At 42.9% G+C, this 288358-nt stretch overlaps 4 protein-coding genes across 9 annotated transcripts; 2 read left to right on the forward strand and 2 right to left on the reverse strand.

Annotated features, from left to right (window-relative positions):
• The first annotated feature begins 2380 nt into the window (after nt 1-2380).
• On the forward strand, nt 2381-18526 carry eys (eyes shut homolog). The gene is made up of 2 exons (XM_067984041.1): nt 2381-2452; nt 17175-18526. The coding sequence occupies exons 1-2, from the start codon at nt 2383-2385 to the stop codon at nt 18371-18373; spliced, it is 1269 nt and encodes a 422-aa protein (XP_067840142.1). The 5' UTR covers nt 2381-2382; the 3' UTR covers nt 18374-18526.
• An 11281-nt stretch (nt 18527-29807) lies between these two features.
• phf3 (PHD finger protein 3) lies at nt 29808-154854 on the reverse strand. Of its 6 annotated transcripts, XM_067984043.1 has the most exons (17): nt 154597-154854; nt 143373-143459; nt 137480-137743; nt 133692-133853; nt 129285-131577; nt 125933-126308; nt 103392-103587; nt 88502-88652; nt 87002-87158; nt 74253-74369; nt 72914-73042; nt 71297-71441; nt 65061-65256; nt 59783-59930; nt 58160-58249; nt 36455-36650; nt 29808-32954 (listed from the first exon to the last, which is right to left on the reverse strand). In XM_067984043.1, exons 3-17 carry the CDS (start codon nt 137721-137723, stop codon nt 30436-30438), a joined length of 7119 nt encoding a protein of 2372 aa, XP_067840144.1. In that variant the 5' UTR covers nt 137724-137743; nt 143373-143459; nt 154597-154854; the 3' UTR covers nt 29808-30435. The 6 variants fall into 6 exon arrangements, with proteins under 6 accessions (XP_067840144.1, XP_067840145.1, XP_067840148.1 ...); XM_067984044.1 differs by lacking the exon at nt 143373-143459; XM_067984047.1 differs by lacking the exon at nt 137480-137743 and having other exon boundaries at nt 154597-154853.
• Nucleotides 154855-189332: 34478 nt separating this feature from the next.
• ptp4a1 (protein tyrosine phosphatase 4A1) lies at nt 189333-197832 on the reverse strand. The gene is made up of 5 exons (XM_067984049.1): nt 197726-197832; nt 196255-196347; nt 194812-194942; nt 192628-192702; nt 189333-190986 (listed from the first exon to the last, which is right to left on the reverse strand). Exons 1-5 carry the CDS (start codon nt 197828-197830, stop codon nt 190869-190871), a joined length of 522 nt encoding a protein of 173 aa, XP_067840150.1. The 5' UTR covers nt 197831-197832; the 3' UTR covers nt 189333-190868.
• A 63439-nt stretch (nt 197833-261271) lies between these two features.
• On the forward strand, nt 261272-271567 carry lgsn (lengsin, lens protein with glutamine synthetase domain). Its single transcript, XM_067983709.1, has 3 exons — nt 261272-261947; nt 264495-264667; nt 270374-271567. The coding sequence occupies exons 1-3, from the start codon at nt 261287-261289 to the stop codon at nt 271565-271567; spliced, it is 2028 nt and encodes a 675-aa protein (XP_067839810.1). The 5' UTR covers nt 261272-261286.
• Nucleotides 271568-288358: the final 16791 nt, after the last annotated feature.

Below are 288358 nucleotides of genomic sequence, written 5' to 3' on the forward strand. Positions count from 1 at the left end.
TGGTCAAAAAGGTAGGTTTTTAGGAGCGAGTTAAAGGCGGAGAGAGAGACGGAGAGGGTTCGGGAGGGATTTCCAGAGCTTAGGGCGTAGGCAGCTGAAGGCATGTCCATCAATGGTAGAGCGATGAAAATTGGGGATGCGCAAGTGGCCAGAATTGGAGGAGTGCAGGGAGGGTGGTAGGGCTGGAGCAGGTTACAGAGATTGGAAGTGGTGAGGCCGCAGAGAGATCTGAAAACAAGGATGAGAATTTTAAAATCGAGGCATTCCCCAAGCCATTGTAAGTCAGCGAGCATGGGGTAATGGGTGAAGGGGACTTGATGTGAGTCAGGATACGGGCAGCAGAGTTTTGGATGAGCTTAAGTTTATGGAGGGTGGAAGATGGGAGGCCGGCCAGGAGAGCATTGGAATAGTCAAGTCTAGAGGTAACAAAGGCATGGGTGAGGGTCTCAGTACCAGATGAGCTGAGGCAGGGATGGAGACGGGTGATGTTAAGGAGGTGGAAGTCGACGGTCTTGGTGATGGAGCGGATATGTGGTCAGAAGCTCATCTCAGGGTCAAATAGGACACCAAGGTTGCAAACAGTCTGGTTCAGCCTCAGACAGTGGCCAGGGAGAGGGATGGAGTCGGTGGCTAGGGAACGGAGTTTGTGGTGGTGACCAAAGACAATGTGCAGTAAGAAAAGAAAGACTTACATTTATATCACGCCTTCACAACCTCAGGTCGTCCCAAAGCTCTTTACAGCCAATGAAGTACTGTTGTGATGTAGGGACTTCTAGAAAATTGTGCTGTGTATCTTTCTGAATTGTTTGTAAAATTTCTCCATGTTCAAAAAGTGATCATTAGTGGTCTTGGTGTAGGAAACTTTAAGTTCAGCTCTCTGGTACACCAATTTGTCACAATTGACATTTGCACACAGCTGGACTATCTACTTATTGCAATAAGAACATAAGAAATAGGAGCAGGAGTAGGCCATACAGCCCCTTGAGTCTGCTCCGCCATTCAATCAGATCATGGCTGATCTTCGACCTCAACTCCACTTTCCTGCCCGATTCCCGTATCCCTTGATTCCCCTAGAGTCCAAAAATCTATCCATCTCAGCCCTGAATATACTCAATGACTCAGCATCCACTGGGGTAGAGAATTCCAAAGATTCACCACCCTCTGAGTGAAGAAATTCCTCCTCATCTCAGTCTTGAATGGCTGACCCCATATCCTACGATTATGTCCCCTAGTTCTAGACTCTCTAGCCAGGCGAAACAATCTCTCAGCATCTACCCTGTCAAGCCCCCTCATAATCTTATATGTTTCAATGAGATCACCTCTCATTCTTCTAAACTCCACAGAGTATAGGCCCATTCTACTCAACCTCTCTTCATAGGACAACCCTCTCATTCCAGGAATTAATCTAGTGAACCTTCGTTGCACCGCCTCTAAGGCAAGTGTAACCTTCCTTAGACAAGGAGAACAAAACTGTACACAGTACTCCAGGTGTGGTCTCACCAAAGCCCTGTACAATTGTAGCAAGACTTCCTTACTCTCGTACTCCAACCCCCTTGCAATAAAGACCAACATTCCATTTGCTTTCCTAATTGCTTGCTGTATCTGCATGCTAACTTTTTGTGTTTCTTGTACAAGGACACCCAAATCTCTCTGAACACCAACATTTAATAGTTTCTCACCATTTAAAAAATACTCTGCTTTTCTATTCTTCCTACCACATTATACTCCATCTGTCACCTTCTTGCCCACTCACTTAACCTGTCCATATCCCTTTGTATCCTCCTCACAGCTTACTTTCCCTGTAGCTAATTCATTCACGATTTTTTTCTGAAGTTGTCAAAGATCATGGCCCCATTTCCCCCCCCCCCCTCCCCACCATCTTAGCCAGTGGCGAGTGAAACATTTGTTCTGTAATCAGAACCTTTGTCCATTTAGATATTGCAATGCTCAAAGTAGTCAGCAAGACAGGCTACAGCAGATTAAGTCACAAGATGCACCCTCACATAATGTCCCGTCAGTATTACTAATCGCATTGCCCCTTCTATCTTGGGAACTGCAAGTGAATACATTCAAATGTCATGCTAGCCCAGCACATTAATGGCCCCTTCTCTTGTGCTCCAGTCTTTTGTAAATCATGCCTACATTTTGTGGTTACTCCAAACAGTGTCTTTATCCCTGTAAGTATAGTGTTTTATTTCTTTCCGGGTGAATTGGATTTTATTTATCCAGCAGATTTTCCTTTCACGTCCCCGGAACGATATTCTGAATTGTTAATGCTCGTCTTTTCCAGCTCTTACTATCAGCGACCCCTCCTTCAGGAGTAATGAGTCTGCCTGGATGGCATTTGCTCCTTTTAACATCCGCCACAAGACCCACATTAGGATGCAGTTCCTTCCTCGGTCACCAGGTGGCATCTTGTTCTACACTGCACAGCGCCTCAGCTCTCCCTCAGGTGAGGCCACGTCTCTTAGTGTTAACCCTACCCTGTGTGTCATACACCAGTATGTGATAAGAAAGCTGTAAGCTAATGTGAAAAGGTGCTTTGAAAGACTGCAGTATCCTGCGGCCCTTTGTCTTGGAGTTGCTTTTAGGCAGACTATCTCTGAAGTTCTTAGTGCATGAAAATGCCTTTCCATTCATCGCTTCTTTCTGTTGTTTATCTTCATTGCTGTTACTCCTGCACATACTTGTGAATCACACATGTTTGTTTCCAATTGATTGTTTAGATTAGATCAGAATCCCTTCCAGTTTTGTACTCTCTCTTACATGCAGTTATTTCACCTTATTCATTCTGCAATTAAATCCAGATTAAAATTGTCCGAACAATTCAAATGTTGTTAACGGTGTCTCTTGCCTATTTTGTGTTATAGAATCATAGAATGATGCAGCACAGAAGGAAGCCATTCGGCCCATCGTGCCTGTGCCGACTCTTTGAAAGAGATATCCAATTAGTCCCACCCCACACCCTACACTTACCGAATAGCCCTGCAAATTGTTCCCCTTCAAGTATTTATCAATTCCCTTTTGAAAGATACTATTGAATCTCGCTGCATAGAAAAAAATTCTCCTGTCACCTCTGGTTCTTTTGCCAATTACCTTAAATCTGTGTCCTCTGGTTACTGACCCTCCTCCAGTGGAAACTGTTTCTCTTTATTTACTCTATGATTTTGAACACCTCCATCAAATCTCCTTCTCCTTATCCTTCTCTGTTCTAAAGAGAACAATCCCAGCTTCTCCAGTCTCTCCATGTAACTGAACGTAACGTGTTGCGGGTTCATTATATTTTCTGCAGTAGCTCAGGATTTACAGTGTGGACAGTGGGTGACTCGGGGGAGCAGGGCAATCAGCCAAAAAGAGTAAAGAGCAGCAACATGAAAAAACCTTTCCAAACTTTAGCAGCCAGGGTCATCGTCAAGTGCAGAACATAGCCAATCGTCTCCATTCTGTTCCAGCTGCTGATGGCCGGCTGTAGATCCTGAGCAAAGGCAGAAGATGCAATGAACCAACAACACAAAATAAGTAAAAGCTGCCATTAAATAAGACAGTCTGAGAGAGAGACAGACCATTGGAAAATGGAAAAACAATTAACCTGTTGTAGTTGGGGACGTTCTTCTACAGCTGAAGGCACGGCCGCCAATGGTGGAGTGATGAAAATCGGGGATGCGCAAGAGGCCAGAATTGGAGGAGCGCAGAGTTTTCAGGAGGGTTGTAGGGCTGGAGGAGGTTACAGAGATAGGGAGGGGTTTTAGGGCTGGGGGAGGTTACAGAGATAGGGAGGGGGGATTGTAGGGCTGGGGGACGTTACAGAGATTGGCGGGGGGATTGTAGGACTGGAGGAGGTTGCAAAGATTGGGGGGGGGGATTGTCGGGCTGGAGGACATTACAGAGATAGGGAGGGGTTGTAGGGCTGGAGGGGGATTGTAGGGCTGGAGGAGGTTACAGAGATTGGGGGGATTGTAGGGCTGGAGGAGGTTACAGAGATTGGGGGGATTGTAGGGCTGGAGGAGGTTACAGAGATTGGGGGGATTGTAGGGCTGGAGGAGGTTACAGAGATTGGGGGGATTGTAGGGCTGGAGGAGGTTAGAGATTAGCGGGGGGGGGGGATTGTAGGGCTGGAGGAGGTTACAGAGATTAGCGGGGGGGGGGGATTGTAGGGCTGGAGGAGGTTACAGAGATTGGGGGGATTGTAGGACTGGAGGAGGTTACAGGGATTGGGGGGGGGATTGTAGGGCTGGAGGAGGTTACAGAGATTGGGGGGATTGTAGGGCTGGAGGAGGTTACAGAGATTGGGGGGATTGTAGGGCTGGAGGAGGTTACAGGGATTGGGGGGGGGGATTGTAGGGCTGGAGGAGGTTACAGGGATTGGGGGGGGGGATTGTAGGGCTGGAGGAGGTTACAGAGATTGGGGGGATTGTAGGGCTGGAAGAGGTTACAGAGATTGGGGGGATTGTAGGGCTGGAGGAGGTTACAGAGATTGGGGGGATTGTAGGGCTGGAGGAGGTTACAGGGATTGGGGGGATTGTAGGGCTGGAGGAGGTTACAGAGATTAGGGGGATTTAGGGCTGGAGGAGGTTACAGAGATTGGGGGGATTGTAGGGCTGGAGGAGGTTACAGAGATTGGGGGGATTGTAGGGCTGGAGGAGGTTACAGAGATTGGGGAGGGGATTGTAGGGCTGAAGGAGGTTACAGAGATTGGGGGGATTGTAGGGCTGGAGGAGGTTACAGAGATTGGGGGGATTGTAGGGCTGGAGGATGTTACAGGGATTGGGGGGATTGTAGGGCTGGAGGAGGTTACAGAGATTGGGGGGATTGTAGGGCTGGAGGAGGTTACAGAGATTGGGGGGATTGTAGGGCTGGAGGAGGTTACAGAGATTAGGGGGATTGTAGGGCTGGAGGAGGTTACAGAGATTGGGGGGGGATTGTAGGGCTGGAGGAGGTTACAGAGATTGGGGGGATTGTAGGGCTGGAGGAGGTTACAGGGATTGGGGGGATTGTAGGGCTGGAGGAGGTTACAGGGATTGGGGGGATTGTAGGGCTGGAGGAGGTTACAGGGATTGGGGGGATTGTAGGGCTGGAGGAGGTTACAGGGATTGGAGGGGGGGGGATTGTAGGGCTGGAGGAGGTTACAGAGATTAGGGGGGATTGTAGGGCTGGAGGAGGTTACAGGGATTGGGGGGATTGTAGGGCTGGAGGAGGTTACAGGGATTGGGGGGATTGTAGGGCTGGAGGAGGTTACAGAGATTAGGGGGATTGTAGGGCTGGAGGAGGTTACAGGGATCGGGGGGATTGTAGGGCTGGAGGAGGTTACAGAGATTGGGGGGATTGTAGGGCTGGAGGAGGTTACAGAGATTGGGGGGATTGTAGGGCTGGAGGAGGTTACAGAGATTAGGGGGATTGTAGGGCTGGAGGAGGTTACAGGGATTGGGGGGATTGTAGGGCTGGAGGAGGTTACAGAGATTAGGGGGATTGTAGGGCTGGAGGAGGTTACAGGGATTGGGGGGATTGTAGGGCTGGAGGAGGTTACAGAGATTGGGGGGATTGTAGGGCTGGAGGAGGTTACAGAGATTGGGGGGGGGATTGTAGGGCTGGAGGAGGTTACAGAGATTAGGGGGGGGGATTGTAAGGCTGGAGGAGGTTACAGAGATTGGGGGGGGGATTGTAGGGCTGGAGGAGGTTACAGAGATTAGCGGGGGGGGGGGATTGTAGGCCTGGAGGAGGTTACAGAGATTGGGGGGGGGATTGTAGGGCTGGAGGAGGTTACAGAGATTGGGGGGATTGTAGGGCTGGAGGAGGTTACAGAGATTGGGGGGATTGTAGGGCTGGAGGAGGTTACAGAGATTGGGGGGATTGTCGTGCTGGAGGAGGTTACAGAGATTAGGGGGGGGGATTGTAAGGCTGGAGGAGGTTACAGAGATTGGGGGGGGGATTGTAGGGCTGGAGGAGGTTACAGAGATTAGCGGGGGGGGGGGATTGTAGGCCTGGAGGAGGTTACAGAGATTGGGGGGGGGATTGTAGGGCTGGAGGAGGTTACAGGGATTAGGGGGGGGGATTGTAGGGCTGGAGGAGGTTACAGAGATTAGCGGGGGGGGGGGGATTGTAGGGCTGGAGGAGGTTACAGGGATCGGGGGGATTGTAGGGCTGGAGGAGGTTACAGAGATTGGGGGGATTGTAGGGCTGGAGGAGGTTACAGAGATTGGGGGGATTGTAGGGCTGGAGGAGGTTACAGGGATTGGGGGGATTGTAGGGCTGGAGGAGGTTACAGAGATTGGGGGGGGGATTGTAGGGCTGGAGGAGGTTACAGAGATTGGGGGGGGGGATTGTAGGGCTGGAGGAGGTTACAGAGATTGGGGGGATTGTAGGGCTGGAGGAGGTTACAGAGATTGGGGGGATTGTAGGGCTGGAGGAGGTTACAGAGATTGGGGGGATTGTAGGGCTGGAGGAGGTTACAGAGATTGGGGGGATTGTAGGGCTGGAGGAGGTTACAGAGATTGGGGGGATTGTAGGGCTGGAGGAGGTTACAGAGATTGGGGGGATTGTAGGCCTGGAGGAGGTTACAGAGATAACCTCCAACACACAAACAAATTTTAAAAATCCAGCAGAGTTTTGAAAAGAGCCTAACTTCTAATTTGACGAACTGATCATCAAGATAAAATTAAAAGAAACACACATCAAAGGACTTGCCTTAGCTGAACCCTATCCAGGCCTCATGTAACTACACCTGGCTGTAGCACTAACACTTTCTTCGTTACATCTTTTCCAACACAGCGTAACATTACTCTTTAAAACTATTAAGTCCTCAAAAAACAAGAAGAGTATAGTACAATTCTTTAATAGTTATAGTCTGCAAAGAGCATGCTGTTTTGCGAAAGAGTAAAAACGATTGCACAGAAGAATTCCCAGAGTCCCGAAGTATGTAAAAACAAAAAGCCCCTAAGATTTACTGTGCTGACGACTAAATCTTCAGATTGCACTGGTCTCTGTGGAATATTCTGCATGTCAATATTATGGTTTAAAAATAATGTGGCCCTTTCAACATTGAGTTGTTTATAGGGCATGGAATGCATTTCTAATTATATCTGAGAGGTGGCAGTACCAGAAGCCTTAAATGTCAGGAGTTATGAATGTGGTTTCATTTTGAGCGTGCTGTTCCCTGGCTGTGTTCGCTGCGTTGGGAGAGTCGAGGCTTGTATGAGGCGCCGACAGAGTAAAGAATATTTCATTGGTCCTCATTTTTCAGTATTGCCCCATTCTCTTCCCATTAGTGAAACTGTCAGTATAGTAAAGAGTTAATCCTGAACAAGTTCTGCTTATCAAAACGGCTTGACATGCAGACAGGGACAGTTCTGTTAGAGCAGGGATGTTTCTAAAGGTGCATATGCCCCATGATTCTTGAATACACTAGAGGCTTACACAGAATGTACAGCACAGTCCCAACTGGTCCATGCCGGTGTTTATGCTCCACACGAGCCTCCTCCCTCCCTACTTCATCTAACCCTATCAATATATCCTTCTATTCCTTTCTTCCTCATGCGTTCCCCTGTGCTATTCGCCTCAACCACTCCATGTGGTAGTGAGTTCCACATTCTAACCACTCTCAGGGTAAAGAAGTTTCTCCTGAATTCCCTATAGGATTTATTGGTGACTATCTTATATTTAGGGCCCCTAGTTTCGGTCTCCCCCACAAGTGGAAACATCTTCTCCACGTCTACCCTATTGAACCCTTTCATAGGGCTCGATTTTCGAAGAGCGGTGGGATGGCAGCAGGGGGTCAACGGGCACGTGGGTAACCTGACTAATAAAATCTTACCGTTTCCCACACGATCGCAAGTTAATTGGTGGCCCTTAATGTGGCTTCCGGGTTTGCTGTCCGAAAGCTGCGCAGTGGGCGGACTGCGCACCCACATGACAGGCTGTCAGCTGGAGCTGCAGCTATTTAGAGGGCCATTGCTCCAATGGATTTTGCTGCAGCAAAGACCAAAAAGGCACAATGGAGCAGCACAGGGGCAAGGCTGCCCCAAGGTTTAATGATGCCTCACTGCAGCAGCTACTGGCCAGGGTGAGGAGGAGGAGGGATGTGTTTTACCCAGCGGACAAAAGGAAGTGCCCTGCCTCTACCACCAAGAAGGCCTGGCTCAAGGTGGCAGAGGAGGTCACCAGCAGCAGCAACATCTCCTAATAAGTGAGTACACTTATTGATTCTCCTATATTCCGTTTTCCACATCACCGCACCCCTTCCCCCAACTCATTCTGCACTGCCAAGACTACTCCATCACATCACTCCTCACACCCACTTAAGGCTCATCCTCAACTTACCTGCACTTCCTCACCTCCCCATTAGTCACCCCATCACTACCACTCACCCCAATCCTCATCCAATGTCATGGCTCTGTCTCGTAGTTACCCTCTGATGCATCTCTTTCACGGTCAGCCTCACCCAAAGCAATGCATTCATCGGCTGACCACTTCACCATCACTCACTCACACGTCTGTACTTTCTCCCCTTCTAGGAGAAGAGAGCAGAAAATGCACGTGAGAGGGCGAGGACTGGACGGGGGCCACAACAAATAGCGGTCCTTACAGACGCGGAGCAGGAGGTGCTGGAGCTCAGCCGCACCCTCGAGTGCCTGTCCCTCGGGGATGGCGAAACTGGCACCCGACAAACGTCTGGTGACACAACTTTAACATTCAGCACACACAATATGAATTGATATTAACATGCCTTGCCATGTTGAACACCTCAGTATGCTTATCGCAACATAACACATCTGTGATCATGCTTAATATTGTCTTCTGTTCTCTTACAGGCCCTTGTACGAGCGCAGTGATGCAAAAGGGTGATTCCTCAGAGTTGCTCCCGGCCTCTGAGGGCGCACAGTCACATCTTAGCAAGCCATCCACCAGCGCAGATACTCACACCTCGGTGGGTCCTAGTCCTCAGTTAGTTGGGTTGGCACCTGGTGAATCGCCACTCACAAGTGAGCACGAGCAGACACTGGTGGCAGGGGCAGCTGTGGAGAGTCCGCGTCGGTGGACGCAGATACTGAACCATAGGGGCCAGCCTTTTAAAGGGGAATAATCGAGGGACAGCAGCACAATTGTGAGGTACTGGAACAGGTGCCACGCACACTCTCCACAATAGTGCAGAGGATAGAGGAGTCCAACTCTTGCATGAGTGGAATGGCGGCACAGGTAAGTGCGGGAATGTCTGCGATGGAGAGAAAGCTAGCCTCCGTTGAGCTTCAAGCACGGCTCATAAATGAGTCCATTCAGGCCCTGACAACGGGTGTTCAGACTCAGGGTGAACAACATTCTGCCGCCTTAAACAGGTAGGCAGATACACTAGCACTGGCCTTACAAGGCTTCACACATGTCCTCCAAACTGTTGTACAGCAAAGTGGTAGGAGTGATGTGGGCCTGGCCCAGGGGAGGGATGATGGAGAAAGGGGACATGGAAGTGGGGACACCACTCAAAGCGCCCCCACGTCTCATCCATTGCCCCCCTCTCAACCAGTATCCACAATGCTGCCTCCTCTCCAGGTGGCCGAGCCTGCCCCTGCACAGGTTCAGGTGGAGCAGTCTTTGGAGGGGCCCTCACGGGCACCGAAACCCAGAGGGTGTAGGCCCAAAGCATCTAAGCAGTCAGAGCATGAACATGAGCAACCTGCCACTACCTCTGCTGCAGCCACAGGGGAAGCACCACGTTGAAGCGGTAGGAAGAGAAAGGCTAAGGATTTGTGAGCCTGAAGGGTATGAACAAGGATGTCTGACAGACGGTCATATTTTCCATTTATATTTGTTTTTTGATAAAGTCACATTAAATGTTATCATTCTCACCATTACTGCCACGTCTTGTCCATTCTTGACTACCTTTTGTGATAGGGCCCTTTCATGTGCTTCACCCAAACGGCAACACTTGATGCCACCCAGTGGGTCACTTAACAGTGGGTGTATGTGTAGTTGCAGGACTGTTTTTGTGCAGGGGGCGGGGGAGGGGGCTGGTTTTGGAGCTGCTCTTCCCAGGTGGTCTGAGGACTGGACTCATCACACATTCTGATGTTAGGAGAACCGTTCACATATCAGTGACTCCCTGGCCTCATGGTTCGTTGTCCTCCTCCTCCTCCTCCTCAATATGGGTGGCAGATGTGGATGGGGCCTCCTCCAGTGCCACCGCTCTCTGTTGCACCATGTGTGCAGGACACAACACACAACTAACCTGCGTCCCACTCTGTCTGGTGCGTATTGAAGAGCTCTCCCAGAACGATCAAGGCACCTAAATCGCATCTTGAGCAGCCCTATAGTATGCTCAATTGTAGACCTGGTGACGATGTGGCTGTCATTGTATCGACGCTGTTGCTCGGTGGTGGGGTTCCTCAGAGGTGACCTGAGCCATGTGTGCAGGGGATATCCCTTGTCCCCGAGGAGCCAGCCCTTACAGGTGTTCAGTGCGTGGAAGAGGGGCGGGATGTTGGATTCCCGGAGGATGAAGGAATCGTGGCAGCTGCCAGGGAATCTGGCGCACACGTGAAGGAATCTTTTGTGGTGGTCACAAACGAGCTGAGTATTAATGGAATGATAGCCCTTTCTATTGATGAACAGTCCTGGCTCGTGTGGAAGTGCTAGTATTGCTATATGGGTGCAATCGATTACACCCTGCACCTGTGTGAAGCCAGCCACAGAATGGAATCCCACTGCCCTCTCCGTCTGGCTGAGCTCATCCATGGGGAAGTTGACGTAGTGTGAGGTCCTGTGAAACAAGCCGTCGGCGACCTGCCTTATGCACTCGTGTGCAGACAACAGAGAGACCCCGGCGATGCCCCCAGTGGCACCCTGGAATGATCCGGAGGCTAAAAAGTTGAGGGCAGTGGTGACTTTGACAGCGACAGATAAGGAGATGCTGCTCAGCCCACCTGGGAGCAGCTCAGCATGAAGGAGGCTGCAGACATCTGCGACTACCTGGCGACTGACTCTGAGCCTCCGTGTGCACTGCTCTTCAGAGAGGTCCAGGAAACTGAGCCTCGGTCTTTAGACCCTGTGGCGAGGGTACTGCCTCCTGCGACGCCGCTCTCTCTGTTGTTGCCCTCTGTTGTCTTGTGCAGCTGCCTGTGGCGCAGCACTGTGCTGTGGAGCTCCACGTGGTGGAGGTAGACGGCGTGCCTAGCAAGGATGGTGATGTTGCTCGTCCTCGGATGTAGTGGTGAATGCAGCCATGGCGTCCCCCCCCATCCTGGTGGTGTGACTTTGAGGGGGTCCTCAAAGTAGTTAAATATGTTTGCACAGCAGAGTTTTGGGTGGAAAGTAAGAATTTTGAGTGAAAAAGGTCTTGCAGCCAAAACTTTGTCTGAAGTGACAGAGTGCCCTGCTGCAATAAATGAGGTTTTCTTCCCACCTGTCAAATAAGCATCTGCATCTCCCACTGGCTGCTGGCTGAAACACGTCTGTTGCAACAAGGGGGTGTTTCCCACAGCACGGAAAACACGCTGAGGATGCTTCAAAATCGCAGCCCTGCCAAAATGTCGAGTCAATCAAGTACTTCAAGTATTTCAACTAGCTGACTAACTATGCAAAGTATCATCCGGCCGGCTTTAATTGCCGGTGGGACTCTTGTATTCGGGAGGCGCGCACACCCGGACACATCACTGGGGAACCCGGAAGTCTGTGGGTTGGAGCCGGCTTCCTCACCCACTCAGAATTTCCCCGATTTTCGCAGCCCCCTTACCCCCAATGCACCCGGACTTCAGCTTGAAAATCGAACCCGTGATCTTTAAGACTTCTATCAGGTCACCCCTCAGCCTTCTTTTTTCTAGAGAAAAGAGCCCCAGCTACCTTAAGAGGCCAACAACTTTGTGAAGAGGTTTCCCCAACGTCAACTGATGTTGAACTTTTCTCAATGGAGGTGAGTGTCAGCAGTACTTAGTTTGCACTACTGAATTCTCACACGTGAATTGCTGAATCAGTGACGTGCATATATACATAAGGAGATTTACCAGACTGGTATCAGGGATGAGGGACTTCAGTTAGGTGGAGAGACTGGAGAAGCTGGGATTGTTCTCCTTAGCGCAGAGACGGTTAAGGGGAGATTTAATTGAGGTGTTCAAAATTATGAAGGGTTTTGATCGAGTAGGTAGGGAGAAACTGTTTCCAATGGCAGGTGGGTCAGTAACCAGAGGACACAGATTTAAGGTAATTGGCAAAAGAACCAGAGGGGAGATGAGGAGAATTTTGTTTTAAGCAATGAGTTGTTATGATCTGGAATGCACTGTCTGAAAGGGCGGTGGAAGCAGATTCAATAGTAACTTTCAATAGAGAATTAGATAAATACTTGAAGGGGAAAGAAATTGCAAGGCTATTGGGAAAGAGCACAGGCACGGTGGGCCGAATGGCCTCTTTCTGTGCTGTATGATTCTATAAACTAAACATTACTGAAATTTACCTCCCATTCCACAATGTTCAGTGGATGACTGATTGAATGGCACTACGAAGAAAGTTCATTTTAATGCTGCGTTTCCTTCAGCTCTTAGCTCTATGTGGAGAACATCAATAGTTCTGTGGAATGAGGACTCTATAAGAACTGTTGCACTCGCAGCCCTCTCAATCATGCTTCTTCCAGTGGTAATAACATTAGTAAAGATAATTCAGGGTGTTTACTTTTAAAACCACAGTATTTGAAGATGCCACTTAGACATGAGGTAAACGTGGAATCATTGCAGTGTACCCTGGAGTTTGACAGATTGGAAAGCTGCAGTCATCTTTGAGGTGTTGTCACAACAACAACTTGCATTTATATAGCGCCTCCAATGTAGTAAAACATCCCAAGGCGCTTCACAGGAGCGTTATGAAACAAAAATTGACACCAAGCCACATAAGGAAATATTAGGATAGGTGACCAAAAGCTTAGTCAAAGAGGTAGGTTTTAAGGAGCATCTTAAAGGAGGAGAGCGAGGTAGAGAGGTTTAGGGAGGGAATTCCAGAGCTTAGAGCCTAGGCAGCTGAAGGCACAGCGGCCAATGGTGGAGCGAAGGAAATCGGGGATGCGCAAGAGGCCAGAGTCACACCAAGTGCTGCTAATGGTTATAGATCCCAAGGCAGCACTGGGTCAAAATCATTGAAATCCTGGACATATTTACCAAGATATTCAAAGTGAGAGAATGAAACGTAAGGGTGAATGTGTGAGAGTTTGTCTAAATATATGAGAGATTTTCAGTCTCTGTGATCATGTGTGAGAGTTTGGATGTCAATGAGTAAGTGACCGAGTGTGTGTGTGAGAAGATGACAATGTAAGGAAAGGTCCAGGTTCCATTCGCAGCTATCTCCTAATAGTGAAGATGTTAAATTATTGCAGAGAATGATGGGCATATGCCTGCATACTGTCGCTCTGTGCTACAGTGTGTTAAAGCATCGCTGGCTTTTCCCTTACTGTGCCTCCTGCACATGTTTCCTTCCACTATTTCTGTAGCCCTCCTGTGAGTCAGAAGGCTGTGAGTTCAAGTCCCACTCTAGAGACTTGAGCACAAAATCCAGGCGGACACTCCCAGTGCGGCTCTGAGGGAATGCTGCACTGTCGGAGGTGCCGTCTTTGAGACATTAAACCGAGGTTCCGTCTGTCCTTTCCGATGGATGTAAAAGATCCCACGGCTCTATTTCGAAGAAGAACCAGGGGAGTTCTCCCCGGTGTCCTGGCCAATATTTATCCCTCAATCAACATCACTAAAACAGGTTATCTGGTCATTATCACATTGCTGTGCATAAAATTGGCTGCTGCATTTCCCACGTTACAACAATGACTACACTTTAAAAGTACTTCATTGGCTGTAAAGTGATTTGGGATGTCCTGAGGTTGTGAAAGGCGCTATATAAATGCAAGTTATTTGTTTTAAAAACTGGAAGAGTAGGAAAAGAGAGAGACAGGGAATGAAAGGTGAAGGAGATTGCATTACACATCAGCAGTGAACCAGAGCCGCAGCCCTTACCAGCCCTCGCGTATTTTGTGCATACATAGCATTTCCTCTGTTTTGTGTGAATGTACGTCTTATGAATCTCCACCTTGCAGAAGGAAGGTTGAAAACTTGTCGAAAAGCAAAATGACAGTCACAATCAACCTCCAGCTGAAATGGACCCAAGTGCCCCATTGAGAATTTCAGCCCTTTCCATTACTGTGACTCGAATACGTGTTTCTGTCCACACTGTCTGTAATCCTCCTTCCTCTTTCTTAACTGCTTCATCTCCTTATAATCAGAACCTTAACTCTGGCAGTTCATAGAATCTTACAGTGCAGAAGGAGGCCATTCGGCCCATCTTGCCTGTGCTGGCTTTTTGAAAGAGCTATCCAATTAGCTCCACTCCCCCCACCCTGCAATTTTTTCCTGCTTCCAAAAGCTCCTGCCTCCATCTCCACAACTTCCTGTGCCTCCCAACTTAGTGTCATCTGCCAACTTGGATATACAACTCTCTGTTCCTTCATCCAAGTCACTATTCGATATGGTGAAAAGCTGAGGGCCCGGTACAGATCCCTGGGGAACACCACTTGTCATATCCTGCCAATCAGAGAATGTTCCCTTTATCCATACCCTGCCTCCTATTTCCCAACCACTTACCGACCCATGTCACAAGGTTACCTCCAATTCCGTGTGCTTTTAATTTTGCCAATAATGCCTTGCATGGAATCTGATTAAATGCTCACTGGAAGTCCATATAGACAATATAGACATATAGATAATATCCAATAGCCGTGGACACCACATTAGTGACTTTGGTTTGAGGCACCTTCTAGCTGGGCACACACACTTGTATAATATTTTAAACCAGTGGCAATTCAAGAATTCCAACCTTGCAGTTTGGAGACACTGCAGCAAGAGGGGTGGGCCTCGACCTTACCTTGACCACACGCTAGACCTCCTGTCATTGCAAAACATGATCAGGAGGCATTTGAGGGCAGCCCGGGATGACTGTTCGTCCATTGCACCAGTAGGACAGCTTCTGTACCTCGTGATCAGATGTTTGTGCTGTTATAAATCCTGGAGGCTGGATCAGTGCTGCTGGTCACTGATCACAGTTGCCTAGGCCCTAAGGTCTGGAATTCCCTCCACCTCTCTCTCCTCCTTTAAGACGCTCCTTAAAACCGACCTCTTTGACCAAGCTTTTGGTCACCTGTCCCATTATCTCCTTATGTGGCTCAGAGTGACTTTGTATGTGATAACGCTGCTGTGAAGCGGCTTGGGACGTTAAAGGTGCTATGTAAATACAGGTTGTCATTGTTGTTGAGTAAATCCAGTTGCAATTAGTCCAATGAAGGAATTGAATGTATTCTTAGTAACAAACAGCTGTGAACAGGCTTTCTATTGGGGATTAGAGGTAAATGCATTCTCCAAGCCTTTAAGAGGGCCTCATTGAAAATTGGTTAACAGACAGGAAGCAGAGAGTAGGAATAAATGGGTCTTTTTCGGGGTGGCAGGCAGTGACTAGTGGGGTACAGCAGGGATCAGTGCTTGGGCCCCAGCTATTCACAATATATATCAATGATTTGAATGAGGGAACCAAAAATAATATTTCCAAGTTTGCTCACAACACAAAACTAGGTGGGATCATGAGTTGTGAGGAGGATGCAAAGAGGCTTCAAGGTGATTTAGACAAGTTGAGTGAGTGAGCAAATACATGGCAGATGCAGTATAATGTGGATAAATGTGAATTTATCCACTTCGGAAGGAAAAACAGGAAGGCAGAGTATTATTTAAATGGTGATAGATTGGGGAATGTTGATGTACAAAGGGACCTGGGTGTCCTTGTACACCAGTCACTGAAAGCAAACATGCAGGTGCAGCAAGCAGTTGGGAAGGCAAATGGTATGTTGGCCTTCATTGCAAGAGGATTTGAATACAGGAGCAAGGATGTCTTACTGCAGTTATACAGGGCCTTGGTGAGACCACACCTGGAGTATTGTGTGCAGTTTTGGTCTCCTTACCTAAGAAAGGATATGCTTGCCATAGAGGGAGTGCAGCGAAGGTTCACCAGACTGATTCCTGGGATGGCAGGATTGTCGTATGAGGAGACACTGGGTCGACTCGGCCTGTATTCACTTGAGTTTAGAAGAATGAGAGGAGATCTCATTGAAACGTATAAAATTCTGACAGGGCTGGACAGACTGGATGCAGGGAGGATGTTTCCCCTGGCTGGGGGGTCCAGAACAAGGGGTCACAGTCTCAGGATACGGGGTAGGACATTTAGGACTGAGATGAGGAGAAATTTCTTCACTCAGAGAGTGGTGAACCTGTGGAATTCTCAATCACAGAAGGCTGTGGAAGCCAAGTCACTGAATATATTTAAGAAGGAGCTAGATAGATTTCTAGACACAAAAGGCATCAAAGGGTATGGGGGGAGAGAGCAGGAATATGGTATTGAGATAGAGGATCAGCCATAATTATATTGAATGATGGAGCAGGCTAGAAGGGCCGAATGGCCTACTCCTGCTCCTATTTTCTATGTTTCTATGTTCCTCACATAATGCAATTTTCAAATTAATGTATTCCTTTCGACAGCCTGTAGACAAAAAGAGAAAGAAAATACTTTTGACATTGTTTTTATTCTAACATGAAACCATGGGCCGAGATTTTCCGATCTGGTGGGGGCAAGCTTTGTGCCCCTGTCCTCTGACCCTGATGGATTTTCTGGGGACAGGCTTATTTGAATCTTGCTGGCTGACTGCCAGCAGTATTAAGAAAGAAAAAATTTAATTTTTATAGCGCCTTTCACAACCTCAGGATGTCCCAAAGCGCTTTACAGCCAATTAAGTACTTTTGAAGTGTGGTCACTGTTGTAATGTAGCCAAATAATGCAGCCAATTTGCTCACAGCAAGGTCCCACAAACAGCAATGTGATAATGACCAGATAATCTGTTTTGAGTGATATTAGTTGAGGGATAAATATTGGCCAGGACACCAGGGAGAATTTCCCCGCTCTTCTTCAAAATAGTGCCGTGGGATCTTTTATGTTCGCCTGAGAGGGCAGATGGGGTCTCAGTTAACGGCTCATCCGAAAGATGGCACCTCCGACAATGCAGCACTCTCTCAGTATTAAACTGGGAGTGTCAGCCTTGATTTACAATGTGTATAATAGTGGTAACACAAAGTGTGCTCTGCAGTCACCCATTCATCTGTAAATGCAAACTCTTTGTGTACTTACAGGTGACTTCCTGAGCATTGCACTGGCACATGGCTTTGTGCAGCTCCGTTATAACTTAGGAGACGCGACAGTTGTCTTGCAGACAGCCAAGCCAGTGGACACAAGCGGAAGAGCCTGGCACTTTGTTGAGGCGGGAAGGTCTGGAAATCGAGGGTACATGGCATTTGACGGAGTCAATGTGACCAGACAGTCTCGTGTTGGCATGACCGCCTTGGACACTAAAATCCGTTTCTTTGTGGGTGGAGTGCCCAACCTGAATGAGGTCGATGCGATGGCGGTGGAGGATGAACCCATGGGCTTTGACGGCTGCATCAGGGAAGTTGTGGTAAATGACTTCGCACTCAAGCTGACCGAGAAAGGGGCCAAAGACGGACGCAACGTTGGCGATTGCGACGGGACGGTCTGTGGTTACAACACGTGTGAAAACGAGGGAAACTGCAGCTTGGTCTCGACAAATAATTTCGCTTGTACCTGCCCGCCGCTGTGGGTTGGACCCACTTGTGAGATTTCTGTGTTCTGCCTCAACCACCTGTGTGAACATGGGTCTCTTTGTATTCCTGATCAAGCCTCAGCATCATACAGCTGTGCTTGTGCCCTGGGATGGGCAGGGATCCGCTGTGAAAACCAAATCACGCTTTTCACCGCAAGGTTTACTGGTAATTCTTACGCCAAGTACACAGACCCGCTGTACCTGAGAAGAGATCTCCGCTTTACCTCCATCTCTTTTAACTTCACCACCAGCAAGAAGGAAGGTCTGATTTTGTGGATGGGAAGAGCTGAAAATGAAGACAACGATTATCTTGCTGTTGGCATCTCCGACGGGCATCTTAAGATCGCAGTTAACCTGGGGGAAAGAATCGCTCTACCTTTTGTCTTTAGAAACTCTTCACTGTGTTGCGACAGGTGGCATTTTGTGTCCATTCAGCAAAACCAGACCATTGTCACTGTGAAGCACAACGGCGAAAGGATACTCTTCGAAGACCTGGACCTGCAGAGGAGATACGTTGCCTTGAATTACGGGGGGATTTGCTACTTTGGCGGTTTCGAGCTCTCCAGGAAAGTGAAGAGCGTCACGACTGGACTTTTTACTCAGGGATTGGTGGGCCAAATTAAAGATGTTTTTATATTCAAGGACCCGAGAAAGGTCCAATTTTCTACTAACGCAAAAGGGTACAACATCCTAAGCGGAGACGAGAAATGAATTACAATGATGGCATTGTCAGATATCAAATCGAACACTGACACAAGCTTGTCATTTACAACAAATTTCATCAAAATCAACTTCTTTAAAATACGAAGCTCTGATGTTACATATATAAAGTCATATTTTAATTCAATATTGCTTAGTTTGAAATATCCCGTGATTCAAATTTTTTTTGAGCACAGAATGCCTCGTGATATTTTATTTAAGTTGCTTAATTCAAATTACTGGCTAATTCAACTTTTTTTTAGTGCCGTAAACAACATTGAATTCATCTTTTTTATTGGTCTTCTACAATATTCATTTTTTTAAAAATTAAGTTAATTTTGGCTAAATAGAAAGTCATGCATTAAGCTGTACAAAACATCTGGATTAAAATTAGCTTTGCTTTAAGTGTTTGAGTTCCGTCCCTAATGCAAGTGATATTGGGCCAGAAATTGCCCGTAAAGTAACAGTGAGCCTGACAGCGCTCACCATTATTAATGGGCAAATCGAAGAGCAAGTTCCGATGATCGCACATACGCAGTCAAACCCGGAAATGTGGAACTTGCTCTTCCTGATTCCCTGCTGATCTGACAGCTTTGTGTTAAAGAGATATCACAGCAGGAATCAACGGACCAGCGCCAACTTGCTCTCTGGCCCAGCTGGAAACTAACTGATCTCGCCAGAAAAAAGGTACACCGAGTTATATCAAGTCTAAACTAACTTTTATCAGCGTGATAAGGATTAATGACTACCAAACAACTTCTCTGGCACTGAAAATTAACTTCTAAAAATGTGGCGTCTCATTACTCCCGATTCTAATCATTTTTGGACCGTTTTTAAAAATCTAAATTAAAAAATTTAAAATGTTTATTTTTTTACTTTTTCTTTCTGTCTCTTTTATCTCGTTTTTTTAATCATACCCTCCCTTTATTTTACTCTCTCTGTTTGATTTTGTAGTGCATTTACTAATCTTATCTGGCACTTCCTGGTTCTTTGCAGGGTTTGTGAATGAGATTCACTTCCTGGTTCTCACAACCGTTCATGATTTTGAGCACCTCTATTAAATCTCCCCTTAACCTTCTCTGCTCTAAGGAGAACAATCCCAGCTTCTCCAGTCTTTCCACATAACTGAAGTCCCTCATCCCTGGTACCATTCTAGTAAATCTTTTCTGCACCCTCTCCAAGGCCTTCACGTCCTTCCTAAAGTGTGGTGCCCAGAATTGAACACAATATTCCAGCTGAGGCCTAACCAGTGTTTTATTAAGGTTTAGCATAACTTCCTTGCTTTTGTACTCTATGCCTCTATTAACAAAGCCCAGGATCCCATATGCTTTTTGACTGCCTTCTCAACTTGTCCTGCCACCATCAAAGATTTGTGTACATACATCCCCAGGTCTCTTTGTTCCTGCACCCCCTTCAAAATTGTATCATTTAGTTTAAATTGCCTCTCCTCATTCTTCCTACCAAAATGCATCACTTCACACTTCTCTGCGTTAAATTTCATCTGCCATGTGTCTGCCCACTTCACCAGTCTGTCTTTGTTCTCCTGAAGTCTGTTACTATCCTCCACATTGTTTACTACATTTCTGAGTTTCCTGTCATCTGCAAACTTTGAAATTATACCTTGTATACCCAAGTCCAGATCATTAATATATATCAAAAAGAACAATGGTCCTAATACTGACCCCCTGGGGAACACTACTGTATACTTCCCTCCAGTCTGAAAAATAACCGTTCACCACTACTCTCTGTTTTCTGTCCCTTAGCCAATTTTGTATCCTCACTGCCATTGTCCCTTTAACACCACGGTCTTTAATTTTGTTAACAAGTCTATTATGTGGCACTTTATCAAATGCCTTTTGAAAGTCCACATACACATCAACGGCACTACCCTCATAATCTTAAAGATCTCTATCAGGTCACCCTTCAGCCTTCTCTTTTCTAGAAAAAAGAGCCCCAGCCTGTTCAGCCTTTCCTGAAAGGTATAACCTCTCAGTTCTGGTATCATTCCTTACCACTTTGCTGAAACATCTCAAAGCTTTGTGGAGCACAGTCACTGTTCTTATGCAGATAAACACAGCAGTCAGTAATGACCCATGGCATAAGATGAGTGACCAGTTAATCCATCCTCAACCTGTTGCTCTTTTTCAAGTAGTGCGATAGAATCCTTAACATCCATGTGCACAGGCAGTTGGGACTTGGTTCAACTTCTCATTTAGCAAGCCTGCTCAGAAAACCGGTCTCTTTGTAGATCAGTGGTAGGCCGTCATATGTTTCACTGAATGCTCAGAAACATAAAACAATTCCATATTTGGCCATTAAAAATAATATTTTTGGAGCAAGGAAAGGCTATTGGGCCCAACATGCCTTTTGGTAAATCAATGCCACTTACCTGTATTCTCATCCTATCTCTCAATTTCTTCTCTTTCCAGAAATGCATCCAATTCCGTCAAACCCATTTGTACTGTCCAATTCAATGCTTTTGCCCTTTATATATCCTCACTTTCCTTATTCCTAAACTTAATTTTTACAAACATACAGACAATGACAGACAGGAAAAGACCCTCTGGTCCACCCAGCCTGTCCCACACAACTGTGATGCCTTGTGCATCACAATATATACACGCCTCACCTTCACCCGAAAGCCATGTGATCTCCTGGGAGAGCTGATAAACCAGATTAAAAACCCAGGCCAATTTGGAGGGAAAAAAAATCTGGAAAGTTCTTCGCTTTAGACGATCGAAACTAGTCCAGGAGACCATTCTAGCCCTGATTAACGTTACCAGGTACCTACCTTTTGTACGAGGTGATCTCCGCCCCAGCCAGAAACAGGTCCAGCTCCCTCTTGAAGGAATTCAACGAATCAGCGTCTACTGCACGAGCCGGCAGCCTGTTCCAGAGGCCCACTATTCACTGGGAATAGAACCACCTCCTGACATCTAACCTAGTTCTGGCCATGTATAACTTGAGAATGTGACCCCCGGCCCTCCCTAACTTATTTAGTTGAAACTGTCTCTTCTGGTATTTAAGGATCCAGATAGTGCAACTAAAATATTATATTTTTGATGGTGTTTTTACTGGTGTTTTGAAGTAAATGTTTACTTGGACACTCCCGATTGAGAGTCCTGATGTTAACTTGCTTCCCAGGCAGATGGAGCTGCATATAATGTATTTCACTAGTGTCGCTTACTGTGAGAAATGGAAATTGATAGCAATTGTTAGTAAAAGAAAGTCTCAAAATTAAAAAATTTGAAAAGAATTGTGACTTAGAAAAAAAGTGACAATTATACATAAGGGAAATCTGCTGTGTCTACACTTTCAATATCATTGAAGTGTCCGATAGCTGATTTTACGCGTTGAACTTCAGTCACAGTACTGATTAAATTCTCATTTAAATTTATTTTAATTGTTGGCTGCCTCTGCAAAGGAAATTACACAAACTCAAAACCTCTGATAATTTTAATTAGAAGCAGCTTAAATCCTAAATGATGCAAGGAATAGATTAAGGTGTAAGACCTATGTAGGTTAGCTGGGTGAAAGAATACCTTTGCAGTATTAGGACTAAACTCCCACTATGTCTTTTAGGATTAATTAAGTTATTAGTTCAAATAACTATCATGAGACAGTTGTGTATACAATTATTAAGCCTGGTAGCTATAATTGTTGTGATTTTTACATTAGCTGCACTTGAACTACTGCTGACAGCTATATATAAATGTTTGCTACGTGACTGAATATAAACAAAGCTTGCCGCTGTTGACCAGAGGTCACAACAACTTGCATTTATACAGTGGAGTAAAACATTCCAAGGCACTTCACAGGAGCATTATCAGACAAAATTTGACACCGAGTCACAGAGATATTGGGACAAATGACCAAAAGCTTGGTCAAGGAGGTGGGTTTTATGGAGCATCTTAGAGGAGAGGTAGAGAGGCGGAGAGGTTTAGGGAGGGAATTCCAGAGCTTAGGGCCTAGGCAGCTGAAGGCGCAGCCATCGATGGTGAAACGATTTCAGTCGGGGATGTACAAGAGGCAAGAATTGGAGGAGCGCCGAGATCTCAGAGGGTTGTAGGACTGGAGGAGGTTACAGAGATAGGGAGGGAGTGAGAGGAGTGTTGTGAGGAACTTTCCCTCATTCATGACGTTGAGGAACTCAATGTAAGATGCAAAGGATCAATATTGATCGTCTGTACAACCCATATTTTCGAAACGCGTGTTTTACGTTGAAGCATGATTGAATGGTGTCATTATTCAGATGCATCCAGCTTGCCTGATTTGTTCGTAAATGTGCTTCATCAGGTCAGGAAACCAAAAATTCAAACATCTGCTGCTGGGTGTAATTGAAAGTAACCACTAGAGATTTCTTCTTAAACTGAGAATTAGATTTAGACATTTTTTCAGTTTTTCAATGGAATAAATGCCATGATACATTTTAATATGTCTTGAGTTTTTTGTGCTGAATAGATTTATTTTGTAGTAACTACTGTACTGCATTTAAAGATGCTATTTTGTCAGTTATTTGGTTGAAATAAAGATAATTAGTAGAAATAAACTAAACGTCTATTGGTCTCATTTTCAGCAGCACTTGACACTAAAACGAAAGCAAAATACTGCGGATGCTGGAAATCTGAAATAAAAACAGAAAATGCTGGAAAACACTCAGCAGCATCTGTGGAGAGAGAGAGAAAAACAGAGATAATGTTTCAGGTCGATGACCTTTCGTCAGAACTTTCATCCAGTTCTGATGACAGGTCATCCACTGAAACTTGACACGACGGGGGTCATTTTGCAGTTTCACTCCCAGGTTACAGGCCCACCTCAGGACTAGTGAACCTCAGAAAACTGGGGCTACAGGGTTTGTCACCTTATCTCTGCTGCCATTCTCCCCACACTGGGAAAGGAACCTTGCAAAATCCCCAGTGTGTCAGGAAAGGAAATCATCAAATATCACTGCATAATAAGAAGCCCATCGTGCCTGTACTGCTGTGAGTGTATTGATTCTCCTGCCCTTTCCCCAAATACTTATCCAATGCTCTTTTAAAAGCTCTTTAAATTCCACTTCCACCATTGTTTCTGGTAGGGCATTCCATATCCTAACAACCCTCTGCAATGAACAGATGTCTCCTGATCACTCCCCCTTTGTTCTTTTGGTAATGATTTTAAATTATAGTTAGTGACCCACTGACCTATGGAAAATAGGTGACTTTGGCATCACTAGAAAAGCAGTTTCATTGTACTTTGCTGATGGCTACTTACAGTAACTCCATCACGGTGTAGTACTCAGCAGTATAGACCGAGAAAGGTCCTAGGTTTGATCTGTACTGAGTTAGTTCATCTAAGCCGGGGGAGTTCTCCCCGGTGGCCTGGCCAACGTTTATCGCTCAACCAACATCACTAAAACAGATGATCTGGTCATTTATTTCATTGCTGTTTGTGGGATCTTGCTGTGAGCAAACTGGCTGCCACATTTCCTACATAACAACAGCGGCTACACTTCAAAAGTACTTCATTGACTGTGAAGCACTTTGGGAGGCCCAGAGGTCATGAAAGGTGCTACATAGATGCAGGTTCTTTCTTTGAAATCAGGCTTGGAAAGTTTTGTTAGTTTATTGAATGGTAATGAATTAATACTGTATTATGTCGAGTGCCCACATGATGAGGTATTACCGAAACACCATACTGAGTCACCACCTTACGTAAACACCACACCAATTACTGGACCATATTGGATTAAGAATTTTTACCACAACCAGTAGAATTACATAGTTTTAAATGATTGTTTTTAAAAAAAAATTGTGGCAGTAATTCTACCGCCATTAGAAATGTCTGATCGTTTGCAATTGTCTAATGCTAATTGATGCATCAGAAGAACTATTGAAAGGAGTTGCTGCTGTGCCAGAAGAGGAAAACTTGTAGGTGGAAAACATTTTAAACAAGTGAAGCATTTGAATTTCACCGTTCAGCTTCGTGTGAGGAGAAGTCGCAGGAAGAACAGCAGGAGGTTTTTTTTGCCCACGTTTGACCCAATGCCATGAGATTTCATGGGGTCCGGAATCAATGTTGAGGACTCCCAGGGCCACACCCTCCTGACTGTATATCACTGCGCCACCACCTCTGGTGGGTCTGTATTGCCCATGGGACATACCCAGGGATGGTGATGGAAGCGTCTGGGACGTTGGCTGAAAGGTATGATTCTGAGAGTATGGCTATGTCAGGCTGTTGCTTGACTAGTCTGTGGGACAGCTCTCCCAATTTTGGCACAAGTCCCCAGATGTTAGTGAGGAGGAATTTGCAGGGTCGACTGGGCTTGGTTTGCCTTTGTCGTGTGCGGTGCCTAGTGGTCCGATGCCCAGTGGTCTGTCCGGTTTTATTCTTATGACTTTTTGTATCGAGATTGTACAACTGAGTGGCTTGCTAGGCCATTTCAGAGGGTGATTAAGAATCAACCACATTGCTGTGGGTCTGGAGTCACATATAGGCCAGACTAGGTAAGGACGGCAGGTTTCCTTGCGTAAATGACATTACTGAACCTGCCACATCCAGTTGTGAATGGTGGTGGACAACTAAACAACTAACGGGAGGAGGAGACTCTGTAAACATCCTCAATAATGGCGGAGTCCAGCACGTGTGCGCAAAAGACAAGACTGAAGCGTTTGCAACCATCTTCAGCCAAAAGTGCTGTGTGGATGATCCATCTCGGCCTCTTCCCGATATCCCCACTATCACAGAAGCCAGTCTTCAGCCAATTCGATTCACTCCACGTGATATCAAGAAATGGCTGCGTGCACTGGATACAGCAAAGGCTATGGGCCCAAACAACATCCCAGCTGTGGTGCTGAAGACTTGTGCCCCAGAACTAGCCGCGCCTCTAGCCAAGCTGTTCCAGTACAGCTACAACACTGGCATCTATCCGACAATGTGGAAAATTGCCCAGGTATGTCCTGTCCACAAAAAGCAGGACAAATCCAATCCGGCCAATTACCGCCCCATCAGTCTACTCTCAATCATCAGCAAAGTGATGGAAGGTGTCGTTGACAGTGCTATCAAGCAGCACTTACTCACCAATAACCTGCTCACCGATGCTCAGTTTGGGTTCCGCCAGGACCACTCGGCTCCAGACCTCATTACAGCCTTAGTCCAGACATGGACAAAAGAGCTGAATTCCAGGGGTGAGGTGAGAGACTGCCTTTGACATCAAGGCAGCATTTGACCAAGTGTGGCACCAAGGAGCCCTAGTAAAATTGAAGTCAATGAGAATCAGGGGGAAAACTTTCCAGTGGCTAGAGTCATACCTAGCACAAAAGATGGTAATGGTTGTTGGAGGCCAATCATCCCAGCCCCAGGACACTGCTGCAGGAGTTCCTCAGGGCAGTGTCCTAGGCACAACCATCTTCAGCTGCTTCATCAATGACCTTCCCTCTATCATAAGGTCAGAAACGGGGATGTTCACAGTGTTCAGTTCCATTTGCAACCCCTCAGATAATGAAGCAGTCCATGCCCGCATGCAGCAAGACCTGGACAAAATCCAGGCTTGTGACTGATAAGTGGCAAGTAACATTCGCGCCAGACAATGCCCATCTCCAACAAGAGAAAGTCTAACCACTTCCCCTTGGCATTCAACTGCATTACCATCGCCGAATCCCCCACCATCAACATCCTGGGGGTCACCATTGACCAGAAACTTAACTGGACCAGCCACATAAATAAGAGGTCAGAGGCTGGGTATTCTGCGGCAAGTGACTCACCGCCTGACTTCCCAAAGCCTTTCCACCATCTACAAGGCACAAGTCAGGAGTGTGATGGAATACCCTCCACTTGCCTGGATGAGTGCAGCTCCAACAACACTTAAGAAGCTCGACACCATCCAGGACAAAGCAGCCCGCTTGATTGGCACCCCATCCACCACCCCTCACATTCACTCCCTTCACCACCGGTGCACCGTAACTGCCGTGTGTACCATCTACAGGATGCACTGCAGAAACTCACCAAGGCTTCTTCGATAGCACCTCCCAAACCCACGACCTCTACCACCTAGAAGGACAAGGGTAGCAGGCACATGGGAACACCACCACCTGAACGTTCCCCTCCAAGTCACACACCATCCCAATTTGGAAATATATCGCCGTTCCTTCATCGTCGCTCCTTCGTCGTGGCTGGGTTAAATTCCTGGAACGCTCTACCTAACAGCAGTGTGGGAGAACCTTCACCACACGGACTGCAGGGGTTCAAGAAGACAGCTTACCACCACCTCCTCAAGGGCAATTAGGGATGGGCAGCAAATGTTTGCCTTGCCAGCGACTCCCACATCCCATGAACAAATAAAAAAAACTTAAAGGAGCATGGTTATCTTGGAATGATAATGGTGTCGTTTTACTAGTCAATTGTAAGTTCGGATGTGTAATGGCAAAATGATGTCTTCGCATCAACAATTAGGCATGTACTTAAAACAGTTTTGTCGGATTTTACAAAACACATATAACAATAGTTTCAACCTACAGATGAGTGTTTTCCAGTGAAACGCTTTTTCAGCTGGGAGCTGAAACTGCCTGAAAGGGCCATGGTGCCATATTCACCTATTTGCGTTTTCATTTTTATTGTAACATATTCTCAATGAAATTGTGAAATATAAAATTGTCCAAACTTGAATTTCAAAAATTCTAATTTAATTAGTTAACAAATCACAAGATGGATTCAGGTGAAGGAGCTCATTTCAGTCCATTTGATCTCATCCTTCCAGAATACCAACCCTACCTATCCATTATAAGCACCTGATTATTTTTTAATTGGTAATTTTTTCTTAAATGTCATGACAGGCTCAACCTGCTATATGATATTAAGAAATAACTACACTGCTTATCTAGAACATAAAATGTATTAAATGGCAACCATTTTAACAATGTACAATACAGTTCGATTAAAGTACCGCTTTTAGTAAGAATTGGTAATAGAAGTTATAACTTTCAATGTGAAATAACTGTCTGACATGGCAGTCTAACTACTTGAATCCAGTTTCATTTACATTGGCAACAGATTGTTTTTGAATCTAATAACTTTAAGAACGTGTCAAAGTTTGAAAGAAAATTTGGAATACTGCACGCTTTCCTCTGTTCACAGATCCAGACGCAGCGTTGATTGGTATATCAGAGACTATACCATCACTTGAATAAGTATTTGAAAAGGAAGAATATAAGGGAAATTGGATTATAGTGGATGGCTCCAGTTGTGGAGCTAGCACTGGTATAGGTGCGATGGGCTGAGTGGCCTCCTTTTTTGCTGTAAATTTTATGCTGCAATTAGGGCAAAACTCCAGACTTTTAAACAATTGTATTATCATTGGAGGGGAAGGGTAAGAAGGCATTTGGATCAGGATAAGTTTCGATGTAACTCCTTGTTCAAGAAGGGTGAGAAGGATAAGTCTAATGTCAGTTGTGGGCAAACTTTTCAGGCATCCATAATTCGAGATAGAACTAGTAACCATTTAGGCATACATGGGTTAATTAAGGACAGCTCATACAGATGTGAGCGCTTTTTTAGATACATGCACACATACATACATAATTTGGACTTGGGTCTTGAATCAAAACCTTGAAATTTGCTGCTGCCACAACAGCAGGTGATATGGCAAATAGTGAGGATAACTGTAAAGGACTTCAGGTAAATGTAGGTTAGTGAGATGGGTAGACAGGTGCTAGATGCATTTGACTGCGAGATCATATATTTTAGGTGAAAAAAGAATAAGGAATTGGTGCATACATGTAAAAGAAAGACAATGAAGAGTGTAGATGAACAAAGAGAATCAGAGGTCTCTCTAGAAGCCTAGATACAATTTTCAAAATGTGAATGCAGGTAGATAAAGCCATAAAAAGGCTACTAGAATAATTGCACTTCATAAATAGGTGCAAATAGTAGTGATAAACTTGTGCAAAACATTGGTTAGGCCACAGTGAAAGTAGTGTGTGGAATTTTGGGCACACCATTATAGAAAGGGCATTAAAGGCCTATGAAAAATGTACAGTGTAGATTGACTAGGATGATGCCAGAGACGGAAAAGAATACTTATGAGGAGAGACTCGAGATACTGGGACTATTTCCACTGAAGCAAAGAAGGCCAAGTGTGGAATTCATAGAGGTCTTTAAAACTGTGAAAAGTTTTGATAGTCCTTCCATATTCACTATCAATTAAAATCATCGCTGAGAGTGAGGAGGGAGGTTAGGAAAAATGTATTTACACAGAGGATTGTTGGAGCATGAAATGCATTGCAGGGAAGGGTTGAGACAGAGGCCAGTGCATCTTTTAAGGGAAAATTGAATATTTGAGGCAGAGGAAGATACAAGATATGGGAAGAAAGCAAGACACAGGTATATTGGGCCAGAATTTTCTGACAAAATAACTGAGTTGATGGCACACGGTCTTATTATTGTGTAAAAAAAATTCAGCAATTTGTGGCGAGGAAGAGATATGACGTGAGTTGCAAATCGCCACAAATTGCTGGACAATCTGCCGTTGGCCTCACAAAAACCAGACTTCGCCGTCAACCTCCCCACGAGTGTCAAGAAATTGCTTTTTTTCCTTGTAAAAACAAATTAAACTCGCCGCAGAAAGTTAGGACGTAAGGACCCTGTTAATGGGGTAATTTCCAAGGAGGAAAGCTCCGAAAGCTTGTGATTTCAAATAAAGCTGTTGGACTATAACCTGGTGTTGTAAGACTCCTTACATTTTGAAGCCAATTAGCAATTAAATGTTTTGAAGTTGGGAACAATTTTTTTTAAACAGATAAAGGAATTTTCATTGTCTGAAAACTGGCTTCAAAGACTGTGTTTCCATCTAATTGAATGGCAAGCATTCACAAGTTAACCAGGTCCATGTGAGGTGTATATCAAATCCCTACTGGTGGCCCTTGTAATCTTCCACTGTCAAGAAGACTGCAAGAGAAAGCAAGCCGGGAAGTCAAAGGATTAAAATTAATGCCAGCTCTACGTTAGCTTTCACAAACTTATTTTTTTCCCTTAACTTTACATGTACCATTGTGAGAAATGAAATACTTAATACTTTTCCACTGTCTGCACTAAGCACCCAGTCATTGCATTAATTAAGATATAGGATAAAGTTCCCAGATACTGCCCAACAATGTACTTCCACCAAAACCTGACAGAAGTGTGATATTCATTTCCCGTGCTAGCTATATCATATGGTTTATCCTAGAGAGAAAAAAAACATATCACACTTAAGGGATTATGCTATATTAAAACCAGAACACAACTATAATGTGAAGAAAATTCATTTTTATAATCATTTACAATGAAAACATCATTTAAAATATTTACACTGAGCTTCATCAGTAAAAAGATTGATGAATAAAACAGAAAAGGGTAGTATACAAGCAATAGTCTACAATGTTGAAGCAACAAAGATAATAGCCAAGTAACAATGTGACAATTTTACAAAATATAGTTGGATGTATAGTTTTATTCTCAATGCACTCTTTATCTAAAATTTTAATACAACACTTACATTGTAGTGATTGCCCGTTTAAGCATCAAAACAGTGCCATAGTTAACAGCCAACTCTTGCAAATGGAATTAATAGATTGAAATAGAAGTACAACATAAAACCTCAGAAATGTACAACCACAACTGGTTTGAATAAGAACATGATACCTTTGTATAATTATTCATAAGTGTGCGCCACTGCAAATTGCCTACAAAGCGTACATTATTTTAGGAAAGAACCTGGACAACAGTAACAGCAAGAGCTGTCGTTTTTAAACTTTTCAATTTTGACATGTATAGTAGCTCATGCTAGAACTATCTGTTTGGCTAATAATCAGAAGTAATAAAATTACTTTAAAAAGTTATACTACCAGCTTCTTGTATTGTTAATTAGTATTTAAGAGCAGCAAGACATGGTTGTAAATACTGTATGTTGTACAAGAAAACACACAAGTAAAATCATGTCATCATAACATTGCAACATGAACTGGCATCCTAGTTGACGAGTACAGATATACCAATTATTTCTGCTTCATATTATCAGGACAAAGTTCACAAATTAGCATTTTTGGTTCTGTACTGATAAGTCAGTCAGCAGTAGACTCTGGAGAACTCTTTCTCTTCTTGCTTTTGCTTCTGTCACTGTGGTCCCTTTTATCATGGTCTTTATCCCTGTGGTGTTTATCCCGTTCCACATCTTTTTCTCTTTCCTGGACCTTCTCTCTGTGCTTGTCCTTGCTCCTTCCCTTTCCTCTATCTTTGTCACTATCGTGATCATCATTTTCAGATTTACCTTTTTCTCTTTCTTTGCTTCGTTCTCTTCTTGAGTCTGCACCATCATGGCTTCTTTCACTTTCCCTATATCGGTCCCGATCTTTATCTCTATACCGGTCCTCATGACTTCTTCTCTTCTCTCTCCCCTTATCGCGGTCTCTTTCTTTATATTTGTCCCTGTCTCGTTCCGAATCTCGTTCCCAGTATTTCTCCCTCTCTCTTTCTTTGTGCCTATCTTTTCTTCGATGATAAGAATCACTATAAAACCTATGTCTATGATGACTGCCATGCTCCTTGCTAAAATTATGTTCTGAACGTTGGCTATATCTATCCCAAAGATCACAAGGATGCCTTTCCTGTCGGTGGTCATCCTTGATAGGTTGAAAATTTGGTGCTCCTGAATTTGGTACATATCTGTTGACATCAATTGGATGGTCAGAGGTGAAAGGTGGCATTGCTTGACCATGTGCAAGGTGCATAAGACCCAAGTGGTGTTGCGGTGGACAAGGAATTGGCGGTAGCCAAGGCATCATATGGTTTGGGCCTAAGGCATGTGTTGCACCAAGATCTGGGGAATGAAACCTCAAATGAGGATCACTTTGAAGGCTAAATGGTGGTGGAGGAAGTGGTGGGGGCTGGATTGGCATAAACGAAGGCATCATATTACCCGGTGGTTGGAAATTTGCAGTAGGCAGGCCTCCTTGAAATGGAAAACCAGAAGGGTGACCGTGAACTCGGGAGAAATTGTGCAACTGGGGTATTGGAGGAGGAAAGATGTTTCCACTTGGTACTGGGCTAGCTGAAGGGCCACTACTTGGTAATGATGTGCACACTGCTGACACATGAGTTTGACTGTGTGTAGGAACAGCATTTGAGGAGAATTCAAAATGCGAACCAGTGCGTGGCCCATGGAAAGAAGGTAATGGGGCAATTTCTCTTCGGATTGACTGCACAGTTTCAATAGTGTGTGTTTCTACCATTTCTGTATCAGAAAGAGTATCTCCTTTATGCAAAGAACCTGCTGGTTCTGTTTCTGGTACTGGATTTGAGATATTCTGAAAGACTGACTGAGAAACCTCTGTAATACAAGGTGTTGGTCCTTGCACTTGTTTACTGGATTGCTGGCTTGGAGTGTTAATTGTCTCTTTAGGAACTTGCTTGATGGTTGTTTCTCCTTGTTCAGTTTCTAAGGGTTTCTTAACAATCTCCTCTGCATCTTTTATGTTTACGTTCTCGTCTTCACTTTTATCTTTTCTGTTATCCAAGTACTGTTCATCTGCGCTGTCCTCCACAGGCTTGTTTATTGAAGAAATACCCTGCTGCTTTCGAACGGCAGCTTGTCTTGGGTCTCTGCTTATATTGACAACCTGCGAGACTCTTGCAATAGCTTCTTGTGTAGGATCCACCTCTTCAGCATTTGTAGTAGGCTCGGGTGAAGATAACTCAATCTTGGGGGTCACAGGTTGTGATGAAGAAGTACCTGAAGCTTCTTTTTGCTCTTTTGAGTTTTCCGTTTTCACCTTCTTTACCTTATAGTGATGCCGAAGTTTCTCATGTTCTTCTTTTTGATTTGGTTGTGACTTTAGAGATGCTAGACTTGAAAGAAAAGCTTCAGTTGAAACATCTGGTGGCTTGTCTTTTAGCGTGAGAGTTGTAAGGAACCCAGCTGCCTTTGAAGTTTCTGCAACTTTGACATCCTCCAACACATCATCAGTCTTCTCATTTTCCTCTGGAAGATCATGCAAGACATTTTTAGCATTCTCTTGCTCTTCACTGGTTTCTTCAGGATGTGACATTTTTGGTATTTTTGAATCTTTTTCACTAACTAGAGACTCTCCTAAGTCAGGTCCGGTGCTAGAGAGAGACTTCTGTTCAGCTTCTTTATCTGCATCTCCCAACAGACTCTGAAGAATATCATCCAGTGGCCTGTTGGATAATTCAAGAGAGGTGGATTGGTTTTCCCAACCAACCAAAACGCCAGGAAGAAATCTTAATGGCTTTGCAGATAGGATAGGAATAGGCTCTGCTGGTGTTGAAGGAGGTGTTTTCAAAATCTGAGGTTCAACTGGTGGTGACTGTTTGGGCTTGCTTCTAAATTTAGGCAACACAGAAGTGAAGGAATTAAAAAATTGGTTTTCTTCATCATCATCATCATCATCGTCACCTTCTTCTTCCACATACTCTGGTTTGCTTTTCTTCTCTTGAGGCAAACTACCAGGCAGCTTCTCTGATTCAGACACCACTTCAGAAGGCGAAGAAGCGCTAAACAATCTCTTCACCCTCTGTCGAATTATTAACCCAAGGAGAAGATTCTGGCGAACTACTTCCAGTCCTGTCAATAATAATTAATTTTGTCATAACATTCAAATGATGCTGCATTTACTCATAAACATCAAAGATTTAAACACTGGCCAGCCAATAAAACTAATTATATAATTCTGCATGATTGATGGAATTAATAATGCTTAAAGTGACAAGATTCATTAACTAGGTAGAACCTATGCTGACTGCTTCACTGAGTCATGTATTTTGCATTAAAATGTGCCGTAACATTATAAAAGCATTACTACAATGAAAGTCACACATAGCTGTGCTACTCCTGGGCAATAAAGATAGTGTCCTTTTTTTGGAAAAGATCCATTGTTGCTATACAGTTATACTTTCTTACTTTATGATCTATAAAACTTTGAATCCCTCTCTATATGTCCAAATCTATGGCACCAATCCAGTACAACTATTATATTTATATTTAAGTATATTTATTACTTCAACCACTCACTCACATGTAATTGAGCTTTAATTTTAATATGCAAGCAAGAAGCACCTTTACTAGAAAGACATTCCAGGACACTTCAGAGACGTAAGTAAAAAAAAAAAGCGAATGTTAACAAGCTTGCACTTCGCTTCTAACATATCCATCAGCAGTTAGGAAGGCGAATTATCGCCCCAACAGTCTACTCTCAATCATCAGAAAAGTGATGGAAGGTGTTGTTGGAGGCCAATCATCTCAGTCCCAGGACATTGCTGCAGGAGTTCCTCAGGGCAGTGTCCTAGGCCCAACCATCTTCAGCTGCTTCATCAATGACCTTCCCTCCATCATAAGGTCAGAAATGGGGATGTTCGCTGATGATTGCACAGTGTTCAGTTCCATTCGCAACCCCTCGGATAATGCAGTCTGTGCCCGCATGCAGCAAGACCTGGACAACATCCAGGCTTGGGCTGATAAGTGGCAAGTAACATTCCCACCAGACAAGTGCCAGGCAATGACCATCTCCAACAAGAGAGTCTAACCACCTCCCCATGACATTCAACGGCATTACCATCGCCAAATCCCCCATCAACAACTTCCTGGGGATCACCATTGACTAGAAACTTAACTGGACCAGCCACATAAATACTGTGGCTACAAGAGCAGGTCAGAGGCTGTGTATTCTGTCACCTCCTGACTCCCCAAAGCCTTTCCACCATCTACAAGGCACAAGTCAGGAGTGTGATGGAATACTCTCCACTTGCCAAGATGAGTGCAGCTCCAACAACACTCAAGAAGCTCGACACCATCCAGGACAAAGCAGCCCGCTTGATTGGCACCCCATCCACCACCCTACACATTCACTCCCTTCACCAACGGCGCACCGTGGCTCCAGTGTGTACCTTCCACAGGATGCACTGCAGCAACTTGCTAAGGCTTCTTCGACAGCACCTCCCAAACTCACGACCTGTACCAGCTAGAAGGACAAGGGCAGCAGGTACATGGGAACAACACCACCTGCATGTTCCCCTCCAAGTCACACACCATCCCAACTTGGAAATATATCGCCGTTCCTTCATCGTTGCTGGGTCAAAATCCTGGAACTCCCTACCTAACAGCACTGTGGGAGAACCTTCACCACACGGACTGCAGCGGTTCAAGGCAGCGGCTCACCACCACCTTCTCAAGGACAATTAGGGATGGGCAGTAAATGCTGGCCTTGCCAGCGACGCCCACATCCCATGAGCAAATAAAAAAAAACTTGTTTACAGACTATTTCTTACTTCCAATTCCAAATTATCTAGGTTTCAGCTGGCAGCATCAAGAGTCAATCGTTTTTCAAATGAAGGACATCACAATTGGTACAGGGATGATAGTTACTGGACTAGTAATCCAGAGGCCTAGACTAATAATCCAGCGAATGTGAATTTAAATCCCACCACAGCAGTTTCAGATTTTTAAAAATCTGGAAATGAAAAGCTGGTATCAGTAGAAGTGATCACAAAGCTATTGGATTGTTTAAAAACCCGACTGGTTCACTGATGTCCTTTAGGAAGCAACTCAGTTGTATCAACCTTCTCAGGGTAACTAGGGATGGGCAATAAATGCCGGCTTTGCCAGTGATGCCCATATCTTGAGAATTCATTTTTAGAAAATGACAAATCGGTATGTTAACTGTTCATACCTAAATCTGTGACTTCAGGAGTGAGATCAGTCACAAACTTTTTCAGAGTGAAATAGAACAGATTGGAAATATTTTCTGTCCAGCAAGTTGACTGTTCATAAATTATGGCTAGTTTACAAGTTGACAGGCACAATGCACCACACAACTCACAGAATCATAGAATCATAGAATCATAGAAGTTACAACATGGAAACAGGCCCTTCGGCCCAACATGTCCATGTCGCCCAGTTTATACCACTAAGCTAGTCCCAATTTCCTGCACTTGGCCCATATCCCTCTATACCCATCTTACCCATAGAATCATAGAACTCCTTTCAATTCTATACATTATTCTGTTTATACCTCTCCAAGAAACTTTTGGGAAATTGAATTAAATGGCCCTGAAATTACTAGATAGGATATGAGTGCATGGCCGCTTAATGCATTCATCTGAAATTCTTCTTCAAAATTCTTCATGAGACAAAAACAGCAGCTAAATGAGTCTCAGGTCCAATCAAATGCTGTAACTTTTACAACCCTAAATACTTTGTCATAAAAATAATCAGCCTGGACTACAATGCTACAGTCAATTCAATAAACAAAAGTGTGATACAATAGGTGCTGCCATTGACAATTACAGGGGAGAGATGTGGCTTTTAAAAAATACATCATTGAGATAACATGACCAACTTCTACAAATGGCAAATTTTTTACTATTTCAGGAATAAGTTAAACAAAGAAAAATTGACTTGGAACATGAATTTTCTGCAATAAACAATTTAAGAAAACTGAAAATTTAAAGCCACATAAACTTATTTTTATTAAATTAGATTAAAAAGGTGCCATCATCCCTCCTGTGGATGTATTACTTAAAAAAATATATATTTTTAATCAATGTTACATACTCAGTCAAGTCAGTGCAGCCTTCCTCCAGATTAGGTGGAGGAAAATAGGCAATAGTGAGCCTGTCAGGTGTGCCATTGTACTATGTGCTGCCTAGGAAAATAAGTCAGGATATATGTGAGCACAAAAAGCTCAACTCCTGTCTTCTTGGCCGTTCCAAATTCAAAATCCTGTCAGGCTAGCAAGATTTCCTACTTGAATATAAATTTTTTTTTTAAAGTTTTTAATTACAAGATTGATGGTGGAATCACATTATTATGGATTCTACTGGCAATAATACCAGTCGGTATATTATTCTTTTTAAAATAATAAATTTGTACAATAATATAGTGAGATCTGATTTAAATACAGAAAAACAAAGAAAAACAATTCATTACCTGAAATTTGTACTAGCTGCCTTATTGTAACTAATGCTACATTCTCAAGTCCTGAATTAGAAATGCACTTATCAAAACGTTACTTTGTTAATCTTCTACAATACAGCCAAAATAAAACATTAGCTGCTGTATAAACTCACCAGGTCCATCAAATGGTAACAGCCGGTAAGGAATTTTTTCCAAGGCACTCAATGGAATAAGATACATGTCCTTAACCTGCTTCACATTGTTGGCTACTACTCCATAACGCTGCCTGCTGTTGAAGTATGCATACAGTGAGGTGTACGTTATCTGATCTTCCTCAGTTACTGGACAGAAACGAATAACACAAATCTCCTGTTAAAAGCAAGAAGAAAATGAACATTAATTAAAACTTTAAAAGTCTGCAACTTGGCCCACTGCATAGGATAACACACTGCAATGTAGATTTTCATTCTAATGAAGTAACTGATGTTTTCACTGTCTGCTGGAATCACAATTAAAATGAGTAAAATATAAACTTATTGACCAGTTGTAAATGGCCACTTAATGAATGACAGCCAAGTACAGCATTCAGTATATAGTTAATGCAAATATTATAAGCAAAATACTATCCATTTAATTATCCTAAAAATGGTATAAGGAAATTCCTTTGTGCACATTTGCCACGATTTCAATTATTGCTGTCACTGGATTATATTGACAATGCTAAAGACTGAAATAACTCTCATATCGATTGTGTTGGCATGTACATAAATATTCATTTATGTATATATCCAAAGTTTGCCATTATCTACTTTATTCCAAGTTAGTCTTCACCAGCTCTTTAAATATATATTAACATCAAATTACTGACATAAAAACAATTTAATGCTTCTGTAAATTTACAATGGGTCTTTGCAAATGAACAAATGATAACAATCCTGTGGAAGAAAGCAGCATTTTCATGAAGCCTGTGGGATCTGCACATCATATATCTGGGGGTCAATTTTCAGATGGCCAAGCAAGTGCGCTCGTGTTGGGGGGGCTCCTAAAATTGGGGATTCCGGGGCGGGTCTGGAGCCCGGCTCCAACGCCACTTCCGAGTTCCCCAACGACGGCCTTGGATGTGCGCAGCCGCCGCAAGCGGAACTCCCACCGGCAATTAGAGCCGGCGGGATCCCACTTAAAGCAATTAATTACAAAGTTCAGGTCGTTTGCAGACCTGATTGGGAGGATGTTTTAGGAGGGGTGGGATTTTCAACTCAACAGAGCATGTTTCCCATGCTGAGGGAAACACTCCCAGTTGAAGTAGACATATTGCAGCCACCAGCCAGTGGGAGCTGCAAAGGTCCATTTGACAGGTTGGGGGGGGGAAAAAAAGACCCTCACTCATTGCAGGAGGCCACTCTGTCACTTTGGACAAAGTTTGGCCTCCACCACCCTCCTCCTGACACTAAAATTCACCAACTTGGAAGCTCAACCCCGGTGTGCAGACACATTTACCTACCTTGTGGATCCCCTCAAAAGTACATCTTCCGGATGTGGGCCGCCATAGCTGCAGTCATGACCTCATCGGAGGACGAACAGCATCACCAGCCTTACCGGCCACACCATCCACTTCAGACACGTGGAGCTTCACAACACAGTGCTGTGACACATCCATCTGCATAACAGGAGGGAGGGCAACCGCAGAGAGAGATGCGCCGCAGAAGGCACTACCCTCGCCACAGGGTCTACAGACCGAGGCTCAGCTTCCTGGACCTCTCTGAGGAGCAGTGCACATGGAGGCTCAGAGTCACTCGACATGCAGTCGTGGACATTGGAGCCTCTTTCATGCCGAGCTGCTCCCGGCTGGCCCGAGCACCATCTTCTTACCTGTCGCTGTCAAAGTCACCACTGCCCTCAACTTCTTCTCCTCCGGATCCTTCCAGGGTGCCACCGGGGACACCGGCATCTCTCAGTCGTCTGCACAAAACAGCCCTGCAAATACACCTACACCCACTCTGCAGTGACCCAATGGGTGGCATCAGTATGGGTCTTCATGGTGATCCTCAGGAAAGGGAATTATTGCACAAACCAGGCAAGATTTGCAAAGACATGGCAGTAGTGGTGATAACAAAATTTAATGTGGTTGGCAAAAGAAACAAATCTAAATGAAAAACATGACATTCCGTCATACACCCTTGTGCATCCCCTTTGTGCTCACAAAACATTTACGGGAACCCCTACGTGGTGCTACCCCTGTGGCTTCAGCAGAGGTAGTGGCAGTTTGCTCTTGTCCACGCCCTGACCGATGAGCTGCTTTGCGCGGACGCCCTCTGGGTTTCGGTGCCCGTGAGGGCCCCTCCAAAGACTGCTCCACCTGCACCTGTGCAAGGGCAGACTCGGCCACCTGGACAGGAGGCAGCATTGCGGGTACTGGTTGCAAGGGGGGCAACGGGTAAGACGTGGGAGTGCTTTGAGTGGCGTCCCCACTTCCATGTCCCTTTTCGCCATCATCCCTCTCCTGGGCCAGGCCCACATCACTCCTTCCACCCTGCTGGACGACAGTTTGGAGGACTTGTATGAAGCCTTGGAAGGCCAGTTGTAATGTATCTGTCAGCCTATTTAAGGCGGCAGAATGTTGCTCACCCTGAATCCAAACGGCCGTTGTCAGGGCCTGAATGGACTCATTGTTGAGGCGTGCTTGAAGCTCGATGGAGGCTAGCCTTCCCTCCATCGCAGACATTCCCACATCTACCTGCGACACTATCTCAGAGATGCCTTCACATCCCTGTGACACTATCTGGGAAATACCCTCCTGTACCTGTGCCACCATTCCACTCATGCAGGAGTTGGACTCCTTCATCCTCTGCGCGATTGTGGAGAGTGCGCGTGGCAACTGTTCCAGTATGTCGGCAATGTGCTGCTGCCCCTCGATGACTCTTCTTTTCATGACTGGCCCCCAGGGTTCAGCATCAGGGTCCAGCTGAGCAGAGCCTGGAGAAGAGTGCTCCCACCAACGCGGACTCTCCACGGCTGCCCCTGCCACCAGTGTCCACTTGTGCTCACATGTGCGTGGTGACTCACCATGTGCAACACCAACTAACTGAGGACGGGGACCCATCGAGGTGTGTGTATCTGCGCTGGTGGATGGCTGGCTCAGATGTGACGATGCCCCCTCAGAGGCCAGTAGGTCCTCTGAGGAATCGCCCTCCGCAGTCACGGCTGTCGCAGATGGCCCTGCAAGAGAACAGAAAGCAATATTAAGCATGTGGACAGATGTTGAGGTGCTGCAGATGCCAAGTGATGTTAACATCATTCACTATCATGAGTGCTGAGTGTTAGATTTCTGTCACCAGTCACTTGTGCGCTCCCAGTCTCGGCGTCTGCCACGGACAGGCACTCCAGCGTGCGGCTTATTTCTAGTGCCTGCTGCTCTGCGTCTGTTAGGACCACCTGGTGCGGCAGGCCCCCTCCGGTCCTTGCCCTCTCCCGGGCATTCTGGCATCTCTTTTCCTATCAAGGCAAAACACAGAGAGGCGTGATTGAGTGATGGTTGCATCGTGACCCGCTGTATGCATTGGTGTGGGTGTGGGTGACTGAGGGAAATGCATGGGCGGGTGCATGTGAGACATAGCCATGAGAGTGTATGAGGATTGGGTTGCATGGTAGTGTTCGAATGGGAACTGGGGCAGTGAGTACGTGCAGGCAAGGTGAGGATGATGGTTGAGTGGATGTGAGGGGTGATGCGAGAGCATTGTGGTGGCAGTGCAGAAGGAGTTGTGTGGTGATGGAGGTGATGTGGAAGACGGAGTGTGAGAGAATGTGTAAGTATACTCACTTTGGCTGACCTGGTTAGGTCATTAAAGCACTTCCTGCACTGGACCCAGGTTTGGGCGATATTGCTGCTGCTGGTGACCTCCTCTGCCACCTCGAGCCAGACCTTCTTGGTGGCAGAGGCAGGCCAGTTCCTCCCGTCCGCTGGGAAAAACGTTTCCCTCCTCCACCTGACCCCATCGAGCAGCACCTGGAGTGAGGAGTCAGAGAACCTTGGAGCAGTCTTGCCTCTGGGCCTGCTCCATGCTGACAATATGGTTCTTTGCTGCAGGAGGAGCATTGGAGGACTGCCCCTTTAAATAGCATTCCTCCTGCTGACAGCCTGTGATACGGGTGCACAGTGCGCCCGCTGCGCAGGTCTGCAACGGGAAACCCGGAAGCACGCATAAGTACCTTCAATTAGGCTTTGATCCCGTGTGGAGCACACAGTTTTCACTGGGCACGTTACCCACGCGCCCGATCGACCCCTCCCGCTGGCAACCCGCCTCCCTCCTAATATCGGGCCCCTGGACTCTGCATGTAGTCAACAGATTTGGCCGTGCAAACTATACATTCACCAATCTCTAACACTGATGTTTATTTAGTGTCCAGGAAGCATTTAGTCTTGCGCAAGCATATTTAAATTTATTCCATATACTTTATTAACAGTGTATCTGGTCTTACTAACAATGTATGTGGCTTTACCAACTTTTCAAAAATGCTAATTGCCCTAATTCTACATTATCCAATGTGTGTCAGTAGAATATGTGCATCACACAATCACAATTCTATGACGTGAGTTATCCGACCCAGATGACAGGAGATTTTTTGACATAATTCAATCATGGAGATACTGGATTGATAAGCGAAGGGTAAGAAATCTCAATGTCTCTGATACTGCCACAGCTGATGTCAATTCAACACTGAAAGCAAATGACATCTTTGTCAGGCAAAATAAACAACTGAACAAAGTAACACACCCAACAACCTGTCAACCAGTCTGTGTTGACATCTCATTATTTATGAAAACTTACATGTGCAACAAAGTCATTGGCAGTTGTGTTAGTGAACTAAAATTTAACCTAAGTAGCATCTGATAAGACAACCAAACAACCTCAAAAACACTATAAAGACCCTGGTGATTTCAGAAAGCATGTGAAAATTTGCCATGTGTAACAAGGAGAAAACATAGAAATACATAGAACCATAATTGTAATCCTTCAAAATCTGCAAAGGTTAATCAAAACCTGATTTTCTTATACTGACATCTTGACTTTTACCACTGACATTTTTATACCAGATTTATGCCATTCCATCTGGGTGTTGCACCAACTGATGCTTTACAGAGCTGAACAAACCAGAATTTTGTGTCAACTAGAGGATCTCCTGCACAAATCTCATGTAAAACTGGAGTAATGTGCTCTGGGTGCTTGGAAATTAGAAATTTGGCCTTTAAACGGCCAAAAAGATTACAGCAGTGGGTAAATAGAAAAGTTTCTGGATCACTGAATTCACTGTCAGGTAGCTGCACTGGGTGGCATGTGTGATATTGCCTCATTTTTTCAAGAACGTCTTCCACTGGATTTTCAGGCACAGACAGCCAAGAAAAGGACAAGGACATTGCGAGGAGGGAAAAAGTAACAGCTGACAAGTTCAGTGAGTATAACCACCAAAACCTCCTCGAGGAAACTGAACAGAGGATAAGACAGATTACTAGGTCTCTATGGAAGGGGGCTTAAAAAAAGGTCTCTTGTGCCGTGTGGAGGGAAGTGGCACTAGCACTGAGTAACAATTCTATCACCTTTAGAAAGGCAGACCAGTGACATAAGAAGTTTAATGACCTGATCAAGGCAGGCAAGGTAGCACAATGACCCCTGTTCCTTTTCATCCTTGGACACCCTGGGCACCAGCACACCCTACATCCTCTTAAAAATTAAGTACTACACAACTAACTCTCCCACTGCACTCTGGTTAAAACGGGGGTGGGGTATTACCTAGGCATCTTACAGTACGTGTAACCATATCCCCTAACAGCACTTATTTGCACGCACAACCGTAAAACATTTTCCTCTCCTTTAACAGGGTGATACCACTGTATCTCTTACATCAGTTGCCCAGTGCCACCTGGGAGAAAATCCTCAATTGCTAACCTTCACCTAATTCACTCTATCTCGCTGCAGTGGAAACTTGTGGTCTAGTGGCAATGAAATCCACTCCAGTAGGTCACTTGTTGGAAGTAAAAACTTGACAATGTTGAAAATGGTGACTCATTATTTTTTATGATGATATATTTTTCAATAAAAACTAGGGATGTATTTTTTTTTTAAAAAAGTATTCCCCTAACAGTTTCCTTTCTTTCCAACTCACCATGGCCACCACTGTTTTTAAACAGTTAGGACTTCTAGCTCACCTAATAATAGTATCTGAGAATATCCCTCAAGGTGAATACAAATCTGATAATTTTTTTTTAGGATACTATACTATGTAGGGGTACAGTGGTGTGCTTTATTTTATTGAATCAGAAAATTAGGCTGGTAATTTATATACCCCAATGCTTCGTAGAATTAGCTAAATAAGAACACAAGAAAGTACTGAATGAGAAAAGCCATTGACCAATCAAGCTCACCACTTCCAGAGAACATATACAACCTGCTCTCTCATGGACTTTCCCTAGCCATTTCATCGCCTGATCATAGAATCATACAGCACAGAAGGCCGCCATTTGGCCCATCGTGCCTGTTCCGGCTCTCTGAAAGAACTACCAAAAAGACGAAAGGTTCTGTAATGATTCTCCATACCCCATCAAGAATACCCCAGAATGAATCCAACCTTGCACTCTGCATTATAAACAGTGACACTTTCACGGTCCCTACAGTTCATGAATCATGGTGTTCCAAACAGCAAAAAGTCAATGCTATCTCAACTTGTACTCTTGTACTATATTCTTTGAATACACAATCCTCTTACTAACCAGATATCAGACACTTTTAGCTCAAGAATGAATTTCCTGCAGCCACTTATAATTTAATGGGGAAAAAAGTGATAATATTAAGGAAACTGAAGTATACAAAGAGCTCCTGGCTGTCGAGTTAAAACCAGAACCCCCAAAACATTTTTATCTTAAATTGGTGTATCTTTATCAACACTTTCAAAAATAATTAAAATGCTGGCTGCAATACTAGATTATTAATATATTGTCGGAACATTTTAATTTTGACATGAAGGATCAGCAGACTAAAGGCTGAATTAGTGAAATAGAGTCAAAATTAAGAGTTGCTAGTTTTCATCTAATTTTATAAACTTTTTTGGAGATAGAAAAGTGAAAGCACTGAACTTGGTGCAAATGGAGAATTACTAAAAAAAAATCAAACTGAAAACTTTTCTAAATGAATACTATTATTTCCCAATGATGAACTGTTGATCATCACTTAACGACTATGTTGCAATCATTACCCTTCATCACTGATACCATGACAATATCAAAGCCTATCTGCCATGACACCCTCCACTAGCTGAAAACTGAATAAAACCATCTTCACAACATTTCACATCAAGGAACAGATGTATAAAAGTGATTTCAAGGCTGTAACTTCATTTATGACTGATCTGATGGAATTATAGAATGATACAGCACAGGAGGCGGCTATTTGGCCCATCGTGCCTGTGTTGGCTCTTTGTAAGAGCTATCCAAGTAGATCCACTCCTCTGTCCTTTCCCCACAACCCTGCAAAACTGGCTTTTAACAGTTCAAGTTTCACTTTCACAATTGAAGTAATCTGAACTGTTCATAGATTACTGACTTGTTATCACTCCTACTATTATTCTCCATGTACTGCTTTAGTATTGTAAATTATACCACTTGCCTTTGGATTGCTCCCTGTACCTCAGCTAAATGAAATCCATTCAAAATTTATTTTCATGAAATCTCTAACACAAGGGTCATAAACAGAATATACCATTAAGCTGTGCACGGTAACTGTTTTTATACCACACGTAATGATCTCGCTGGTGTGAAACAATTTTTATGTTTTGTGAGAATTACATAACAATTGAGAAAAGCTGACTGTGGTGGAGAAAAATTTTAGCAGCCCCACCACAAGCATTAGGCAATTCAATATAATTCCTATTTAAAATTAAAATGTGCATGTATCTCTCATTTCAGCTACTTACCTAAAATATGTTGTAAATAAAATACAAGCTGTGGGATATAACTTGATATATCCCACCAGTGGTGAGGTCCCTAACTCATAAATGATGACAGTCATCTCATTTGTAGAAACAAAAAATCATAACATACAGTCTTTCATAGTGTGATATATATTCTATTTATATCACAGCTGATGATTTCATTTGCACCCAAATTACCATCCCACATAGCAGCATCCTTTCCTCTCTCATCACATCATAAGCACCTTAACTGGTTTCAGTGCTTCTACTGTTTCAGCATTTTGATAAATTTATAACTAGTGTCCAGGTCAATTTTTTTCCTATAGTGTTAGCAAAACCTGTATGAAGATTGGATGATTTGTTTTATTCCACTCATCAGGAAGCCCTTTGTTACTCATGAATTATGAGGTCTTTTGTACATGTAGAATAAAATGGGGATGCTGCAGCTTAGTTGCACATTCTTTACTCTGTTATGTTGTGTGACAGGAGAGGAAGAAGCTTAAGAATCTAATGATTTTGTGAAATATGGCATTAAACAAACCCACAAAGGCTGTGTCTGTCATCAGTTTGCTGAAATATAAATTAGACGGTGAATGGCAGAAGAAAAAGTGGGAAAAGAAACCTCAATGGGTTAAACGAATGAACAGTGTATAATAAAGAAATATTTTGCATAACTTGATGAAATGAGCTTCAATGCCTACAGCTGTTGAGTTATTCAAAACCAGTTTCTTTAGTTCAGGAGCGATATGCAAATCTATACAACCCACATACTTTATTGTACAAAGCATACTTTTTCATAGGACTAAAAACATTTAGGAACATAGAAATGGGAGTAGGCCATTCAGCCCCTCGAGTCTTTGCTGGCATTCAATGAGATCATGGCTGATCTGTACCTCAATTCCATTTGCCCGCCTTTGATCCAAATCTTTTGATACCCTTACCCAATAAAAAAAAAATCTATTGATTTCAGTCTTGAAAATGTCTTTGGGGGAGAGAGTGCCACATTTCCATTACCCTTTGTGTGAAAAAGTGCTTCCTGATTTCACTCCTAAATGAGGGGTTCTAATTTTATTATGCCCCCTTGTTCTGGATTCCCCACTAGAGGAAATAGTTTCTCTGTATCTACCCTATTGAATCCTTTTGTCATTTTAAACACCTCGATTAGATCACCCCCTCAACCGTCTAAATTCAAGGGAATACAAACCAAATTTATGCAACCTGTCCTCATAATTTAATGCTTTACACCCTGGTATCATTCTGATGAATCAGCACTCTACACCCTCCAAAGCCAATATATCTTTCCTGAGGTTCAGTGCCCAAAACTGAACGCAGTACACCAGATAGGGGCCTGATCGAGGCTCTTGCACAACTGAACCATAACTTCCTCACTTTTATATTCCACTTCCCTTGAGAGAAAGACCAACATTCCATTAGCTTTTTTGATTACTTTTTGTACCTGTGCACTAGCTTTTAGTGATTGGTGTACATGGATACTGAGATCCCTTTGCTCTTCCACAGTTCCTAGCCACTTGCTATTAAGAAACTATTCCAATTTGTCTTTCCCAGATCCAAACAAGATAACCCACACTTCTCCACACTGAACTCCATCCGCCATGGTTTTGCCCACTTAGTCTATTTCCCTTTGTAACTTCCTGCTCCCATCTACACAACTTACTATGCCTCCTAACTTGGTGTAATCTGCAAATTTGGATATACAACTCCCTCTTCCTTCATCCAAGCTAATATATATATATATATATATATATAGTGAAAAACTACGGCGTCAGCTTAGATCCCTACGGAACATAACTAGTTACATCCCGCCAATCAGAGTATGTTCCTTTTTCCCTACCTCCCAACCAGTTACTAAATTGTGTCACAAGGTTACCTCCAATTCTGCGTGCTTTCATTTAAGTCAATATAGCCACATAGACAGCATCCATAGACACCTCTGTTCACCATGTTAGTGACCTCCTCAAAAAATTCAGCTAGATTAGTCAGACGTGACCTACCCTTCACAAATCCATGCTGACTCTCATACTTGTCCAAGTGCTCAGTAACAGTCTCTGATAATTGACTATAGTAACTTCTGCAAAATTGATGTTAAACTGATGAGTCTCTAGTTACCTGGTTTCTCCCTTCCTAAATAATGGAGTGACATTTGCAATTTTCCCATCCAAATGCACAATTCCTGAATCTAGAGAGCCTTGGAAAATTATAACTAATGCATCTGCAATTTTCTCACTTCTTTGTAAAATACCCTGGAGATTTGTCTACCTTAAATCCCATTATTTTCTCCATTACATTTTTTTAAAAACTTGTATTAAATCCATTAAGTTCCTCCCATTAACTTATTTTTAGTTTCCCTTGCACCTTTTGTCCATTTCCGACACAGTGAAAACAGATAATCATTTAACACGTTTGTTATTTCCTTATTGTACATTGTAGACTCACCTGCATGTGTCTTTAATGGGCCCACATTCCCCCTTACCACTCTGTTTATCAATATTTTTATAAAAACTTTTGACGTTAGCTTTGATAGTTAGCTGGTCACTGGTACCTAAACAGATATACCTATTAGACAAATACAGCATCAGAGATGATCCCCTTTCTATCCTCACCTGTTGCTTCCTGCCCTGTCTGTCGATGGTCACTTAGTGGCAACCGGTGCCGTGACCACCCTCTGGAATGTCTGCTCCAGAAAATTTTCTCCCTCGCGAATGTTTCGGAGTGTGTCCAGTTAACTCTCAAGCTGTGCAATTTTTTGTTCAAGGAGTGCAACCTTCATACACTTCATACATATGTATTCATCCTGCAGAGTACGGGAGTCCAGGCAGATGCAGATCATGAATGCATCACACATCATTCTAGACTCTGATCCTGCGATATATATATATAACCCAATAGATATTCTTTTTAAGTTATGGTCTATTGATTTATTTCTGCTCATTGTAATTTATTATTTTTACTTAATATATTTTGAAAGCCTCTGTCATAACCCTGAAGCTGTTACATAGTGAAAACTGTAAATTATAGTTCAGATGAATACTTAGCTGCCACCACTCCTCACTGGTAGGAGGCGACTGACTTACCAGCTAGCACTTCTACACCATATGCAAATTCCCAGTGTATGATTCACCGAGTCTCGCTGTATCCTAATTAACAAATCCCAGCGTTAAAGGAAAAAATCCCAGAATTCATTCATTTGGAAATGCTATGAAAAAGGCAGTTGCTTTACCTGCTAGCACTTCAAAGTGGTGATGCACCATATGCAAATTCCTGGTTATATTTAGTTTATGGAGTCAGTTGCAAATTTAATACAGGTAATTTATTATTCTTCCTTCCTATTCATGAATGGTCTGAGAGAAAAAAAAATAATCGATGACCTAAGAGGCTTTGGGTTTCCGCAACTTTCTTCAGTTAAGTATTATGGTGCAGTCATTATAACATTTCTATTTTTGATTCATTAGAAAAATGATATATTTTTAAACTTGCAACAACCAATATAGGGTGAGAGCCATCCCACCCATCCAATATCAATACCTATCTCTAGACCTAGCTACAAATTCATAAAAACTTCTACATAAAGTCTTTGTTTATGATTTAAAAAGGATGGATGGTGTTTTCCATCGCAACAACTTCAGGCTGGCCTGATAACCACCTCGTAGGCATAGGCCCCAAGGAACAATTATACTAGCTGGGGTTACGATGTACACTAGCTGGTTGTATGGTTTTATGGGGTCCAATAGCATGAAATAGCTTTCAGGCAGGTTTGCGGTTACATCCCCTGCTATTTCCCATTGGACTGCGCGAAGCTCATGGGGATATTCTGTTGGTGTCATCAGGCAGCAGCCAAGCAGGGAGAAAAGCACAACCTTGCATGCTTCCAAGGAGGCTAAAAAAAATAGCCTTTGGAAAAAGCACATGTCCCCGAAATTAAATTGGCCAGATTTGAATGCAATGCACTTTCAATGTTTCCCCCCTTCTTGTCGCGCCTGTTACTTTCTCTAAATCTCCTACTTTAAAACTCTAACAAGCTGCTTTTGCCCTTTCTACCAATATTAGGGCATTAAGAAAAATGTCTGCCATCAAATTTGTGCTAAATATTCTCTTGGGTTCAACAACATCAATTACCCCTAAAAGCAGATTTCATGTCTCTTATGATTCAGAGAATTCCGTTCTCCAGATCAAGCTTTTGTTTGTTACTACCAACCTCAATTGGTATTTGCATCTTTAAATTGCGGTTGGGGTTTTTAAACCAGCAATTTCAAGCAAAGTAACAATATCTTAATTGTTCAACAATCTGATGACATTTTCATTAAAATGCACGCAGAGGTTATTTCAAACCTAATGCCAGCGAGTTAGTGTACCACAATGTGGCAGGACATGGGTCTTTGCTTGTGATTTCCCACATGGTATGCTACAAACCTCTGCCCAGCCCAAGATAATGACAAAATCAGAGGGCATATCACGTTATCCACTTAACATACATTCCCTGACAGTCAGAGTACACAATGGTCTTGGCTGAGACTTTCAAAATCTGCCCAACTCCTTAGCTAAATATTATGATGTAGGAGAATTTTGGAAGAGGCATGAAAACAGATAAAAATGGGGAATTAAAAAAAATTCAATGAAAATGGCTAAACTTTCTTTTAAGGGGGGCTCATAACATTGAGGGCAGTCAGTGTTGGGAAAAGAAATTCTTTCTACTTTTTGTATCTATTTGGTATCAGCTGTCCCAGATCAGGTAAAGCAACACAATGCATTAATCTCCAATTTCACTGTGCCTACAATAGCGTAGATTTTTTCCACTTCTCTGACCAAATATTCTAATATCTTCACTGATATTAGTGATACTCTATGCCCAATAGTTCGCAGTTTCATGTTGCAACCATTCAAAATTGGTTTCAGACTGACCAAACCAATTTCATTGTGGGGATATTTGAACCGGGAACAGTTAGCTATGTGGATTTGATCCGAAACCCCAGTGGTGAAATAAAGTGTTCTAACTAATGTACCACCCAGTACTGCTAGACTATTCTCAATAAAATTATAAGCCACAAAACCAAAGCTTCAGTAATTTATCAACAGAACCAAAGAACTAAATTACTATTTTTACAACACACTCCCAGACATCTATTCTTTCTAACTTACTTTTAAAAGTTTTTTTTTGAAAAACTTTAGACAGCAGATGTGGGAAGTATGGTTGAAATGAATAAGCGTAGGTGTATGAGTGATAAAGATTATTTGACCTTTATATAAAATTACTTGTTCTACAATTTTCAGAAACAGATTACAGGCAACTGCACAGAAACTGAACTTGGATTTTGAAGTTGTGTGCATTTAAATGATATCTGCAGTCAAGCTCCCATATTCTGTACTTTAAAACTGTCGGTCAGAGGTAATCTGTGAACAGATATTTGATTTCCCCCTGCAAGGAGGTCCATTCCCATGAAATAAATGATTGGATGGAACAATTCATTCAAAATGTCAATGGAGCAAATAAGTGAGAAATATTATTAAGTATTAAGAATTTCCTCCTGTTGACATTTAGGATTAAGTGGGAATTCAAATATAGTTTCTCCTTTACCCTGATTCTATAATATTTTTTCCTTTTTCTCTTCTCTCCAATGTATCATACAATTCCCCCTTAAGCATTAAAGCACTACTTATAGTACTATAAATTCAGTACAAGTTTATTTAGTAGTAAAAAAAATATGCAGACTTCCTGGTCTATTCTCAAATGTGACTTTGGAACCTCTAACCTGCATTGATAAACAAGCTGATCACATTTGGAATCAGAAGAACTTCCTCTATGCTGGCACCATTTTCTTCCCATCATTTGTATGTCCAGTATTTTCAGAAAACTCACCGTAGAATATCTGCAGCAGTTGTTCCTTATGGCCTTGACTCGTGGCTATCTACAGAAATGCCATTTTCAAAGGTCTCTATAGACATGCCCTCCAGTTATGTGGTGGCCATCAGGTATTCTTAGTAGCAAAAGTATTGTCCCATTGGGAACAATTACACCATAAGCAAATCTTCAGAACATTGCAAATATTTTGAAGAAAACCCTTAATTCATCCATACTGAAAACATCCTGTGCAGTATACTGCCACAGCCCAAGTGGATTCATTTTTAACCCAATTATCAGCAGACTGACCCACATCCTTGCCTGTTCTTTGAGTCATCCTGTAGGAATGTTGTACTGGCCTTTCCAACTGTTATGTAAAAGTCTCTAACTAGCTGCTTTGCCTTTTCCACCAATGTTAGGACATTAAGAAAAATGTCTCCCATCACATTTTTGGGCTTTGTGCTAAATATTCTCTTGGGTTCAACAATATCAGTTACTCCTATAAGCAGATCTAATATCCCCTATGATCCAGAGAATTCCTTTTACTGACCAACATCTAAAAAATTGTGCTACCCAGGAATCATAACAGAGAATCCTTGTTCCATATACCAGCTCTTGAAATATTGTACATGCAGCAATGTGTATTCTCCTGTCTTTTGATTTAAAAGCAGGCAATTGAAATGAGCCACAGCTTCAAACCAACAACTTTAAATATTTTACATTAAATACTGGAATGGACAGTATACCATTTTTAGAGTGAGAACAATCAATTTGCCTACACTTGTTGGTCATAAAAAACAAAAAATATGCAACTTACTAACTTCGAAAGTTGGCTCTCCGTCTCTAACTCAGCCATTGAAGCCAACTGGCCTAGACTTTTAAAACATAAAAGACAATTTCTTGCTGCTGCTGTGAGCCCACAATTGGCACAGAGAGAGAGAGAGAGAGATGGATGGACGCACATGCTCATGATACCTCTGTCACCTGCATTAAGTCTGAAATGTGTGGTCGTTAATCAAAGTCATCAGTGAAATGCCTAAACTATGATATATGAGCACAAGGCTCCCAATGTCTGCCTGAGGCAAGCCCCCAGTTGTGTGAATGGAATGGAACTACATCTGGTCCCTCAGGCATTCCAGAGTGACCCACTCACAATGGCCTGAAATGGTTGGGTTTGTACTCAACAATTCTACCGTTGTTTATTAATGAACACTTCAAATCCTAACTTTTCCTAACTTTTTCCCCAGAGCGGCAGTGGACCTGAGAGTAGAAGACTGAGATTGGGGAATAAAAGCAGCAGCAGGCCTGCAACAAGAGACAACTACTGTGCGACGTCACAGGTGAGGCAGGAGAGTCCGAGAGGTGAGCACAGTATAAAAGGAGAGACCTAGAGCGGGAGGAGAGTCTGAGAGTCTAAGGCAAGTCATGGCAGCACAGCTCGCACCCGTGATATGCTCCTCCTGCACTATGTGGGAAGTCATGGACACTATCAGTGTCCCTGGCGACCATGTGTGCAGGAAGTGTGTCCAGCTGCAGCTACTGGCTAACCGTCTATCGGAGCTGGAGTTGCGGGTGGATTCACTGTGGAGCATCCGCGATGCTGAGACTATCGTGGATAGCACGTTCAAGTGAGGTGGTCACGCCGCAGGTAAAGAGTACACAGGCAGAAAGGAAATGGGTGACCCCCAGGCAGAGTAAAAGGACCAGGCAGGTAGAGTAGGAGTCCCCTGGGGCCATCTCCCTCTCAAACAGATATTCTGCTTTAGATAATGTTGGGGGAGATGGCTCATCAGGGGAATGCAGCAAGAGCCAGGTTCGGGGCACCACGGGTGGCTCTGCTGTACAGGAGGGGAGGAAGAAGAGTGGTAGGGCTATAGTGATAGGGGATTCAATTGTAAGGGGAACAGATAGGCGTTTCTGCGGCCGCAAACGTGACTCCAGGATGGTATGTTGCCTCCCTGGTGCTAGGGTCAAGGATGTCACGGAGCGGCTGCAGGGCATTCTGGAGGGGGAGGGTGAACAGCCAGTAGTCGTGGTCCATATTGGTACCAACGACATAGGTAAAAAAAGGGATGAGGTCCTGCAAGGTGAATTTAAGGAGTTAGGAGATAAATTAGAAAGCAGGACTTCAAAGGTAGTGATCTCAGGATTACTACCGGTGCCACGTGCTAGTGAGTATAGGAACAGGAGAATAGACAGGATGAATGCGTGGCTGCAGGGATGGTGTAGGAGGGAGGGATTTAGATTCCTGGGACATTGGGACCGGTTCTGGGGAAGGTGGGACTTGTACAAGCGTGACGGGTTACACCCGAGCAGGACCGGGACCAATTTCCTCGCGGGGGTGTTTGCTAGTGCTGTTGGGAAAGGTTTAAACTAGAGTGGCAGGGGGATGGGAACCTGAGCGGGGAGACAGAAGGGAATAAAATTGAGAGCAGCAAGAAAGGGGAAGACCCAGGGGAAATCTACAATACAAATAGTACAAACAGTTGTTCAAGAACAAGTGAGAGGGAAAAGCGTAGAGCAGCGGAAAGAAAGTGTACTTTAGGCACGACAGATAAAATAAAAACTAGAAGGCGTAAGGCGATTAACCCAGCATCAAAGCTGTGGCAGGGGGTTGGGAACCTGAGCAGGGAGACAGAGGAAAGCGTGTCAGGAAGGGACAGAAGGTATGGAGTAAAAGGTAAAGTGTTAAAAAAGGAAAAAGCAGGAACTAAGTGTCACAAAACATATTTGAAAGTTCTTTATCTGAATGCACGTAGCATTCGTAACAAAATGGACGAGTTAACGGCACAAATAACTACGTATGGGTATGATCTTGTGGCCATTACAGAAACATGGCTGCAGAGTGACAACAACTGGGAATTAAATATGCCAGGGTATTTAACAATCAGGAAGGACAGGCAGGAAGGAAGGAAGGGGAGGTGGGGTGGCTATGTTAATAAAGGAAGGAATCACTGTAATACAGAGAAATGATATTGGGACAAAGGATCAGGATAATGAAACAGTTTGGGTAGAGATAAGGAACAATAGTGGGCGTAGTATATAGGCCTCCTAATAGTTGCAACTCTGCTGGAAGAAGTATTAATCAGGAAATAGTCGGGGCATGTAATAAAGGAACAGCTATAATTATGGGGGATTTTAACTATCATATTAACTGGACAAATCAAATTGGGCAGGGCAGCCTTGAGGAAGAGTTTATTGAGTGTATTAGGGATGGATTTCTTGAGCAGTATGTAACTGATCCTACAAGGGGGCAAGCAACCTTGGACCTGGTCCTGTGTAATGAGCCAGGATTAATTAATAATGTCCTAGTTAAGGATCCCCTTGGAATGAGTGACCATAACATGGTTGCATTCCATATCCAATTAGAGGGTGAGAAGGTTGGTTCTCAAACAAGCGTACTGAGCTTGAATAAAGGAGACTATGATGGTATGAGAGCGGAATTGATTAAAGTGGACTGGGAAAATAGATTAAAGGGTAAGACGGTACATGAGCAGTGGTGTTCATTCACGGAGTTATTTTACAACTTTCAAAAAATATATATTCCACTGAGGAAAAAAGGGTGTAAAAGAAAAGGATAGTGGGAGGATAGAAGATTGGGAAGTCTTCAAAAGACAGCAAAAAGTAACTAAAGGATTAATTAAGAAAGGGAAGATAGATTATGAAAATAAATTAGCAAAAAATATAAAAACAGATAGCAAGAGTTTCTACAGTTATATAAAAAGAAAAAGGGTGACTAAGGCAAACGTAGGTCTGTTAGAGGATGAGACCGGGAAATTAATGGTGGGAAACATGGAGATGGCAAAAATGCTGAACAAATATTTTGTTTCAGTCTTTACGGTAGAGGACACTAAGAATATCCCAACACTGGACAAACAGGGGGCTCTGGGGGGGAGGAGCTAAATACGATTAAAATCACTAAGGAGTTGGTACTCAGTAAATTAATGGGACTCAAGGCGGATAAATCCCCTGGACCTGATGGCTTACATCCTAGGGTCTTGAGGGAAGTGGCAGTAGGGATTGTGGATGCTTTGGTAATAATTTTCCAAAATTCTCTGGACTGGACAAAGGTCCCGGCAGATTGGAAAACTGCTAATGTAACACCCTTATTTAAAAAGGGTAGTAGGCAGAAGGCTGGAAGTTATAGACCAGTTAGCCTAACATCTGTGGTGGGTAAAATTTTGGAGTCTACTATTAAGGAGACAGTAGCGGAATATTTGGATAAACATAATTTAATAGGACAAAGTCAGCATGGCTTTACGAAGGGGAAGTCATGTCTGACAAATTTGCTTGAGTTCTTTGAGGACATAACTTACAGGGTGGATAAAGGGGAACCAGTGGACGTAGTGTATTTAGACTTCCAGAAGGCATTCGACAAGGTGCCACATAAAAGATTATTGCTCAAGATAAAGAATCACTGGATTGGGGGTAATATTCTGGCATGGGTGGAGGATTGGTTATCTAACAGGAAGCAGAGAGTTGGGATAAATGGTTCATTCTCGGACTGGCAACCAGTAGCCAGTGGTGTTCCGCAGGGGTCGGTGCTGGGTCCCCAACTCTTTATAATCTATATTAACGATTTGGAGGAGGGGACCGAGTGTAACATATCAAAGTTTGCAGACGATACAAAGATGGGAGGGAAAGTGGAGAGTGAGGAGGACATAAAAAACCTACAGGGGGATTTAGACAGGCTGGGTGAGTGGGCGGAGATTTGGCAGATGCAATACAATATTGGAAAATGTGAGGTTATGCACTTTGGCAGGAAAAAATCAGAGAGCAAGTTATTATCTTAATGGCAAGAAACTGGAAAGTACTGCAGTACAAAGGGATCTGGGGGTCCGAGTGCAAGAAAATCAAAAAGTTAGTATGCAGGTGATCAAGAAGGCCAACGGAATGTTGGCTTTTATTGCTAGGGGGATAGAATATAAAAACAGGGAGGTATTGCTGCAGTTATATAAGGTATTGGTGAGACCACACCTGGAATACTGCATACAGTTTTGGTGTCCATACTTAAGAAAAGACATACTTGCTCTCGAGGCAATACAAAGAAGGTTCACTCGGTTAATCTCGGGGATGAGGGGGTGGACATATGAGGAGAGGTTGAGTAGATTGGGACTCTACTCATTGGAGTTCAGAAGAATGAGAGGCGATCTTATTGAAACATATAAGATTGTGAAGGGGCTTGATCGGGTGGATGCGGTAAGGATGTTCCCAAGGATGGGTGAAACTAGAACTAGGGGGCATAATCTTAGAATAAGGGGCTGCTCTTTCAAAACTGAGATGAGGAGAAACTTCTTCACTCAGAGGGTAGTAGGTCTGTGGAATTTGCTGCCCCAGGAAGCTGTGGAAGCTACATCATTAAATAAATTTAAAACACAAATAGACAGTTTCCTAGAAATAAAGGGAATTAGGGGTTACGGGGAGCGGGCAGAAAATTGGACATGAATTTAGATTTGAGGTTAGGATCAGATCAGCCATGATCTTATTGAATGGCGGAGCAGGCTCGAGGGGCCGATTGGCCTACTCCTGCTCCTATTTCTTATGTTCTTATAATCACTTTGGTAACCAGCTTGGTTTCAAGCCCCTGACTTATTGTTGAGAAAAAAATGCTGAATTTACCGTACAATATTAAGGGTGAATTTCCATGCGAGTTCTCCAGTTAGTCACTGTAATTTCGGAAACCCGGGAAAAACAGCACAGCCCGTTGTAACAAAGTGAAAGCAGGTGAGGAGAGCCCCTGTGGAAATTCACCCCCATTATGTTTAAAAATCCAGTTTAGGCAACACATGGAAAATCTAAATTGTTAGTCCTTTTCAATGCAATGGACAAACCAGCAATAAAGTACATCCTCAATGGCCACTGTATGAGTGACATAATTTCAAGCTTCCATTAGCCTGCAGAGATTCAACTGGGAAATCCCAATTGCTCCTCATTAATTCCTCAGCCATTATCTTTACTTTTAAGAAAGCCTCTCTTTACAAAAGCTCATATGGCCCAGTCTTTGTAGTGGTGTGTGTAGCCACAGTGCTTACCAAAACTCTAATTGTGAGTAATTGCTCAACAAATGCTTCAGAAAGAACACCTGCAGGTTCTGCCTCCCTTACCCAAGTTTTGATTTCATTGATGTGTCTGTGATTCAGTGAAGTAACGAACAATCTGTTCAAAATATGGGGAATGGACTGGGAATTTGCGCTTTGAATACAGTAAGTGGCTCATTCAATAAATCAGTGATTTATAATAAGCCAGGTCACTGGTTTGCAGTTTTCACAGAGAGATGGAATGTGATCCCCAAACATTTCAAAAATCAGAGAATCCCATATCAGTTACTTCAAACAGATGACCCTGATTAGAGAGTAGCAACTCCTTTGTATATTAGAGGCATGGCGACTATATTCCCATTTTCACGAAAAGAAACAAAATTGCAGAATGTGATCCCAAAACACCGATAAAAATCCAAGAATCCCATCTATTGACAACCTTTGTTCAGCCACTGTAAACCAGTGGCCCTGACAAAAAGTGGTGTTCTCTGAACCACACTGAATTATGAGAGGCAGAATCTTTCAGACAGGGAGGGAGGAAGATGAGGTGTGAAAATGATGATAGTTTGTTCATGGGGAAAAAATATTTCAGTAGAGCGTATTGCTTTTACAACCATTATTTTCTAATTTAGTGACTTATAGGTAATGCAACAGCAAATGGAATTACTGTGCTTCCTTATCTAAGCACTTACATTGATCACTAATTTGACAAGCAATTAGCACTACAAATTTACTCACATCTAATGCGAACAAGAGATAATGTTCTTCCTGTTTCTGTATTCACAGCAGGAATTTCGCTTTCACAACCTCTAAGAAAACCACTGATCCCTTCTGCAACCTTTTTTCTCATGTATTTAATTCTGCAAAACTTGTTCTTACGTTTTTTGATTTTATTTGCATCTGGAATTTAGTTATGGTTGTTTAATTCACACTTCTGATGCATTTTATTATCATCTCTTGGGTGCTCCCCATGTCATGCAACATTTGTGAGGAAAAGGATGAACTACTAATTGACATGTCCGGTTCTCCACCTCTGATATTCTACAGTAGTCGTTAGGAGATGCATGACAGCAGGCTTGGGTGGCTCATGTTTCCATTTTTCTCACTCTGAAGAGGCATCTAGCTCCCATTCAGCATCTCTACGTGCCAGCACCGCAAGAGCAGGAACTTAGGAAATTCTAAGCAAAAGCTCGGATCCTACCTCTCTTCATGGAGCACCAATGCATTGTGCTACTGTATCACCACAAGTTCTACCCATTTTAATTTTATTCTAGATGCCACTTAATCTCCTGACCTACTTAATATATTAAAGTATATACAGAATAATTCATTTACTAGTCATTTGCTCATGGTGACAGCTTGCAGTCCCTCTCACATTATGCCACATGCCTTCAGGCCACTAGAGCCAAAAATAGCTGTAGAACTATAGGTTTAATAAATCCTGGAAATTATACAAAACAATAACCAGCACTCATTTTAAAATAGCAATTCAATCGCTGGGTTCTGTTAGCATTCTTAAACTGCTCTTGCTTCACTCCTATGATTAATGACATTAGCTTCACTGCTGCTTTGTAATTTAATGTCACCTCTCTATTATCCAATATCGACATTTGGCTTGCAAATTGGACACGAAAATGAGTGTTCTACTGCAATAAACTAGAGTAGATTTTTACAAATTAGTGCTCATGACACAGGGCTCTGTATGATGAAAGCAAATATTGGGAGTTCAGGTGTAGACGTCAATGCGTCCTATGCAATTTGGCATCTGTTTAAAATTAATGGATAGAGTCATGTAGGGCGTGCTGACCTCCTCGCCCACATTCCAGACATGAGCACCTGTCACACTAAGCACTGTACCCGGAACACTAGTTCATAAATCTACCCTTCTAATTCCTGATATTACTAACAAACTGTAATAGGAAACATCAACTAGTGCATTAATACAAGACTCTGAACCTGTATGTGTTTCTCTCTCACAATTTTAAATTTTTTAGACCACTGCATTCAAGTCCTTTTTCAGAGCATACCTTAGTTCCTGAAGCTTTTATCTTGTCCACATAGTCCCAAACCATCTGAGGAGGAATCCTACCTCCTACTTGTATTGTATCTGGCAAATCCTTTTGGGGGGAAAGATATAGTGCATTAATTAAACCATGTATAAAACATACAGCAACTTTCAAGTTTATTAATTCTCCTTGCCTTTGCAATTAATTTTCTCTCCTCCAGCAGTCCCCTCTTCCGTAGGTCATAATGTACCTCAGTCGATAAGACAAACTCCCAGGTTACTGATAATGGCATTCCTTACCAAGAGGGTTGCGATCGATCGTAAGTTGGTTATGATTTCCTCCTCCCATTGAGGATGCCCCTCACCAGCACCTTCCACCGACAAGGTGGGCTAGATTTTAAACTAGTAATGGGGAAAACCTGGGCAGAAACTTTCACATGTTTACTGCATTTCTCAATTTTTCTTTCTCCCATTGGACTTTCCAACACCAGGCATCTCCCATGGCTGAGAAACAGCACTGCCTTCTTCCCAGCCCTCTACTAATGCTGTTCTACAATCAGCTAAAAGAAAGTAAGATTTCTCTTCCTTCTTTATGGAGAAGTGCCTAAACTCTGCTTGAACCTTTCACTAGATCAATGTGATTGAGACTGGGAATTAAGGGGTTGCCGGGACAGGGGGGGATTTGGGAGGAGCAGGGGAGAGGGGAATTGCAAGAGGGACAATTCTTCTCTCTCTCTCATTTCTATCACTGTGAACTGTGCATATTAACACGATCAATGGTGCAAAAATCAATAAATTGTTAACAAAATCACACACACTGGAGGCACTGATGTCCCGCCACTCCATGTCACCATGTTGCTCCAGCTTCCCTCCCTTTGCCCCCATTATATGTCCTGAAATCAAAGTAATAACTGCAAAAGTCATGCTTTCAATCAGTTACATTTTTTTGATACACTGAACAATGCTTAAGATATTGAAAAAATTTACCAAACTGACTTCTATGTGATTGATTTTCATTTATGTGCTCATCACAACGCAGTCTTTTTCTCCCTCAATAATTTTCACCCCCGCCCTCCCTCAAAGACGATGACTCCTTACTGGGGTCCAGCTCCACAAGATACAGACCAAGAGGATCAGGCTCAGCTGTGACATCCCACTACCCCATGCTGCAGTTGAATAGCCTCACTACTGAAGCTCACATATGAATAACGGCCATCTGGCTACTTAAGAGCAACTGTCACCCCGTGAACTGCATTCCAGCAAGAAGTCAACACCTTCTGGAGAAGAGAGAAAATTGATGGAAAAAAACAACTGTAACTCTAATAATAATATAAATACAAGTTGCTTCTACCATTCATCATATTAATGAAAGAGCAATTTAGCAACTGTTTTCATGCTAAGATAGCAAAAATTACAGCCTTCTTGATTTAATTTTTGTTACACAATACTTCAGCATTTTTTAGTTTATCATCTGAAGTATTATACAAGATGATCAAGCTGAACAAAACAATGTACTGGTTACTGAGCTTTATTTTGTTGCAATAAAGGTACAGATAGAATAATGAAAATGCACAAACTTTGAATGCTATAAAAAAAACTTGACTGTATTTGTAAAGTTAAAAAGGACACAAAATAGGTACAGCACCTCTGTTAGATGATCCACTGAGCCAGAGACTGGATAGGCTTTGGTAACAAACTTTGCCACACTAGGCATATTGATAAATCCCTTCCATAAAGAATCCAGTCGAGCTAGAAACCTTGATTCATCTTCTGCAATATCATATGCATCTGACCTGAATTTTAAAAATAATGAATTAAACTCAAATTTATCTCACTGGAACCAGGAATACTCCTACGTTTTAAAACAAAGATCAAGTTACAGTTTCTCACGCTATGTCATGATATGCTTTTGGGAACAACTTGCATTTATATACTACCTTGAAAGTGGAACAACATTCCAAAGCACTTTACAGGGGACAAATAAACATGAAAAGACACCAAGCCAAGATAAAAGAGGTGAAAGCTTAATCAAAAAATGGATTTTGAGGTTTAAAACACAGAAGGTAATTCAGCCCATCACATCTGTGCCAGCTCTTTGCTAGCGCAATCCATAGCTAATTGCGCGGACCTGTTCTCTCCCTTAGGACTGCATCTTCCTCTGCTTCAAATGTTTATCTATTTATCCCTTTAAAGATGAAATGGTGTTTGCCTCAACTACTCTGAGGCAAGTCATCCCATGCTCCAACAACTCTCTATGCAGGGCAATTTCTCCTAACACCCCTCTTCACTCAAAATGATAATGGTAAATTGATGACCTGTGTTGCTGACTTCCCAGCCAAAGGAAATAGTTTTGGGTGGTCAGGAGTGGGGCAGAGAGGAAATCAAGGGAGCAGGAGGTGAGTCTCATAGAATTATTAGTTTAGAGAGGGTGAGGATGAGATGAGAGGGAAACTACAGAATATCATGGAATCATGTGAAGGGTAAGTCAGAGACTGGGGTGTGGTCAGGAATGGGGTGGAAAGAGAAGCAGAAGTGACAGCAGCTGCTTGACTCAACCTTAGAGACAATGGGCGAGATTTTGCTGAGCACCGAATGAATGTCGCCCGCCGTTCGTTCAGCCTTTTTAAAAAAATTCATTCATGGGATGTGGGCGCCGCTGGTAAGGCCAGCATTTATTGCCCATCCCTAATTGCCATCAAGATGGTGGTGAGACGCCCCCTTGAACCGCTGCAGTCTGTGTGGTGAAGGTTCTCCCACAGTGCTGTTAGGTAGGGAGTTCCAGGATTTTGACCCGGCGACGATGAAGGAACAGCGATATATTTCCAAGTCGGAATGGTGTGTGACTTGAAGGGGAACGTGCAGGTGGTATTGTTCCCATGTGCCTGCTGCTCTTGTCCTTCCAGGTGGTAGAGGTCGTGGGATTGATGGTGCTGTCGAAGAAGCCTTGGTGAGTTGCTGCAGTGCATCCTGTGGATGGTACACACTGCAGTCACGATGCGCCAGTGGTGGAGGGAGTGAATGTTTAGGGTGGTGGATGGGGTGCCAATCAAGCGGGCTGCTTTGTCCTGGATGGTGTAGAGCTTCTTGAGTTTTGTTGGAGCTGCACTCATCCAGGCAAGTGGAGAGTATTCCATCACGCTCCTGACTTGTGCCTTGTAGATGGTAGAAAGGCTTTGGGGAGTCAGGAGGTGAGTCATTCACCGCAGAATACCCAGCCTCTGACCTGCTCTTGTAGCCGCAGTATTTATGTGGCCGGTCCAGTTAAGTTTCTGGTCAATGGTGACCTCCTGGCACTTGTCTGGCACAAATGTCATTTGCCACTTATCAGCCCAAGCCTGGATGTTGTCCAGGTCTTGCTGCATGCGGGCACGGACTGCTTCACTATCTGAGAGGTTGTGAATGGAACTGAACACTGTGTATTCGTCAGCAAACATCCCCATTTCTGACCTTATGATGGAGGGAAGTCATTGATGAAGCAGCTGCAGTCCTGCACGTTCCCCTTCAAGTCACACACCATTCCGACTTGGAAATATATCGCTGTTCCTTCATCTTCGCTGGGTCAAATTCCTGGCACTCCCTACCTAACAACACTGTGGGAGAACCTTCACCACACGGACTGCAGTGGTTGGGCCTAGGACACTGCCCGAAGGAACCCCTGCAGCAATGTCCTGGGGCTGAGATGATTGGCCTCCAACAACCATTACCACCTTCCTTTGTGCTAGGTATGACTCCAGCCACTGGAGAGATTTCCCCTTGATTCCCATTGACTTCAATTTTACTAGGGCTCCTTGATGCCACACTCGATCAAATGCTGCCTTGATGTCAAGGGCAGTTACTCTCACCTCACCTCTGGAATTCAGCTCTTTTGTCCATGTTTGGAACAAGGCTGTAATGAAGCCTGGAGCTGAGTGACCCTGGAGGAACCCAAACTGAGCATCGGTGAGCAGGTCATTGGTGAGTAAGTGCTGCTTGATCACCTTCCATCACTTTGCTGATGATTGAGAGTAGATTGATGGGGAGGTAATTGGCCTGATTGGATTTGTCCTGCTTTTTGTGGACAGGACATAACTGGGCAATTTTTCACATCGTCAGGTAGATGCCAGTGTTGTAGCTGTACTGGAACAGTTTGGCTAGGGGCGCAGCCAGTTCTGCAGCACAAGTCTTCTGCACTACAGCCGGGATGTTGTTGGGGCCCATAGCCTTTGTTGTATCCAGTGCACTCAGCCGTTTCTTGATATCACGTGGAGTGAATCGAACTGACTGAAGACTGGCTTCTGTGATGGTGGGGATATTGGGAGTAGGCCGAGATGGATCATCCACTCGGCACTTCTGGCTGAAGATGGTTGCAAACGCTTCAGCCTTGTCTTTTGCACTCACATGCTGGACTCTGCCATCATTGAGGATGGGGATGTTTACAGGGCCTCCTCCTCCCATTAGTTGTTTAATTATCCACCACCATTCACTTGCACTTGCCCATAGACTTTCTATGAGCTGTTGCACGACAAGTTCCCGGAAATTAAGAGACCCAAACAGTGCGGCTCGGGATGATCTAATCGAGGTGTTTAAAATGATAAAGGGATTCGATAGTTTCTCTGTATCTACCCTATCTCCTCTGGTGGGGGAAACCAGAACAAGGGGGCATAATTTTAAAATTAGAGCTAGGCCATTTAGGAGTGAAATCAGGAAGCACTTTTTCACACAAAGGGTAGTGGAAATCTGGAACTCCACCAAAAGGCTGTGGATGCTGGGTCAATTGAAATTTTTAAGACTGAGATAAATAGATTTTTGTTAGGTAAGGGTATCAAGGGATATGGAGCAAAGTTGGGAAAATGGAGTTGAGGTACAGATCAGGGCATGATCTAATAGAATGGTAGAACATACTCAAGGGGCTGAATGGCCTACGCAAGTTTATTTATTTTTTATTCGTTCATGGGATGTGGGTGTCGCTGACGAGGCCGGCATTTATTGCCCATCCCTACTTGCCCTTGAGAAGGTGGTGGTGAGCCGCCTTCTTGAACCGCTGCAGTCCGTGTGATGAAGGTTCTCCCACAGTGCTGTTAGGTAGGGAGTTCCAGGATTTTGACCCAGCGACGATGAAGGAACGGCGATATATTTCCAAGTCGGGATGGTGTGTGACTTGGAGGGGAACGTGCAGGTGGTGTTGTTCCCATGTGCCTGCTGCCCTTGTCCTTCTAGCTGGTACAGGTCGCGGGTTTGGGAGGTGCTGTCGAAGAAGCCTTGGCGAGTTGCTGCAGTGCATCCTGTGGATGGTACACACTGCAGCCATTGTGCACCGGTGGTGAAAGGAGTGAATGTTTAGGGTGGTGGATGGGGTGCCAATCAAGCGGGCTGCTTTGTCCTGGATGGTGTCGAGCTTCTTGAGTGTTGTTGGAGCTGCACTCGTCCAAGCAAGTGGGGAGTATTCCATCACACTCCTGACTTGTGCCTTGTAGATGGTGGAAAGGCTTTGGGAAGTCAAGAAGTGAGTCACTCGCCGCAGAATACCCAGCCACTGACCTGCTCTTGTAGCCACAGTATTTATGTGGCTGGTCCAGTTAAGTTTCTGGTCAATGGTGACCCCCAGGATGCTGATGGTGGGGGATTTGGCGATGGTAATGCCATTGAATGTCAAGGGGAGGTGGTTAGACTCTCTCTTGTTGCAGATGGTCATTGCTTGATACTTGTCTGGTGGGAATGTTACTTGCCACTTATCAGCCCAAGCCTGGATGTTGTCCAGGTCTTGCTGCATGCGGGCTCGGACTGCTTCATTATTTGAGCAGTTGCGAATGGAACTGAACACTGTGCAATCATCAGCGAACATCCCCATTTCTGACCTTATGATGGAGGGAAGTTCATTGATGAAGCAGCTGAAGATGGTTGGGCCTAGAACACTGCCCTGAGGAACTCCTGCAGCAATCCTGGGGTTGAGATGATTGGCCTCCAACAACTATTACCATCTTCCTTTGTGCTAGGTATGACTCCAGCCACTGGAGAGTTTTCCCCCTGATTCCCACTGACTTCAATTTTACTAGGGCTCCTTGGTGCCACACTCGGTCAAATGCTGCCTTGATGTCAAGGGCAGTCACTCTCACCTCACCCTATCTCCCTATGTGCAAATAGGCAGCTAAGTTTGCCTATAAATCGACAATAACTACACTTCAAAGTAGTCCTGAGGTTGTTCGTTCTTTCTTTTCCTTCTCTGCTGCACCCAGCAATCCTGGATATCCATTTTATACTGGTGGCAATGTGCATGGCTGCAAATGATGGAAAATGGTACATATGAGACCACTGTTTCATCACTTCATTTCCATGCATCATCCAAAAAGGGGCTGATGCTTCTGCTGGCAATGACGATGGAAAATGCAGTGGGTTCTAAAGTGGAAAGAGATCTGGCGTTATAAATCTCTATCATATTTCCTGTTCTGCCACACCCCCCTTCCCTCAATTAGAGTCACCAAATTGGGTGGAGGCCAGTGGAAAATCTAGGATATTGCGTCACTTAAGTCTCCCAATTAAACACCAATACTCAGATAATGAGTTAATTCCTTAAAGAGTGTACACAAGCACAAACAGACAACACAGTGTTCCCCTCTTGCCATTGTTCAAAAGGGTCTGAAAGTCTGATAAGAGGATGTTATTTTACAACCTTTGATAAAATACTTCATGACTATTTCAAATTACTTAGATGGTGGACAACCTTACAACATTAAGACTAATTTCTCATGGTGCTGAAGGAAGAACTAAATAAAAAAAACAAGTTTCATTATTTTTTTGATTACAGCTTTGAATCAGCAATTGAGCTTTATGATGCAGTAATAGTAATGCTTGCATGAAAATATTAATGAGTACTGGATTACTGAAGCATTCTCGTCTATGCACAAATTGAGAGTACTACAGTGACATCTCGAATAAATGATCCTTACCTTGTCACAGAGGAGATTGATAGCTGTGGTGATTCTGGTCTCTCTTCCACTGTCGCATCAAGAGACAAAATGCTGGAAGCAGAGGAAAGGGCGTCTGCCAAAAAGGCCGTTTCTGCCTCAACATCTGACTGGCGTCTCATCACACTTGTGGCCACTTTCGGCAGAGGCAGTTCCTCAACGGGTGGAGCCATTCGACCTGAAAATGAAATCATATTACAAGGAATCCCATCGCAATTCATATTTTAAAAAAATCTAATCACTAAATCAAGGAATATGCTCAGTCATATACATATAAAGCATTAAGCCATTTAAAAATATTTCAGCACCTCACATCACTATTGATGGTTTTGTGGTCTCTGAATATCTTCTTGCCCTTGTATTTGACCAGGCTGAAATTAGTTGGAAGTCAGAAAACTAATAAAACATTCAACTTAGAAGCAACTTTCATTGGCTTCTTCTGTGGTGAGCTAATTGCAGTTTCAGCTCAAATTAACTGTTAGTATTATGTGGCAGACTTATTTCTAGGAAGGTTCGTAACTCCACACATCCTCTCACCTGGCAACCAAGCTCAGCTCCTGACACAAAATACAAATTTTGGGTCTCTTAAAAGAAAAACATTATTGCTTGACAAACTTTCCAATGTAAAAGCAGGGAAGTTATGCTAAACCTTTATAAATCACTGGTTATGTTCTAGCTGGAGTATTATGTCCAATTCAGGGCATCACACTTCAGGATGTCAAGCTCTTAGAGAGGGTGCAGAAGAGATTTACTAGAATGGTACCAGGGATGAGGGACTTCAGTTAAGTGAACAGACTGGAGAAGCTGGGGTTGTTCTCCTTAGAGAAGAGAAGGTGAAAGGGAGATTTAAAAGAGGTGTTCAAAATCATGAAGGGTTTTGATTGAGTAAATAAAGAGAAACTGTTTCCAGTGGCAGAAGGGTCAGTAACCAGAGGACACAGATTTTAAGGTTATTAGCAAAAGAACCAGGGGCAAGATGAGGACATTTTTTTTTAACACAGCAAGTTATGATGATCTGGAATGCACTGCCTGCAAGGGTGGTGGAAGCAGGTTAATAGTCATTTTCAAAAGGGAATTGGATAAATACTTGAAGGAGAAAAATTTGCAGGGCAATGGGACTAATTGGATCGCTCTTTCAAGAATGACAAGTAGGCAAAAAAACTGAATCGAATATTGCACAATATGTAGCCTCATTCACTTACAATGGACTTCGTTCATCCAAAACAGATAACCCACACAAACTGCATCTACCCAAACCAAAAAACATCAGCAAGGTTCATCTGTACAAACCAGCAAATGTTTCACGTTAACAAATTTGGTCGCTCATATGCAACTAAGTTCCTCCAGCAGGCAGCATACCTTGGATCACATCTACAATCTGTCAGACCCGATTTGTCCAGTTACACCAACCATCTGACATATCAGGCAGCGGGGCATTGGGACTAACTGGATTGCTCTTATAAAGAGCCAGCATGGGCTCAATGGCCTCCTTCTCTGCTGTAACCATTCTATGATCAGACAAATCAGGTCTGCACAGATAACAAAAGCAAAATACTGCAGATGCTGGAAATCTGAAATAAAAACAGAAAATGCTGCAAACACTCAGGTCAGGCAGTATCTGTGGAGAGAGAAACAGCGTTAACGTTTCAGGACGATGACCTTTCATCAGAACTGGAAGAAGTTAGCCTCTAACTTCTTTCGGTTCTGACGAAATGTCATCAACTTAAAATGTTAACACTGTTTTTCTCTCCACAGTTGCTGCCTGACCTGCAGATAAGTCCACTGTAAGCAGCTTAAACTGTACTGGAATTATACTTCTGCATTGATGCTGCCTACAATATAGGTGTCCAATAATTCTGATGCACCCCCAGCAGGAACTGAGTGGTTCAGTCAGTTAATGCTTATTTTAATGAGTGCTATTGCCTGGTAAAGGGCCTTTAGATGCAATACCAGATTGTGTAATGCCCCAACAATTGATGTTCCTTGTGTCACTAAACACATTGCCACATATGCATAATAGGACTAATGGCTCTCCTTATGTGCTGTAATTTCTATGATTCTGAACCTTTTTTGCCCCCGCCCCCAATTTTCTCACCTCTCCTGTGGCAAACAGTGCATACTACAACATAAAATGTTCAGACCAGTCAAAATAACAGCAGTTTACAAAGCATTCTTCTGCTCATTCGAGGAACTTAACTTATTTAAACACTCCCAGTAACCAAGACCAATCAACACAAAGCTAGCTTGATTGCCAGAGTGTATCAATATTGGCTCTAGCAGTCACCCAAGGTCTTGTTCCTGTGTGAAACCAGTAGGACCTCAATGTCATTGTTGGCAAGTACACCTGTTGAGTGTCATTATCTAAGGATGGGATTATCACAACTATGTTGAATAAGCCCAACTGATTTTTGGCTTGGGTTAAATGGAACTTGGACTATTTAAGCCTGAAATTTGAATCTCAAAAACAGAAGGCAATGTAAAAATTATTAGAATATATTTGGTATACAGACACATGCAGTTGCTACTGAAGTATAATTAAATAAGTTAAATAGTTTCAGATGATTCTCCATGATAACGTCCTTGAGTTGAGTTGCTCTCTAAAGGACAATAAAAGTCCAGATGGGAAAAACTATACATTTAAATAACATGCCTTCTCTTGCTAATTTCCCTATCCTCCCTAATCTGCCTCACTGAAAACATCACATATTCCATGTTTTCTATGAATATAAAATTGGTTTAAGAAAAGAAAACAGACAGTAGCCATCAACTGAAATTTCTCAGGCTGCAGTGGATTTACAAGTCATTTTTAATGTATAATGAAGGACATGAAATGAGATATAAGCAAACATCATCAAGTTTGCAAATTATACCTATACAAGAGGCTGGGCAAATAATGAGGAATGTGCAACCAGCTTCAAAAGGATTTGTAACTTTTAGGTAACTGGATCAGTAGGTGGCAAATGCAGTTCAATGCAGATCAGTGTAAAATATTTAGTGTTGGATCAAGTAACCAAAAGATGTCTATGTTATATGAAACAGTGGTGCCATGTGCTGACAAGGAATGAAATCTAGGGATTATAATGGATAAATCTAAGAAGCTGTCAACACTAATTTTGGTTGCAGTTAAAGAAAAAAAAAGGAAATATGGTACTGGGTTACATCAGCAGAATAACAGAGCACAAATTAGGAGAGTTTGGACTGTTGCTGCAGACGGAATTAGTCAGACCCTGTCTAGAGTAAGGGAAATGTAAGGAATCTTACAACACCAGGTTATAGTCCAACAATTTTATTTTAAAATCACAAGCTTTCGGAGATTATCTCCTTCGTCAGGTGAGTAGTGAATCACTACTCACCTGACGAAGGAGATAATCTCCGAAAGCTTGTGATTTTAAAATAAAACTGTTGGACTATAACCTGGTGTTGTAAGATTCCTTACATTTGTCCACCCCAGTCCATCACCGGCACCTCCACATCTAGAGTAAGGTGTACAGTTCTGATCACCTAATCATAGGGAGGACATTATTGCTGTAGAGAGAGTACGCAATAAGCACATGGTGATTCTGGGTATAAGGAACTTAAACCACGAGGAAAACTTACAGAAGTTGGGCTTGTTTTCTTTGGAAAAGAGGAGCTTGGAATTCATAATTTTGAAATTTTCAAGAGAATTTATAAAAATGATCCAGGCAAATTATTCACTATGGCAAAGGGTTCAAATAACATTGGAGTGGGGAGGTAGCTGATTTCAGTGGGATGAAAATTGGACGGGTTCTACCAGGGATGGGTGATACACTCTGCCAGATTGCTGCCACACCACAGCAGTGAAGGTAAAAATGAGCCCACAGGAAACATAACTTAAAAACTAGCAAGTTGGAGGTAAAAAGAAAAGTCAAGCAGAACCTTTTCACCCAAAGGATAACAGAATGGATGAGTTACCATGGAAACCAATTAAAATGGACATTTCATCTGGAGAGATGGATTAAGGGATGTGTAATTCAAATTATGTGCTCGCGTGGAGGGTAAACGCTGACATGGACTGGTTGGGCCAAATGGCTCATTTTTGTGTTGCAACTTCTTTATATTTCTGTGTGAGAATATGGGTAGATAGGATTCATCTATGAAAAAAGGATGAGTTTATTGGGCCTAGTGGCTTTTGCTGATTCCTAGAACTTCCTAGAGACTTGAACACTAAATCTAGGCAAACATTTCAGTGCAGTACTGAGGGAGGTGCCGTCTTTCATTGAGACTTTAAACTGAGGCCCCATCTGCCCTCTCAGTTGGATGTAAATGATCCCGCAGCACTATTCGAAGAAGAGCAAGGGAGATCTCCCCGGAGTCCTATCCCCATCGACCAACGTCACTAAAAAAAATTAGCTGGTCATTATCTCATTGCTGTTTGTTGGAACTTGCTGTGTGCAATTTTTTTTTATTCGTTCATTGGATGTGGGTGTCGCTGGCAAGGCCAGCATTTATTGCCCATCCCTAATTGCCCTCGAGAAGGTGGTGGTGAGCCGCCTTCTTGAACCGCTGCAGTCCGTGTGGTGAAGGTTCACCAACAGTGCTGTTAGGTAGGGAGTTCCAGGATTTTGACCCAGCGATGATGAAGGAACGGCGATATATTTCCAAGTCAGGATGGTGTGTGACTTGGAGGGGAACGTGCAGGTGGCGGTGTTCCCATGCATTTGCTTTTGCTGCCCTTGTCCTTCTAGGTGGTAGAGGTCACGGGTTTGGGAGTCGCTGTCGAAGAAGCCTTGGTGAGTTGCTGCAACGCATCTTGTAGATGGTACACATTGCAGCCATGGTGCGCGGTGGTGGAGGGCGTGAATGTTTAAGATGGTGGATGGGGTGCCAATCAAGCGGGCTACTTTGTCCTGGATGGTGTTGAGCTTCTTGAATGCTGTTGGAGCTGCATTCATCAAGGCAAATGGAGAGTATTCCGTCAGACTCCTGACTTGTGCCTTGTAGATGGTGGAAAGGCTCTGGAGAGTCAGGTGGTGAGTCATTCACCACAGAATACCCAGCCTCCGACCTGCTCTTGTAGCCAGAGTATTTACGTGGCTAGTCCAGTTAAGTTTCTGGTCAATGGTGACCCCCAAGATGTTGATGGTGGGGGATTCAACAATGGTAATGCCATTGAATGTCATGGGGAGGTGGTTAGACTCTTTCTTGTTGGAGATGGTCATTGCCTGGCACTTGTCTGGCACAAATGTTACTTGCCACTTATCAGCCCAAGCCTGGATGTTGTCCAGATCTTGCTTCATGCAGGCATGGACTGCTTCATTATCTGAGGGGTTGCAAATGGAATTGAACACTGTGCAATCATCAGCAAACATCCCCATTTCTGACTTTACGATGGAGGGAAGGTCATTGATGAAGCAGCTGAAGATGATTGGGCTCGGAGACTGCCCTGAGGAACTCCTGCAGCAATGTCCTGGGGCTGAGATGATTGGCCTCCAACAATCATAACCATCTTCCTATCTGCTAAGTGTGACTCCAGCCACTAGAGAGTTTTCCCCCTGATTCCCATTGACTTCAATTTTACTTGGGCTCCTTGGTGCCACACTCGGTCAAATGCTGCCTTGATGTCAAGGGCAGCCACTCTCACCTCACCTCTGGAATTCAGCTCTTTTGTCCATGTTTGGACCAAGGCTGTAATGAAGTCTGGAGCCGAGTGGTCCTGGCGGAACCCAAACTGAGCATCGGTAAGCAGATTATTGGTGAGTGAGTGCCACTTGATAGCGCTATCGACGACACCTTCCATCACTTTGCTGATGATTGAGAGTAGACTGATGTGGCGGTAATTGGCCGGATTGGATTTGTCCTGCTTTTTGCAGATAGGACATGCCTGGGCAATTTTCCACTTTGTCAGGTAGATGCCAGTGTTGTAGATGTACTGGAACAGCTTGGCTAGTGGTGGCCACATTTCCTACATTACAACAGTGACTACGCTTCAGAATAATTCACTGACTCTAAAGCACTTTGTCCTGAGATTGTGAAAGGCGCAATATAAATGCAAGTCTTTCTTTTTTTTCCATGAGCTTCACTAAATCAGGACATGCTGCTGGGTATTAGGCATGTCGAGCTTTCCCTGTAATACAAAGCTAATCTATTCAGGAATATATGCCAGTTTCAATATCTCAAATCCATTTAAAAATAAATTTGATACAATACTTTAATGTCTTTTGCAGACATACCCCTAAAAAAGTTAGCAACTCCATTACCTGTGCAAATTTTGCAATTCAAGTCAAAGAGGTGGTTTTTGTGCTGATGCGTAGTGTCATCTGTAGCATCTGTTGGGGTTTCTTCTTCAATCTCTTCCAATTTCTCTACAATAGGCTTTGGCTCCACAGTTTTTGGTTCAGCCTCCTAATAGAGTTCACAAGGTAAACATTTCACTTTAGCTGAGAAGATGGATCTTATTTTAGTACAGTAGAGCTTCAATAACAAAATGTTTAGTTTATTTGAATATACTTATGAATTATACACTGTGGTTAAATTCAGAATGAAAGTACACAATTTTCTTTAAATGGCTTTATATATGCAAAAGAGGCATTTGATTTGATAGTCAAATTGCCTTTCAAACACATTCAAAGTGCTAAGTCGTATGATATATAAGTGGACCTCATTTATTGTCTAATAGGTGGCAAAACAGATTCCAGTGAACAAAACAGCAGTCAAAAGGAAAAGAAGATTTTTTTTTGCTTTTATCAATGAAACAGAATCCAGTTAGGAAATGAACTTGTCACATTTTATCCTCCTCACAAAACACCTGACAAAATTCTCCACCACTTTGCAATACACAAAAATCAAACCACTTGCTTCATGCTTTCAACGGTAAATGTTGATACTGAACAATAGTATGCAGTTTTTAAGAAATAACATGCAACATGAGATACCAATCATTTCTAATTACTTTCATTTTTCTACCCTCATTTAAAACAAGCTACATTCTGAAGAGACTACTGTGACCGTGCAATTGAATGTGCAAAATGAATTCTGCTCTTCTTACTAGTATTGTAAATTAATCCTGTTTGTCCAATCCTGGTTTGATGCATCACCATCAAGCAATTTTGGAATAAAAATTGAAGTTCCAAGGAGTAAAAATCACCCTCATTTTACATTTTTTTATTTCACTGGTATTATTACAGAACAGGTGTATATTCTTCATTACTAACTCAATAATTAAATATATGAAAAATTGTGTAATGACAAATTTGCTGTCGACCGGTTTAACTAATTCAGGTATTTTAATAAGTAACTCATCTCGGTCAGTTGTTAAATGGTTCATAAAATTCTTGTTAGAATAGATGAACTACAATAAATTTGCTTACAAGGAACTGAAAAATCATGCAGACTTGTTAAATTAAGCAAGGTATTTTATGAAATAACGCCCCTGACATCAGCTTCGTGTGATGGGAGCACACATTGGTAACTCAGACGCAAAGGTCAACGTACCTCACACGGTTTTCTGTCCATTTATTTTAATGGACAGACAATAGGACATGGTGACCTCCACGCCCACATTCCCAATATGCGCTCTCTCCGTGCGAAGCTCCAGGCAGAGAGTGCCAATTCGTAAAATCAATATATTTGTTTCTGGCTGGCACGTTTTTTTTAGCTTCACGTATTACCGCAGACGCTGTAATCTCTGGAATTAGTCGATGTCATAAGGCCTTTTAACAACACGAAACTAGTCGGTAACACAAATGGCTACATGTAAATGAGTTCGAAAATAATTCATTATCACAAAATAAGATATTAACTAAATCTCGTTTCAGAGAATATAGAGAAATTTCTCAAAATATTCTACTCGAGACCTTATTGTGTTAATCATTTACCTCTGTAACTACCTCCTCAGGTTCTTTCATTGGTGTCTCACTCTCAATTTCTATTTCTCCTTTGTGTGTTATTTTTGTAATTGGTCGCCTTTCGACCTCCCTTTGTTCCTTTTCTATCATTTCAATCATCTGTGGATAAAATAAGCATATTTCACATACACTGTACTGACATTGCACAGGGAAGCTTATGAATACATAATGTAACAATCTGTACTCTGTCGAAATTATTTTCATTACAATAAATGAACATTTTATGAAAATTCCAATTCTACCAAATGTTGTAAGAACACACCAAGAGCATGCAACAGGAAATGGCATTATGCCTAACCAACATGCTCCTTTCATACACTGGCCTAGGTTTTCCAATTGCCGACAGTAACCCACTGAAATGAATGGGTTACCATTGGTGTTATGATCGGAAAACCTAGGCCACAATGTCAATCAAGCATATTATAGGTGCTTTTCCACTTATTTAAGCACTTAAAGAATGTTCTGCATAATCCCCCAAATGCAATCTAGCTAACCCCTGAAATATCTATCCATCTCAATTATTCAACCTAGCCAACTACTTTACACAGATGAGAATTTCTTGATCCATCTCGTCTCATGGAGTATTTAATCATCTCCCTCTAAGCTTATCCCTGTATCCCTCAATCCCATTCCTAACCAGATATTCAACCAGCTTTTTGATGGAGTTAATCAACAAGTATTAACTGGTTTTGCTGTGCGTCTTTTCCACATATCCTATTCTACAGGGAAAAACACTCATAAGCTCTAGTCTTAATTGAGGCTTGAAAGTGTTATACTTCTGTCATCCAGTTCTACGTTCCATCCAAATTAAACAGCCTGTCTATATTTACATTATTTATGTCTCTCGGTGTTCTAAAGAGCTGTCAGCTCTATGAATCTCTCTTCGTAAATTAGAACTACAAGTCCAGAATCATTTTTACTGCTTGTTTTCGAAGCCTGTCCAATGCGTCATTATTCATTTGAAGGCAGAATATCCAAAATGGGTGCATAATATTCAAATAAAACCTATAATCAAATGCATTTTAGAGATAGCGCAACAATAAATAACAGTTTCACACTGATTGGACACATTCAGCACAGTTATTAATCATCCAAATCTATTTTCCTTTCTGCTTTTTACTAAGATGCCCCTTCATTGTGTGAATGGACAATGTGAGATATCTAACTCAGCAAAGAACAGAACATAATTTCTAAAAAGGGAGTTAGCACCTCCATTAAAACAGCATTTCAAGTGGATCATAACATGCCAATAGAGGGAGATTAAATTTAGAGATGCAAAAAAATAAATAACAACCAAAACAGATCTTACATGTCTGTTCTCTCTTTGTCTCCATGCAGCTAATTCCTTGGATGCCAACTCCTCTGGACTCATACGAATCAAATGATCAGGTACGATGTCACCTTTTAACACTCGTTTGAACAACAGCTGAAATGATTCAAAGATTGTTCAAAATGAAAATTCTAATTTGTTTCACTAAAACTTACTTTTCATTTCTGTACAGTAAACAAAACTGTACTAAGCCACAGAAATAATTAAGCGATGAAATTGTATTACAGATTGTTCTTCGTAATATTTTAATTACCTTTCTCAATTTTAATTTAAAATTTTTATAATAATATGCAAACTCAAAATTATATCTAACTTCATCCTAGGGTCTTAAAAGAAGTGGCTGCAGAGATAGTAGATGCATTGGTATTAATTTTCCAAAATTCTCTAGATTCTGGAAAGGCCCCATCAGATTGGAAAATAGCAAATGTAACTCCTCTATTCAAGAAAGGAGGGAGACAGAAAGCAGGAAACTACAGGCCAGTTAGCTTAACATCTATCATAGGGAAAATGCTAGAATCTATTATCGAGGTTATAGCAGGGCACTTAGAAAATCTTAATGCAATCAGGCAGAGTCAACACTGTTTTGTGAAAGGGAAATTGTATTTGACTAATTTATTACAGTTCTTTAAGGAAGTAACAAGCAACGTGGATAAAGGATGTGGTATACTTGGATTTCCAGAAGACTTTTGACAAGGTGTCATATCAAAGGCTACTACACAAAATAAGAGCTCATGGTGTAGGGGGTAACATATTAGCATGGATAAAGGATTGGTTAGCTAACAGGAAACAGAGAGTAGGCATAAATGGGTCATTTTCAGGTTGGCAAGATGTACCGAGTGCAGTGCCACAGGCATCAGTGCTTGGACCTCAACTATTTACAATTTATATCAATTACTTGGATGAAGGGACCGTATGTATGGACTGAATGTATGGTTGCTAAATTTGCTGATGACACAAAGGTAGGTAAGAAAGTAAGTTGTGATGAGGACATAAGGAGTCTGCAAAGGGATATAGATAGGTTAAGTGAGTGGGCAAAAATTTGGCAGATGGAATATAATGTGGGAGAATGTGAACTTGTCCACTTTGGCAGGAGGAATAGAAAAGCAGTATATTATTTAAATAGAGAGAGATTGCAGAACTCGAAGGTACAGAGGGATCTGGGTGTCCCAGTACATGAATCACAAAAAGTTAATATGCAGGAACAGCAAGTGATTAGGAAGGCAAATGGAATGTTGTCATTTATTGCAAGGGGAATGGAATATAAAAGTAGAGATGTTTTGCTACAGTTGTACAAGGTGTTGGTGGGACCACATCTAGAATACTGTGTGCAGTTTTGGTCTCCTTATTTAAGAAAGGACATAATTGCTTTACAGGCATTTCAGAGAAGGTTCACTCGACTGATTCCTGGGATGAGGGTGTTATCTTGTGAGGAAAGGTTGGACAAGTTGGGCCTGTATACACTGGAGTTTAGAAGAATGAGAGGTGATCTTATTGAAACATAAGATCCTGAGGGGACTAGAACGTGTAGATGCTGAGAGGATGTTTCCCCTTGTGGGAGAGACTAGTACTAGGGGCCACAGGTTAAAAATAAGGGGTCTCCCATTTAAGACGGGGATGAGGAGAATTTTTTTCTCTGAGGGTCGTGAGTCTGTGGAACTCCCTTCCCCAGAGGCAGGGTCATTGAATATTTTTAAGGCTGAGTTAAATAGATTCCTGATTAACAAGGGAGTTAAAGGTTATAATAGGTAGATGGGAAAGTAGGGTTGAGTTCGCAATCATATTAGCCATGAGCTTACCAAATGGCTGAGCAGGCTCGAGGGGCCGAATGGCCTACTCCTGCTCTTAATTCATATGTTTGTATGTCAGTTAAATAAAAATATTCAAATGCCCCGTGCAGTTTTAGGCTGGTGCAGTGAATTTCAGCAACATTCTCTGCAGTGTTTGAAACATGCAATTTGTTTGACTTTCCTAAGTAAATGATATCCCACATGGACTGTTGAAAGCCCTACAATATGGTGTACCTATGCTTCCAAAAGGTACTTGACAAAAGTACTTAAAAGGCTACTGCTAAACTCAATGCAGTGGGGGATTCAAGGAAAGCATTGGGAATGGGAGGTACAAGCTAGAAGAGTACCACCAGAGGTTTTGGCGGGGGTGGGGGGGCGGTGGTGATACTTGAACGCCTCAGGTATTGAAACTGATGTCAGGAAATTCTTCTTCACATAAAGAGTGCTCTCCATATTGCAATGGGCTTCTGGGTAGAATAATGGTAGCATTATGATCTCCAGTCTCTGGAGTGGGACTTGAACCCACGACTTTCTAGGCGAGAGTGCTACTCACTGAGCCACAGCTGGGACCACAGATGTCTCACTCAAGACCGCCAATCTCCCTTCAAGGAGTAAAATTGTCAATGGAGACAGTTTCCAACATTATTGCTTACAGTTTTACACTATCATTTTATATTTGTTGTTGTGAATTACATGCATAATTGTACTCTTACAGCTATCTTCCATAGATTGACTAGCGTCATTTATAAAAATAAGGATGAATAGAGAAAATATTGAAAAGCTTGCACTGATACAGCTTATCATCAAAATGTCTCACACAATTAATTACTTTTGGAGTGTAGGCTCTACTCTTGTCACAAGGTAAACATGGATGAGTAATGTTATTTGGCCCACTGTAGTTCATCCATTCAGACTCTTATAGTCCCTCCTTTGCAGCAATGCTACTAAATAACTCGAGGGGTTTTGCTACCATTATTCTACCCAGAAGGCCATTCCAATATGGTGAGCACTCTGAGAAGAATTTCCTGATATCATTTTTAATACCTGGGGCATTCCAGTATCCATCCACCCCCACCCGCACCCACCCCCCAACCCACCCTCCGCTGGCATTACTCTTCCACCTTGTACCTGCCATTCTCTGCCCTTCGATCAATGCTTTCCTTGAATCCCCACCGCATTGAGCTTAGCAGTAGTCTTTTAAGTACCTTTGTCAAGTATAGGTACACCATGTTGTAGGGCTTTCAGCAGTCCACATGGGACATTGCTTACTCAGAAACTTCCCCCTTCTGAATCCATGTTGACTACTGTTTCCTGGGTTATTGTTGTACATATAATCCTCACATTTACTCCTGATACCCAACTTCACTATTTTAAACAGTACTGAAAACTACCAGGTCTGTAATCGCCTGTGTCTGTTTTGTTGCCTTTTTTTTTTTTTAAAAGGCCTGTTTTCAACTTACTGGTACTTCGCCGGTGTTCAACGACTCTCTCATAACGAAGGTCAATGCCTCAGAAATATCTTCTCTGTACTCTGGGATAAATACCACATACCTGGGGCTCATTTGTTTTGAGTTACATTTCGGTAGGAAAAACGAGGAGAGGCAATATAAACTAGAGGGCACAATTCTAAAAGGGGTACAGGAACAGAGATCTGGGGGTATATGTGCACAAATCGTTGAAAGTGGCAGGGCAGGTTGAGAAAGCGGTTAAAAAAGTATACTGGATTCTGGGCTTTATAAATAGAGGCATAGAGTACAAAAGCCAGGAAGTCATGATGAACCTTTATAAAACACTGGTTCGACCACAACTGGAGTATTGTGTCCAGTTCTGGGCACTGCACTTTAGGAAAGATGTGAAGGCCTTACTTAGAGAGGGTGCAGAAAAGATTTACTAGAATGATTCCAGGGATGAGGGACTTTAGTTACGTGGATAGAATGGAGAAGCTGGGGTTGTTCTCCTTGGAACAGAGACGGTTGCGAGGAGATTTGATAGAGGTATTTAAAATCATGAAGAGTCTAGACAGAATAGATAAAGAGAAACCATTCCCATTGGCAGAAGGGTCAAGAACCAGAGGACATACATTTAAGGTGATTGGCAAAAGAACCAAAGGTGACATGAGGAATAACTTTTTTACGCAGCGAGTGACTAGGATCTGGAATGCACTGCCTGAGGGGGTGGTGGAGGCAGATTCAATTGTGGCTTTCAAAAGGGAACTGGATAAGTACTTGAAAGGAAAAAATATGCAGGGCTTCGGGGATAGGACGGGGGAGTGAGACTAGCTGGATTGCTGTTGCATAGAGCCGGCATGGACTTGATGAGCCGAATAGCCTCCTTCTGTGCTGTAACGTTTCTATGATTCCATGAGCCCTTTTAGCTCTGTCTACAACTTCTATCTCCATTATATCAAAGATATTAATCCTTATTAAGTCATCACTACACAAGGAGGGAATGTTGATCATGTCCTCCTCTGTGAGCACTGTAGAGGAAGTAATCTTTCACCATATTAGCAGTCTTGCGCTCATCTTTTGCTTCAACCCGGATTTCATCTCTTTTCTGATTGCCCTCTTACTGTTTAAAATCATGGCTGAATTTCTTACTCTTATGTAGACAAACATTCAGATGGTGTATTTAATCAGATTTTTTTGATAAAGGTGTAATTTTAGTTCTTGGAGTGAGATCTAATTTCATAATTATTTTTGGTCACATTTGCAACCATTTTAGTTTATGACAAACTAACAACCAAAATCATTAATTGAAGCCATATTCTCAGTAACAGTTACAGGAATAGTGATTATTGCCATGGCTACACAAGTTTTTCCCCATTAACTCCCAGTTTGTTTGGCCATGCAGATGCTGCAAATGCTGGCACTGAGACTGCATATATGATTCAATTTTTTTTTTTAAATGGCAACTGGTAAAACTCAGTTTCACAACAAAATACTGTCACAGAAATTTCCCTCAAACTTCAGTAGAGTTGGGGGTTGGAGGCAATTGGGAGACAGAAAGACAAGAAACAGAGGATGTTAAAAAAAAAAGGCGTTAGGGAGAAAGAAGGAGCATATCAAAACTGAAATATACAATGTAGGAACAGGATAGGGAGAATTATAAAACCAAGCAGAAGACGACCAAGAAATTGATGAGAAATACAAAGAGGAAACAGGAGAGAAATGTAGCAGAAAATATATAGCACAATAGCTCCAAGCAAAAGACCAGCTCACATGACTTTCCTGGATCTGCACAAATAATTCACTGGCGTAGAATTATGCCCAAAAATCTAGTCGCAGCTTGGCTCAAAGTCACCCAATATCAGTGTAACTGAGATTTCTGAAGTTTGATAGTGATTTTCTTTGCAATTTTTTTTGCTGATTTTTCTTACTGAAACCTGCACTATACGAAACCAAAGTGCTGTCAGTCTCAATGCACCTGAAATTGTTTGGACTGCAAACTACCCACACCCGCCACCATGTGTTCAGAAGGACTAAGCAGCCGGAATGGCCTTCCCACTGGGCATACCCCAGTTCTGCATAATAGCAGCAGAGGAAGAGGAGCAGCAGAGGCAAGAGGCTCAGAGTAAGGCACCATGGCAGAAGATATCAGCGCATTCGCCATTACCCCTATTGGTGTTGCTGCATTTGCACTTGTTTTACACCAGTTTTTATGCTACGACATGAGCTCCGCAGGAAATTTCAGTGCAAATTCCCATCAGCAAGATCGCCGCAGAAACCAAAGTAAATTTCAGTGTAATTTCTGCCTAAGTGTGATCCAAGAAATTTAGGGCTGGTTTTACAAGAAAGATGTAGAATTACTGGAGGGAGTCCAGAGGAGGGCTACAAGGCTGATTCCTGAATTTTGAGGGCTCGTTTACGAGGAAAGATTGTCCACCCTGGAACATTACTCCCTGGAGGAGAATGGGTGGGGAAAACTTGGTAACTGTCCTTAAGATTTTTTTTATATAGGTATGGAGAATTTGGATCCAGGAAAGTTCTTCTGTCTGGCATGGGATTTGAAGGCTAGGGACACAGCTTAAAGTTAAGGACGTCGAGGGAAATGGGAAACTTTAGCAACATTCTTTAGTAAGAGGGTGATAGAATTGTGGACTGAATTAACAGCAGGGGTGGTGGAAAAGGATGTCATGGCAGTTTTAAAAAAGACCTGGATGTATTCCTATTAGGGAAGGGGATAGATCCTCATTTGTAGCAGAAGTACCGTAAGGAAACTAAGGTGGTTTGGAAGGGCAGGCTAAGCAGACCAATGGTCTTTTCATGTCTACAACATTACAATGTTACTATTTAAGAGGCCATCATAAAGCACAGAAGGGAGGTCATTCGGTCTATCGTGCCTGTGCCGGCTCTTTGAAAGATCAATTTTTTCCTTTTCCAGTATTTATCCAATTCCCGTTTGAAAGTTACTATTGAATCTGCTTCCACCGCCCTGTCAAGCAATGCATTCCAGATCATATCAACTCGCTGCATAAAAAAATTCCTCCTCATCCCGTCTCTGGTTCTTTTGCCAATTAGATTAAATCTGTGGCTTCTGATTAACAACCCTCCTACCAGTGGAAACAGTTTCTCTCTATCTACTCTTTCAAGAACCCTCATAATTCACTTACATATTGACGGTATTATTGGGGGTGGGTGGTAATTTTACATAGAATTACATAGAATACACAACACAGAAAAAGGTCATTCAGCCCAACAAGTCTATGCCAGTATTTATGCTCCCCACGAGCCTCCTCTCATATTCTTTATCTAACTCGATCAACATAGCCTTCTATTTCTTTCTCCCTCGAATCTTTATCTAACCTCCCCTTAAATGCATCTAGGCTAGTCACCTCAATTACTCCTTGTGGTAGCAAGCTCCACATTCTAACCACTCTCTGGGTGAAGAAGTTTCTCCTGAAATCCCTACTGGATTTATTAGTGACTCTTATGTTTATGGCCTCTAGCTCTGGTCTCCCCTGCAGGTGGAAACATCTTCTCTACGTCTACCCTATCAAACTCTTTCATAATCTTGAAGACCTTTATCAGGTCACCCCTCAGTCTTCTCTTTTCTAGAGAAAAGAGCCCCAAGTCTGTTCAAACTTTCCTGATAGGTACAACCTCTCAGTTCTGGTATTATCCTAGTAAATCTTTTTTTAACCTTCTCCAGTGCCTCTATATCCTTTTTGTAATATGGAAACCAGAACTGTTCACAGTACTCCAAGTACGGAGTAACCAAGGTTCTTTACAAGTTTAACATAACTTCCCTGCTTTTCAATTCTTTCCCTCTAGAAATGAACCCAGTTCTTTGTTTGCTTTTTTATGGCCATATTAACCTGCGTCGCTACTTCTAGTGATTTGTGTATCTGTACCCCCAGATCCCTCTGCTCCTCTACCCCACTTATCTATACTGAAATTCATTTGCCAATTACACACCCGTTCTGCAAGTTTATTAATGTCTTGCTGTATTTTGTTGCAGTCCTCCTCAGTATTAACTTTATCTCCCACCCACCACCACCCCCCGCCCCCCCCAAATTTGGTGGCGTCTACAAATTTTGAAATAGTTCTTCTGATTCCCAAGTCCAAATCATTTATGTAAACGGTGAACAACAGTGGTCCCAGCACCGATCCTTGTAGAACACCACTTCCCACCTCTCGCCAGTCTGAGTAACTACCTTCAACCCCCTACTCTCTTGTTTTCTGTTTTGTAGCCAACTTGCCATCCATTCTGCTACTTGTCCCCTGACTCCACATGCTCTGACCTTAGTCATCAGTCTACTATGTGGTACCTTATCGAGGGCTTTTTGAAAATCCAAATATATTACATCTACTGCATTACCCTCGTCTACCTATTTCTGTTACTTCTTTAAAGAATTCAATAAGGTTGGTCAAGCATGACCTTCCCTTTTGAAATCCGTGCTGACTAGATGTTTTTCAATTACATCTTTGAGTAAGGATTCCATTATCTATAGTTCCACGGACTTGTTCGATCTCCCTTTTTAAATAGCTGTCCGCCAGTCCTCTGGCACTATTCCCTTTTCTAATGAATTTTTCTAATGAATTTTTATATATATGTAATAGTGCCTCAGCTATCTTCCCTAACTTTTTTTTTAATATGCACGGATGCAATCCATCGGGACCAGGGGTTTTATCCTCTTTAAGTTTGATTAGTTTATCAACTATCTCCGCCCTTTCTATCTTAAATGTCTTTATATCTTTTTTTGATTTCTTCTTCTAATATCATGCCCACCATGTTTGCCTCGGTATTTACCATGGAGACTAAGTAATTACTTAATATTTCTACCATTTCGCTGTCTTTACCTGCAAGTTTATCGTGTGTATCCCTTAGTAGCCCTATCCCTATCCTGATTTTTCTCTGAAATTTCTACTTTGATAAAGAAAATCTACCAGGTAGGGTCATCTTCCTTCTTCCAATGACATGTATCCTCCACACAACAGAGGAACACAGCCTGGCTAAACAGACCCCAGGAAAACAGTGGATTGAGTGCATGCATTAAAAAAAAATCAATGTTGTGGGCAACCAGTGCCTGACATGGATTCCCCCTTCCACACTGAACAAAGCCCCAGGACCATTTCAGTCTCCATACATTTTACTGGGTAAACTTTAGGTCCACAGCACTAATTTAAACTGGAGATGCTGCTGTAAAAGCAGATTTCTTGGAGACAATGCAGCAACTGGTCCAATATGATGTACTTTAAATATAAGCATTACGTAATCAGGGATTATTTGCATACGTAACCAAGCGCCTTGTCCCTTGATAATGAGTGTTCATTATAGTTTTATAAGCACAACAGATTGCATGATCAAACTGGCTTTGCATCATTTCTTCCTACTGCATACAAGAGCTCAATTTGAAAGGCATTCAGTTAATTTACTGGCATATTATTACAGCCTCATAACCAAACACAGCTTGAAGCAGACTAATGACTTTACTTCTGGGTACTTGCATGCCATTTACTTACTGCCAATCAGGATTAGGGCATGTACATTTAATGATATTTGATTAATAACCATTAAACAATGGAAATATTTTAATCTCCATTAAAAGACTTCTCCTAATTAGACAACCACAGAGAGTATCAACAATACTAAATTCTGACTTAAAAAGCTTTAAGTATTGTTTAAATATAAGGGAAGAAAAAAATTAGAATTAAGAACTAAATCAATCTACAATATCTTTACAATTTGAATATACTTAAATATTTACTGGCAAAATTAAATTTCATAACTCTAGGAATGAATTCAAGGTTTATGAAAGTCAATGAGCAAGAACTTGAAAACTGGAACATATTTCATAATTGGGAAAAACTACAACTGTCTGTTCTTAGATTCTTCTGGAACCGATAGACAAAACATTTCATAGTGTAGAGTTAAACTAACACTTTCACATCAATGAAAACCAGGATCAGGCGTATATTCATGCAAAATGAATTGGCAGTATAAATCAGATATCAAGTCTCAATCTAAATCCCAAGCGCACTGAACTCAGGAAGTGTGACACTCCCCCATCCTAGATAGCTATCTCACATTACTGAGTTTATAGCCGCTGCACTTCTATCTAGTGCAAAGCCACATTTTGAAAATATCTAGGCGCCACTCTCTTCTAACATTAAATATCATGTATTGGCAAGTAAAATTAAGGAAAACCCAAAGATGTTTTATAAATACATAAAGAGCAAGAGGATAACTAAGGAAAGAGTAGGGCCTATTAGAGACCAAAAAGGTATCCTATGTGTGGAGGCAGAAGATGTTGGTATGGCTTTTAATGAATACTTTGCGACTGTCTTCACAAAAGAGAGGGATGATGCAGACATTGTAGTTAAGGAGGAGGAGTGTGAAATATCGGATGGGATAAACTTAGTGAGAGAGGAAGTATTGAGGGGATTAGCATCTTTGAAAGTAGATAAATCACCAGGGCCGGAAGAAATGTATCCCAGGCTGTTAAAAGAAACAAGGGAGGAAATAGCAGAGGCGTTGACCATCATTTTCCAATCCTCACTGGATTCAGGCATGGTGACGGAGGATTGGAGGACTGCTAACGTTGTACCATTGTTTAAAACAGGAGCAGGGGATAGACAGAGTAATTACAGGCCAGTCAGTCTAACCTCGATGGTGGGCAAATTATTGGAATCAATTCTGAGGGACAGGATAAACCGTCACTTAGAAAGGCACATAGTAATCAAGGACAGCCGGCATGGATTTGTTAAGGGAAGGTCTTGTCTGACTAACTTGAATGAATTTTTTGAGGAGGTAACAAGGAGGGTCGATGAGCGAAGTGCATTTGTTGTAGTCTACATGGATTTTAGCAAGGCTTTTGACAAGGTCCCACATGGCAGACTAGTCAAAAAAGTACAAGCCCATGGGATCCAAGGGAGAGTGGCAAGTTGGATCCAAAATTGGCTCAGTGGCAGAAAGCAAAGGGTGATGGTTGACAGCTGTTTTTGTGACTGGAAGGCTGTTTCCAGTGGGGTTCCACAGGGATCAGTAGTAGGTCCCTTGCTTTTTGCGATATATATTAATGATTTGGACTTAAATGTAGGGGGCATGATTAAGTTTGCAGATGATACAAAAGCTGGCTGTGTGGTTGATAGCGAGGAGGAAAGCTGTAGATTGCAGGAAGATATCAATGGACTGGTCAGGTGGGCAGAAAAGTGGCAAATGGAATTCAATCCAGAGAAGTGTGAGATAATGCATTTGGGGAGGGCAAACAAGACAAGGGAGTACATAATAAATGGGAGGATACTAAGAGGTGTAGAGGAAGTGAGGGATCTTGGAGTGCATGTCCACAGATCCCTGAAGATAGCAGGACAGGTAGATCAGGTGGTTAAGACGGCATATGAAATACTTTCCTTTATTAGCCGAGGCATAGAATATAAGAGCAGGAAGGTTATACTAGAACTGTATAAAATACTAGTTAGGCCACAGCTTGAGTACTGTGTGCAGTTCTGGTCACCACATTACAGGAAGGATGTAATTGCACTAGAGAGAGTACAGAGGAGATTTAAGAGGATGTTGCCAGGACTGGAGAATTTTAGCCATGAGGAAAGATTGGATAGACTGGGGTCGTTCTCTTTGGAACAGAGGAGGCTGAGGAGTGATTTAATGGAGGTGTACAAAATTATGAGGGGCCTGGATAGGAAGGACCTATTTCCCTTAGCAGTGAGGTCAATAACCAGGGGGCATAGATTTAAAGTAATTGGTAGAAGGATTAGAGGGGAGCTGAGGAATTTTTTTTTTCACCCAGGGGGTGGTAGAGGTCTGGAACTCACTGCCTGAAAGGGTGGTAGAGGCAGAAACCATCAACTCATTTAAAAAGTACCTGGATGTGCACCTGAAGTGCCATGACCTACAAGGCTATGGACCAAGTGCTGGAAAGTGGGATTAGGCTGGGTGGCTCATTTTCGGCCAGTGTGGACATGATGGGCCGAATGACCTCCTTCAGTGCCGGACATTTTTAATGATTCGATGATTAGCCACCCAGAGAACACAACCATTTGCGGCGCCCAAACATGCATTCTCAGAGCTTATTTATGGCCAACCTCTGTGTCCTGTAGTAAAGTCCAGTCACAGAGTAATTCTGGTCTGCCCACTGCCTAATGCAACCCCACAGGTACCAATATCAGACCAGTAGCTTTGGTATAACATCCCATAATATTTTGCGAAGAAATAAGAGCCTTGCAATGAGGAAAAACTCTAGCCAGTATGCAGTTAAACAAAAAATTTTCTCCTTCGACTTCGAGGAACATAGGAACAAAAATAAGATATTCGGCCCCTCGAGCCTGTGCCGCCATTCAATTAGATCAAGGCTGATCTCAATCTTTCCTCCATCTACCCACCTTGGTTCCATATCGCTTAATACCCTTGCCTAATAAAAATTTATCAATCTCAGTTTTGAAATTACCAATTGACCCAGGCTCAACAGCTTTTGTGGGGGGGTGGGGGGGGGTAAAGAGTTTCAGATTTCCACTACCCTTCTTATCTCTAAGAAACAATCAAATCAAAAAGGAAGTTCATACCACATACAACTATACTATGTAACTGAGCCACTCCATGTACATTAAACTCAGTGACTGAAAACTGAGTTGCACGCTTTAGGGAAAACAGCTCACTTAAATGGTTAATCAAAGAAATCTTCAAAAGGTATAAACTACACTTTTACTACTGAAGGAGGCACAAAGGGGATGGGGGTTAGAGGAAGCAGAGAAAGAAGCAATGGAATTCGATTCTGGTCACCGAACCACAAGGGAGACGTTCCAGTATTGGAGGCAACGCAACAAAGAAACACAAGGCTGATCCCTGGTATCAGATGTTATGAGGAAAATTGAATCTTGAAAGAAGAAATAATCTTCTTTGAACAGGTGATCTGATATAAGAATACAAGATAGTTAACAGCATGGAAAAGGCAAATAATGAAAAATTGCAGTAAACTGCATGAGTAGAAAATTGGGAGAGAGGTTCAAACTAGTAAAAGATAAATTTAGGAATGATAATCAGAAAGTTATTCCTCACAACAGCATGATCAACAAATGGAATGGATTTTCAGATACAGTAGTTAGGCAATCATTTAAGAGTCAAATAGATGCTGCAATGGGGTGCCTTTAGGGTATTTCTAGATGGATGATCCAATGGCCTCTCTTTGTCCATAATTATCTTGTGAAAATTATGAGATTAATTCTAGTATTAGTTGATAAACTTGTCAGATCTGAAAAGTAACTCACCCATGACAATTAAGCAAGTGAAATCTGCCAGCACTAACTGAACACAAAACTTATTCCCTCTGTTCAAGACATTTACAGTATAGCAAATAGAAAGATAATTCCCTTCAATCCAAACTCCCAATCAATCGATTCTACTATATTAATCTTACAAAACAAAACTTAAAAATCAGCATACCTCAAACTTTTATTTTAAGCTTTTTTCCAACAATTGCTATTTACATACTTGATTTTTGGGATCTTTGAGGTTAAACATCAAGCTCCTGTATTTGCTTTTGTATTTAGTATCCGTGTCCCCGTAAAAAGAAAACAGCTTTCTCTCAATCCTGGCTGCGACCTTTGTTGCTCGTTCCTCTGGAACTTTCAAATTTGATTCTGAGAGCCTGAACAAAAGTGAAATTTGTTCCATTGTTAGTGCATTAACAGTTAAAAGTTATTAATCAGCTGCATTGTATTCCTCATGAGACCAATACATATGTTTTCAAAGGACCAGCAGTCTTTGGGGCTGGGGGGGTGGCATAAGGTATCCCAAGGGATCAATGCGGAGATCAGCTTTCTGATTATCTGGAGCCGGATATACCTCACGCTATAATGAGCACAGTGTCTTGAGAACTCGATGTTCTCTATTTTTCTTTATTTTTCTGTAATGGTTGATTAACTGCACGGGGTTTTCTACTTCTGAGCTCACTAGCCCATGTATATGCACTGATGAAAAATACTTTCTGCAGTGACAGCACTGCTTTACTTTGGTAGCTGACATTGTCTTCAAAAGTTAAGCCAGGGATCCTCCCAATTTACGGTGACTAGCAAAATACAACACTTTATGGCTAGTGTTTAAACTATAAGAAGAACGACATGACTTATATCCAGGTGGTAAAAGAAAGGGGCAAAAGTTAACCGCTGAACTTCTCCACACCAGTGGGGCACTTTTGACAGGCAATTTAGCTTGGGAATAGCCTATTGCCATTTACAAATTTTGAAGAACAAGGGAGTTCTGCTTTAACAATGAATAACATGGTAAACCTTTATAAATCACTGGTTAGACTTCAGCTAGAGTATTGTGTCCAATCCTTTAGAAAGGATGTCAAGGCCTTGGAGAGGGTGCAGAGGGGATTTACCAGAATTTTAGCAGGGGTGAGGGAATTCAGTTACGTGGAGAGACTGGAGAAGCTAGGATGTTCTCCTTAGAGCAAAGAAGGTTAAGGGCCGATTTATTAGAGGTGTTCAAAATTATGAGGGGTTTTGATAAGAGGGAGAAACTGTTTCCACTGACAGGAGGGTCGGCAACCAGAGGATACAGATTTAAGATAATTGGCAAAAAAGCCAGGGGGGAGATGAGGAGAAATCTTTTTACTCATCAAATTGTTATGATTTGGAATGCACTGCCTGAAAGGGTGGTGGAAGCAGATTCAATAGTAACTTTCAAAAGGGAACTGGGTATATACTTAAAAAGAAAAAAATTGCAGGGCTATGGGGAAAGAACAGGGGAGTGGGACCAATTAGATAGCTCTTTCAGAGAGCCGGCACAGGCATGATAGGCTGAATGGCCTCCTTCTGTGCTGTATGATTCTATGATTCCATGACTACTGCACCAAGTCTGCTTTCCCACCTAGTCACCCTTCAGATTCTTTGTTGATTCCATGGAGAAAAATAATAGACAATCTGAACCTTACTATTGACGGCTTTTAAACAAAAATGCAGGCCAGAATATAACTCAATATTTTACCTTTTTGCTAAAATTTCCTTCAGAGAATGGCGGACATTCTGTCTAATCTGCTCAACAGTTGGTTGAGGGGCAGAAGGACTGGTTGGAGGCGGTGCACTGTTTGGTCCTCCTTTATCTGCTTTCTTCTTCACAGCTTGTTTGTCCTTTAAGTCTGAAATAAATATTTTTTAAATATATAATTCGCATTGTCTGAATTTGGCAGACTTTTCCTAAAAACAACTATATTTTTTGCACCACAGAAAAGGAGGCTATGGCTTCACATTTGTGTTTCCCTGCGCTGTGATTTCCCCAATCATGACTTTGAGGAATGGTTGGGCACTTCCCATGTGGGGGCAACTAAAACTAGAAGACAGTTAAGCCAGCAGAGCCCTCATAATAGACATACAGCACACACATCGCACCGGCACTTTGGTATTCAAACATTACTGCATTCGATTATACTGCCATCTTTACTATCTCTTATCACTTTAACTTTTCATTAAAATTTAGTGACAAATATCCTATTTAATCCAATGACTTTATTGTTCTTCCTTATTGTCATAGAATGAATATTTTGTATGAGGTGACTGAAATTCAGATCCTAGAAGTCCAAGTGTTATTTGCATAGTATTCACAAACTGGTGTCCACACTGATTTTTTCTTAAAAAGGAATAGGAGCAGGAGTAGGCCACACAGCCCCTCGAGCCTGCAACGCCATTCAATAAGATCATCACTGATCTTCGAACTCAACTCCACTTTCCCGTCCCAATCCCCACATTCCTTGATTCCCTAAGAGTCCAAAAATCTATCAATCTCAGTCTTGAATATACTCAATGACTGAACACCCACAGCCATCTGGGGTACAGAATTCCAAATATTCACGACCCTCTGAGTGAAGAAATTCCTCCTCATCTCAGTCCTAAATGTCCGACCTCTTATCCTGAGACTATGTCCCCTAGTTCTAGACTCTCCAGCCAGGGGAAACATCCTCTCAGCATCTACCCTGTCAAGCCCTCTTAGAATCTTAAATGTTTTCAATGAGATCACCTCTCATTCTTCTAAACTCAAGAGTATAGGTCCATTCTACCCAATCTCTCCTCATAGGTCAGCCCTCATCCCAGGAATCAATCTAATGATCTTTTTTAAAAAAAAAATTAATATATACTTTTATCTGTATAGCTTTCTTGAAAATTTAATTGCAATTATTTGTGACATCAGTAGATTGCTGGTAGACCTAGCACTCCCAAATCCTTTTTGTTTCACCTTTAGTATTTCTAGACCCTCTTATAGTATACTTATGATAGCTATTTTTCCTGCCAGTATGTAGTTCCTTTCCACTGCTTTGAATTTCATCTGCCACTAATGTGCACAATTAAAGATTTTCTATTTAATTTCATACATTTTTTTTTAAGTCCTGGCTGCTTTGCTCTTCTTGACCACCCCCCTTCCCTCTCCTCCCTTTAGTATCATCTGCAAACCTGGCCAATTTGCATTTGATTTCTGCTTCGAAGTCATTAATGTATTTTAAAACAGGAAGCGCCCCAGCACAAACTCCTGGGGCACTCGACTTTGTATTTCCCCTCACTCTGATGTTGCTTCCCCTAACAAGTATGGCCTAAAATTTCCTCTGTGGGCACAACCCGCAAGTTGGACCTGGAATTGTGCCATTTTGCAGATGTCAAATTGCGCCTAAGTATCCTCGTAATCTAATCAGAATACGCCAGAACATAAAAATAGCCGTGAATCCGCTCGATGTCCCAACGTGGTTGAAATGTAATTGGAACAGAGTCAATGGGGCCTCACGGTGCAAGGGTGGACTATAAAAGTCAAAGAAAAAAAATTGCTTTACAGTGAGATAAGAACATAAGAAATTGGAGTAGGAGTAGGCCATACAGCCCCTCGAGCCTGCTCCACCATTCAATAAGATCATGGCTGATCTTCTACCTCAAACCCACTTTCCCACCCGATCCCCATATCCCTTGATTCCCTTACAGTCCAAACATCTATCAATCTCAGCCTTCAATATACTCAACGACTGAGCATCCACAGCCCTCATGGGGTAGAGAAGTCCAAAGATTCACAACCCTCTGAGTGAAGAAATTTCTCATCTCAGTCCAATATGGCCCACCCCTTATCCCAAGACTATGCCACCTAGTTCTAGACTCTCCAGCCGGGGAAACAGCCTCTCAGCATCTACCCCTATCAAGCCCTCTCAGAATCTTATATGCTTCAATGAAATCACTTCTTATTCTTCTAAACTCCAGAGAGTATCGGCCCATATTTTTTGATCTCACCTCATAGGACAACCCTCTCATCAGAGGGTAAGCAGCACATAGCTCTCTGTGGTGCAGATTATTAAAATTAATTCATTTAAATTGTTCTTTAGAGTCTGAATTGTCTCAAATGTTTCGCTTCCCACAGATGGCTGATACTGAATCACAGAAGGCAGCTGCCGGGAAGAGGGCTTTCAATTTTGCTGACGGAAACCTTCAGGCTCTCTTGGATGAGATAGAAGGGAGAACTGAGCAGCTGATCACCTCCCAGGTAACCCAGCTCTCGCGTGCAGTCAGGAGGCGAATGTGGACCTAGGTTAGAGGCATTGGGTGCAACATCAATCGTGCCCAGGACAGCGAAATAGTGCCGAAAGAAGTTTAACGACCTGACTAGATCAGGGAATGCAAGAAATTCGTGGATCCATAACTTTCTCCCACGCCCAGTTCAGTCAGGACATTCAGGCGGATGCTGATTAGTGACCTGTCTGTGAGACCCACTGAAAAATGCAAACCAGTAGCTCCTTCAATTGCTCCACACATTTAAAACACTGCAAGCCTAATCTTTTCCATTTATGTCTTTTGTGGGGTAAGAAAGCACATAATATGCACAAGAGGATGAAGAGTGGGGGAGCTGGAGGAGGGAAACCAAACCTTCGCACTCTGACCCCTATGCAAGCAGAAAGCGATGGAGCTGCTGGGCTGTCGTATCACCGTGGCCACACTGGAGGGCGAGGTGGGGGAAAAAAAGGTCCACAACCAGGCGAGTACCTGCCCGCTTGCTATTTCTCAATGCTCAAGTACAAGACAGTGCCACAGGCTTCCCACCCACCCCCCAATGAAATCTCAGCACTGGCAAGGACAAACCATTTTAACCGTCATTTTTCTTCCTGCAGGTCACCAGAAATAGGAAGGTAGCTGCTGTGGAGGAGGGATGGAGTGGGGTGGACTCTGGGGAGGTGGAGGAGGGGACGAGGGTGGGTGAAAGGAAGGCTAAACTCCATCCAGAGGAGATAAGAGTCTGACTGTGTTATGCCGTCCATGCCCATTAATCTGCCAGAGGAGGGACCAATGGAAAGCCAGAGCACCACACCACCGCACCTTCTTGGGAGTGCAGCCGCCAACCCACCCCCGAGCAGTGACAGTCAACCAGGTACTAGCGTGAAGACGTTAAACCGATGCTTCCACTTCGATGGGCGGCAGCACCACCCTGGGTTCCAGCCTTACCGCAGCAAGAACGTCTCCAGCCACTCGAGGCAGCTCAGGATCTCAATCCTGGGACGCAGGCAGCAGCATCCCTGTTCCAGGAGCAGATGGCCATAAGGATCGATGAACTACAGGCCCGCAGCCGATTAGACAGACATCCCACCACGATGCCCCAACTTTCCGATCAATCCACAGTAACCAGTAGACAGCGCAGGGAGGCAGCTGTCAGAAGAGCTCGTCCAGGCACAGGGGGCCAAACAAGGTGTCTCAAGGGAGATGGGAGAATTTTAAGCCCATCTCTACTATCTCCTCGGGCAGGGCAGGGGTGGGGGAAGCTGCCTGGCTGTAAGATATTTACCATCTCACTGTTGTTTCCAGTATTTAAAAAGATGCATGTTTGAAAATGTTAAATTTTATTTGTGTTTTTGAAAAGTTATCAAAATTGTGCACCAAATCAATCAAAATGCTTACATAATTTGAACCCAGGTTTACAGCCGTTCAAATGCTTGATCTTGTTTATAGTTAGATTTTTGTAAATGTTTCTTTCAAATTTCTAAACAAGAATTTTACATTTAAATCAAACATTTGTTATATGGTATAAAACATATGTTTATGATATAAAATAAGATTGTTTTGAAAGTTATAACAGAGGTTTAACTTTTTTATAGAAACGTTCTAACAATTTGCACTTAAACATTTTTGTAATAAAATGTTTTGAATTTGAAGAGATCAGTGTCCAAGTGTTCTTCCTGTTGCGATCTCCGTGGGTGCTGGTGGCGGGGAGGCGGTGCTCACTGGATGAAAGCCTGCTCCACAAGCCACACTCCGACAGCCCTGCCCTCTCGAACTCATGCCTCCTGCAGACACCACGTCCCTTTGCTCCAGCTCCCGCAGTGCAGGATTCCTCTGCTTGTATTGGCTCCTCTGCTGGGATATTGAGGTCCAGAACTTGACGCTTGGCGAAGTTGTGCAGGGTGCAGCACACTACGACAATCTTTGCCACTCTCCCTGGGAAGTGTTGAAGTACGTCACCAGACCTGTCTAAGCACTTCAGCACCCCAATGGTTCTCTCGATGACCTGCCTGGTAGATACATGCACTCGGTTGTGCCTCTCCTCTGCTTCAGTCTGTGGGACGCAAATGGGCGTCATCAGCCAAGGCAACAGAGGGTAAGTCTAGTCACCGAATATCCATCCTTCACCCCGAGCTTGCGTGCTATAACTGAACTGCGTACAATGAAAGCACCGTGTCAGACACCCAGGTGCTGCACATTAACATGCAGCATGTGCAGCCGGGCGTCGCAGATTTTCTTCACATTGAGGGAATGGAACAGAAAGGGCTTCATGTAGCTTTGCGGGTTCTGAAGGGGAGCCGTCAGTGCCACGTGCGTTCAGTCAATCGTTCAGCGCAGATTGGGAAGCCAGCAATTTGATAGACGCTCAGTGCATTCTGCCTTCACTCCACCGCGGACATTTCATTGATGAACTCTCCAGCCCTATGGAACAGGGAGTCAGTCACCTGCTGTGCCTCACTGCTCCTTGACGGATCCTGCGCAGGTCCCCCGCGGATGCCTGGAAGGAGCCACCATGATCACCTTAATTTCCACTGTTAGGACTCTGCAGCACGTGGACCAAGGCTTCAGGTCATCTCAGAGGAAGTCACAAAATCGGGCGATGGCCTCCCTTGTGAATCGCAAACAACCCACAGTCAGCTCCTCAGACATCTCCTGGAATATCAGTCAAGACCTGTATACTCTCTGGACAGGGTACCTGCGAGAGGGGTGCAGTCTCCTCCTATGGTGCTTCACTCTTTTGGCCTCTCCCTCCAGTATAGGCTTGTATAATGGCTTCCTGCAGCAGCAAGAGATGATGGTGGCTTCAATTCTCTCCTGGTCATCTGATCTGCAGTTACTTCAGGTGGCTATGGGTGACTGGACGCGATGTTAAGAGACCACTGCCCGCCCCCCCCCCCCCCACCTCTGAACATGCGCAATTGGACGATACTTGCATTTGAGAGCTGGGGGTGTGACCAGAGATTCATTCAGATGCAGGGTTTGATGGACACACGTAAGTTAAAAGATTGAGGATACTTTGGGTGTAATGTATTTTTGAGCATAAGTCACTTAAGCATAACATTCGGCAATCTTTTAAGCCACGTAATTTGTTTGCGTCCAGATTGCACGACTCTCACAGGCGCAAATGCGGAGGAAGCTCCAGGCCATACCTGTGTTCCTTCCTTGAGCTAATTTTATTATCTATGGCCAAGTTCTACCTTGAATTCCCACTGCTTTCAGCTTGCCTAATATGAGGGACTTTATCAAAGTACACCACATCATGTGGTTTTCTACTGTGCACTTGAAATGCCACATCCTTAAAAGTCAATGAGTCTTATCATCATGGAGGATCTTCCCCTTCTAAAGCAATGCTAAATGAATACTTTGTATCCATTTTCACAGTAGAGGAAGACGACAAAATGCCAGTGGTACAAGAGAACCTGAAAATAAGTCAAGGGGAGGAACTTAGTGGATTTAATACAATTAAATAAATGGTAATTGAGGAAACGATGGGACTTAAGGTATACAAATCTTCAAGGATCTGATTGGTTTAAACCAAACAGGGGGGAAAATTGCTGATGAGTTAGTCATAATTTTCCAAAGCTCTCTAGATTCAGGAATTGGATTGGAAAATTGCAAGTAGCACTCCATTATTTAAAGAGGGAGGCAGAAACCAGGAAATTCCTGACTTGTCAGTTTGACATCAGTTGTGGAGAAGTTACTGGAATCTATCATCAGGGACAGAGTGACTGCGCATTTCAACAACTATGAGCTGATCAAAGAGCATGGACTTGTGAAGGGTAGGTCATGTCTTGACTAAACTCGCTGAATTTTTTTGAGGAGGTTACTAACATGGTGGGCGGGGAATATCTATGGATATTGTCTATATGGACTTCCAGAGGGCATTTGATAAGGTTCCGCACAAGAGATTAGCAGCTAAAATGAAAGCACACAGAATCGGAGGTAACCTTATGACATAGATTAGTAATAGGTTGGGAAATAGGAGACAGAAGGTAGGGGTAAAGGAACGTACTCTGATTGGCAGGATATGAAATTTGTGTCCCCCATGTATCTGTACTGAGGCCTCAGATTTTCACCATATATATTAATGACTTGGATGAAGGAATAGAGAGTTGTACATCCATTTGTACATGACACTAAGTTAGGAGGCACATTGTGTGTAAGTTGTGCAAATTGGAGCAGGAAGCTACAAAGAGTCATAGACAGATTAAATGAGTGGGCAAAACTGTGGCAGATGGAGTTCAATGTGGGGAAGTGAGAGGTCCAAGAAAGACAAATCAGAATATTTTCTTAACGGAGAGTAACTAAGAACTGCAGAGGAGCAAAGGGATTTGGCTGTCCAGGTGCACAAATCACTAAAAGCTAGTACAAAAGAACAAAAATGGAATGTTGGCCTTTATCTTAAGGGAGTTGGAATACAAAAGGGGAGGAAGTTATGCTTCAATTATACAAAGTCTTTATCAGACCTCATCTGGAGTACTGCCTTCAGTTTTGGGCACCGCATCTCAGGAAGGATACACTGGTCTTGGAGAGGGTACAGCGCAGATTCACCAGAATGATACCAGGTCTTAAAGGTAAACAATTTTACAACACCAAGTTATAGTCCAACTGAATGACAAAACAGGCTCGAGGAGCTGAATGGCCCACTCCTGTTCCTATGCTCCCAATGCTGGCTTGCATTTGTTAGATTATTCCCAGAAAAATACTCAAGTCTGTTCCTGATGAATCATTCCATTATTTTAACAAGTATTGATGTTAGACTGATACCTGGATCCCAGACTGATCCCAGTCCATCACCGGCATCTCCACATCATGACTACCATCGACACCACAAACTGCCGGCTCACAGTGGAAAGGATATCCAAGAAGACTGGACTATAACTTGGTGTTGTAAAATTGTTTACAATTGTCAACCCCAGTCCATCACCGGCATCTCCACATCAGGTCTTAAAGGGATAAGCTTGGCTTGTATTCTCTTGAGTTTAGAAGGTTGAGGGGTGATGTAATCGAGATGTTCAAAATGGTAAAAGAATTCTGTAGTGTAGATACAGAGAAGTTATTTCCTCTGGTGGGGGAAACCAGAACAAGTGGGCACAATCTTAAATTTAGAGCCAGGCCATTCAAGAGTGAAATCAGGAAGCACTTTTTCCACATGAAGGGTAGTGGAAATCTGGAATTCTCTCCCCCAAAACACTGGATACTGGGTCAATCGAAATTTTTAAGACTGAGATCGACAGATTTGTATTAGGTAATAGTTTCAAGGGATATGGGTCAATGGCGAGTAAATGGAATTGAGATAGAGATCAGCCATGATCCAACTGAATGACAAAACAGGCTCGAGGAGCTGAATGGCCCACTCCTGTTCCTATGCTCCCAATGCTGGCTTGCATTTGTTAGATTATTCCCAGAAAAATACTCAAGTCTGTTCCTGATGAATCATTCCATTATTTTAACAAGTATTGATGTTAGACTGATACCTGGATCAGATATGTCCCCTTTCCTGTAAACAGATACTGTTAACAAGTTTCCAATCTAATGGCATCTCAAAATTCATTGTCTCTCATGACACTTGTCAACACTTCACCCCTAAACTCTCTCAATACACTGGGATAGATACCAGCTATCCTCAAGGATTTGTTTCTTGAGGCATTTATGTCTGTTCGGAACTCCATCTCATTGTCAAAGACCTTAAGTCCACACGGATAACTTTTGTTCCAGTTGGACATGTTCCCATAATCTTCTCAGGTGAATACTTCAAGGAAATGTTCAGTTAGTATACTAACAACAACTTGCAATTATAAAGCACCTTTAACGTAGTGAAATGTCCCAAGGCGCTTCACAGGGGTGTTCAAACAATATTTGACAACGAGCCACAAAAGGAGATATTAGGACAGGTGACCAAAAGCTTGGCAAAGAGGCAGGTTTTAAGGAACGTCTTAAAGGAGGAGAGGCAGAGTGGAGGGGTTTAGGGAGGGAATTCCAGAGCTTAGGACCTAGGCAGCTGAAGGCATGGCCGCCAATGGTGGAGCAATAAAAATCGGGGTCTCGCAAGAGGCCAGAGCTGGCGGAGCGCAGAGATCTTGGAGGGTTGTAGGGCTGGAGGAGGTTACAGAGATAGGGAGGGGCGAGGCCATACAGGGATTTGAACACAAGGATGAGAATTTTAAAATCGAGGTGTTGGTGGACCGGGAGCCAAAGTAAGTCACGAGCACAGGGGTAATGGGTGAATGGGACTTGGTGCAAGCTAGGATACAAACAGCAGAGTTTTGGTTGTGCTCAAGTTTATGGAGGGTGGAAGATGGGAGGCCAGCCAGGAGAGCACTGGAATAGTCAAGTCTAGAGGTTACAAAGGCACGGATGAAGGTTTCGGTAGCAGATAAGCTAAGGTAGGGGCGGACTATTCTCCCTCAGTTTCATTTCCATTAGCACCCCACCTTGAAAAGAATTGAAGAGTAAATCAACAAGTACTGGCTAGGAGATGGCAAGTTTTGGGTATTAAAAGCCTGATTGGTTCTCTGTTTGGAGGAAAGTTGTGAAGAGCAATGGGCAAAAGCAAAAGTAAAGTTCAAAAGAATGATTCCATGAAAGTAAAAAAGGTAGTTTGTGAGAAAATTTAAAAGAACAAAAAAGTCCGACAATCTCTTTTGGATTTAGCAACACCTACAAGAGATTGTGACAATCTATAAATGGTGGTACTATACCAAGCGAACCAATAAACTTTAAGTTAGAACTTGTTTGTTTGAAGCTAGTCTTTTAATTTAAAAAAACAGCCCCACACATCTGGCAACAGTTCAAATCAGAAACAGTAGCGACTAGTTCTGTAGAAATTTAGATTAAGAACCAATCAACCTCCCCTGGCATTACACAGGAGTCAAGACCAAGAGCAGTCTTCAGGTGAAGCAGGGTTACAGGGCAGGGGGCAATTGGACCAGGGAATGCAAACAAAATTCAGTCTCCATTTTAAGGTTGTACATTCAGTCCTCCACTGGTGGGAGGGTATAATTACAGGGTAACGAGTTTACATAAGCAGTTTTCATTATAAACGTGGGCATGGGAATTTATAATGGAAAAGTTGCAAAGTGTGCATAGGCATAACCTTTTTAAAATATATTTTATATATAAATGGTGATCATCCTGTCTGTTTAGATTGAACCTGCTGCAATACAACTTTTTTGGGGAGGAAACCAGTATTGAGTGGTCATTAAAAACAGGAATGTTTGGACTGTGAGCAGTCTTTCTCGTCACTCACCACCTTGTTGTGCACACATTTCTCTGATTTCAAAGTCATGGGATATGGAATTGAATAGAACAGGTTTGATGTGGTAGATCAAATACCCCAAGTTGCAAATGAACCATCTGGGGCTACACTAAACGATGGTTTCCTTCCTTCCTCCAAATATTCAGAATGAGCTGCCACCAAAGCTGGACATTACAACTTCAATTTAACTGAACACCTAATTTGAACTTGAAATATTCAAAGATTTCCCTGATGAAATAGCAAAGTTCACTCTTCCCTATACATAATTAGGAAATACATGGCGCCCTTTCTAAATCAGCATTTCACAAACATATATGAACCTATAATGTCATTAGAACCCTATGCCTCATCTCATCATTTCTGAACACTTTGTTTAATAGATGTGTGCCTTCTGACAACTGTATTTTAAATTCTGAAATCCATTTTACAGCCAGTGAATTTTATAGTGAAACCTGAAGTTCTCATTTGAAACCTAGGTTTACAAGAAAATGATTTTATGAATCAATACCATAATTTACATACAACAATATATCCAGGAGAATTATAGGGATGTTATGCTAGAACTGTATAAAACATTGGTTAGGCCAGCTTGAGGACTGCATAGAGTTCTGGTCACCACATTACAGGAAAGATGTGATTGCACTAGAGAGGGTACAGAGGAGATTTACGAGGATGTTACCAGGGTTGGAGAATTTTAGCTATGAGAAAAGATTGGATAGGCTGGGGTTGTTTTCTTTGGAACAAAGGAGGCTGAGGGGAGATTTAATTGAGGTATATAAAATTATGACGGGACTAGATAGAGTGGATAGGGAGGACCTATTTCCCTTAGCAGAAGGGTCCGTGACCAAGGGGCATAGATTTAAAGTAATTGGCAGAAGGATCAGAGGGGAGCTGAGGAGAAATTTTTTCACCCAGAGGGTGGTGGAGGCAGAAACCATCAACTCATTTAAAAAGTACTTGGATAAGCACCTGAAGTGCTGAAACCTACAGGGCTATGGACCAAGTGCTGGAAAGCGGGATTAAGCTGGATAGCTCTTTTTCAGCCGGCACGGACACGATGGGCCAAAGGGCCTCCCTTCTGTGCTGTAACTTTCTATGATTTTATGATTCTAATTCATAAACCCCTTTTGAAGTAGAATTTATCTGGTTTGTTTAATCTGTGTTTCAAACTGAGTAATATCAAAGAATAGTTGCTGCGTTAAATTTTTAAAAATATTCCTCCTCAAATCATAACCACAAAAATAATAAATTATATGGCTAGAAATCTTGCGTTGAGTAATAAACTACAAATTATCAGTGAGCCTACAGCATTGACATCACAATCGCTTTGCCTCTTGTATGCACAAAAAACAGAAAGAACAAGCTCCACTTAAAATTGAAAGTGCACACTATAAATAACTACAAGACATCAGGAGCTGATTGTAAGACTGATGCACAATCTTGTCGTTCTGATGATTACAACTATCAAGCTTCAGTTTCCTGATGTATATCACTTGAATCACCTCAAATAGATTACTGCCATATAACCAATCCCAGGCATTTTTATTCAATAAGTGATTCATATTGATCACTTGAAATAATTTTTAAAATGGTACCCAATTTCTAAGTTCCAGCTAATGGCCTTTAGGAGTCAAGGGTGAGTACCGCTAAAAATTTTTGAATTGAGAATCTCTGATGTGGGCCTGGTTTTAAATTTTCGATTTGAATATTTTTGGAATACCTGTATCTAATTATTTAAATGTCGATGTTAAAAATGACCAATAAAGGATATTAAATCCACTAGGATCATTCCAACCAAAGTACTTTCAACACACCTCTATTCACGCCTAGTTGTAACACAACCTAATAGTGTTATTTCCCAATAATCAATTGTGGATTATCACACTGGACATTGCATTATTTATTCCAAAGCTCCATATCATCACACGGCAACTCCAAGTATTATGCTACCAGTTGATGGCCAAAAAATAAAACCAACACCACAAACCTGCATAAATTTTTCATGTGTGTATGTATATATGTGGATAATCCCACTGTACCAGCTGACCTCAGTTGGTGTTGTACAGGAGTTAAGACCAAGTGTAGTCTTCATGTGAAGAGGGATTAGAAGTTGGGGAATAATTGGACCACAGCACACAGATATAATTCAGCCCCCATTTTAAAGTAATGCATTATGTCCTTATATTTCCATCATGAATATCTATTTTGGAGGGAGGGGGAGAAGAAAAGGAGCTCAGCTGGACTTTTTCAAAAAATACCTCTGCTTGGCTCAGGAAGCAGTGCAAATGTACTTCAGTAAAGGTGGTTGGAACAGTACCTTGGCACAGGAGGGGGAAGTTTCTTATATTTCAAGTTTGAAGAGGTCCCTTTTTTTAAAAAAATGAAAAAATTAAGATACCTAACTGTTTTGGTAAGATTTGCTTATTTCTGAGCAGGCAAAGTTGTTCTGGAGATAAGGCAATATGGTATTACTAATGTTAGTACAGCTCAACACTGAAAACCCATTTCACAGCAGCACCTACAGGTGTATTGCAGATGAACTGTCCATAGGATCAGATTGACACAGGTTTTCTATCCATTTTCAAATGGAATATTGTGACCCACCTACCATTTGCAATATATAAAAATAGGTATATAGGTAAAGACAAAAATATTATTCATAAGGAGGGAGAGGGACATGGAGATGGGGGCATTTTCTGTTTTTATTTCAGATTTGCAGTATTTTGCTTTTGGTTCCATTTTGTAATGACTGATAACTTACAAAGTTGTGATCAGAAGGAAGACTATAGTATGCACAAACTCCCAACTTTATTTTAGCACTGATCTGATTTCCAGTCAGAGCCCTGACCTCACTGCCTCCTGGCTTCCAAGTAGCCCACAACTCTAAACAAAAGTAAATCAGACTTAGCACAGCTTCTTCGTACAAATGCGACAAGATGGCGCACATCTAGTCCTTCATTCCCAGAATGAAATCATACAATTTCTGCAGCTATCAGAGGTTTGAAGCTGAGTACCTATCCCAGATCACTATGACAGTAAAAGGAGAGTGCAAAACATAGTTAGAAATAAAGCTAGACAGACATACAGAAGCAGAGGAGAGGGAAAGCGTTATGGGAGGCAAACACAGCATAAGACACTGACACACACACACACACACACACACACACACAGTGTGAAAGCATGCAGAGTACCAGATATACAGAAAGAGGAAAAAGATGGGAGAGCAATACAGAAACTGTGCGATTACAATAGTGAAGAAACAGAAATTTATATAAAAGGAGAAAGAAACAGTGGATCAGAGACAGAATGAGATAGCAAAAGAGAAATCTAGCAAGAGACAGAATGTGAGAAAAAGAATGAGACTGGGAAACAAAGACAGTTACAGGAAGAAAGCTAATTTTTCCATAATTTTTGCCTTGAAAGCAATGCTATGAGATAACTTACATTTATATAGCGCTTTTAACGTAGAAAATGTCCCAAAGCATTGCACAGAAGCATATGGAAAAATGAATGCTAAGTCAAAAAAGAGATCTATTCTATCAAACGGAACACGTACTTCATGGTGTAATACTCCTATTGTCCTAAAATGATTCCTCAAACTTACCCTGGCAGATCCACGAGTTTACCCAAGTGATGAGAAGTTTTGTGCTTTGAGCCTGCCTTGCTAAATACTGCACTAAGATTGCCCAAACTCATTTCAAACTGGTGCTGGACTTGCTCAGCCTTGACCTCCATCCACCTCCAGCAGTCCAGGGACCCACTAAGGAGCTGGGCAACAGCAACAAGTCTGAGTAAACAGTGCCTGCAAATGGGTAAAAAGAGTCTGCATGTGAGGAACAAGAGGAAAAACCTACACCTCCCCCTCTGCCACTGGCCTTTGAGCATGGGAAGATGGAAGTGAGAACATCTTCCAAGCAGAGTGACCAGAAAGCAAAAGGGGAGACCAGGAGATTTGAGTAACAACAGAGACTGGCAGCAATGCCAACACTTAAGTCCAACCATTTTTGGAAGTTATTTTTAATGGGCTGTTTACTTAGAAAATGACCTGCATGAATTGCAAGCATTAAGAATACATTGGTAACTTTCAGGACTTAAGTGCTAGCAATGCTGGGCCAAAGAGTGAGGCTCATTATTAGAAGCCTCTAACTTACTGCCCCACTCACCACATCCTGGGTTGGGTTCGGTGGAGGTTTGAGCTGAACAGAATTAAGTCTGTTCCTGCTGCTGGAGGACTGACACGCTGCACCAAGCCAGCCGGTGGGTGGGAGGAAGGGAGAGTACTACACTGTAAAAACATAATTTTCAAGATCAGCTCCCAGGCCAGTCCAAAGCAGCAAATTAGAGCATGGACAGACATGATGTGCTTAAAACGTTAGTGTTTTGCTACATACATTTTCAATAGACATTTGAGGTTAACTGTGAAGCACAGACTCCTCCCCAGCAGTGGCCTAAAACCGTAGAAGTTTGCAGCATAGAAGGAAGCCATTCAGTCCACCCTGTCTGTGTTGACTCTTTGGTAGAGCAATCCAAAATTAATCCCGCTGACCTGCTCTTTCTCCATAGTCCAACATCTTTTGCTTCAAAATATTTAGTCAATTTTCCTTTAAAGAACAATGGTTGCTGCCTCAACCACTCCATCTGGTAACAACCTAACTAAAGAAATGTCTCCTAACCTCTTTCATGGAGACCTGACATGGTGGATTACAGTAAGAGTTAAGATTTTTATTTGAGAAACCAAGGTGAAGAGCCAAGGCCCATAGTACAAGACAGCACCAAATTTGAAACAAAAGAGAAGTTAAGGAAGCAGTAACAAGGCAACAGCAACTGTAGGATTTTAAAAGTCTGAAGATTGTAGAAGGAAGGAGAAAAAAAAGATTTGTTGAGGGCTGAAAAAGAATGAGTTAGAACAGGACACAATGAAGGTATTGGGGGCAGGAAGAGTGCATGGATGAATTTGACATTTTTATTAAAAAAATATTTTTCTACATGTATCATTTTTCAATAGACATGGAGGAATACTTCCTTCCATTTAAACAACAGTATTTACCATCTCTTTTCTCCATTTAGTATGTGCACTGATCTGCTCTAAATCATTTTCACGCACCTAGTTTTGGAAGCTTTTCTCCTTGACCAAGCCGGGTGGCTGCAAGGTCTTTGAGCAGTTTATCTTTCTTGTGTTCCAGTGCTTGTGATGCTCCTGTTATTTGTCCAGCAAGACGTTCATTTACTAAATGTGTTTTTTTTGCATCCTTGGTCTCCAAATCCTTAGACTCAGTAGAACCCGTTCTCATACCAGAGACCTAGAAACATGATCTCAGAATAAATCCAACAGACAACACTCGCATTAAACATTTAGTATCTCCACTTAAATAAAAGCACTAAGTTTGAAATTTGCATTTTTAGTTATTGTTATCCCATAATTTACATGATCTGCTACTTTCAATTTTCTTTCTCCCAAGCAGATGATCATGGGTCATGCAGAAAACATTTTACCATTAGATGGAGATACCAACAGTCAGACATCCAAGCAATTTAATTTCCAATATTTTCATCACTCTAATTTACTTTAACAGACTTCATTTGAAATAGACAACACATTTTGCAAAACTATACATTATAAACAAGACACACAGTAAACCTTGGCTGGGTGAATGGAGGTTACTGCAAAATATGCTACTAATGAATTAGCCCTCATAGTTCAATTTGTACTTCAGGTTTGAGAGTTATCTGTCCAAAGTTCACCCATGGTTTATCTTTTCAGTTGAACACAGTTTTGTTATCCCATTTGTAAGAAAAGGCACAAGTAGTACAACAGTAAAACTGAACTTGATTAAAATTGTCATGAGAATTAATCTCCCAATTAAGTAGTGATGAGAAACTATTGGGTTGGTAAATGATCCAGAATGAGAACATTTCATTAAAAATTAACATTTCCCACACAGCTATACTGTACTTCAGTAAAGATGCCGCTCATCACAGACGGAGTTCAAATTCAGTCAATTATCCTTCATATTTGCATATTCAAGTAAATTAATCAAAAGTATTCATTAAAAAATCAAACAGATGTATTGCAAATCATTAAAAATATGATCTGCACTAGCACAAGCAGATCAGCAAGAACTTATAAACTGGTTAACTTTCTACTAATCTGGTTATATTAACCATTAGCAACACTACACCTCTCTGCCAATTATGTGATTAATAGTTTTTTTTAATGAAAAAGCTTTTTTTAAAAAAAAGTCCTTTAGAAATTCTGCCTATCCTACACTAGTTATTATTTGAAATGGTAAAATGACTAAGTTTAAGACAAAAATATGGAAGGGGAAAGGAAACAAGGATCTGTGAGCTTTACTGTCATACCTTTAACTAAATACACCCATTGAAGAATCTCAAGCAGGAGACCAGTGTGCCCATGATCCTCCAGGCATCGATACTATGACATCTTACTCTAACTAAATATCTGAATGGATAACTTTAGAAATATGGTTTACACTAAACTTTCCAAGATTACTGGCTCCAGTGTGAATTAAGATGGCTATGCTGGTTCACTCTCAACACACCAAATTGTGTGCCATACTACAGCACTTTGTTTCATGTTTTATTCTGTATTCTGTATTTCATTTTGGACTATGTCGAAAATTTAATTACCCCTTATATACAATGCATTAACTCCAAACACTTATTTTCAGACAAGTAAGAATTTTAATTAAAAGAAACTTGAGCTCAAGGGAAGATCTGCTCTGACAATGGTCAGAACTACCACTTCTCTGAACAAAGGACACAGTTCACATTTATACAGTTCAATCAGCAATATCTGTCTATCATAGAATATGGGCGTACATGTACATTCCCCATTAGTTCAAGTGGTTAGTCAATCAAGTAGGGAGCCTGCCTCCTCTGGACATCCATAGCTCATTCCTGTTTTGGCACGTAGGCCTCGCAGGCCCGAGAACACCACCTCCCTAAATTCCAAAGCTGGTTAATCAGTAGGGCTGAAGTCAGAATCAAGGCCACATGGCCTCTCAAGAAACTGTATTCTCATTATATTATAAGCCAGCAATACCCTTATCTGCATGGGGGGGGGGGGGGGGGGACAGACAGTACCAAGCACCTGGACAGCCAACTTAATTATCAACGTACCAAGGACAATTGTGTCTTTGTGTGTGTGAAATTGTAACTACCCTATGTATGGGAGTCAAGGAGTTAACATTGGTCAAATACCCATCATGCTTTTCTCTTTTTATGGTCAAGTAACTGTTCACTTATTTCTACATTAATGTGGTCTTTATGGTTTTCCACAAGTACCCCAGAAATAATAGCATATGCAACAAATGATGCAGGTCTCGTTCTTCTTTAGAGCTCTCAGGAATAGGAATTTGACTTAAGAACAGTGAAGCAGCCCACAATTTCCAAATGAAAGTAAGGCAAGTTATTTTGAGGATGTCTCCCTAACAGTAGTGGTATAGCCTCTCATGTCACATCAATGAATGATTCTGACCTAAAAGGAACTTTGATTAATGCATGTAGACACCAACCTTCTTAAATTACATTAATAAATGGTGGATAAAATCTCTCCACTGGTGTTGACATCTCCTTTATTTCTTTTGTTTAAGATGATTAAAGGAATAGATAAAGAGAAACTATTTCCTCTGGTGCAGGTGTCCAGAACAAGGCAGCATAACCTTAAAATTAGAGCTAGACCGTTCATGGGTGATGTCAGGAAGCACTTCTTCACACAAAGGGTAGTGGAAATCTGTAAATCTCTCTCCCAAAAAGCTGCTGAGGCTGGGGGTCAATTGAAAATTTCAAAACTGAGATTGATAGATTTGTTAGATAAGGGTATGTAAGGGTTACGGAACCAAGGTGGGTGGATGGAGTTAAGATACAGATCAGCCATGATCTAACTGAATGGAGTAACAGGTTAGAGGGGCTGAATGGCCTACTCCTGTTTCTATGTTCCTAATGAGACAAGATAATTTTAAATGGAATAAGGCTCACTTCTAGTGGTAAGATAAAAGATTTGTATGTTGTGACATGAATATAAGCAAGTAGTGTGAATATAAATGAAAGTTTCGCTCAGTTGTTAGCACTTTCTCCTCCAAGACAAAAATGTTTAGGTTCACATGGTCTTTAAGGGTCTAATCACAGATCAAACTGCACTGTCATAATCGAAATGCATAAAAAGTCATGTTGAAAAGCATTAAGGTACAATTTTAACATCACGATAATTTTTTAGTAGTTTGTACACAGGGCTGCGTAATGCAGCTGTCCCAGGCTCCATGAACGTTTTACTGGAAGGAAACAAAAAAGATTGATGCTTATGATGGAAAGAACTGTGCCATGCCTCAAACAGTAACATTTCTATAGCATATAATTTTTGATATGACTTTAGATGGAGGAATGTGAATTTAAAGTTGACCAGCTAGGTGCAGCTGAAACAAAGGGGCCAATTTTCCTCTGTTCAGTGCCCATGGAACACCTAATATCTGGGCATTAGGACAAGAATTGGGGCAGAGAACCATGACACCAGGTCTCCACTCCTTTTATGCTGCCCTAGGATTGCGAGGCTTTTCTGGGGGGGGGGGGGGAAAGAGAGGAGAAAGAGAGAAACTTAGAGAAAGTAGGCTTAGAGGATGAGACCGGGAAATTAATGGTGGGAAACATGGAGATGGCAAAAATGCTGAACAAATATTTTGTTTCAGTCTTTACGGTAGAGGACACTAAGAATATCCCAACACTGGACAAACAGGGGGCTCTGGGGGGGAGGAGCTAAATACGATTAAAATCACTAAGGAATTGGTACTCAGTAAATTAATGGGACTCAAGGCGGATAAATCCCCTGGACCTGATGGCTTACATCCTAGGGTCTTGAGGGAAGTGGCAGTAGGGATTGTGGATGCTTTGGTAATAATTTTCCAAAATTCTCTGGACTGGACAAAGGTCCCGGAAGATTGGAAAACTGCTAATGTAACACCCTTATTTAAAAAGGGTAGTAGGCAGAAGGCTGGAAATTATAGACCAGTTAGCCTAACATCTGTGGTGGGTAAAATTTTGGAGTCTACTATTAAGGAGACAGTAGCGGAATATTTGGATAAACATAATTTAATAGGACAAAGTCAGCATGGCTTTACGAAGGGGAAGTCATGTCTGACAAATTTGCTTGAGTTCTTTGAGGACATAACTTACAGGGTGGATAAAGTGGAACCAGTGGACGTAGTGTATTTAGACTTCCAGAAGGCATTCGACAAGGTGCCACATAAAAGATTATTGCTCAAGATAAAGAATCACTGGATTGGGGGTAATATTCTGGCATGGGTGGAGGATTGGTTATCTAACAGGAAGCAGAGAGTTGGGATAAATGGTTCATTCTCGGACTGGCAACCAGTAGCCAGTGGTGTTCCGCAGTGGTCGGTGCTGGGTCCCCAACTCTTTATAATCTATATTAACGATTTGGAGGAGGGGACCGAGTGTAACATATCAAAGTTTGCAGACTATACAAAGATGGGAGGGAAAGTAGAGTGAGGAGGACATAAAAAACCTACAGGGGGATTTAGACAGGCTGGGTGAGTGGGCGGAGATTTGGCAGATGCAATACAATATTGGAAAATGTGAGGTTATGCACTTTGGCAGGAAAAAATCAGGGAGCAAGTTATTATCTTAATGGCAAGAAACTGGAAAGTACTGCAGTACAAAGGGATCTGGGGGTCCTAGTGCAAGAAAATCAAAAAGTTAGTATGCAGGTGCAGCAGGTGATCAAGGCGGCCAACGGAATGTTGGCTTTTATTGCTAGGGGGATAGAATATAAAACAGGGAGGTATTGCTGCAGTTATATAAAGGTATTGGTGAGACCACACCTGGAATACTGCATACAGTTTTGGTGTCCATACTTAAGAAAAGACATACTTGCTCTCGAGGCAGTACAAAGAAGGTTCACTCGGTTAATCCCGGGGATGAGGGGGCGGACATATGAGGAGAGGTTGAGTAGATTGGGACTCTACTCATTGGAGTTCAGAAGAATGAGAGGCGATCTTATTTAAACATATAAGATTGTGAAGGGGCTTGATCGGGTGGATGCGGTAAGGATGTTCCCAAGGATGGGTGAAACTAGAACTAGGGGGCATAATCTTAGAATAAGGGGCTGCTCCTTCAAAACTGAGATGAGGAGAAACTTCTTCACTCAGATGGTAGTAGGTCTGTGGAATTTGCTGCCCCAGGAAGCTGTGGAAGCTACATCATTAAACAAATTTAAAACAGAAATCGACAGTTTCCTAGAAATAAAGGGAATTCGGGGTTACGGGGAGCGGGCAGGAAATTGGACATGAATTTAGATTTGAGGTTAGGATCAGATCAGCCATGATCTTATTGAATGGCGGAGCAGGCTCGAGGGGCCGATTGGCCTACTCCTGCTCCTATTTCTTATGTTCTTATGAAACTGCCAGTACTGGCGATACATGTTGGCCTGGAACAGTCAAATGAGTCAGAAAAGGTCCGTCCGCCCCACTTTCCTGTTCCTTCATCACTGGGGCACTCGAAGTAGTAGATCTTAAGAACTTGCGACAGCCACACTCTAATCAGACAGTCAGCAGCTCTGAAGGCAAGTCCCTTTTCTTCACATCAGCAACTTTGGACCAGGAACAGGCTGGAGGACTTTTGGCCGCTCTTTCTGGCAATTGATATTGCTGCCGGCCTCTTCAGGCGCTTTGCAACTATCCAGCGTCTGGGCAAAGGGGAAGGGGAGAGGAAAAGAAAATTGGCGCCAAAGAAGTTTTTTTTAAATCTTGTTCTGAGAGGAAAAATATGCAAAACTTCTGATGCAGCCACTTCCCCAATGAGATTATGAAATTACCTCATATTTTTGGTGATAATGTGTGGAAGTTTACAGAACAGTCGTGACGACAAAGCCCATTATTTCTAATGGCTGAATCATCGGTCAAATTTCTAATATTGATTAATTTTGAGACCTCGATCCTGTGCATCAGATTCCTCATAGTATACCTGCCTGTACTCTGAACAATGTGTATGGTATTGGGTTCAATGCAGTGTACATATCTGTATTGAACTTCATCTCCCACCAACTTGTCTAATTGCAGATTTTATCTCATACCTTCTACAGGTCCCCGTCTGTTTTTATTGCAGTAAGTCATATAAAACAACCTGTGTTAGGCAGCCCTCCCCACTCCAAAATGTGGTTTGAACACTCATTGAACAGCACAAAGTTAGTTTGGAAGGCGTCATACACATCCTGTCTGCCGGCACACTCAGCGGGGTGCAGCACCACTTGGCAGAAGTTCCGAGAAATGCAGTTTTCTAAATGGTTCCTTCAGCTTGGTGATGAGTGATAGGGTAGGAAGATCTATGAACTCAAATCCCAGCCCCCCCCCCACCATGAGAGAGGGACAAGCCTTCAGTGAGAAACCTTGTTAGAGATTTCTAACACAGCAAAGAAAATTGTGCAGGTAAGTTTTATGCTTGATAGAGGGTGTCATTTTTTTTTCATTAAAGTTACAAACATTTTGAGAACTCTGTCCTCAGGGTTATTGAAAACAAGGTGGCAGTTAAATGGATTTTCAAAAAATATTTTAAGTTCACTAGTTCCCTTTAGGCTCCTTGCTAGTTTTATTAGTAAAATAATCGATTCTGGATTGGTAACTTTCGAAGCTCCTTGCTACTTTTGATTGGCAGTTTTCCTTGCTACTGTTGCTCATTTTAGGAATATGATATTTGATCCAATCTGATCCAACTATGACACGTACATACTGTGCACTAGAGAACATTTTTAAAATGTTACATGCTAAGAGAACAGACACAGGCAAAGACTTTTCCATAGGAACATGTGTGAATGTAACTAATACTGTATTTAGGATCCAATCAAGATACAGTGGTTGTGCTGCACTGCTGATTATTGGGAACACAAATGCTCATTATAGGGGGATCGGAGGTCTGTAGTCTTGAGGCTCCTGCACATGCTTCAGGGCCAGACATATATAGCACACTTCTAAACCTCAAGAGGGAGGCAGAGGCTGTTTTCTGCTCCGAGTGCCTTCTATATTTATAAAAATTTGAAACCAGTGTCAAGATTTTACTTTCCCCAGAACATTAACTGTCTTAGCTTCCTGCTCCAGAAGCAGCCCCAAAACACATCCAAATCCCTTCTATATGGACACAGGCAGCACCTGTTGATTGCTGGGTTACAAAATTTACCACTAAAGGTTTTTAAAAAAAATTTGCGGTAGTATATAAAGAAAACGTATAAGGCACAGAATGTTAGGTAAAACAATAGTAAAGGGATTAAAAGGAAAAACCATAACCATAAAATACATTCTTGTAACATGAGCAAATACACTCAAATAACAGAATGTAGTTCATTTCTGGAATCAAAGAACTAATATGTTAACCAGTTTGGATAAATTTGAGATTCAGCAGCTCGATATTTACATCTCACCTTCAAGGAACCACCAGGAGGCTGAGGTTCAGATAAGTCTCCAATTCTAACCTGACAAAATTAGCTAATTTGAAAGGATGAGAACTGTTCCTGTGCAGCTAATAGCAGTACATAGAGCAGTGCTATGGGCTTGCTTTTGCTTTAAAATGATAGCATGAACTTAAAACTGCCTGGCAAACTTAAGTTTTGAAACTGAGCAATAAATTTGAGAATATATGTAAAAACAGTAGCTGTTTGAATCCATTAATAGACCCTGGAAGGATTTTTAAAAATGCATGAAATAATTAGTTTTCTGGCTCCTTCTACTTTTTAATTAAAAATAGATGTGTCGTTGACAACATCTTGCATCATGGATTTCTCAGAATTCATTTGTAGGCTCTAGGAGTGTGTCTGCCAGTAAGTTGACAGCAATTCTGTCTCCACCTGTCAAATTCCCTCTCTATCCCCCAACCAGGATTATTAACATACTGAGAATCCACTACACTGAAAGATGAAAACAGAAGTTGAGCTGTCCTGAAATGACATCGCTTTCAGTAAAAGATGGACTACCTTCAAGAAAGATAAAATGTCTGTACTATAACTTCTGACAATAAAACTGTGGATTTCAATTTTTTACATAAATCCCATTGTTCAAGACATGCAGCTTTCTACATAGTAGTAAAAGGTTTACTTTTCCTTCCTCATTCACTACTACTATTTCTCCTCCTCTCTCCCCCCTACAAACATCTTCAGTGAAGAATATCAGGATTCCTGCAACTTGAAACAGTTCAGATTTTGACAGTGCCAGTAATCAAATAATGGACTACAGTTAACTCCAAATGCAGTTCCAATGGCAAAACTGACATTCTGCAACTGGACAAATGCAAAATAACCCTGAGCCACAGGAACATGAACATGGTGGGCCCAGATTAAGTTGCCCTCGAGTAAAAGCAGCCACTCTCTCAACTAAAACCTAGAAGAGAAATAGACGCAAATCCCCCAAAGGATTGGAAGCCCTTGATGCTTGCCTCAACCAAAAGTGCAGCTGCCTTTCCTTTATATGGCATGGGATATCTGAAGGAGAGTGCAGAACCACTTAGATGAAAATAGAAACAGAGGGTACAGTGCTGGTGCGGCTAAGCAAAAAAATTCCAAAAAGAATTATGCGTCGTCAATCCAATTCAACCACTAAATGAATGAGACTACCTTGAGGTTTTTTTTAGAACATTCAAATAACCTTAGACAACTTTTTTTTTTAAAAATATAAAGCTAAGAGAAACAGTTTGAAGAACTGACTTCTTCCTGGGGTGAGAGAAGGTATTGCATGTTAAATCAACTTTTATCCTGTGGAAAGTGTGTGCTCGGGTGTGTAGGCTGCTGTGCTATGGCATGACATGCTTTCCAGGTGCTAAAAGTGCAACACAGCTATCTGGCTGTCTGATTAAACAATTGTTTGAGCAAAATTGCAAAGACTCAGATTGAAATTGCTGGAAATTTATTCTACAGATTAAGAGGCAAACTCTCAATAAACCACTTTGCAGGTCAGAGGGAATGGTCATGCTTATTGGTTGTTATACTTTTAGGGCAGTGAGGGGGAAGATGGGTGAATTGCTACTCTGTGGTGGGGGGGTGGGGGTGGGGGGCGGAGGGAAAGAGTCAAAAAGCTTCTCCTTGAATTCAAGGCAGTCACGATTCTTTGTATGGCGACAATCGCGAATTTCCTGGGTGGAGTTTGTACAGGTATCTGAAGTGCGAGATGGACAGACATTATTACACTAACGCTTGAGCTACACGAAGATTCACTTGCTGTTTATGAACTCTTTGCTTTTCTACTTGCTAATTCGGAGATAAAATTAGGGGATGGAAGGTGTTGGTTGGCAGAATTTCTTTTTAAACGGGCGGAGGGAAGGTGATGTCGGGGGGTATTGATTTAGATAATGGAGCAGTAAGCAGGAGTTTAACATGCCGCTGCAAAATTACAATTCAGTGCAGGTCACCACGAGGTCATTTTAAAGCGGGGTCCACAGCTAGGGTCTCATCGGAGGTAAAATTGTTTTTGAAGATATCGAAGGATTTCATTTTTTGCTAGCTGGATGACTTTAGCTTATGGCAGAGTCAGAGAGCATTAAGGAGGCATTCTTGTGAATTAACAGGATAAATGGCACTTTGATGTCTGGAGGGGCGGGGATGGTACAGCAGCCTTTCACAATGTTATGTTCATAGTACCATCTGCAGGCACAGTTCCATTAGAATCTTTCAACCACACACCATTTTTAATATAACGAAACTATAGTTAAAAGGAGTGATAAACATCATATAAAAAGACGACACTTTCCGCCTTCAACTCTCAAGGTGTTTGTAAAGTTTGTGTTGCCTCAGTACTAAAAGTGCAATTTTGTAGTAGATTTGCTTTGCAGAACTGCTTGCTAAAACAGATCCTGTAATATTTGTTTTCAATCTTGATGCTGTTAAAAACTTGTAGGGCTTTCAGGGTGTCCCAAAGTGCTGCTTCAAGGCCAATGAATTCTGAAATGCAAACACTGTTTTGCAGGCAAATAAGACAGCTAACTTGCACACACCAAGGTCCTACAAACAGCAAATGATGGGCATGGTTGAGAGATGAATCCTCGACCAAGATACAAAGAACCCCATTGCACTTCTTTGAATAGAAACCTTCAACAGCCAGCTCAAAAGGCACAGAATCCCTTGGTATAACATCTCATCCAAAAGATGATACCTCTGACTGTGCAGCAGTCCTTCAGATCTGTGCTGAAGTGCTCAGTCCTGGAGTGGAACTTGAATCCACACACACCTGATTCAGAAATGAGTGCTACAACTGAGCCAAGCTGACAGTGTTGTAGAAATTGCCATATTTATCTGCGGTTTCTACACCAGCCAGTTTAACTTTCAATTATAGTTTAACTATATGCACAAGCACAGTTTAAAGTTGCAGACAGCAATCATTTAGCTCGCAGCAGAAGCAAGACCACCTGGAAGAGAATCTGACACAGGCAACTATGGGCAGTTCCTGCAATATAAAAGCAACTGGTAAGTTTTAAAAGTTAACAAAATTCTGATACCCACTAGCTGCCATTTATATTTTAATGGAGGAAAAGAAGTTACGCTTCAGATCTGCTCCGATCATTAAAAATCTCCAACAGCTGGAGACCAAAGCTTCATACATACATCGAAGCATACAGCTCTGTCTGTAACGACGTCACAGACTTTTAAGCTCATGGCAGGGTGTGGTATGAACTGTTCATATATTCAACCACAGCTTTTTTTAATTCATGTGTCAGCTTGTTCAAATTTCACAAGAAGAAATTCAGCTTTCATAAGTATCCGAGGCAGTTAGCATCAACCAGATGAGTTGGAAGATGGGATAGCCAACTGTCCGCTGGAGTGAACTGAAGGTTGTTAGATGCAGACGTTACTTTCTCCCATCATAGGTTGCACAAAAATTTGAGGCAGATGATCTGATGGTTCCAGTCAGTCGCAGGTGTGTATATTTAGTGTTTATCCCCAAATATGGTTACATAGTAAATAAGATGCTAAAATGCCACACTAAAAAAGTTTAATTTTTCTCAGAGGAACATATTGTGGCATCCTGGCTGATCGACATGAAGATTAATTTACTTCAAGGCGAGTTGCAGCCATTTTTTTTTAAATAAGAAGGGGGCCCGCATTAACAAGTTTTGAGCATTCCGGTCAGTACACTTGCAGAACTATCACAGCTTGGTGGGGATGGAATAATGATGAGTTTACTTAAGGTAATTGCACCGAGATGCCCATCTTTAAGATTTTACTACAGGGCATTACTGTGATGCAGATAGTTGGTCTTATGTGAGGGTGAGCTGTAGAACCCAGTTTATATTCTGTAACTTTGAAAACTGTTTTAAGCTTACTTGCATGTTTGTGGTATAACCCAAAAGGAACCAGCACGCCATATTAAAGCTGTCAACATCTACAGGAAACGTGAAGAATGACACTATAAATCATTAATTCAATAGACTGCAAACTCCAGGCTGGAGGCAGTCAAGTCTCATTCACTGGAATGTATAAAATCATTTCCCCATGCCTTTTTCTCCAAATTACATTTTCATATACTTACTGTGGGGTAATTTTGAAGCGCCTTAAGATGCTTTCTACGTTAAAGGCATTAAGTTATTATTATTGCAGTAATTATTATTTTTGACAATGGTAGTAGGCAAACTTTTGATATTTTTGCAAGTCATTTCTCTGTCAATTAACAGGAGAATTAATCTGATTATAAATAGGTTAATGCTTCTGTTAAAATTGTAAACAAAGGAACATCACAAGAAATCTTCACCTGCTATTATAGTCAAGTCATTTCCAATCTCATATTTTAAATGTTTTTAAAAAAGAAAACCTTTTAAATACAGATTATTAAGCATCTAAAAGAGAAAAATACAACCTAATGTTTTGGTATGACCTTTTATCCGAACTTGGCTCCAAGACTGTTTATGATACTGAATCATCCATATCACTCCTTGAGCTATTTAAAAGTAAATTTAAAATTAAATTGGCATGCCTCAAGCCAAGTAATTTCTTGCCTGCCTCTGGGCTGCTATGGAGTCTGGGAGAGGGACAGATGCGATAGTGAGCCAGTTTTATGTAATGAGTGTAGAATGCATTGCCAGTTGGGACTATTTTTGATGGTGTCGTCAAAAGTTTCAGTTCAAAAATCAATAATGTGTGCCTAGAGTAAAGATTGCCAATGAAAGGAACTGGACTCTCCTACAACTACTGTTCTTACTTAAAATCTATAACCTTGTCAGCATACATTATTTTTGGCTTGAAAGATGCAATTACAGTACACTTCAAAATGGCAAAAAATGTACCAAATAAAGCATCAAAAATCTGGGCTCATGCCGATAGACTGCCCTAGAAAATAATTTTTTTCTTCACATTCACATCGACCTTCACTAACACCTAAACCCATCACCTGTAAATTGCACTTGTGAAACTTCGTCATTATTTATTGCACAATCTGTAACCTCATGGCCCGGCATATTCCTCACTCTACCATTACCAACAAGCCAGGGGATCAACCCTGGTTCAATGAGGAGTGTACAAGAACATGCCAGGAGCAGCACCAGGCGTACCTAAAAATGAGGTGCCAACCTGGTGAAGCTACAACTCAGGACTACATGCATGCTAAACAGCGGAAGCAACATGCTATAGACAGAGCTAAGCGATTCCACAACCAACGGATCAGATCAAAGCTCTGCAGTCCTGCCACATCCAGTCGTGAATGGTGGTGGACAATTAAACAACTAAAGGGAGGAGGAGGCTCTGCAAACATCCCCATTCTCAATGATGGCGGAGTCCAGCACGTGAGTGCAAAAGACAAGGCTGAAGCGTTTGCAACTATCTTCAGCCAGAAGTGCCGAGTGGTTAAGCCATCTCAGCCTCCTCCCGATATCCCCACCATCACGGAAGCCAGTCTTCGGCCAATTCGATTCACTCCACGTGATATCAAGAAACGGCTGAGTGCACTGGATACAGCAAAGGCTATGGGCCCCAACAACATCCCGGCTGTAGTGCTGAAGACTTGTGCTCCAGAACTAGCTGCGCCTCTCGCCAAGCTGTTCCAGTACAGCAACAACACTGGCATCCACCCGACAATGTGGAAAATTGCCCAGGTATGTCCTGTCCACAAAAAGCAGGACAAATCCAATCCGGCCAATTACCGCCCCATCAGTCTACTCTCAATCATCAGCAAAGTGATGGAAGGTGTCGTCGACAGTGCTATCAAGCAGCACTTACTCACCAATAACCTGCTCACCGATGCTCAGTTTGGGTTCCGCCAGGACCACTCGGCTCCAGACCTCATTACAGCCTTGGTCCAAACATGGACAAAAGAGCTGAATTCCAGAGGTGAGGTGAGAGTGACTGCCCTTGACATCAAGGCAGCATTTGACCGAGTGTGGCACCAAGGAGCCCTAGTAAAATTGAAGTCAATGGGAATCAGGGGGAAAACTCTCCAGTGGCTGGAGTCATACCTAGCACAAAGGAAGATGGTAGTGGTTGTTGGAGGCCAATCATCTCAGCCCCAGGGCATTGCTGCAGGAGTTCCTCAGGGCAGTGTCCTAGGCCCAACCATCTTCAACTGCTTCATCAATGACCTTCCCTCCATCATAAGGTCAGAAATGGGGATGTTCGCTGATGACTGCACAGTGTTCAGTTCCATTCGCAACCCCTCAGATAATGAAGCAGTCCGAGCCTGCATGCAGCAAGACCTGGACAACATCCAGGCTTGGGCTGATAAGTGGCAAGTAACATTCGCGCCAGATAAGTGCCAGGCAATGACCATCTCCAACAAGAGAGAGTCTAACCACCTCCCCTTGACATTCAACGGCATTACCATCGCCGAATCCCCCACCATCAACATCCTGGGGGTCACCATTGACCAGAAACTTAACTGGACCAGCCATATAAATACTGTGGCTATGAGAGCAGGTCAGAGGCTGGGTATTCTGCGGCAAGTGACTCACCTCCTGACTCCCCACAGCCTTTCCACCATCTACAAGGCACAAGTCAGGAGTGTGATGGAATACTCTCCACTTGCCTGGAAGAGTGCAGCTCCAACAACACTCAAGAAGCTCGACACCATCCAAGATAAAGCAGCCCGCTTGATTGGCACCCCATCCACCACCCTAAACATTCACTCCCTTCACCACCGGCGCACTGTGGCTGCAGTGTGCACCATCCACAGGATGCACTGCAGCAACTCGCCAAGGCTTCTTCGACAGCACCTCCCAAACCCGCGACCTCTATCACCTAGAAGCACAAGGGCAGCAGGCGCATGGGAACAACACCACCTGCACGTTCCCCTCCAAGTCACACACCATCCCGACTTGGAAATATATCGCCGTTTCTTCATTGTCGCTGGGTCAAAATCCTGGAACTCCCTTCCTAACAGCACTGTGGGAGAACAGTCACCACACGGACTGCAGCGGTTCAAGAAGGCGGCTCACCACCACCTTCTCGAGGGCAATTAGGGATGGGCAATAAATGCCGGCCTTGCCAGCGACGCCCACATCCCGTGAACGAATAAAAAAAAATTGCATGACAAAAATCAAACATTTGGTCTACCTGCAGCTTAAGTTATAACAAGCCCATGTACCCCCTACAATTTCAATTTTAATTCCTTGTCTTCATGCGTCATAAGCTTATACTCGAGCTATTTTTGAATGGTCAAGTCTGTGGAGCTGCGACAGCTATTTTGAAGCCATTGTGTCAGCTTTTGCTAGTTTTCTAGGTTGGGATGTTTGGAGAGTGAATTCGGCAACAGGTTTCCCTCATTTTAGAAAAGTCCTATCACTGGCAAAAACAGTCAAAAAGATGTCCACTTAATTTGTAATAAAGGTTAATGAATCATCATTTCAAAAAATTGAATTATCTTTGCTGATTGGTCATCGTTGCCAGTATTGAACTACTGTGATTCTCCCATTTCATTACTAATCATACCTAAACACTAAGTCAAATTTGTAACTATTTTCAATCACTGAAAGGTATATACAACTAGCATTGTCAAATTTTGTATAAATTAGCAATCTCCTGCAGCATTGCTCTTAAGTTGGATATGCTACGATACAAAAGGTAATCAAGACACTTACAGGGAAATGTGTGCTATACAGATTATATAGATCATCTCCTATAACATTCCTGACGGTGAGCCAGAGGACATACCGTTTTAGAACTGAGCTAAAGGAAAAAAAAATTGGCACTGAGCAGGCCATGATTAAATACACAAGATCAGAGCTGAGCAGACCAGAATTAAACAGGAGCACAGCACAGTGCAAGAGCAGAGTCACAGATGGTGAAAATCGCAGCTCTGCAGGCTAACAGAGGAAAACCAATTATGGGGGAAAGGCTGAAAAGGTGAATTAAAAGCGAGCCTAACGTTTACAGAAGGGGAAGGGTGCAAGAAAGGGGTATAAACAAAATGGCGAGTTATATTAAAAATGATAAGTGGTCTTAGGATTCCAAAGGTACTGTGGTTGTAGGTAACGCTGTGACGGTAACATTATGTCCTCTGGCTCACCGTCAGGAATGTTATGGGAGATGATCTATATAATCTGTATAACACACATTTCCCTGTAAGTGTCTTGATTACCTTTTGTACTGTAGCATATCCCCTAACTCAAGAGCAATGCTGCAGGAGATTTCTAGTTTATACAAAATTTAACAAAGCTAGTTGTATATACCTTTCAGTGATTGAAAATAGGTACAAACTTGACTTAGTGTTTAAGTATGATTAGTAATGATGAAATGGGAGAATCACAGTAGTTCAGTACTGGCAACGATGACCAATCAGCAAAACAAGATAATACAATCTTTTGAAATTATGATTCATTAACCATTATTACAAATTATGTGGACATCTTTTTGACTGTTTTTGCCAGTGAAAAGACTTTTCTAAAATGAGGGAAACCTGTTGCCAAATTCACTCTCAGAACAAAGGGGCAGTACCTAGCATTAGGTGGCAGCCTCAAACTATACTCTCAATCATCCTCCGGTACTCCGTTCTTAAAAAAAATATATGGCTTTTCAGAAGCTGGCATCACGTAACATTCAAAAACAACCTGTGAGATCTGCATTCAATAGCTGTTAGTTCGAAATGAAATTCATGTTGCCAAAACAAATGCACATCTCAGTATGTCCGAATTTTATAAAGCCGGTTTCACAAATGAGAGGTTGTGAAATTAAGAATAGCGTCCACCAACAATGCAACTGTTGCTTGCGTGGAAATATGACCAAAGATAAAGGACTGTCCAGAATATGTCATGAAAATTTTCACTTTCCCCAATGAGAAGAAATTTCAGGATCGGGCAACAAACCTACATTAAACCCTTCTTGACACCAAGTATCGGTAACTGACCCCAACGGGTTTCTTACCCCAATGAGCCAAGCAAGCAGAATCCTTCTGCCTCCTCCACAGTACTAAATATCTCTTCCCACCCCCATGGAGCAGAAATATATAGAAACATTGAAAATAGGAGCAAAAGTAGGCCGTTCAGCCCTTTGGGCCTGCTCCGCCATTCAAAATGATCATGGCTGATCGTCGAACTCAGTACCCTGTTCCCACTTTTTCCCCATATCCCTTGATCCCTTTAGGATTAAGAAATATATCTATCTCCTTCTTAAATACATCTAATGACTTGGCCTCCACTGCCTTCTGTGGTAGAGAATTCCACAGGTTCACCACCCTCTGAATGAAGAAATTTCTCCTCATCTCGGTTCTAAATGACATACCCTGTATCCTGAGACTGTGACTCCTGGTTCTGGACTCCCCAGCCATCAGGAACATCCTCCCTGCATCTAGTCCTGTTGGAATTTTATGTTTCGATGAGATCACCTCTCATTCTTCTAAACTGTAGTGAATATCGGCCTAGTCGACCTAATCTCTCCTGCCATCCCAGGAATCAGTCTGGTAAACCTTTGTTGCACTCCCTCCATGGTAAGGACATCCGTAGTCAGATAAGGAGACCAAAACTGCACACAATACTCCAGACGTAGTCTCACCAAGACCCTGTATAACTGCAGTAAGACATCCCTGCTCCTGTACTCAAATCCTCTTGCAATGAAGGCCAACATACCATTCGCCTTCCTAACTGCTTGCTGCATCTGAATGCTCATTTTCAGCGACTGGTGTACAAGGACACCCAGGTCTCGTTGCACCTCCCCTTTTCCCAATCTATCACCATTCAGATAATAATCTGCTTTTCTGTTTTTACAACCAAAGTGGATAACTCACATTTATCCATGTTATACTGCATCTGCCATGTTCTTGCCCACTCACCCAACTTGTCTAAATCACATTGGAGTCTCTTTGCATCCTCCTCACAGCTCACATCCACCCTAGCTTTGTGTCATCTGCAAACTTGGAAATGTTACATTTAGTTCCCTCATCCAAATCACTGATATATATTGTGAATAGCTGGGGCCCAGCACTGATCCCTGTGGTACCCCACTAGTCATTGCCTGCCACCCAGAAAAAGACCCGTTTATTCCTACTGTTTCCTGTCTGTCAACCAATTCTCAATCCATGCCAGTATATTCCCCCAATCCCATGTGCTTTAATTTTGCACACTAACCTCTTGTGTGGGACTTTATCAAAAGCCTTCTGAAAATCCAAATACACCACATCCACTGGTTCTCCCCTATTCTACTAGTTACATCCTCAAAAAACTCCAGTAGATTTGTTAAGCATGATTTCCCTTTCATAAACCCATGCTGATCCTGTTTGTCTAATCCTGTTAATGCCTTCCAAGTGTTCTGTTATCACATCTTTTATAATGGACTCTAGCATTTTCCCCACTACTGATGTTAGGCTAACTGGTCTGTAATTCCCTGTTTTTTCTCTCCCTCCTTTTTTAAGTAGTGGGGTTACATTTGCCACCGTCCAATCTGTAGAAACTGTTCCAGAGTCTATAGAATTTTGGAAGATGATCACCAATGCATCCACTATTTCCAGGGCCACTTCCTTTAGTACTCTGGGATGTAGATTATCAGGCCCTGGGGATTTGTCAGCCTTTAGCCCCATTAATTTCCCTAGCACTTTTTTTTTACTAATACTGGTTTCCTTCAGTTCCTCCCTCTCACTAGATCCTTGGTTCCCTAACATTTCTGGGAGGTTATTTGTGTCCTTCTTTGTGAAGACAGAACCAAAGTGTGTGTTTAATTGTTCTGCCATTTCTTTGTTCCCTATTATAATTTCTCCCATTTCTGACTGTAAGGGACCTACATTTGTCTTCACTAATCTTTTTCTCTTTATGTATTTATAGAAGCTTTTACAGTCAGTTTTTATGTTCCCTGCTAGTTTACTCTCATACTCTATTTTTCCCCTCTTAAAATCAATCTCTTTGTCCTCCTTTGCTGAATTCTGAACTGCTCCCAATCCTCAGGCTTGCCGCTTTTTCTGGCAATTTTGTGTCTCCCCTCTTTGGATCTAATACTATCCCTAATTTCTTTTGTAAGCCACCTTTCCCGTTTTATTTTTGCGCCAGACAGGAATGAATAATTGTTGTAATTCCTGCACACGTTCTTTAAATATTAGCCATTGCCTATCCACCGTCATCCCTTTCAGTAAAGTTCCCCAATCTATCATAGCCAACCCGCACCTCATACTTCCGTAATTTCCTTTATTTAGATTCAGGACCCTAGTTTCGGATTCAACTACTTCACTCTCCATCTTAATGACACATTCTATCATGTTATGGTCGCTCTTCCCTATGGGACCACGCAAAACAAGATTGTTAATTAATCCTTTCTCATTGCACAATACCCAGTCTAGGATCGCCTGTTCTCTAGTTGGTTCCTCAACATATTGGTCTAGAAAACCATCACGTACACACTCTAGGAATTCCTCTCCCACATTATTATTGCTAATTTGGTTTGACCTATCTATGTGTCGATTAAAGTCACCCATGATTATAGTTGTACCCTTCTTGCATACGTCTCTAATTTCCTGTTTAATGCCCTCCCCTACATCTCCACTACTGTTTGGGGGCCTATAGTCAACCCCCACCAACATTTTATGCCCCTTGGTGTTTCTTAGCTCCACCCATACAGGTTCCACATCATGATTTTCCAAGCCAACATCCTTCCTCACTATTGCATTGATTTCCTCCTTTACTAACAACGCTACCCCACCTCCTTTCCCTTTTTGCCTGTCCTTCCTAAATACTGAATACCTCGATGTTCAGTTCCCATCCTTGGTCACCCTGCAGCCATGTCTCCGTAATCGCAACTATATCATAACCGTTCATACCTATCTGCGCTGTTAATTCATCTACCTTATTGCAAATGCTCCGCGCTTTAAAACACAATGCCTTTAGACTTGTCTTTTTAAGATTGCTAGTCATCTTAGTTTTATTTTGCACTATGGCCCCATTTGTCTTTCGCCCTTGTTTTCTCTGCCTTCCACTATTGCTTCTTCCCTTTCTTTCTTTTGTTTCTATCCTTGTTTCCCCCTCCTTTGTCTCCCTGCTCAGGTTCCCATCCCCCTGCCATTCTAGTTTAAACCTTCCCCAACAGCACCAGCAAACACCCCCACGAGGACATCGGTCCCGGTCCTGCTCGGGTGTAACCCATCCCACTTGTACAGGTCCCACCTTCCCCAGAACTGGTCCCAATGACCCAGGAATCTAAATCCCTCCCTCCTACACCATCCCTGCAGCCACGCATTCATCTGGTCTATTCTCCTGTTCCTATACTCACTAGCACGTGGCACTGGTAGTAATCCTGAGATCACTACCTTTGAGGTCCTGCTTTTTAATTTAACTCCTAACTCCTTAAATTCACCTTGCAGGACCTAATCTCTTTTTTTTAAAACCTATGCCATTGGTACAGATATGGACCACAACTACTGGCTGTTCACCCTCCCCCTCCAGAATGCCTTGCAGGCTCTCTGTGGCATCCTTGACCCTAGCACCAGGGAGGCAACATACCATCCTGGAGTCACGTTTGCGGCCGCAGAAATGCCTATCTGTTCCCCTTACAATTGAATCCCCCATCAATATAGCCCTGCCACTCTTATTCCTCCCTTCCTGTGCAGCAGAGCCACCTGTGGTGCCACGAACTTGGCTCCTGCTGTTTTCCCCTGATAAGCCATCTCCCCCAACAGTATCCAAAGTGGTATATCTGTTTGAGAGGGAGATGGCCCCAGGGGACTCCTGCTCTACCTGCTTAGTCCTTTTACTCTGTCTGCCTAATCTTTACCTGCGGTATGACCACCTCACTGAACGTGCTATCCACGATAATCTCAGCATCGCAGATGCTCCACAGCGAATCCACCCGCAACTCGAGCTCCGAAATGCGGTTATCTAGTAGCTGCAACTGGACACACTTCCTGCACACATGGTCGCCAGGGATACCTCTAGTGTCCATGACTTCCCATATCGTGCAGGAGGAGCATATCACGGTTGCGAGCACTGCTGCCATGACTTGCCTTAGATTTACACTGCGTTCACCTCTCAGGTTCTATTACTGCTCTCGGGACTCTCCTTTTACACCGCGCTCACCTCTCGAACTCTCCTCCCGCTCCCGGACTCTCCTTTTACACTGCGCTCACCTCTCGGACTCCAAACCCTTATTAGATTTCTTCCTCCCATCCTGTTCACTTGTTCCTCCCATCCTGCTCTTCTCCCCCGCCTTCCTTCTTTGTTAACCATCCTCCATCTTCCTGATGTCAACCTCCTCTACCTTCCTTACCTTCTCCACCACAACCCACCTCCCTCGCCCCTGGCTCCTTTCCCACTCCCCCTTCTTGGTCCAATTCAATAACCCCTTGCCCTCTAACTCTGCTTGACTGTTATACTACATTTGATCTTCATTACCCATGTTCAACACCACAGGAGATTAACTAGTATGATTTAGAAAACACAAGTACACTAGAAAATCCTTTCACTGGTCAAATTTTTTTACCTACTATCCATAATCACCAAAATCTGCATAAATGGCACAATCAACACATACAAAACTGCTGAATCTCCCCTTCAGGACAAACACTTCTTAAAAGTTGCACTTTCATTTGTTCAATTTCCTTTAAAATAATACCTCAACAAATTTGTCCAACTAACAGCTGAAAGAGGAGAAAAAAGACAGAATTCACATTGCTGATTGCAATCCAGTGCTCGTTACAAGCGCTTGTATTAGTACGGGGAGTGGTGGGGCCAGGATTGGATTCAGTTGTGATGCATTCCATGATCAAATGGCCTGCCAACCATTCACTATCCAAACTCGTGAATACTTTGGTGAGGCACGAGAGGGTGACCAACACCTGCAGAACTATACCCCACAATGAGTCAACATCTTCAGCAGAGAAGGAAATAGGTGAGAAAAAGCCCATGAATGTGTTTATCAAAACTTGCATTATACAACACCTTTAAAATAAAGAATGCCCCAAGGCACTTCACTGATATGCGCTGAGCCAGAAGGGGAGAGTTTAGGAGGGAAGAGATGGATTTTGAGAAGATTTTTTTTTTTAAAAGAGGGAGGTGGAGAGGTTTAGGGAAGGAATACCAGTGAGTAGGACCCAGGCACCGGAAAACTCTTGACAAGAATAGAGCGAAGGAGACGGGGTGTAAAGGGCAATAGACAAGAGGAGTGCATTGTGTGAGAGAGCTGATATGGGGTGGAGGAGATTGTGGAGGTAAGATGGGGTGGGGCAAGCCTGTCGAGGTATTTAAAGATGAGGACTTTAAATTTAACGTATTGGTGTACATGGAAGCAATATAGGTCAGTGCAGACATAGATGGGGTAAGCAGGACAGGATGTGTGCAGCACAGTTTTGAACAAATTGAAGTTTAGAGGGTAGAAGGAAGGAGTGGTCAAGTTTGGAGCTGTCAAAAACATGTACAAGAGATTCAACAATGAAGAGGCTAAGATAGGGGCAGAGGCAGGCAATGATGCAGAAGTAAGTGGTCTTTGTGATGGAAAGGATATGGGGTTTAGTTTCCTAGGCTATCGCCATCCAGATTCTTGAAAATGCAGCACTGTGGAGTCCTAATCTGGAACATTCCCTTAAAAATACTGTCAATTAAAATGGCTTCTAGGATGGTGCAAGCAGTGGATAAGATGTGGCATTTTTTTTCCTGTTACCCACAAATTTTTGCTCTGCCTCAAAACTATTTTTAATTTGCTGTTTTCTGACAGTTTTGCTTTCTACCATTTTTCACTGCAACACATTCAAGCTTTTATCAGCCTGAGATTTTGAACAGCTATTTCAGGCTTGTTCATTTTGAAGCTTTTTGATTAACTTCCTAGTCAGTTGCTAGACATTTTTTTGAAATGAGAACTTTCCCAGTCTTTTTTTTGCTTCAATGGTGTATGTTACAATCTCAAAAGTAACAGGAATAAAGGAAATAAAGGAAATGTATATAGCACAGTTGGCTTCTCACTATGCAAAGGTTCACATATTCTAATTCTATGATTGGTATTTAACCTTTACTGTGCAAACATCTAATTCTAAAATTGCCAAGGGACTTTTAAAAAGTAGTTACAGGGAGATTGGTTCTACTTAAAAGGTCAAATAATTCTGCATGTGCTAAAAGAATCTTTGCACAATTATTGATGTCTCATTTACCATTGTTCCTGTGGAGCCCAAGATATTGGTTTAATTTACAATGATAAAATAGCTGCATTGATTCTAAATAAATTTGGACACATGTACAAACAGAAATCACATATCTTACCTTTCTTAACATTTTGACCTTGTGTTTCTTCTCATTTGGCAATTGCTCGATCTTTTCTATTATTCCAGTTTTTGATTTTACACCAGCATTAGTTGTAGTATTTAGTTCTTCTGAATAGCTCGTCTTTTCACTTTTTAAATGGATTGTGTGCTCATGGACTAATTCAGGCTTTGCTTTTTCCATGTCATTTTGCACACTCTGATGCTTTATTGTGTGACTGTGATTGATTGATGGAGCCTTTTTGTCTTCCACAGCACAACATTTCAAACAAACATATTCTTTGTCCTCTTTCTCCAGTTGCTGGGCTTGGGCAAGTGTCAGTCCAACACACTCTCCATGAAACCAATCATCACATCTTCCACACCCTACCATAAACCTGAATACAAACAAAATCTGTGTCAATTGGATCAAGGATAAAAGATGGTTAGAAATGTTTCCCAAAAGCATTAGTAAATTTCACTCGTACATATTTAGCAAAGAATTTTCTTCTGATATGTGGTTTAAATTTACTTTTTACTAATTTCTTTTGGTCGTACTTGTTTACTGTATTATGAAGGAAAAAGAAAGACTTGCATTTATATAGTGCCTTTCACGGCTATAAAGTGCTTTGGGACGGAGGTCAAGAAGCACTTTTTGAAGTCTAGTCACTGTTGTAATGTAGGAATCGCAGCAACCAATTCCCACACAGCAAGGTCCCACAAACAGTAATGTGATAATGACCAGGTAATCTGTTTTTAAGTGGATGTTGGTTAAGGGATAAATATTGGCCAGGACACGGGGGAGAACTCCCCTGCTCTTCTTCAACAGTGCCAATGGGATCTTTTATGTCTAGCTGAGAGGGCAGGCAGGGACTCTATTTAAAAATACTCATTTGAAAGACAGCACCTCCGACAGTGCAGCACTCCCTCAGTACTGCACTGGAACGTCAGCTGAGACTTTATGCTCAAGTCTCTAGAATGGGACTTGAACCCACAACCTTCTGACTCAAAGGAGAGTGTGTTATCACTGAGCCAAGCTGACACCTTTAAATCAAAAGCTTTCGGAGGCTTCCTCCGAAAGCTTGTGAATTTAAAATAAAATTGCTGGACTATATCTTGGTGTTGTAAAATTGTTTACAATTGTCAACCCCAGTCCATCACCGGCATCTCCACACCTTTCAATCAATGAGTTTATCATATTTATATCATCATTTAATACTTTATTTGCTTCAATGAGGTCTCCCTTCGACCACTATCTCTCTAGACAAAAATCACAAACTTCCTGAGTCTTTCCTCATAGCTCATCCCCTTTACAGTTAGGGTTAAATGTAACTTTTCTGTATTTTTTCTGATGCAAACTATGATTTTTTTATGGCATGGTGACCAAAACTGAATACAGGTAGCATCCAAAAGTTAAAGATACTAATAATTTTTATGAACATCAATTTGCAGGTAATTAGCATAGATGTTTTTAAGGTGATGCTAGATAAACTTACGAGGGGGAAAAGAACAGAAAAGTATGCTGATAGGGTTGGATGGTGGGAGGAGGCTCGTGTGGAGCATAAATACCGGCATGAACCAGTTGGGCCAAATGGCCTGTTTCAATCTACATAATCTCCAAAACAACGGTACATAGAATTACACAAGATACAACACAGAAACAGGTCATTCGGCCCAACCAGTCTGCATTAGTATTTACCTTCCGCACAAGCAAATGACCCAACCACATTCATGTTCTCAGATCCCTTTATCCCCTTTTTTCTTCCTCCACCTATCCAACCAAATCCGAATGTTGACATAGCTTCTGCCTCAACTACTAACCCTGGAAGTGAATCCTGCAGCATCAAATTTTGTGAAGGAGTTTGTCTTGCTCTCTGTTCTAAATCTCTTAGATTTAATCTTGTATCAACGGGACCTTGTTCTAGACCCCCCCTCAACTACTGGAAATAGACTGCTTCTATCTATCCTTTCTCATCCTTTCATAATCTTAAACATTTCTATTATATTGCCCTGTAATGTGTTTGTTCTACTGGAAAAAAGCCCCAATTTCTTATTCATTGTTCGAAAACACAGTAGTTGAGATTTGCTGAGCCTTATATGTTTGAATTTTGAGAACATTACATGCATCAGCCTACCACGTTAGTAGCAGTCATTTCTATTAAAATGTTTGTTCACCTTTCATTTTTCCTGTTCTGAAGAAGGGCTATATGCCTAAACATTAACTTATCTATTAACACATGTTGATTAACCTGCTGTGTGTTTCCAGCATTTTGTGCTTTTTTTTTTAGTATCGATCACTACCTGTGGCAAAGCATTCCACATTGTGATAAATCATCACATGGATAAGTTTTTTTTTCCTCATCACCCCCTTTAGGTATCTAGTATTTATCTTGAGATTAAGGCTTTTTGTCTTCAATTTACATACCAATGGAAATAACCTGTGCAGACCATATCCATACTTAATATTCCTGGAAACAGGTTCACAATATTAATTTGTGATTGGGGGGTGGGGGTGAAAAGAACTTCAAAATACTGCTGGAGCTTCCATTTCAAATGGGGCAAGTGCAACAGACTAAATACACATTTCTTTCTCCCCTGCAGTCAAACCTCAATACCTAAACTCATTTTCTAGTCCGCCACTGCAGACCCGATGAAATGGCTGGTGGGAGGTAGCTCGAACTACACTTTTAAAGAAAATTAGAGATATGGAGGAATAAATTATGGCATTTCAAGATTTCAAATCATTTTGTATTTCTTTGGGTCCAAGAATTAGTGTGTTTATACTGTACATCTATCACTACAAAGCTGGCCTTTCGCTTTACGCAGATGCAAGATTAGCAGCATAGCTGCAACCGAAGTGGCATCAGTTCAGCATTTTATGTCTAGTGGAGAAGACACAATTGCAAAGCCAAGTTAAAATTTGTATTGTTGAAGGGAGTGGGGGGAGAAGAGAGAAAAACTATGTACTTTCAGCTGTTTTCTGACATTACAAGTTTCACTAGTGGTCAGGCCAGTGAGCATTTAAGTATGTATGTGCAGAGCTGCTTAAGAGTGCAGTGAGAATAGTGCAACATAGCACTGCCCATTTTCACATCTTAAAACACTTTTGGTGATTTAATGTCTAAGGCTACATTATATGTTCATCATTGCCAGTATTGCAAGATTGCAACAGTGTCATTACATTCTACCAAACCATATTTAAATTTCCCAAGTGAGAGATAGTTTAAAAGTTGACATTAATTGTCAGCAGGCTGAAGAAATATTTTAGCCATCAATATAATTCCTTTCTCTTCAATGTTTACTATCAACAACCTAGAAAATGATCTACTCATAGGAAACACAACGTGCAGGGCTTTGGTTACACGAGAGCTCACCTGCTGTTGTGTGGTTTCCTACAAAAACCACATAGCTTTTTGGGGTCCCATAAATCTGAAGTAGCAACAGGGACAGAATGGTCCATGTCAGATTCCTCCTTTTTTACCATGGGTAAATTATCTGGGATAAATAAAGGTGGTTCATCCAACGAGAGGCTTTTGCTGCTCCTCCTTTGCCGTGGCAGAACACCCTTCTCACTTTTTCTGACTTTCATTTTATCTTTATCATCTTCATTAGAATGTTCCACAATCCTTCCTTTGTCTTTCTCCTTTATACTATCTGCCTGTTGGGAAACTATTTTACCTGTTGACGGGACAGGTTTGTGGCCATAGTGAGCCACTTGTTTTGCTGGAATCTCGCTCAGTTTTGGAACAGAATTAGAACTATGCTTAGACGCCTGGACCATTTTTCTTGACTTATCATGCCCCGGAGGAGTCATCGATACTATCTTGTATATCTGTGATGTAACAGTAGCCTGCATTTTTGCTACCTGGGAAAGAGGGGACAACTTGCGAAAGTTTCTCTTTTGTGCTTGGTCAATTTTGAATTTAGCATCCTGTGCAACCTGTGTTTTCAAACACTTAATGGTCTTGTGAGGATGATGCTCATCTTGCTCTACTGCCTTCCGTTTACTGGTTATTGATGAAGCATGTGACTTAGATTGTTTAAATGCTTCGGAGGACGGAATATCCAACTTAGCTTTTTTTCTATTTGAGTGAAGAATGTTTACAGTCTGCTCGGGCTCTGAAGCCTCTGGTGCAAGTTTATGCTGAGGCTTCAATGCTGACTTCTCATGTTTTGAAGCCTGGTTCTTGGACTCCATAGCATCAACCTGCTTCTCAGGGACAATTTCCTCATGGTCTTTATGTTCAGAAAGGTCCTGCATTTCTTCATTACCAGGACCCATCTGTTGCTTAGTTGTATTATCCTGCTCATTTATATTATCCTGCTTCTTATATGCATCATCAGAACCATCATCTCCTTCAGATTCAATGACATCTTTGGCAATTATTTTTGAGGATACAGGTTTTTCCACTTCTAGTTCGGGTTTGCCCTCAAGTGTCACACTTTCAGGCTTTTCTGAAACACTGACGCCAGCCTCAAGTTGAGTTTCCTTAATATTCTCAGAGTCTTCAATCAGTTCCAAAGATTCTAAAATGTTCTCTTTTGCAAGATTGCTAACATTGTTAAGGATAGTTCCTTTATTTGACTGCATGTCAAGGTCTTCTTTTGTATCTACATAATTTATAGAAGCATTCAATTCAGTGGCTATCTGTAATTCTTCACCCACTGGGTTTTGTAGATTTTCTTCTAGTATTGGCAGAAGGTCTTCCACTTTGTTTATAGGTTGTGTTTTAGTGCTTGGTACAACAGGATCCAATTCAATAGGTTCCTCTTTCTGTGCATTAATGTTACTATCCACAATTTCCATCCTTTCATTCAGTTGTATATTTTGTTCTTCTGCTACAATGTCCTTGAACTCCTCAACAGCTGTATGTACATCTCCACATGGGAGATCACCTACATTTTTGTGAAGGTCAATGTCTACTTTTATAGTATCTTCAGGCATTCCATCTGTGTCTGCACCAATTAACGATTCTGTGGAGCACTGCGGTTCCAGCGCAGGCTTAACTGGACTGTGGTCTGTGGCTGCTGCTTGCACATCGCCATGAGTGGCACAATCCACAATTTTTTGTGCATCAACATTCTCCACTATAGACTCCTGAGCAGTATCAGTCAACAATTCTGCCGAACACTGCGATTCCAAAGCAGACTTGGTTGGATTTTGGCTGACTGATGCAACTTGTGCCTCTATACAATGGAGATCATTTGCATCCTCCACTATTGTTTCTGGAGGAGCTTTTTCTGCCTCTAAAGCAATTGACGGTTCTCCAGAACACTGCGATTCTGATGTAGACTCAATTACTTTCTGCTCCACTGATTCTACTGCTGTACATTTGTGATTTCCACAAGTTTTTTCAAGTGTACTTTCGGGTATGATGCACTGTCCCACTGCACTCAGTGTAGGACTCTTTGAATCTACAGGTTCAGACTGTGCAGTCTCACAAGCTGATTGTGTACTGCTTTGCACATTTTCTGATACATTCTGCTGCTGTGGTTTACCCTTTCCTCCAGTTTTTTGTGGGTTTTGTTTTTCATGTCGATCTGGCAGTTTTGGTGACCCTGCTCCAATGGAGACAAATTTTACCTGTTCCTTCCTCTTTGTATGGGCTAAATTCGCTGGACTCGGGCGTTTGGCTAAGGTACTGTTGCGCAGACTTCGAATTGGTTCTTTAAAGAAAGGAAGAAGCATTAGCCATCATTTTGAACATTTAAAACCCAACATTTTAGCTTTAAAAACCTAGTACTGTTGTTCCAAAATATTACAAATGTGATGCTCACAAAAGAATCCAAAATCATAGAATCTTACAGCTCAGAAGGTTGCCATTTGGCCCATCGTGCTGGTGCCAGGTAAAATCCTTTGATAAATAGGCATGTTATAAGCAAATTCTGTTTGGCTATTTAAGTTTCATCACAGCAAAATAATTTGAAGCGAGAGGATATGATAGTTTAAAATCAGAATTCATTATTTAGCTCAATAAAACTTAAAAATTACAAATTTTCCACTAAATTATCAGTGACTTGAAATTAGAATTATCCTGTCCAAAGGAAAGAAGCCCCAACTTTACATTGTCTGAATTATAAGCTGCATTCGTGGTACAAGGTTTGCCATTAAGCACAAACCCTTTACTCTCTTTTCAAATCAAGTGATCGCCATACCCAATAAAATGTTTGGTACTTTTACACAAACGTGACAAACGTAACCAAAAATCAATGAATACCAGTCGCATCTTATACCGACTTTAAAATAACTTTCAGCAGGTTTTTATTTTAAACCACTTAAAATATAAGCACACATTTAAGGGCTCAATATCAGTTATGCTTCTTTAATTAAATGAAACTACTGTAAAAATGAAAACTTAGCATTTTTTTTTGAAGGTTCTCCCAATATGTCAGCCATACACCCAGTGAGTGAATGAGCCACACAGACCAGAAGGGACACAAATTTGATGCTCATCACATGCCAAGCTAGTTAATCTCAGCTAGGGCAGTGGTAAGAATGCTACAATGGCCTCGGTGCCCTTATATTGGGGATGGGGAGGTGGAATTGGCCAGGATTCCCATTCCTGATCACTAAATAGTGAGCCCTGCTGGAAATATACATGTGGATGTTAGACAACAAGATCAGCTATGATGAGCCTCGTGATTAAATATCCTGCTGACAATCAGCATCAATGCTCATCCCATATATTAATGGTGGCCAACTGGGCAAGGTAACAGAAAGCAATGGGTCCCATATCCCAGTAAGAAGTCAGTGACTTCAGGAGGGATGGGGAGAAAGTTGGTAAGAAAAATAAATGGCAGTTTTGAAAAAAATACACAAACAAGAGTTTTAGGGAACTCACTGCATGTACATTAAGTTATGGGAATACTTTTAAATTTTGAGGTAGGCAATCCTGTAACATGAACCATAACAAGGCTGCACAGCAAGTACCTTTAGGCACATTCCACTGCAATGGATTTCTGCTTATGCTCAAGTAAACCATCAACATGCATTTATATAGCATTCCTCATGCAGAACGACATCTCAGAACACTACGTAGCGCAGAGAAGAGTGAAAATAGACATTGATAATGGGGAGAACAGGTGAATGGTATTAGGGGATGGGTGCAAAAAATATAAAAGATTTTTGGAAGACTTTTGAAAGCAGAAAGAAGGTACGGCACAAAAGGTTTAGGGAGGGAGTTTCAGAAGGCAGGGCCTAGTAACTAAATATTGGCCAAAATGGAACGCAGAGGATGCACTCGTGTGCTGTTAGGTAAGGACAAAATGTAGTAATAAGATGTAGCATAAAGGATAGAAACAAGGAGCAGACCAATTTTAGAGAAACAGTGGGCAGGAGAAGGGATACAGGGCTAACGTGAGGTTACTGATAAATAGAATAACTTGCCTTTAAAATAGGCAAGGAAAAGCAAAATTCCAATTATTACTGTAAAATATACTGCATAAGTCCACCTTCACACATTAAATATAAAAGAGCACCCCCTAAACCAGTAGGACTTTAACCAAAATAGCTATTGCAAAATAGAAAATACAAAGAATTATACGCATGCAAGATTATTAATATCTAAAATCTAACTATAATAGAAGTTTTAATGTTATAATACATATAGTGCAGAAGCACTCACTAAAGTACATTTCAATCTGCAAACTTGAGTAGTTGCCTGGACTAGAGGTCTTACAACTGCTGTATTTAACATATAAAAGTAAACCTGATAAAAGGAATTAAATAAAAGTCTAGTCAAAACTATGAAAATCTAGAAAAATAATGTATGGCATCTTACCCTGGGCCAACAAACGTGGGGACTTTCTAGGTGACTGCGCAGCAGCTTTTTGAGATTTACCCTTTGTTTTTTTGCTGGATAATTCTGACAAATCCTCTTCCTCCATAGTATCAAGGCCACTTTCCTTCATGTCACTTTCATCAGTGAGCTCAAGTTCAGCAACTTGAAAAATAAAAATGAGAAAATCTTGAATTTGCTACTGCAGTATACATCATACAAGAAATTTTTTTTAAGTTATCCTTTTTGCATACTACATTTACAATTAAAATGCAAATGTATGATTGGCAATAGGAGCATGCAAATTAAGTAACAAAACTTGTATTTGTACAGTACCTTATTGCATATTTTTTCCTAAATTCTTACACAAAGAATATAGAAGACATAATTTTAGACTACAAAAAGTAACGTCACCTCATCCAAGGAGGCCAGAAATCCTGTATCTACCATAAGCTCCACAATTTAGTGAAAAAGGCGCAGTCTACTGAATTGCTGCAAAATGCCAAAATGTTCTTAAAAGCGAGGCAGTTACCTTTATCTGTATTGTAAACTTTACTTCTGCATGCACTTCCTATCTACAAAATCTGACTTCCTGTAATATCTGTCACACCTATGTCAACTTACCAATTATAAATTCCTGTATCCATAATTATAACAGAAACTGCTTATGTAAATTTGTCACACTAATTACACCTTCCTGCCAATGGTAGTGCTAAGCTCCTCAGACTGTACTGCAGAGAAACACTCATGTTGCAACCAACTCTACTGTTTTCCAAATTGCCACAAGTTTTGTCATTTAACTATATTAAAAAAAACCAAAGCATTATGCATATATTATATATGACACAGAATGTATGACTTTAAAATGGGGGGGACTGAATTACATCTGTGTGCCCTGATTCAAATGTCCCCGGCCCTCTAACCTCACTTCACCTGAAGACCATGCTTGGTCTTGACTCCCTGTGTGCAATGTCACAGGTGATCGACTAGTAATTACTAATGTCTTAGTACTTTTTTCCATTACTGTGCTTTATAATTTAATAATAGCTGATCAGAGGCAGCAAGTAGATAAACTCCCCTGATGTGACAGCAGGAAGTTCTACTCCAGCACAAGTTGCTGCCCATGGTATCATTTTCTGATTCATGTCATATTGCAGGGAGTTCTGCAATGTACAAGTCTGCTTCCAGACTCTCTACCCACAAATCATAAAACACAGTAGCACGAGAAAATGACATACCAGCAAATGCACGCACACTTCCAATTGTAACATTTTGGAATTACGGTGCAGCACGTCCCCTTTAAGTACTTAACAACCTCACAGCTGCAAACGTCAATGGTAATGGTTAACGTAACGATGATTAAACAGATCACACTCCATAGACATGGAACGTAAGGAATGCACTTGTTATTGCCTGGCAAGATACCAAGAGAGCTTTTATCTTGGACAAGAGTATGTTTTTAGTCATAGTACTTTACCACAAAGCTCAAGGATGGTAACAACCCCCTTTCTAGATGCTTTGGCAAGGTGAATATTTTGATGCTACCTGGCCCAACCACAGGCTTGCACGACCTTTGTCTCCCCAAAGAAAATAACAATTACATTTCACTCCTATCATCCACAGGCTGACCATGTTCTCAGGAAAGTTGACACACACTAACCGTCTGCCCAACCAAACCCTACAAACAGCAAATGACATGGCCAAGGACTCATTCCAGAGCAACAATACAAAGACGTAACATCCAATATCCCTTCTGACAGGTGTCCACTCTTTCACAGGCTACAGCAACAGTGGTAACTCTATACTGTATCTATACTTTTTCAGTTTCTCTTCCCCCTCCCTACTACCTCTTCCCTTCTAAATGCACCAATCTGTTCCAAAGCTGTCAGCAGCCTTTACAGGCCTAAATGGCCATTCTTTATGTGTGAGCCCAGAAAATTTATTCAATTAAGTGGGGAAATCACAGCCAAAGCCCAATTCTGCCCTTCCCTCAGAGATCAAGCTTACACACCTTCCAGTAGAGTCTCTAACAGGCATCAGGCATAGGAACCATGGCTGATTTTTCTTCACCTCCCTAACACAAGTGCTAAGCCAAATGTAGTGCCTCACTGCCATCGTCCAAGTGGAAATCAGCTGACTCAGCAACGAATGACACCTTCCTCGTCTATCAGACTCATTTACTTACTGAGCCATTGGGATAACTCCTCCCAAGATCCATTGTTTGACTCAGAATCCCTTAAGTTAGTTTTGTAACAATCTGGCACCTGTTCATAACCAGTAATTCCTCATTACAGTGTTTGTGTATTAACATTTTTAAGATAGTTACAATGAAGTTAAACTGTTGCTCCAAACGTGGCACCTGGGAATAGTGGGGATGGGAGTCTCCAAAAAAGTTGCAGTTATGCAAAAAATCCTTAATTTTCCATATTTATAACAGTCTGCAAACTCATTTTCGAAAAGAACACAAATGTGATCGAAGTCCCTATTTTGTTATGATAGTCAAGAGCCAAAAAAAATTAGGTTAGAAAAAAAATCTTTAACAGATTCGTTGACTTAAGTAGGTCATTCTAGTTTTAAAATATGCATATTTGCGACAGTAATTTAAAAAAAAAACATATTCCAACATACAAATACAGCCACTTGCCTTTTTTTCTTAAAAAGAAAACTCAATTCTTCCCTCATCTATAAATATTCCTATAATAAAATAATTTCCACCCAGTGCATTGGACTAAAGAAATATGTCTAGAACAGGTAACAAAAACAATAAAGCACTAGCTGACAGTATAAAATAGTTTATAAAATTATAAATTGTATAGCTAATTCAGAAAATTAATATTGGTTACACTGCGCACAAAGTGAAATGAGTATTAGTTCTATTACAAACACAGTAGTATGTTTTATTCTGTGTATTCTTTAAACATATAATTATTCACTTTAAAACTGCTACATTATAAACTTCTAGCACTTAAAAAACAGTAAATGATTTCTGAATGGATTAAACAATTGCTGCCATGACTAATGAGACAAATACAATAAGAAATTACAGACACATGTACTTTGAAGAAAGGCTAAAGAATTATACAGTATTTTGCATTGCTGTATTGCAATTCTGAACTCAACTAGAAGACTATGACATGGCTGATTTTGTCATTGCTAGAAATGGGTTACATGGCTCCACTCCAATAAGAAAGTACCTGTACAAAACATCTTTACTACCGCTTAACTAACAATAACTGATCTGCTGTGGTTATTTGCCTTCCCTCCTCCACCCCCCACCCCCACAACATATTAAATTCAACCCAGCTTTATTAGGGTGCACTACACTAAATGTTACCATTGTGTTAAATTCCAAGTTATCTTAGACACAGTATAGTACCACATCCAACATGCTCCAAGGGATGTAGAACACAAAATTGGAAATAAAATTCCAATATGCTAACCTGACGAGACATTTTCTGCAGATAATTCACCAGATTCTCCCAGCATACCCGACAGCTGTAAAAGCAGTTTTCTACTCTTGCATCCATCTACATGTTAGCTTAAAAAAAAATCTTGCCAGAGTAAAAGCAGATTTTTCCAATTATAAAAAAGCTAAATGATCCTTTGAAGACCCAGAAGTGACTTTAGACACTCTTCGGCTCTGCGTATCAAGTAGAATTTTGTACAGGAAGGCTTGGTGGGGAGATCTGCCAAGGAAAAACCCTGCCCACCCACTCATACAAGTACTAAATGGCTACATTAGCCCACACTGCTTTTGCAGGCACAGGAGCCAAAAAGTAAGTCAGACCTACCTGTTGAACAAGTTAGCTGAAAGTTGCCATCTTCATTATCTGAAAAGGGCAGGCTGAACTGTGCACTAGCAGATCCTAGCATAGGATCTTTGTCACTCAGCATGTTTCTTAAAGAACCTCCCAGGATGTCTGGTTCTGTGCCACAATCATCACAAACTTCACTTTCTAAGTTTGGCTCTAAAATCAGAGGCTCATCCAAATGGTCGGTGGATATCAAGGGGTTAAATATATCAACAATATCCATGAAGACATCCACTCGGACTCCTGCACAGATAAAAAGCATGACATATTTCAGATATTAATTGCAGTGCATTCCTAGATCCTCCAACAGGGTTCAACATTTTCACCAGATTTATACCCAATAGCAAATTTTCTTTACCAGAATATGGCAAAACAGACTAAAAACCAGAATAACATGGAAGTTGAATAATGGAAGCCTATCACCGAATTAAAAATCTCATTAACCACTTTATTTAGGATTGAAGGACCAGCAGAAGTAAATAATCCAATGTTTGGCAGTCAGCGGCCATCGGATTAAATTCAAGCTTTTCCAGAAGCAGTTGTCTTTGGGAGATTCTTCATTTATCATTTCCCACTCCATCTTTCCCTCCCTTGGTTCAACCAATCCACACATCCTTCCCACTCAAGATGGCAACAATGCAACATACCCCCAAACCTATGAACTGTTGAGCTGGTCCTAGGTAGAACACAAGAGTGTCTCACCAACAATTTAACTCCTTCCTGTGGCAGAGGTGGGGGGGAAATAAAGACCTCACCTTCTGTTCTAAGGCAGAAAATTCTGAAATGATAATACAAAAACTTCTTGATCATTAAAAAACGGTTCAAGCATCACAAGAGATCCCCATTGGTTCGATGGGTTTACATAATGAGTAGCTGATCCATAGACTAAGGTCCCAGTTTCGATCCCCACTCTGTACCATCAAATAATGAGCAGGAATAGGAATGCTACAATTTATCTCATCACCACTGGGTTAGGGAGGTCAAAGAAGAAAATGGTTCCTATTCATGACAATCTAGTGACCCCCTACTATTCGTGTGTGCGCAAGGACTTTGAATTGGGGCAGGCTTGAAAAGTCTATCAACACTCTTTTCTTCACTCACCATCAAACTTCCCATGTAAATAATGGAAAATTAAGTAACGTATATTAGGGGAACTGTCACACACGGAACTCCTTCAGGGAGGAAAATTGGTGACAAAAATAAAAAGGACATAGGAAGTGAAACAAAAAAAAAGCAGGAACTCAAATAAACAGAATAGACTTAAAACAGGTGTTTTGGTTTTATTTCGAAAAAAAAGGCACTGTTCTGTAATACAAAAGATGTGTTGCATTTTCAGGCATGTACACTGCAAATGTGATTCTGTGTTACAATGTTAAGAGTGTAACCCCCATCCCTTCCACTTTTGCTCAACAGATAATGTAATGTGACAAACATGAATGAAAATTGAAGGGGAAAATATGAGTTATTAGAAATAGAACCTAGTACTACGGAAGGACATGGCTTCCAAAAAGCCTCACTATATTCAAATTGTAGAGACGGCACATCGTTTCTTACGGTCCTGATGGCAGGACAAATGGGTAGCTCAGAGCATGCTCATCTTCAAATGGAATTCGATGTTTCATGAAAGTTATTAGTGTTAAATTATTAGTTCACAGGCAGATGGGAAACTAGTCTGACAACACCATGCAAGGATTTAAAAATGATACAAAAAGGAAACATTTGAATCTGCTATAATGCAAAAGTACTGTTTAATAAACAAAAATATTTAATCAATCAAATCGTTATGTCTTACTTAAGGTAAAATGACATTAAGAGCTGTTACAAAAGTTCAAATTAAATATATGTATTTCATTAAGTCATGTAAAGTGTACAACCATTTACATTCAAATGCTAAGAAAAATGTGCACTCAGTTCAAGCCTTAAGACTTCAAAATGCATAGAAATTGCTAACAATATTTTCTATACACAATACTCTTTTTAAAAATAAGCTTCAACTGGAGGCTTTGTCCTTCATTGCACCCAATCTACCCTGGTACAATTGCCAATATTTAGCCACTGGCACAGGCCAGATCACTTAGGCTCATCCAAAGCAGACATTATTTTTACTGATTCCAAGCTATCATGTTGAAATATTTTTGAGATAACAAATGCAATTCCAGTCTCTCATCACTCCCCTGCCCCAAGATGTCCCACAACAATTCCCACCAGGCATCTTGCTCCAGTGCTCATTTAGTGCCTTAATATTTCTGTTTTTTGCCGAACAAAGGTGAAATTCACACTAGGGGAGCCAATCAGTTTTTCCACTACAAGGCAGAAGACCTTATTTCCATGTAGCAAGGTTTCCTAGCTTAATCACCTCTCACTTGGATAATCACCAATACCATCACCAAATACTACACCAGGGATAATTACAATCGAATACTTCAATTCTGGTTACATGCCAAAATGTTCATTTTCAGTTTTCTATTAAAGTTAGATCTTCAATCCCAAATTTTCAATTTACATTGCTTTATACCTATCAGTTTTATAAAATCAGCTATCAAAATGGCTCAGTAGGTAAATAAACCACATGAAGTAGTATGAGCTATAGAAACAGAATATCATGTTTGATGCCTTTTCTACACTGAATTAGATCTCAGCAACCCTACAATTATCTTCTGTATCCTTAGACTGGGGGCGGGGGGGAGGAAAATGCATTGGCAGCCACAGTTCCTATTCATCATCACCCAATGACCCTTGTAAGTATGTGTACATTGGAAGTGGGTTTTGCGGAGGACAGAATCAGCCTAGCTGTGGTGTTCCCACAATTGTGACCTACTGCTAGCTGAGAGGTTATACCAATCAGGAAAGATTGAACAGGCTGGGGATCTTTTCTCTAGGGGAAAAAAAAAGAGAAGGCTGAGGAGTGGACCCAGTAAAGGTCTTTAAGATTTATGAACGGGTTTGATGGGGTAGACGTAGAGATGTTTCCACTTGTGGGGAGGCCAAAACTAAGGGGTCATAAATAGAAGACAGTCACCAATAAATCCAATAAGGAATTCAGGAGAAACTTCTTTACCCAGAAAGTGGTTAGAATGTGGAACTTGCTAGCACGTGGAGTAGTTGAGATGAATCGCATAGGTGCATTTAGGGTAAAGCTAGATAAACACATGAGGGAGAAAGGAGTAGAAGGTTATGCTGATAGGGTTAGATGAAGAAGAGTGGGAGGAGGCTCGTGTGGAGCATAAACACCAGCATAGACCAGTTGGGCCAAAAGGCCTGTTTCTGTGCTATACATCCTATGTAATTCTAGGTAATTGGATAGATGTAGTGTTCCCCACAACTGAATGGCTCACCATCCAGATTCACACATTAAAAATAACTGCTGTGTGAAGTACTAGAAGACTGTCAGTGCCTGAAGAATCATAACAGTATGAGTCACTGGCTTCAAGAAATGAGCAAAAAGTGTGTGAGTGTGCATGTGTGTGTCAGAATCAGTTGCATTATAGCTCATCACACCCAAATTAATTGAAGTGGAAAAAGTGATGGGAATACAAGGATAAAGATGGGATTTTTTTTGAACTGTGGCTCTGATCCAGTAGTTCAGGGGTCAGGAGATTTAGAACAGAGGGCAAGAGAAATTTCTTCACACAGTTGTGAGGCTGTGGAATTCATTTTTAGGGTTAGTGTTGAGGCAGAAACTATTGTCAACATTCAAGATTAGATTGGATTGTTGGATGAAGGAAAAGGGGGTTGATGGAATATGGGAACAGGGTGGATAAATATGATTAGGACTATTTGCTCACGTGAAGGGTACACGCTAACATGGACTGGTCAGGCCAAATAGCCTGTTTCCGTATTGTAATTTCTATGTATTAATGATCTTTTCATATTAGGTCTTGATGCCGAATCACCATCACATTTACTGAATAAAAAGATCTATACAATCAATACCAATTTCCTACATTCATTCACTATCCAGCTACACACGGTTGTCAGACACAAGTTTAACCAACGTATCAATGTGGTCATCATACAGCCCTTCAAAAACCAAGTATCAAGAACCTTGTTGAAGAAGTGATTGCTCCCATGAAGATTTGCTGACTTGTCCAGAGTTGCAAGCAATTGTAAGTATCCTACAATATTTTACAGGACAGCAGAGGCAGAGCAATAAAGTGCAGACTGAGACTGAGGACGCTTAAACAAAACTACACCAACTTGTAAGCATCATTCTGAAATGGAAATAGATATACCTCCCCAAAGGTAGTTCGCTGTCCCTCTTCATTTGTGTTCACACTCAAAGCGACACTACACTGAAGAACAGCAAGAGTCTTCCAGCATTATGGACAGGCAGAAAAATGAAGATAGAGTGCCAAATAAAAAAATGATTGAATGCTATATTTTCTAGCTGTATGGACCTTTAACACTTATTGAAGAGACCCTTGCCAGTTATAACGTGCAATAGAATGTTAACCAAATACCAATCCCTCTGGTCGCTATTGCTGCTGACCAGCTGGAAGGCGAAACAAAAAGGACACAAAGTACAATCGACTGCACCAAAGTCGAAGTCTAAATCAGCTCAGAAGGCTTTTTTGGGGGGAGATACTGTTAATGCACTAAAACTCATGGGATACAAGGCCCTCCAATATAAGCAGAACCTGTAACTTGTAAAATCCAGATCAAAGCAACAAAGTCATGAGGAAACCAGAAGCATTCTGTTCAGAAAAACATGCCCGTACATAAGGACACTGCAAATGAAGCTTGTTCAAGCTAACAGTGGTGGGGTCAATACAAAAAATCCATCAATGGAGACTCTGAACCAGAGACTTGAAATCCAAGCTTTATTACTGTAGGCCCCAGTGTCAGCAACAGCATAATCACCAGGATATGTCAGATGGCCAAACTAGTGAATGCTTTGATTTGCACTAACTGTTGTATTTGATGATGTGGAGATGCCGGTGATGGACTGGGGTTGACAATTGTAAACAATTTTACAACATCAAGTTATAGTCCAACAATTTTATTTTAAAATCCACAAGCTTTCGGAGGCTTCCTCCTTCCTCAGGTGAATGTGGAAATGTGGAAATTTCCACATTCACCTGAGGAAGGAGGAAGCCTCCGAAAGCTTGTGGATTTTAAAATAAAATTGTTGGACTATAACTTGGTGTTGTAAAATTGTTTACAATTGTATTTGATGGAAGATGTCAAGAACACAAAGTTAGATCAATGTCAATTTGTAAGCAATATATTTCCCCTATTGGAAAGAGATAGACTGTTATCATCTATGCTCATTAGAAGTATAGATCCATAGAAAGTATAGTTCTACAGTAGGAAAGGAAATGTAGGTAACTTCAGAAGCCATTGACTCCAACTGTTCCAGAAAGAACACCAAATAAGAAATTCTGCTTGTCAAAACTAACATTCTGGAATAAAAGTCTGTGATTTGTCTGTAGAACAGACAATGGTCAGCAGTACTACAGATGGGGATAGGCATATTCAACTGACCTCAATGGCGAATGCTTTCTGTTCTACCAAAAATCCTTGGCACCTCCAAGCGGAAAGACCCATTCTTACCAGCCAAGAGAGAAACCGGGTGCTAGAAGTCAATGGCAGTAATGGAATCTTTCAATATAGGAATGAAGCAGAAAATGAGGTTGCAGTACCTGACATCACAAGAGACACTTCTATACAATGCTGTCTACACTGCCTGGATGTCTAAATCAAAAGGCATGCTACCCCCAGGAACAGACATAAGTATAGGCATCTTGACCATTTGACCTCAACAGTTTTGTAGGTTCAACACTGATTGAATTCAGTTATCCTGACCTCGGTTATCCTGACCTCAACAGTTTTGCCTTGTAGGTTCAACACTGGTTGAATTCAGTTATCTGACCTCAACTGCTTTGTCTTGTAGGTTCAACATTGGTTGAATTCAGCTTTGTCGTGTAGGTTCAACACTGGTTGAATTCAGTTATCTTTTCTGAAACAAGAGGAACAGAACAAACATAACTACAATTTTTTTCAGAAGTATAGTGAATCTTCTGTTCTAGGGAAAATTCAAAAACAAGCTAACAAAATAGCACACAAGTTTATATTTTTAAGAAAAACTGAAAAGGATTACACTACAGGTATCAAAAAAAGCTTCTCAGTGTAGATAGAAACAGCACAGTTCTCAACAGAAATGGAGAATTATCAACGAAGCTTAACAGCAGGCACTTAATATTTATATAACGGGGTGCCAACCAAGTACCACATACACGCACACAATACTGGTTCATTTGCGAAGTATTATTTCTGAATCAGCACTACTTTTCAAGGTTCCTTCACATAAGTCACCAACTAGTCAGCTCTCATTTGATTTCATAGTTAAGCATCAGTGAGAGAATTTCTCATCACAAATCAAACAAAAATGCCACAAACCTCAACCCTACTTGAATTACTTTCTGTAAATTCTACCCTCTGCATCTTGCAAAACAAGCTTTAGTGCACTTTCAGAGGTCAACTCCCTCCGAATCAGCTTTCAGGCAGGTTAGAAGTCACACATCCTTGCCGTTTCTCGGACAGCTCCTGACACTCAATATAATTGAAGTCACTGGAGCGGCCTAGCAGGAAGGATGTACTAGAAGGATGGTGGCACAGCATTGACATTTTAAAAAAAAGTGAGTTTTTGTTTTGTAATGGGAGCAGGGTGGGGGCACATATTTATATTTTTGGTAATTTATGTATATCATTAATCACTCATGGAATAAACTTGCTTCTATTTTACCCCTGTAACAAGCCTTAACTCCAATCTTGGAAGAGATCTCTTAACTAATCCAGTATGATTTATTTTAAATTTCCCACACTAGCTATCCTCATGTGAACCTTTAGTCACTAGGAATTTGTTCCATATTTTTCAAAAAATGTCATGTAGGCCTCCTAATTATCAGGTAGGTAGACAATGTTTTTATCCTGCTCTGATCTCTAGCAAGAATAAATTAAACTCCCCCCTTACATGCACCCAAGAGAGCACAGCAGTACTCTGGAGATGTTTCAGAAAAATCATAAAAAGCAATTGAAAATGTGATAAGAACAGCGAATAAGTAATATCATAGCAACGTAATAAAATGCACTTCATGTTTTACTTAGCCCTCCATATATGCTATTAACATAGCCCAAGGCATTTTAAACCATAGGAATTGGCTCCCCCAAAATTCAGCAAGTTTATCCAGTGAGATGAGCTATATAGAGAGGTCTATTATTCAATTCATACCCGTGCTTAGTTAACTGATCTCAACTGAGGAACTTTTAGGGGTGAAATTCAGGCCATAAAATAAATTCACTGGCATAATTATCTGCTGCATTTTCCAACAACTTTAAATTTCAGAAGTTTTATGGAATTGAGTGATGCAATTGGTTAACCTGCTCCCAGCCCAGACTTACAAAATGTAAGTATCTCACTTCAGTTCTCAGGGATCCCAAATAAAATATGTTTTCTACTGAACATAAGTGCACAATTCAGTACAATTCAATCAACAAACTGGAGGTCTGACTCAAATAGGCCAAAAGAAGGACAAAGTTGAAGATGCTTTACCTGTACCTGGTTATGCTAATTCTCATTCAAGAATGATACTTGCACAGTGTGTCAAAAATAGCTAATTTAATTCATTCTGCAGCACTTATTTCCTCCCACTATCTTGCCAACTACAGTAAAACATGTTGAAAATGCGCATAACTGCAGTGCTATGCCAAATATTTGAGGCGATAGAACTCTAAGCAGCTAGGCCCTGCCTATGATAGAAACAAAACAAGTTAACAAAATGCCTCTTAAAAAAATGTTAACTGTAATTAGTAACTTATTCAAGTTTAGTTTACAGATCGATTTTCCAACTCACCAAAGTTCCATAGTGCGCAAATTTTAGTAAAGAACGGAGGCTGATGTGAAATTATCAAAATGTGAACATCCAAAAAAGTAATAAATTACTAAGATAACATGACAGATTTTACAGATGCAGGAGTCCAAACATTGTATAAATATGTTCTTATAATTGCAAGCATCTGTACCTTTAAAAGAAACTCGTGTCTGACAATATAGATTCCACTAAATAGGATACTATATAGGCTGGAGTATATTAGAAGGCACTATAGTGCAGGGGTTCAAATAAAATTATAAACCAAGCAAGAAGCTTAACATCACCTGAAACTTATGTTCAGGAAGCAGGGAAAACTTTTAGTGTTCATATTAACTAAACCCACATTTTCAAACCTATTGAGATACTCCATCACACAACACTGTTTATAACCAACCTGCAACTTCAAGTTATCAACAGCAGCAACGTGTTACTGCTCAGGTATAAGGCAGGTTTCTTTCAAAGGTAAAGATTTTTTTTAAAAAAAGGAAAACAAGGTACAATGCAATATTTTAAAAGTTTTATACTGAGCATTAAACGTTCATTTACAAAAATGCACCAGCCTGACTTTTACTTTCATTGTAGAGCACCAGCAAGTGAAAAGCACAGCCAATTCACATCTTCAACTAGAATTATGGGCCAGAATTTGCTGCCAAAATAACAGCAAGTTTAATGCGCTCGCCATTATTGAGTAAATTGTCCAGCAACTTATGGCGAGGAAGAGATACTCTAAATTGCAATTCACCACAAGCAGCTGAACGACTTGCGCTGCTCTGCCATTAGCCTCGCGAAAATGGCAGCGCGCCCTCAACCTCCCCGTGAGTTCCAAGAAATTGCTGTATTTGCGCATGAATTGTCAATTAAACTCACAGCAGAACGTTAGGGCTGGTACTTAACAGCGCAAGTACCTTTTTAATGACGAGATTTATGTTCCTGCAATGTCACCCAACCTCTCAGGCTCAGAAAGGGAACAATTAAAACCGTGGCATCTCATTACTACCAGTAGTAAATTATTGTTGGAGATTTTTTAAATTTTAAATTACAACTTTTACATTTTCTTCTTACTTTTCTTATCTGTCTCTTTTTTTCTCTCAATACAATCTTTCTTTCCCTCTCTATTTCTTTTTCTGTACCTGATTTGACTTTAATTCATCCTATTTCCTCCTCTGGTGTTCCTGTTTCTTTCTCAATCCTTAAATCTCATTAGTTAAGGAAATAGACTGTAGGTCCCATCGTTCACCAAGATCCCAGATGTCTCGTTGCCCTCACCATGCCGTTATCAGCTCGCACTTCCAGTGCAAAAAAATTTTGAGCTGAAGGGTGAGGGAAAATGTCTAACAGGACATGCAGCGAGATGCCCACTCCAGCAAATTCTGGGCCTATATATTTTGTGCAGTATAAAATGCTTTGCCTTTTCAAATATAGTAGCTGAAGCTGATTTGAGTAGCAATAAGGACATTTCCCATGTTCTGTACAGGGGAACAGAGTGTAGACAGCTCATTGTAGCACTCAGATGGTCTTGCCCATCAACTTAGCGAGTACACATGGGTGTTTACTGCTTAACCATTTCCTCAAGCTGGGATCACTTGGTGTTTCGAGTAGTCAGCATTTGGAAATTTGCAAATTACGGATGGTTTGACTCAGTAACTCCTAATTAAAATTAGATAATTTTCACGGCAAGACTGCAGATCATAAGCTTTTCCTTCTTTAATTACTACTTATTGTATACTACAGCAATACCGTAGCATGGAAACTTTGGAATAAAAACAAGACATCACAATAAGTCTGACCTCTTAGAGCATCAAGCCACAATCAAGGTTACTAATCAGCAGCTTTCATAGAAAAGGGACAGAATCACAGAATACAAACCCCAAAATACCAATAAAACTCCAAGATCCTTGAATCCCATACAATAACTGAATTTGATTTATTTAGTCACCATAAACCAGTAAGCCCAATTACAAAAAGGACAGAAGTGCAGAATCCAATCACCCAAATATCAGGAACATAAGTCATTAGAATCATAGAAGTTTACAACATGGAAACAGGCCCTTCGGCCCAACATGTCCATGTCGCCCAGTTTATACCACTAAGCTAGTCCCAATTGCCTGCACTTGGCCCATGTAACTGTCCAAATGCTTTTTAAAAGACAAAATTGTACCCGCCTCTCCTACTGCCTCTGGCAGCTCGTTCCAGACACTCACCACCCTTTGAGTGAAAAAATTGCCCCTCTGGACCCTTTTGTATCTCTCCCCTCTCACCTTAAATCTATGTCCCCTCGTTATAGACTCCCCTACCTTTGGGAAAAGATTTTGACTATCTACCTTATCTATGCCCCTCATTATTTTATAGACTTGTATAAGATCACCCCTCAACCTCCTACTCGACAGGGAAAAAAGTCCCAGTCTATCTAACCTCTCCCTATAAGTCAAACCATCAAGTCCCGGCAGCATCCTAGTAAATCTTTTCTGCACTCTTTCTATAATAGGGTGACCAGAACTGTACACAGTATTCCAAGTGTGGCCTAACTAATGTCTTGTACAACTTCAACAAGACATCCCAACTCCTGTATTCAATGTTCTGACCAATGAAACCAAGCAAGCTGAATGCCTTCTTCACCACCCTATCCACCTGTGACTCCACTTTCAAGGAGCTATGAACCTGTACTCCTAGATCTCTTTGTTCTATAACTCTCCCCAACGCCCTACCATTAACAGAGTAGGTCCTGGCCCGATTCGATCTCCCAAAATGCATCACCTCACATTTATCTAAATTAAACTCCATCTGCCATTCATCGGCCCACTGGCCCAATTTATCAAGATCCCGTTGCAATCCTAGATAACCTTCTTCACTGTCCACGATGCCACCAATCTTGGTGTCATCTGCAAACTTACTAACCATGCCTCCTAAATTCTCATCCAAATCATTAATATAAATAACAAATAACAGCGGACCCAGCACCGATCCCTGAGGCACACCGCTGGTCACAGGCCTCCAATTTGAAAAACAACCCTCTACACCCACCCTCTGTCTTGTGTCGTCAAGCCAATTTTGTATCCAATTGGCTACCTCACCTTGGATCCCGTGAGATTTAACCTTATGTAACAACCTACCATGCGGTACCTTGTCAAAGGCTTTGCTAAAGTCCATGTAGACCACGTTTACTGCATAGCCCTCATCTATCTTCTTGGTTACCCCTTCAAAAAACTCAATCAAATTCGTGAGACATGATTTTCCTCTCACAAAACCATGCTGACTGTTCCTAATCAGTCCCTGCCTCTCCAAATGCCCGTAGATCCTGTCTCTCAGAATACCCTCTAACAACTTACCCACTACAGATGTCAGGCTCACCGGTCTGTAGTTCCCAGGCTTTTTCCTGCCGCCCTTTTTAAACAAAGGTACAACATTTGCTACCCTCCAATCTTCAGGCACCTCACCTGTAGCGGTGGATGATTCAAATATCTCTGCTAGGGGACCCGCAATTTCCTCCCTAACCTCCCATAACGTCCTGGGATACATTTCATCAGGTCCCGGAGATTTATCTACCTTGATGCGCGTTAAGACTTCCAGCACCTCCCTCTCTGTAATATGTACACTCCTCAAGACATCACTATTTATTTCCCCAAGTTCCCCAACATCCATGCCTTTCTCAACCGTAAATACCGATGCGAAATATTCATTTAGGATCTCACCCATCTCTTGTGGTTCCGCACATAGATGACCTTGTTGATCCTTCAGAGGCCCTACTTTCTCCCTAGTTACTCTTTTGCCCTTTATGTATTTGTAGAAGCTCTTTGGATTCACCTTTGCCTTATCTGCCAAAGCAATCTCATGTCCCCTTTTTGCCCTCCTGATTTCTCTCTTAACTCTACTCCGGCAATCTCTATACTCTTCAAGGGATCCACTTGATCCCAGCTGCCTATGCATGTCATATGCCTCCTTCTTCTTTCTGACTGGGGCCTCAATCTCCCGAGTCATCCAAGGTTCCCTACTTCTACCAGCCTTGCCCTTTACTTTATAAGGAATGTGCTTACCCTGAACCCTGGTTAACACATTTTTGAAGGACTCCCACTTACCAGACGTCCCTTTGCCTGCCAACAGACTCTCCCAATCAACTTCTGAAAGTTCCTGTCTAATACCATCAAAATTGGCCTTTCCCCAATTTAGAATTTTAACTTTTGGGCCAGACCTATCCTTCTCCATAGCTATCTTAAAACTAATGGAATTATGATCACTGGTCCCAAAGTGATCCCTCACTAACACTTCTGTCACCTGCCCTTCCTTATTTCCCAAGAGGAGGTCAAGTTTTGCCCCCTCTCTAGTCAGGCCATCCACATACTGAATGAGAAATTCCTCCTGAATACACAACAAATTTCTCTCCATCCAAGCCCCTAATGCTATGGCTGTCCCAGTCAATGTTGGGAAAGTCTTTCAGCCCCTCAAGCCTGTTCCGCCATTCAATTAGATCTGTATCTTAACTCCGTCTACCCGCTTTGGTTCCGTAACCCATAATACCCTTGTCTAACAAGAATCCATCAATTTCAAGTTTTAACATTTTTATCTAACCCCCAGCCTCAACAGCTTTTGAGAAGAGTGTTCCAGATTTCCACTACCTTTTGAGTGAGAAGTGATTCCTGACATCACCCCTGAACGGCCTAGCTCTAATTTTAAGGTTATGCCTCCTTGTTCTGGACTCCCCCACCAGAGGCAATCGTTTCGCTCTATCTACCCTATCAAATCCTTTAATCATCTTAAACACCTCAATTAGATCACCCCTTAATCAACTCTACTCAAGGGAATACAAGCCTAGTCTGTGCAACCTGTCCTCATAATTTAACCCTTTTAGCCCAGTGAATCTGCACTGCACCCTCTCCAAGGCCAATATATCCTCCCTGAGGTGTGGTGCCCAGAACTGAATGCATTACTCTAAATGGGGTCTAACCAGAGCTTTATATAACTGTAACATAACTTCCTCCCCTTTGTATTCCAGCCCCCTTGAGGTAAAGCCTTTTATATTATTTTTTGTACCTGTCCACTATTAGCAAAACTCACAGAATTACAAGGAGTAAAGATGGACTTTTATTTATTCAGTTACTATAGATCAGTCATGATGTACTTAACAATGAGAAAATTAAATCCATCAAACCAGACTCTTATTAGGCATGACAAAGCAGAAACAATGACCCAGTATAGATGATCTTTTGACACGGATGCATTTACATCAATTGTTTCTTACACCATTATATATAAATAAAAGTTAATTCAGCACCCAGCTAATGTATTACTTCAAATAATGCCAAATGGAGATTAAACCAAGACTATAACATTCTAAAAGGTAAAATATATCTGGAATCCATGACAGGAAAGGTTGCACATAAAAAATTGATTTTTTTTAATAAAAAGGGGCATCAACTAGGTACTAAATGTGAAGCAACTGAGAGTATTTCAAAGCTGCAGTGCTCCACAGTTGTCAATTTTCTTCTGCAAACTGGCAACTAAGTTTATATGCAGAGGTCAATTCCAGGAACATGTAGTTTGTACACTCACTGACCTCTGTGCCTCACTGCTCATATCAAAGGGCTGCCGAGGAGATAGCAACTGTAAATACATTAAAAGCTATGTAACACGAGGCAATACAGCCTTAAAATCTGAGTCAAAAATTCTCAAAATAACAAAATGCAAATAACTTAACAAGCCAAACCTTTTTCATTTATCTTAAACAAATTTTGTGCAAATACCCCGAATTTATCCTCAGTGACCAAAAACAGAATAACTATGAATTCCTTTGCCCAGTCTCCTGATGAATTTGTGTTACTTCCTTTGCCCAGTCTCCTGATGAATTTGTGTTACTTCCCTTTGCCCAGTCTCCTGACGGATTTATGTTACTTCCCTTTACCCAGTTTCCTGATGAATGTGTGTTACTTCCTTTGCCCAGTCTCCTGACGAATTTATGTTACTTCCCTTTACCCAGTCTCCTGATGAATTTGTGTTACTTCCCTTTGCCCAGTCTCCTGATGAATTTGTGTTACTTCCCTTTGCCCAGTCTCCTGATGAATTTGTGTTACTTCCTTTGCCCAGTCTCCTGATGAATTTGTGTTACTTCCTTTGCCCAGTCTCCTGATGAATTTGTGTTACTTCCTTTGCCCAGTCTCCTGATGAATTTATGTTACTTCCTTTGCCCAATGTCCTCTTAAAGTGTGCCTCCCTCAGACTTCAGAATTTCTGAAACAATAACGCACAGCTATACTCTATCTGCATTAGTAGCTGCGCCTCTCCACCTTCAGCATTTCTTATATCAAAGCAGGAAGCTGGATTCTGCCAGGTAGACGGAGTACTACCTCAAGGGAAGGGTGTCAAGGTTATCCTCACCACATTCAACAGCACAACTCAGATTCCCTCTGATGCACCTCTTGTTCAATAGGTTTAAATCCCCATCTGTAAAAGTTTTTATTAAATGTGCAATCTTTAAAACTGTTACATGATTTTCACATACGTTTAAAAATTGATAAACAAAACTGGGAAAACAAGTATTCAAAATTAAATTTAGATTACACTTTAGGAAATTGTGTATACATAAAAAGGCGACCGATATGATATGCCTGAAATCCACGTGTCACAAGGACACAGGAACTGAGACTTGGTTGCCCTGCAAGCAGAACCTAAAGGTTTAAAAAAAGTGGTTCTCTGCATATAAGGAAACATAGAGGTTTACCATATAGCTTTACAACACAGAAGGCCATTCAGCCCATTGTGTTTGTGCTCGCTCTTATTACAGCAACCTAATGCTAATGCCCTGTTCTCTCTCCAGAGCCCTGCATCTTCCTCTGCTTCAAACGTTTATTTACTCTTCCCTTAAAAAGATACAATGATCTCTGCCTCAACCGCTCCCACTGGTGAAGCATTCTATGCTCAAACTCTAAAAATTTCTCTGAACCTCTCTCCTCACTCAGTAATTGATAACCCAATCACTCTCCAACCAGAAGTAGTCTTTCCATATTCATTCCATCAAAACCCTTCATTTTAAAAACCTCTTAAATTTCCTTAGTCTTCTCTGCTCTAGTAGAAATAATCCTAGTATCACAAGTCTCTCTTCATCCTTGTGGATCTACACCATATGCTTTGTATGGCTCTGATGTCCTTTCTATAATTAGATGCCCACTATTGAAAGTACTCTGCCTAACCTTGAACAAATTTATCTTAAGCTCTCTTCCTCTCTACTCTATAGCCATTTAAGACTTTAGCTACCTGCACTTGCAAGGAATTATATGCACCCCAAGTCACTCTCTTCCTCCACACTCTTCCACAGTAATATTGAAATCGCAACAGCAACCCAGTGGACCTGGAATGGAACAAGACTCAGAGGGCATGGTTATGTTCATTATAGTTCTGCTTTTACAATCTTCCGAAACACATGTAAAGGTAACCAACATGATATGCCTGAAATCCATGTATCATTAGGCCACAGGAACTGAGACACTTGGCAGCCCTGCAAGCAGAACCTAAAGGTTAAAAAGAGATGATCAGCAGCATTGCTATTACTAAAAGAAACTAAACAGAAAAAGCTGAATATTTTCATAACAAATGGCTCCAGATGTGTTCTATAAAATGGATTCTACTTATACATGCAAAAGAATTTAATGTAGAACCCTGGTAAGTATAAATACCACATTTAACAACCGCTTCAATAAGTGAAAAGGCTTCCAATTTCATATCTTCCCAATCATACGTGTAAAGTAATAGAGTAAAAAATGCATACATTAACAAAAAGAAGCACGTTTCCAGATTACTGGGATGGTAAAGCAAGTGACCAAAAATAAAACTCTATTCTCTCCCGAAACCAATTTATCAACTCGATCCTTTTAAGGGATGAAATCCGTGGAAATCATAGTAAGTGGATGAGCCAAACACAGATTGCAACAAACCCCCCGCCCCCGTCCTCTCCATCCCCTCTCTCTCCACTTCTCTCCTCCCTTTTCTTCTCCCCCCCTCCTTAACCCTCTCTCCTCCCTTTTCTTCTCCTCCCCTCCTTAACCCTCTCTCCTCCCTTTTCTTCTCCTCCCCTCCTTAACCCTCTCTCCTCCCTTTTCTTCTCCTCCCCTCCTTAACCCTCTCTCCTCCCTTTCCCTTCTCCCCTCATCCCCCTCATTCCCTTCTCCCCTCACCCCCTCTCTCCTTTCCCCTCACCCCTCTCCCCTCATTCCCTTCTCCCCCCTCTCTCCTTTCCCCTCTCCCCTCATTCCCTTCTCCCCCCTCTCTCCTTTCCCCTCACCCCTCTCCCCTCATTCCCTTCTCCCCCCTCTCTCCTTTCCCCTCTCCCCTCATTCCCTTCTCCCCCCTCTCCCCTTTCCCCTCACCCCCTCTCTCCTTTCCCCTCACCCCTCATTCCCCTCACCCCCCTCTCTCCTTTCCCCTCACCCCTCATTCCCCTCACCCCCCTCTCTCCTTTCCCCTCACCCCCCTCTCTCCTTTCCCCTCACCCCCTTCTCTCCTTTCCCCTCACCCCCTCTCTCCTTTCCCCTCACCCCCTCTCTCTCCTTTCCCCTCACCCCCCTCTCTCCTTTCCCCTCACCCCCCTCTCTCCTTACCCCTCACCCCCCTCTCTCCTTTCCCCTCACCCCCCTCTCTCCTTTCCCCTCACCCCCCTCTCTCCTTTCCCCTCACCCCCCTCTCTCCTTTCCCCTCACCCCCCTCTCTCCTTTCCCCTCACCCCCCTCTCTCCTTTCCCCTCACCCCCCTCTCTCCTTTCCCCTCACCCCCCTCTCTCCTTTCCCCTCACCCCCCTCTCTCCTTTCCCTTCTCCCCTCTTCTTCTCCCCTTCTTCCCTCCCTCCTCACACCCACCCCCCACTACCCACTCTCCTTTACCGCCCTTGCCTTCCGCTCTTACCCTCTCCCCCTGCTTCTTTCTCCTCTCTACAGGTTCCCCCCCCCCCAAACCTCACCTCAATAAAGTGTGTATTAAAAGCCTGGCCTGCTCACACTTCCCCCCACCCACTCCTCCTAGAGGCACGGGTAGAAAAAAACCCTCACGCTGCACGTCCTCAGCCCGGGCCCCCGCATCAGCATGGCGGCTGCAGCGAGCAGGAGGCTGCAGGCCCAGCTAGTCTCCGCAGAGTACGGCCTCCCTCCCCCAGCCCGGAGCTCGGCCTAACTTTAACCCCCGGTCCTGAAGGGGGCCGATCGGTTTATTTTAAAACCTTCATAATGTTATTTAATGGCCGTTCCTCACCTGATATTTTTTGTTTATTCCCCCACCTCGGTCGGTCCGATTTCTCCTCGCCGTGCGGTGCTAAGGTACCCCGGCGGCCTGTCGCGGTGCAGGGACGCCGAGCCGGGCGCTTTCCATGTTTGTTTGCTCCCCTCGTTCACCCAAAGCCGCCGCCATGGAAAAAGGGGGGGAAGGGCGGGGGGAGAGGGGAAAAAAACCGTTTCCCTGCGGAGTCACGTGATCCCGCCCGAGCGAGCGAGCGGAGCGGAGCTGGCGCGCGGCTCTGCTCGTGTCGTCGAAGGAGGCGGAGGCAATTCAGTGTGTGTATATCCAGCAAAGTGGGGGGTGCAATTCAGTGTGTGTATATCCAGCAAAGGGGGGGGGTGCAATTCAGTGTGTGTATATCCAGCAAAGGGGGGGGGTGCAATTCAGTGTGTGTATATCCAGCAAAGTGGGGGGTGCAATTCAGTGTGTGTATATCCAGCAAAGGGGGGGGGGGTGCAATTCAGTGTGTGTATATCCAGCAAAGGGGGGGGGTGCAATTCAGTGTGTGTATATATCCAGCAAAGTGGGGGGTGCAATTCAGTGTGTGTATATCCAGCAAAGGGGGGGGTGCAATTCAGTGTGTGTATATCCAGCAAAGGGGGGGGGTGCAATTCAGTGTGTGTATATCCAGCAAAGTGGGGGGTGCAATTCAGTGTGTGTATATCCAGCAAAGGGGGGGGGGTGCAATTCAGTGTGTGTATATCCAGCAAAGTGGGGGGTGCAATTCAGTGTGTGTATATATATATCCAGCAAAGTGGGGGGTGCAATTCAGTGTGTGTATATATCCAGCAAAGTGGGGGGTGCAATTCAGTGTGTGTATATCCAGCAAAGTGGGGGGTGCAGTTGAGTGTGTGTATATTCAGCAAAGTGGGGGGTGCAATTCAGTGTGTGCATATCCAGCAAAGTGGGGGGTGCAATTCAGTGTGTGTGTGTATATCCAGCAAAGTGGGGGGTGCAATTCAGTGTGTGTATATCCAGCAAAGTGGGGGGAGCAATTGAGTGTGTGTGTATATCCAGCAAAGTGGGGGGTGCAATTCAGCGTGTGTGTATATCCAACAAAGGGTGGGGGGGTGCAATTGAGTGTGTATATATCCGGCAAAGTGGGGGGTGCAGTTGAGTGTGTGTGTATATATATATCCAGCAAACTGGGGGGTGTAGTTGAGTGTGTGTATATATCCAGCAAAGGGGGGGGGTGCAATTCAGTGTGTGTATATCCAGCAAAGTGGGGGGTGCAATTCAGTGTGTGTATATCCAGCAAAGTGGGGGGTGCAATTCAGTGTGTGTATATCCAGCAAAGTGGGGAGTGCAGTTGAGTGTGTGTGTGTGTATATCCAGCAAAGTGGGAGGTGCAGTTGAGTATGTGTGTATATCCAGCAAAGTGGGGAGTGCAGTGGAGTATGTGTGAATATCCAGCAAAGTGGGGAGTGCAGTTGAGTATGTGTGTATATCCAGCAAAGTGGGGAGTGCAGTTGAGTATGTGTGTATATCCAGCAAAGTGGGGGGGGGTGCAGTTGAGTGTGTGTGTGTGTATATCCAGCAAAGTGGGGGGTGCAGTTGAGTGTGCATATAGCAAAATGGGAGAGGTACAATTGAAATGTGTGCATCTAGCAAAAAGGGTGCAAGTGAGATGCATTTGGCAAACGGGTTGCAATTGAGTGTGTGTGCATCTAGCAAAAGCGGTGCAATCGTGACTGGGAGTCCCGAAGGCTGTGTTGCCTGTTCGGTGCCAGGGTTAAGGATTTCTCCTCGCAGCTGGAAAGGAACTTGGAGCATGAGTGGCAGGATCCGGTTGTCATGGTCCAATCAAGCGGGCTGCTTTGTCCTGGATGGTGTCGAGCTTCTTGAGTGTTGTTGGAGCTGCACTCATCCAGGCAAGCGGAGAGTATTCCATCACACTCCTGACTTGTTCCTTGTAGATGATGGAAGGGCTTTCGGAGTCAGGAGGTGAGTCACTCGCCGCAGAATGCCCAGCCTCTGACCTGCTCTTGTAGCCGCTTTATTTATATGGCTGGTCCAGTTAAGTCAATGGTGACCCCCAGGATGTTGATGGTGGGGGATTCGGCAATGGTAATGCTGTTGAATGTCATGGGGAGGTGGTTAGACTCTCTCCTGTTGGAGATGGTCATTGCCTGGCACTTGTCTGGCGCGAATGTTACTTGCCACTTATGAATCCAAGCCTGGATGTTGTCCAGGTCTTGCTGCTTGCAGTCTCGGATTGCTTCATTATTTGAGGGGTTGTGAATGGAACTGAACACTGTGCAATCATCAACGAACATCCCCAGTTCTGACCTTATGATGGAGGGAAGGTCGTTGATGAAGCAGCTGAAGATGATTGGGCCTAGGACACTGTCCTGAGGAACTCCTGCAGCAATGCCCTGGGGCTGAGATGATTGGCCTCCAACAACCGCTACCATCTTCCTTTGTGCTAGGTATGATCCAGCCACTGGAGAGTTTTCCCCCCGATTCCCATTGACTTCAATTTTACTAGGGCTCCTTGGTGCCACACCCGGTCAAATGCTGCCTTGATGTCAAGGGCAGTCACCCTCACCTCACCTCTGGAATTCAGCTCTTTTGTCCATGTTTGGATCAAGGCTGTAATGAGGTCTGGAGCTGAGTGGTCCTGGCGGAACCCAAACTGAGCATCGGTGAGCAGGTTATAGGTGAGGAAGTGCCGCTTGATAGCACTGTCGACGACACCTTCCATCACTTTGCTGATGATTGAGAGTAGACTGATGGGGCGGTAATTGGCCGGATTGGATTTGTCCTGCTTTTTGTGGACAGGACATACCTGGGCGATCTTCCACATTGTCAGGTAGATGCCAGTGTTGTAGCTGTACTGGAACAGCTTGGCTGGAGGCACAGCTAGTTCTGGAGCACAAGTCTTCAGCACTACAGCTGGGATGTTGTCGGGGCCCATAGACTTTGCTGTATCCAGTGCACTCAGCCGTTTCTTGATATCACGTGGAGTGAATCGAATTGGCTGAAGACTGGCTTCTGTGATGGTGGGGATATCGGGAGGAGGCCGAGATGGATCATCCACTCGGCACTTCTGGCTGAAGATGGTTGCAAACGCTTCAGCCTTGTCTTTTGCAATCACGTGCTGAACTCCGCCATCATTGAGGATGGGGATGTTTGCAGAGCCTCCTCCTCCTGTTAGTTGTTTAATTGTCCACCGCCATTCACGACTGGATGTGGCAGGACTGCAGAGCTTTGATCTGATCCGTTGGTTGTGGAATTACTTAGCTCTGTCTATAGCATGTTGCTTCCGCTGTTTAGCATGCATGTAGTCCTGAGTTGTAGCTTCACCAGGTTGGCACCTCATTTTTAGGTACGCCTGGTGCTGCTCCTGGCATGCTCTTCTACACTCCTCATTGAACCAGGGTTGATCCCCTGGCTTATTGGTAATGGTAGAGTGAGGAATATGCCGAGCTATGAGGTTACAGATTGTGCTGGAATACAATTCTGCTGCTGCTGATGGCCCACAGCACCTCATGGATGCCCGGTTTTGAGCTGCAAGATCTATTCTAAATCTATCCCATTTAGCACGGTGATAGTGCCACACAACACGTTGGATGGTGCCCTCAGTGCGAAGACGGGACTTCGTCTCCACGAGGACTGTGCGGTGGTCACTCCTACCAATACTGTCATGGACAGATGCATTTGCGACAGGTAGATTGGTGAGGACGAGGTCAAGTAAGTTTTTCCCTCGTGTTGGTTCGCTCACCACCTGCCGCAGGCCCAGTCTAGCAGCTATGTCCTTCAGGACTCGGCCAGCTCGGTCAGTAGTGGTGCTACTGAGCCACTCTTGGTGATGGACATTGAAGTCCCCCACCCAGAGTACATTTTGTGCCCTTGCTACCCTCAGTGCTTCCTCCAAGTGGCGCTCAACATGGAGGAGGACTGATTCATGAGCTGAGGGAGGACGGTAGGTGGTAATCAGCAAGCTTGACCTGATGCCATGAGATTTCATGGGGTCCGGAGTCAATGTTGAGGACTCCCAGGGCCACTCACTCCTGACTGTATATCACTGTACTGCCACCTCTGGTGGGTCTGTCCTTCCGGTGGGACAGGACATACCCAGGGATGGCGATAGAAGAGTCTGGGACATTGGCTGAAAGGTATGATTCTGTGAGTATGGCTATGTCAGGCTGTTGCTTGACTAGTCTGTGGGACAGCTCTCCCAATTTTGGCACAAGTCCCCAGATGTTAGTGAGGAGGACTTTGCAGGGTCGACTGGGCTTGGTTTGCCGTTGTCGTGTCCGATGCCGGGTGGTCCGTCCGGTTTTATTCTTATTATGCCTTTTTTTAGCGAGACTTTACAACTGAGTGGCTTGCTAGACCATTTCAGAGGGCAATTAAGAATCAACCACATTGTTGTGGGTCTGGAGTCACATATAGGCCAGACCAGGTAAGGACGGCAGGTTTCTTCCCCTAAAGGACATTAGTGAACCAGATTAGTCACCTTATAATGAATTCTCTGGGGATAGATAGAGCAGGAGGTAAGAGAGGAGGGGGAGTTGCGTTCTTGATTAGGGAGAACATCACGGCAGTAGTGAGAGGGGATATATCCGAGGGTTCGCCCACTGAGTCTATATGGGTAGAACTGAAAAATAAGAAGGGAGAGATCACTTTGATAGGATTGTACTACAGACCCCCAAATAGTCAACGGGAAATTGAGGAGCAAATATGTAAGGAGATTACAGACAGCTGCAAGAAAAATAGGGTGGTAATAGTAGGGGACTTTAACTTTCCCAACATTGACTGGGACAGCCATAGCATTAGGGGCTTGGATGGAGAGAAATTTGTTGAGTGTATTCAGGAGGAATTTCTCATTCAGTATGTGGATGGCCCGACTAGAGAGGGGGCAAAACTTGACCTCCTCTTGGGAAATAAGGAAGGGCAGGTGACAGAAGTGTTAGTGAGGGATCACTTTGGGACCAGTGATCATAATTCCATTAGTTTTAAGATAGCTATGGAGAAGGATAGGTCTGGCCCAAAAGTTAAAATTCTAAATTGGGGAAAGGCCAATTTTGATGGTATTAGACAGGAACTTTCAGAAGTTGATTGAGAGAGTCTGTTGGCAGGCAAAGGGACGTCTGGTAAGTGGGAGGCTTTCAAAAGTGTGTTAACCAGGGTTCAGGGTAAGCACATTCCTTATAAAGTAAAGGGCAAGGCTGGTAGAAGTAGGGAACCTTGGATGACTCGGGAGATTGAGGCCCTAGTCAGAAAGAAGAAGGAGGCATATGACATGCATAGGCAGCTGGGATCAAGTGGATCCCTTGAAGAGTATAGAGATTGCCGGAGTAGAGTTAAGAGAGAAATCAGGAGGGCAAAAAGGGGATATGAGATTGCTTTGGCAGATCAGGCAAAGGTGAATCCAAAGAGCTTCTACAAATACATAAAGGGCAAAAGGGTAACTAGGGAGAGAGTAGGGCCTCTTAAGGATCAACAAGGTCATCTATGTGCGGAACCACAAGAGATGGGTGAGATCCTGAATGAATATTTCACATCGGTATTTACGGTTGAGAAAGGCATGGATGTTAGGGAACTTGGGGAAATAAATAGTGATGTCTTGAGGAGTGTACATATTACAGAGAGGGAGGTGCTGGAAGTCTTAACGCGCATCAAGGTAGATAAATCTCCGGGACCTGATGAAATGTATCCCAGGACGTTATGGGAGGTTAGGGAGGAAATTGCGGGTCCCCTAGCAGAGATATTTGAATCATCCACCGCTACAGGTGAGGTGCCTGAAGATTGGAGGGTAGCAAATGTTGTGCCTTTGTTTAAGAAGGGCGGCAGGGAAAAGCCTGGGAACTACAGACCAGTGAGCCTGACATCTGTAGTGGGTAAGTTGTTAGAGGGTATTCTGAGGGACAGGATCTACAGGCATTTGGAGAGGCAGGGACTAATTAGGAACAGTCAGCATGGTTTTGTGAGAGGAAAATCATGTCTCTCGAATTTGATTGAGTTTTTTGAAGGGGTAACCAAGAAGATAGATGAGGGCTGTGCAGTAGACGTGGTCTACATGGACTTCAGCAAAGCATTTGACAAGGTACCGCATGGTAGGTTGTTACATAAGGTTAAATCTCATGGGATCCAAGGTGAGGTAGCCAATTGGATACAAAATTGGCTTGACGACAGAAGACAGAGGGTGGTTGTAGAGGGTTGTTTTTCAAACTGGATGCCTGTGTCCAGCGGTGTGCCTCAGGGATCGGTGCTGGGTCCGCTGTTATTTGTTATTTATATTAATGATTTGGATGAGAATTTAGGAGGCATGGTTAGTAAGTTTGCAGATGACACCAAGATTGGTGGCATTGTGGACAGTGAAGAAGGTTATCTAGTATTGCAACGGGATCTTGATAAATTGGGCCAGTGGGCCGATGAATGGCAGATGGAGTTTAATTTAGATAAATGTGAGGTGATGCATTTTGGTAGATCGAATCGGGCCAGGACCTACTCCGTTGGGGAGAGTTATAGAACAAAGAGATCTGGGAGTACAGATTCATAGCTCCTTGAAAGTGGAGTCACAGGTGGATAGGGTGGTGAAGAAGGCATTCAGCATGCTTGGTTTCATTGGTCAGAACATTGAATGCAGGAGTTGGGATGTCTTGTTGAAGTTGTACAGGGCATTGGTGAGGCCACACTTGGAGTACTGTGTACAGTTCTGGTCACCCTATTATAGAAAGGATATTATTAAACTAGAAAGAGTGCAGAAAAGATTTACTAGGATGCTACCGGGACTTGATGGTTTGACTTACAGGGAGAGGTTAGACAGACTGGGACTTTTTTCCCTGGAGAGTAGGAGGTTAAGGGGTGATCTTATAGAAGTCTATAAAATAATGAGGGGCATAGATAAGGTCGATAGTCAAAATCTTTTCCCAAAGGTAGGGGAGTCTATAACGAGGGGGCACAGATTTAAGGTGAGAGGGGAGAGATACAAAAGGGTCCAGAGGGGCAATTTTTTCACTCAAAGGGTGGTGAGTGTCTGGAACGAGCTGCCAGAGGCAGTAGTAGAGGCGGGTACAATTTTGTCTTTTAAAAAGCATTTGGACAGTTACATGGGTAAGATGGGTATAGAGGGATATGGGCCAAGTGCAGGCAATTGGGACTAGCTTAGTGGTATAAACTGGGCGACATGGACATGTTGGGCCGAAGGGCCTGTTTCCATGTTGTAACTTCTATGATTCTATGATTCTATGAAGCGTGATCATAATATGATAGAATTTCATATTGAGTTTGAGAGTAATGTAGTTAAGTCTGAAACTAGAGTCTTAAGGCCAATTACATAGGTATGAAGGGCGAGTTGGCTAAGGTAGATTGGGAAATTAGATTAAAAGATAGCACGGTAGATAAGCAATGGCAAATATTTAAAGAAATAATTCATAATTCCCAACGAATATAAGTACCCTTGAGGAATAATAACTCCATGGGAAAGGTGATCCAATCATGGCTAACTAGAGAAGTTAAGGAAGTATTAGATTAAAAAAAGAGGCTTACAATGTTGCCAAAAGAGTAGTAAGCCTGAGGATTGGGAGGGTTTTAGAAATCGGCAAAGGATAACCAAGAAATTGATAGAGGGAGAAAATTGAATATGAGAGTAAACTAGCAAGAAATATAAAAACAGATTGTAAGAGCTTCTACAAGTATATAAAAAGGAAGAGATTAGTGAAAGTAAACGTGGGTCCCTTAGAGGCAAAGACAGGAGAGATTATAATGGGGAATAAGGAAATGGCAGAGACTTCAAACAAAATATTTTATATCTGTCTTCACAGTACAAGACACAAAAACCATACCGGAAGAAGTAGGGAACCAAGGGTCTAATGAGAGGGAGGAACTTAAAGTTAAAACTAAGATTAGTAAAGAAAAGGTATTAGAGAAATTAATGGGAATAAAAGCCCACAAATCCCCTAGACCTGATGGCCTACATTCTAGGGTTTTAAAAGAGGTGGCTGCAGAGATAATGGATGCATTGGTTGTGATCTTCCAGAATTTCCTAGATTCTGTAACGGTCCCTATGGATTGGAAGGTAGCAAATGTGACCCCGCTATTCAAGAAAGGAGGGAGGGAGAAAACAGGGAACCATAGGCCAGTTAGCCTGACATCAGTAGTAGGAAAAATGCTAGAATCTATTATTAAGGACGTAGTAACAGGTCACTTAGAAGGTCATATGATTAGGCAGAGTCAACACAGTTTTATGAAAGGAAAATTGTGTTTCACAAATCTTATTAGAGTTTTTTAAGGATGTAACTAGCAGGGTAGGTAAAGGGGAACCAGTGGATGTCGTATATTTGGGTTTTCAAAAGGCATTCGATAAGGTGCCACACAAGTGGTTCTTACACAAGATTAGCGTTCATGAGGTTGGGGTAATATGAGATTGAGAATTGGTTAATAGACAGAAAACAGAATAGGAATAAAAGGGTCATTTTCAGGTTGACAGGTTATAACTAGTGGGGTGCCACAGGGATCAGTGCTTGGGCCTCAGCTATTTACAATATATATTTATGATTTAGATGAAGGGACTGAGTGTAATGTATCAAAGTTTGGGAAAGTAAGCTGTGAGGAGGACACAGTCTGTCAAGGGATATAGACAGTTTAAGTGAGTGGGCAAGAAGGTGGCAGATGGAGTATAATGTGGGGAAATGTGAGGTTATTCACTTTTGTCGGAAAAATAAAGAACAGAATATTTTTTAAATGGTGAGAAACTATTAAATGTTGGTGTTCAGAGAGATTTGGGTGTCTTTGTACACGAAACACAGAGTTAACATATAGTTACAGCAAGCAATTAGGAAGGCAAATGGTATGATGGCCTTTATTGCAAGGGGGTTGGAGTATAAGTGTAAGGAGGTCTTGCTGCTATTACATAGGGCTCTGGTTTGTGTGTGTATATATACACACACCAGTTTTGGTCTCCTTACCTAAGGAAAGGATACACTTGCCTTAGAGGCGGTGCAGCGAAGGTTCACTTGATTGATTCCTGGAATGGGAGGATTGCCCTATGAGGAGAGATTGAGTAGAATGGGCCTAAACTCTCTGGAGTTTAGCAGAATGAGGTGAACTCGTTGAAACTTAAGATTCGAAGAGGGCTTGACAGGGTCGATGCTGAGAGGATGTTTCCCCTGGCTGGAGAGTCTAGAACTCGGGAACATAATCTCAGGATAAGAGGTCGGATATTTAGGACTGAAATTAGGAGGAATTTCTTCACTCAGGTTTGTGAATATTTGGAATTCTCTACCCCAGAGGGCTGTGGATGCTCAGTCGTTGAGTATATTCAAGACTGAGATCGATAGATGTTTGGACTCTAAAGAAACCAAGGGAGATGGGGATCGGGCAGGAAAGTGGAGTTGAGGTCGAAGATCAGCCATGATCTTATTGAATGGCGGTGCATGCTGGAGGGACCGTATGGCCTACTCCTGATCCTATTTCTTATGTTCTTAACTGAGGTGCATTTGGCAAAGTGTGTGTGCATCTGGCAAACTGGGGCGTGCAAGTGAGTGTATGCAGCTAGCAAAAGGTGTGCAACTGAGGTGTATTTGGCAAAATGGGGGTGGAATGAAGCGTGTGCATCTGACAAAAGTGAAGTATAACTGAGTGTGTGCATCTAGCAAAATGGGAAGGTGCAATTGAGTGTGTGCATTTGGCAAAAGGGAGGTGCACCTGAGTGTGTGCATCCAACACAAATTGCAATTACCCCATTCATCTATTTATATTGATATTTTTAATCTATATAAAAAACATATTAAATAAATTTCTGTCATGGCCACTCGATATCTCGCAAATTTTTAATTCAAAAATTCAACTTACTTCGGTATCTGTGTGTAATCTTTAAAATAGCGAGGGTAGCTTCATATGTTGCTGTCATACATTGGGGCAAGGAATAGTTTCACCTGAATTCGTAGAATCATACAGCACAGAAGGAGGCCATTCGGCCCATCGTGCCTGTGCCGGTACTTTGAAAGAGCTATCCAATTAGGCCCACTCCCCTGCTCCATCATTAGATGGGGCAAAGGGAAGCTTGGATTCCTTTAAATGCAATTATGTCAAAAATTAGAATTTAATTTAGCAGGTTGTATCCTTGTAAAAAGGATATCGAGGCATCGGAGAAGGCACAAAAGAGATTCACAAGGATGATATCAGAACATAGGAACAGGAGTAGGCCATTTAGCCCCTCGAACCTGTTCCGCCATTCAATGAGATCGTGGCTCATCTGTGACCTAACTCCATATACCCGCCTTAGCCGCATATGCATTAATACCTTTGGTTAACAAAAATCAATCAATCTCAAGTTTAAAATTAACAATTGAGCTAGCATCAACTGCCATTTGCAGAAGAGAGTTCCAAACTTCTACCACCCTTTGTGTGTAGAAGTGTTTGTTAACTTCACTCCTGAAAGTCCTGGCTCTAATTTTTAGGCTATGTCCCCTAGTCCTAGACTTCCCAACCAGCGGAAAGAGTTTCTCTCTATCTACCCTATCAGCTCCCCTTAATATCTTGAAAACTTCAATCAAGTCAACCGTTAATCTTCTAAATTCCAGGGAGTACAACCCAAGGTTGTGTAATCTCTCCTCGTAATTTAACCCTTGGAGTCCAGGTATCATTCTAGTAAATCTATGCTGTACTCCCTCCAAGGCCAATATATTCTTCCTCCGGTGATTGCCCAGAACTGAACACAGTGCTCCAGGTGTGGTCTAACCAGGGCTTTGTATAGCTGTAGCATAACTTCTACCCCCTTCTATTCTAATCCTCTAGATATAAATGCCAGCATTCTATTAGCCTTTTTGATTATTTTCTGTACCTGTCCATGACATTTTAATGATCCATGTACCCCTAAGTCTCTTTGAACTGCCACTGTTTAGAGCTTTTCACCATTTAGAAAGTACTCTGATCTATCCTTTTTAGGTCCAAAGTGGATGACCTCACTCTTGCCTACATTGAAATCCATTTGCCACAGTTTTACCCACTCACTTAATCTATTTATCTCTCTGTAATTTTATGCTTCCACCTACAATGCTTACAGAACTGAGGATATGCTTATCAGGAAAGGCTGAATAGGCTGGGGCTCTTTTCTCTAGAAAAGAGTAGGCTAAGGGGTGACCTGATAGAGGTCTTTAAGATAATGAAAGGGTTTAATAGGGTGGATGTAGAGAAAATATTGCCACTTGTGGGGGAGACCAAAAGTAGAGGTCATAAATATAAGATGGTCACTAACAAATCCAACAGGGAATTCAGGAGAAACTTCTTTACCCAAAGGGTGGTGAGAATATGGAACTTGCTACCATAAGAAGTAGTTGAGGCAAATAGCATGGATGCATTTATGGGGAAGCTAGATAAGCACAGGAGGGAGAAAGGAATAGAAGGATATCCTGATATGGTTAGATGAAGTAGGGAGGGAGGAGGCTCGTGTAGAGCATAAATGCCGGCATAGACCAGTTGGGCTGAATGGCTTATTTCTGTGCTGTAGACTTGATGTAACTGGATGTTGTGATAAACATTGTATCCATTTTCTAAAATAACGGATTAAACCATTTTTAAATTAAATTTTCTTATATATAAAATATTCAATATAAACAATCAGCATTTATATAACCCCTAACATTTAAACAGATGGCGAGCAGTAGTGGAAGAGTTAGGGGAGAAGTTTAAACATGAGATTGGAAAGATAGACTATTAAAGGCAGGGAGAGAAATAGCAAGGCACACGGGTTTAGGGAGGGAGTTCCAGGAAATAGAACTGAGTCTGCTGAAAGCTCTGCTACCAATGGTGGAGTGGGAGGGGGAGGAGAGGAAGAGGAGGGGATGGTAGCGAGAAGGGGAAGGGAGGGGAGGAAGGGCAGAGGGAAGGTAGAGAGACACACAGACTGGAATGGAGGTCGTTGCGGAGATAGTTTGGGTGAGGCTGTGGAAGGATTTATAAATAAGGATTTTGAATTTGAAGCATTCGGGGACAGGAAGCCAATGGAGTTTAGGAAAGATGAGTTTAATGGGTGAGCAGGATTTAGTGTAAGAGTTTAATCTATACATGCAAGTTGTAGTTGTGTTGGATAAGTTGAAATCTGCATACAAGTTTCTCATGATGTGGAGATGCCGGTGATGGACTGGGGTGGACAAATGTAAGGAATCTTACAACACCAGGTTATAGTCCAACAGTTTTATTTGAAATAAAACTGTTGGACTGTAACCTGGTGTTGTAAGATTCCTTACATTTGTACAAGTTTCTCAGGCTGAGGAGCTGGGAGACACAGACATGAGACACTACAGCACCACCACTGGTGGGAGGTTATAATTACAGCATGGCAGGTGACATATGGACAGGATTTTTTTTACTGTACAGGAATTTATAATAGTAAAAGTTGACAGGATGTGCACACCGATGTAAGAGTTTTAATATATTGCTAGTCAGTCTCCTGTGGCTTTACAGCTTTGCATATCAGAAGCGTAGTCTTCAGGTGACGGTTAAAGGATGGGGGAAATTGGACCAAGGAACTCAGACGTAATTCAGTCCTGTATTATAAATTCTTATGTCCACACTTATAATGGGAACTGCCAATGTAAACTTGTCGTGATGTAATTACATCCTCCCACCAGTGGTGGCCCTGCAGGGTATTCACTGGGGGAAAGGGTCCAATTACAGCATGACAAGCTTGCATAGCCACAAAAATAAAAATTCCTGGGCCCTTTTTTGAGCGGCCTCCGTGGTCCCTTTGAGTCATAGAATGATTTGGCACAGAAGGAGGCCATTCAGCCCATCGTGTCTGTGCTTATGCCAGCTATTTGAAAGAGCTATCAAATTAGTCCCACTCCTCTGCTCTTTCCCCATAGTCCTGTAAATTTATCCAATTCCCTTTCCAAAGTTATTATTGACTTTGCTTCCACGACCCTTTCAGGCAGTGCATTCCAGATCATAACAACTCACTGCGTAAATTTTTTTTCCCCTCATGTCACCTCTGCTTCTTTTGCCAATTCCTTAAAGCTGTGTCCTCTGGTTACCTTCCCTTCTGCCACTGGAAACGGTTTCTCCTGATTTATTCTATCAAAACCCTTCATGATTTTGAACACATCTGTCAAATCGCCTCTTAATCTGCTCTAAGGAGAACAACCCCAGCTTCTCTAGCATCTCTACGTAACTGAAGTCCTTCATCCCAAATTAAAAAGGAAATTAGGAAAGAAAAGAGAGGGCATGAAAAAATATTGGCAAGTAAAATCAAGGAAAACCCAAAGATGTTTTATAAATACATAAAAAGCAAGAGGATAACTAAGGAAAGAGTAGGGCCTACTAGAGACCAAAAATGTGTGGAGGCGGAAGATGTTGGTGTGGTTCTTAATGAATATTTTGCATCTGTCTTCACAAAAGGGAGGGACGATGCAGACATTGTAGTTAAGGAGGAGGAGTGTGAAATATTGGATGGGATAAACATAGTGAGAGAGGAAGTATTTTGGGGATTAGCATTTTTGAACGTAGATAAATTACCAGGCCCAGATGAAATGTATCGCAGGTTGTTAAAAGATGCAAGGGAGGAAATAGCGGAGGCTCTGACCATCATTTTCCAATCCTCTCTGGATACAAGCGTGATGATGAAGGATTGGAGGACTGCTAACATTGTACCATTGTTTAAAAATGGAGAGAGGGATAGACTGAGTAATTACAGGCCAGTCAGTCTAACCTCAGTGGTGGGCAAATTATTGATATCAATTCTGAGGGACAGGATAAACCACCACTTAGAAAGGCACAGATTAATCAAGGACAGTCAACATGGATTTGTTAAGGGAAGGTCATGTCTGACTAACTTGATTGAATTTTTTGAGGAGGTAACAAGGAGGGTCGATGAGGGTAACGCATTTGATGTAGTCTACATGGATTTTAGCAAGGCTTTTGACAAGGTCCCACATGGCAGACTGGTCAAAAAAGTAAAAGCCCATGGGACCCAAGGCTAGTTGGATCCAAAATTGGCTCAGTGGCAGGAAGCAAAGGGTAATGGTCGACGGTTGTTTTTGTGATTGGACGGCTGTTTCCAGTGGGGTGCCGCAGGGCTCAGTACTAGGTCCCTTGCTTTTTGTGGTATATATAAATTATTTGGATTTAAATGTAGGGGGCATGATTAAGAAGTTTGCAGATGATACAAAAATTGGACGTGCGGTTGATAGTGAGGAGGAAAGCTGTGGACTGCAGGAAGATATCAATGGACTGGACAGGTGGGCAGGGAAGTGGAAAATGGAATTCAATCCGGAGAAGTGTGAGGTAATGCATTTGGGGAGGGCAAACAAGGCAAGGGAATACACAATAAATGGGAGGATACTGAGAGGTGTAGAGGAAGTTAGGGACCTTGGAGTGCATGTCCACAGATCCCTGAAGGTAGCAGGACAGATAGATAAGGTGGTTAAGAAGGCATACGCGATACTTTCCTTTATTAGCCGAGGCATAGAATATAAGAGCAGGGAGGTTATGCTGGAACTGTATAAAATATTGGTTCGGCTGCAGCTTGAGTACTGCGTACAGTTCTGGTCACCACATTACAGGAATTATGTGATTGTATTAGAGAGGGTACAGAGGAGATTTACAAGGATGTTGCCAGGACTGGAGAATTTTAGCCATGAGGAAAGATTGGATAGGCTGGGGTTGTTCTCTTTGGAACAGAGGAGGCTGAGTGATGATTAAATTGAGGTGTACAAAATTATGAGGGCCTAAATAGAGTGGATAGGAAGGACCTATTTCCCTTAGCAGAGAGGTCAATAACCAGGGGGCATAGATTTAAAGTAATTGGTAGAAGGATTAGAGGGGAGCTGAGGAAAAATTGTTTCACCCAGAGGGTGGTGGGGGTCTGGAACTCACTGCCTGAAAGGGTGGTAGAGGCAGAAACCCTCATCACATTTAAAAAGTACTTGGATAAGCACTTGAAGTGCCGTAACCTACAAGGCTACAGACCAAGGGCTGGAAAGTGGGATGAGGCTGGATAGCTGTTTATTGGCTGGCACAGACACGATGGGCCGAATGCCGGTCTCCTGTGCCGTGAATTTCTATGATTTTATGATTTAAGATAGAAAGGGAGGAGTTAATTGATACACTAATGAAATTTAGGGAGGATATGACCCCATGTCCGGATAGATTGCAACCACGAGTATTTAAAGGAAGAATATGCTGCCAAAGTCACAGTAAAAGAGGAGGTAGTTGAGATACTGGATGGGCTAAAAATTGATAAAGAGGAGGTACTAGAAAGGCTAGCTGTACTTAAGGTGGATAAGTCACCTAGTCCGGATGGGATGCATCCTGGGATGCTGAGGAAAGTAAGGGTCGAAATTGCGGAGGTACTGGCCATAATCTTCTAATCATCTTTAGATAGGGGGGTGGTGCCAGAGGACAGGAGAATTGCAAATGTTACATCCTTGTTCAAAAAAGGGTTTAAGGATAAACTTGGCAACTACAGGCCAGTCAGTTTAACCTCGGTGGTGGGGAAATTTTTAAAAACGATAATCCGGGACAAAATTAACGGTCACTTGGACGAGTGTGAAGTAATTAAGGAAAGCCCGCACAGCGTGTTAAAGACAAATCCTGTTTAACTAACCTGATTGAGTTTTTTGATGAGGTAACAAAGAGGGTTGATGAGGGCAGTATGGTTGATGTGGTGCATATGGAATTCCAAAAGGCATTTGATAAAGTGCCACATAATAGGCTTGTCAGCAAAGTTGAAGCCCATGGAACAAAAGCGGCAGTGGCAGCATGGATACAAAATTGGCTAAGTGACAGGAAACAGGGAGTAATGGTGGATGGTTGTTTTTCGGACTGGAGGAAGGTGTACAATGGTGTTCCCCAGGGGTCAGTACTAGGACCATTGCTTTTCTTGATATATATGTTAATGACTTGAATTTGGGTGTGCAGTTTCAAAATTTGCAGATGACACAAAACTTGGAAGTGTAGTGAACAGTGGGAAGGATAGTAACAGACTTCATGAGGACAGAGACAGGCTGGTGGAATGGGCGGAAATGTAGCAGATGAAATTTAACGCAGAGAAGTGCAAAGTTTCATTTTGGTAGGAAGAACGAGGAGAGGCAATATAAACTAAAGGGTACAATTCTAAAGGGGGTGCAGGAACACAGGGTATATGTGCACAAATCACTGAAGGTGGCAGGGCAGGTTGAGAAAGTGGTTAAAAAAGCATATGGGATCCTGGGCTTTATAAATAGAGGCATAGAGTACAAAAGCAAGGAAGTTATGATGAACCTTTATAAAACACTGGTTAGGCCTGAGCTGCAGTATTGTGTCCAATTCTGGGCACCGCACTTTAGGAAGGATGGCAAGGTCTTAGAGAGGATGCAGAAAAGATTTACTAGAATGGTTCCAGGGATGAGGGATTTCAGATACATGGATAGATTGGAGAAGCCGGGGTTGTTCTCCTTAGAGCAGAGATGGTTGAGAGGAGATTTGATAGAGGCATTCAAAATCATGAGGGGGGTCTAGACAGAGTAGATAGAGAGACACTGTTCTCATTGGCAGTAGGGTTGAGAACCAGAGGACATAGATTTAAGGTAATTGGCAAAAGAACCAAAGGCGACATGAGGAAAAACCTTTTTACGCAGCGAGTTGTTATGATCTGGAATGCACCGCCTGAAAGGGTGATGGAGGCAGATTCAATCGTGGCTTTCAAAATGGAATTGGATAAAATACTTGAAAGAAAAAAACTTGCAGAGCTATGGGGAGAGGATGGGGGAGTGGGACTAGCTGGATTGCTGTTGGAGAGAGCCAGCACGGGCTCGATGGGCAGAATGGCCTCCTTCTGTGCTGTAACCATTCTATGATTCTACGTTAGGGAGGAGCTAGCAGATGCACTATTACATATATCAAAATTCACTAGAAAAAGGAATAGTGCCAGAGGGCTGGCAGACAGCTAATGTGATTCCTATAAGTAAAAAGGGAGTCCAGGGAGCTATAGACCAGTTAGCTTAACATCCATGATAGGAAAGATAATGGAATCTTTACTCAATGATGTAATAGAGAGACATACAGAGAATGAAAATAAAGCAAAGAATAGTCAGCACGGATTTCAGAAGGGAATGTCATGCTTGACCTACCTTATTGAATTTTTTGAAGTAACAGAAAGGGTAGGCAAGGGAAATGTAGTCGATGCAATATATTTGGATTTTCAAATGGCCTTCAATAAGGTACCACATTATGTGGCTAAGGTCAGAGCATGTGGAGTTGGGACAGGTAGCAGAATGGATAGCAAGCTGGCTACAAAACAAAAAACAGAGAGTAGTGGTTAAGGATAGCGATTCAGACTGGTAAAAGGTGGGAGGTAGTGTTCCATAGGGATCAGTGCTGGGACCACTGTTGTTCACAAATTAAATTAATGATTTGGATTTGGGAATCGGAAGTACAATTTCAGAATTTGCAGATGACACCAAATTGAGAGGTGTAGTTAACATAAAGGAAGAATGTGTCAAAATACAAGAGGACAGTAATAAACTTGCAGAATGGGTGTGCAATTGACAAATGAATTCTAATATAGATAAGTGTGAGATGGTGCATTTTGGTAGGAAGAATAAGGAGGCCAATTACTGCTTGAAAAATGAGAGTCTAAACGGGATAGAGGAGCAAAGAGATCTAGGGGCACAGAAACACAAATCACTAAAAGTAGTGATGCAGGTTAATAAGGCCATAAAAAAGGTAAATAAAGCACTAGAGTTCATTTCTAGAGGGATAGAATTGAAAAGCAGATAAGTTATGTATAGAACCTTGGTTAGGCCACACTTGGAGTATTGTGGACTGTTCTGGTCTCCATATTATAAAAAGGATATAAAGGCATTGGAGAGGGTGCAAAAAAGATTCACAAGAATGTTACCAGAACTAAGAGAATATCCTTATCAGGAAAGGCTGAACAGGCTGGGTCTCTTTTCTATAGAAAAGAGAAGGCTGAGGGGTGACCTGATAGAGATCTTTAGGATACTGATAGGGTTTGTTAGGGTAGACGTAGAAAAAATGTTTCCACTTGTGGGGGAGTCCAAAAGTAGAGATCGTAAATATTAAATAGTCACTTATAAATACAATAGGGAATTCAAGAGAAACTTCTTTATCCAAAGGGTGGTAGGAATGTGGCACGTGCTACCACAAGGACTAGTTGAGGCAAATAGCACAGATGCATTTATGGGAAGTTAGATAAGCACAGGAGGGAGACAGGAATAGAAGGATATCCTGATAGTGTTAGATGAGGTAGGGATGGAGGAGATTGGTGTATAAACACCGGCATAGACCAGTTGGTCCGAATGGCCTGTTTCTGTGCCGTAGTTTTGATTAACTCGATGTAAATTGAACTTAGTGAAATCAAACTGTAAGAGAAAGCCCATTCTGAAGCTCAATAATCCAATGGAAATACTTGTAACACCAATGGATCTTCCATGCATTACTCCTAGGAAGGGACTCAAGTCACATGTGCACAGAGGTCCCCAGAGAGACATTGAGGAGTCCACATATGTGCAAGGTTCAGGAAATATCAGGATGGAAGGTCCAAGGAAAGTGTAGATAATGCAAAAAGAAGTCAGATACAAAGCCTCAGGCACTTGAAAGAGGTAAAAAAAAACTTATTGGACAGATTTTTCACAGATGCACAACTTTATGGTCACATGCAAAGATTTTTTTTGTGATTCATTTATATTTTTCTGTGTTTCTTACTTTATAAATTGCATTTTTTAGATTCATGTAGTTGAACATGAACATGAAACAACATAGAAGAAGAACAACTTGCATTTATATAGTGCCTTTCACAACCTCAGGATGTCCCAAACCACTTTATAACTTTTGAAATGTAGTCAGTGTTGTAATGTAAGAAACACAGCAGCCAATTTGCACACAGCAATGTGATAATGTGCAGATAATCTGTTGGTTGAGGGATAAATGTTGGCCAGGACACCAGGGAGAACTCCTCTGCTTTTCTTCAAGATAGTGGCTTGGGATCTTTTACATCCACCTGAGAGAGCAGATGGGGCCTCAGTTTTATATCTCATCAGAAAGACAGCACCTCTGACAATGCAGTGCTCCCTCAGTATTGCACTGAGAGCATCAGCTTAGATTATATATTCAAGTTTCTAGAGTGGGGCTTGAACCCATGACCTTCTGCCTCAGAGGCATAAGTGCTACCCACTGAGCCACGGCTGACACCAGTATGGGAAGTATTTAGACAAATTGAGCACTTAGATTGTCTTTGTCTTACTTGCTGGTTTGGGACTGGTAGCTATGAGAAAAATGGAACAATTTGATTGCTCAGTTTCCTGCTGCTTCCTTGTTGTTTTGTTTTGCTGTTTTTGGTTTATTCACATTCAATCAAATCGAATATTTGAATGGTAGCAAAGAGAAGTAGCTATTTATTTTTATTCATTTTCGGGATGTGGGCGTCACTGGCAAGGCCGGCATTTATTGTCCATCCCTCGTTGCCCTGAGACGATGAGTGGCTTGCTAGGTCTCTTCAGAGGGCAGTTAGGAGTAAACCACATTGGTATGGGACTGGAGTCACATATAGACCAGACCAGGTAAAAACGGTAGGTTCCCTTCACCAAAGGACATGAGTGAACCAGTTGGGTTTTTAATGACAATCCGACAGCTTCATGGTTATTTGAGTACTTGAGAAACTTTTTTTGCCCTACATATGTATGAGGCTTTGGGGATGTGACACCTCTGAGGCCACATTCTCAGGAGTGATGCTATGGACATACGCCAGATGAGAAATGTTTCATTATATAGATCTATGAATATGGATTATTAAAGGTCAACTAACATTGGTACAGAAGCATACCCTGTGCAGTGTAGAAACACACTCACCATATTGAAACACACCCAAGTAATATATGGAAAGAGGGTCTATTGTTTCATCTAGGAGTTTTTCTGGCAACGCTTGCCTCCTTGTCAGAAACAGCTTACTGTGAAAATTCCAGTTAAACACTGCAATGTTGGCACTAGAGACAGATTGGGCTCATTTTTGCAGTTTCATGTTAATAATCTCATTTCAATTTGCTTTTATAATTTTCAATATAGTAGCGAGCACAATGTGTGTGATGTGTCATATCCTATTGCGCACTCCATGCATAAAAAACATAGAGAATTCAATCTATCTACTCTCTCCAGAAAAACAGGTATAACTCATACTGTCACTAACTCTTCATCTCCTTTAATCTCATCTCTTTAATCTCCTCAAGGATAGGAACAGATAATATAATACAATAAATATAATTAATATAATATAATTAATGAAATTAATTAATATAATTAATATAATATGATTATAATATTGAACACAATATGTGATATGTCATATCCTTATTGTGCTTTCCTCAATTAATGCAACATAAAAAGCATGGACTAAGAAAGACCATTTAATCTATCTCGTTTAATAGATAAGATTTGACACATCAAATATTGTGCTTGCTGCTAATATAATATTATTATGCTAATATAAGAAAGTAATTCCATGCAAAAACTTGTCCTTGATCCCTGCAGTTAATGAAGCAAAAACTTCATGTCAATCAAACACTACAATCAATATTATTCTACCCCGTCTGTATGTATTCCGCAGGTCCCTGCAGGACAGCGCTACGTAGTATTCGCTCATCTATTGCTGCTTTTCTAGTGGAGAAGCATCTCCTGAAGCAGTTCTGCAGAACCAGCTGCCCAATCCTGCTGCTGTACAAACCATCATGTTTTTATCATAGAACAAATTCTGCAGTAGCTGCATAATAGTTGGGAAAATTCTTTACAGACCAGCAATCCAGGTTGGCCTCCCATCTTCCAACCTCTGTAAACTTAAGCTCGTCCAAAATTCTGCTGCCCGTATGCTAATTCATCCAGTTCACCCATCACCCCTGTGCTCGCTGACCTACATTGGCTCCTGGTCCACTAATGCCTTAATTTTAAAATTTTCATCATTATGTTCAAATCCCTCCACGGCCTCGTCCCTCCCTATCTCTGTAACCTCTGCGCTCCTCCAACTCTGGCCTCTTGCACAGCCCCGATTTGCCTTGCCCCACCATTGGCGGCCATGCCTTTCGCCGTCTAGACCCTATTCTCTGGAATTCCCTTCCTGAACCTCTCCACCTCCCTCTCCTCCTTTAAGACTTTCCTACCTCTTTAACCAAGCTTTTGGTCCCGTCTTAATGTCTCCTTCTTTGGCTCGGTGTCAATTTTTGTCTGATTACGCTCCTGTGAAGCGCCTTGGGACATTTTACTACGTTAAAGGCACTATATAAATGCAAGTTGTTGTTGCAGTAAAACTGCCTTGAGACAAACCAATAAGGCCAAATTTCCTATCCTGTTTCAAAATTTTCTGTGCAATAATATTTATATGTTAGCACTTACTACATTTAAATTATTTTTACTGACTATATGTTTGCAATTTACAATAAAATGCCATTAAAGGCGATTTGATTAGAGTTGTTTTATCACCCTATCTCTTGTTTAACAAAATAAAATATTATCCAAGCACTTTGTGACTTTGAACTGTTTCTTAAGTCAGCTTTATCTCAGTGATGGCACTCTCACTTCTGAGCCAGTAGTTTGTGGGTTCAAGTCCCACTCCAGAAACCTGAGCACAAAATCTAAGCTGACACTCCCAGTGCAGTACTGAGGGAGTGCTGCACTGTCAGAGGTGCCGTCTTTTGATGAGACGTTAAACCAAGGCCTCGTCTGCCCCTCTCAGGTGGATGTAAAAAATCCCACGGCACTATTTTGAAGAAGAGCAAGGGAGTTCACCCCGGTGTCCTGGCCAATATTTATCCCTCAACCAACATCACTAAAAAACAGGTAATCTGGTCATTATCTCATTGCTGTTTGTGGGACCTTGCTGTGTGCAAATTGGCTGCCATGTTTCCTACATTGCAACAGTGACTACACTTCAAAAGTACTTCATTGGCTATAAAGTGCTTTCGGACATCCTGAGGTAGTGAGATGAGTGATATGAATGCAAGTTCTTTCTTAAAATATTATACTTATACTTATACTTGGAATGACTTCAGTTTAGCTCATTCTAGGAACCAACCTGAGCATTAGCCTCCTGTAGAATTTGGTGCTTTCAATCTAACTACACAGCTGTAAAGCAATTCACCACACTGGCATCCAATGACACATAGTCCAGAGATACTCCTGAGTGATCCTTATGCTACCAGACAAGTGACCTTGGCTTCTTATTTCTGGGGCAGACCCAGACCGCCTTTCATTTACCAAATTCAAGTGGAGAACCAGACACAGGTGGATGAAAACAAAAGCAGAGTATTGACACCCCATTTACTTTACTGGGTTGACTGGGTTGGGGTGCGGGTTTCACCTGATATCTGTTACTGCCATTTTGGGCCTAGCTGCAAGATGGCCGACCTTCCCACTCAGTCGTGGAGTGCACTTTTGGCCTAGAGGTTCATACATACACAATTGTTTTAAATGTCACGTTTGTAACATAGGAGAAAGAAAAGACTTGAATTTATGTAGCGCCTTTCAAGACCTCAGGACGGCCCAAAGCGCTTTACAGCCAACTAAGTGCTTTTAAAGTGTAATGTAGGAAACACAGCAGCCAATTTGCACACAGCAAGGTCCCATAAACGGCAATGAGATAATGACCAGATAATCTGTTTAAGGGATAGACTGTTTGTGCTTTCATTGAAGTTTGCTCTCCTAATTAATGTTGATTCAGCCCCTCAGAGTCATTGAATGTTTTCATCTATCATTAGTGACTGAACAGTCTTATATCCAGAAAGACAGCCATTGACTCCAGTCTATCAGACACTGGTGAAAATTAACAACAACTTGTATTTACATAGCACCTTTAACAGAGTAAAATGTCCCAGGGCACTTCACAGAAGCGTAATCAGACAAAATTTGACACTGAGTCACATAGGGAGATATTAGGACAGATTGGCCAAAGAGGGAGGTTTTAAGGAGTGTCTTAATGGAGGAGAGAGAGGCGGAGAGGTTTAGAAAGTCAGCTTTGTTTGCTAGCTGTAGGGGATCTCATGATCTCGGAATATGGACGTCACTGGCGCGGCTGGCATTTATTGCCCATCCCTGGTTGCCCTTGAGAAGGTGGTGGTGGGCCTACTTCTTGAACCGCTGCAGTCCGTGTGGTGAAGGAGCTCACACAGTGCTGTTACATAGGAAGTTCCAGAATTTTGACCCAGGAACAATGAAGGGAATGGCAATATATGTCCAAGTCAGGATGGTGTGTGACTTGGTGGAGAACTTGAAGGCGGTGAGGTTCCTGTGCAGCTGTTGCCCTTGTCCTGCTGGGTGGTGTGGGTCGTGGGTTCTGGAGGTGCTGCTGAAGAAGTCTTGGTGAGTTGCTGCAGTGCATCCTGTAGATAGCACACACTGCAGCCACGGTGCGCTGGTGGTAGAGGGAGTGGATATTTAAGGTGGTGGATGGGCTGCTGATCAAGTGGACTACTTTGTCTTTGGTGGTGTCGAGCTTCAAATTGGCAAGCTCACTCAAGAGAGGTGGCAAGATAGCTAATAGGCAAAATGGAAAAACCTAACACTGGTGCAGTAAGTTGTCAACCTTGGCAGCGGTTCAAGAAGTAGGCCCACCACCACCTTCTCAAGGGCAACTTGAGTACAATCTAGGCTGACACTCCAGTGCAGTACTGAGGGAGTGCTTCACTGTCAGAGGTGCTGTCTTTCAAATGAGACTTTAAACTGAGGCTCCATCTGTCCTCTCAGGTGGAAGTAAAAGATCCCATGGTATTATTTCGAAGAAGAGCAGGGGAGATCTGGCCAATATTGATACATCACTAAAAAAACAGACTATCTAGTCATTATCTCATTGCTGTTTGTGGGACCTTGCTATGCTTAAAATTGGCTACTGCGTTTCCTACATTACAACAGTGACTGCACTTCAAAAAGTACTTAATTGGCTGTAAAGAACTTTGGAATGTCCTGAGGTGGTGAAAGGAGTTATATAATCTTTCTTTCTATCCAAATAATCATCGAGTTTGTTCCTGATAACTGATTCCATTACTTTACCTCTGACTGACGTGAGACTGTTGAGTCTTCTGGATTTGAATGTCACTTTTTTTAAATATGAGAGCCAAGACAGCTCTGACTGACATTGGCACTTCCATACCATCAAATGAGGTAAAGCACTTGCCTCTGGTGGCCGAGAACATCATCTTACGCTTCCTTCTTCCGGAGGTGAAACACCAGCTGCAGTACCACCCATAGCCAATGCAATTGGCATTTGCCACTAAGCTGGATGCCAAGGCCGGCACTTTGTTCGGACAGTGTGGGCGGGCTGAGCACTCAGCGATCGCCGCACTTGAACAGCAGCCTATGCCCCGGTTTTTTGCACCATTTTCCACATTGCGGAACTTCCACAATATAAATGGTGCGTCAAGTTTTTTTTACATTACATGGAATTTATAGCACAGAATCAGGCCATTCATCACAACTGGTCTATGCCGGTGTTTATGTGCCACACGAGTCTCCTCCCACCCTACGTTATCTAACACCATAAGCACATCCTTCTATTCCTTTCTCCCAGGCACGAAGGGCTGAATGGCCTCCTTCTGTGCTGTAAGATTCTATGACCTTAGAGAGCTGCAGCTCGCCACTAATGGGAAGGTTGTAGGTGGCAGAAAAATGGACTAATTGTACAAAATAGCATAGCAGAGATTTTTATTTTATTCGTTCATGGGATGTGGGCGTCGCTGGCAAGGCCAGCATTTATCGCCCATCCCTAATTGCCCTTGAGAAGGTGGTGGTGAGCCGCCTTCTTGAACCGCTGCAGTCCATGTGGTTAAGGTTCTCCCACAGTGCTGTTAGGAAGGGAGTTCCCGGATTTTGACCCAGCGACGATGAAGGAACGGCGATATATTTCTAAGTCAGGATGGTGTGTGACTTGGAGGGGAACATGCAGGTGGTGTTGTTCCCATGTGCTGCTGCCCTTGTCCTTCTAGCTGGTACAGGTCGCAGGTTTGGGAGGTGCTGTCGAAGAAGTCTTGGCGAGTTGCTGCAGTGCATCCTGTGGATGGTACACACTGCAGCCATGGTGCGCCGGTGGTGAAGGGAGTGAATGTTTAGGGTGGTGGATGGGGTGCCAATCAAGCAGGCTGCTTTGTCCGGGATGGTGTCGAGCTTCTTGAGTGTTGTTGGAGCTGCACTCATCCAGACAAGTGGAGAGTATTCCATCACACCCCTGACTGGTGCCTTGTAGATGGTGGAAAGGATTTGGGGAGTCAGGAGGTGAGTCACTCGCCGCAGAATACCCAGCCTCTGACCTGCTCTTGTAGCCACTGTATTTATATGGCTGGTCCAGTTAAGTTTCTAGTCAATGGTGACCCCCAGGATGTTGATGGTTGGGGATTCGGCGATGGTAATGCCGTTGAATGTCAAGGGGAGGTGGTTAGACTCTCTCTTGTTGCAGATGGTCATTGCCTGGCAATTGTCTGGCGCGAATGTTACTTGCCACTTATCAGCCCAAGCCTGGATGTTGTCCAGGTCTTGCTGCATGCGGGCTCGGACTGCTTCATTATCTGAGAGGTTGCGAATGGAACTGAACACTGTGCAATCATCAGCGAACATCCCCATTTCTGACCTTATGACGGAGGGAAGGTCATTGATGAAGCAGCTGAAGATGGTTGGGCCTAGGACGCTGCCCTGAGGAACTCATGCAGCAATGCCCTGGGGCTGAGATGATTGGCCTCCAACAACCATTACCATCTTCCTTTGTGCAAGGTATGACTCCAGCCACTGGAGAGTTTTCCCTCTGATTCCCATTGACTTCAATTTTACTTGGGCTCCTTGGTGCCATACTCGGTCAAATGCTGCCTTGATGTCAAGGGCAGTCACCCTCACCTCACCTCTGGAATTCAGCTCTTTTGTCCATGTTTGGACCAAGGCTGTAATGAGGTCTGGAGCTAAGTGGTCCTGGCAGAACCCAAACTGAGCATCAGTGAGCAGGTTATTGATGAGTAAGTGCCGCTTGATAGCACTGTCGACGACACGTTCCATCACTTTGCTGATGATTGAGAGTAGACTGATGGGGCGGTAATTGGCCGAATTGGGTTTGTCCTGCTTTTTGTGGACAGGGCACACCTGGGCAATTTTCCACATTGTCGGGTAGATGCCAGTGTTGTAGCTGTACTGGAACAGTTTGGCTAGAGGCACGGCTAGTTCTGGAGCACAAAACTTCAGCACTACAGCCGGGATGTTGTCGGGGCCCATAGCCTTTGCTGAATCCAGTGCACTCACGTTTCTTGATATCACGTGGAGTGAATCGAATTGGCTAAAGACTGGCTTCTGTGATGGTGGGGATATCGGGAGGAGGCCGAGATGGATCATCCACTTGGCATTTCTGGCTGAAGATGGTTGCAAATGCTTCAGCCTTGTCTTTTGCACTCACGTGCTGGACTCCGCCATCATTGAGGATGGAGATGTTTACAGATCCTCCTCCTCCCGTTAGTTGTTTAATTGTCCACATCCATTCACGACTGGATAGTTTTGATCTGATCCGTTGGTTGTGGAATCGCTTAGCTCTGTGTTTAGCATGCACGTAGTCCTGTGTTGTAGCTTCACCAGGTTGGCACCTCATTTTTAGGTACGCATGGTGCTGCTCCTGGCATGCTTTTCTACACTCCTCCTCAGGTTGATCCCCTGGCTTGTTGGTAGTGGTAGAATGAGGAATATGCCGGGCCATGAGGTTACAGATTGTGGTGGAATACAATTCTGCTACTGATGATGGCCCACAGCGCCGTATGGATGCCCAGTTTTGAGCTGCTAGATCTGTTCTGAATCTATCCCATTTAGCACGGTGGTAGTGCCACACAACATGTTGGATGGTGTCCTCAGCGCGAAGACGGGACTTCGTCTCCACGAGGACTGTGTGGTGGTCACTCCTACCAATACTGTCATGGACAGATGCATCTGCGACAGGTAGATTGGTGAGGACGAAGTCAAGTAGGTTTTTCCCTCGTGTTGGTTCGCTCACCACCTGCCGCAGGCCCAGTCTGGCAGCTATGTCCTTCAGGACTCGGCCAGCTCGGTCAGTAGTGGTGCTACTGAGTCACTCTTGGTGATGGACATTGAAGTCCCCCACCCAGAGTATATTTTGTGCCCTTGCTACCCTCAGTGCTTCCTCCAAGTGGGCTCAACATGGAGGAGGACTGATTCATCAGCTGAGGGAGGGTGGTAGGTGGTAATCAGCAGGAGGTTTCCTTGCCCATGTTTGACCTGATGCCATGAGATTTCATGGGGTCCGGAGTCAATGTTGAGGACTCCCAGGGCCACTCCCTCCTGACTGTATATCACTGTACCGCCACCTCTGGTCGGTCTGTCCTGCCGGTGGGACAGGATATACCCAGGGATGGCGATGGAAGAGTCTGGGACGTTGGCTGAAAGGTATGATTCTGTGAGTATGGCTATGTCAGGCTGTTGCTTGACTAGTCTGTGGGACAGCTCTCCCAATTTTGGCACAAGTCCCCAGATGTTAGTGAGGAGGACTTTGCAGGGTCGACTGGGCTTGGTTTGCCTTTGTTGTGTCTGGTGCCTAGTGGTCCGGAGATTTGTGGGCGGAGATTTGGCAGATGCAATACAATATTGGAAAATGTGAGGTTATGCACTTTGGCAGGAAAAATCAGAGAGCAAGTTATTATATTAATGGCGAGAAACTGGAAAGTACTGCAGTACAAAGGGATCTGGGGGTCCTAGTGCAAGAAAATCAAAAAGTTAGTCTGCAGGTGCAGCAGGTGATCAAGAAGGCCAACGGAATGTTGGCTTTTATTGCTAGGGGGATAGAATATAAAAACAGGGAGGTATTGCTGCAGTTATATAAAGGTATTGGTGAGACCGCACGTGGAATACTGCATACAGTTTTGGTGTCCATACTTAAGAAAAGACATACTTGCTCTCGAGGCAGTACAAAGAAGGTTCACTCGGTTAATCCCGGGGATGAGGGGGTGGACATATGAGGAGAGGTTGAGTAGATTGGGACTCTACTCATTGGAGTTCAGAAGAATGAGAGGCGATCTTATTGAAACATATAAGATTGTGAAGGGGCTTGATCGGGTGGATGCGGTAAGGATGTTCCCAAGGATGGGTGAAACTGGAACTATGTTCTTATGTCCAATGCTGGGTCGTCCGTACGCTTTTATTCTTATTATGACTTTTTGTAGTGAGACTGTACAACTGAGTGGCTTGCTAGGCCATCTCAGAGGGCGATTAAGAATCAACCACATTGCTGTGGGTCTGGAGTCACTTATAGGCCAGACTGGGTAAGGACGGCAGGTTTCTTTCTCTAAAGAACATTAGTGAACCAGATGGGTTCACATATGGGCACAACACTACTCTCTTTGATGAAGAGTTGGGACTTCGACCGAGGAAATGCACAGAAGGAGGCCATTCAGCCCATCGTGCCTGTGCCAGCTCTTTTAAAGAGCTATCCAATTAGTCCCACTCCTCCCCCAACTCTTTCCTCATAGTCATGCAAATTTCACCTTTTTAAGTATTTGTCCAATTCCCTTTTGAAAGTTATGTTGAATCTGCTTCCACCGCCCTTTCAGACAGTACATTCCAGATCATAACAACTCACTGCGTAAAAAAAATTCTCCTCATCTTCCCCTTGGCTTTTTTGCCAATTACCTTAATTCTGTGTCCTCTGGTTACCGACCCTCCTGCCAATGGAAACAGTTTCTCCCTATCGATCTATAAACATGATTTATATATAAACATGGCAGCAAATGAGAAAGAAATTTGCTGTCATTAGGTGACAAAGTTGTGTGCACCTCATGTTTGCACACATTTCTTATGGGGCCCATCAAACGTGGAACAGACCTAGGTTAGCAACTCACACCTTTTGGGAGGTACCATTAAAATGTTGCTCGCGCCCACTGCTCTTTTGCACGCTCATTCATTGTGTGGAAGCTGGACTACACGCTTTTTGCAGGAGGTGGCAGCTGAGGAGCAGAAAACTATTGCTCAGGCTTCCAACTTAAGATGCCCCTCTGGTGTTAGAGGGTTTCTCAGTAGTGTCAGCGACCATGGATGGAGAGGTTGGCCCTGGTCTCTTGACAGCCATCCACCACCCCCCACCAAAGCATTTCTTCAAATAATGCAGGCATTATATATGACTATAAATGTAAGGAAGCCATTGACATGCATGAGGTTTGTGTGGCCAGATTCAAAATGAACATTGAATGTAAACCCTTCCCCTTCCTCTAGGCTATAGGGTTGATATGAATCCTAGTACCCACAAGTGCCTCTTCAACACCTGGCATTGAATCTGGCAAAAGCTCTGGAACTCATCCAGCTGATGCCCCCTTGCCCCAGTCCAAGTGATGAAGATGTTGCTCCTTGCAAAAATAGGCCAGGAATTTCCTCGGAACTGGTTCCCCCCTTCGATGCCGTACCTTACGCCCAAACCCCATCTCTGCTGCACTTCTGTCAGCAGAACGGGAACAGCTCTGAGGAAATTCATGGCCAAAGTACTCAGCAGTTCCTTTATGTACGTGTAAACTACAAACTGCCTATGATGGCAGATGTCCCCTGGGTGGCTTAGAAGGATCAGTCGGATGGAAGCTTCACCATAAAGTCTCACTTCTACCTGAAGAGTGGCCTGTTCCACATGTTGTCTATTTATCTTGCAGCAGATGGTACAACTGACAGCCTCTCGTGAAATAGAGGTATGTCCATTCAAACATGTTCAGATACGTGTTAAGGGGTCGATACAAGCTCGGGGATAGTGAGGGGTTCGGACAAAAATGCCTGATTTTATTGCAAATTTGTTGTCCCCCTCAAACTTAATCTTCATCTCAATGATGCAGCACCAAAGGATCCTGCAAGAGAATTCCCAATCTTTCTTTAGGGCCATCAAGTAGCAGCATCCACCAATAATGAAAACGTTGGCAGGACAAAGTGTCAAAGTGGCAGACTACTCAGCAAAAAGTACTAATACAAGAAGCAAGATGCTATCGCAAATACCATCAAAAAAAACCTCAATCTCCCCTCAAAAAGCCAGCTTGAGCAAGTCAGCTGGCTGGATTCCAATATGCCCAATACACGTAGGCAAGCTCTCCATTGCAGCCAGAGCCTTGCCTGAAGCCAAAGTTAAGCATGGGACCTAATTTGCCTTGATACACACACTTAAATGCTATGCATGTGTACCTACAGCACTGCATCCCAAAATTACACTACAAATGCATTGGGTATACAAAGCAATGTGCCCACTTTTACACCCTGCAGCTGCCACTGGCAAGGCACTGCCAAAGGTGGAGCAAATGTGTGTGAGTATTAAATGCCTTGGGATGTTTAACTATATTAAAGGTGCTGTATAAATGCAAGTTGTTGTTCCACAAGAGGTGATCGCCAAGCAAAGAACATTGAGTCAACAGCTAGCCGTAAATTCCAGTGCATCCATTAAACAGTGGTTCTTAAATGACCAAAGCAGTGGAGAAAATCTAAAGCACCATGGTGTCAGTTCCCACATACTAATCAAATTACCAAAAACTCAAGGCAGCATGACTTTCATACTTTAAACTCTTCAGCGAATAGCAAGTTTCAAGTTATCAAGTTTATAAAACACTGGTTTGGCCACGGCTGGAATATTGTGTCCAATTCTGGGCACCACACTTTTGGAAGGATGTGAAGGCCTTAGAGGGTGCAGAAAAGATTTACTAGAATGGTTCCATGGATGAGGGACTTCCGTTATGTGGATAAACTGGAGAAGCTCTCCTTAGAGCAAGGAAGGTTAAGAGGAGATTTGAAATGTGTTCAAAATCATGAAGGGTTTAGATAAAGTAAATAAAGAGAAACTGTTCCCATTGGCGGAAGGGTCGAGAACCAGAGGACACAGATTAAAGGTGATTGGCAAAAGAACCAAAAGCAATGAGGAAAATCTTTTTTTTACGCAGCGAGTAGGTATGATCTGGAATGCGCTGCCTGATAAGGGGGTGGAAGCAGATTCAATCATGGCTTTCAAAAGGAATCGTATAAATACTCGAAGGGAAAAAATTTGCAGAGCCACAGAGAAAGAGCGGGGGAATGGGACTAACTGGATTGCTCTTAAAGAGCCGGCACAGGCTCAATGGCCCGAATGGCCTCCATCTGTGCTGTAACCATTCTATGATGGTTGCATCCATGCAAAGATTCTTATACTCCCTCACAAATCGCTGTTGAGGCTGGGGGTCAATTGAAAGGTTCAAAACGGAGATTGATTGATTTTTATTAGGCAAGGGTATTAAGATTATGAAACCAAGCCGGTAGATCAAGTTAAGGTACATATCAGCCACGGTATGATTGAATGGCAGAACAGGCTCAAGGGGCTGAATGGCCTCCTCCTGTTCCTATAAAACTCATAACTGAAGCACGTAGCCATTAACTTATTTTCACCCTTCAAGTCAAGACTCGAGTATGGTTCCTTAGGTGCCAGCAGTCCTTCACTACTTGGGGAAAGTGGTCATTCTCCATGAACAAGGAGAGCCGCGACAGCAAGTGACTGGCTGTTTGATCGGACAGCATCCCAGCTGAGCCCAACCTTCAGACCCGATGATGTGCATTTCCCAGGAAGAAGTAGATAGCAATCAAGAGCAGGCACCCTAACCAATTTTAGCCAGGAGATCAACACTGGTACAATGAGGAGTGTGGAAGAGCATGCCAGGAGCAGCACCAGGGGTACCTAAAAATGAGGTGCCAACCTGGTGAAGCTACAACTCAGGACTACATGCATGCTAAACAGCGGAAGCAACATGCTAGAGACAGAGCTAAGCGATTCCACAACCAACGGATCAGATCAAAGCTCTGCAGTCCTGCCACATCCAGTCGTGAATGGTGGTGGATAATTAAACAACTAAAGGGAGGAGGCTCTGTAAACATCCCCATCCTCAACGATGGCGGAGTCCAGCACGTGAGTGCAAAAGACAAGGCTGAAGTGTTTGCAACCATCTTCAGCCAGAAGTGCCGAGTGGATGATCCATCTCGGCCTCCTCCCGATATCCCCACCATCACAGAAGCCAGTCTTCAGCCAATTCGATTCACTCCACGTGATATCAAGAAACGGCTGAGTGCACTGGATACAGCAAAGGCTATGGGCCCCAACAACATCCCGGCTGTAGTGCTGAAGACTTGTGCTCCAGAACTAGCTGTGCCTCCAGCCGAGCTGTTCCAGTACAGCTACAACATTGGCATCTACCCGACAATGTGGAAAATTGCTCCAGGTATGTCCTGTCCACAAAAAGCAGGACAAATCCAATCCAGCCAATTACCGCCCCATCAGTCTACTCTCAATCATCAGCAAAGTGATGGAAGATGTCGTCGACAGTGCTATCAAGCGGCACTTACTCACCAATAACCTGCTCACTGATGCTCAGTTTGGGTTCCGCCAGGACCACTCAGCTCCAGACCTCATTACAGCCTTGGTCCAAACATGGACAAAAGAGCTGAATTCCAGAGGTGAGGTGAGAGTGACTGCCCTTGACATCAAGGCAGCATTTGACCGAGTGTGGCACCAAGGAGCCCTAATAAAATTGAAGTCAATGGGAATCAGGGGGAAAACTCTCCAGTGGCTGGAGTCATACCTTGCACAAAGGAAGATGGTAGTGGTTGTTGGAGGCCAATCATCTCAGCCCCAGGACATTCCTGCAGGAGTTCCTCAGGGCAGTGTCCTAGGCCCAACCATTGTCAGCTGCTTCATCAATGACCTTCCCTCCATCATAAGGTCAGAAATGGGGATGTTCGCTGATGATTGCAGTGTTTAGTTCCATTTGCAACCCTTCAGATAATGAAGCAGTCCGAGCCCACATGCAGCAAGATCTGGACAACATCCAGGCTTGGGCTCATAAGTGGCAAGTAACATTCGCGCCAGACAAGTGCCAGGCAACGACCATCTCCAAAAAGAGAGAGTCTAACCACCTCCCCTTGACATTCAACGGCATTACTATCGCCAAATTCCCCACCATCAACCTCCTGGGGGTCACCATTGACCAGAAACTTAACTGGACCAGCCACATAAATACTGTGGCTACAAAAGGTCAGAGGCTGGGTATTCTGCGGTGAGTGACTCACCTAAGCCTTTCCACCATCTACAAGGCACAAGTCAGGAGTGCGATGGAATACTCTCCACTTGCCTGGATGCGTGCAGCTCCAACACTTAAGCTCGACACCATCCAGGACAAAGCAGCCCGCTTGATTGGCACCCCACTCCACCACCGGTGCACAGTGGCTGCAGTGTGTACCATCCACAGGATGCACTGCAGCAACTCACCAAGGCTTCTTCAACAGCACCTCCCAAACCCGTGACCTCTACCACCTAGAAGGATAAGAGCAGCAGGTATATGGGAACACCACCTGCACGTTCCCCTCCAAGTCACACACCATCCCGACTTGGAAATATATTGCCGATCCTTCATCGTCACTGGGTCAAAATCCTGGAACTCCCTTCCTAACAGCACTGTGGGAGAACCTTCACCACATGGACTGCAGCAGTTTAAGGCATCGGCTCACCACCACCTACTCAAGGGCAATTAGGAATGGGCAATAAATGCTGGCCTTGTCAGCGACGTCCACATCCCATGAATGAATTTTAAAAAACCCTCCCTAGCTTAGAGGTACAGTCCAGATGTAGCACCCTCACTAAGATCAGCTAGCAACAAAACCAGGCATCAAATTTTAGGACATTCCCAATCTGTGGATCAGCACCATATCAGCTGGTTCATACTAAAAAGCACTATTGTTTGGGGGTGAGGGGGCAGGCAGCATACAATAGATGACACATGGTGCAGCTGGGGATAATTTAATAAGGACTTGGTTCACTTAATCCCAGTAGTTACTGGAACAAATTCCTGAAGCAGCAATTGTATTTAAACATACGGTTTGCCAACTTAGAAGTACCTATTAGCATTAAAATCTATGCTGGAAACCCAGAAAACTGAAAACAGATACAGTTGATCAGTATTTGAAAGATTTTAGCCAGGACCCGTCACAGGAAACTGCATTTCTCAATGTGTTCTAGCACTGTTTTCCCCATCTCTTAATAGTAGTCCATTATTATATTTATAAAACACTGGTTAGGCTCCAGCTGCAGTTGTGTCCAATTCTGGACACCACACTTTAGGAAGAATGTCAAGGCCTTGAGAGAGGGTACAGTGGAGATTTACTATGATACCAGGGATGAAAGACTTCAGTCATGCTGAGAGACTGGAGAAGCTGGGGTTGTTCTCTGAGCAGAGGTGGTTATGGGAAGATTTATTAGGTGTTTAAAATCATGAAGGGTTTTGTTAAGAGCAAATAAGGGGAGGCTGTTTCCAGAAGCAGAGGGGTTGGTAACCAATGAACACAGATTTAAGATAATTGTCAAAACCAGAGATGAGATGGAGAATTTAAAAAAAAAATAAACACGAGTTATGATCTGGAATGCATCGCCTGAGAGTGGTGGAAACAGATTCAACAACGTTCAAAAGGGAATTAAATAAATACTTGAAGGGGAAAAATTTGCAGGGCTATGGGGAAAGAGCAGGGGAGTGGGACTAATTGGATAGCTTTCAAAGAGCTGGCACAGAATGACCTCCTTCTGTGCTGTATCATTCTACGATTAGATAATCCTTGTGGGAAGCGTGAAAGGATGTTGGTATTTCAAGTTTTCATGCAGACTGACAGGTGCTCCGCAGTAGTTCTAGATCAGGAGCAATTGTATCACGTTTAAAACTACAGGTAACGTGCATAGTTGTGCTTACCCAGGATAGGCAGTAAAAGAACCACCAATAAAATACAAAGACTTGTGTTTTTTCTCCCCCACTTTTTATTTCAGATGACAAGCTCTCGCACTAGATTTTAGAACAAGCTGGTGAATACTGGCAAATTACTTCTCCCACAGAACTATACCACACGTTCCCAAGACAGTATAAATATGGTTTATCTAACATTAATACAACATTGCATCAAATTACATAATTAAATGATCCAAGTATTAACTTATGCAATCAAAAGGCATACAAAATATTAGACGTTAGGGTCTGCATCGTTTAAGCAGAAACTCAAATCACACTTCTGACAAAGTTGGTAAACCTCCAATAGTACATCAAAAGAAAGATTACAAGTTTCAGAAAGTTACTGTACAATGAATTTAGCTACAACAAAGCATTTCTACTTTTAAAAAAATTACTTGGTATGTAAAGGGCAAACCCCAATATACATTTTCTGCACAAGACAAAAAAGGCAACATACTAATATCAAATAGCCCCCCTCCCCAATCTTCATTTCAGATCCTCCCTAAAGATCAATTGTGAAATGCCAGTGTTTCCTTGTAAGGCTTTATTTTGAAAACCCATGTGTGCTTCTGTACACCATGAACATTGCAATGTGCATAGTCTAATAAACAAATGTCTGTTCAGACTCTGAAGACTGCAAGGTGGGGGGGGGTGGTGGTTTGGGGGGGGGGGGGGGGGGGTGGGGGGGTGGTGAGGAATTAATGGTATGCCACATGATTTATAATAAAACTATTCAATGCATTGCAAGCAGTTTCAAAAATAAGATATACATCAGCAGAACAAAGAGGGCATTCAAATGTACTATTACAACTTTAGCCAGTGATAAGTTTAAAAAAGAAACCTAGGCGTGCTGCTGTGCAGCAACTAGTTCTAGTGCGACTGTGGGAGGTCATGTAAACAGTGCTGAAGTGTACAGTGAGCAGCCAGCCGAGTTACATCTTTTGATGCTAGCGTGCAGGACACTCATCTGAAGGAGCTGTGCACAAGATTCATGTAGCATCGTCCCATCCAAGCAAACTTCCAATGAGATACACCAAAAAGCTGACAGTGGTTTTGCAATGCACAAGTGACAAGACAGGAAGCAGAGGCAGGGAAAAAAAAAGTTCAATGTTGGAGATTAAAGCTTCTTCAGACAAACATGTGGAACCTATTTAAAAACATTCTGGCAGCAATTTGTTGCTTAATGAAGCCATTGTATATCTTTATACTTTGCATCTGTAAACAGCAATGGTGCACTGCATTGTATACACATGCTGTATTTTACAGCTGTTAAGACAGTTAACATGGATAGGAGCCTATACTCAAACCGATTGGGGAGGGACCCTCTTTATTCTAATTTAGAAGCATACAGCAGCAACTTTTTAAGCTCACAAGTGGATCTGAAGGCAAGAGAATCTCGGTTTAAAACAAAACACCATCTCCCATCCTCCTACGGAAGCACCAGTTAACATTACAAGCACATCTAAAATTTTACATTCCCAGCTGAACTGGCCGAGTTCACCAACGCCTCTGCCTTCAGATGAATCGGTGATCGATCCTCAGACGTTACTGGATGCAACAATTATTCCGATGACTGTTGGAATCCTTAAAACGCAAACGCATTTTGGGACGGTATTTCTCCAGATACAGAAGCTGCTTGCTATTGAAAGCTCCGCGACGCTTTCTGTAATAAAGAATACAAGATTTAAAAGCACTCTCCTTTGCAATTTGTACCTGCCCTGTTTGGTTCCAAGCTTTCCCCCATGCAATTAAAAATTGACCTAAATACTGCCTTCTCTAATGTCTGAAGCCAGAATCCTTCAATTGCTTATCCTCATTCCCCAATAAAGAATCCAGTTACCCATCACATTTCGGTTACTCAGCCAGTTTGTTTTAACAGTCCTTTCAGTTTCAAAAAAGGCTAGTTCAACATTGGCAAGAATAATACTCGGCATAATACTGATGTGATGACGTGGGTAGCTGATTAATGCTCTAGCACATGACACGCACCAGAGTTTCAACATACAAGATTGCCAATTCAAATGCTGTATTTGCAAACAATGACTGAATAAGGAATACAGCTCCAGTTAAGATGGAACTGCTATCCAATGCTCAATCTTTGATGCTAGTTTTCAGCTCTAGTAACAACTATTTAGAAAGGGTATGGGGAAAAAATATCCAAGTGTAAAGATGAGAAGCCTAAATTTTACAATAGAAAGGAGGCAGTTGATAAATATTTACTTCAAGTGTACCAAATAGGAGAGCAAGAAATAGAAGCATATGTTGATAGGGTGAGCTGAGATGAAGTAAATAGAGTTGGAGGAGGCTCATGTGGAGCATAAAAAGGCACAAAGGAACTGTTTGTGCTGTAAATTCTATGTAAATGGAACCAAAGAATTTAACTTAGAAGTGATTAAGTATTTGAAACAACCCAAGAAAATTAATAGAAGCAAAAAAGCATTTGAAGTCATTCAAAATGCAATTAGATACCACATGAACATTAATGTACTAAAGGGACAAGCTTCCTTCTTTGAAAGATCTTCAATCCCTGCTAGCAATTTGCTGACAAATTTGTGAATTTAGTTCAAAGTAAACAGGCTAAGCTGTAAATATATAGCAACATCTGTTAAGTCAGATTTCCAGGTAAATAGGCTTGCCAAAAATCATAGGAGATTGCTAGTTGAGGGGGGCACATCACCAGGTCAATTTCAAGTACACAATATATTGCATGTATGTTAATATGGCAAAAGAGATCAACTGTCTGCTCATGTCAGTGTAAATCATTGAATCTCAGCACAGGAGGCCATTCAGCCCAATGTGCCAGCTCTTTGAAAGAGCTATCCTAATTAGTTTCCCCACACCCCCCTGCTCTTTCCCCATAGAACTGCAATCGCCTTCAAGTATTTATCCAATTCCCTTTTAAAAGTTACTATTGAATCTGCTTCCACCACCCTTTGAGGCAGTGCATTCCAGATCATAACTCAGTGCATTAAAAAAATTCATCTCACCTCTGGCTCTTTTGCCAATTATGTGTCCTCTGGTTACTAATCCTTCTGCGAGTGGAAACAGTTTCTCCTTACCCAAAAAGTAACAGTCAGCTTCATGCAAATACAGATAGCTCGAGTTTAGTTACCAGAATTTTTTTTTGTTCTTGCATGAAACTAAAGAGGCTAAAATGGAGACAACTCAATTCTTTTGAGTTTCAGATACTTAAACATTCCTTGTTCAAGAGGAGTTACAACTCAAGCTCCTGTATCTGCAACTTGTGTGCATACATTGCAATTTGGCTGAAGTGTACAAAGATCACAATACAAACTTCACTTACTGCCGAATGAACTGAACAGCATCTTCATACTTCATTCCACATTCGATCAGCGCCAAGGCCACCAGAACTGGAGCTCTGTTGAAAAGAAAATAGTTTCAGGTAAGATCACGTGCCTCCTGAAAAATCTACACATACCAATAAAAAGTTGCATTCATTAAGGTCCCTTAGTCAGTGTGCCCCATGGATCTGATTAGTCTGTACAAAAACCACAGGACCTAAAAATTGGTCTGTTTTAAGCCTATCGGATCAGTCCCCAATAATCAGGTACTAATTCAAAAGCAACATTTCAGGTCGAAGACCTTTCGCCAGAATGCTCTGACAAAAGGTCTTCAACCTGAAACATTAACTGTTTCTTTCTCCACAGATGCTGCCTGACTTGCTGAGCTTCTCCAGCATTTTGTGTTTTATTTCAGATACTAAAGCTTTACTAACAGTCCATCTGCTCCCTCCCAGGACTGCACTGTTCAGCGAGAATGACAACATATTTTGTAGCCTCCCCCTCCATTCATCAGTTGTTTTTTTTTCAGCCGTTGTCTCTGAAAAGGCCCGTCTCAGCCTCCTACCATTGCTGCTGCCTCAAATTCACTATTGCATTTTTGTGGCCCAAAGCAGTCAGTCAATATAAAGTAATGGGACAAGTTAGTTGGATCAAACTTCCAATTTAAATGAACGCATTTTGTTTTTGAGTACAAAGTTTAAGGTGTTTTGAATGAAATTATAAAGGTACTAACCCTAAAACAGGCAAATGCCAAGATCACAATTTATGACAACTTCTGCAGTCAAAGTTGCAAATGTTTAGGCAATTTGGTTTGGGCCCTGTACTCTTTCCTGACCTGGGGCCACACCTGCACTCCCCATTTTTGCCCCTCCAGTTTCTTACCCTGCACATATCGCAGGGTATCAAGGCACCCAAGTACCAGTTAGGATCATGGCCCCAGATGTAGTACAACACTGACAGGATTCCAGGCTCCATTGCAACCAAGTTAGATTGGACCTCTATTGGGAGTAATGGAGACAAAGATGCCAGAAAAAACCAGAAGAGCAACCTAGTAAAGGATAAGACTTACAAGAAGTCCAAGAAAAAAATTAGATGATAGTAAAGAGGAAAAAGAATTAACTTAAAGAGTGACAATTACAAGAATTCTTTACCTATTAGCAGCACCACTGGGTATCAACAAGTGAATATGAAAGTGACTATTAATTGGCAATAGCACCAGCTTAGTTAGGGTATCAGCCCTGGGGAACAAGACTCCGATCAGAAGGAGTGCTAGATGTAGAAGTACAGCTCCCAGTAATCTGCCCTGCTCCAACCAAGAAATAGCTCCTATTAGAGGCTCTGAATTGGTCCATTCATTTCTACCACATTTGAGATTGTCATTGTAACCCAGTTTGTTCCTGTGATTGAACTTACATAAGACCTTTTCAACTGGCCGAGGAAAGCTGTAAAAAGGAATGCGTTAACTCATTACTTGGTTTACTCCTACAGTTCAAAGCAAATTCCTAATGTGTCCAGGTAAAATCAGGCCATGTAAAACCTTGGATGTCCTACTCAATCCACAGCACAGCTTCAAACCCCACATTCTATACATCACCTGCCTGCAGAACACAACCCCACCAAAACCCTCAATTATTTTGACACCTCTACACTTGATTTTAATATCTTGCTTGCAGCATGAAATTTGTGTCGAAAAACTCAGCTGCCTGTATCTCAGCCTCACTAGCTCAGTTCTCAGCAACCCTCAACATGCTGAATTAAAATTCTTGGCCTTAAAACCCCACTATTGCTACAACATTTTCTAACCTCCTGCACCCTTCCATCCTCTGGTTTTGTGTTCCCTTTCATCCCATTGACAAGAACTCCCTCACTGAACTGCTCTAGCTCTCCACTTCTCAACTTTAAAAAAACCTACAACATCCATCTTTTGAACCAAGCTTTCACACACCTCCGATTATGGGTCAGTATCCATCCCTTTATTCCAATGACTTATTTATTCCCTCCCCCTCCAGAACACCAGACATTTTTCTACATTAAATGCCGTATACAAACACAAGTTGTTGGACTACACAGTGGTAGAAGTTAACTATGAATGACTGCTGGTCCCAACTCTACACCAGTGTGCTAGTTTCACAGCCATAGTTCAAGTACCATGCAATACAAAGAGAGAATGCAGGAATAGTACGCACCGTCCAAGTCCTGCCACGCAATGAACAGCAATGCAACAGCCAGGCTCTTCCCGGAACTTGGCTCTCAAAAGGCTAAGCCAATCATCCACAATCTGATTGGAAGGTGGCGCACCATCATCAAATGGCCAGTCCTGTTAGAAAGACAAAAGTTCCCAGTGTGTTTTCATGTACCAATTCACCATTTTACATCAACACAACCCTCATCCAAGCACATCTGTGCCAAACCTTTCCCAATGCCTTTAATAGAACCCATTAACCAACCGAACAGTCAAATCTTTACGCTAATTTTCACAATGCTGCATGTTATGTGACAGACTCTGCACACTGTAGACGACTATAACCTGACAAAGATGCACATTATAAGACCTTGCATGCAAGAATTCCTTTTCAATGCATCTTCCACAGCTAATTTCTTATTAAGAATCTTAATTTGGGGAAGAACAGTCATGATTGAATCAGTTGTCCTATCCCCTTTAAAGAATGCATTCAACAGCAGTGAATTTTATGCCCATGAGGAGGAATGTTACTACTGGAAAATGGAGCACTTTCCCCCATTTTGGGCACCCATCAAGCATCATCAGATCAGATAAAGCACAGGTTAGATGCAGAGTAAAGCTCCTTCTGCTGCTTGGGCTCAAGTGCACCCCAAAGCACATGAGAGGGACATGTCTTTTAAAACCAGGCACCAGAGTGAGTGCACCAATTTAGCATTTGTGAAGGAATTGGACTAAAATTGCCTGAACTCACTTCAGGTTGGACCTAACCAGAACAGGAGTGCATCAATCTGATCTAGATTCAAGGGAAAGTACCAGAGGTGCGACAGCAAACAATCCCATCATGTCAGTTACTAACTACACTGCAAAGGTCTTTCAACTGCAATCTGGAATGCAGGGGAGTGGGACTAATTGGATAGCTCTTTCAAAAGCCAGCACAAGCACAATGAGCCGAATGGCCTCCTTCTGTGCTGTAAGATTCTATGACTACTCCAGGCGTGAAACCAAAGCAGGCACAGATAAATGCCAGTTTGTACTAAAAAACATTGTTCACATGGTGGAAATGTTCATGATAGATTGGTGTAGTAGGTAAGAATGCTGTACTGGACAAGAATGGTGTACAGAAGTTGAAATGTTAAGTTATGGCCTAGACCAACATGATCTGACTGTAATACAATATGCAAACAGTATAGATTAATACAAGCCTGTGCTTAAACAAGTTACAATAAATAATTTACCAGAGAAAAGCACCAACCTTGAATTAGGGCTCCCAGCTGTAGCTATGTGAACCAATACACACTGTTCAGTGTAGCTGGATACAACTTTCAATTAAGAGTAGGATTTTACTCTGGGGTCTCACGACTCACCTTAACGCTGCTGCAATACAGTAGACCAAACTGGACTTTTCTGTACTTTGTCAGAATAGAGATAGAGATTAAAAAGCACTTACCAAAAACTGAATGCCTTCTTTTTCAACTGGGGATGTATCATAAGTTGCTTCACATACTCGAACTACTGTGGTAACACTGTACTTCTTCAACTCCTGAAAAAAGTTAATATGGTAAACAGTCATACCCTGGATTCGTAGGCAACAAGTACACAATGTTTTAGTATTTGCATTTTTATCTAAAGCCTTAAGATTCAGAGCACAAATTGGATTAACATTTGGAACTATACCAAGCCTAGAATTTAAGGTTTCAAACTCATCCTTAGATTGCCAGCAGATCCAAGAAAACTACATGCTCCCTGGACTAGCTGTTTAATTTCAGTTCACACTTAAGACAAGCACTAGTGTTGCATTAATACATAATATAAAAAAAGTGTTAATAAACAAACATTTGCTCCATTTGTTGCTTTGTCCCCATCCCCTGCCCCAGGCACTCTTTCAAAGGCTAAATTTGGTATTAGTCAAACATTTGCACCTAGTATATTATATAAAACCACATACTCACTGTTTATGGTAAAAGTAAATGAGAGACACACTGAATCAGACTCAAAATACAGACTCTACTTCTTCTGGATTTCTAATTAAACTAAGGCCTTACTTTGTCAAGCATCTGAAAATTGGCAAAAAGGTGTCAGTTATCATGTAGGTACTGGGGGGACAGGGGGAGTTACAAAAGGAAAAAAAACTTACTAAAAAGGTAGTCAGCTGCACAGCCACATAGAACCAAATAGGATCCAAGAGGATTTAATCAAACTACATTTAAAGTTCAATACAAATTAGTGTGCTAAATTACAGGTTTCAAATTTCTGCCCAAAGCAGCCAAACTGGGTCCAAGGCCTAAAAAAATGCAAAGCCCAGACACAAGTAATATGGGCTGTATAATTTTTTTTTTGAAAAGCTAGCTTCATTTACCAGTCATCAGCACTTAAATCGATGGGCGCGAGTTTCAGAGAAGCCTTTATCCACCCTTCCAACTGGCTTTCGATAGCCATCTGCTGCAGAGCCCCCACCTGCCCGACCTATAGCAAGAAAATGCCACCAGATGCACCGTCAACTGCAAGTGGCATCGTGCAGTTAGCAAGCGCTCAACAGATCAAAAGTGAACTGCCAAGTGATCTGGTCCCACATCTCCTCATACAATACTTGCTTCAACCAGCCATGGTGGAGGCCAAGTGAGACTAAAGGATCTCAACAGGCAAAACGTAGGAGACAGAAAAAACAAACCAGGAGAGGGTGTTCGGGGTGGTTGGGGGGGGATGGGAGGAGAGCACGTGAGCATGTACGAGGAGAGTCAATGGTCAATGTGCTACAATTCTATATATATTACTTCTGCTTTGGTTAGCAGAGTCTTAAGAGTTACGAGAGGGGGTCCCAAGGTGTGCATTTATAATGAAGTACAGTTGGCTGCAGTCATCAGAATGCTAAACTACTAAATAAATGTCAAATGTTTAACCCCTTTGAAGTGGGCTCTCACCTCGATGAACTTATTTAAGGTTGCATTGGTAGGGTTGTGTGTGATCAGGAATCTCATGTTCTTGTAGGTAATTTCCACAGGTGCTGGGCGATTCATTCGAGCCATTTTCTTATAAAAAATGCACAAATCTTAAAAAGTGAAAAATAACTTCTGCAAAAAGCTGAAAACAACAAGGTCCAGTTGTTTTGTCAAATTCCACTGACAACGGAGTGCTTACACGTACGAAGGCTTTCGATGAAGCTCTTGACAAGCAGCAAATCTTCAATCCAGTAATACTGTGACCAACAAAAAACAGCCCACTTGGTTACCCCATCCAGATACGGTCTCCGGTGAATCAAGTCCTCTATTACTCCCAGCTGCTGGTAATCTGCTCTTGAGGGGTTTCTTAAGTGGAATAGCAATAGACTTCTACAGTTCACTTGTCTGCATAGACGTCGTGCTGTGCCTGGCAGTAGTCTCCACTGCCCTTCAGAAACTCCATAAATGTGTGACCTAGAACACCACAGAACTGCTGCAATAAAGAACAGAAATATTAAATAGAATATCTTCTGGAACTCTGTGCTCTTCACCACTGCATATTAATTCTTTCCCTTCTCCCAAAAAGGTGAAATTTGTTTGGTTAAATAAAGAAAGTAAAGACCAGTGAGCCAGATACCTCAAGAAGCTGCATGCTCAACTTGCAAATTAAAGAGTCACGAGTTTGGGAGCTGCATAGCCAAACACTGACGTTGAGATACTGGACTGACCAACAGCATCTGCTTGAGTTACACTGCCTGAAATGGCTTCAGAATACCAAGAAAAATATGGAAGTTCAGTGATAATTCCAGTACCAGCAATACCACTTCAAAGTCAAACTCAATTCACCCATCAGGAATATCTACACCCCAATGGATGAGTTAGTGAAAAGTATATATTTTTAAGTTGCTAAAAATGAGACTCTTGCTTATTGCAATTTTCTCCTCTACCTGCCTCAAACATACACCATTCATTACCACCTGTGGCTTTCCTTGCTTTCAAATACCACAGTATTCCACAAGCAACAATTAAAGATTTTAAAATGCAAACCCACGAACAGTCATTCCACTTAACACAAAAACAGGCTTCATTTTCAGTGTTCAGGGGTGTAACTTTCCAATTTAATATGGCACATTTGAATTCCATGCAAATGGTCAGTCATAACCCACCCACACACAATCACAATGTTTGTTCCTCTAGCAACAAGATGCTGGAATGTGGATTAAAAGTCAGTAGGCATGCAGGAATCAATGGAATGCAACTCTGCATATATAATCTACTGTGTAGTTTAGACACTGCCATTACAAAGTTTACTTCCTTCCAATCTATTTTCCTTCGTAAGATTTTTGTGGTGTAGTTTTTGAGGCAGGGAAGAAAGGCAAGACAAATCAGTTCTGGAAATAGCATCTCATGGGTCTTTTAAAGTATATAGCGCAATGGAGCAATAATTGGGTCTAGTTTTCCAGGTGAGCTATGCATTATCTAGCAATGGAAATAGTTCATGTACAGGATGTATTTAGCCGTACAGTTCTAACACTTCAGTACGTGCACCATGTTTGTTAATGCAAGTGCGATTGCAAAGGTCAGCATTGCTTAAGCTACACAGGGAATTTAATTGTCATTGGAGATCAATACAGCACTGCCCACTTACACCAGGTTGCATCACATCCAGTTACATCTGGTTGCATCAAGACTACTAAAACCATTTTAAAAACTCAGCACCTTTCAGGAAAAAAAGTGCTTCACATGCAACCAAGAAAGCAGAGCACTTATATAGGCAAATACAGCCAAACAGCAAGATGGATAACCAATAAACTTTATCATGATGTTAGTTAAGGGAAAAATATTGGCCAGTACCAAAGTGAACCCCCTTGATCTTTGAATAGTGCTGTGGGATATTTGAAGTTCTATTTGAATCAGAGACAGATGGCACCTCAGTTTATTGTCTCATCTGGTACAATAGTCAATCTAGAATTTGTGCTGAATCTCTGGTGTGGGCAAATATGAACCTTCATTCTAAATGCTTGAGTGTTCAAAAAGATGATACAGAAAATATTCTGTAGCAGGGCAGTGGGGTTAGTTTTGGATTGCCCTAGCACAAACAGCACAGCTACAATAGGCTAAATGGCTTCTTTCGGCACTGCAAACCTCTGAGAAATTTAAAGACTGTCAGGGAAACAATGCTATTAAAAAGCCACTAACAAAATGGTGACTTAAGCACTGGGTACAGGTGCCTTCGATGGACAGAAAAGCAAACAGTGTAGCCACACAGCTCAATGACACCTGGGAAGCAAGTGAAGTTGTTCCTGCAGGAGGATAGAAAACTACACAGTACAGCCGTAGCTCAGTGGGTAGCACTCTAGCCTGAGTCAGAATGTTGTGAGTTCAAATCCCACTCCAGGGACTTAAGCACATCATCTAGGCTGACACTCCCAATGTAGCACTGAGGGAGTACTGCACTGTCAGAAATGCCATCTTTTGGATGAGATGTCAAACTGAGACCCCGTCTGCCCCCTCAGGTGGATGTAAAAGATCCTGTGACACTATTTCAAAGAAGAGCAGGGGAGCTCTCCCGGTGTCCTGGCCAATATTTATCCCTCAACCAACATCACTGAAACAGATGATCTGGTCATTATCACATTGCTGTTTGAGCGCACTTGCTGTGCGCACATTGACTGCCGTGTTTCCCATATTAGAGCAGTGATTACACTTCAAAAAGTATTAATTGACTCTAAAACACTTTGGGACGTCCTGAGGTTGTGAAAGGCGCTATATAAATGAAAGTCTCTTTCTTTTTACTCTGGTTAAAGATGGCCAATACACAAATTATGCTACAGACCACCAGATCATGGAGGAAGAAAGTTTACTCTATTAAGAGTTAGGAAGAGTATGTAAGACCAGGGAAGCAATTTAACAGTTGACTAATATCAATTGGGAATCTGAAATGCAAGGCATGACTGCTTCATGATCCAGTGAGTCAGATGCTGAGAGGTGGACCTCGTCACAAACTTGTATTTATAAATTATCTAGACTATGTACAGAAAATGGAAGCAGTAGTACCCTAGGCCAACAATAACCACAATGATCAAGTGCAACATGATTGAGATGCAAATACTAAGGCCAGGAGCCAAGTATTTTAATTTTAAAAGGGTTAATTTCATAAATGTTAGAAATTAGCAAACTGATTAGGGCAGGCTGCTCAACACAAGTGGATCATCTTTATAAGCATCATGGTGAGCATATAGGATCTGTACATATCTAAATCCCACAAGCTCAGATTAAAACAGGTGCAACTTTAAATGTATTAATAAAAAAGGAAATTGCTTTTATAAATGCTGCAGGGAGAAGTGGATGGCATCCAATGATGAATATAACATGCAAAAACAATAAGGCAGCAAAGAGGCAAGAATAAAAGATGCAAACAAGCTCAAAATAGGACAAGTACACAATAAACATCCTGAACAAGTACTTCCTCCAAGTATTCGCAGGAAATACCCAAACATGCTACCCAAGGCAAAGTTAATGACTGATACAAATGCGATAACAATTCATAAGGGCTCAAAAACAGCAAGTCCCCAGGGACTGATGGCATTTACCCCAGAGCACTAAAGGAGAGCAGAGCACAGATTTGAAAGTCATTACGAGGGAGTCACTGTATACTGGAGATTGGAACAGGCGTAAATTGGATCATCCAAATAATGAAGTTAAGGGGAATTTCCCAGATTTCTACACCACACCACCCCCCCCCCCCCCACCAAAAAAAAACTGGCATGGATTTTTAATCTGTGTTTTCACCTCCCAGATTACATGGTTTTGGGTGGGGATGTGGAGTGTATATACAAGGTATCACAATTGTGTGGGACAGGCAGGATGGACCAGAGGGTCTTTTCCTGTTCGTAAGTCAGGGTGTTTGAGCTGTATCCATGTTAACTGCTGTTTTCTCAGGAAGTGACACCTCAGTATGTACTAGACTCCAAGACACTTGACAACTTTCCACATAAATTAAGCTCTAACCTGTGGGGATTTCAGGGAAATCTTGGGCATAGATAAGGTATGGCTGAAGGGTAGAAAATAAATCCAACAAAATCACTGCACTTAACTACAGACATTTCAGGAACCACCCAGTTGTACCTCATTAGATCCAACACAATTGTTGAATTGTATGTACAAATTAGGCATCCTGTGTGCCAGGAGTACAATCCTGTAAATTCCAGAAGATTCTCACTGGGTTCATCATTCCATAACCCCAAGAAAATATAGGTCCTACAGTTCTGGTGTGCCAGAAGCAATACATATTTATCAGAACCAAACTGAAGGAATAATTGCAGCTTTATAAATAGAAGTGAAAATAGATCAATTTACCCATAGATACGATAGGGAAAGAAAAAAAATCAGAAGCGTCAACAGCTAAACGAATCTTGCAACTCAAGATTAGGGATATGTTACTGTATCAGTAATTAAATGTTTAAGCTGCAACTGCAATCTTTTCCAGCCTGTTAAACAGCAGAATGTGTTCAGTACATGATAATTACCACCATGTATCCCATTTTGAGTTGAGAAGCAAGGAGTACTGATCAGTGATGCAACCCACCCAATGAAATGTCCATTTACAACGGAGGAAAGACTGGCAAGTCATTTTGCACGCTAAATTGCCTACAGTCAATTGAATATTTTAAAAACATTTTTTAAGGGCATCTGGATGACCCCAAAGCATAAGTCACATTAGTAGAAATATATAAACATATGGTGGTACTGGAGAAGCATGAGGTGCAGATAAATAAATTGAGTGGCAGCCAGATGGACTTGGAGACAAAGGGTACAATAATAAAAGATATACACACATGCAAATCTATTTACAATGGCACTTGGATGAACCTGCAGGGCAGCATAGCAGGAGTTGGAATATGAAAATAAGCAAGAGGAGGGGTGGAGGGGCAGATACAGAAGAGCATTTAAGTGAGGGGTGGAGGGGCAGATACAGAAGAGCATTTAAGTATGGAAGTGATGATGCTGAGACGCAGACTGCCAATCCGCGCGTGTGGGATGGGGAGATAGGAAATTCCAGTAACTATGGTTGCATAAGGGCAAACAACTGAGGCAACAGGTTGTGGAAATAATATCAGTGAACAGTGGAATCAGTTAGCATTAATTCATTCAAATTAGATAGATCAGAAAACAGATTAATTTGAGACAAGACGTGTTAAGTGTAGTAGGCTTGGGAGGAACAGGTAACTCTGGACCCATCGTTCCCAAAGTTCTCTACCACCGGGGGTTTTCTCATGTCATTTTTGGATCAACAAACTTCATCACGATCATGCGACTACCAAGATGGTAGAAGGCCAACTAGATGGATTGTGGGGTTTTTTTTGTCTAGCAATTTCTAAGTTCCACCGGTGGTGGTGGTGGTGGAAGAAAAACAATGAGCAGATTCTGGGCCAGTGAGCAGCCCAGAATATACAGGGAAGGCCCAAAGACTTCCAGCCAACAGGGTAAGCAGCAGGAGCAATGGCAGGATGGGTCAGACCAGGAGCAGGCAGTAGAAAACTAGGGAGGAGTGGAATAAAAAACAAAATAATGCAAGTCAAAAGCAAAATGGATGCTGGAAATCTGAAATAAAAACACAAAATGCTAGAGCAGCTCAGCAAGTCAGGCAGCATCTGTGGGGAAAGAAAGTTAAAGTTTCAGGTCAAAGACTTTTCATCAGAACTGGAAGATGTTTGAGTTAGTTTTTAAGCAAGTACCGAGCCAAGGAAAAACAGGGGGAGGAAATAATGCAGGTGCTGAAAATCTGAAAGAAACAGAAAATGTTGGGAACACTCAGCAAGTCAAACAGAGCATCTGAGGAGAGAAGTGGCCAGTTGACATTTCAGGCCTAACCCTACACCAGAACTTGAATATACTACAGATAAACAGCTTACAATGAGGAACAGAGCCAAGGATTCCACTCTACTATGGTAGACAGGGATCTCAACTGAGTCCTTCCCATTTCCTTCACTTTAGCCCTCACTTCCTTCCATGATGTGGGAAGGAGGGCAAATAGTGTATGCCATTCTTTCTACTAATGCACTAAGTAAACCTGGTGACAACACTGCCAACTACTTGCATTTGCTCACTTGCAACTAAATTCAAGCACATCAGTTAAAACAACTGAGCTCAAGTTCAAAGTGTGCATGAATCAAAACTAATGTGTAGTCAGAGGATTAGTGGATTTCTACGCTACATTTAAAAAAAATCCAGACAGCTCTTGCTGGACAGATTTTTCCTTTACAGGGAGAATCCACCTAAATTCTAATCAGATAAACTAGAAAGGTCACCAGTAGAGATGCTCACAAAATTAAGTATGCAAATCCATCTTCCTACAGTTGCAACTATATCAAGTCACCTGGCATCATTTCCCACTTTGAAACCACTGGACCTCAAACATAACCTTCTAGAAATATTTATTCATGGGAGGTCTGACAGGGCAGTACAAAAGATTCCAATCACCAGTCCCCATTAAAGACAACTAACGGCAGCAAATCTGGTTTCCCTAATTTAGGAGATTCATACATGAGCCGCATTTAGAATAATCCTGACCAGAATTCTGATCCCATTAGCCCTAGATCATATTTGCTGCCCGAGTGTTTTTCGCCAGTTCTCCACCCCCCACAAAGGTACGGGGGGGTGAAATTGATGCTCTGCAGTAGCACAGAAAAGGTAATAGCAAATCAGCAAACCATTTTACACCCCACACGATTTTCTTTTCCAATGACTTCAATGGCAGTGCAGAATGGGCCGGTTTCTACTATCACCCAAGACTGATTCCACCCTCACTGAATTCTTGTTGCATTACACTTCCACAGGTGTTCATTTCAACAGTATGCATCAGTAGCCTATATTATCAAAGGCACATCACAACCAAGCCTGATCCTATCAGCTCATATTCAACAGCAGCTGCTGCATATCCATAGAGAAGCCTTCCCTTAATAACCTAGGGTAAGGAAGCCAATTGCAGCACCAGCTGAAATCAGCCTTCAGGCTCAGGGTGGAACTGGAGATCTTCCCAGTTTGGGCAGTTCAGCCACAACCATCAGGGAGACCAGCTTCACTTCTACAAATCCTTCCTTTCTGCTCTCCTCTCTCCCCCCACCCCTCTCCCCAAATTAGACATAATGCTTACACCATATAGATACCAGTACCTCACCCAAGCAACCGATGAAATAGACACTAAGCCTGTACTGCTTAATACCACAACTGCATTCATCATCTAAACCTTTGGCGCAACAAGCCAATGAAATGAAACAGAATGTTGTACTTGTAGGTGTCTGGTATTTGGCATATTTTCAACTTGATAAAACTGAAACTGGTAATTAAAAGGTAGTATGCATATTCTAATCTCTAGTTTATTTCTCAAGTGAATGTTAGTTTAAAAAAATCTTGGATAGTGCAGTGTGACAACAGAAAACAGCAAAAAGTTCTAAAACTATGATAACGATGGTTCAATTGCAGCATTTAACAGCACAGTAGCTGTTAGCTGTTCTAAAAACATTCATGCCCAATATGCAGATTTGTGGCATGCGCAATTTTTGTAACCAGTTCAAAGAACAAAATGTTCTACTGACGCAGGACCAACAGAAAATATCCTTTAGAATTCAAACAGATGGAAAGATTCAGATCTGTAGGAAGTTATGATTTGCAATCTGACAGATTAACCCTTACAACTCCATATATAAACATACCCATCCTGCACACAGTTGCAGGTTCCATCAAGTCTGTAGTTGTCATTGTTGCATAATTCAAGTACACTTCACATATAAAGCTGTTTTGACAAAATATTAATCAAACACCAAAACACTGCCATTTCCAAAAAGTGACCCAAGTAATTAATTTGAGATTGGTGCAAAAATATTGGTCAATATGTCCAGAACAGTGATGGAAGAATTAAATTTAACGGAATCGTCCTTTCCTGTTTCTGGTTCGCCTCCTCTCCTTCTCCCATAGCAGCTACAGCTTGCATCAGACAATTACAAAAGAGCCCCAGCTGGCATAAACCACAATAGACAGCCAGCACAATAACAAGACTTGAGAGTGCAACAGGTGCATGGACTCGGACAGGTTTTATTCTTACAGCTGCTAAATTCAAATGCAAGTTTTTTTTAAAAAGTCAAATGCATTTGCATCATATCACTTACCAAGTTTCTCACAAACTAGTAGCAGTTCAGGAAACAAAGCACCTCACAATGTTAACCAGAAACATCCATTTTAAACAAAGCCAGTGAAGGGTCAATATTAAAATCTCCACTCAAGGAGCTTAGCTGCAGACTTACAGTAACTGCACATTTAATCTCACTGCTGCCAAGTGATTTTACATACTGTATTGAGTCTGAAGCTTGCTTTTGGTTTATATCCTAAACCACAACCTACAAGCCTCACCCTAAACTTTCAAAGTGGCAGATAGAAGTGACTCTTTTCTTTTAAGTACTCACTCATTTTAGTTTAAAAAAAATCCAACCTATTTTAGCATGTCTTCCTCTCAAACAGGGTGAATTTCCACAGGGATTCTCCCACTCAGTTATCTTCTGCAGAAAAGCCTGCATGACTATCTTAAAGTCTGTTCCACATATTGACCACTCATCTGAAAAATCGCCACAGATCTATACTAAAATTAATAGTTTAACTCATTTATACATGTCACCTTGTCCTACCACCACAATTTAATTAAAGACTTAAATTTATATAGCACCTTTTGCAATCTCAAGACATTCCCAAGACACTTTACAGCCAATAAAGTACTTTTGAAGTATAGTCACTGTTATAATGTGGGAAACGCGGCAGCCAGTTTGCGCACAGCAAGATCACAGACACCAATGTGATAATGACCAGAGGAAACAGGTCTGTCTCTGACCCACAACAGAGGAAAGGGGGGTGGGGGGGGTTCCTGATGGGCTGAGTCCGGCTCTCATCCTGGGACCCTCCTCTGCCTTTTGGGGTGCCCTCTCCCGCTGCGGACACCCAGCATCTTGTCGGGGGAGTGACACCTCCCCCAACACCCCACACACACACCCAGGGGACAAGCTACCGCCGACTGACACACACACGACGGGGGGGGGGGGGGGAAGAGAAGTGGTGAGAAGATGGGGGCGGACAAATGATGGAGCCGAGCCCGGGGATGCGGGAGCGGCCTCTGTGAGCATCGAACGGTCACTGAGTTGAGAGAGAGATGAGGGCGAGGCGGGTCGAAGACGATAACGGAGAGGACGCCCCGGTCCTCCGCCGCCGGCTGCACCTCACAGCAACGGCGTTTAACGAGGAGGAGCCATTTTAGCGGGGGTGGTGCCCGGGGGGGGGGGGGGGGGCAGCGAGCCGCGCTCCCTCCCTCCCTCCCTCCCCACCCTCCAACCACCGGAGTGAGAGCGGTCAGAGAGAGAGAGAGAGCCCGTCGAGCGAAACACCTCCCTCCCACCACCAAAAAAAAAACTCTCGCCGCCGATCCCACGTCACCAGAGGTGGCGGCGGCGGCTGCTGCGAGCCATGAGGAGAAACGGCCCTTAATATTCTGGGCTGCGAGCCTGAAGGCCCAGCGGGCCGAGCGCGCACCCGCGCCCTCTCCAGGCGGGTGGAAATGCGCGCGCGCGTGTGTGTGAGGCGAGGGGGGGGGGGGGGGGAGGCGCGTGTCCGCTTCACAGGACACGCGGGAGCGAGCGAGCGCTGTCGCGGTCACTTACAGGGATGTGCTTACTCATTGAAGAATGAGTCTCGCTCAGGCGCTCTGCTCTGCTCCACGCTGCCCAGGGCCGGGTTTTTTTTTCCTCTTTTTTTTTTTTCCCCCCCCTTCTCTTTCTTTCCCTCCCTCCCTTTTTCTTTTATGTCTTTCGATCTCGATCGCGCTCGCTCTTTAAGGCTCAGGCTCCGTGTGGCCGTCGTCTCCCAGACTCCCGGCGTCCGCGTCCGCCCCCGCCGCCCGTGCGCCTTTATATAACCTCGCGGGCGGATGACGTCCGCGGCGCGTCACCTTGCTGGCCCCGCCCCTCTACGCCAATCACTGGGCGAGGCAGCCGGCGCGAGCCGGTTAGCGCGAGTTGGGCTCGCTGTGTCTCGCGGAAGGGAGGGGTGCAAGTCCTGTTCAGTGATGCTAAGCAATGCTTTCTTTTTGTTTTTGTATTTTAAAAAAAGAGTGTGATTTGCAAAATAATAAATGCAGAATTATGCAAAAGCTGTGTGATTGCATGGATGATTTTGCATTTATCATTTCCCCTCCAACTATCACTTTTTTTGTTGCGGTCACGGATTCTATGAGGTTATAAATAAATGTCCTAATATTTTTGGATTGCAAGATGGAAAATTACTTAAACTCGGTGTTTCCCCGCCTCTAGATCGTGCACGAACATCTTAGCAACAATGGGTATTGATAAAACTGTGTGCATGCAAGGTGATGGATGGGGAATGTTGTCAGACCACGATTTGACAGTGTGGGGTGGGGACAGATAACATTTGCCCGTCCTCAGGTAACATACAAAGCAGTGTGATCAAGGGAAATCGGAATTCCTACGGAGAGTGGCGTGGAAAAGATGACGAGGACCTGGCCTTTATAAAAATGAAAATGATGAGAGTTTATATGAATTTGAGGCTTCCATGGAAATCTGTGTGAATAGATAGAGGCAGATGAAGAGAGTGCATTTTGTTAAAGTATGTAGTGTAAAATGCAATTGATTCTTATGATACAGAGATCCATCACCAAATATGCTTTTGCTCTGGACAGCTAAACAAAAACATCCTGCAAAAAAAAGTGACTGTTCATCTACATCATCCACAATGTCAACAGTTTAGAAAGTATTTTGATTTTGTAAAAAAAAATGTCTGTTAGAGACACAGAGAGAATGCTGTGTTTGATTATATATACTTCAGGTTTAAACAAATTGAAAATTAACATTCGTTAAAATTCATTTAAACAAATGGAAAATTTTGAAGTTGGTGTGTATCTTGATAGCACAACAACTTGTATTTATATAGCGCCTTTACTGTAGTAAAACGTCCCAAGATGCCTCACAGAAGCAATTATCAGACAAAATTTGACACCAAGCCACATAAGGAACTATTCGGACAGGTGACCAAAAGCTTGGTCAAAAGGGTAGGTTTTAAGGAGCGTCTTAAAGGAGGAGAGAGAGGTGGCGAGGCGGACAGGTTTAGGGAGGGAATTCCAGAACTTAGGGCGAGGCAGCTGAAGGCACGGCCGCCAATGGTGGAGCAATTAAAATCAGGTATGCATAAGAGGCCAGAATTGGAGCAGCGCAGAGATCTCGGAGGGTTGAAGGGCTGGAGGAGGTTACAGAGATAGGGAGGGGCGAGGCCATGGAGGGATTTGAACACAAGGATGAGAATTTTAAAATTGAGGCAATGTAGGTCAGCGAGCACAGGAGTAATGCAGGTGAAACACCAAAAAATGAAGGAAAAAGGAATCTCGGTTACATATTTGTCTATTACAATTTGTGATAATACTTGTTCTCAAATAAAAATCTTAAAGTTCAATACCAATTGCAAATATATATTTCTTAAAACTATTTGTACCTAATTAAATATTAAAATTAAGCTTTCTTTTATAACGGAACATAGGAATTGCTAGACAAAAAAGACCAAGGTCCATCTAGTTCGCCTTCTGCCATCCTGGTAGTCGCATAATAATAATGGAGTTGTTGACTAAATATGGCAGCAATCTCTATCAATTAGTCTACAACAAGCCCAAACATAACGCAAGGAAAACCCTAGTGATGGACAGCTTTGGGAATCATAGGCCCAAAGTCACCTGTTACATAGAGTCTACATAGCACAGAAACAGGCCATTTGGCCCAACTGATCTATGCCAGCATTTATGCTCCACACAAGCCTGTTCCTTTGAAACATGCTACATTTACCACATGTCATGTCTCAAGTTACTCATATACTGTATCCCAAAATTTTCCCTCATTAATCCATAGTAATGTCTGTGGAGAGTAGGCTTCTCTGTATTAAGTCCACAAAGAAAACTAACCACAGGCTATACACTGGACAAGTGTATATTTAGTTTATTGTTATTCCTCCGTGTATTTATATGGAATCTTCTGTAAATATATATTCTCCATTAAATCAATAACTGTAGTATTTCTCAAAAAGTATAATGCTTGAGATTAGCTGTCTGGCGTAGCTAAAATGTAAACTCAAGTGTACAAATTGAGGATATAATAGTTCTACACACTGACTATTCATAGTGGTTTATCCCTCAGTCTCATAGCAAGCTAAGAGGACTTAGTTTATAATTACAACAAACCCAGACTCATTCACTCATAGCTCACTGGTTTATGGTGACGGAACAAGTCACTTGTGGGGGAGATCAAAACTAGGGGCCATAAATATAAGAAAGTCACTAATAAATCCAATAAGGAGAAACTTCTTTACCCAGAGAGTGGTTAGAATGTGGAACTTGCTACCACAAGGAGTAATTGAGGTGAATAGCACAGATGCATTTCAGGGGAAGCTAGATAAGTACATGAGGGAAAAAGGAATAGAAGGGTATGCTGATAGGGTTAGAGGAGGTTCATGTGGAGTATAAACACCGGCACAGACCATTTGGGCTGAATGGCCTGTTTCTGTGCTGTAAATTCTAAGTAATTCTATGTTTTACATTGCAACAAACGCAAATGAAGTTCATTGTTCTGGTGTTACTTTTATTCTAGAATATGAAACACTGCCTTGGTGAGAACAGAAAGAATTGTGGATCCTCCCAACAGCATGATCCACTGAGCTCTCAACTCATTAATTGAAATAAACATCCCACTGTAAGGTCTCCCTGAACAATGGGATCTTTTACATTAACGTACAAGTGTGAGAATACTTGTTGCCAGAGGTTGCTGGATTCTGTAGGTATTTCATCAAGAACAAATTAATTCTCAATGAGTGCTCTTAATGGTTTTCACTTTGTTCTTTGCTGGGTTTATGCACTGGCCATATTAACTAATCACTTTTAAGAAAGAAAGACTTGCATTTCTATAGCGCCTTTCATGGCCTCAGGAGGTCCTAAAGCGCTTTACAGCCAATTAAGTACTTTTGAAGTGTCACTGTTGTAATGTAGGAAATGCGGCAGCCAATTTGCATACAGCAAAGTCCCACAAACAGCAATGAGATAATGACCAGATAATCTGCTTTTAGTGATGTTGGCTGAGGGATCAATATTGGCCAGGACTCCACTGCTCGTCTTCGAAATAGTATCATGGGATCTTTTACGTCCACCTGAGAGGGAAGACAGGGCCTCAATTTAACATCTCATCCGAAAGACAGCACCTCCGAAAGTGCAGCAATCCCTCAGTACTGCACTGGAGTGTCAGCCTAGATTATGTGCTCAAGTGTCTGGAGTAATTGTAGGCCAGCAAGCTTGAATATACAAATAAGTTTCCCCAAGGAACAGTAATTGAGAGAAAAAGGGAAAAGGAACAAAGACATTAACATTCTTAAGTGCAATTGGTATAAAAATAAATGAATTGATTAAAAAAACATTGAGAAAATGGATGTCCTGAAAACCAAAATGACCCGGTCCAGTGTTAGACTGTTCACATTTGCACCTTCCAATTTTAATGGAGTGCAGCCGCAAAGTTAGAAACAAATGAACTGTGTACATCTGCAGGCCAGTTGTAGAAACATAGGAACAGAAGTAGGCCATTCAGCCCGTCGAGCCTTTTCCACCATACAATTAGATCATGGCTGATCTGCATCTTAACTCCATTTACCTGCCTTGATTACATAACCCTTAATACCCTTACCTAACAAAAATCTATCAATCTCAGTTTTGAAATTTTCAATTGACCCCCAGCCTCAACAGCTTTTTGGAGGAGGGAGTTCCAGATTTCCACTACCCTTTGTGTGAAGAAGTGCTTCCTGACATCAATCCTGAATGGCCCAGCTCTACTTTTAAGGTTATGCCCTCTTGTTATGGACTCCTCCACCAGAGGAAATAGTTTCTCCCTATCTACTCTTTTAATCATCTTAAATACTTCAATTAGATCACCCCTTAATCTTCTATACTCAAGGGAGTGCAAGCCCAGTCTATGCAACCTGTCCTCATAATTTAACCCTTTTAGCCCCGGTATCATTCTGGTGAATCTGTGCTGCACCCCCTTCAAGGCCAATATATCCTTCCTGAAATGTGGTGCCCAGAACTGAACGCAGTTGCCTCGAACTGAATGCAGTTTTGTGTTTGTATCAATGCAAACTGTGCAGTATAACTGGGGAGCAAACCTGACCACATCAAATTCTGCCAAGTGGCATGATGCCACCTTAAAGCACCAGTCGCACATTGGCTGTGGTATAACTACAGTTGGTGCAAAGTAAACTTATAGAAGTTCCCAGGCGATCAATTGGACAGCCTAGAAACTTTCTCAACGTTATTTTTGTTTTACTGTCCCACCCAATCTTTGAAAAATTTAACCAGAATCTAATTGGTGTGCAGAGCAAAGCTCTGATTTGCCTGGCCAGAGAATAGCGCGTTGTAATTTGGATCTGCCATCTCCATAAGCCTGTGGCATAACAGCAATGTAATAGAACACAGTATTGTGTACTCATACATGCATGTACTCAGTTATTTAAACAGGTGTCTGCTGTGGTTCAGTGGTAGTGCTCTCGCTTCTGACTCAGAAGGTTGTGGGTTCAAGTTCCACTCGAGACTTGAGCACAAAATCCAGGCTGACACCTCAGTGCTACACTGTTGGAGGTGCTGTCTTTCAGATAAGTTAAACTGAGGCTGTATCTGCCCTCTCAGTTGGAGGTAAAAGATCCCATGGCATAATTTTGAAGAGCAGGGAAGTTGTCCTGGCCAAAATTTATCCCTCAACCAAGAACATAAGAAATAGGAGCAGGAGTAGACCAAATGGCCCCTCAAGCCTGCTCTGTCATTCAATAAGATCATGGCTGATCTTCTACCTCAACTCCACTTTCCCGCCCGATCCCCACATCACTTGATTCCTTTAGAGTCCAAAAATCTATTGATCTCAATCTTGAATATACTCAATGACTGAGCATCCACAGCCCTCTGGGGTAGAGAATTCCAAATATTCTCAACCCTCTAAGTGAAAAAATTCCTCCTCATCTCAGTCCTAAATGGCCAACCCCTTATCTTGAGGCTATGACCCCTAGTTCTAGACTTTCCAGCCAGGGGAAAAAGCCTCCCAGCATCTATCCTGTCAAGCCCTCTAAGAATTTTATACATTTCAATGAGGTCACCTCTCATTTTTCTAAACTCCAGAGAATATAGGCCTATTCTACTCAAACTCTCCCCATAGGACAACCCTCTCATCCCAGGTATCAAAACAGTGAACCTTCATTGCACCGCCTCCAAGGCAAGTATATCCTTCCTTAGGTAAGGAGATCAAAACTGTACGCAGTATTCCAGGTATGGCCTCACCAAAGCCCTGTACAATTGCAGCAAGACTTCCTTACTCTTGCACTCCAACCCCCTTGCAATAAAGGCCAACATACTATTTGCCTTCTTAATTGCTTGCTGTACCTGCATGATAACTTTCTGTGTTTCATGTACAAGGACACCCAAATCCCTCTGAATACCAACATTTAATAGTTTCTCACCATTTAAAAAATATTCCCTTTTTCTATTTTTCCTACCAAAGTGAAGAACTTCACATTTCCTCACATTATACTCCGTCTGCCACCTTGTTGCCCACTCACTTAACCTGTCCATCTCTCTTTGCGTCCTCCTCACAGCTTACTTTCCCAACTAGTTTTGTATAGTCAGCAAACTTGGATACATTACACTCGGTCCCTTCATCTAAGTCATTAATATGGATTGTAAATAGCTGAGGCCCAAGCACCGATCCCTGCGGCACTCCACTAGTTACAGCCCGCCGCCCCAAAAATGACCCGTTTATCCTTACTCTGTTTTCTGTCCATTAACCAATCCTCAATCCATGCTAATATATTACCCCGAACCCCATGAGCCCAAATCTTGTGTAACAACCTCCTGTGCGGCACCTTTTCGAATGCCTTTTGAAAATCCAAATATATTACATCCACTGGTTCCCCTTTATCTATCCTGCTAGTTACATCGTCAAAAAACTAATAGATTTGTCAAACACAATTTCCCTTTCATAAAACCACGTTGACTCTGCCTAATCATATTATGATTTTCTAAATGCCCTGTTACTACATCCTTAGTAATAGATTCTAGCATTTTCCCTACCACTGATGTCAGGCTAACTGGCCTATAGTTCCCTGTGTTCTCTCCCTCCTTTCTTGAATAGCAGGGTTACATTTCCTACTTTCCAATCCACGGGGACCATTCTAGAACCTAGGGAATTCTGGAAGATCACAACCAATGCATCCACTATCTCTGCAGCCACCTCTTTTAAAACCCTAGAATGTAGGCCATCAGGTCCAGGGGATTTGTGGGCTTTAATTCCCATTAATTTTTCTAATACTTTTCCTTTACTAATCTTAATCACTATAAATTCCTCCCTCTCATTAGACCCTTGGTTCCTCACTATTTCCAGTATGTTTTTGTGTCTTCTACTGTGAAGGCAGATACAACATATTTGTTTAACGTCTCTGCTATTTCCTTATTCCATATTATAATTTCTCCTGTCTCAGCCTCTAAGGGACCAATGTTTACTTTCACTAATCTCTTCCTTTTTATATACTTGTAGGAGCTCTTCCAAACTGTTTTTATATTTCTTCCTAGTTTATTCTCATTCAATTCTTTATCAATTTCTTGGTTATCCTTTGCTGATTTCTAAAACCCTCCCAATCCTCAGGCTTACTACTCTTTTGGCAACATTGAAAGCCTGTTCTTTTAATCTAGCACTATCCTTAACTTCTCTAGTTAGCTATGGTTGGATTAGCTTTCCCGTGGAGTTTTTATTCCTCAAAGATATGTTTATTCGTTGGGAGTTATGAATTATTTCTTTACGTGTTCGCCATTGCTTATCTACCGTGCTATCTTTTCATCTAATTTCCCAATCTACTTTAGCCAACTCGCCCCTCATACCCTATGTAATTGGCCTTGTTTAAACTTAAGACACTAGTTTCGGACTTAACTACATCACTCTCAAACTCAGTATGAAATTCTATCATATTATGATCACTCTTCCCAGAGTATTCTTTATTATAAGATTGCTAATCAATCATGTCTCATTACCTAATACTCAATCTAAAATAGTCTGTTCCCTAGTTGGTTCCTTAACATATTGTTCTAGAAAACTGTCTCAAATGCACTCCATGAACTCGTCCTCCAAACTACTTTTGCCAATTTGGTTTGCCCAGTTTATATGAAGATTAAAGCCCCACACAATTATTGCATTACCCTTGTGACATGCTCCCCTAATTTCCTCATTTATACTCTGTCCAACACTATAACTACTGTTAGGGGGCCAGTAAACTACTCCCACCAGTGTTTTCTCCCCCTTGTTATTTCTTAACTCCACCCATACTGATTCTACATCCTGATTTTCTGAACTAAGATCCTTTCTCACTACTGTCGTTATCTCATCCTTTATTATCTAGGCTACCCCCCACCCCCCCCCCTTTTCCATTTTGCCTATCTTTTCTAACAGTCCAGTATCCTGGAATATTTATCCCACCCTTGGTCACCCTGCAACCATGACTCAGTAATGAGATCCAACCCATTTATCTCTATTTGTGCCACTAATTCATCTATCTTGTTCCGAATGCTTTGTGCATTCAGATACAGAGCCTTTAATTTTAAACTTTTTTCCCCCTGATGTGACCTTAGTCACTAATGCCCTATTACTTTTGTTAAACTTTCTGTCCCTTCCTGACACACTCTGCTTGTTTTTACCCAAATCGCTACTCTGCTCCACAGCCTTGGATTTTTAGACTGATAAAATTACCCTTGCCTGAACCCTCCCTACCCCCCCCCCTTAATAGTTTACAGCCCTATCAACCACCCTAGTTATTCGATCCACCAGGACACTGGTCCCAGCCCAGTTTAAGTGGAGCCTGTCCAGTGGGAACAGCTCCCTCTTTCCCCAGTACTGGTGCCAGTGCCCCATGATTTGAACCCCCTGCTTCCCACACCACTCTTTCAGCTGCACATTTAACCACCTAATCTGTTTGTCCCTATGCTAAGGCCTAAAACAGATGATCTGGTCATTTATTTATTTTCTGTTTGTGGCTGCCGCCTTTCCCTATATTGCAACAGGGGGTACACTTCAAAAAAGTACTTTATGTGAGTACTGTGAAGTGCTTTGGGGTGGTGAGAGGCGCTATATAAATGCGAGGTCTTTCTTTAAGAGATAAGTGGGAACGCACATTGAAAACGTTGTGGCATTGCTTTAGTGAAGAGGACTGGGGATAGCGTGAGGAATGTAAAAATATCGGCTTCATTTCACCCATAAATTATTTGGAGGCTCTGTATTGTTGGTGCCTGATTTGTTCCGTGCGAGATCCTGAGTCACCGTTTAATTGACCAGAAACAAGATCGCTTGAGTTCACAAGACGTTGTTTAACTTTGCCAGATCGAATGAAATACATTTCCCTGTGATGCAGGCGCTGTTTACTTTCCATCACCGAATGCTACAGTACAAGGGGAGGGACTCGAATAACAAACAGACACGTCTGCACGCAGTTTGAGGTCAATTTCCGGAAGCGTGACAATTAATAATATTTCCTTAATTCCGAGCCATAAATCACAAACCATGATTGTGAGCGACTACAAATTTTGTTGAGCAGATAATGCAAAAGGGCAGAGACTTGGTCATTTTTCAAGGAACAGGTCCCCTTTGAGCCGGAAGAACAGGAACTGGGTGTTTCTCTGAACGTTTAGTTAACCTTTGGTGGAAAAACGAACAATGGGAAAAAGGGGGAAGGAATGCAAGGAATTTGTGGAATGAGTCACTCGTCTGTGTGAGGTGGCGGTGCTGAATGTCCCTGCCCGGAAAGTCCTGGTTAATTCCAGGGCCACCTCTATGTGATGATAGGATCTTCCTACACCATGCTCTGCAGGGCTGAAGCCACCTGGCATTTCTCCCCCCACCACCCCTAAGATGGTCAGAATTTTAAAAGACCCTTTTAGGTTTAAACTTAGCAAAGGATTTGTAAGGTGTCAGCCTTGGCTTGGTTGGTGGCATTCCTGCCTCTGAGACAGAAGATTTGTGGGTTCAAGCCCCCACTCCAGAGACTTGAGCACCAAATCTTGGCAGGGAGTGCTGCACTGTCGGAGGTGCCGTCTTTCGGATGTGATGTTAAACCGAGGCCCCGCTTGCTCTCTCAGGTGGACATAAAAGGTCCCATGGCACTATTTTGAAGCAGGTCAGGAGAGTTCTTCCAGTATTCTGACCAATAATTATCCCTTGACCAACATCACAAAAATGATCTTGTCATTTATTTTTTAAAAAACAAAGGTTCGCAGGAAATTTGAAATGGGAACTTGTATGTTTTGCTGTGTATTGATTCAATAATAACTTTCAAAAGGGAATCTGATAAATACTTGGAGAAAAAAGTTACAGGGCTATGGGGAAAGAGCAGGATTAAATGGATAGCTTCTTCAAAGAGCCGGCAGAGGCACGATGGGCCGAATAGCCTCCTTCTGTGCTGTAACATATTATGATACTATGATAGTCCTGCTTCTTTCAGGTAAACTAAATTAAAATCCCCTACGAATAATTAGACTTCAAAAATCATCAGTGTGTTATCTTCTTGCTGTCTAGTGAACTGGCAAGATAAATATGGACGAGGAAGACCATCGGGTCATTTTTCCAGAAAGACCTTGAAGTTCCTCCCTCAGACCCATATTCCTAAATGATTTCAGAGTTTCTACCCCCACTGATGTACCTGGAGACCATTCCTGAAGTCAGGAAGAACTTCCATCACTGGGGGTTTCTTCGCCTTGTCTGGGTCTGTTGTAGAATAATTGATAGAGATTGATTGCTATGATTAGTCAACAACTCCATTATCATTGTATCATGAGATTACCAGGATGGTAGAAAGCAAACTAGATGGACCTTGGTCTTTTTTCATCTAACAATTCCTATGTTCCTGACATCAGTCCTAAATTTACAGTTAACTGGGTTTGAACCCATGTTCCCTTGTCCTACTCCTGTGGTTTAATATGAAATAATCATCTGGCTCCTACTTTGCCATGTTGTTTAAATGTTACATTGCCCGTCTCCACCCCTGCCTCAGCTCATCTGCTGCTGAAACCCTCATCCATGCCTTTGTTACCTCTAGATTCGACTATTCCAATGCTCTTCTGGCCGGCTTCCCATCTTCCACCCTCCATAAACCTCAGCTCATCCAAAACTCTGCTGCCTGTATCCTAACTCGCACCAAGTCCCGCTCATCCATCACCCCCTGTGCTCACTGACCTACATTGGCTCCCAGTCCGGCAACACTTCGATTTTAAAATTCTCATCCTTATTTTCAAATCCCTCCATGGCCTCGCCCCTCCCTATCTCTGTAACCTCCTCCAGCCCTACAACCCTCAGAGATCTCTGAGCTCCTCCAATTCTTGCCTCTTGAGCATCTCTGATTTTCTTTGCTCCATCAGTGATAAGCCGTGCCTTCAGCTGCCTTGGCCCTAAGCTCTGGAATTCCCTCCCTAACCCTCTCCGCCTCTCTACTTCTCTCTCCTCCTTTAAGACGCTTCTTAAAATCTACCTCTTTGACCAAGCTTTTGATTACCTGTCCTACTATATCCTTATGTGGCTCGGTGTCAAATTTTGTTTGATAATCACTCCTGTGAAGCGCCTTGGGACATTTTACTACATTAAAGTCGCTATATAAATGCAAGTTGTTGTTGTTGTATATACCTCTATAAGGTAATTTCTCAGCCACATCCTTTCATAGTTGAAAAGTTGAATTTTCTCCAGTCTATCTTTATAACTCAGCCCTTTAGCATGAAGGATCAGCCTTGTGGCTGAACGGTCTCCAGTTCTTGGATGTCTCCCTTGTGTGGGTCAGACCTGGACACCATACTCAAGGTGTGGTCTGACCATACCACTACACTGATTGAGCATGAATTCAAAATAATGAAGGTAACCAGAGGACACAAATCTAAGGTAATTAGCAAAAGAACCAGAGGGTAGATGAGGATTTTTTTTTTAAATGGAGCGAGTTGTTTTGATCTGGAATGCACTGCCTGAAAGGGCGGTGGAAGCAGATTCAATAATAACTTTCAAAAGGGAATTGGATAAATACATGAAGGGGAAAAATTTGCAGGGCTATGGGGAAAAAGCAGGGGGGTGGAACTAATTGGATAGATCATTCAAAGAGCCGGCATGGGCACGATGGGCCAAATGGCCTCCTTCTGTGCTGTATCATTCTATGACTTCCTGTGTCTTGTATTTTACAGCTTTAGCTACAGGGTTTAACCGTCTATTTGCTTTGTTGATTACTGTTCTGCAATAGTTGGACATGTTGGGCATCAAGTTTACCAAATCCCCCAACTTTACCCTTAACTTTTCAACACCTTTTATGGAGTACATACGTTCCCCACTTTTTCTCCCTATGTAGAATACTTTATACTTGTCTTCATTTAATTTCATCTGCCATTGTTTTGCCCACCTAAGTATCTTGACCCACTCATTTTATAGTTCCTGAACTGCCTCCATTGAATCAACTGTCCCTCCTAGTTTGTTGTCGTTTACAAATTTAACAAATCTGCATTGAGTCTCTGAATCGTTCATTGATAAAACATTAGAAACAATAGGGGTCCCAGTATTGATCACCGGGTCACCCCGCTCAGCATTCCTCAGATTTAGTGAGACTGAGTCAGCCATGGCTCAGTGGGTAGCGCTCTTGCCTTTGAGTTAGAACGTTGTGGGTTCAAGTTCCACTCCAGAGACTTGAGCACATAATCTAAACCAGCACTACAGTTCAGTACTGGGGGAGTGCTGCACTGTTGGAGGTGCCATCTTTCAAATAAACTGAGGCCCTGTCTGCCCTCTCAGGTAAATGCAAAAGATCCCATGGCACTATTTTAGAGCAGGGGAGTTCTCCAGGTTTCCTTGTCAATATTAATCCCTCAACCAATACAGATTATCTGGCCATTATCACATTGCTGTTTGTGGGACCTTCCTGTGTGCAAGTTGACTGCCACGTTTCCTACATTACAATGGTGACTACACTTCAAAAGTACTTCATTGGCTGCAAAGTGGTTTAGGACATTCTGAGGTTGTGAAAGGCGCTATAGAAATGCAAGTTCTTTCTTTCTCATGCTTTCTACCAATTCAGCAAATTTCATATCTGTTCAAAAACCTTGAATCCCAAACTTTTGTTTAGAACTTTGTTAAATGTTTTTTTGCAAGTCTAAGTACTCCACACCAGAAAGCTTTCCACAGTCCACTCGGGCTGTCACCTCCTCAAAAAAGTCAAGGAGGTTGGTCAGATCATAATACGTATTTTTTGTAAACTACCAGTTTCCTCGTACTATTGATAGAGCTTTTTATAAAGTCTTGCATAATGCAATTTCAAAGGTGACTAAGTCTCATGGAACTAATGACAAATTAGCTAAATGGACTGAAATTGGCTTGCAGTAGAAAGCACAAAATGATAAATAGACAAGGCTCTCTCTGGGATAATGGCTTTGTACTGCTGACATTATTCACAATGTGGAAGGGATGGCAACATCAAGTCTGCTAATGGCCTCAAGCTACGTGATTAGGTGACTAGTGTAAGAGAGACTGATAACATTACAAGTGATTCTGGACAAATCTAGTGGCATAGCCTAATGGATAACAGATGGATTGAACATGAATAAATGCACGGCAAAACACATTGCTAAAGAAAGGCATTCATTTATGTAGCAACTTATTATAACATCACAAAGCACTTCATATCTAATTAATTACTTTGAAATATGAGTATCATTATGTAGACAAACACGGCAACTATTTTATGCATATCAAGATCCCACAAACAGTAGCGAGACGACTGACCAACATTGAGATAAAAGACGAGTTTTTGGTGGTGTTGGTTGAGGGAGGAGTTATTCCCAGGACATTAGGAGAACTCCCTGCTCTTCAAATGGTGCGATGTGATCTTTAATCCATCTGAACCACTGGTACAGACAGACATAATCAATTTTGATTAAAAATAATTTGGTTTAATGTCTCACCTGAAGAATGACACCCCTGATGATGCAGCACTCCCTCAGTAAATTAAGGAGCCTTGGCTTTATAAGTAGAGGCATAGAGTACAAAAACAAGGAAGTTATGGTAAACCTTTATAAAATCACTGGTTAGACCCCAGCTAGAGTACTGTGTCCAATTCTGGGCACCACATTTTAGGAAGGATGTTAAGGCCTTGGAGAAGGTGCAGAGGAGATTTACTGGAATGGTACCAGCGACGAGGGACATCAGTTATGTGGAGAGACTGGAGAAGCTGAGGTTGAGCTCCTTAGAGGGTAGATAAGCAGCGGCAGACATTTAAAGAAATATTTCAGAATTCTCAACGAACATACATTCCATTGAAAAATAAAAAATCCACAGGAAAAGCAATCCATCCATGGCTAACTAAAGAAGTTAAGGATAGGATTAGATTAAAAGAAGAGGCTTATAACGTTACGAAGAATAGTAATAAGCCTGAGGATTGGAAGAGTTTTAGAAACCAGCAAAGGATGACCAAAAAATTGATTAAAAAAAGAGAAAATAGAATACGAGAGTAAACTAGCAAGAAATATAAAAACAGATTGTAAAAACTTCCACAAGTATGTAAAAAGGAAGAGAATAGCAAAAGTAAATGTTGGTCTCTTAGAGGCTGAGACAGGAGAAATTATAATGGGGAATAAGGAAATGGCAGAGACGTTAAACAAATATTTTGTATTTGTCTTCACAGTAGAAGACGCATAAAGCATACCAGAAATAGTGGGGAATCAAGGGGCAAATGAGAGTGAGGAACTTAAAACAATTAATATCAGTAGAGGAAAAGAATTTGAGAAATTACTGGGACTAAAAGCCGACAAATCCCCTGGACCTGACGGCCTACATCCTAGGGTTCTAAAAGAAGTGGCTGCAGAGATAGTGAATGCATTGGTTGTGGATCTTCCAAAATTCCCTAGATTCTAGAACGGTCCCAATGGATTGGAAGGTAGCAAATGTAAACCCGCTATTCAAGAAAGGAGGGAGAGAGAAAACAGGGAACCTAGGCCAGTTAGCCTGACATCAGTAGTCGGGAAGAAGCTGGAATCCATTATTAAGGAAGTGGTAACAGGGCACTTAGAAAATCATAATATGATTAGGCAGAGCCAACATGGTTTTATGAAATGGAAATCATGTTTAACAAATTTATTAGAGTTTTTTGAGGATGTAACTAATGGGTAGATAAAGGGGAACCAGTGGATGTGTTATATTTGGATTTTCAAAAGGCATTCGATAAGGTGCCACATAAAAGGTTGCCATTCAAGATTAGGGCTCATGGGGTTGGGGGTAATATATTAGCATGGATAGAGGATTGGCTAATGGACAGAAAACAGAGAGTAGGGATAAAAGGATCATTCTCAGGTTGGCAGGCTGTAACTAGTGGGGTGCCGCAAGGATCGGTGCTTGGGCCTCAGCTATTTACAATCTATATTAATCACTTAGATGAAGGAACAGAGTGTGATGTATCCAATATGATACGAAGCTAGGTGGGAAAGTAAGCTAGGAGGAGGAGGACACAAAGAGTCTGCAAAGGGATATAGACAGGTTAAGTGAGTGGGCAAGAAGGTGGCAGATGGAGTACAATGTGGGGAAATGTGAGGTTATTCATTTTGGTAGGAAGAATAGAAAAGCAAAATATTTTTTAAATGGTGAGAAACTATTAATTGTTGGTTTTCAGAGAGATTGTACAAGAAACACAGAAAGTTAGAATGTAGGTAGAGCAAGCAATTAGGAAGGCAAACGGAATGTTGGCCTTTACTGCAAGGGGGTTGGAGTACAAGAGTAATGAAGTCTTGCTATAATTGTACAGGGCTTTGGTAAGACCATACCTGAAGTACTGGACACAGTTTTGGTTTCCTTATCTAAGGAAGGATATACTTAGAGGCAGTCCAGTGAAGGTTCAGTAGATTGATTCCTGGGGTGAGAGGGTTGTCCTATGAAGAGATTGAGTAGGATGGGCCTATGTTCTCTGGAGTTTAGAAGAATGAGAGGTGATCTCATAGAAACATATAAGATTCTGAGAGGACTTGACAGGGTAGATACTGAGAGGCTGTTTCCCCCAGCTAGAGAGTCTAGAACTAGGGGGCATAGTCTCAGGATAAGGGGTTGGCCATCTAGGACTGAGATGAGGAGGAATTTCTTCACTCAGAGGGTTGTGAATATTTGGAATTCTTTACCCCAGAGGGCTGTGGATGCTGAGTTGTTGATTATATTTAAGGCTGAGTTGGATAGCTGGGGAATCAAGGGATATGGGGATTGGGCAGGAAAGTGGAGTTGCGGTCAAAGGTCAGCCATGATCTTATTGAATGGTGGAGCAGGCTCGAGGAGCCGTATGGTCTACTCCTGCTCCTAATTCTTATGTACAGCAGAGAAAGTTAAGGGGTGATTTAATGTACTGAAGTCTCTGGAGTGGAACTTAATCACACAACCTTCTGACTCAGAGGTGAGAGTGTTATCACTGAGCCACAGCTGACACGACATACAATTGTTCATGACACATTGTGCCAGATTCTTCCCCACTGAGAAACCATGAACATAAGAGCTAGGATTGTTCTCCCTAGAGCAGAAGAGGTTAAGGGGAGATTTAATAGAGGTGTCCAAAATCATGAAGGGTTTTGATAGAGTAGAGAGGGAGAAACTGTTTCCACTGGCAGGAAGGTCGGTAACCAGAGGACACAGCTTTAAGATAATTGGCAAAAGAACCAGGGAGGAGATGAGGAGAATTCTTTTTACTGTTATGATCTGGAATGCACTCCCTGAAAGGGCGGTGGAAGCTGATTCAATAGTAACTTTCAAAAGAGAACTGGATATATACTTATAAAGGAAAAATTTGCAGGTTACCAGCTTAGATTGTGTACTCAAGTCCTGGTGTAGGGTTTGGGCCCACAATGTCCTGGGCTGAGTGGTGAGAGTGTTCACAACAAAGCTAAATTGATACGAGAAATGGGACACAATTCCACACTGGCAAAGGTGGAAAATTTAAATCAAAATGTTTGGCTGCGATTGAACTTTGATCTTAGAGCCAGGACGACACAATCAGTAAACCTCTTGTGAAATTGCAATAATTGTTTGACCCACAGAGCAATAGATATATGAAATAGTTTCCCTTCAAAGCAATTCATGTCAATTAAAAAGCAGAACTGAAATAACAACTTGTTAAAAATAGGATTTAAGATAATAGTTTATAAACTTAAATGATCAAATACTCCGTCAAATGCTTTGGTTTCAGTCTTATTGGGTCACCTGTGGAACATAACAATCAGGGTTCTCTGTGTTCATTCTTGGGATGTGGGCGTCGCTGGCAAGGCCGGTATTTATTGCCCGTCCCCAGTTGCCCCTTGAGAAGGTGGTGGTGGGCCTTCTTCTTGAACCTCTGCAGTCTGTGTGGTGAAAGTGCTCTGTCTCCCACAGTGCTGTTAAATAGGGAGTTCCAGGAGTTTGACTCAGCGACGACGAAGGAACAGCCGATACGTATCAAAGTCGGGATGGTGTGTGCCTTGCAGGGGAACTTGGAGGTGATGGTGTTCCAATGCACCTGCTGCCCTTGTCCTTCTAGGTGGTGGAGGTCGTGTGTTTGGGAGGTGCTGCCAAAGCAGCTTTGACGAGTTGCTGCAGTGCATCCTGTAGATAGCACACACTGCAGCCACAGTGCACTGGTGATGGAGGGAGTGGATGTTTAAGGTGGTGGATGGGCTGCTGATCAAGCGGGCTGGTTTGTCCTGGATAGTGTTGAGCTTCTTGTCTGTTGTTAGAGCTGCACAAATTCAGGCAAGTGGAGAGTATTCCATCACACTCATAACTTGAGCCTTGTAGGTGGTAGAGTCTTTGGGGGGTCAGGAGATGAGCAACTTACTGCAGAATACCCAGCCTCTGAACTGCTCTAGTAGCCACGGCATTTATGAGGCAGGTCCAGTTCAGTTTCTGGTCAATGGTGTCCTCCAGGACCTTGATGGTGGGGGACACCACGGTGGGCGATGGAATACTGTTGAATGTCAAAGGGAGGTGGTTAGGTTCTCCCTTGTTGGAGATAGTCATTGACTGGCACTTGTATGGCACGAATGCTACTTGCCACATAAGCCCAAGCCTGGATGTTGTCCATTCTTGCTGCATGTGGGCACGGACTGCTTCATTATCTGAGGAATTGTGAATGGAACTTAACACTGTGCAATCATCAGTGAACAGGCCCACCTCTGACCTTATGATGAAGGGAAGGTCATTGTTGAAGCAGCTGAAGATAGTTGGGCCTAGGACGGTGCCCTGAGGAACAGGGGCTGTCATAGGGCTGAGATAATTGGCCTCCAATGACCACAATCATCTTCCTTTGTGCCAAGTATGACTCCAGCCACTGGAGAGTTTTCCCCCTGATCCCCATTGACTTCAATTTTACTAAGGCTCCTTGATGCCACACTCGGTCGAATGCTGCTTAGATGTCAAGGGCAGTCACTCTCACCTCACCTCTGGAATTCAGCTCTTGTGTCCATATTTAGACCAAGGCTGTAATGAGGTCTGGAGCCGAGTGGTTCTGACCGAACCCAAACTAAGCATCGGGGTGCAGGTTATTGGTGAGTAAGTGCCACTTGATAACACTATTGACGATTCCTTCCTTCACTTTGCTGATGATTGGGAGTAGACTGATGGGGTGCTAATTGGCTGCTTTTTGTGGACGGGACATAGTTGGGCAATCTTCTATATTGTCGGGTAAGTGCCAGTGTTGTAACTGTACTGGAACAGCTTAGCCAAGAGTTGAGAATTGTAGATGGCAACTTTGCTTTTGCTACTCGAGCATTTTTGCTCATTTGCCTTCAGAGTAAGGAAAAATGTCAATGCCTTTTTTGTCAGTTTCATTTTAGATTATTCACCTGCCTCAGAAGATAAAAGTGGGACAGCCCAAAATCATACAAATATTTAGTCTGTGGCAAGAAGCACACTTAAAGGAGTTGATAGTGTAGATAGAAAGAAACTATTTCCTTTAGTGGGAGAGTGCAATACAAGTGGGACATAACCTTAAAATTAGAGCTAGGCCGTTTAGGGGTGATGTCAGGAAGCACTTCTTCACACAAAGGGTAGTGGAAATCTGGAAATCTCTCCCTTCAAAAAGCTGTTGAGGCTGGGGGTCAATTGAAAATGTCAAAACTGAGATTGATAGATTTTTGTTAGGTAAGGGTATTAAGGGTTCTGGAACCAAGGCGGGTAGATGGAGTTAAGGTACAGTTCAGCCATGATCTAATTGAATGGCGACACAGGTTCGAGGGGCTAAATGGCCTACTCCTCTTCCTATGTTCCTATGGTTTGGTTAGTCCTTTTCTCTTTCCATACCTTATGTTTTTATTCCTATAAGTTTTTGACGATTTTATAGTATGCTTCCCTGTTTTATACACATGGATAAAAATGCATGAACAACAAAATTATTACAATTTCTACACAATAATGCAATGTTTTTTTCTCTTACAATGCTGGAATCTCTCTAGGCAAGGCAGCATTGCATTACAGCTCTTCATATAACACACAATGCGCCTGATCCTGCTGGAAAAATAATGGCGTGTTAATGACACACACCGTTATTAATGTGCACATCGGCTAGCAAATTCAGGGGATTAAGAGATACGCCGTGTATCGCGAATCTTCAGAACTTACTGGTCGATTTACACCACTCCACCATTTGCTTCACAGAAACAGCATCTCGCTCCTAGCCTCCCTGTTATTTTTAAGAATTTGCCGGAATTGCACATTAATTTCATGTTAAACTCACCGCGGAAAGTTAAGTCTGGTAATTAAGAGCTTAAGTACCTTTTTAACAATGTGATAATTGTTGATGCAATGCCAATCAATCTCTCTGGCTCAGAAAGGGAATAATTTAAACTGTTCAATCTCATTCTTGTATGTAGTCAATTATTGGTATAGATTTTAATAATGTCAAACTTTAAAATTTTAATTTCTTTTCTTAATTTTCATTTCTGTCCCTTTTTTCCTCTCTCTCTTAATCCAATCTTTCTTTCCCTCTCTTTATTCCTCTTTCTGCACCTGATTTGACTCTAATTCACCCTCCTTCTCAGTCGTTCCTCTGTTTCTTTCTAAATCCTTAAATCTCATTGATTAAGGAAATAGACTGTTTGTCCCACCGTTCACTGAGGTCCCAGTTGCCCTGATCACCTCCTTATCAGCTCACACTTCCAGCAAGTTACGGTGCAAAAAATTTTCAAGTGAAGGGTGCATAAACAGGGCACGCCACGAGATGCCCCACTCCAGCAAGATCTCAGCCATTATTTTGACTCCCTCTGACTAAGACATGTAAAGTATTCTCTGTATACTGTAATATGTCGGTTTGTATACAGTAACATGCTTTTTGTTACTGCTTTGAAAATAGCTAGACAGTCTATTCTGTAATTCCCACACATCCATGTCCCCAGTCTAACAAAATTAATATATTGGGATCAAGAAGGCTGCCAACCATGTAGGTGGGATATAAAATGTGAATAAAAAAGTTTCAAAAAAAGACAGTAAATAAAAAAGCAGTTATTGATGAAAACAAAACAAATTTTATCATGTATTTCCTCTGCCTTTAGTATCTAAGAGACATTATTTACATTTCAACTGTTCCATTTAATAGTTCTGCATGTTAGAGGTTGACATTTTAAAGCATAAACCGATCATATAATTTGTCTTTACCAGTGAATCATACGAACACACCAGTCTAATGTAGTGTCAACTGTGGCTCAGTGGGTAGCACTCTCACCAGTTTGTTAGAACGTTGTGTGGGTTCAAGTCTCACTCCAGGAACTTGTAGTACATAATCCAGCTGATACTTGCAGTGCAGGACTCTGGGACTGCTGCACTGTCAGAGGTGCTGTCTTTTGGATGAGACATAAAAGATTGCATGGCACTATTTGAAGAAGAGTAGAGCAGCTCTCTCTGGTTTCCTGGCCAACATTTATCCCCCAACCAACACCTGAAACAGATTATCTGGTCATTTATCTCATTGCTGTTTGTGGGACCTTGCTCTGTGCAAATTGGCTGCCACATTTCCTACATTACAACAGTGACTACACTTCAAAAAGTACTTCATTGGTTGTAAAGCACTTTGGGATATCCTGAGATCCTGAAAGGTGCTAAATAAATGCAAGTTTTTTTGTGCATCACAATACATACACTCCCCACCTTCTAATGCCTGAAGAACAGTTGATTTGCAAGTTTAATAAAGTAGTACAAGTTTGTTAGTTACGTCATTGAAGTATGTAAACCGACTCAATTAACATTGAAGAAGCTGCTGTTTAAAATAGAATGGTTACAGCACAGAAGGAGGCCATTCAGCCCATCGAGCCCTTGCCGTGCCAAGCAGGAAGGAGGCGCATCATTGGTAACCACTTAGCTCTCATCTCACCTGAGAGTTACCAAGGATCGACAGAACACAAGGACGCATTCCTAACTAACAATTATTTTATTTTGCTACTTCCATAAGCAAGGATAGCATAATTGTCAATGTAATCATAATCATAATCAATAACTTGATTTTAAAAAATGCACAAAATAGGTTAAACTGGATGTTGTGGCTGTGAAGAAATAAGTTTAATTCGGTTTCTACTAGATGAGATTATGAGATTTTTGCTGGTGTTTTGGAGAATCAAATTGGGTGATATTTTTCTGTCAAATATTCCGTGAAAACATGAATATGAAAAAAAGTTGAGTTCGGCTTTACATTGGCACAGCCTTAATTGAGTTAAATTTAACACAGCATTACACTAATATCCAACTTCAACTTCTTAGTCTTTATAATCAGATCATGCAGTTGCACAGCAGATGGCAATTGTAGCTTCCTATTTTGTTGATATTTTGGATGGGGTTAATTAAATAAAAAGTGCAACCTGATTGTTTGGGCAGCAGTTTAGCAACTAGTTTAAAGCAGTTCAGTCTTCCTCCAAACTTTTCTGTTTCCAACTCTGGGTCATGTTTTTGATGAGTCACTAGTAATCTGTTTTCCTTTCTTCCTGCGAACGCACATTGCTCTTGTTTAAACCCTTACATTCCGTCTTTGAAATTATCTGAAAATTTCTCGCTCTGCTATTTTCGTGGATGTGTTCACCCATTTAAAATAAACAGTTTGGGCCAGCATCTGTTAAAAGGAAAGACAGGTTTTGGCACATTGGCTGTATGTCTTTGATTAGAACTAATGAGGGTTACACAGCCGAGGATTCAAAACCCGGCCTTTCTGTAACCTCCTCCAGCCCTACAACCCCCCGAGATCTCTGTGCTCCTCCAATTCTGGCCCCTTGCCCAGCCACAATTTTCATCACGCCACCATTGGCGGCCGTGCCTTCAGCTGCCTAGGCCCTAAGCTCTGGAATTCCATCCCTCTCGAACTCTCTCTCCTACTTTAAGTCACTGCTTAAAACCCACCTCTTTGTCCAAGCTTTTGGTCACCTGTCCTAATATCTCCTTATGTGGCTCGGTGTTAAATTTTGTCTGATAATCACTCCTGTGAAGCATCTTGGGATGTTTTATTATGTTAAAGGCGCTATATAAATGCAAGTTATTGTTGTTTTCTCTTTATAATGTTGACTGACCTTCTATGTGTCTCTAATATATACTGTTATTGTTTCAGATTTCCAGCATTTGCAGTTTTATTTAAACAGACTCGGCCAAAATAGCGGAAGAGAAGAACTATAGACAAACACGTGGTCCTATCGCTTAATTTCGTAATTTCATGGTACAGGAGTCTTGTACTTCTGTGAATGTCTCTAGCCACAGCAAGAAATTTCAATTAAAACTTATGTTAACACATCCATAAGTTTCAGTTGTTTGCCCAAAGGTTTAGATACCCAGTTCCAGTAGCTAAGAAACAACCAAGATATTCAAGTGCTGGGGATAGTGCAGAGAAAAGCTCAGGGCTAATCCTTATTGGTAAAGGTCTGATTTATGGACAAAGACTGGAGAGAACCTTGGGTTCTTCAGCTAAGAAAGATGGCACCTCAGAGGTGATCTTATTACCTAAGATTGTTAAGGAAATGGAAAAATCAAATCCAGAATATCTGTGGCTCAGTTGGTAGCAATTTCGCTTCTGATGTTAGAAGGTTGTGGGTTCCATGTCCAACTCCATAGATTTCAGCACAAAATCTAGGCTGATGCTCCAGTGCAATAGTGAGGGAGTGCTGCATTGTCAGAGGTACTGTCGCTCAGATGAGATATTAAACCAAGGCCTGTCTGCTCTCTCAGGTGGATGTAAAAGGGCAGGGGAGTTCTCCCCGGTCTCCTGGCCAATATTTATCCCTCAATCAACGTCACTAGAAACAGATGAGCTGGTCATTTATCTCATTGCTGTTTTGATGTCCTGAGGTAGTGAAAACCACTGTATAAATGCAAGTGATTTCTCTCTTTGCATTATTTAGCTCTCGCACCCTCAGGACAAGTGCCAGAGCTGGAGGTCTCTGAATTCAGTTTATCAAAAACATGGAGCAGTAGATTAGCAATGGGTCATGTGCAAAGGGGAGGTGGCTTGTCAGTAACCTTCAGTCTACATTATATTCAGTTTAGTTAGAGTCGTGACTTTTAATAATTTAAGTAAATAATTATGGGTTCCAAGGTCAGCTCCTGAGTTTAGTAGTTTGTGTCGTAATCAGACCTTACTTTGGTTTAAAAAAGCAACGCAGTTTAACATCTCTTCCTCTTCAAGATCTAAAGGGGTGTATTTCCACAAGGATTCTCCCGTTCATCTTTTTTTTTTATTCGTTCTCGGGATGTGGTGGTCGCTGGCGAGGCTGGCATTTATTGCCCATCCCTAATTGCCCTTGAGAAGGTGGTGGTGAGCCACCTTCTTGAACCGCTGCAGTCCGTGTTCATCTATCGTCAATTTGGCGGAAAAGCTGCAGGAAACACGGAAAAGGGTTTTTTGCCTGCACGACTCTATCTGAAAGTCTGTTCCAGAGGTTGATCGCTCCCTTGTGTGAAGAAGAATCGCCTTAGATCGTTCCTACAATTAACTTTTTAACTCATTTAAACATGTGACACCTTGTCCGACCCCCAAAATGTAATTTGGGAAGGGAGAACTTGCATTTACATAACGCCTTTCAACAACAACTACAACTTTCATTTATATAGCATCTTTAATGTAGTAAAACGTCCCAAGGCGCTTCACAGGAGCATTAGCAAACTAAATTTGACACCGAGCCACATAAGGAGATATTAGGACAGGTGATCAAAAGCTTGGACAAAGAGGGAGGTTTTAATGAGCGTCTTAAAGGAGGAGAGAGAGGTGGAGAGGCAGAGAGGTTTAGTAAGGGATTTCCAGAGCTTAGGGCCTAGACAGCTGAAGGCACAGCCGCCAATGGTGGAGCGATGAAAATAGGGGATGCGCAAGAGGCAAGAATTGGAGGAGTGCAGAAATCTCAGAGGTTACAGTGTCTCAGGACATTCCAAAGCCCTTTACAGCCAATGAAGTACTTTTGAAGTGCAGTAAATATTGGGCAGGTCACCGGGGAGAACTCCCCCTGCTCTTCTTCAAAATAGTTCCATGGGATCTTTTACATCGAACACTTCAGGAATTAAATAAAAGGGGAAACAATTTTAAGACTGAGCTTTACCAGAGAGTAGACCTTAAGGAAGTCAGTGCTTAGGACTGTAACCCTCGACAAAAGGGTGGTGACTACTTCTGAACCCGAACATTAAAAACTTATAGAAATAATTAATTTTGACAAATAAACCAAAAATCCCCAGTCTCTTATTTTTACATTGCTTTCTTTGCTAAATTTTTAATTCCATCTTGTTTTGCCCTTCAGCTGGCTGATGATGTTCATAAAAGGATGTTAACAGAACACTTTGATCAATAAATTTTGCAGGATTTATCATACTCATTATAGATTATACATCAGAGCACAGTTTGACATTTTCAGAGAGGACTGAATTGACTGATATAAAGTCAATGGCCTCACGGTAAATTAAGAAGGAAACTAGATTTTGAAAACATGCAATGAAGTTGGAATTCCCGGACCACAAATTTAGGAATAAATTGGATTTAAAGAAAACATTATTATACCTGTAACTTACTAGTTGTCATATTTTATCTTCTGTATCTCTTCTAGTGGGTTCAGTCATGGCTCAGTGGGTAGCACTCTTGCCTCTGAGTCAAAAAGGTTGTGGGATCAAGCCCCAGTCCTGAGACTTGAGCGTATAGTCCAGGCTGACACTCCAGTGCTGCACTAAGGCAGTGCCGCACCGTTGGAGGTCCTACCTTTTGGATGAGACGTTAAACCGAGGCCCCGCCTGCCCTCTCAGGTGGACAAAAAAGATCCCACGGCCACTATTCGAAGAAGAGCAGCTGAGTTCTTCCCGGTGCCCTGGCCAGTATTTATTCCTCAACCAACATCATTAAAGCAGATTTTCCGGTCATTATCACATTGCTGTTTGTGGGAGCTTGCTGTGCGCAAATTGGCTGCCGTGTTTCCTACATTACAATCGTGACTACACTTCAAAGGAACTTAATTGGCTGGGAAGTTCTTTGCAATGTCCTGAGGTCGTGAAAGGCGCTGTATAAATAAGTTGTTTCTTTCTTTAGAAAGCTATCTTGATGTCATTGCCTGGTATCCACTGTGCTGCCTAACATTTTTAACGTACTGTTCCTTAAGGTTTCCTATTTCTGGCATCAACTACCGCAGTCCCACTTCTCAGCAGGACTATTTACCTCACTGTGTACTGCTGAGCACTGCTCCTCCTGTTTCTGTTGTCTCCTTTCTGTTACCCGATTTTTCCACTTTTGTCACTGCTGACACCGTGCTTGCTCTTTTGATTATTATTTTCCCTTTGGTGACGGGAAGTATTCTGTAGCTGCAAAGTTTGAACATATGGGCAGGAGGTATCACAAGTAGTATCATCATTCAATTGGATAATGGCCCAGAATTTTCTGGAACGGGGAATCTCGTGGCCTGCTCTGTTAGTTAGACCTTTTCCCTCGCCCATCCGCTCGAGTATTATTTCCGCCGCAAATTGCTGAAAGTGTGAGCTGATAACGGGGCAAGGGGGCATCTGGGACCTTAATGAATGGCGTGACTAACCATCTCCTTAACCAGTGTTGAGAAAGAAACAGAGGAACGACAGAGAAGGAAATAGGGTGAATTAGAGTCAAATCAGTTACAGAAAGAGAAATAAAGAGAGAGAAAGAAAGATTTGATTAAGAGAGAGAGGAACAAGAGAAAGAAAGGAAAAGTCAGAAAAAACATTTTTAAGTTTAAAATTAAAAATTAAAAAAATCTCTAACAACAATTCACTACCTGTAGGAATGAGACGCCACAGTTTTATTTGTTCCCTTTCTGTGTCGGAGAGGTTGAGTGGCATTACAGGAACATAAATCTCCTCAGTAAAAGCGTCTTTACACTGTTAAGTACCAGCCCTAACCTTCTGTGGCGCGTTTAATTGGCAATTAATACACAAATGCAGCAATTTCTTGGAACTCACAGGGAGGTTGAGGGCGAGATATCATTTTCGTGAGGCTAATGGCAGAGCGGCGCAAATTCAGGTTGGCAGGTTGTAACTAGTGGGGTGCCGCAAGGATCAGTGCTTGGGTCTCAGCTGTTTACAATATATATCAATGATTTAGACCAGGGGACCGAGTGTAATGTATCCAAGTTTGCTGACGATACAAAACTAGGTGGGAAAGAACGCTATAAGGAGAATGCAAAGAGACTGCAAAGGGATATAGACAGGTTAAGTGAGTGGGCGAGAAGGTGGCAGATGAAGTATAATGTGGGGAAATGTGAGGTTATTCACTTTGGTAAGAAAAATAGAAAAGCAGAATATCTTTTAAAATGTGAAAGACTAAGAAATGTTGGTAGTCATAGGGATTTGGGTGTCCTTGTACATGAATCACAGAATGTTAACATGCAGGTACAGCAAGCAATTAGGAAGGCAAATGGTATATTGGCCTTTATTGCAGGGGGGTTGGAGTATAAGAGTAAGGAAGTCTTGCTGCAATTATATAGGGCTCTGGTGAGACCACACCTGGAGTACTACGTACAGTTTTGGTCTCCTAACCTAAGGAAGGATATATTTGCCTTAGAGGGGGTACAACCAAGGTTCCCTAGATTGATTCCTGGGATAAGAGGGTTGTCCTATCAGGAGAGAGTGAGTAGAATGGGCCTATATTCTCTGGCATTTAGAAGAAGAAGAGGTGATCTTATTGAAACATGTAAAATTCTTAGAGAGCTTGACAGGGTAGGTTCTGAGAGGCTATTTCCCCTGGCTGGAGATTCGAGAACTAGGGGTCATAGACTCAGGATAAGGGGTCGGCCATTTAGGACCGAGATGAGGAAAAATTTCTTCACTCAGAGGGTGGTGAATCTTTGGAATTCTCTGCCCCACAGGGCTGTGGATGCTGAGTCGTTGAGTATATTCAAGACTGAGATCGATGGATATTTGGACACCAAGGGAATCAAGGGATATGGCGATAGGGTAGGAAAGTGGAGTTGAGGACGAAGATCAGCCATGATCTTATTGAATGGCGGAGCAGGCTCGAGGGGCCGCATAGCCTACTCCTGCTCCTATTTCTTATTTTCTTATGTTCTTATGTTCTTGCTATTTTGATTGACCGTTAGGGAAACTCCATGTGTGAAGGAGCTCTTAAAGGGGAACAGGCTTTTCATGTTAATATCTTTTGTTGCAATGTTAAAAATTCAAAGCTGGAACCATGTTCTTGTCACAGATTTTGAAATGTTTATTATCTTGAAATCTTCATCTATTCTTGGCCCCATCCTCTTCCTCACCTTCATGCTAATTCTTGGTGACATTATCTGCAGACATGGGGTCAGTTTCCACATGTATGCTAATGACATTCACATAGGAATGGGAGTAGGCCATTCAGCCCCTCGAGCCTGTTCCGCCATTCAATTAGATCTTGGCTGATCTGTATCTCAACTCCATCTACCCGCCTTGGTTCTGTAACCCTTAATACCCTTGCCGAACAAAAATCTATCAATCTCAGTTTTGAAATTTTCAATTGACTCCGAGCCTCAACAGCTTTTTGGGCAAGAGAGAGTTCTCCTCCCATTCTCCAACTTTTACCAGAAGCGACTATTAACAGAAGTGTAAATATACATTGTCTGGGTCAAGATCAGTGTTCATGACCTTTGTACCGAGCTGCTAAGGCACGTAAACATTTGAGAAATACTGACCTAACCAGTTCTATGGTGAACTCTATTAACCCAGCGGCATCCTGTTTGTTTGCTTCACTGTTGCTCTCCATTATGGATTAAGTCCTTCCAACAAAGGGAAATAATTCCTGGAATGGGGTACCATGTTACACCAGCTGTTTGTGATAGCACCAAAACTGCTCCATAGCAAAACTGGCACAAAATGTACATATCCAGAGAGAGAAAGAAGACATTAGAAGGAGAGAGAACTGAGGCAGAATGTGAGTTTTTTTTCTTAAAACGTGTTCAAATCCCTACTTGGCCTAGTCCCTCCCTATCTCTGGAACTTCATCTAGCACTACAACCCCTCCCCTCCTTTCCCCTCCCAGAATCCTCCATTCCTCTGGCTCTGGCCTCTGGTGCAGCCCCCGCACCCTTCACCCCACCATTGGTGGTCATGCTTTTCGCTGCCTAGGCCCCATGTTCTTGAATTCCCTCCCTAAACCCCCCCCTCCCACCTCACCTCCTCACCCTCTCCTTCTTTAAGACCCTCCTTAGAACCCAGCTCTCCGACCAAGCTTTTGGTCACCCCTTTTCATTTCTCCTTCTCTGGCTCGTCTTCCATTTTCTCCCAGTGAAGCACCTTGGGACATTTTTCTATCTTAACGGCACGATATTAATGCAAATTGCTGTTGTGGAAGGTAGATTTGCATCCACAATATTTTTCACACAGCAGCTACTGAAACCTGCTCATACTATCAGAGGGAAACAGAGAATGGATAGGAGGGTCTTTCCTTACAGGGAGGGAAAGTCAGAAAGAGTTACCGCACAGATGAAATGAAATGCATTGTAAATTTGACCTTAGCATACTAGGATGAACGCTCCCTGGTCCTTGAGCATAAGAAGCTATGTATCCCTGTTATGCTCTAGAAAATGGTTCCCAACTTATTTGACACGGTGACCCTAAGTTTACTGCCACAATCCACAATGCTCTTGAAACAACATTTTAGAAATTAAAAGCTCTCAGCCCATCCCATAATGTCTTCATGCAACTGTACTGGGATGTACATAGTATTACATAGAATGTACAGGACAGAAACAGGTCATTCTGCCCAACTGCTCCATGCCGGTGTTTATGCTCCACACGAGCCTCCTCTCACCCCTACTTCATCTCACCCAATCAGCATATCCTTCTATTCCTTTCTCTCTCGTGTGTTTATCCAGCACCCCCTTAAATGCATCTATGCTATTCGCCTCAACCACTCCATGTGGTAGCGAGTTCCACTAGTGTTATCCATGTGGGTTACACTGGATTATTTCTATCACACAGCAGCCACAGGATAGAGAATTTGCTAAGCCCTGGTGGGGTGTTATGCAATTTGCAACAATGGTTTCCATGAGCCAGGAATAGTGTCCTCTGTGACCCAATTTCAGTTTGAGAAACACAGCTTTAGTACATTCTAGCACTCATGTAACAGCTAAACATTTTTGAGTAGAGACCTATGAATAGTTCCCATGACGACAGTAAAGAGCATATCAAAGCACACAGTTTGCTATCCATAAGATTTATTTGCCAGGCAAGCCATTATAGGTCTAATATTAACAGTAATAGCTGTGGTCCATATATTGCATAAAACATATCACTAGAAGTATGTTAAAAGGTCACACTGTAGTATGGGGTACAGGTGACATAAACTGCTCGAGTTTTAATTTAGGTTTATGATGCCATTCAAACCCTTGATTGAATTACAGCCTTGTGACCACAATTTGAGGAATCCGTTACTCTATACTTTATTCTATATTTGATCGTCAGCTTACAGTCTACTGCTGGCTGTACTTTACAACCAATCTAAGGCAGAACAGTCCCAGTCCGTAGTGTCACCAGTGAGTTTTGTTTGACATCCTAATACGAATGGTTTTATCTTGTGGGGAACAAAGTTATTGAAGGAGGTTCTGGTGGATGAATTAATTACCCTAAATGGGTGACGAGAAAGAAGAATGACTTGCATTTATATAGTGCCTTTTACGACCTCATTACGTCCCAAAGTGCGATACAGCCAATGAAGTACTTTTGAAGTGTAGTCACTGTTGTAATGTAGGAAATGAGGCAGCTAATTTTGTGCACAGCAAGGTCCCACAAACAGCAATGTGATGAATAACCAGATAATCTGTTTTTTTAGTGATATTGGTTGAAGGATAAATATTGGCCTGGGCACTGGGGAGAACTCCCTTGCTCTCCTTTGAAATAGTGGGATTGTTTAAGTCAACCTGAGAGGGCAGACAGTGAATTGGTTTAACATCCCATCTGAAAGACATCACCTGCTGATATTACAGCACTCCCTCAGTATTGCACTGGAAATGACAGCCTAGATTTTGTACTAAGTGTTTGGAGTGGGACATGAACCCATGACTTTCTACCTCAGAGGTAGGAGTGCTACCCACTGAGCCACAGCTGATGCTAAAAACCCTAACTGGTTGAGGAGAGGGCACCAATGAAGTTAAATCTGTGTCTTGAAGCAGCTTTCTGAACTGGCAATCACTACAAGCAAATTTATTGATAAATGTTGATGGTCTTTTATTTTGTAGCTATGATTTCGGGAGCGTGCCAGCTTCCTGAGGCTGCCCATCCTCATTTATGTTGCCACCTGGTGCCATTCTCCATTAGGCACCAGCCAGAGGCAGAGCCAGTGAATCCAGTGGCCGCACACAAGAGCCAAGAGGAAGTGATTTTCGCTCCAGCTTGGAGTGAGATATGTCGGAACTTTAATATTTCTCAGTGCAGCTGATGGTGGGAGAATGGACAAGTGCAAACAGCTGCATTTGATATGGTATCACATCGAAAGTGTTAGGGACATTGGAACCCTAGGAATCAGGAGTAGGCCATTCAGCCCCTCAAGCCTGTTCTGCCATTCAATTCGATCATGGCTGATCTGAACCTCAACTCCATTTTCCCACCTTTGCTCCATATCCCTTGATACCCTTACCCAATAAAAATCTCAGTCTTTAAAGCTCCAATTATACCCCAGCATCCACAACCTTTTGGGGGGAGAGGGTTCCAGAATTCCATTACCCTTTGTGTGAAAAAGTGCTTCCTGATTTCACTCCTGAATGGCTAGCTCTAATTTTAAGATTATGTCCCCTTGTCCTCGATTCCCCCACCAGAGGAAATTTTTTTTATAACTACCCCATCGAATCCTTTTAACATTTTAAACACCTAGATCAGACCAAGCTCCTAATCTCAAGGGAATACAAGTTAAGTTAATGCAACCTGTCCTCAAAACCACTTTACAGCCAATTAAGTGGAGTCACTGTTGTAATGTAGGAAACATGGCAGCCAATTTGCGCACAGCAAGGTCCCACAAACAGCAACGTGATGAATGACCAGATCATCTGTTTTAAGTGTTGGCTGAGGGATAAATATTAGCCAGGACACCAGGGAGAACTCCCCTGCTCATCTTCAAAATAGTCCCACAGGATCTTTTACATCTACCTGAGAGGGCAGATTGGCCCTTTGTTTAACATCACATCCCAAAACACCTCCGACAGTGCAGCTATTCCCTCAGTACTGACCCTCCGACAGTGCAGCTATTCCCTCAGTACTGACCCTCCGACAGTGCAGCTATTCCCTCAGTACTGACCCTCCGACAGTGCAGCTAGTCCCTCAGTACTGACCCTCCGACAGTGCAGCTAGTCCCTCAGTACTGACCCTCCGACAGTGCAGCTATTCCCTCAGTACTGACCCTCCGACAGTGCAGCTAGTCCCTCAGTACTGACCCTCCGACAGTGCAGCTATTCCCTCAGTACTGACCCTCCAACAGTGCAGCTATTCCCTCAGTACTGCATTGAAATATCAGCTGAGAATTTTAGGCTCAAATTTCTAGAGTGAGACTTGAACCTATAACTTACTAACAGCAGAAGTGAGAGTACTACTAACTCAGCCACGACCGATACCTAAACCTAGTGGGATTAGTTTTAGAGAGCTGTTGGAAGCCCTATTTCAGATGTAGAGAAGATGTTTCCACTTGTGGGTGAGTCCAAAACTAGAGGGCGTAAATATAAGATCGTCACTAATAAATCCAATAGGGAATTCAGGAGTAACTTCTTTAGCCAGAGAGTGGTTAAAATGTGGAACTTGCTACCACAAGGAGTAGTTGAGGCAAATAGCATAGATGCATTTAAGGGGAAGCTAGATAGTTTTTTTAAATTCATTCATGGGATGTGGGCATCGCTGGCAATTCCAGCATTTATTGCCCATCCCTAATTGCCCTTGAGAAGGTGGTGGTGAGCCGCTTTCTTGAACCGCTGCAGTCCGTATGGTGAAGGTTCTCCCACAGTGCTGTTAGGTAGGGAGTTCCAGGATTTTGACCCAGTGACGATGAAGGAACGGCGATATATTTCCAAGTTGCGATGGTGTGTGACTTGGAGGGGAACGTGTAGGTGGTGTTATTCCCATGTACCTGCTGCCCTTGTCCTTCTAGGTGGTAGAGGTCGCGGGTTTGGGAGGTGCTGTCGAAGAAGCCATGGCGAGTTGCTGCAGTGCATCCTGTGGATGGTACACACTGCAGCCACGGTGCACCGGTGGTGAAGGGAGTGAATGTTTAGGGTGATAGATGGGGTGCCAATCAAGTGGGCTGCTTTGTCCTGGATGGTGTCGAGCTTCTTGAGTGTTGTTGGAGCTGCACTCATCCAGGCAAGTGGAGAGTATTCCATCACACTCCTGACTTGTGCCTTGTAGATGGTGGAAAGGCTTTAGGGAGTCAGGAGCTGAGTCACTCGCCGCAGAATACCCAGCCTCTGACCTGCTCTTGTAGCCACAATATTTATATGGCTGGTCCAGTTAAGTTTCTGGTCAATGGTGACCCCCAGGATGTTGATGGTGGGGGATTTGGCGATGGTAATGCCGTTGAATGTCAAGGGGAGGTGGTTAGACTCTCTCTTGTTGGAGATGGTCATTGCCTGGCACTTGTCTGGCGCCAATGCTACTTGCCACTTATCAGCCCAAGCCTGGATGTTGTCCAGGTCTTGCTGCATGCGGGCACAGACTGCTTCATTATTTGAGGGGTTGCGAATGGAACTGAACACTGTGCAATCATCAGCGAACATCCCCATTTCTGACCTTATGATGGAGGGAAGGTCATTGATGAAGCAGCTGAAGATGGTTGGGCCGAGGAGACTGCCCTGAGGAACTCCTGCAGTAATGTCCTAGGGCTGAGATGATTGGCCTCCAACAACCACTACCGTCCTCCTTTGTGCTAGGTATGACTCCAACCACTGGAGGGATTTCCCCCTGATTCCCATTGACTTCAATTTTACTTGGGCTCCTTGGTGCCACACTCGGTCAAATGCTGCTTCGATGTCAAGGCAAGTCACTCTCACCTCACCTCTGGAATTCAGCTCTTTTGTCCATGTTTGGACCAAGGCTGTAATGAGGTCTGGAGCCGAGTGGTCCTGGCGGAACCCAAACTGAGTATCGGTGAGCAGTTTATTGGTGAGTAAGTGCCACTTGATAGCACTGTCGACGACACCTTCCATCACTTTGCTGATGATTGAGAGTAGACTGATGGGGCGGTAATTGGCCGGATTGAATTTGTTCTGCTTTTTGTGGACAGGACATACCTGGAGCAATTTTCCACATTGTCGGGTAGATGCCAATGTTGTAGCTGTACTGGAACAGTTTGGCTAGAGGCGCGTCTAGTTCTGGAGCACAAGACTTCAGTACATGAGGGAGAAAGGAATAGAAGGGTATCCTTATGGGTTTAGATGAAGAGGGGTGGGAGGAGGCTTGTATGGAGTATAAATGCCGGCATAGATCAGTTGGGCCAAATGGCCTGTTTCTGTGCTGTAGTTTCGATGTAACTCGATGTAACTATTTAAAGGGCTGCAGATATTCAGATCTTTGGGATCTGTGTGCTATTGTGCTTTTGGGATTTCCAAGGGGTTTTTGATCTTGGAGATTGCCTTGCTCACCCTGAATAAGCATCTGCAGTTTATCATGGGTACCATTCATACTTCATTGTTTTGGACGGAGGAGGAGGAGGAAGAAGATGAAGAGGAGCAGCAGCAGCCTCAACAACCAAAAGGAGCAGCAGGTGGGCCAGTTAGAAGGCAGCGGGTGACAGGGCTGCTCATGGAAGACCTCACACAGCCCACAGGGGCTAATGGCCCTCTGGGTATCCCTGGGGAGCAGTGCATGCTCTTCTCCAGGTAGGCTTGGCACTGTTCTCTGCAGCCTTCTGCAACATGACCCCTGTTGCTGGGCCAGGTGGTCAATGTTTTGACAGTGGCTGTGAAAGTCATCACCGTCCATGCATCAGCCAAGTTCCCCTTCCTCCTCTTGTTCAGTGTTGGATAGCCCACAAAATAACTTGACATATCTTCATGGGTGAAAGGTGCATGTAAAGCTACACGTTGGCACTGACAATGTGTACACTTGAGTGATTATTGACCTTTTTTCCTGCCTCTATTGCCGCTCCTGTGAAATCCCTGTGCAGTATGTTATCACCAGCTGACACCAGGGACCTGCTCCCACGCCCTTCCATAGAATCATAGAATCATACAGCACAGCAGGAGACCATTTGGCCCATCGTGCCCGTACTGGCTCTTCGAAAAAGCTATCCTATTAGTCCCACTCTCCTGCTCTTTCCCCAAAGTCCTGCAATTTTTTTCCCCTTCAAGTATACATCTAATTCTCTTTTGAAAATTACTATTGAATTTGCTTCCACCACCCTTTCAGGCAGTGCATTCCGGATCATAACAACTCACTGCATAAAAAATTTCTCATCTCTCCTCTGGTTCTTCTGCCGATTATTTTAAAGCTGTGTCTTTCGGTTACCAACCCTCCTGTCAGTAGAAACAGTTTCTCTCTATTTACTGTTATCAAAACCCTTCATAATTTTGAACAGCTCTATTAAAATCTCCCCTTAACCTTCTCTGCTCTAAGGAGAACAATCACAGCTCTATTATGTGCATGGTTTTCTCAATGGGGGAGAATCTGGCACAATGTGTTATGAGCAATTCCTTGTGGTGTCAATGGTAGCTCGGTGGGTAGCACTCTCACCTCGGAGTTGGAAGGTTGTGGGTTGAAGTTCCACTCCAAATACTTGACCACATAATCTAGACTGACACTCCAGTGGAGTGCTGCACTGTTGCAGGTGCTGTCTTTCGGATGCAATGTTAAACTGAAGCCCTGCCTGCTCTCTCAGGTGGATGTAAAAGATCTCATGGTACTATTTTGAAGAAGAGCAGCAGAGTTTTCCTTGGTGTCTTGGCCAATATTTATCCCTCAACCAACACTTAAAAGCAGATTATCTGGTGTTTGTGGGAATCGCTGTGCGCAAATTGGCGGCCGCATTTCCTACATTAGAACACTTCAAAAGTGTTTAATTGGCTGTGAAGCACTTTGCGATGTCGTGAAAAGTGCTATATAAATGCAAGTCTTTCTTAGTGAACGTTTCATCACCACGAAAAGCAAATGTCAGGTCTATATATGCCTTGTGTATAAATTTGATTATGCAGATAGGAATAACCAGGTTTTGACTATGTAGGGGAAAGATAGACTGTAGCAGGTACAATTTGGTACCAGTGCATGAGAGCAATACATCCCATCGACCTTTATTAAATGTAACAGGGAAGCATAAGAACATAATCCAGATTACTGCGCTGGTGACTCATTTGAACATGACTAAAAAAGGCAGTGTCTTTAAGCCTGTTACGGAACTCTGTTTATCCGTCTAACCTCTAAATATTATCTGAGCTCAGCATTATTTAAAGGTGCAGCGTCAGGAATTTCTGGCATGAATCACTGTTGACACTTTCACTTTATTGGTGAGGCGTGATTATTTTCAAGTGAATTACCCATTTCAACCCAGGAATACTGATGCCGCTCTCTCTATATACTGCTCCCCGCGCCCCCGCACTTCCTTCCACATAGTCGCCGTGATCTGAAAAGGTGAGTGAGGTGATTTTTGGAGTTTTGGTAGCTTCAATACCTGTCAGTTTTGGCTCATTTGGGAGTATTCTCACCTTCTGAGTCAGAAAGTTGGGGGCTCAAGTCCCACTCCAAGTGACTTAAATACCAAATCCAGGCTGATACTCCCAGTCCAGTACTGAGGGAGTGCTGCACTGTTGGAGGTACTGCCTTTTGGGCGAGATGTTAAACCAGGGTGGAAGTGAAACATTCTATGGTGAAGAAAAGCAGGGGAGTTCTCCCATATGTCCCAGCCAATATTTATCCCTCAACGAATAGACGATCTGGTCATTTATTGCATTGTTGTTTGTGGGACCCTTGCTGCATGCATTTCCTACATTACAACAGTGACTACACTTCAAAAGTTTTCAATTGTCTGTAAAGCGCTTTGGCATGTCCTGAGGTCGTGAAAGGCGCTATATAAATGCAAGTTCTTTCTTTGTGAGGGTAGAAATGAAAGATGATGTGGGAAGCAGCAACCCCACGATGTAAGCTCATGAACACAGCAGCAGTTGGTACGGATGGCTGCGTTTCATCGAATGCTCCTATTCTCTTTTTAAGGGCTGCTCGTGTTGAAATCAAACCGGCTGCTCGAGCCTTTGGGAAGAAGCCTTGAGGCTGAGTTGTCGAACACTGCCCCCTGCTGAAAACTGTGCTCATCTTCAGCTGAGCGACAGTCGCATTCACATCCAAACAATGAAGATAAAATTACACACTAGGTCTGTCGGCAGGTGGAAAGAAAGAAAAAAAAATTGGGTTCACATTTTGGTGGAGATCCTTCATCAGATCTGATGTAGGAAAGATAGCCAATCCCTTTGTTGGGCTGATCGAAACAAAAGGGACAGGGGTGCATAACAGGTAAGGCCACAAGATTGTTAATGCGGAGGGCACTAATGGCTTTAATAGTGTAAGCAGTCACTTCAAAGTACTGTTCTAAAGGAGGTTGATTAGGTTGAATTTCTTCTCTTTAATTTTTTTCTCCTCTCCTCTTTCCTCCCATTCTCTCAACACCTCGATTTTAAAACTCTCATCCTTGTGTTCAAATGACCTCGCCCCGTAGTGAAAATGTCCCAAGGCGCTTCACAGGAGCATAATCAGACATAAATTGACACCGAGCCTCATAAGTAGATATTAGGACAGGTGACCATAAGCATGTTCACAGCGTCTTAAAGGAGGAGAGAGAGGCGGAGCGGATTAGGGAGGGAATTCCAGAGCTTAGGGCCTGGGCAGCTGAAGGCACGGCCGTGGGGCGATGAAAATCAGGGATGCGCAAGAGGCCAGAATTGGAGGAGCGCAGAGATCTCGAAGGAAGGACTGTGGTAAAGTGGCACAGCTAGAAGTTTTACCAGTGTGTTTAACAAGGCATTAAAATAACGCTCAGAGTCATTTCTACTCTGAGGCCGTTTGGTTTTAAGACAGCGATAGTAAGATTTTATAGCAAGTAAAACCTGAGGTACAATTCCTCTCTCTCTGTGCAAATCTCAACTATGTGTATTTAACAATTAAACTTTAACAAAGTTATGCAAACCCTGATATCTGCAAATTGAAAAAAACCATAGCTGTCTAGTTTGTGTGACCTCCCCCCATCCTCAGGCCTAAGACCAAAGAAGCTGCCTCAACCCCTTACAAACATTTGAACAATGATGGACATGAAGAGACCCTCTGATCCGTCCAGCCTGTCCCACACAATTTTGATGCCTTGTGCATCACAATACACACACTCTCCACCCCCCAACTTAAAACGTGTGATCTCCTGGGAGAGGCGAGAAAACAGATAAAAACCCAGGCCAACTAGGGGAGGAGAAATCTGGAAGATTCCTCTCCGACCCCCTTAGGCGATCAAAACTAGTCCAGGAGATCACCCTGTCCCTGATTTTAATGTCACAAAGCACCTACCTCTTGTACGAGGAGATCTCCGCCCCAGTCAGAAACCGGTCCAGCTCTCGCTAGAAGGAAAACAGTGAATCAGCGTCCACCGCACGAGCCGGCAGCCTGTTCCAGAGGCCCACTATTCTCTGGGAAAAGAACCACCTCCTGACATCTAACCGAGATCTTCCCCTTACTTACATTACTTATAGCCCTCGTGACCCTTGGTCCTCCCTAACCTATTCATTTGAAACAATTGGTCTAGACAAACACAATCCAGTCCCTTCATTATCTTTTAAACCTTGATCAAATCACGCCTATAACTACATTTCTCTAAAGTGTACAGACCCAGCTTTACAGCCTTTTTTTTATTCATTCATGGGATGTGGGCGTCACTGGCGAGGCCAGCATTTATTGCCCATCCCTAATTGCCCTTAAGAAGGTGGTGGTGAGCCGCCTTCTTGAACCGCTGCAGTCCGTGTGGTGAAGGTTCTCCCACAGTGCTGTTAGGAAGGGAGTTCCAGGATTTTGACCCAGCGACGATGAAGGAACGGCGATATATTTCCAAGTCGGGATGGTGTGTGGCTTGGAGGGGAACGTGCAGGTGGTGGTGTTCCCATGTGCCTGCTGCTCTTGTCTTTCTAGGTGGTAGAGGTCGTGGGTTTGGGGAGTGCTGTCGAAGAAGCCTTGGCGAGTTGCTGCAGTGCATCCTATAGATGGTACACACTGCAGCCATGGTGCGCCGGTAACTAAGATACTTTAAACTGGGAATTAGTGTAGTGGCCCTCCTCTGCACCCTTTCCAAAGCCTCAATATCACCCACCATGTGAGGAGACAAAACTCGTCACAGTATCCTAACTATGGCCTAAGCATGGTCTTGTACAAGGAAAATATGGTATGTATTGTGACACAGTGAATTGTTCTGTAGATATACTTTATCAACTTATTCGCTTTAGCTATAGCCTTACGGAATTGGTCATGAACCTTTAGAGATTGATGTACTAAGATGCCCATATACCTTTCTTTCACCACTGGCTTAAATTCTGTTCCCTGTAGGGTGTATGTATGTTCAGCATTTGACCTGCCCACGTGTCTAACACGACACCTTTCTAAGTTAAATATCATTTGCCGATCATGAGCCCAGTCCCCCAGCACATCTAGATCTGCTTGTAATAGTTGAACAGCCTCTACAGTCCGAACTCTCGCACATGTCTTGGTGTCGTCCGCAAACCTGCAGATCATTCCCCCAACACTTACAACTCCTTGATTTGCACCGCTCCAGTGTAAGGACAGTCAGGCCAAGAAATCGGGATGTATCGGTGCAATCCTCCCACAAACACCGAGCAGTCAAAACTCATAAGTGTAAGTGCTGTGCGGTACAATGGCCCAGGATTTTCTGGAGACTTGCGGCATTGGAATGGCGCAACTGCAGCATTGTGTCCGCTTCCTAGCACAACGGTCCCAGGAAGTTATGGCATTGGGTGATTTACGTCGCTATTCAGGCTGCGCCGTAATTTCCTGGGACTTTTGCGTTGCTCCGCCGATACACGCACCGAAACCGTGAGCAGCTGATTACCGTAGCCCCAGCCCCCATTCACGTCAATGGCGATTGCGAATTTCCTGGATTTACGCTAGTTTTCTGGCCGCAGCCACTTAGACTGAAGAATAACGGCACAGGAGGGCCATTGGTCACCCGGTAACCAAATAACTTCGTTCTCTCACATGATTCTCAGCCTGTGAGGACCACGATAACTGGAGCTTCATCACTGCAGCCTAGAATCGTGTGAATGGACTTTTATGTAGATTTTGGGCTGGAAATTGCTGGGACGTAGCGCCAGAATAACGACACTTCATCGCCATACATCCTTATCTATTCGTAAATAGCACAGTAATGTGCGGAGCGACTGAGCTACGCCATGAATTCTGATCCTCCGCAATTTGCTGGGCCTCTTCAAAGGGGACCTGGGGGTGTATGTACACAAATCTTTGAAGGTTAGGCCTTAGCTGGAGTTTTGTGTTCAATTCTGGGCACCACACATTAGGAAGGATGTCAAGGTCTTGGAGAGGGTGCAGATGAGATTTAGTAGAATGGTACCAGGGATGAGGGACTTCAGTTATGTGGAGAGAGTGGAGAAGCTGGGGTTGTTCTCCTGAGAACAGAGAAGGTTAAGGGGAGATTTAATAGAGGTGTTCAACATCATGAACGGTTTTGATAGAGTAAATAAGGAGAAACTGTTTCCAGTGGCAGGAGGGCCGGTAACCAGAGGACACAGATTTAAGGTAAATTGCAAAAGAACCAGAGGGAAGATGAGGAGAATCTTTTTTACGCAGCGAGTTGTTTTGATCTGGAATGCACTGCCTGAAAGGGTGGTGGAAGCAGACTCATAGAGTCATAGAGTCATAGAGTTATACAGCACGGATAGAGGCCCTTCGGCCCATCGTGTCCGCGCCGGCCATCAGCCCTGTCTACTCTAATCCCATATTCCAGCATTTGGTCCGTAGCCTTGTATGCTATGGCATTTCAAGTGCTCATCCAAATGCTTCTTGAATGTTGTGAGGGTTCCTGCCTCCACAACCCTTTCAGGCAGTGAGTTCCAGACTCCAACCACCCTCTGGGTGAAAAAGTTCTTTCTCAAATCCCCTCTAAACCTCCCGCCTTTTACCTTAAATCTATGTCCCCTTGTTATAGAACCCTCAACGAAGGGAAAAAGCTCCTTAGTATCCATCCTATCTGTGCCCCTCATAATTTTGTACACCTCAATCATGTCCCCCCTCAGCCTCCTCTGCTCCAAGGAAAACAAACCCAATCTTCCCAGTCTCTCTTCATAGCTGAAGCGCTCCAGCCCTGGTAACATCCTGGTGAATCTCCTCTGCACCCTCTCCAAAGCGATCACATCCTTCCTGTAGTGTGGCGACCAGAACTGCACACAGTACTCCAGCTGTGGCCTAACCAGTGTTTTATACAGCTCCATCATAACCTCCTTGCTCTTATATTCTATGCCTCGGCTAATAAAGGCAAGTATACCATATGCCTTCTTTACCACCTTATCTACCTGTTCCGCCACCTTCAGGGATCTGTGAACTTGCACACCAAGATCCCTCTGACCCTCTGTCTTGCCTAGGGTCCTCCCATTCATTGTGTATTCCCTTGCCTTGTTAGTCCCTCCAAAGTGCATCACCTCGCACTTTTCCGGGTTAAATTCCATTTGCCACTGTTCCGCCCATCTGACCAACCCATCTATATCGTCCTGCAGACTGAGGCTATCCTCCTCGCTATTTACCACCCTACCAATTTTTGTATCATCAGCGAACTTACTGATCATACCTTTTACATTCATATCCAAGTCATTAATGTAGACCACAAACAGCAAGGGACACAGCACCGATCCCTGTGGTACCCCACTGGCCACAGGCTTCCAGTCACAAAAACAACCTTCGACCATCACCCTCTGCCTTCTGCCACTAAGCCAGTTTTGTATCCAAAGTGCCAAGGCACCCTGGATTCCATGGGCTCGTACCTTCTTGACCAGTCTCCTGTGGGGGACTTTATCGAAGGCCTTACTGAAATCCATGTATACCACATCCACTGCGTTACCCTCATCCACACGCCTAGTCACCCCCTCAAAAAATTCAATCAAATTAGTCAGACATGATCTTCCCTTGACAAAGCCATGTTGACTATCCCTGATTAATCCTTGCTTCTCCAAGTGGAGACTAATTTTGTCCTTCAGAATTTTTTCCAATAATTTTCCTACCACTGATGTTAGGCTCACTGGCCTGTAGTTCCCTGGTTTTTCCCTACTCCCCTTCTTGAATAATGGTATTACATTAGCGGTTCTCCAGTCCTCTGGCACATCCCCTGTGGCCAGAGAGGTTCTGAATATATGTATCAGAGCCCCCGCAATCTCCTCCTTTTCCTCACACAGTAGCCTGGGATACATTTCGTCCGGGCCTGGGGATTTATCCATTTTTAGCCCTGCTAAAACCGCCAATACCTCCTCCCGCTCGATGTTAATATGTTCGAGTATATCACAGTCCCCCTGCCGTATTTCTATGTCTACATCGTCCTTCTCCATAGTGAAAACAGATGCAAAAAATTCATTTAGAACCCCTCCTACATCTGCCGGCTCCACACACAGATTGCCATTTTTGTCCCTAATGGGCCCTATTTTTTCCGTAGTCATGCTCTTACCCTTAATATACTTATAAAACATCTTAGGATATCAATAATAACTTTCAAAAGGGAATTGGACATTTGCTTGCTTGAAGGGGAAAAAATTGCAGGGCTATGGGGAAAGAGCAGGGGAGTGGGACTAATTGGGTAGCTCTTTCAAAGAGCCGGCACAGGCATGATGGGCTGAATGGCCTCCTTCTGTGCTGTATCATTCTATGATTCAATGATTTGCGCTGTTCCACTGATAGGCTGCAGTAGCCATTAAAATTTCTTGCACGCTGCTCAGACCACTGTGCACGTCAATGGCGATTGTGGATTTGCGGGATTTACGCCAGCATTCCGCATTAATCGCGCAGCAGCCACTTCGGGCTGGAAATGAATGGCGTGGATCACCTGTTAACGACGTGATTTATGGCCCTCTCATGACCCTCAACCTGGCAGGATCACAAAGGGACCATTGCACCTGTGGAGACTCACCCTAGCAGTCTGGCAATTGTTCTTATCATAGAATCATACAGCACGAAGGAGGCCATTCGGCCCATTGTGCCTGTGCCGGGTCTCTGAAAGAGCTATCCAATTAGCCCCACCCCCCTGCACTTTCTCCATGGCCCTGCAAAATTTTCCTTTTCAAATCTTTATCCAAGAAAGTTTGAAAGTTATTACAGAATCTGCTTCCACCACCCTTTCAGGCCGTGCATTCACAGATCATAACTCGCTGTGTAAAAGCATTTCTCCTCACCTCCTCTCTGGTCCTTTTGCCAATCACTTTAAAATCGTAAAGGCTTTTTATTTTATGTTCTCTCTGTTTTGGCAGTCTTTTCTTGTCAGTTTTGCCACCCAGAGCCCTGCTAGTGTTGGAAGGCGGTAATTTTTTGGGACCCAAAGCTCTTTCTACATTCGTAAGAACATAAGAAATAGGAGCAGGAGTAGGCCAATCGGCCCCTCGAGCCTGCTCCGCCATTCAATACGATCATGGCTGATCTGATCCTAACCTCAAATCTAAATTCATGTCCAATTTCCTGCCCGCTCCCCGTAACCCCGAATTCCCTTTACTTCTAGGAAACTGTCTATTTGTGTTTTAAATTTATTTAATGATGTAGCTTCCACAGCTTCCTGGGGCAGCAAATTCCACAGACCTACTACCCTCTGAGTGAAGAAGTTTCTCCTCATCTCAGTTTTGAAAGAGCAGCCCCTTATTCTAAGATTATGCCCCCTAGTTCTAGTTTCACCCATCCTTGGGAACATCCTTACTGCATCCACCCGATCAAGCCCCTTCACAATCTTATATGTTTCAATAAGATCGCCTCTCATTCTTCTGAACTCCAATGAGTAGAGTCTCAATCTACTCAACCTCTCCTCATATGTCCGCCCCCTCATCCCCGGGATTAACCGAGTGAACCTTCTTTGTACTGCCTCGAGAGCAAGTATGTCTTTTCTTAAGTATGGAGACCAAAACTGTATGCAGTATTCCAGGTGTGGTCTCACCAATACCTTATATAACTGCAGCAATACCTCCCTGTTTTTATATTCTATCCCCCTAGCAATAAAAGCCAACATTCCGTTGGCCTTCTTGATCACCTGCTGCACCTGCAGACTAACTTTTTGATTTTCTTGCACTAGGACCCCCAGATCCCTTTGTACTGCAGTGCTGTCCAGTTTCTCGCCATTAAGATAATAACTTGCTCTCTGATTTTTCCTGCCAAAATGCATAACCTCACATTTTCCAATATTGTATTGCATCTGCCAAATCTCCACCCACTCACCCAGCCTGTCAATATCCCCTTGTAGGTTTTTTATGTCCTCCTCACTCTCTACTTTCCCTCCCATCTTTGTATCATCTGCAAACTTTGATATGTTACACTTGGTCCCCTCCTCCAAATCGTTAATATAGATTGTAAAGAGTTGGGGACCCAGCACCGACCCCTGCGGAACACCACTGGCTACTGGTTGCCAGTCCGAGAATGAACCATTTATCCCAACTCTCTGCTTCCTGTTAGATAACCAATCCTCCACCCATGCCAGAATATTACCCCCAATCCAGTGATTCTTTATCTTGAGCAATAATCTTTTATGTGGCACCTTGTCGAATGCCTTCTGGAAGTCCAAATACACTTCGTCCACTGGTTCCCCTTTATCCACCCTATACGTTATGTCCTGGAAGAGCAAATGTGTTGAGTGAGGTACCATGGCCGGAGACTGAGCAGATCTCACTACTAACCCCCCTCCCCACCCCACAATGCCCCATCATCCAGAGAGCCTACAGGGAACGAATGTTAATGGAAATAAAAATCAGGAGGGATGTAAAACGGTCTGCCGACTCGCTGTAAGCCATTTTACAAAGTCAGGATTTACTCCACATTGCGGTAACCCCGTTGCACCACCAATATGTAATTTTGCAAGGCACGGTTTAATTTGGACTTATTTGTCGCTGAATGAAAAGAGAACTTTCACTTTGAAACAGATGCAAACAAAATGGCCCGGTTCTCGCACTGGCTCTTGAACGAGTTTCATTTCTCTCGGTCACAATAAAGCGAACACATGAACTTGTTTTGTCGGACTGAGTTGAATAGTGCAAAGAGTTCAGGCAGCTTCCACTGCCATTTCCAGGACGAGTCAGCTGGATTAGTCGCTGCTTTTGTTGTGTGAGAGTCAGATGCTTTGACAGGAACTAAATTGCTTTGATCTGTCATCGCACTGCCCGGTCATAAAAAAAACCCACAGACACTGAAAAAAAAACTAAACACAGAACTTTCTCTGTGAGCGCCATTGTCCAACTGTCCATAAATATTCTACAGATGACATTCATTCCTTCAATATTCTGTCCAAATTGCACTATGTTGGATGGTGACTTGAATGGAGGAGATGCAAGATATAGAAGAAGAGGAGGATCTCACGGTGACAGTAAGACCTCGAGCAGTTACATGTGTCGTATCTGTGTTGCCCTGGGGCTCCCTGGCTGGCTCAGTGAGTCTACCTTGTGAGTAGTTGAGGCGTTCGTTCCCCGGGTGATAGCTGGCTTCAACTCAGACAAGGGTAGAGAAGTTACAATTGACCTAAGCGCCTCTCGCTTAATGAGGGGGAACTCGCTCAGGGTTCCTGTTCCTGATCTCTATCCGGTGACCGCCCCCCACCCACTCCCCCACCACCGCCCGCTCCTCCCCACCCCCACCCCCGCACCTCCTCTGCTGGAAGTTCCCGAACGTGGATGAGGGTGAGGAAAGGATTGGGGGTTGGCGGTGATGCTTCTGCAGTCGAATAGCCTGCTGATACTCGCCGTTACAGGGCACGTACGAATAATGGTCCGTTGGGTGAGACCAGGTTTTCAGTCGCAGCAGGGAGGAAAGTCGATTCTTGCGGTCTTTCAATTGCAATTTTTTTGAGCGATTTTAAAAATTTATCCACACTGAGACCTGCTCTGTATTTTCTGTTTCCTTTAATGTATTTTTACAACGTAATTATAAGTCACATTAAAACTTAAAAAGCTTCCCCGATTGCAGGTTCCTAAATATGCCGTGCCTGATGTGCATGAATCATGGTTAAACAAGTTGAAGCTCAAATTTTCATACTGCAAGAAGAAGTCTGTTGGTGTGGGCTCGGCAGTTTCCTTGGGCCTGGATTGTTATTGCTGATTTACGCCCGTTTTACATTTGGGCATATTCTAATGAGATGAACGGCATCCATGCTTTTGTTACCTCCAGACTCGACTATTCCAATGCTCTCCTGGCCGGCTTCCCATCTTCCACCTCCATAAACTTGAGCTCATCCAAAACTCTGCTGCCCGTACCCTAACTCGCGCCAAGTTCCGTTCACCCATTACCCCTGTGCTCGCTGACCTACATTGGCTCTTGGCCTGGGAATGCCTCGATTTTAAAATTCTCATCCTTGTTTTCAAATCCCTCCAGGGCCTCGCCCCTCCCTATCTCTGTCCTACAACCCTCCGAGATCTCTGCGCTCCTCCAATTCTGGCCTCTTGCGCATCCCCGATTTTAACTGCTCCACCATTGTCGGCCGTGCCTTCAGCTGCCTAGGCCCCAAGCTCTGGAATTCCCTCCCTAAACCCCTCCACCTCTCTACCTCTCTCTCCTCCTTTAACTCGCTCCTTAAAGGCTACCTCTTTGACCAAGCTTTTGGTCGCCTGTCCTAATATCTCCTTCTGTGGCTCAGTGTTAAATTTAGTTTGATAATCGCTCCTGTGAAGCGTCTTGGGACGTTTTACTACGTTAAAGGCGCTATATAAATGCAAGGTGTTGTTGTAGTTGAGATTGGGAGGATACGTGGACGTAACTTGACATCGGCAAAATGGGCACAACATTCGGTGGTTCAGGGAGTCTGACTTCCGGGTTGCTCCCACCCAGGAAACTCCAGGCCCAGGTATGGAAGCCTAGAATTCCCCCGATTGGCTAGCAATGCCGCTGGGAGTAGGGGGCAGGGTGGGTGGGACCAACTCCACTTGCAAGGCGTCATGGGTCAAAGTGGCGGGATTGCCAGTTCTCCCCACCCCCCCAGCCCCGCCCTCCGAGAGTGATGTCACGACGGAGGGCGGTGATCAGAAGAAGCCCAAACCATCGGTATTTCCCAAAGCGGCTGGAAAAGGAGGACAGCTAGACGGGAGAAACAGGTTCCTTCTCCCCACGCCCACCCAGAATTGCACCATTTCTGTACATAAGATTGGGCCATAATTTCTAGGCTCCAATACAGGATTTAAGGCAAAGGGTAAGGGGGTTGGTTGAAGCGATAATCACGACTGACTCAGTTGTAAGTGGGATTAATAATACTGAGCATCAATGTCCTGCTCATTTGAAACAATGTTTATTTTCCCATTATTTTTCTATTTAATAATGATAGGAATAGCAGTAATGGAGAAAATGCTTTGCGATCCCCATTATTACAAAAAGGATATAAAGGCATTGGAGATGGTGCAAAATAAAATTTACAAGGATGATACCAGAACTGAGAGGTTATAATCATTAGGAAAGACTGAACAGGCTGGAGCTATTTAGAAAAGAGAAGGCTGAAAGGGTTCGATAGGGTAGATGAAGAGAAGATGTTTCCACTTGTGGGGGAGTCCGGAACCAGGGGCCTTAAATATAAGATAGTCACTAATAAATCCAATAATGAATTCAGGAGAAACTTCTTTACCCAGAGAGTGGTTAGAATGTGGAACTCGCTACCACAAGGAGTAGTTGAGGCGAATAACATAGATATATTTAAGGGTAAGCTAGATAAACACATGAGGGAGAAAGGAATAGAAGGATATGCTGATAGGGTGAGATGAAGAAGGGTGGGAAGAGGCTCGTGTGGAGCATAGACCAGTTGGGCTGAATGGCCTGTTTCTGTGTTGTAAATTGTATGTAATTAGTTTTACGGTCTTCACTCGCTAAGATGGGAACCTGAATTCTGAGCCTTGGACCGTCTCAATTTTTATTCTGCTTGCTGAGGTCATGTTTCAGGTCAAGAGGAACCCGAAGCATTCACATTCCACAATCCAGGCTCATCTTATTGACGGATATAATGGGAATTCTCTAGAACAAGAATTGAAGTGGGGGCCTGCGCGGCGACAAGAAGACCATCATTTAATAATCTATCACGGAGCTAGTTTCAATCTCTAGCTTTGTTACTCATCAAGACTGGTAGTATTGAAAAAATAAATCTGAATTGCTTTTAGAATTACAGCCTTATCGGTAACCGTTGGTAACAGGCAGTCTTTCTTCACTTGTTACGTATGGAACTAAACTGCAGGTTGTTCGCAACCTTGGCATCCTATTTGACCCTGAGATGAGCTTCCAACCCCATATCCTCTCCATCACCAAGGCCGCTCACTTCCACCTCCGTAACATCGCCTGTCACCGCCCCTGCCTCAGCCCGTCTGCTGCTAAAACCCTCTCCAGACTTGACCATTCCAATGCTCTCCTGGCCTAACTCACACCAAGTCCTCTTCACCCATCACCCCTATGCTCGCTGACCTACATTGGCTCCCGGTCCATCAATTCTCGATTTTAAAATTCTCATCCTCCTGTTCAAACCCTTCCATGGCCTCACCCCTCCCTTTCCCTGTGACCTCCTCCAGCTCTACAACCCTCCGCGATCTCTGCGCTCCTCCAACTCTGGGCTCTTCGCGCATTCCCCACTTCCTTCACCCCGCCATTGGCAGCCGTGCCTTCAGCTGCCACTTTGACCATGCTTATGGTCACCTGACCTAATATCTCCCTATGCGGCGCGGTGTCACATTTTGTTTGCTAACCCTCCTGTGAAGTGCCTTGGGATGTTTTGGTAGTCACATGATATAACAAGATGTTCAGAATTATGAAGGGTTTTGATAGAGTAAATTAGGAGAAACTGTTTCCAGTGGCAGGAGGGTCGGTAACCAGAGGACACAGATTTAAGGTAATTGGCAAAAAGAACCAGAGGTGAGATGAGGAGAATCTTTTTTTACTCAGCGAGTTGTTATGATCTGGAATGCACTGCCTGAAAGGGTGGTGGAAGCAGATTCAATAGGAACTTTCAAAGGGGAATTAGATAAATACTTGAAGGGGAGAAAAGTGCAGGGCTATGGTGAAAGAGCAGGGGGGAGTGGGAATAATTGGATAGCTCTTTCAAAGAGCCGGCACAGGCACGATGGGCCGAATGGCCTCCTTCCGTGCTGTAAGATTCAATTATTCCAATAATGGTGCTGTATCATGAAGTGTGAGATGGTAAACCCAACGAAACCTACCAGACCCTACACAAGCTCCACGAATCCCATACCTCCCTGACTGATAAGTGCTGGTGAGGCTGTACCCAGAAGGGTATCATTATGGTCCTGGCCCAAATGCAGCTGTTCTAAGCTTGTGGCAATATTGTCCGGCTTACTGATGAGGCCTAAGCTAGTTGCCTCAGTGACTGGCAAAGAGGAGACTGATATTATTTAAAGTGGACGCTCCCGGGATCTGGACTCCAACATTCCTTTCATCATCCTGAATTCTGCCACCTTGCCCACAGTGCCAGAAACTAAGGCCGGAGACAAAAAAATAGACAAAATGAATGAGATGCATTGAGAAATCAGGAACGGCAGGTGTGGGGGGGTGGGGAGAAGGGGGCGAGAGAAATGAAAATGAACGAGCAGTTAAAAAAAAAAGCAGCAGAGCAAAAAGAGAAAAACACGTAAAGGAGATACAGAAATTAATGACCGAATCAAAGGGGTCAATTTTAACCTCCCGCTTGGGAAAGGTGAGCGGGGGAGGGGGTTAAGATTAGGCCGAGTCCAATTACTGACTTGACGTTGTTCCATTTCTCGCCCGGCAACATCTGATCTTCACCGGCTTCGAAGTTGGCCGAGGCTCGCGCTGCAGACAGGCGGAAGGCCTGATTCACATCTTAAAGCCACGGCCTGATTATTTCTGAAAGTTCCGCGTTCGGGGGGATCCGCACGGGATCCACCTCCCGACATGTCCACCATGGCGGAAATCCATCGAGCGGCCGAGGTAGGTTTGGAAAAATAATTTTTATATGGAGTCCTTGTGGGACAGGAGGAGCAGGAACATTCTACCACCTCCCAGGGCCCTGCTAGGATACTTTGGGCCTCCCCTGCCCCGGGTTCTCCTGCCCCCCCCGCCCCCCCCCACCCCGTCGCCTTGCCTCACTCCAACTGCGATCGTTCCCAATCCTCCTCCTTGCTGTGCGCAAATTGGCTGCCGCGTTTCCCTACATTACAACAGCGACTACACTTCAAAAAGTACTTCATTGGCTGTGAAGTGCTTCAGGACGTCCTGAGGTCATGAAAGGCACTGTAGATATCCAAATTCCTTCTTTCCCAATTCGGGACAGATTTCCCATATTCTCGTGTCACAGAATTTGGTAGGCCTCGCCATAATAATTGGCCTTGAGGTGCTGCAGAACTATAGGGACCCTGCACACAGTAGACAGCAATGAAGTTGTTTTGAAAGAAAGAAAGACTTGCATTTCTATAGCGCCTTTCACAATCTCAGGACGTCCCAAGGTGCTTTACAGCCAATGAAATACTTTTGAAGTGTGGTCACTGTTGTAATGTAGGAAACACAGCAGCCAATTTGCGCACAGCAAGGTCCCACAAACAGCAACGTGATAATGACCAGATCATTTGTTTCTAGGTGTTGGTTGAGGGATAAATATTGGCCAGGACACCGGGGAGAACTCTGCTGCTCTTCTTCAAAATAGTACTGTGGGATCTTTTACATCCACCTGAGAGGGCAGACGGGGCCTCGGTTTAACGTCTCATCCCAATTTCAGCACCTCCAACAGTACAGCACTCCTTCAGTACTGCACTAGAAGTGTCAGCCTAGATTTGGTGCTTTTGAGATTGTTGAGTTCCTTACCGTACATGTTACCATGGGTGGTAAATATTATCCAAACACATGTTCACACGGTGCAGATCCTATGATTTCCCACCAGACGGGCTTCAGGGAGGTGTGTTGTTGAAGGGCAGTCTGTCTTTTGATGCCAATTTACAGGGTCATTTTTAACACACCTCCAGCAAAGTCAAAAATGGACTGGGGGGGGTGGGGGGTGCTGCGCTGTCCAGAAATTATTTCAGCATCTTTCCCGTGACCGTGTGACTGGGATCTCAAAATGACAACTGCAGAGAGATCTTGCATTGAATAAAAACATTCATCCGAAGACAATTCCCAGACACCTGTCGCTTGGGCAACCCCTTCTTCACCTTGACGAGAGGAGAAGAGATATGCTTGATATGGTACACACAGCTGGTCATTTATTATTATTTTTATTCTGCCTATTATCTCTGAGTCCTGTACTGTCTGCGTTGTTCAATCCATATTCATCATCCAGAAATTGCTGCATGAAAAATATCATCTGTGGAAAGTTGGATGTAGTCCAGAGCTGTCATCTGCTCATCAAATCATTTTGACGGACCCCCACTGAGACCATGTTATTTGAAGAGTCTCTTTTGTACAGTTGATTGGCAAGCAGAAGTTCAGATAAATAGCAGCGCCGTGCGTTAGGGCACCAACAGGTGGCGTCACGGAGCATTGGGACACAGATTGCATCCTTCCAACACTGCTGAGTTCCCTATCTCGGCCGTGCTGCTATGGGAAGCAGTCAAGCAGAGGCCACGTGTGGGAGGGGGAGAAAAAAACTTCTGAGGGTGCATCATCACCAGCCCATTGTCCTTTACATCCGGGTGGTGTTGGTAGAGACCTGCTGGGACTGGGCTGTCTGCTTGCCTGGCTTCTTGGCTCCTAGTCCAGCTACGCCTTGAATTTAAAATTCTCATCCTTGTGCTCAAATCCCTCCATGGCCTCATACGAACATACGAATTAAGAGCAGGAGTAGGCCATTCGGCCCCTCGAGCCTGCTCTGCCATTTGATAAAATCATGGTTGATCTGATTGTGACCTCAACCCTACTTTCCCATCTACCTACTATAACCTTTGACTCCCTTGTTAATCAGGAATCTATCTAACTCAGCCTTAAAAATACTCAATGACCCTGCCTCCACCGCTCTCTGGAGAAGGGAGTTCCACAGACTCACGACCCTCTGAGAGAAAAAAATTCTCCTTATCTCCGTCTTAAATGGGAGACCCCTTATTTTTAACCTGTGACCCCTAGTACTAGTCTCTCCCACAAGGGGAAACATCCTCTCAGCATCTACACGTTCTAGTCCCCTCAGGATCTTATGTTTCAATAAGATCACCTCTCATTCTTCTAAACTCCAGTGTATACAGGCCCAATTTGTCCAACCTTTCCTCATAAGATAACCCCCTCATCCCAGGAATCAGTCGCGTGAACCTTCTCTGAACCGCCTCCAAAGCAATTATGTCCTTTCTGAAATAAGGAGACCAAAACTGCACACAGTATTCTAGATGTGGTCTCACCAATGCCCTGTACAACTGTAGCAAAACATCTCTACTTTTATATTCCATTCCTCTTGCAATAAATGACAACATTTCATTTGCCTTCCTAATCACTTGCTGTACCTGGATTCTAACTTTTTGTGATTCATGTACGAGGACACCCAGATCCCTCTGTACCTCAGAGTTATGCAATCTCTCTCCGTTTAAATAATATACTGCTTTTCTATTCCTCCTGCCAAAGTGGACAAGTTCACATTTTCCCACATTATACTCCATCTGCCAAATTTTTGCCCATTCACTTAACTTATCTATATCCCTTTGCAGACTCCTTACGTCCTCTTCACAACTTACTTTCCTACCTACCTTTGTGTCATCAGCAAATTTAGCAACCATACATTCGGTCCCTTCATCCAAGTCATTGATATAAATTGTAAATAGTTGAGGCCCAAGCACTGATCCCTGTGGCACTCCACTCGTTACATCTTGCCAACCTGAAAATGACCCATTTATGCCTACTTTCCGTTTCCTGTTAGCTAACCAATCCTTTATCCATGCTAATATGTTACCCCCTACACTGTGAGCTCTTATTTTGTGTAGTAGCCTTTGATGTGGCACGTTGTCAAAAGCCTTCTAGAAATCCAAGTACACCACATCCACAGGATCCCCTTTATCCACATTGCTTGTTACTTCCTCAAAGAACTCCAAGAAATTTGTCAAACACTATTTCCGTTATCTCTGTAACCTCCTCCAACCCTACAACCCTCCGCGAACTCTACGTTCCTCCATCTTTGGCCTCTTGCGCATCCCCGATTTTCATCGCTCCACCATTGCCGGCCGTGACTTCAGCCTTCTAGGCCCTAAGCTCTGAAATTCCCTCACTAAACCTCTCCATCTCTCCTCTTTTAAGAAACATTAAAACCTACCTCTTTGATCAAGCTTTTGGTCACCTGTCCTAATATCTCCTTATGTGGCTCGGTATCAAATTTTGTCTGAAAACGCTCCTGTGAAACACCTTGGGATGTTTTACTATGTTAAAGGTGCTAAATAAATGCAAGTTGTGGTTGTGGTTCTTATGTGTGGCCTAAGAAGACCAGAATGAATAGAGGGAGAAAATAAATTAGAATTAAAAACAGAATTCAGCAGTGCATCCGCGTACCATAAAATTAGGGAAATTAGCAAAATTTTGCATCATCAGATATTGCAAGAGTTTGTTGTTGTTCAGTGATGTTGCTTCTAATTCAGTGTAGGACTCTGACACTAACTCTAGGGTGCAGTACCAGATGATACCAGGGCTAAAAGGGTTAAATTATGAGGACAGGTTGCATAGACTCGGCTTGTAGTCCCTTGAGTATAGAATATGATCTAATTGAGGTGTTTAAAATAATTAAAGGATTTGATAGGGTAGATGGAGAGAAACTATTTCCTCTGGTGGGGGAGTCCAGAACAAGGCAGCATAACCTTAAAATTAGAGCTAGGCCGTTCAGGGGTGATGTCAGGAAGCACTTCTTCACACAAAGGGGAGTGGAAATTTGGAACTCTTTCCCCCAAAAAGCTGTTGAGGTTGGGAGTCAATTGAAAATGTCAAAACTGAGATTGATAGATATTTGTTAGGCAAGGGTATTAAGAAGTGCAAAACAAGGCAGGTAGATGGAGTTAAGATACAGATCAGCCATGATCTAATTAATGGCGGAACAGGCTCGAGTAGCTGAATGGCCGACTCCTGTTCCTATGTTCCTATACGTTGCAAAGCACTCTTGGCTGCAGTAGCACCTTTGTTTTTTGATCCGTTAAGCTCGTGCTACTGGCTCGGGGTAACAGTTAACCTTGAAAGTAGGAATGAGAAGAAACCCAGTATCGGACGGGGGGAGAGTGAGCCAGTGCACTATGGTATCAGTTTATGCCGTACTTCATCAGTTTACTATTCTTAATCAAGTGGGGGAGTGAAATTATAAAGCATCATATTGAATGATACAGCACAGAAGGAGGCCATTCGGCCCATCATGCCGGCTCTTTGAAAGAGCTATCAAATTAGTCCCACAGTCCCCCCCCTGCCCTTTCCCCATAGCCCTGCAAATTTCTCCCCTTCAAGTACCTATCCAATTCCCTTTTGAAAGTTATCATTGAATCTGCTTCCACCACCCTTTCAGGCAGTGCATTCCAGATCATAACAACTCGTGAAAAGTGAAGTAAGCCATGGTATTCTGTTCCTGACTCAATGAAGATCATTAATTGGTTTTAAAAATGCTTCAGGCAAACATTTTACACATGCTGATTTGCTCCGTCAGAAATATTCAAATTGAGCTTTCAGTTGATGATCTTGTTCCTCAGGAAAGAATTTTTTTTTTCCAGCTTGGCTCAATGAAGCAATTGTATTCATTCCATTTAGTAACCAGATGCAATGTCTTTACTGATAGGAAACAGCTGGTGGAGCAGATGAAGTCGATGGCAGTGGGATATCCTGCACTGGGAGAAAAAGGGGGGTCAGAGTCAGCGGAAAATTCATGCCACCCCTGGATTGGGAAAGAGTCGTGAAAAGCTACCCATCCAGCTGGTCAGGCCATTCATACCTTCATAGACCAGGTCTGTCAATAGTCACAGGGCTGCCCCTTCACAAATCAGCCCACCCCCCAACCACAGGTGAGGAATTTGGGGACGGAAAGTGTAAGCCACGGGGTGGAAACATCCAAAAGGAAGAAGTGAGGTCCACAGAAGAATGGGAAACGAGCAATGGGACTGAGGATGGAAAGAGCCAAGGCTTATCTGCTTCAAAGCCTGGAATTTCCAAAGACACGATGGAAGAATTAAAAGCCTTTCTCAAGGAAAGCCCTCTGATTACCAGCAGGCAGAAAGCGAGCAATAAACCCAGTTGCTTGCCCTCCGATTTGAAGGTGCAAACTCCTGAAGAGAAAGCCAAAGAGGGAGGTGGCACACCCTTGACCTCCTCGAAAGCATATTCCGGTGGCCCTGGACAGCTGACCGCACAGAAACAAAGAGAGAAGTCTAGTGATCAGTTACCAACACCTGCAGTGGCTACTTCGGATGTCCAAAAAACAGAGAGTGCCAACATCAAACCGACGACCTTGAAGACATCAACAATACGCAGTCGCACGGACAGCGGGCTAGGATCGAAGCATGACCCAGTTTGGAGTTCAAATGTGGCTGGTTAGTACTTTATCTTATTGATAATCCAATCACCGAACGCAAATACAATGCAATCCAGTCAATTAAACTTGGCTGCATATGGTGACACCACAAGCCCCGGCCAGAATGGAGATAATTAGGTAATTCCCCTGTCAATCACTGCTGTAAGTGACAGGAATTGATTTTGCACACAAAATTTGTATTATGTAACTATCCTCCACTCACTGCATTTTGCTGGAGAAATAATTTTGCTTTTGTCGGGAGACTTTGCTGTAGTTTCGCTCATGAGTTCTGTTTGTTGTAGTTCATAAAGACTCTGTTCAAATAGACTCTTTGCTGAGTAAGTAGACTTTGTTTGTCGTAAAATATACTGTTTGCTGGGAGTCCTGCCGTAAGTCCTGCCCTGCCTCCAACTCACTGGCTGATACACTGGTGTCAATACCCACTTCGATTAAACTTGTAGGTGGAGAATTTCCATGGAGATCACCCAATCTCTCGCCAAAGCTTCAGTGGAAACCCTGGAGAAATGGTGTTAACAACCATTTGCCCATTTCTCCAGGGGATGCACTGATCTCCCACCAAAGTTATGGCAGTAGATCGGGAGAACCCCTACCGAAATGCCAGATGGTGTGATCCAACTCACTTCCTCTTCTTTTATTCCTCCTTTTTCTGCTAAGTTTCTTCCCCTCCCCTTCCTCTTCTAAAGGTATTGACATAAGGCCCAAGGATGTCTCATCAGTTGCTATAACCAGAGCTCCCAATTTGAATGGGACTTGAGCTTTCTGGATGAATTATTCCATTCATGCAGTACAGCATTATTGAAGCTCAGAATTTGAAGACTAGGCTTCATGACTTCCCATCCAAGTTGGTAGGTGGAGAACAGTGGACTACACCATCTTGTGAGAGGAGGGAGAGAAAATGATCTGGCCTTTCCCTGCTGCACATCATGCCCTATCAACTGGTCATGTTGATAGTTATAGACATCAATCTGCACGGAGCAATGTCTCATAAACAGCAAATGGTGGTTGAGGGCGGAATGTTGGCTAGGACGCCAAGGGAACACTCACCTTTTCTTTAACTAGTGCCATTGGGTGTTTCACATCACCTGAACAAGCAGGCAGGGCCTTATCTGAACAACAGCAACTCCAACATTCCCTCAGTACTCCACTGAAGTCTCAGCTTATTTGCTCAAGTCCTGGAATGGGGATAGCTCTTTCAAAGAGCTGGCACAGGGACGATTGGCTGAATGGCCTCCTTCTGTGCTGTAAGATTCTATTACTCTATAAGTGTCATTAACAGTAATTGCAGAGTGGCCTATAGTATAGAGACCTTTTAGCTTCACCAAGTGATGCTCATTAGAAGCAATGCTATAACTGCTTTTATAATAACACTCATTCCGTGTCTATGAACTGACTCCCTGCATTTACAGTAACTTGGATTCTTAAAAAAAGCTGGGTCTGTAATTCTCAAGGACACTGGTCTCCCGGAAACCAAACTATATAAGCCCTAGTAAAAAAGCAGCTTCAGCTCAGTTGATAGCACTTCCACCTCTGACTCTGAAGGTCATGGACTCAGGCCCCACTCCAGACACTTGAGCACATAATCCAGGCTGATACTCCAGTGCAGTACTGAGGGAGTGCTGCACTGTCGGAGGTGCCGTTAAACCGAGGCCTCGTCTGCCTTCTTGGGTGGATGTAAAGGATCCCATGGCACTATTTCGAAGAAGAGCTGGGGAGTTCTCCCCAATGTCCTGGCCAATATTTATCCCTCAACCAACATCACAAAAATGGATTATCTGGTCATTATTTCATTGCTGTTTTTGGGACCTTGCTGTACATAAATTGGCTGCCGTGTTTCCTACGTTACAACAGTAAATACACTTCAAAAGTACTCAATTGGTTGTAAAGTGCTTTGAGACATTCTGAGGTCATGAAAGGTGCCAGGAGATTATTTCCCCTGGCTGGAGAGTCTAGAACTAGGGGGCATAGTCACAGGATAAGGGGTCGGCCATTCAAGACTGAGATGAGGAGGAATTTCTTCACGTAGAGGGTTGTGAATCTTTGGAATTCTCTACCCCAGAGGGCTGTGGATGCTGAGTCGTTTAGTATATTCAAGGCTGAGATAGATAGATTATTGCCTCTAGGGGAATCAAGTGATATGGAGATCGGGTGGGAAAGTGGAGTTGAGGTAGAAGATCAGCCATGATCTTATTGAATGGTGGAACAGGCTCGAGGGGCTGTCTGGCCTACTCCTGCTCCTATTTCTTATGTTCTTATATAAATACAAGTTCTTTCTTTCTTTGATGAATGGAAAATCAGAGTCTGCGAGCTAGCTACATCACTATGAGCACTACACTGCACCAGGAGGGGAAATCAGCCCTCACATTCCCAGACTATGGACTTATTTTAATATAGAGTCATAGAGTCATAGAGTCATACAGCACGGATAGAGGCCCTTCGGCCCATCATGTCCGCGCCGGCCATCAGCCCTGTCTACTCTAATCCCATATTCCAGCATTTGGTCCGTAGCCTTGTATGCTATGGCATTTGATCTCTTTTTTTTGTACAGATAACGTGAGAGAGCTACCTATGAACAACTGTGCAACTCCCTTACTAACAAGCACTAACATTGAGCAAGTGAAGCAACAGATGGCAAGAGAAGACATACGGTTTATCCGTTTTGAAGCAAGTGACCTTCATGGGATTTCAAGATCGAAGACTGTTCCATCTCGTTTCTTTCAGGTGCGATAGGTCGTTTGTCATCAAATGGGCAAGTTAACAATTGACTGAAGAAAGCCGCTTAGAAATTTAAGCCGACACTTTCAAATCAATTCCACATTTATACCGATGGAAAATAATCTGGAAACACTTGAGTTAATGTTAATGATAAGTAGACAAACTCTATCATTCGGCTTGGCTTGCTTGATAGCACTCTTGCCTCTCAGGTCAAAGGTTGTGAGTTCAAATCCTACCTCTGGACCGAGTGCAAAATCTAAGCTACCACAGTATAATATCGAGAGAGGTGCCATCCTTCAGATGAGACATTAAACCATGGATCTTTGATAAGCAGTAAAGAGAGGGGAACTTTCTTAATATCCTGCCCAGCGCTCATTTCATCACTATTTCTGGGATCCTGCTGGGTGCGAAATGGCTGCCATGTTTCCCTGCCTCAATGTAACTCAATATATGGAACATAGGAACAGCAGTCGGCCATTCAGCCCCTTGAGCCTGTCAGCCATTCAGTGAGATCATGGCCGATCTGTATCCTAACTCCATTTACCCGCCTTTGCTCCATGTCCCTTAATATCCTTGGATGGCAAAAATCTATCGATCTCAGATTTAAAATTATTAATTGAGCTCGCATCTACTGCTTCTTGTGGGAGAGAGTTCCACACTGCTAACACCCTTTGTGTGAAGAAGTGTTTCCTAACTTCTCTCCTGAATGGCCTGGCTCTGATTTTAAGGTGATGTCCCCTTGTCCTAGACTCTCCCACCAGCGGAAAAAGTTTCTCTCTATCTACCCTATCAATTCCTTTCAAAATCCTAAAAACCTCAATCAAGTCACCCCTTAACCTTCTATATTGCAGGGAATACAAGCCTAGTTCATGTAATCTCTCCCCATAATATACAAAGTACTTTGAAAGGTTTCTTTACTCCTTTTTATGTGGAGACGTCTAGGCAAAAACCCACAGCTCAGAATGTCCCACCCAAGTTGAAAACAGTTTTGAGGCTCAGGGAAAGAATGAGTGAGAAGGTATAAGACATAAAGACCCACATAGAAATAACAAACACCGTTTCTATACAGGTCTATATCTCATATACATGTAGCACTAATCAATCCACTCATCATACTGCCACTTTCAAACACTCTACGGTGAATAACTCTTTTCAATTGTTTGTTTACTTGTGGGAATTTTTGTGCTTAACAAGTTAAGGGATCTTAGCACTGGGGGATTTCAACATGAAGTATTTCCAGATCAGGTACAGCAGAGTGGGAACATAGGAATTGCTTGGAAAAACGACCAAAGTCCATTTAGTCGCATGAAACACCAATAATGAAGCTGTTGACTAATCATAGCAACAATCTGTATCAATGAGGCGAGGAAAACCCCAGGGGTGGAGAGCTTTGGGAACCATAGGTCCAAATTTTCCAGGCAAGGGAGTTTTCCCTGGTGTCCTGGCCAATATTTATCCCTCAACCAACATCACTAAAACAGATTATCTGGTCATTATTACATTGCTGTTTGTGGGACCTTGCTGTGTGTAAATTGGCTGCCCCGTTCCCTACAACAGTGACTACACTTCAAAAGTACTTCATTGGCTGTGAAGTGCTTTGGGATGTCTTGAGGTTGTGAAAGATGCTATATAAATGCAAGTCTTCATTTCATTCTTTTAGTGTTTTTGGTGGAATGTGCTCATGTGTGGGTATCAGGTGAAAACGGGATAGGTCTGAGTTGTGAGGGCCCACATGACGGAATTGCCTACTAACATTCATTGTCCAGACTGACACACAAAGAATGGCCACTCATTTAAGGACTGCTGACAGTGGAACACTTGAGAATTTGTTCTTTGGCACCGTGCAATATTTTCAGTAGTTTCAAAATTTTATTTATTTGAATGCCCTTTTTCGCCCTTTGCCCCCTTTCCTTTTGGAAGAGGCAGAGGTAGGCAGCTGGCAGCAGACATAATCACTGTGCTAGTAGGTATCTGTTTATCTCATGACTGATGTTACTTTTGAAGAGGAGAATTGAGAAAATGCATGATCCATCTGCTGGTTAGTTTTGAAGGTTTGTCAGCACTTGGGAATTAAATAAATGAGTGCAGGTGCATGTCGAGAGTACCATAATGGCTATACTGCTGGTGGCATTTTTGTGATGAAACAAATTTCTGATACAAGGCAAAAGCTGTTATGCAACAAGCCATCATACAGACTGAATATGAAGGCCTTTATCCAATATCTCTTTATTTATTGTAGCCTTCAGCATGCCAGACAAAGCCTTAAAGAAAGAAAGACTTGCATTTATATAGCGACTTTCAAGCCATCCCAAAGTACTTTACAGCCATTGAATTACTTATGAAGTGTAGTCACTGTTGTAACATAGAAAATGTGACAACCAAATTGCGCACAGCAAGGTCCCACAAATAGCGACGTCCCACAAACAGCAACGTGATAACGACCAGATAATGTGTTTTAATTGAGGGATAAATATTGGCCAGGACACTGGTAGAACTTCTCTGCTTTTCTTTGAATAGTGCCATAGGATCTTTTACATCCACCTGAGAGGGCAGACGGGGCCTTGGTTTAACATCTCGTCCAAAAGACAGCATCTTTGAGCAGTGCAGCACTGCACCCAAGTGTCAGCGTAGATTCTTGGATTCAACTCTCTGGAGTGGGGCTTGAACCCACAATCTTTTAACTCAGAGGTGAGAGTGCAACCCACTGAGACACAGCTAACACCCACAGGGAGAGAGAGCATCTGATCAGCCCTCGGCCTCTGCCATAGCTGCTTTGCAATCCTTTGCCATGACCTGTTCAGCTCAACCCCTTCAATTTTCTCCTTCTCCAACTTGGCAACAGCCTGACTGAGATGAGGAATTCCTCATAGGAAAAAGATACATACATGGACCCAGGTCCTGTCATTCTGTGGCGTAAGAGATCGCTTTGTTAATCACCCAATTATTTTATTTGCCATTTAGGTGTAGACTGAGGCCATTTCTATTTCCTCTGGTGGGGGAGTTCAGAACAAGGGGGCATAACCTTAAAATTAGAGCCAGGCCGTTTATGGGTGATGTCAGGTCGCACTTTTTCACACAAAGAGTAGTGTAAATCTCGAACTCTCCCCCAAAAAGCTGCTGAGGCCGAGGGTCAATTGAAAATTTCAAAACTGAGATTGATAGATTTTTGTTAGGCAAGGGTATGAAGGGATAAGGAGCAAAGGCGGGCAGATGGAGTTAAGGTACAGATCAGCCATGATCTAATTGAATGGCGGAACGGACTCGAAGGGCTGAAAGGCCTACTCCTGTTATGGCCGACTATGTTTCTAATTGAATACTCCACAAGTCACAATAGTTCACTGCAGATTTAGGAGTTGGGAGGGAGGAACGTTGCTTGCTGCAGGTCAGGGCTGAATGGTGGAGAATGAAGATGGATGTATGTTCTGGAGTATTGCCTGATTAATTTTGGGGATTAGGAATTATTTGCACAGGACTGCCCCTCAGGAGATTAAATGGGTGGGGTAGAATCCATGATCGGACCCACGGTCTGTGGAGTGAGCCGACTTAATGGGTCAAATGGCCTATTCTTGTTCATGTGACCTTGTGTTCTAATCAGTATTTCTTAGCTACTGAAAGAGTGATTATCTATCTAATTTTGTAAATCGAATTAAATTAGCTTCCAGTCCTACTTGCATATTGCATTTACACATAATTTTTAATTTTGTAGTGTATCAAGGCAATCGACTATTTTACTGTGTGCTAAATTGGTGTCATAAATATAAATTCTCATCCTTGCTTTCAAATCCCTCCATGGCCTCGCCCCTCCCTATCTCTGTAAGCTCCTTCAGCCCTACAACCCTCTGAGATCTCTGCGTTCCTCCAATTCTGGCCTCTTGCACATCCCCAATTTTAATCGCTTCACCACTGGCGGCCGTACCTTCAGCTGCCTAGGCCCTAAGCTCTGGAATTCCCTCCCTAAACCTCTCCGCCTCTCCACCCCTCTCTCTCCTCCTTTAAGATGCTCCTTAAATCTTACCTCTTTGACCAAGCTTTTGGTCACCTGTCCTAATATCTCTTTATGTGGCTCGGTGTCAAATTTCGTTTGATAATCATAGAATCATCGAAAATTTACGGCACAGACGGAGGCCATTCGGCCCATCGTGTCTGCGCCGGCTGAGAAACGAGTCACCCAACCTAATCCCCTTTCCCGCATTTGGTCCGTAGCCCAGCAGGTCACGGCTCTTCAGGTGCACATCCAGGTATTTTTTAAATGAGTTGAGGGTTTCTGCCTCTACCACCCTCTCGGGCAGTGAGTTCCAGACCCCAACCACCCTCTGGGTGAAAATTTTTTTCCTCAGCTCCCCTCTAATCCTCCTACCAATCAGTTTAAATCTATGCCCCCTCATTATTGACCCCTCCGCTAAGGGAAATAGGTCCTTCCTATCCACCCTATCTAAGCCCCTCATAATTTTGTACACCTCAATCAAATCACCCCTCAGCTTCCTCTGTTCCAAAGAAAACAACCCCAGCCTATCCAATCTTTCCTCATAGCTAAAATTCTCCAGTCCTGGCAATATCCTCGTAAATCTCCTCTGCACCCTCTCTAGTGCAATTACATCTTTCCTGTAATGTGGTGACCAGAACTGTGCGCAGTACTCATGCTGTGGCCTAACTAGTGTTTTATACAGTTCTAATATAACCTCCCTGCTTTTATATTCTATGCCTCGGCTAATAAAGGAAAGTATCCCATATGCCTTCTTAACCACCTTATCAACCTGTCCTGCTACCTTCAGGGATCTGTGGGCATGCACTCCAAGGTCCCTCACTTCCTCTACACCTCTCAGTATCCTCCCATTTATTCTGTATTCCCTTGCCTTGTTTGCTCTCCCCAAATGCATTACCTCACACTTCTCTGGATTGAATTCCATTTGCCACTTTTTTGCCCACCTGACCAGTCCATTGATACCTTCCTACAGTCTACAACTTTCCTCCTCACTATCAACCACATGGCCTATCTTTGTGTCATCTGCAAATTTCTTAATCATGCCCCCTATGTTTAAGTCCAAATTGTTAATGTATACCACAAAAAGCAAAGGACCCAGCACCGAGCCCTGCGGCACCCCACTGGAAACAGCCTTCCAGTTGCAAAAACACCCGTCGACCATTACCCTTTGCTTTCTGCCACTGAGCCAATTTTGGATCCAATTTGCCACATTCCCTTGGATCCCATGGGCTGTTACTTTTTTGACCAATCTGCCATGTGGGGCCTTGTCAAAAGCCTTGCTAAAATCCATGTATACATCAATTGCACTACCCTCATCGATCCTCCTTGTCACCTCCTCGAAAATTTCAATCAAGTTAGTCAGACATGACCTCCCCTTAAATCCGTGCTGACTGTCCTTGATTAGTCCATGCCTTTCTAAGTGACAGTTTATCCTGTCCCTCAGAATTGATTCCAATAATTTGCCCACCACCGAGGTTAGGCTATCCTCTAATCCTCTGGCACTACGCCTGTATCCAGTGAAGTTTGGAAAATGATTGTTAAAGCCTTCGCTATTTCCTCCCTGGAAAGCATTTCGCTTCTGTGAAATGCCTTGGGATGTTTTACTATGTTAAGGGCGTGATATAAAAGCAAGTTGTTGTTGTTGTTTTAAATTACCAACACTAAATGGTTTGGAATTGTAAAAGAAATGCACGGAGATTAACTCGGCCAAACTTGTGTTTCCCACACAGGAGAAGGTGTTTCACGGTGTGCCTATGCCAAGAGATTATTTGGAGCAAACGCTGAACCCGAAGGAAGATGAAGTAGATCATTCCAGTTTCAACAGTGACATACTCTTAGTGCCTGACATATCGACCTTTAGCGTCCTCCCATGGGCTGAGAAAACCGCAAGGGTCATTTGCGATTGTTACTCAATAACTGGTAGTCCTCTTCTGACCTCCCCCCGGCAAGTAGCAAAGCTTCAACTGAACCAGCTCCGAGCGTACGGCTTTGCCTTGTGTTCGTCCTTCACCTATGAGTTTTGCCTTCACGGCTTTGCTCAGACGTTAAACGTGCCGACACCTGTCCCTGCTGCAACCCTCCTGAACAACCACGACCAGAACTTTGTCCAGGAGTTAATCGATAGCATGTACTGTGCTGGGGTAGATGTCGAAAGCTTTTCCTCTTCCAGGGGGCCTGGCCAAATGGAGGTCTCGCTTCGAGCGGAATTCGGAATTGGCGCGGCGGATAACGCGTTCGCGTTCAGGACCGGCGTCAAAGAGCTGGCGAGGAAGCACGCCTACACCGCCAGCTTCTTCAGGCCGTCGGCTTTTGGCAATTCAGGGATTCTTTCCCACAGTCTGTGGGACGCCGGCGGGAAGCGCAATCTCTTCTGTGACACAGCGGCGTCACTGGAGCTGTCGGGCATCGGGAAGAGGTGGCAGGCCGGGCTGGCGCAGCATGCCGCCGCCCTCAGTTGCCTCTTGGCGCCCAGCGCGAGCTGCCGCCGGCGCTGCCGCGACGGGGAAGGCGAGAGCGCCGTCGACGTGACCTGCGGGTCCGACCAAGACACCTGCGCCTTCAACGCCAAGTTCCACGGAGGCGGGGGCGCCCGCGTGGAAAACCGACTGGGATCGGCAGTGGCGAATCCTTACGTCGTTCTTGCCGCCACCGTGGCCGCAGGTCTGGATGGGCTCAAGAGGGGGCTGTCCCAGCCCAGCAGCTCCGACGGCGGGGCACGGGCTGCGCCCAATCTTTGCCCACTGAAACCCTGCGTCATTCCCGTGCGGTTGGAGGACGCGCTCGATGCGCTGGAACGTGACCATTGCATCCGGAGCGCGCTGGGGGAGCTCTTCACACAACATTTCATTGCTATCAAACGGTTTGAATTGAAGACCCAGGCATTGGGTGGTGAAGACAACAAATACCTAGAGTATTTCATCTAGCAAATATATCCATCGGTAATGTACAATATATCATATACTATGTATCATATACAATATATCACAATATATAACTTACAATATACAACATACAACATGTAACATATCATATACAATATATTGTATGCAACATATCACATGCAATATATGATATATCACCTATTGTATACAATATTTAATATATAATATATCATACACAATGGGCCGGAAATTGCTCATATTGGCGTGGCAACGTTCGCAGCAGCTCCCGTGAAGAAAATGTACGAGTTTACTTACCGCGGATCCGTGGCGCAGACTCGTGCGATTTTGAAGCTTGGAAAAAAATCGCGACATCAGCCCAGCCTCCGAACAGCATGGTTTGATTCACATGGGAAATGTCTGTGGGAATGGAAGCCACGCCCACAAGCAGGCAAGTCGAAACCATTCATTTACAGTAAACTTCTGAATGTCAGTGTAAATAAAAAATTAACACATCCTACAAAAAGCCAAGCAAATGATTTAATTTAATGAAACAGACAGAAGCCAAAAGTGAAAAAGAATTTAAAACATTTTTTTAATGATCAAAAAATATTAAAATAAGAGTAATACGACATTCCACATTTTTAAAATTTAATTTTTAGTTTTTTCGCAGTCATTAGGAGTCATTGCACTTTTAAAAAGTAGTGTAGAGCTGGTATTTTTTCAGCGTACCTTTTGATGGCGTAAGTATTTTCGTTCCAGCTGGGCAAATGGGTAAGTTTACAATTTTTGAATGAGTTCAGTGATTGTAGCATACCCATACCCCCTTTAAATCGCACCTGTCAAACCACCAGTGAACCAATGGGAGCAAGTTCACGATTTCCAGGTTTGCATCCGTGAACTTACTCCATTGATTCGCTGGCGGAGGCAGAGGACGCCATTATGGAATGGCATCCGGAAGTGAGCAATTTCTGGCCCAATATATAATATATCATATATCATATGCAGCATATCGTATACAATAAATAATATGATATACCATATGCAATGTACAATATATCACACAATATATCATTTACAATAAAAAATATATTATATATGACATACAATATATAATATACAATATATCATTTATTATATACATAGACACTTACTGCTCTTAATAATGTTTCAAAGCTCTCCATTCTGAAACAAATTCCTCATTTTGTGAATTGATGCGTGGTGAGAGAGGGTAAATCCTTAGGCAGGATTGCTTATACCATTTGATTTGATGTGTGGGTTGGAGACCTGACACTTGGGAAGGAAATCATTTCCCTCTGAATCCTCTCCTGGTTCTGTCCCTACATGTGGATACTTCGACAATACACGACAATATTGCGTGATATAACATTTTAAAGTAATTTGATGGATTATGGAAATTGGTACGGCAAGGTGTTGCTTTTTTCTTTAAAAACATGCACTCTATCTACTGCTAAAGATGATTGACTTTTTTTGCTTTTATATCAGAAGATATGTGAGAAACATTGGGCCATATTTTTCTCAGGGCATTAAGTTTAACAAAACAGCTCTCATGATTAAACAGATGAGCGGGACTGGCAGAAAGCAGGGATGGATTCTTCATATTACAACGACACTGAGTCTTACTCCCATCTTAAAACAGGTAAACGGGATTAGCAAAACAAAAACTGTTAAGGGTCTGTTAAGATCTTTATAAAGACAAGTTCTGAGGCATTTCTGTAGACTTGCATGGGAAGATGGGGGAGGGCGTAAACAAAAATTGAGGCCTGAGCTCACATTAGTCCTACAAGGGAAGGGTGAGGTTTTGAAATACCATATTAGCACAGCACCAACAGAAGTGAATTGTACAGAGGACTCTTCAGCCTCATAGAATGGGTGCAGCAGCCGTTGTCAGTTGTCATAAGGACAGTAGGGTGGCCTGGACACACAGAAGGGATTAGAAGGACACCACTCACTAAGCAAAATACCCCAGGTAGCTGATCTGTTTATTATTATTCATTCTTGGGATGTGGGTGTCACTGGCAAGGCTGGCAGTTAACACCCACCCCCAGTTGCCCTGAGAGGGGTTTGATAAAACTGAGTGGCTTGCTGGGGCACCTAAGAGGGCAGTTAAGAGTCAACCACATTGGTGTGGGACTGGAGTCACATATAGGCCCAGACCGGGTAAGGACGGCAGGTTTCCTTCACTAAAGGGCATTAGTGAACCAGTTGGGTTTTATGGTCATTTATACTGATACCAGCTTTTTATTTCCAGATTTTAAAAAAAATTGAATTTCAATTCTCATATTGCCATGGTGGGATTTGAATTCACAGTCTCTAGAATAATCCAGGCCTCTGGATTATTAATCTAGTAACACAACACTGCCACAATAGAATAGCTACCCAAACGTCATAGAGAACCAGCTCATGACAAGGCTTAGACTGAACATGGAGGCCGTGATTTGAAGGTTGCAGGACAAGTTGATAAGGCTGTTAAAAAAGCATATGGGATCCCGGGCTTTATAAATAGAGGCATAGAGTACAAAAGCAAGGAAGTTATGCTAAACCTTTATAAAAAACTGATTAGGCCTCAGCTAGAGTAATGTGTCCAATTCTGGGCACCACACTTTAAGACGGATGTCGAGGCCTTGGAGAGGGTGCAGAGGAGATTTACTAGAATGGTACCAGGGATGAGGGACTTCAGTTACGTAGAGAGACTGGAGATGCTGGGATTGTTCTCCTTAGAGCAGAGAAGGTTAAGGGGAGATTTAATAGAGGTGCTCAAAATTATGAGGGGTTTTGATAGAGTAAATGGGGAGAAACTGGCGGCTGGGTCGGTAACCAAAGAGTACAGATTTAAGGTAATTGGCAAAAGAACCAGGGGGGAGATAAGGAGAATTTTTTTAGGCAGAGAGTTGTTATGATCTGGAACGCACTGCCTGAAAGGGTGGTGGAAGCAGATTCAATAATAACTTTCAAAAGGAAATTGGATAAATACTTGAAAAGGATAATTTGCCGGGCTATGGGGAAAGAGCGGAGGGGAGTGGGACTAATTGGGTAGATCGTTCAACGTTTTCAGTCTGAAGCAATCAAACAAGATGTAGCTCCTTGAAGGAGAAGGAAGGATGGACGTCTGCCTCCTCACAGATATGGACTACCAGACACAGCCAGTGCTGATGATGTCTCGTTAGCTCCTCCCTCGGGTTTCCCGGCAAAGGACGGACAAAATGAGGCATGTAGATGAACATCTGCCTTCAGTGAGGCACTATTACTTCCTGTTGGACCTATTTTCAATCATGGAACGTCTGACTGCTTTACCTGTTTAGCCTTTGCTGAGAATAAAATATGTTTAGTTTGACTTGCTTCTGGATAAATGATGATTTCTGTACAATAAAAGACTGCAAAATGTACTAAAAGGAACATAATTTTGTTCTGCATGAGAGCTTGTGGTGCGTCTGTATTTGTGGTATATTTCTGTGTGTGCCATATAATTCTCTGTATGTAGTACATTTCTGTGTACGTGGTATATTTCTGTGTTTGTGATATATTTCTGTATTTGTGATATATTTCTGTGTTTGTGGTATATTTCTGTGTATGTGATATATTTCTGTGTTTGTGGTATATTTCTGTGTTTGTGATATATTACTGGGTATGAGATATATTTTTGTACTTACCGTATATTTCTGTGTATGTGCTCTATTTTTGTATTTGTGATATAATTCTGTATATGTGTTTTTTTTCTGCGTATGTGGTATATTTCTGTGTTTGTGATATATTACGATGTATGCGATATATTTCTGTATTTACCATATATTTCTGTGTATGTGGTATATTTCTGTGTTGTGGTATAATTCTGTAAATGGAATATTTCTGTGTATGTGATACATTTCTGTGTATGTGGTATATTTCTATGATGTATATTTCTGTGTATGATATATTTCAGTGTTTGTGGTATATTTCTGTGTATGTGATATATTTCTGTGCTGTGGTATATTTTAGTGTTTGTGGTATATTTCTGTGTATGTGATATATTTAAGTGTACGTGCTATATTTCTGTGTTTGTGGTATATTTCTGTGCTGTGGTATATTTCAGTGTTTGTGGTATATTTTTGCATTCGAGATATATTTCTGTGTTGTGGTATATTTCTGTGTTGTGGTATACTTCTGTGTTGTGGTATATTTCAGCGCATGTGGTATATTCCTGTGTTTATATATTTCTGTGTATGAGGTATATTTCTGTGTATGTGGTATATTTCTGTATGTGTGGTACATCCCTGTCTATGTGGTATATTTCAACATTGCATATTTCTGTGTTGTGGTATATTTCTGTGTATGTGGTATATTTCTGTGTATGTGGTATATTTCTGCATTGTTGTAGATTTCTGTATATGTTGTAAATATCTGTGCATATGGTATATTTCTGTGTACGTGGTATATTTCTGTGTATGTGATATCATAGTTTCATAGTATCATTGTAGGTACTGCATAGGAGGAAGCCATTTGGCCCATCGTGCCAGTGCCAGCTCTTTGAAAGATCTATCCAATTATTCCCACTCCCCCTGCTCTTTCCCCATCGCCCTGTAAATTTTTTTCCCTTCAAATTATTTATCCAATTTCCTTTTGAAAGTTACTATTGAATCTGCTTCCACCACCCTTTCAGGCAGTGCATTCCAGATCATCATAACTCACTGTGTAAAAAAATGTTTCCTCATGTCACCTCTGGCTCTTTTGCCGATCACTTTAAATCTGTGTCCTCTGGTTACCGACCCTTCTGCCCTGGAAACAATTTCTCCTTTTTTACTCTGTCAAAACCATTCATGATTTTGAACAACTCGATCAAATCTCCTCTTAACCTTCCATATTCTAAGGAGAACAACCCCAGCTTCTCCTGTCTCTCCGCATAACTGAAGTCCCTTATCCCTGGTATCATTCTAGTAAATTTCTCCTGCCCCCTCTCTAAGACCTAGACATCCTTCCTAAAGTGTGGCGCCCAGAATTGAAAACTATACTCCAGTTGAGGCCTAACCAGTGTTTTATAAAGGTTTATATTTCCGTGCATGTAGTATATTTCTGCGTATGTGATATATTTCTGTGATTGTGGTATATTTCTGTGAATGTGGTATATTTTTATGTTGTGGTATATTTCTGTGTATGGTATATCTCTGTGTGGTATATTTCTGTATGTGGTATATTTCTGTGTTGTGGTATATTTCTGTGTTGTGTTGTATTTCTGTGTATGTGATATATTTTCTGTATGTGGTATATTTCTGTGTATGTGGTGTTGCAGATTGTTCAATGTTTTTCTGCTGCAATTGCCCCTGGTCAGTCACGAATGTCTGTGCATACCTGATGCAGGTGCCTATTCCTCGTCCTTCCCTAACAGGTGCAGTAATGGCATGCGGCTGCTCGGCCAGATTGGATACAGAGATAACCATATTGCGACTTCCTCCGATGTACCTACATCAATTCCAGGAGTGCCCGTTGTTTGATTTGTTGTCAGACTCCTTCCTATCAGTGAGAGTCACTTATATGTAGACTACGAGATAAGACAAAACATCCTCTGTCAGTTGCTAAGCTTCTCCATGAAAGCCCAACGATCTCTTTGATTGTGGAACTGGGAGCAGCTAGGAGGTTGCTGAATCTTTCCATTGTGGTTCCTTTTTGAAGGATTTTGGAATTTTCAATATAAAACCAAAATACCAGTTTTAAGGAAACTAAAAGGATTGGCTAGAAGCCCTGGATTAATTACATGGAACTGACTGTTCAGGGCAGCATGCTGGGAAAGTTGGACACATTCGAAAATGTCTTATTCAGCAGACCTTCCAGAAGGTTAAAGATAAGAAAGCTGTGAGGCCATGAAAGTCGGTGAGAAACTGTTGTAAACATCAGATGCTGTAATATCAACTTCTTTTAAAGCATGGGAAAGTCCTAAAAGCTTGTGTATTAGTGCTTGCTTCAAGCTACGTGGTGATGGTTGTCTATTCCCATGCTCCAAGTGCCTCAAACCAGTTAATGCTCCTTGCCCACTGAACAGCAACAACAATTTGCATTTATATAGAGTCTTTAATGTGGTAAAAACGTCCCAAGGCTCTTCACAGGAGCGCTATCAAAGAAAATTTGACACAGATATTAGGACAGATGACCAAAAGCTTGGTCAAAGAGGTAGGTTTTTAGGAGCGTCTTAAAGGAGGAGACAGAGGCGGAGAGGTTTAGGGAGGGAATTCCAGAGCTTAGGGCCTAGGCAGCTGAAGGCATGGTCGCCGATCGTGGAGCGATGAAAATTGGGAATGCGCAAGAGGCCAGAATTGGAGGAGCGGAGAAATCTCGGAGGGTTGTAGGGCTGGAGGAGGTTACAGAGATAGGGAGAGGCAAGGTCATGAAGAGATTTGAAAGCAAAGGTGAGAATTTTAAAATCGAGGCGTTGCCTGACCGGGAGCTAATGTGGGTCAGCGAGCACAGTGGGGTGATGAGTGAACAGGACTTGGTGCAAGTTGGGATACGAGCAGCGGAGTTTTGTATGAGCTCAAGTGATGAGAGCAGAGGTGACATTATATAGACATCTATTCATTTGGGTATTGCTTTGTCTTTACATGAACTATTAAGAATTTATGCTTGATTAGTATGCATGGATGTGTTGTTTTGAGATATGCTTCATATCACAGAATGAATATGAAACGTAACTAATGTTCTCAGTACCTGTCTTCGTGCCTGTCTAATTTCCCCAAGCCTAATGCCTTCAAGAACCTGACCCCCAATTAATTTAGCAAGTCTCTGTTCCCGTCCAGTTACTGCTCCCTCCTGGGAAGATCTGTTGCATGTGTCTGTTATAATGTGCCAGCTATGCCTTCAAAAGTAAGACAGGGTCATTTGACTCCTGGCAATTCATTCATTTCTTGGTGTGAATAAGAACCGTCACTTTTCACTTTATGCCATATATGTTCTCCATCTCTATGTTAAGAAAGTGATTTGGCAGACTAAACATTTTTTTCAATGTTCTGTTCAATGAACTACCATTTTTAAGGTTACAACTGTATGTACCCTTCATCTCCATGTTAAGACTAAGCGATTTAGTGCACTGAAATTTATCAATACCACTTCAAACTTCATTCTCTAGAGTTCTGCTGCTACTTCACAGTAATATTCTTTCCTTTCCTTGATAATCAACTTCTTCTAAGCCTTTTTCCAGCTCCTCAAATTAGTTCAAAGAAAGAACTTGCATTTATATAGGGCCTTTCATGACCTCAGGCTGTCCCAAAGCGCTTTACAGCCAATGAAGTATTTTTGAAGTGTAGTCACTGTTGTAATGTAGGAAACGTGGCAGCCAATTTGCACACATCAAGGTCTCACAAACAGCAACGTGATAATGACCAGATAATCTGTTTTAGTCATGTTGTTTGAGCGATAAATATTGGCCAGGACAGCGGGGAAAACTCCCCTGCTCTTCTTCAAAGATGATGCTCGACTATTACAACTTACCAATTAATAATAAAACTGGTAATATTAATATAGATGAACATATTGTTTTAGATAGAACTAAGAACCTGAAAATAGATTGAGCAGCCGGGCCAGATGATATCCATCGAGGGTCCTCAGGGAGATGGGACATGTGCTGTGCGAGCCCCTTGCCCGTATTTTTAATAGCTCTCTGCACTCTGGGACGGTTCCCATTGACTGGAAGGAGGCTAATGTAGTCCCCATCTTTAAAAAAGGAGACAAGACGGACCCGGGTAACTATAGGCCCATTAGTTTGACATCAGTAATAGGAAAGATGCTTGAGGGTATCATTAGGGATGTAATATATGATTACTTGGATAGAGAGGGCCATATTAGGAACACTGACCATGACTTCAAAAGAAGATCATGTCTAACAAATTTGATTATATTTTTTGAAGAAGTCACCAAGATGGCGGATGAGGGAAGCCCAGTAGACATTGACTACTTAGACTTCCAACAAGCTTTCGACAAGGTACCGCACAGGAGGCTTCTCTACAATACCGAGGCCTCCGGTATTAGTGGTAACATATTGAGCTGGATTGTGAACTGGCTGGAAGGACGTACGCAGAAAGTAGCTAAAGATGGAACTGGATCTGTTTGGAGACCGGGGACCAGTGGCGTCCCGCTGGGATCGGTGTTAGGACCGTTGCTCTTCACTATTTTTATTAATGATCTAGATTTTGGGGGTACGATCTGCAAATTTGCAGATGATACCAAGATCTGTGCGAGTGTCATGACTGTAGACGATGCTGGACTGCTTCAGGCGGATCTTGATGTGTTGGGGGACTGGGCTCGTGACTGGCAAATCGTGTTTAATTTGGAGAAGTGCAGTGTTATGCATGTGGGCAGGACAAATGCTCAACATACATACACCCTTCAGGGAAAAGCATTAAGCAGGTGGGGAAAGAAAGAGATCTGGGCGTTCTGGTGCGTAGATCTCCAAAGGTTCATGAGCAATGCTGTGAAGCGATAGCTAGAGCAAATAGGGTGTTGGGGTGCATTTATAGGACAATTGACTGTAAGACAAGGCATATTATTTTGTCCTTGTACAAGACCTTGATCAGGCCTTATTTGGAATACTGTGTCCAGTTTTGTGTCTCCTCACATGGTGGGTGATATTGAGGTTTTGGAAAGGGTGCAGAGGAGGACCACTGGACTAATTCCCAGTTTGATGCATCTTAGTTATCAAGATGGGCTAAAAGAGCTGGGATTCTACACTTAAGTGAAGCGTAGACTTGTGGGTGATCTGATCGAGGTTTATAAGGTGATGAAAGGCATAGATTGTGTTCAAGTTGACAGTTTGTTCCAATTAAATAGGTTCGGGAGGACCAAGGGTCACAATTTTAAGCTGTGCAAGGCCAGATTGAGGTTAGATGTCAGGAGGTGGTTCTTTTCCCATAGAATAGTGGACCCCTGGAACGGGCTGCTGGCTTGTGCGGTGAACGCTGATTTGCTGAATTCCTTCGAGCGAGAGCTGGATCTGTTTCTGGCTGGGGCGAAGATCACCTCTCACAAAAGGTAGGTACCTGGTAACATTAATCAGGGCCAGAGTGACCTCCTGGACTAGTTTCGATCACCAAAGGGGTCAGAGAGGAATTTCCCAGATTTTTTTCCCCCCAAATTGGCCTGGGTTTTTATCCTCTCCCAGGAGATCACATGGTGTGAGGTGGGGAGTGCATATATTGTGATACACAAGGTATCACAATTATGTGGGACAGGCTGGATGGACCAAAGGGTCTTTTCCTGTCCATCATCATTTGTATGTTTCTATGTTTGTAATGCCATAGGATCTTTTACGTCCACCTGAGAGGGTAGGCAGGACTTCGGTTTAATGTCTCATCCAAAAGACGGCACCTCCAACAGTGCAGCACTCTCTCAGTACTGCATTGGGAGTGTTAGCCTGGATTAAGTGCTCATGTCCCTGGAGTGGGACTATAAGCCCACAACCTTCTGCCTCAGAGGCAAGAGTGCTACCACTGAGCCACGGCTGACACTGTTCACCATCACAGCAGAAGCTATTCATAAGTGGGAACAACTTGTCCAAGGTAAGAAAGCTTGGCATAAAAACCATCCATGAAGGCAGCTCCTACTATGAGACCCGTCACATCACTGACGCTGAACGTAAACGCCAGATGAGGAAGTCTCGTCTGAAGAATCAAGATCCCCAACCTGGTGTATCTGGAATCCACTGTTCAATCTGCGGATGCTGGTTCCCAGCAAAAATAGGTCTCATCGTGTCACCAAATAACTCACTGCAAAAACATGAGATGATATACTGGCTGCCTTCTTTGACATCGCAGGACAAAGGATGACGATAATGGTTTGCCCTGTGGTGTCAGAAACAGGTTGCTCTGTTTCTCTGCGATGCTATCTATGAGAGTTTTGCACGCTCCATGACTGGTTAAACAGGCTTTTCTCATTTGCATAATGTTATTTCCTCATGAGCTGATTTAGCAGTGTGGAATGAGCATTATTACAGGTGTGTCACAAAATCTGTCCTTCCCGCTCCCAAATTTATGTGTTGTGAAATCCATCCCAGGAAAATTCTGCTCAGGCCTTATTGTATTAGTGTTTGTACACAAGAAATATATTGTTCATTCTTTTCCTGCTAAGTAGAAAATCATTTCCCATTGCTAACAATAGACTGCACAGTGGTTAATAAAAAAACATGGTGGACTAGGCTTGTTTTGTGTACAAGCACCAATTTATAGAGTGAGTGAAAACAGTATCAGAATCTATTTAATACCTCTTGTTTCAGTTGTCAGCCTTAGCTCAGTGGGTATCATTCTCACCTCTGAATCAGAAGGTTGTAGGTTCAAAGTCCCACTCCAGATACTTGAGCACAAAACCCAGGCTGATACTCCAGTGGTACTGCTGAGGGAGTGCTGCACTATTGGAGTTGTGCTGTCATTTGGATAAGACATTATCTGAGGCCTTGTCTGCCCTATCAAGTGGACAAAGAAGATCCTGTGACACAATTTAGAAGAGCAGGGGAGTTCTCTCTGGTGTCTGGCCAATATTTAACCCTCAACCAACATCACTAAAGCATTTATTTATCACATTGCTGTTTGTGGGACCTTGCTGTGTGCAAATTGGCTGCCGCATTTCCTACATTACAACAGTGACTAGACTTCAAAAGTACTTCATTGGCTGTAAAACGCTTTGGGAAGTCCCGAGGTGGTGAAAGGCATTACATAAATACAAGTCTTTCTTTATTAGAAACAGTTCACCTCACGAGCATCTTAAATTCCTGCATGTGTTGCACTTATCTCATGGTTATAGTCACATAACCACTAGAACTGTGGCTTTGGGTGACATTTGGCCGTGTAATTGATAGTGAGGAGGAAAGCTGTAGATTGCAGGAAGATATCAATGGACTGGTCAGGTGGGCAGAGAAGTGGCAAATGGAATTCAATCCAGATAAGTGTGAGGTAATGCATTTTGGGAGGGCAAACAAGGCAAGGGAGTACACAATAAATGGGAGGATACTAAGAGGTGTAGAGGAAGTGAGGGATCTTGGAGTGCATGTCCAGAGATCACTGAAGGTAGCAAGACAGGTAGATAAGGTGGTTAAAAAGGCATATGGAATACTTTCCTTTATTAGCCGAGGCATAGAATATAAGAGCAGGGAGGTTATACTAGAACTGTATAAAAAATTAGTTAGGCCACAGCTTGAGTACTGCGTACAGTTCTGGTCACCACATTACAGGAAAGATGTGATTGTACTAGTGAGGGTACAGAGGAGATTTACGAGGATATTACCAGGGCTGGAGAATTTTAGCTGTGGGGAAAGATTGGATAGGCTGGAGTTGTTTTCTTTGGAACAAAGGAGGTTGAAGGGAGATTTAATTGAGGTATATAAAATTATGACAGGACTAGATAGAGTGGATAGGGAGGACCTATTCCATTAGCATAGGGGTCAGTGACCAAGGGGAATAGATTTAAAATAATTGGTGGAAGGATTAGAGGGGAGCTGAGGAAAAGAAATTTCACCCAGAGGATGGTGGGGGCCTGGAACTCACTGCCCAAAAGGGTGGTAGAGGCAGAAACCATCAACTCATTTAAAAAGTACTTCGATGAGCACTTGCAGTGCTGTAACCTACAGGGCCGAAGTGCTGGAAAGTGGGATTAAGCTGGATAGCAGTTTTTCGGCCATCTCGGACACGATGGGCCAAATGGCCTCCTTCCATGCCGTAACTTTCTGTGATTCTATGTAACGCATGGGGGAGACAATATAAATTCTGGCAGAAGCTCATGTCCAGTAGTTAGGCCGTAGAAGATAGTTACAGCAGGGCTTTGCACTCCCGTATTAGACGTCTCAATGCGCATAAGGGTCATTTGCCCCTCCCTAATAGGAATGATTTTAATTGCCTTTGTTTACTAACGGGAATGTGCGAGACAATGTGTTATTCTCTGTTCTCCAGGTAATGGGAGGTGAAGCAGATCAACTGAGCTGCAGCAAGCTACGAATAAAAATAAACTGGTTACTTGTATCAGGAGGCAACGCAACCGAAAGCTACTAGGCAATGAACAGAGTCTGCCGTGTAGGCGATGGGTAAAAATCAAAGTATAACTAGAGGGCAGCACTGTGACATAATCCCGACAGTGACAGCTTCTCTATTGGACAATAATAGGATGGTGCTTGCTTGTTACAGGATGGATACCAGTGACAAGCATAAACTTTACCATCAGCATATAAGGGAGCTCTCCTGAATTTAGAGCAAATATGCAGGTAGATGCCAAGGAAAAGGGAAGTGGAGAGGTTCAGATCCATATTTATTCAATCCCAGGCCCTTATGGGCCAAGACCAAGAATAGCGGAAATTCTGTCACAAGCAGCAACCATAGCTTGTATTTTAAAATCCCAATACCTACATCAAGCTATTCAACAAAAAAAGCATCACACTTTCTCCTCAAACAAAACCAGAAACTGCTGGAAACGGTCAGCAGGTCAGTCAGCGCCTGTGAAGAGAATGGGTGAATTAACGTCAGAATTGGAAGATATCACAGGCATCTTCTTAAAAAAGAACAGGAGGGGAGGGAATAAAACACACAGACACATAGACAGACACGCATGCACAAATACACAAACACAACACAAACACACACACAGACACACACGCACAAATACACAAACACAACGCAGACACACACGCACATATACACAAACACAACACAGACACACACACGCAGAAATACACAAACACCACACAGACACACACGCACAAATACACAAACACAACACAGACACACACACAGACACACACGCACACAAAGACTGACACACACATGCAGACACACACAAATACACACACAGACACACAAATACACAAACATACATTCAGACATACACAAAATACACAAACACAAATACACAAACACATCTACACACACACAGACACACACAAATACACACACAACACAAACACATACACACAACACAAACACAAATGCACAGACACAACACAAACATACAAATACAGACACATAAATACACACAACACAAACACACACACAGGGACACAAATACACAAATGCACACACACAGACACACACAAATATACACAAACAAATACACAAACACAACACAAAGGCACATGGACTGCAGCGGTTCAAGAAGGCAGTTCACCAACACCTTCTCAAGGGCAATTAGGGATGGGTAATAAATGCTGGCCTTACCAGCGACACCCACATCCCATGAACGAATAAAAAAAAAGACACACACAAATACACAAACACATACACAGACACACACACATGCGCTCACACATGTACACGTGAGAATAAAAAATTTTTTTAAAAATTTGTTCATGGGATGTGGGCGTCGCTGGTGAGGCCGGCATTTATTGCCCATCCCTAATTGCCCTTGAGAAGGTGGTGGTGAGCCGCCTTCTTGAACCGCTGCAGTCCGTGTGGTGAAGGTTCTCCCACAGTGCTGTTAGGAAGGGAGTTCCAGGATTTTGACCCAGTGACGATGAAGGAACGGCGATATATTTCCAAGTCGGGATGGTGTGTGACTTGGAGGGGAACGTGCAGGTGGTGTTGTTCCCATGCGCCTGCTGCTCTTGTCCTTCTAGGTGGTAGAGGTCGCGGGTTTGGGAGGTGCTGTCGAAGAAGCCTTGGCGAGTTGCTGCAGTGCATCCTGTGGATGGTGCACACTGCAGCCACAGTGCGCCGGTGGTGAAGGGAGTGAATGTTTAGGGTGGTGGATGGGGTGCCAATCAAGCGGGCTGCTTTATCTTGGATGGTGTCGAGCTTCTTGAGTGCTGTTGGAGCTGCACTCATCCAGGCAAGTGGAGAGTATTCCATCACACTCCTGACTTGTGCCTTGTAGATGGTGGAAAGGCTTTGGGGAGTCAGGAGGTGAGTCACTCGCCGCAGAATACCCAGCCTCTGACCTGCTCTCGTAGCCACAGTATTTATATGGCTGGTCCAGTTCAGTTTCTGGTCAATGGTGACCCCCAGGATGTTGATGGTGGGGGATTCGGCGATGGTAATGCCGTTGAATGTCAAGGGGAGGTGGTTAGACTCTCTCTTGTTGGAGATGGTCATTGCCTGGCACTTATCTGGCGCGAATGTTACTTGCCACTTATGAGCCCAAGCCTGGATGTTGTCCAGGTCTTGCTGCATGCGGGCTCGGACTGCTTCATTATCTGAGGGGTTGCGAATGGAACTGAACACTGTGCAGTCATCAGCGAACATCCCCATTTCTGACCTTATGATGGAGGGAAGGTCATTGATGAAGCAGCTGAAGATGGTTGGGCCTAGGACACTGCCCTGAGGAACTCCTGCAGCAATGTCCTGGGGCTGAGATGATTGGCCTCCAACAACCACTACCATCTTCCTTTGTGCTAGGTACGACTCCAGCCACTGGAGAGTTTTCCCCCTGATTCCCATGGACTTCAATTTTACAAGGGCTCCTTGGTGCCACACTCGGTCAAATGCTGCCTTGATGTCAAGGGCAGTCACTCTCACCTCACCTCTGGAATTCAGCTCTTTTGTCCATGTTTGGACCAAGGCTGTAATGAGGTCTGGAGCCGAGTGGTCCTGGCAGAACCCAAACTGAGCATCGGTGAGCAGGTTATTGGTGAGTAAGTGCCGCTTGATAGCACTGTCGACGACACCTTCCATCACTTTGCTGATGATTGAGAGTAGACTGATGGGGCGGTAATTGGCCGGATTGGATTTGTCCTACTTTTTGTGGACAGGACATACCTGGGCAATTTTCCACATTGTCGGGTAGATGCCAGTGTTGTAGCTGTACTGGAACAGCTTGGCTAGAGGCGCAGCTAGTTCTGGAGCACAAGTCTTCAGCACCACAGCTGAGATGTTGTCGGGGCCCATAGCCTTTGCTGTATCCAGTGCACTCAGCCGTTTCTTGATATCACGTGGAGTGAATCGAATTGGCTGAAGACTGGCTTCCGTGATGGTGGGGATATCGGGAGGAGGCCGAGATGGATCATCCACTCGGCACTTCTGGCTGAAGATGGTTGCAAACGCTTCAGCCTTGTCTTTTGCACTCACGTGCTGGACTCCGCCGTCATTGAGAATGGGGATGTTTGCAGAGCCTCCTCCTCCCGTTAGTTGTTTAATTGTCCACCACCATTCACGATTGGATGTGGCAGGACTGCAGAGCTTTGATCTGATCCGTTGGTTGTGGAATCGCTTAGCTCTGTCTATAGCATGTTGCTTCCGCTGTTTAGCATGCATGTAGTCCTGAGTTGTAGCTTCACCAGGTTGGTACCTCATTTTTCGGTATGCCTGGTGCTGCTCCTGGCATGCTCTTCTACACTCCTCATTGAACCAGGGCTGATCCCCTGGCTTGTTGGTAATGGTAGAGTGAGGAATATGCCGGGCCATGAGGTTACAGATTGTGCTGGAATACAATTCTGCTGCTGCTGATGGCCCACAGCGCCTCATGGATGCCCAGTTTTGTGCTGCTAGATCTGTTCTGAATCTATCCCATTTAGCACGGTGGTAGTGCCACACAACACGTTGGATGGTGTCCTCAGTGCGAAGACGGGACTTCATCTCCACAAGGACTGTGCGGTGGTCACTCCTACCAATACTGTCATGGACAGATGCATCTGCGACAGGTAGATTGGTGAGGACGAGGTCAAGTAAGTTTTTCCCTCGTGTTGGTTCGCTCACCACCTGCCGCAGGCCCAGTCTAGCAGCTATGTCCTTCAGGACTTGGCCAGCTCGGTCAGTAGTGGTGCTACCGAGCCACTCTTGGTGATGAACATTGAAGTCCCCCATCCAGAGTACATTTTGTGCCCTTGCTACCCTCAGTGCTTCCTCCAAGTGGTGCTCAACATGGAGGAGGACTGATTCATCAGCTGAGGGAGGACGGTAGGTGGTAATCAGCAGGAGGTTTCCTTGCCCATGTTTGACCTGATGCCATGAGATTTCATGGGGTCCAGAGTCAATGTTGAGGACTCCCAGGGCCACTCCCTCCTGACTGTATATCACTGTACCGCCACCTCTGGTGGGTCTGTCCTGCCGGTGGGACAGGCCATACCCAGGGATGGTGATGGAAGAGTCTGGGACGTTGGCTGAAAGGTATGATTCTGTGAGTATGGCTATGTCAGGCTGTTGCTTGACTCGTCTGTGGGACAGCTCTCCCAATTTTGGCACAAGTCCCCAGATGTTAGTAAGGAGGACCTTGCAGGGTTGACTGGGCTTGGTGTTTTTTTTTTGCCGTTGTCGTGTCCGGTGCCTCGTGGTCCGATGCCGGGTGGTCCGTCCGGTTTTATTCTTATTCTGACTTTTCGTAGCGAGATTTTACAACTGAGTGGCTTGCTGGGCCATTTCAAAGGGCAATTAAGAATCAACCACATTGCTGTGGGTCTGGAGTCACATATCGGCCAGACCGGGTAAGGACGGCAGGTTTCCCTCCCTGAAGGACATTAGTGAACCAGATGGGTTTTTACGACAATCTGGTAGTTTCATGGCCACCATTTCTGATACTAGTATTTTAATTCCAGATTTTTATTTTAATTAATTGAATTTAATTAATTAATTGAATTTAAATTCGCCAGCTGCCGTGGCGGGATTTGAACTCATGACTCTGGATTTAATCCAGGCCTCTGGATTACTAGTCCAGTAACATAACCACTATGCTACCGTACCCCAAAATAACCTATAAAGTGCTTAAGTGCAAAGCAGGAGATGGTTAAATGGCTGAAGTGGAAGTAACATGGGACAAGAGGGATGATAAAAGAAACTAAAGACATTGACAAGATACAGAGAACAGGTGAACAGCTGAGGCAGAGGGGGTAAGGCAGGCAGACATGGAAGCATGAAAGATAGACGGAGCAGAGCAAACTCCAGCAGTCCAGGCCCC

The sequence above is a fragment of the Heptranchias perlo genome, chromosome 5, assembly GCF_035084215.1.
Source record: "Heptranchias perlo isolate sHepPer1 chromosome 5, sHepPer1.hap1, whole genome shotgun sequence".
NCBI classification, from domain to species: Eukaryota; Metazoa; Chordata; class Chondrichthyes; order Hexanchiformes; family Hexanchidae; genus Heptranchias; species Heptranchias perlo.

Coding starts and splice junctions, on each gene's coding strand:
- eys (XM_067984041.1), top strand. CDS start 2,383: ATGCAGTTCCTTCCTCGGTCACCAGGTGGCATCTTGTTCTACACTGCA. Junction 2,453..17,174: donor GCGCCTCAGCTCTCCCTCAG/GTGAGGCCACGT, acceptor GTGTACTTACAG/GTGACTTCCTGAGCATTGCA.
- phf3 (XM_067984044.1), bottom strand. CDS start 137,723: ATGGATATTGTTGATATATTTAACCCCTTGATATCCACCGACCATTTG. Junction 133,854..137,479: donor TCAGCTAACTTGTTCAACAG/GTAGGTCTGACT, acceptor TTATTTTTCAAG/TTGCTGAACTTGAGCTCACT. Junction 74,370..87,001: donor TCAAAGATCCCAAAAATCAA/GTATGTAAATAG, acceptor GAATCATTTCAG/CTGTTGTTCAAACGAGTGTT.
- ptp4a1 (XM_067984049.1), bottom strand. CDS start 197,830: ATGGCTCGAATGAATCGCCCAGCACCTGTGGAAATTACCTACAAGAAC. Junction 194,943..196,254: donor AAGAAGGCATTCAGTTTTTG/GTAAGTGCTTTT, acceptor TCTTTCTAACAG/GACTGGCCATTTGATGATGG. Junction 192,703..194,811: donor TGCGTGGCAGGACTTGGACG/GTGCGTACTATT, acceptor TCTTTTCAACAG/AGCTCCAGTTCTGGTGGCCT.
- lgsn (XM_067983709.1), top strand. CDS start 261,287: ATGCCACCCCTGGATTGGGAAAGAGTCGTGAAAAGCTACCCATCCAGC. Junction 261,948..264,494: donor TTGGAGTTCAAATGTGGCTG/GTTAGTACTTTA, acceptor TTTTTTGTACAG/ATAACGTGAGAGAGCTACCT. Junction 264,668..270,373: donor TTCCATCTCGTTTCTTTCAG/GTGCGATAGGTC, acceptor TTTCCCACACAG/GAGAAGGTGTTTCACGGTGT.